General features: G+C 41.3%; 10 protein-coding genes and 1 non-coding gene across 22 annotated transcripts; 5 read left to right on the top strand and 6 right to left on the bottom strand.

Moving 5' to 3' along the window:
• Positions 1–39545: 39545 nt before the first annotated feature.
• On the bottom strand, positions 39546–48622 carry LOC117254627 (protein Wiz-like). 3 transcript variants are annotated; one of them, XM_033622993.2, is made up of 9 exons: positions 48502–48622; positions 47800–47872; positions 46006–46509; positions 44631–45392; positions 44082–44450; positions 42059–42273; positions 41779–41953; positions 41515–41674; positions 39546–40505 (listed from the first exon to the last, which is right to left on the bottom strand). In XM_033622993.2, exons 2-9 carry the CDS (start codon positions 47810–47812, stop codon positions 40349–40351), a joined length of 2355 nt encoding a protein of 784 aa, XP_033478884.2. In that variant the 5' UTR covers positions 47813–47872; positions 48502–48622; the 3' UTR covers positions 39546–40348. The 3 variants fall into 3 exon arrangements, with proteins under 3 accessions (XP_033478884.2, XP_078022475.1, XP_078022476.1); XM_078166349.1 differs by having other exon boundaries at positions 41779–41890; XM_078166350.1 differs by lacking the exon at positions 47800–47872 and having other exon boundaries at positions 48502–48580.
• A 2718-nt stretch (positions 48623–51340) lies between these two features.
• On the top strand, positions 51341–58168 carry prdx2 (peroxiredoxin 2). Its single transcript, XM_033623716.2, has 6 exons — positions 51341–51476; positions 52281–52401; positions 52573–52726; positions 55350–55472; positions 55734–55864; positions 57774–58168. Exons 2-6 carry the CDS (start codon positions 52299–52301, stop codon positions 57854–57856), a joined length of 594 nt encoding a protein of 197 aa, XP_033479607.1. The 5' UTR covers positions 51341–51476; positions 52281–52298; the 3' UTR covers positions 57857–58168.
• Positions 58169–61294: 3126 nt separating this feature from the next.
• On the bottom strand, positions 61295–63291 carry LOC117255114 (transcription factor JunB-like). Of its 2 annotated transcripts, XM_033623715.2 has the most exons (2): positions 62832–62971; positions 61295–62569 (listed from the first exon to the last, which is right to left on the bottom strand). In XM_033623715.2, exon 2 carries the CDS (start codon positions 62529–62531, stop codon positions 61623–61625), a length of 909 nt encoding a protein of 302 aa, XP_033479606.1. In that variant the 5' UTR covers positions 62532–62569; positions 62832–62971; the 3' UTR covers positions 61295–61622. The 2 variants fall into 2 exon arrangements, with proteins under 2 accessions (XP_033479606.1, XP_033479605.1); XM_033623714.2 differs by having other exon boundaries at positions 61295–63291.
• Positions 63292–103583: 40292 nt separating this feature from the next.
• Positions 103584–110632, top strand: LOC117255116 (protein Hook homolog 2-like). Of its 3 annotated transcripts, XM_078166348.1 has the most exons (5): positions 103584–105854; positions 107312–107348; positions 108423–108514; positions 108682–108756; positions 109958–110632. In XM_078166348.1, the coding sequence occupies exons 3-5, from the start codon at positions 108458–108460 to the stop codon at positions 110087–110089; spliced, it is 264 nt and encodes an 87-aa protein (XP_078022474.1). In that variant the 5' UTR covers positions 103584–105854; positions 107312–107348; positions 108423–108457; the 3' UTR covers positions 110090–110632. The 3 variants fall into 3 exon arrangements, with proteins under 3 accessions (XP_078022474.1, XP_033479608.1, XP_078022473.1); XM_033623717.2 differs by having other exon boundaries at positions 103584–107348; positions 109958–110631; XM_078166347.1 differs by lacking the exons at positions 103584–105854; positions 107312–107348 and having other exon boundaries at positions 107360–108514; positions 109958–110630.
• A 76-nt stretch (positions 110633–110708) lies between these two features.
• Positions 110709–117870, bottom strand: best2 (bestrophin 2). The gene is made up of 9 exons (XM_033623713.2): positions 117666–117870; positions 117475–117569; positions 115950–116183; positions 115102–115256; positions 114831–114908; positions 113101–113253; positions 112909–112989; positions 112516–112670; positions 110709–111923 (listed from the first exon to the last, which is right to left on the bottom strand). Exons 1-9 carry the CDS (start codon positions 117815–117817, stop codon positions 111137–111139), a joined length of 1890 nt encoding a protein of 629 aa, XP_033479604.1. The 5' UTR covers positions 117818–117870; the 3' UTR covers positions 110709–111136.
• A 2771-nt stretch (positions 117871–120641) lies between these two features.
• Positions 120642–126804, bottom strand: get3 (guided entry of tail-anchored proteins factor 3, ATPase). The gene is made up of 7 exons (XM_033622918.2): positions 126620–126804; positions 125582–125729; positions 124753–124901; positions 124461–124611; positions 124240–124347; positions 122322–122519; positions 120642–122228 (listed from the first exon to the last, which is right to left on the bottom strand). The coding sequence occupies exons 1-7, from the start codon at positions 126760–126762 to the stop codon at positions 122100–122102; spliced, it is 1026 nt and encodes a 341-aa protein (XP_033478809.1). The 5' UTR covers positions 126763–126804; the 3' UTR covers positions 120642–122099.
• Positions 126805–128889: 2085 nt separating this feature from the next.
• On the bottom strand, positions 128890–130031 carry LOC117255619 (noggin-2-like). Its single transcript, XM_033624717.2, has one exon. It carries the CDS (start codon positions 129881–129883, stop codon positions 129014–129016), a length of 870 nt encoding a protein of 289 aa, XP_033480608.1. The 5' UTR covers positions 129884–130031; the 3' UTR covers positions 128890–129013.
• Positions 130032–132225: 2194 nt separating this feature from the next.
• LOC117255618 (target of Myb1 membrane trafficking protein) lies at positions 132226–143343 on the bottom strand. Its single transcript, XM_033624716.2, has 15 exons — positions 143145–143343; positions 139774–139858; positions 138572–138650; positions 138203–138352; positions 137573–137707; positions 137333–137482; positions 135387–135503; positions 134760–134893; positions 134612–134654; positions 134184–134316; positions 133311–133377; positions 132997–133072; positions 132795–132854; positions 132661–132700; positions 132226–132529 (listed from the first exon to the last, which is right to left on the bottom strand). Exons 1-15 carry the CDS (start codon positions 143215–143217, stop codon positions 132384–132386), a joined length of 1488 nt encoding a protein of 495 aa, XP_033480607.2. The 5' UTR covers positions 143218–143343; the 3' UTR covers positions 132226–132383.
• Positions 143344–148464: 5121 nt separating this feature from the next.
• On the top strand, positions 148465–207766 carry grk4 (G protein-coupled receptor kinase 4). 2 transcript variants are annotated; one of them, XM_033623791.2, is made up of 16 exons: positions 148465–148853; positions 167960–168055; positions 175652–175764; positions 176902–176979; positions 178369–178469; positions 185975–186067; positions 188320–188383; positions 188656–188796; positions 195320–195510; positions 198029–198066; positions 198551–198640; positions 199570–199778; positions 203163–203300; positions 204987–205124; positions 205502–205633; positions 207570–207766. In XM_033623791.2, exons 1-16 carry the CDS (start codon positions 148802–148804, stop codon positions 207624–207626), a joined length of 1731 nt encoding a protein of 576 aa, XP_033479682.1. In that variant the 5' UTR covers positions 148465–148801; the 3' UTR covers positions 207627–207766. The 2 variants fall into 2 exon arrangements, with proteins under 2 accessions (XP_033479682.1, XP_033479683.1); XM_033623792.2 differs by having other exon boundaries at positions 205502–205679.
• Positions 207767–213368: 5602 nt separating this feature from the next.
• htt (huntingtin) lies at positions 213369–252664 on the top strand. Of its 6 annotated transcripts, none has more exons than XM_033624315.2 (67): positions 213375–213759; positions 217510–217593; positions 217837–217957; positions 218597–218656; positions 218810–218889; positions 219243–219381; positions 219685–219826; positions 220168–220346; positions 220435–220639; positions 221000–221047; positions 221366–221443; positions 221585–221988; positions 224307–224433; positions 224542–224657; positions 224766–224877; positions 225121–225258; positions 226407–226565; positions 227753–227850; positions 227933–228072; positions 228242–228305; positions 229199–229299; positions 229424–229570; positions 229786–229906; positions 230009–230154; positions 230308–230492; positions 230655–230878; positions 231657–231783; positions 231883–232007; positions 232101–232211; positions 232357–232434; positions 233836–234059; positions 234166–234244; positions 234376–234537; positions 234631–234686; positions 234865–235013; positions 235181–235317; positions 235421–235537; positions 235677–235799; positions 235933–236192; positions 236363–236505; positions 236667–236895; positions 237132–237273; positions 237404–237583; positions 237874–238050; positions 238274–238350; positions 238565–238700; positions 238833–238955; positions 239071–239278; positions 239549–239694; positions 239965–240142; positions 240280–240381; positions 240499–240683; positions 240762–240888; positions 240976–241079; positions 241275–241429; positions 241517–241656; positions 241737–241819; positions 241913–242043; positions 242123–242255; positions 242529–242684; positions 242805–242995; positions 243384–243498; positions 243817–244030; positions 245719–245827; positions 248857–249019; positions 249702–249862; positions 251983–252664. In XM_033624315.2, the coding sequence occupies exons 1-67, from the start codon at positions 213662–213664 to the stop codon at positions 252194–252196; spliced, it is 9486 nt and encodes a 3161-aa protein (XP_033480206.1). In that variant the 5' UTR covers positions 213375–213661; the 3' UTR covers positions 252197–252664. The 6 variants fall into 6 exon arrangements, with proteins under 6 accessions (XP_033480205.1, XP_033480201.1, XP_033480206.1 ...); XM_033624309.2 differs by having other exon boundaries at positions 245608–245827; XM_033624312.2 differs by having other exon boundaries at positions 241734–241819.
• On the top strand, positions 232502–232631 carry LOC117256122 (small Cajal body-specific RNA 14). Its single transcript, XR_004501630.1, has one exon.
• Positions 252665–258359: the final 5695 nt, after the last annotated feature.

Genomic DNA, 258359 nt, shown 5'->3' with positions numbered 1-258359 from the left:
TACAAGTAGTATAAATCTCCTCATCTAACTACTGAACTATTTCTTTAAATGCCAGATTGTCTTTATAAGTAATTTGCTCAGTGGAGGTTGTTATTGATTGCTGACAGGTTTCCATGTTATTTATCAGCTGATAAATCAAATGTACTGTATTAAAACAATAATCAGAGGACATAAAAAACATCTAATAAAGACAAACTGAATGTAGCCTGAAACCATTATCTGATCACAGAGCCGTATGATAGTGAGCCATGCCAAGAAATGACACAACGACCATTAGTCTGAGTTTTCTTCTTCCTCTTTTTATTTTCTATTTCTGTCTTGTGCCACTGAATCAAGTGAGAAACATTTAAGTCCCATCAGCCTTGTAATAAAAATACTGGTTGGCTTTAAATAGCACGCAAATTTCGATCCTGCCTTTCTTAAAGGCGATTTATGCTCTCGCACATCATATGCTTCATCTGTCAAAACCAAACCATGGAAAATATGTGGCCAGACTCATACAGAAATTATTTTCCACCATCCCCCTTTAATTTGGAGCAAGAGTGTGGTCATTTACACCAGACATTTTTCATTATTACTCTTGTTGCTAAATATGAATTCAGCTGTTTGCTATTTGTGTGGTACTGTGATGAAAATTCTCTCTGATTATATAGGCATCAAATAGTTTAATGTGAATAACCTCATCATTACATTTAAGCATTTACTGCCCCCACCTTGACAGACCTCTTTAACTCAGGTTAGATTGACTTTAATGTCACTGGTTATGTAGATAAAAGCGACTGGTTTGGAGATGGGTAAAGCGTTATTGATCATGTAGCAATTAACCAAAGACCACAAATGTATTCCTTTAAAGTCAGATGCTCTGCACACTGAGAGATTTACAGTACCAACAATAGCGGGAACAGTTATAGCTGCGGGGTGGGATTTTTGAAGCCATCCATCTTCCTCCATTTCATTTCCATTTCATCATCAGTCTCACAGCCATGATGAAATGTCAGTGGCGGTATACTGAGGCTCGAGGGATTCATTTGGACTCAAGTACTGTTGTTGTGGCTCTCATCATAGATCAAAAATGTCCTTGTCACATAAAGTACAGACCTCAAACACTTACGGTAAAACCTCAGAATTTTCCTTATATTCAGTGACAAATGACCCAGGAAGCTGTCTGATTGGAAAAAATGTTTGTATAAGAAGCTTGTTTCCAGTTACTTCCCCTGCGTTTGCCTGGAGTCTAAACGGTTATGCAGGGATGAGTGTACACCAGTGTAAGCAGACGGACAGATATAACTCACACTCTCGACCTTAAAACTTGTGGTGCGCTTGCCACACCGATCTTGCTCAGCATAGTTCTCCCCAAGGTACATACTGTACTGTGGTGACACAGCGAAAGTAACATGCCAGCTCACTAATTTTGGTAACACGGCTGATAGTAATCATACTGTGTTTACCTCCAGTCTGGCCTTCTCTACTTTACTCACAGACTGATAGATATTTTTTTTCTGCTAGTTTGCCAGAGGGACTTTAAACTGTAATGACTCGAATAAATGTCAAATTGATCCTCTGAATCAGTGGTTCCTGGTTGTCGTGGTCCAAAAGTGGGTCGAGGGTCCACTCTAAATGGACCTTAAGTGAGTTTGAAACATGTCAGGTCTGTAAAAAACACACTTTAGTTTTAAGTACAGTTCCTGCTGTGGAGTGAGTGACTAATTTACAGCCACTCAACAGAGACAGCAAACTAGCTCAACGATATGGCCAAATGCATGTATAACACTAAATGTATTAAACTGTGTGGACCTTGAACTAATGACTAAGGAGAAATCTGGACCCTGTGGCTGGACCAGTTGGGAACCACTGCTCTAAATTGTCATCAGACAAGTCAACCCAAAAAGACATTTAAACCAATGCTTTGTCACATCCCTCAGCATTTCATAGCGAGGCACAGGGCACCCTTTAGTGTCTCTTTGTGATGCACAGCTGAAATACACTGTAATGTGAAAAGGTCACGGTAAGGTTTAGGCAACAACACTAGGCTACCTGATGAGGCTTAAAATATTTTGGGTTAAAATAAGATCATTTTTTTAAGTAACAATAATGTCTGTGTGCGATGACCTTATGTAAATTACATAACTCTACATTAAAACAACACTAAATTTTGGTTTCACACTGGACACAAACTTTGATCTCATGAGTGACAGTCTTGTTTTGTTTGACTCGTCCACCCTGTGCTGACTTTCTCGCTCTTTACACTACCTCAGTTGCTTTCATACACTGTATGAAATAATGGATGTAGCCACGGAGACGTCACCCACTGGTTTGTGGACTCCCATTTTTAAGCCTTGAGTTTGGCATTTTGGCCGTCGCCATCTTGTTTTTTGAAGGCAGGAGTGACCATATTTGGTTGAAAAGGTGAAGCTGTGGAGAAGCGAGGGATAAATCTGACTCATTCACTATGGTGACTCAAAGCATCTTTGCACATATGCACAAATTTAATTCCTAATAACATTTAACATCTGCTGTAAAGTTTGGCATTTCAACACGGGGGTCTATGGGGACTGACTCGCCTCTGGAGCCAGCCTCAAGTGGTTTTGTGAGAAACTGCAGTTACCTCTGTTACGGCACTGCTGTAACTTGTGTTTTTCCTAATGTTTCCTTGTGTTTCCCCTTTCCTGTGTTCCTGTCTGCCTTCCTCCCCTTGTTTAGTTTTGTCTGTGTCCTGACATGGGCTTGGTCCCCCTCCCTGGTGTCCCTGCTTCCGGGCTCTGGTCATCATACTCACCTGCCTCATCAGCTCATCAGCGTGCAGTATTAGTACTCCAGCTCTCCAACCACTCACTGTCAGATCATTGTTCAACCTTGGTGGGAGATAAACCTCATGGCCGACTAAGACATTCTTAGTTACTATTTTGGACCCCCAATCATTCCCATTCCTTGTGACAATAAACCTTTTTGTCATCATCTCAATCCTGTGTCCTGAGCTCGGGTCTCGTGTTCGTAACCTTTTCCACTTTTGCATTGGCTTCATTTTTCAGCCCCAGAGTTTGCAGCTTGGTTGCTCTCAGCATCAAGTATTGCCGCAGTTAAGTTTACCTTGTAGTTAGTTGAAAGAATGCTGTATCTCATAAAGATGCCAAAAGATGCCTTTGGTGTCGATATTAAACACTGTGAAGCATGACGTATAACACACTGTAACACAGTTTTAAGCAGATGTTTCTCAGTGTATTTGTCATTAGTTATAACTTTAGTGAAGCATCTTTAACTGGTGTATAACCTAGCTGTAAGAATCTAGCATACCTGCACTATAACCTAGAAGAAATCATAATAGTATTCTAATGTAATATAATCATAATAACATTAATAATATTAATATCAGTACATGGTATCTCGACCTACAGCTGGATCTCAAATGTATTTTCATACAATCAAAACATAGAGTGAACTGGAGCTTCCAGGGCTCCTGGTGTTCTGGAGTCTTGAGATAATACTTTCCAGTAATCCAGCCTGAGTAAAACCCCAAATAAAGACATACCTAACTGACTCACCTAGAGGTGGTGGTACAGTTAATCTAAAACAGTGAATGCAGGACATCCCAAACTGAATCAACACCACACTCAGACTGGGAATTTGTACAGAAAGTGATGTTTTATGAGGGTTTATCATAATGGGTGGTGATACTGTGTGTTCACTCTGTTTCATTCTTTCGTTGATGATGAAATAGAAACAGATTGGACCCAGGAGCAATGCAAACACAATCATTCAGTGTGCTGCAGATCATTTTAGGAATCTGTTGAGGCTCCATGAAAGGATCAAAGGTTCATCACTGAGCCTTGTTTCCATATCATCTTCACAGTCCAGGCTCAAACTGACATGATGGCATCTCACGTTCACTGTCAAATTATTGTGACAAAGATAAAGATGGTCTGAAGTGTCATTTGAGGAAACACAGCTGAACTGCGACTAATGTTTCTTTTTTTACATCATGTTTGTAGCAAAACATAATGTAGGCTGCACCACCCTCATTCACAGGACTGGTTAGGGCTCCATGTTCCCTGTATTTTGTAATTAATTGTATCCTTTAGGCAACATGGTGGTGCAGTGGTTAGCATTGTCGCCTCACAGCAAAAGGGTTCCTGGTTTGAACCCTGGGTGTGGGAGCCCCTCTGTGTGGAGCTTGCATGTTCTCCCTGTGTCATTGTGGGTTTCCTCCAGGTACTCCAGCTTCCTCCCACAGTCCAAAGACATGCAGGTTAGTTGGTGACTCTAAATTGTCCGTAGGTGTGCATGTGAGCGTGAGTGGTTGTTTGTCTCTATGTGTCAGCCCCGTGATAGTCTGGTGACCTGTCCAGGGTGTACCCTGCCTCTTGCCCAGTGTCAGCTGGGATAGGCTCCAGCCCTCCACGACTCCTAACAGGATAAGTGGTTACAAAAAATTAATGAATGTTACCTTTAGTAATTTATCTTAATTATTCTTTGTTGTAACTGTGATTGCTTTGGTCTCATTTACCTCTGATGTGCACCTTTAAATTATTCATTACATGTGGTACAATGAGATTAAACTCTAATGTTATTGTGATTTTACACTCATTTATTGTCCCATGTTTTATTTGTACATTAAGTTTGTTATGTTTATTGTAACGCAGAGCCATTAAAATGAAATGTAGAGCCACTGTCTGTAATTTTTGTCCAAAAACTGAACACAAATTTTAATAAAAAAGAAGATATTAAAAAAAAAAAAAAGTTGCTGTTGTATGTTTTTATTTCTGCTTTCTAATTGTGTGTCTCCTTTAGATGTCTGACATTTAGGTTCCAGTTTCAAAGGCACATATGCTTGTTTACCTTATTCAACCCCTGATTTCTTCATCAGTTTGTTTCTACGGGGTAAAAAAAAAAGAAAAAAGAGCTGTATGAAAATGCGGTTTTATGAGCTAATAGAAGACACTTCAGCTGATGATAAACAATGTGGTCCGAAGTTACTATAAAAGGGTTTAAAGCAGGAACATTATGTCATGGAGGGAATTAGGAATGATGATGAGACATGGCGCTAATGTTTAACCTGTAAATAGCTCTGGGGGTCATAAAAAACTGTTGACTCTAAATGCCAATTTACATCTCATTGTTTTTAACATAATCCTCTTTTATCGTCCACTGTTCTTTATGAAGCATCAGAAACACACAAAGACACGTACATCCACACAATCTTTAATTGAATAGCGTAGCTCAAAAATCATTTGTTCCGTTCCTTTGTCTGATGGAGACAATGATGTAAATTTGTTGCGGGGTGAAATGTTCACTTTGGCAAAGTGCAGCCAGTTCTGTGTAGGAGGCTCGAAGCAGCTTCTGCCAAATTACTACAATGCGTGGACTGGACTGGAACTTGATGGAAAATGTAAAGGGCAATAACATGAAATGAGTGCCATCAAGTGCATGAGTGTGTGCGCATGTGTGTTGCATGTTAAATGCAAAGATGAAACTATAAGATGAACTCCTGATTCTGTAAGTTACTAATTTTTACGTATTTGCACTTTTTAAAGCAATAGTTCTGACATTTTGGAAAATTGCTTTCTTGCTGAGAGTTAAATGAGAAAAACACTCTCATATCTGTCCATTAAACAAGAAGCTACCGCCTACACACCCAAAATCCACCAACTGTACGTGCACCTCTACAGCTCACTCATTACCACATTGTATCTTGTGGAGTCTCCATTAGTTGCCTAGCGACTTCACAGTGGGGACAAGAAGTCACTACACCTTGCCAAGAAATAAAGAGCCGAGGTAGAACTAGAACATCCAGGACTTTCATTGTTTATGTGACTAAATAAGGACAGCATGTTTGTAGAAACAATCTAAAACCTTTCACACCTGCAGACTATCCCTGAAATGTTCAGGAACATATCTTGCACAAGGTCAGGTGTGAATGGGAGCAGGGGTCAATATGCAGGAAAATCTGTACCACTAGTTTCCCACCTCAAGACCTTGTAACATTTCAGGGAAAATGCTGATATGGCTGTGTTGTGACTGAAAACCGCAACATTGCAGGGATAAACACATTAGGTGTTGCGGCCGTCTGATGAAAGACACCATTTTGGATATGCGACTTGTTTTTTTAAAATTCCAATTGATCACAACACATTACTTGTCCCACAAACCTAGTGAATATTAAATACATTACATAAACACTGGCACCAGAAGAAAAGGACGCTGAGAAGTGTATGTTCCAAAATGTCAAACAATTTCTTTAAAGTGTTTTCAAGCTCAATAATTGTACTTTTAAATATATTCTAAAATAAGAAGTAGATTTTGTACTTGATTACACATAAAATCACTTTCACTGCAGAATAAAAAGATTATCGCACCTTTTGCAATGGAAACTCAACAGCTGTGACCTGGCCAGACCAGTGGGAATAAAAACTTAGACAGCACAGAAAATCCATCTAAAAAGCTTGTACTGGAAATTCAAAACAGCAAACTCATTAACTTAATAAAAAATCAATGCAGACATACTTCAGTGGGGCACTCAAGTACTCCACATCTCCTGACCGTAAGTGTGTCTGTGTTAAGTTACAGGGTGATGCCTGGCATCCTCACACACTAAAGCTAAACCACATGTTTGGCCCATGATGCCACTCACCACAACCAGACTCTTATAATAATCCTATAATCTCTTTATTCATCAATCATCACAGGGCAGTTTTGCACCAGGCAGATTCCTACAAGTCCACTGACACTTATTTTTAATTGAAATGTGCATCAACCCTCCTCTTTTTACACACACATGCATTTCAGAGGGGTCATAGCACAGGGTCAGCCAAAGTGGAGCAGTTTTGGGGGTTAGGTGCCTTGCTCAAGGGCACCTTGGCCATACTCAGAAGGAGGACTGGCACCTCTCCAGCTGTCAGACCCTATTCCATATTTGGTCCTCTCAGGGACTTGAACCGGCAAGCATTTGGTTTTTAAGCCAAGTCCCCATAGACTGAGCTACAGCCAAAAATAAAGAGCCTCAGGTCAGAGTGGAATCTGAGGCCTTAGCCTGTATGGGGTGAGTTAAAGGTCACCCAATCATTGAACCAACCAATCACTGCAATATCAGCACAAAGGTAGTACAACATACATTTTATATGGTTAAAAAGTTGTTTCAACTACACCTAATTCTTCTGGTGTTACAAGAAACAGTTGAGGAAAAATTTAAATCTTGCACACATACCTTTCCCCATAGGGCAGGATAAATACAATGTTTGAGTGGACGATAGATGTGTTTTTTTGTTTTTCTTTATTAAACACTCAAAGATCTGATGTCTGATTAAAGCAAACAGTGGTGATCTAGACTTCAAAACATCTGGAACAAATAATACTTGTATGTTCCTACAAGATCTGGGCAACATTCGAGATTTTTCACATTTCGCAAATACTGTGAGCAGGTGTCGGTGATAAATATGTGTTTTACTGAGTCATAGTTCAAACACAGTCAGAAAGACCGTAAATTTCAAAAGTCGAAATACGAACTTTGGGCAAGTGATCAGATGGCCCACGCCTTTTAGGATTGCACTGCACCAGACCCATTTCTCACATGCCCGTCTTACGTTCATATTGATGCTATAATTCAGGCAAAATATCATCTGTGGTCCCAAACCCTGTCTGTTCTTCCACTTACACAGTCATTCAAGTTATATCACGTGTATCCTCCACATTTTTGCAAAAAAGTTATTAAGATGTTCAGTTATAGCAGTATTTTATTATACATCCTGGTTGATTTCAATGTTAATGTTGAAGTTTGTGATTATATAACTGTAATTTGCCTGATGGTATCCCAGATTATTGGATGCCGCATGCTTAGCTGAAATCTTTCCTGCTTAAAAATGTCCGTTGCAGAATACACTGCATTTGAAATTGCATATTATGCACTACATACCCAATATGTGTACTATCATTTAACATACTTTTGTGTACATAAACAGTAGTATGTAATTACCATGCCACTTCCTGAGAGTCTCCTCAGCTGGTTCAAGACTCGTAACCATGGTAACCTGTGCCAACCTCAGCTATACCGCCATCTGCAAACATGATGAACATGTTTTGTTTTTTCCTCAAATCTGTGTGAGTCACATTACTTGGACTGTTAGAAAATTCAGACTGCAGGTGTCTTCGTCACAAGACAATGCTTAAACTAGTTGATGTTTAGAAGGTATAATGTCGATGTGTATATTTCATGACTTGCCTTCCAGATAGTTTTTTAGAGATCTGTCTGGATCAAAGTAGTGGAGTGACCAATCAACATCCCTGGAGCCATGTCACTAGCATAGCTAATAAAAAGCCCAAACCATGCTTTACCAATAACAAAGCTCAGAAATCATGTCATATTTCATCCATCTATACCCAACAATACTTCATAGTGTTTCTCAAACTGCACATCAGGCAGCAGACTCATGACCAAAGATATTCACCCCTCATAGGGCTGCTACCTGATTCTTATCTACCATCAGAGACCCTTTAGTTGACTGAGATTGCTCTAAGTCATTTTTTTAAAAATGTTTTTTTATTTTCTATTTTTGGTCAGTCAGTGTAATGTGTACTTTTGGAGACATTTTGGTCTCCAGATTCTACTGGAGAGTGAGCACTCTTTTCTTTCTCGCTGCTCTTTAGTACAGGTAATTGCAACCAGCCAGGCCCCAGGAAGCACGCTGGGCTTTGAAACAAATTTTAGTAGTGGACAAACAGAGGAATTACAACTCTCAACTTTTTCCCATAGACTTACATTGTGAGAGACGTCTGTAAACCACTCTATACATTTTGTGAGCACCACAGCCCCCACAAAATGACATTTTTTCGTAGCTGGATTTCATTTTAGATTTAGAGGACTTAAAAGACTTAAAAATAGAAGCAAACCCAACAGTTCATGTGCCAACATGAAACTTCGAATCGGAAATGTTTTCACAAAAAATGAAAAACTACAGAGCAAAGAACAAAGGGACAATGGAAAATAACAGATTTACACATCCCACTCAGACATCATGGTCCAAACCAGATGCAGCCAGTGACTCGGATTATGATAATGAATAGCCTTGTTATCATCTCTGCTATTGAATTAGCACCTGTAATGAATCTGGCCATGTTGTAATGTGTTCATAGTGAAGGCCAAATGGTTTTTGCAGAGAAAATATTTGCAACAACAAACATCATGGGGAAAAAATGCAGCCCAAATCATTTGGGCTCAAACTTTTCTCCACGTGCAGAGGCATTGAGTGCTTAGGGGGAAAGTATCACAACCCTTATCAAATCCCTATATTAAACCAGCAATCCTAAAGAAGAAGACATTTTGAATCTGTCTATTGATACCTTTGTAAGGTAGATTAATGAGATCTATTCCAACTGACATGTTTTGATGATCCTTTAAGCATCAAGGTCCAACTGGAGTTGCTGAACGCATGATCAGTCAAACAGTGACGGCTCAATTTTCAAACAAAAACTTGAAAATACCAAGTGTAATTACATTAAGGACTATTTCTTTAAAAGCACTCAGGTGAGTTTTGGTGGTGTGATGTTTATTAGTTTCCCTGTGCCAGCTGTCAGTCTGCAATTCTCTGTGATGTTCAAGCCAGTCTGAAGTAGGTCAAGCACTGGTTTATTCTCCTTTCAACACAGGTGAGCCAAACCAGTCTGAGTTCCCATTAAATGAACAATGTGTTGGCATGGTAAGTCTTCACTGTGGCAGATTAAATGCAGCTGGGTAGAGTAGGCCATGGCTGAAGGCTGATTGGAGATCAGTGCAGTAGAGGACGTCAACATGCAACAGACTGGTGACGTGTTTCATCCAAATTTCACTCAACTCTGCCCTTTTACAGTAGTTTCTCTTAAAACCTAACTGAACAACAAATGGTTTTCACGGTTGCTGTTTTTGGACTGTATCAAAATAAATACCAAACAAACCCAAAATGTAATTCTCAAGAAGTGGAAGTGCAGAATGACACTGAGCAGACTTTTGAACTATGTCATATGCATCTGTATACGATTACAGCATTTTGCTGCCAGACACGATCTTTTCCCTTTGAACTCAGGTCCATCTTGGTGCTCTGGTGTTCAGCTTTGGAAATGCAGTGTGTAAAAAAAAACACACATTGAAGGGCAAACCAATCACCTCCTAGTAACCAGCCAACCAATAACCATTAGAGCAGGAAATGATTGAGTGTGCTAATTTTATAAGTTCTCGTCTCTGGCTGGTTTTATTAAAAAATCTGGAAACTAAATGAAGCCAACGTTGAGCGATGAATGAACCAACTGTTTGGACTTTACAGTTGTAACAAATCAGGAAATGGGGGTAGTTTCTGGCCCACATTCACTGGATATCCACACTATTGCAAAAGCCCTTGAAAACCCATTAGTTATTTATATGATGAGTCTGTCAGATGCAAAATTCCTCCTGGTATAATTGTCACTTGTTTCCCCATATGTGACTGTGTTTACAACCTTTGAGGCTGAACTTTAAGTTAAAGACCATAACAGATGTGTCCTTCAGTATTTAAGCCATCGTTGTTATGCAGTTGACCGCTCAGGAGGCCCCCTCTCCACACAGTGATTATCAAGTCCTGACTTGGAAACTGTGACTATAGTAGACATGTCAAGCTTTGCATTTCTTCACATGTTTAAGTGGGGCCAATGGGGCTGTAGTCAGAGCAATGCCCTGAATTTAAAAAGTTTTGAGGATGGAGGAAAGGAATAGATTCAATATGTTTATCAGCTCTAATATATGTAGAGCATGTGGGGTTATCTAGCTTATAAGTACCTATAGTAAGCTAGCAATACTACCAAGGCCAAGGAGTACATCATTACTGTAAATTTAAGGGTATACCATCCCGGATTGTCAATTACTGTTTGTAAGGTAAGGTAAGGTAAGGTAAGGTAAACTTTAACGTCCTCGAGGGGCAGTTTAAAATACAGACAGTAGTCATGAGTACAACAAAACAGACAATACGACACAAACACACAGAATCCAGTACCACACACTGTCAGTGGTAAATCATGGACAATTAGTGGTCACTGCTGGTTAAGATAAGCGATAGCAGATGGGACAGAGGACGATCTGTAACATTTAGTGCTACATTTAGGGAGGCAAAACCTCCCCCCTGATGGAAGCATCTGAAACTCAACATGGAGGGGATGCTGAGAGTCTGAGACAATAGACAGAGCAATTTCATGATTGTCCTATCTACATCAAAACTCCTCAGCTTCCTTAAAAAGAATAGACATTGGTTTGCCTTCCTACAGATGCTGGCAGTGTTCACATCAAAATTCAACTTGTCATTTAAGACACTGCTAAGTACTTGTACTGCTAGACTGCTAGACACAGAAAAATAAGAGGAAAATGAGAAAATACAGGCAGAGGGCAGAATCTCTGGAGATAAATACACCACCACGCACGTCTAGTGGGTCATAAGTGCTGCAAACTCCTTGTCACGTTAAACAGCAGTCCACTCCCATGTTTTGGGACAGTTGGTATGTGTACTGTACAGGCACATGAACTCTTCTTAAGACCACCATTTCAAGTGGACCTGGGCATTGTTACACCCCACCCTTAGGCGGCCCTATGGGACAAACAAAACTCCAACACTGACCAAAAATAACCACATTAAGACCTTTAAAACACTCAAATCATGGGATTTATTACATGTAAAACAAGCAAATAAGACAACAAAAAAATTCCACTGTGAGAGGCAGCAGGATCAGCAGTCCCCCTCTCTCCTTTGCTGCTGGCACAGGAGCATTTAACCTCCTCCTCCATGCCAGGTGCACTGCATCTTGTTAATGCAGCACACCTGGGCAAATCTGCAAGGAAGGGAAGAGGGAAGAGCACACACACAGCCTTAACAGGCAGCACACACCATTCACACAGTTCAAACAAACTAGAATTTGGTGTTAAGTGTACTTGTATCCAGGCCCTGGTCCCTGATGTGAAAGTCTTCTAAGCTTCAGTCTTTAAGCATGATATATTTTGTCATTACGTGCATATAACCTTTGATAGATTCTTGTTTTAAAATGAGTCAAATTGAAACATGTCAGCCAGGCATGGTAAGATTAAGCCACAGCTGATATTGTTTACCTCTATCTTAAACCAAGGACCCAAGGATTTGGATAATAAAATCTTCCATGGTTTTCATAGCAAACTGTTTACCTTGTGAGAACTGAGAGCTTGGCAGGTGTAGAAACATAAACTGAGGCTAATTGAATCATGGATGTGTAAAGAAAACTTGATGAAGTGTTGGAGGCAGGGCGCTGTTCATTCTTGTAAAAGTTGCTTAGTGGCACATGAAGCTAAAGAAGCTTGATTCATGGTATGAAATAACTCAGATCTTCCACATAGTGGGGCCCATAGAACAAGAGCATTAGAGACTTCAGCCAACCAGGCAGCTGACTTCCATTTAAGCCCTTCGCTAACCTGAAGGGGGATATAAATAATTTCATTATGCGGCTCTTCTAGAATTTGAATGGATCAGATCTAGATAGTGAAATGAGTCATTTCATGTTGGCCACAATTGGCTACAAAGCTCTATGCTGTTGCTGAGGGCTTGAACTGAATGGTCAAGCTAGGGAAGGTAACATGAAAGTGGGCAGCAGGTGCACCAGGAAGGGAATGCACAGTTTTTCTCTCTTTGTTCTGTCTGACTGGGAATTTTCTGTCCTCTGTAATCACAAGAGCATTTCACACCCGAGGCAGCAGTCCTACAGTGTATTTCTCAACTGCACTGATGGCTACCTTTACCATTGACCTCACCTCTCTCTGAATGTTGAACCCATGAATCACAGATCCCGTTGGAGAGGTGGAGAGGAGAAAAGGATCAGAGAGGTGAAAGGGGTGATGAAAATCAAGAAACTACACGGAGGGTTGATCCAATGGGTGTGAAGCTGAAAATCTGGAAGTTTCATGGATGTTAGTACAGAACATTTATTCTGGCTGTTTGTACAACACACTGGCTGCACTCTCTATTCTGTTTCTAAACAATCCACATGAGATCTGCAATAGTGCAAGTTCACATCATGTTTTCTCTCTTTTTCGGTGGGCTCTTGCTGGAATTAGTCTGGGTGGGTCCATTTTTATAAATCATTACACAGTCATATTTCCAGTGTGTGCAGGTTGTGAGGTGCAGCGTATCCTGAAGTGGTCATGTGTGAAATTAGGGAAAGTTCCACGGGTAAATTTAGGTCCTCTCTACTCATGTAGAGATGTTTTTGAAAAAGGATATTTTCCCCCTCGGTTTTAAAAACAAAGTTCTGCCCACATGAACTTCATATTAGAAAATATCTCTGTTCACACATACACTATAACACAAAAACAACTCCAAATGTCAGCGCTGATTCCCCTTCGATAGAATGACCGAGGAACTTACTCAACAACATAAATGATGCTCTGGACATGCAAACGTTTTCCTTCCACTCCTCACTGACAACAATCCCACTCTCAAAATTGTTCCACCATCCAAAACCGTAGTTTGTGGTGGACCAGATAACACTGGGTGCAGCAGACAGCTCCAGTTGTCCGTGAAGTGGCGCAGCAATACTAAGTTTAAGTGTATAATAGTCATCAGACCAAGCGGTGCAGACAAAATGTAAACAAAACAGTTGTCTGATATTGTTGTTATTGTTTTTGTTGCATGCTCATTACACAAAGCAGGGATGGACATGCTTGAGGAGATGAGGTCATCATTTCTTAAACACCCTGTTTCACACCAGTGGTGCAATGCTTCACAAAAGCCATGGTTTGATTTGGTCTGAAATGACACAGCAAAAAAGTAGAAATGCATGAGAAATTTTCTTGATTTTTCAAATGTATTATTATTATTTTTGATGTTATTTAGGCTAATTTATTTATGAAAACTATTATCATAAAGTATTATCTTTTTTTACTTCAAACAATGATGGAGCTATACCTGAGTGACCTTTCTTGTGGGGCGTCTTCTTAGCAACATATAAAACAAAAAAAAAGCAAAAAATTATAAAATATAAATATAAAATGTAGGTGTAAACAAATACAAACAAAAGAAACCAGAGAAATGTCCTTGTTTGTTTACAGATGTTTTACAACTAACATCCTAATTTAGGCTTTTGTTTTTTCATACAACAAAGGAATTACAGTCTGTATGAAATGACCTCATGAAGGAACGCTTGAATAAATTAAAGGGGAACACCACCTAAATTAAGAATTCCAGTATGTTATTTCTATGGCCTCTGAAAGTTCATTCAGTATTTCTGAACATGAGCTACTCTCTCTCTCTCTCAAAGCCAGAAAACTGGAGCTGCTCCACAGACAATGAATGGGAGACTGATTTTATGGACCAGCAGAGTGTTTGTTTTATTTTGGTCCCACATGAGCTTTATTCTATTGTAATGTTCTCAGCCCTGAAACATAAAATGTTCCCATATACTCACAATATTCCCCTGGGTGCAATCAGTGTCATCTAGAACATCTTTCCCAATTCGCTGAGTCTTGTTACATGGACATGAATAATCCATTTATGAGGCGTATCTCTGTTTACATCCTAGATTCTTTCAGAGTACTCCAGCGAGCACATTCGGGTTTCTTATAAACAGAATATGGTGTTTACATGCTCAAACACATAAACGGGACACTCCAAAAACCTGATCATAACCAGGCTATTCATGTCCATATAAATGTACTCATGTCTATGGTGCAGGTCCAGACGTAATACCTTATGACATCACATATTTGAGCTTTACACCTTCGTTTTTTGGATTTGGGAGAGAGTTGTTCATGTTAACTAATATTTTTGGACTGTCCTAGACCAGGAATAACATATGAATTTTGAAAATGGGTGTAGTTCCCCTTTCAGCATGTCTGTGAAGCCTATACGTTTTCCACTGTAGAGTGGCGTCTCATATCTGTAGCTACAACTGTCATCGTCATGGTGATGTCTTAAGCTCAGTCTGAACCAGATGGAAATGGCTACCTAAATGCTGCGGGGAAAATGTTAGTTTGTAGTGTGTGTGTTGCTCTTTGCTTTAATGTAGTTCATCTGGGGTGAAGTCAGCATCAATGTGTTGACATGTTTGAAGTGTTTCCACTGATGTAACCTCCTGTTGTGTAGCAGGTGAAACATACCCATGTTTTTTTTTATCCACCTCTCTCTTGTCATTGTTCTCACAATTCACAGTGAAACCAAAGTGACTCCAAATGTCAGACCTGCAGGTCATCAGAGGATTCTCTATTACTTGTCTGGCATTACTAACCATAATGCAATAAGCTAGCTAAGCGTAGCATGGCTCCCAGTGTGTCTCACTGGAGGAGTAGCATGTTTTGGTTTGGGAATGGGAGGAGCAGACAGCATGTCATGGGGGCTAAGCTGTATATTTTATTTTCCAAATGCAACAGGATAGCTCAACAAATCCCTTGGTTTGCGATGCTTGTGTAACAAAGTCAAATGTGTGTTCATAATATTAAGTATTAAAATAACACAAACTTTGTTTCAGTTGTTATAATCTGACTCTCACTTAGGCCTCCATAGCCTACAGCAACTTTGTATGCATCGTCTTCAAATTATTTGAATCTTAATAGCCTAAAGCTCTGTTTAATACAGCGTAAATTAAACATTTTTCAAATCAGATTTATTCATTCAAATGATCAAAAAGCCACAAAAAAAAAAAAAAAAGGGTTGTCTCAAATAATTCTTTCAGCTGACGCGTGCTCTTCGTGGCTCCACCACCTGCCGCCCCTGCTGAACCCAGGCACGAGGCCGAAGAGGCTGTGATCTGGCTGTCCTTACAGATATTTTTATTATCATCATTCAACATGTAGAAAGAACGTGTAATCTCTTGAGTCGATTTACATAGATAATTCACAATCATGAACCTAATCTGGATCTTAAACATGCTAAGTGCCAACTAATTTAACTAAATGTGTTATAATTTTAATATTTTGTCATGTTTAGATTACGTGTTTCAAAGGCATCTGTGTATTGTGTACATAACAGAGCGCAATACGAATTAAAATTATAATTTCCAATAGTGACAAGCAATATTTATGTGCCTTACTAAATTTACACAAGCACTACGAGTGGTCAGGAGCAGGAGTAGATTTTGTTAGTAGCTACGAAAAGATCGGAGCTACTAAAATATTGATGAATGCGGACATGCACGTAAATTTCCGTCTGCAAACAGTTTACACACAAATTCCTTCTGCTCATGTTTCATGAATGAGACCCAATGTGTGTAAGGGCTCGAGTTATATGGTCGTAATTGATGGAGGATTTTGTTTTTACCTCTTGCTGTCAGGTGTGTTTTCTGTGTTATATTGTACCAAAATGAATGCAACGTGGCTGCCCTTTTGCTGTTGTACTCCATGGCAAAGAGCTCGAGTTATATGGTCGTAATTGACAGAGGATTTTGTTTTTACCTGTTGCTGTCAGGTATGTTTTCTGCATTTTATTGTACCAAATTGAATGCAACATGGCCGCCCTTTTCCTGTTGTGCTCCATGACAAAGGGCTCAAGTTATATGGTCGTAATTGACGGAGGATTTTGTTTTTTTTACCTCTTGCTGTCAGTCTTGTCAGAGATTGCCTCCCAAGATATCCACAGTCTGGGCCTCTTCATATCGACACAGTGCAGACAACAGTTCTGTAAATCTGCACCTTAGAAGGCGTTTTAATTGTGGCTGACCTGTACATGTGTAGGCAGGGACTTAGGATCAGCCACATGCAGCTGAAAATGGAGTGGCTATACTTTCCTGCTTGGGGATGTGATATGAAAAAATGTTTTGACTGACCTCCATGTGCTGTAGTTGGAGAGGACACTGGTGTCATACAGTCACAGAAGGAGCGGGTGGAGCCTGCTGGCTGACTTTCATGACTGTCTATAAACAGCTCATGTGAGATTTGAAGGGTAGCAGCTAAAGATGCGTCACATGGAGACACAGGCGAAGGAGTGTGTGTGACAGCAGTGACGCTGGTGGAAAATTAGACTGATTAACCTGTTAGCCACCTTATTTGTTTGCAAACACAATCAGGCTTCCTCTTCCTTTCACACGAGTCCTGCCTCGGATCCAGTCCGATTGATCCGTTCCTTACCAGCCGTAAATTAACTCCACCAGCAGGCCTGCCAATATTGAGCTGACGTCAGGGAGTAAACAAGATTCATCATGAAAAGGTCATTAGTGTCTGTCTGCAAGCTCAGGGGGCTTAAAAAAAAAACAAGATTTATCGTGTAGTTGGTAGCAGTGAGCTATCTATGGTATGAATTAGCGTGTCCCTGTGTGTTGGTTTCTACTTACACGTGGATTATATGGTTTGTTTTCTCATGTAAAGGTCAGCATGGGAAATAAAGCTATTAATGGAAAAATGCTTAAAATTTGAAGCTTATCTTGTGCTTTTAAGGGCGTTTAAACATGTTTTTCCACTTTAACAGGATTTTTTAAAGATCTCCCTCTGAGGTCGATGTCCACAGAGAGTAGAGGTGGAACACGGTGAGACAGATCGAAGAGGAGAGTGAACTATCCGTTATGAAACAACATGAGTCAACTGCTGTTCTGGAGCCAAACTGCTTGTTCCCTCAGCGGGATCAAGACGAGGCGTGCAGCCACATTAGTCTGCGCTCACTGCCGAGTGAGGCATCAGTGTAAACATCACAGAAACAAAAATCATACAATGAGCTTTTTAGGGATTTTGGTCGCTCCCCAATATTTCTGGTTCCATATTTGGAGCTTGTGCTGCCCTGCTGAGCATCACAGCACGCTGGAGGAGTCATGTGTTTATGTGACACCATGAGGAGTCCCTGAATGTTATGTAAAAACTCCAAATGTATACTTTCACTGCTCTGTGGAGCAAATTATGTGCGATATGTCACACAAGATTGTTAGCATTAAAGAAAGCCCAGCTAATGCTCAGTTTTGCATATGATGACAGTTAGTATAAATAGAGCTGCATGTATTTTTGGTGTAGAAGGCGTGTATGGAAGATGGGATTACTGTAACACTGTGCTGCTGTTATTTTGAGTTGGCTATATTTGACTTGTAAATAAATCAGCAGTTGTATTTTTGAATAATTATGAGCTCTATTAAAGTGTAATTTTCCAATGTTCAGGCCCCAGTCAAATTTCAGGCTGGGTCTTAACCTCAAAAGACCTCACACATGTTGTTTACTGTCTGACTATTGACTGAGTCTGGACTTTCCTGACCTCTGACTCTCTCTGATGAACCATAACAAAGTGTCAGTGAGTGAAAGAGGCAAATCTATCATGGTCACCCAGCTGTACTGTACTGTATCACTTTTCCTACCTGCATCTGAGTCAGTGTGTCAAGTTCACTGGTTTTGTGGAGTAAAAGAAGCAACAGGCTGAGACTTCACAGTGCATAACACACTCCTGTGGATTTTAATCTTCAAAGTATAAATAGCAGGACATCACACCGTATGTCAACCCTGATATAAATACTCATGAGCAGGCCCAGCTTAGCACAAAAAACACCTGGAAAAACAAATCTGTGGCACTTAAAGGACCAGTGTGAAAGACTTAGGGGGGCTACTGAGAGAGATGGAATACATTTATAATTATGCTTTCTTTGGCGTATACTCACCTGAAACCAAGGATCATGTTTTTGTTACCTGTTTTTGTTATATCTACATAAGTCTGAAGTGAAGGCCACCGTTAGCCTGGCATCTCTCAGTTATTTTTTTATTTCCAAAGGACGTTATCAACGCAACTAGACGCCATTAGACCTGCAACCAATCAGACACAAACACACAACAGTGCAATAAACTGCAATAGTGTAGCATTGTTTTTCCCACAGCCAACCCCATCTCCATGCGATAACCCCTGCTTGTAATTTTCATGCATGCAAATTAGGATGTGCGGTCACCTGCAACGGATTGGTCCCTCCTCTGACAATATCAGTGTTCCTCGGGGTGAAGATTTACAATTGAAGTGACAACTTATCAGGCTCCTTCAATCCCTAGGGTGCAGCGGTGACTTACAACTTTACATATGCTTGCCAGCCCGACTTTCCTGGCAGCTGGACAATCTTCCGCCCGCCAGCATACCTCTCGCCTTTGTCTGTGACATTGTTCATAGAGAAAATGTTAAGTGATACTTTTGGATTAGGGACTGGGCTAAAGCATTAGCTTTCAACATTGCACTTCACAGAATTTCTTTTGTTAGATTCACAGGGTTTAGGGGTGGAGCTTAATTTCTGTTTTGTTTTCACCAAGCTGTTTAGGACAGATAGGTTTTCATTTCCGCTTTTGATTTTGTTGGATGAGATTAGTAGCTCTTGTTATAAAGACCAGCCACCTTATATTTGTAACGTGATCCTAATTCTCTTTGTTAATAAATAGCTTAACTAAAAACATCAGGACCTATGTTGCTTCTCTTTTCCCTTTTACAAGCTGGGTCGTAACAAGCATCAATATGTTTCCGAACAAGTATTTCCATTTTTGCCATCAGAATTTGAAAATAGCTGCAGTCATCTTGGTTGTTTTCGAAAATGTCTTGTAAACTGAAGCTTGTAGAATTGTCTGGTTCCCAGGCTAAACCTTGGTAGATGCTTGGAAGCACAGGGGTGAGGAAAGGGGTATTCAGTCGGTTCCAATCTGCAACCTTACCGCTACACACTGGTCCTTTAAATGAATAGCTCTGCTAATCTTTGTGTGTCCTTAGCTATCTCAAGTTTTACATATTCAACTTTCTCTGCTTTCAACAAATTTAGGAATTATTGTCTTGCATAATGAGACGTAAGTTATGTTTAAAATTGCATCCTAACATACTGCATACTACATACTCAGTACATGCCATCAAAGGTCTTGTATGTAGTATTAGCTGGATATAATGGAATATAATAAAATGATTATGTTATAATCACCTGAATATAAGAATCTGTTTAAATCAGTCCATTCTGAATGGACCACAAGTGACTCACAGCCATGTCAAGTTTGTAAAAAACACACATTATTTTGAAGTACAGTAAATTTCCATCACAGAGCTTTTATTTTTAAGTGCCGTTCTAATGGACAGTTATTTCACAGAGAAGGCAAACTAGCTCAATGACATGGCCAAACACAAGTATGATGCTGAATGTTGGGAACCTCTGGTTTAAATCAGTGGGTCCATTTGTTTTGGAAAGTAAGAGACCTCTGCAGATAATTCGGCTTAAAGTAAAAGTCTCCTGAACAATGAACAGTAAAGGAATTCTAACCAGGAGTTCATGCTTGATACATGGGAGAAGTTTCAGCTGATTGCAATCTGTAATACTCACTTCTAGATGCCTCTAAATCCTACACACTGTTCCTTTAAGCACCAACCAAATAGCACAACATCTTCACTTTGTCAGTTGTACAGCATAGTGTGTGCCGTAGTTTTGCAAACTGCCAGTTTTCAAAATCTGGGTTGGATAAATTAAAAAAAAAAAAACTGTGGTCACTATTGTTAAAATGGTGGGTTTGTGCAGGATGGTTTGTGTCATGCAACTGAGAGTTCTAGTGACAATTCTCTGACCTACACCAAAAAAGGGGCCTATTGTACATTTCTGACTCCTTGAATGAAGGAAACATTAGTTTATGCTTAGCTAATGTAACATATAAAACACAAAATATTTACTTACATGGTGTATTAACAATGCATTATAGTCATTTATGTATTTTGTCATCTTCACCAAATGTGTGAACCCAATTTAAGGGTAACCACTTCAGTGCTTTTCTTCATGTTGGGTTTTTGAGGTCACACAAGGCATTTGTTAAACAGACCCAATGAGTTTCAGTTTTTGGGACTGGAAGTGAAATATCCATTTTGCATGGCTTACACCTGATAGCTCACTGTTTCCCACATTCCAGTCACCACACTGGTTTGGCACATGCTTCATTTGGCCGAGGTGCTCCTCTGTAATGAGCAAAGCTGTAGTGTCGGCCTGTGTCCTGTTGGAGTATCTTACCAAGTTAAAAATGGTTCATGTAAGGTTATACAGTGCCGGGAGCGGAGGGGAGCCTTTTCATTGAACTATTAGTAGTCGGTGGAAATTCATGGGCTTTGATGATTTGCTTTGAATTTCAAACCTCTCAGCTCATTCATCTGAAATGCAGTATTCTCCTTAGGCCCATTCACAGTAAATGTGGTTAATGTGAACGGGTGCTGTTAGAGGAGGAAAACCATGAACAAATTAGGAGTCAGAGCTGGACAGAGGGACTGGAAAATGTCAGGGATTATACGGAAGATATTATTGTGTCAAAGCTACTTGAACCTGTTGTGAGGGGGCATGACATCTCTGGCAACAAATGTGTTTATATGGTCAACATGGCCACCCAGAACAGTTAGTAACAACAGTGACAACTGGGGGCTACAATTAATCCTCATACCAGGTGGGTTGGAGCCTCTATATTCCCTTAAATGTACAAAATGGCTTAAAGAAAGCAGCAACAAAGAATCACCTAAAACCACTCCGATGAAAAAGAGTTGCTGCCTTCTTATTAGGGCTGGATATCATTTAAAAAGTACCAGTACACGTACCGTTGAAGGAATATTGATACCAATAATGTATCTTATTTGAAATAATCATTTTGCAGTTTATGCATTTATTTGTATCAGCTGTCACAGGCGTGCTGAACTGCCAACTCAGTCAAGTACACTCCACTCAACTTCACCACACAACAGGTTGTATGTACTGGTTGCAAGTGGGCCAATCACAGGTTTGACATGAGCAAAACCATACATTTTTTTTCTAGATCTGGGTACAATGGGAATCAAATGCAGGTATCATTTGACTGGAGATGGTTCAATACTACTTGGTACTGGGTTGATACCTTAAAGGGAATATACTGGCAGAAATGGAATTAAGTGAAGTATGTTTCCTTTAGTTTATAATCACCTGGAAATAAGAACCGTTGTGTTTTTGAGATCGTAGAATGAGCTGTTCTGTATCTACATAGGGAACAGGTCTTCATCTACAACGTCTGCCATGTTGCATATGTATGCCATGTTTCTACAGTAGCCCAGGACCGGCAAACCAAACGCTGGCTCTAGAGAGGGCCATTTGTGTTTTCACGTAGGCCACTGTGGTCAGAAATCCCTTTGCAATGATAGAGTCGGAAAATAACAGAAATTTTTTTTTTAAGTGAAACTGTTTTATTTGGTGCTTTTATCAGTTTTAATCATCAGGTCTGTGTTTTGGGGAGGAAGAGACCCGTGCGCATAATGCTGCCCTCTGTAAAAACCTCTTGTGAGCGCACATTACCAGGTGCTGGGCTAGCAACCCGTTCCCGACATGCCAAACAGCGTAGGAGATACAATGATTTTAAATGTGAAACTGCATTATTCAGTGTTTTTAGCAGTTTTAATCACTGGTCCACTTGTTTGGTAGATGAAGAGACCTTTGTGGATAATGTGGCTCCTGCTTAAAACCTCCTGAACTATGAACACTGAAGGTATTCTAATCGGGAGACATTTCAAGCGGTTGCAGCCTTCAATCCTCACCGCTAAATGCCTCTAAATCCCTCTGATCTTACATACTGTTCCCTTAAAATGTCAACGATGCTAACAGAGTACTTGATTTGAAGTAATCCTTCTGCATTTTATACTTTTACTTTTATCAGATGTCAGGCATGAAGTATCGTCATACTTTAAAACGTTTTGATGGCATCTCAGCACACGACACTGCAAACTATGTTAAATACACACCGCTAGACTTTACCAAACCATAGGCTGTATTGGTTGAAGCTGTCACGGTAGTGGGCCAATCACAGGTCAGAATAAATTAGAGGAATGCTTGCAGTGATTAGCTGCGAGCAGAACCCTACAAATAGAAGTTTGTGGCTTGGTACCCAGTTATTTTGGTCATTACCTTAAAGGTGTCGAATACCAACACCCAGCCCCACTTCATATGGTATTCTTCTATATTTAAAGCCCTATTTGCATGGAACTAGAATTACCTAGGGACCTCTGGTAGCTTGTCTGTACCATGTCTTTAATTTGTCAAATAAAAATTGCATTACAAATTACCTTCCATATTTCGCCAGACACAGCGGGCTTGTTATAATAGTATTACGGTGTTAACTTGTGTCTCAGTGATTTGGGGTTATATTTAGGTTTTCTGTTTTCTCCACACCTCAATTCTGTCTCTTTCCCAGTCGAGAATTAAGGAGGTTATGTTGGTAACTATAAATGAGAGCTCTGACAGCATTTTGGGTGCAGGAAACTCATCTCGCTACACATTTGTTCGCGACTCATTTGCAGATAGAACAAGCTCAAATCAATCAGAAGAGCGAAATCTCGAAATATGATGAAATGGATAACATGACAAAGTTTGGCAGAATTAGTTCTGTTTGTCCAACCAACACTAAAAAGGCGAAAAGACGTTAACACTGTACATCACTTCTAGTGGTGCTGTGTAGTGTTGTGTAGAGTGGAGTTACAAATGACTGTGTGCATCATATCTAGAGGATAATGTCAGTAAATTCTAGTAAAATACAGGATTCGCTTATCCTGTGCAAATGTGCTGCAAACAAAGAGGTGAGGGCATAATTTCTAAATCACATGAGGTCCCCAGGTAATACAGGTCCCATCTAATAGGGCTTTAGAGTGTTTTTTTGGCAAGCACCTATTTCCTAAAAGAGGCAATTTGGTGTGCTGCCACATCACTTTGCTCTATATTCTATATGAATATGAACGTGAGTCATTTTGTATCTGTCCATCTGTGTCAGCACAGTGATGGACTGGCAGTCTGCCTCGACTCTGTCTCGGGCCTCTAATTTAATGCCCCAGAATGTTCTCTTGCCTTTGCACAGTAAAAATGTCAGCATCAACCCTGGCCAGGTCTGAGAGGAAACATACTTTAGGCCAAATAATGTCGCTGCTGGCACCTTTGTGCGCTGGTTCATGTTCTCAACTCAAAGGAGAAACGCAGCCATGAGCTATTTAGGCATGACAGCTAAATTAAGAAATTCAGTTTTGGTATCCTGTTGTTAGCTCTGTATTATCCTCTCTCCACCGATTGAAATAAAGCAACCAAAGCCTTCCTATATGCACCTGAGAACCTACATTAACTGCAATTGCCTACATGGTTTCCTCCGCGATGAAAATGGGTTACAGGATTGATTTTGTTTGTTAGATTCCTCTCAGCAGTTAACAGTTATTGGACTCCAGTCAATACAAATCAAATGCAGTTGTGGAGAATAAAAGCTTGATCTGCACTTTTGGGCCAATTCATCTGTGGAACCGATAACCACTCCCTGAAAGAAAATATGCATTGATTAAAATGGCCTAGAAATGAAAATAGCCCACAGTGGCAACGCTAAATATTTTTATAAATAGCATATGGTGCTATTAAGAGTATTATGTGACAAGATGATGAAAATTACAGCCCTGTCTTCCCCCTTCTCTTCTTACCTCTGTGGAATACAAACCAACTGGTCCTCCATCTTTCCCACACTCAGTTCTGACAAGATGCTAGTTAATTTAAAATGTTTGCTCCAAGGCAGAGTGGACAGTCAATACCATCTACACTCACTGGCCACTTTATTAGGTACACCCTGCTAGTATCTGGTTGTTGGACCCCCTTTGCCTTCAGACCTGCCTTGAGTCTTGGTGGCATAGATTCAACAAGGTGCTGGAAACATTCCTCAGAGATTTTGGTCCATATTGACATAATAGCATCACGCAGTTGCTGCAGATTTGTCAGCTGCACATCCATGATGTGAATCTCCTGTTCCACCACATCCCAAAGGTGCTCTATTGGATTGAGATCTGGTGACTGTGGAGGCCATTGGAGTACAGTGAACTCTGTTTGTCATGTTCAAGAAACCAGTTTGAGATGATTTGAGCTTTGTGACATGGTGTGTTATCCTGCTGGAAGTAGCCATCAGAAGATGGGTACACTGTGGTCATAAAGGGATGGACACGGTCAAAAATACTCAGGTAGGCTGTGGTGTATAAACCATGTTCAGTTGGTACTAAAGTATGTGAAGAAAATATCCCCCACACCATTACACCACCACCACCAGCCTGAACCGTTGATACAAGGCAGGATGGATCCATGCTTTCATGTTGTTTATGCCAAATTCTGACCCTACCATCTGAATGTCGCAGCAGAAATCAAGACTCATCAGACCAGGCAACGTTTTTCCAATCTCCAATTATCCGATTTTGTTGAGCCTGTGCTAATTGTAGCCTCAGTTTCCTGTTCGTAGCTGACAGACATATTGAACCAGTCTGACCATTCTCCTCTGACCTCTGGCATCAATAAGACATTTTCACCCAGAGAACTGCCGCTCACTGGTTATTTTCTCTTTTTTTCGGACCATCCTCTGTAAACCCTAGAGATGGTTGTGTGTAACAATCCCAGTAGATCAGCAGTCTCTGAAATACTCAGACCGGTCCATCCAGCACCAACAACCATGCCACGTTCAAAGTCACTTAAATCACCTTTCTACTCCATTGAGATGCTCTGTTTGAACATCAGCTGGTCTTCTTGACCACATGCCTAAATGTATTGAGTTGCTGCCACATGATGGGCTGATTAACCCCCACTGTCCTTACATCTACTACTGTTATCCACCACAATTGATCACAACTACAACAAGAACTATGTACTGGACGCTGCATTGCTACAGGCTCACACTCTATCCACACACCCCATACAGAACTGAACTGAACAGGTGTACCTAATAAAGTGGCCAGTGGTTGTATTATGTCGCTTTCGACCTTCGTTTAGCCTCATTTGTCTGTGCTAATTTTTCTAAATACAGATGAAAACAGTTGTGGTGATTCACTGGGTTCTTCAGCAGAGTGAATGTACAGTGCTTTGCTATGGAAAGAATTTCACTTACTGTATTTTACCCAGCTGCAGGACACACATTGCTGTAGAATCTTTTCATCTCCAGCTTGATTTGTTTTTATCTGGCATTCATGCGTGATTCATCGGTTAGAGGAAATACAGGGAGCATAACTCTTCCAGCGAACTTCCCTGCTGGGTGTTTCTCTTTTGTTTATGTTTTTGAGGGCAGTCTATTTTATTTGGGCTGATCCCTGAGGTTCAGAGTTGAATGATTTGATGGGATTTACTGAAATGTTGAAGGACTGATTTTCAGTAAACTATGAGGGGAACCTTGTGGACCTGCAGTAATCTTATTACAGAGGAAATTCTCCTTTCATCCTTAAAGTGGCTTTAATATTTTTACTCTAAGTGCATCACATGACCATGTGTAAGTGAAAGAACTGGCATCTTCCAGTTGGCTATCTGTTCTGGTTTTCAAGCTTGCAACTTCACTGTTGTGCTTTACTTATACTGCTTATATACAGTAGTATTGTTTTCAGCTGAGATAAGATGTGCTAAAAACTGTTAATCCACCAGCTGGTGAACATATTGAAGCATTTCGCGGCTAAAGAGACAGATATTTCTCTTTAGGAATTGGTGGAGACCAAATTCAAACCTAATTGAGACTAAATATTGGACATAATGTCTCCTTGAGATCATAAGCATAATTCAGAATAAATGCTAATGTTGGTCCCAGTCATGTCTGGACCTGAGAATATGATGTCCAATGCTGCAGCCCATTCTCATTCAGGGTGTCAAATACTGTTGCTTCATCATGCCCTTCAGCATCTGATATCTACGCCGAAGGCAGCCTTTAGCATCTTTATGAGATGCACCAGGCTGTCAACATCGAATCCCATCTGCTGCTATATTGATACCCACACCAAATGACGTAAAGAGCGAGAAAATCTGCTTAGGGTGGAACAGAAGGAGGAGAGGTGAATGGGTCAAATAAAATCTGACTTTCACTCAGCAGATCACACACACACACCTGTGTAAACCAAAAGACAACATTGTTGACAACGTTACGCAATTTATGTATGGTTCTATCACATTTTTTCTTAACCTAACCAAGTAGTTTTGTTGTCTAAACCTTACCCTAACTGTTTTGCAACATTAACCACATGTCATAGCCTGTTTCATCTGTGTGGCCAGATCCCGACGGGCGTGGAAGCCAACATCGATATCAGCATTGCAACCTTGAGAATTTGACGATTACCAAGCCCAATCAGATACTCTCTTTTTCCAAACAGTGCTAAAAACAGCTATGATGCAGTATTAACTGGGGGGGGGGGGGGGGGGGGGGACTCTGGGCTGGGGTTTGGGGCATTGAATTTTCATGACAGCGCCGTAGGTCGGGATCAAGGGATCAAGTGACCAAGCAGTGCGAAAAACTGCAGTTCATTAAGTGGCCTCTTGAAGCTGGCTCCAGAGGCCATTCAGTCCCCAATGATCCAATGTTAAGATGCCCAACTTTACAGCGGAAATAAACGTTTACAGCCTGGTACAAAAAAGTGGTTAAAAAGCTAATTTCCCCCGTCATGACAACTGTACAGGGGTAAATTCTTATATAATTCACCAATTTATATTCTATAAAGGTTAAAAGTCATGAATAATTAAGGGCAGGGCTGTCTGTTGATACTCAGAGCCACTCCTTGCTCCTTCACAGTTGGACTACAACACACACAAAGGGAGTGTGACCTCATTCTCTACTCAGGACGCTGTTACTCCACTTTATCTTTACACAGCAAATGTTGTTTGCAGCTATATTCACGCACTGAATGTCATACACGGCTCCTTCAGTTGCTATTAATCACTGACAAATTAGTGTGTAATGAATAATTGTCTGTCTAAATTAAGTGAAACCACATTACTACAAAATTGATTGATAGATGTGTTTTTGTCTGGCCTCCTCTCTCTGGGGTCCCATACATGTTGTCATTACACTATTTACAAAATATCGAGTTACTGGCACATCTGTGTGTGTGTGTGTGTGTTCAATTAAAAAAAAAGACACTGACTGACTGTGATTCATGTTAATGTCCCCATTGATTTTTGTAGGGCTTGTTGACCCAGCAGTGCCATCATCCACACATGTTGCTGGTCACATTACTTCAGAGGTTACACTTGGTCTGACCTGCAGCACACATCCATACAAACATACTACTACTACTAAACACCTAAGACCAGACGTGAGCTTCTTGCTGTATCGACCCTAGCAAACACAGGGCTCAAAGCTGCTGCTGGTTACTATAAAACAGTGTGATGGCAGGCTGTTTTTAATCTCTACAACAGTCATATTTTCATGGTCAAATCTGTCTGAGGGAGAAATAATTATCCTAAATACTGAAAACAATCGTTATCACATATAAATCTCTGAAACAGTTAAAAGCAGGGCTGAAATAAATAAGCTCTGTATCTAATTTGTGACTTTGGAGAATTATATCTGATGAAAAACAGAGGTTGAGACAACATGAAAACATTTTGTTTCCTGTCTTAAATTGAATTCTAGATTGATAGCTTATAGATGAGGTATAAAAAAAATAGTAATGCTCAACATCTCTGTTATGTTTGCAGATGCAGTGACTCCAAACACACTTTTTGTTGTTCTGCTCTGTACTGAGGGTCAGTTGCAGTCTGCCTGTCACACATCTGGTGCTGCTGCATCTGTCCAATCAGCTGGCGAGCTGGTGTCTTGTTTTGTTCTCCAGCCTTGCACAACATTCGCTTGTTAACTTCTCGACTAGCTGAGTTGTGATACACAAATATGAGTCTGGGCTGGATTTCCAAAAAACATCTTGGCAGGAAGTCATGGATGTGTTACACTGTAAATCACTGGAGTAATTAGTTGCTTGAATAGAAGTCAGATTCTGTCTGACTGATCCAGGATCTGTACTGAACTCAATGCAGGGTCATCTGAGCACTCTCAAGCAAAGCCTCATGATGAAACCATCAGCAGCATGGCCCCCTGGGAAAGATTTGTCTCTGCTGTACTGTGCCATTCGAGTCCGGCTGCTGCAAAACTGGCAACTTGAGCAGCCATGTGAACTGTGATGACATCATCATAACCTCACCGCCTGACAGCATGGTGAAATGCTGAATCACACTGTGTGATTTAAGAGACTGATGGCTTCACTGCTGCTGCAAAAATCCAAGAAGGAGGTTGTTTGTTTCATTAGTGAAGCAAAAATGCAGTTATAACGGCACAGACTGTGTATGCATAAATCTGTGCTGAATAAAAATCACCTTTGTGTGTGATCTATTTTAGTTTCTATCCCTGAGCCACAGTGCAGTACACGTGCAGAACCAACACCAGCTATTTAGAAAAAGCAAAATCAAACTAAAAAACAATTTCAAAACAGAGAGAGGAAAGCGAAATACACTGCTAGAGTTGCAGTCTTGGGGAATCTGTCCTCTCTTAAGGGATGATTGCGAAGCCACAAGTTGTGTGATAAAATTCCATCCCTGCCAAGCCCCTAAAACATGCCATAAATCATACTGGAGATGTTGGTTGAATTTACTTCCAGACACTGAGTCATAGACAAACTCAAGAAAGGAGAGAAATCCTTATTCCCTCTTGATCCGCTGCTTTGCTTCTGCCAAAATAACAGAACAACAGTTATGAACTTCTACCTTTAAATCCCTAGAATAAAACATATATATTGAACAGACTGTTATGAGCATACATATAAGGATGAATTTTACGCTTGATATGTTTGCTTAAAATAGCTGATGCACAGTCACACTGCAGCCATCTTTCTCAAAGGTTTGATCAAAGCAAAGTACAACAAGCCTTGATCAAAGTGCATCAAACTTGATTTAAATGTTAGTGTGAAGGACTGTTGTATGACATAACTCAGTCTTAGTATCTAATCAGAGCTCGGACCTCCCATCTCAAAGATACTTTTTGCCCCCAGACAGTCAGACTACTGAACAGTAACACTTGGGGACTGTGGATGCTGTAGATTATTCATGTTTTACTATGCTGCTGTTGTCTTAATTATATGTTGTTATATTGTTGAAAGGGCGAGAGAGAGAGGGAATGACATGCAGCAAAGGGTCACAGGCTGGAGTCAAACCCGGGCCGCTGCGGCAACAGCCCTGGACATAGGGCACCTGCTCCATCCACCAAGCCACCGATGCCCCAGTAAACCTGAACTTAAACTAATTATACGCAGCCTACTACTGAGGTACTATCATATATAATACATATTGCTCTGCTAGCTATCCACAATAGCTAATAGTCAAATACATTTTTATATGATGGTAGAGTTAGCTAGTCAACCCCCAAAATCATATTTGATTGGATTAATGTATGTCATTGCCTCCAGCTTCAAGATGACTCCTCAAAAACTTGTTTGGATTTAACAGGAAGAGAAGATAGGGATTATTATCTAAAGAGGTCAAAAATGATTGAGCATTTAACAAGCAATGGATAAATAAACATATGAATATATGTATGAGAAGCTGTTCCATCATTGTCAGAGCTCTCTACATGTGCAAACCAGCGCCACCCTTGGGAAAAAAAGAAGTTGCAGCAGTTCAGATCTGCAGCAGATGAGGACATGCTGATGTCGTCACCTACAGGCAAAGAGAGTACAGGCCTTTGCACAGTGAATCCATTTTTTTCGGATGCGTTTTTTTAATCCGTCATTTGAAAAAAACGTTATGCACAGAAACCTTGCACACTGGTGCACTTTATTGTTCTATTCCTTGTGAAAATTCGCAATCAAATCAATCAAAATTAAAAGACGCATTTCCTCCTTTGCATCTCTCCAGTGGAGATACCTATCTGGCTGTCACCACTCCCTCCCTGTCTTTCATTTGGCACTGCAGCTGCATGAAGGGATGGAGCTGTGCTCCCTTTCTGTCCTCCACTTTGTGTGTCATTATCATTCACCTGAATATTAATAACTGACCTGTTGAACATGAGCTGTCTGAGTCATGACACCACTTTGTCTTTGCTGATTCTTAGTCAAACGTCTTTAAATGCTCTGATGGACGCGAGAAACGCAGGAAATTGATCCTGATGCGAAAATCTTAATGATGGACAAAAGTTTCAGACTCAGTGTGCAAATGTGACTGACACAACGTGAAGTCATATTTATTTTTAGATGTGTGACAATTTTGGACTCAGTGTGCAAAGGCCATAAATCCTGCATATTTTAATACCTGCGCCTCCTGCATACTGATTTTTACAGCTGCAGGTTTTTTTTTTTTCAACTTATGAGTCGAGGCTCTAGCTGATGTTGGCTCCTTAAATGTGAACTGAGGCAATTATAATGAGCTCTAAGTTTATTATGGATTTTTTTGTCCAATGGTGCCAAAGTAGGCTAAAACTGCCTATTGCAGCTTTAATTGTGGCTGTTTTCTCTGTATGTCTTTTTATGTTTCATATTTAAGTCTTGGCCAAACTGTTGGCTAAAATAAAATCATTAATGAATTAGGAATATTATTGTTTTAAACTGATGAATCCACAGCTTGTAAAGTTTATGTCAAATTTCAGTTGGATATTCATGCTCCTTTTAGTTCTTATTTGGTATATAGCCTAATATTTAGTTCTTTAGGCTGCCTGCTGTTTGGTGCTGAGCAGAAAGACTATAGATCTTTTTAACAGAGGATGTTTTTGACTTGTCACAGGAGGAGACACACAGCTGGAACCAATAACACTAATGAAGGCTCTGCTAGTATTTAAAGCAGTGCATCAGTTAAGACTGTTGTTATTCACACCTGTGTTAGACAACTCTTAATGGCTGCTGTGCTATTCAGTTTTTGTTTTAACTCATGTTTTTCCCCTTTCCACGACCCCTCTGAGGTGAAAATGAAGAGATTTCATTTAGGGAAATTTATTTGGCTCCCCTGTTAAAATGCTGTAGGCAATTATAATACATTTGCTTCATTAACTGTCCTTTAAAAACCCATAAATGTCATTTTAATTAAACCATAATTAATGTGAGCTTGAATGACATTTTGAAGTTATTAAGTTTCCTGATGACACGTAGAACTCCTATTATTCCTAAAGTCCACGTTCATGCGTGAAGTCTTGTCAAGAGTCAACTAACAAAGATTGTTCTTGACTACAAGAACTGAATGATGTGCTAGACTGTCCAGCTTCCAGGTTTAAAGCCCATGGACCACAGTCAGGAACTCAGAGTTATTGTACCAGATCTTCCAAATCCCACAGCTCTGGAAGACTGATGTGCTCCTAATTTGGGCTCTCACATACATGAGTGCTTTGAAATCGTTGCTTCGAGTCCCCTGTGTCTGTGATTAAACTGTTTGGTGGTGATAGCTGTGAGCAATAACCCACTCAGACGCTGTCAGGTGGGATCAGGCGTTCACTAAATGCCTCAAAGCTGGCGTAGCAGCAGAGGTGGACATCAGTATTATCCATCAGTGGCTGAAGGCAGACTGAAACACTGCCTGCAGTAGTAAATTACCAAAAATGAGACTCCTGAGATGACGTGAATATGAAGCAGAGACAGAGGAGATATAGGACTGTCTATGGTGGAGACAGGGCAGGAAATGGTATTATGCTGCATGGAAAGCTACAAGGCTTCCTCACAGCCTCTCATGTGAGGTGTTTCACTTCACTGTAGGACAGAGGGTCTAATTTAATATACTTAGGACCACAAGTGCACAAAGGTGTCTCTTTTTTAAATAAAATGAACCTTTTTGTGTGACACACATAACGATACAGAAATTTGATTAACAATGCTTTTTGCAATGTATTTCACAGCTTTTAAGGATGTAAAAGCTACATGACATTTTGAGAGAATCTGGGCAGAAACAGGAGGCAGATATTCTTTATATGACTGAGTGTAGATTTTACCAATTTAAACCTCTCCACTTCCTCTAGCTGAGAGGTTCACACTCCATCTGGGAGCAATAAACAATGGAGGACCTGCAGCAGAAGCCATAGAGATAATAAGATGAACGACACCCTGTCAACACAAGAGTGGCTACAGACCTGGAAAGTGGGCGAAATCAAATCAAGAGCCACACTATGAACATTAAGGACACTCGGGATGACAGCTCAGAGATGTGTTTCTCTGAGTCAGATACTTTTAAACTAGACTTTTAAAGTCACTGCTGGCAGCAAGGCGCCAATGATGTCTATAATATCTTTTAGGACTGAGAAGTACAGAAATCTACTTGTGTTGGTGAGGTGAAAAGCTGCACACTCATTACTCTGACGCAGAATGTGCAGGTTTTCTTTTAATGATTTCCATATTTTTATGCATCCATGCTGGCGATAGCTGAGGCTAAAGGCATAATATTTTTGGGTGTCTGTCAGTGTCATTCTCATGAATGCGATATCTTAAGAACGCCTTGAGAGAGTTTTATGGTTTAATGGTCAAAAGTCACTATGATCTCACAAAACACATATCTGGCCATAACTCAAGAATTCTAATGTTAATTATGACAAAATTTAACACAAATTTCTAATAGGATGAAATGATGAAGCGATGACATTTTATACCCAAAAGGTCAAAGGTCACCTTCACTGTGGCGTTATAATGTTCTGCAAAAACACTTCCCTGACCATTACTCGTCATAACTCAGGAACAGAGGAGGAGACATTTGGTCAGATACTGAATTAGTGATGCTAATCCTGGGTGTCCACCTTGAAATTGTGCTGACAGGAGAAGATGTGTGTGAAGAATTCATGTTTTAAAATGTCCATCCTCTTTGCAGCAACATTTGAAACATTGTCTACTGATGTGGCTACATATAAATCTAGACAGATAGGGATTTAAACTGTAACTTGACTGGTTTGTGGAAGCATACAATGGCAATGCAGTAATTCGAGTTGAGCATATGATGCTGTGTGAAACTGAAATCTCTCTATGACTGTGAGTATGTTTTTTTTTATATATAGATTTTATTTTTGAGTTTTTGACACTTTAACAATTCACAAACAAGGACATAAGATATAGAGGACAGAGAAAGAAAAATACAACAACGAAACAAAACAAATAATGATAGTAGTAGCAGGGCCTATGCAGGATTTTTGAAATACCGAGTAAATGACCTCGGTATTTCAAAAATCCTGGTCATGGTGCACGTGGGGGGGTCAGAAATTTTTGTCAATTATATATCAAAAGCCTTCAATCTGGTGTACTTTGACAGCCAAATTAAGAGACTACATATATAAAGATCTACACACATCATATTAGATTAATCCCATCTTATCATGTTTCTCTTCCCACTTCATACTATAGCGTAATTTCCTTTCACCAAACTTTGTTTGTGGGTATTTATAATTATGTTTGAACCACTTATTCTTTAGCAGGAACTACTTCTCTTCATCTGTCAGTTGTCAGTTATATTAATTTTTATATCAATGAAAAAAACAAATCTGTGTTACTAAATTCTTACATTTTTACATGTATCTCACCATAGCAAGTTGGAAGTTGACATATTCTACCATATATGAAGAGGGGAGACTCTGGAATCTGGCAATATGAGAACCATGATGGTGGGACATTCTGTCACTTCACAGCTGTCCAAAGCATGTGGTTTGTGCCAGGCAGACATGATTGCCAGTATTTTTTCATTATTGCAAGAAATTCTATTGACTCATTCACAAGTCAAAATGTGCTTCATTTGAAATAAACATGCAATATCTACATCTAAGATAATAGAAAAATAGTCAACCAAGTGCAATGATCTCCTCCAAGATAATATTTGCCACTTTGCAGTAAAAAAAAATTCTGGACGTTTTCTTGTCAACATGATCTTGACTTACTTCTTTGTGCTCTGTGCTGCTCTTTGGCCTGACCTGAACGTTTTTTGTTGTTGTTTTTCAGTTTCAGTTATATATTGGGGGGACATTTTGGGCATTGGGGGGGGGGCTTGTCCCCCTCAATATATATGGTGACTACGGCCCTGCCAGCATGCATAATTAGGCTACAGTTGTCTGGGTGCGCAAAGGTGAAGTGGCTGGTCTTGTCATACAAAGTTTGATGGAGTGACAACTGGACAATATGGAGATATTTGCATCTTGAAAGCCGGACTACAAATGCCGATAGACAGGGAGAAACACACGCAAGCCTAAGACATGGTAAGATACGATATTCCTCACTATATGAAGTGACTGATAACAAGATCTGTATAATGGATTGTAAAGAAATTTGTCAGGTTTTTATTTTGTAGACAATTGATCTGTATTTATAGCATGATGGGATGACAGCACAATGATGTGTGTGGTATCCTCGGAAAGCTCTGGTCCTGCACTTTCATATGATATGTGTGGCATTTCTGTGCGGCCCTGCATTCGTGAGTAATCCATCTAAGAATAATGTGTGTGCAAAGCTGTATGAAAGCTGCGTCGATCAAACAAGAGTACCAGAATTTTCTTTTTTAAATAATTGTTATTATAGAGAAGAGAGAGTCACTCAATCACCTTCCATCGGTCCTCCCACGTACTTTCACCGCACAAATGAAATGGTTTATTTTTATTTTCATTTTATTCATTCATTTAGGTCGGGAAAAAATACCGAGGTCATGACCTCGGTGTCCTCAATGGTAGTTACGGCCTTGAGTAGTAGTAATAATAATAATAATGATGATAAGAAATTTTAAGACGAATGGTAACACACTGCAAGCTAGAGGAAAAACAGTACAGTTGTACGCCAGTTCGTCCACAGGAAGGCTGAGGCAGAGAGATAGCGTCCATGGGGTAAAGACCACGAGTGGTCAGGGACGGTCCAGTGGAGACCTAGTGTCCTGACAGATCGAAGCCCAGTGTACAGTCCAATGCAAGGAAGTAGTCGAATGAAGTTAGTCAGCTCGACTCCTTACCCTTTTGATATGTTCAATAAAGGGTCCCCAGATACCAGTTTACCATATTTCTTTAAAATGTAGACAAGAAACCATGTCATTAAGCCATTTTGTAACACAAGGAGGGCCAGATTTCCATTCTTGCAAAGTAACTATTTTTGCTATGACTACACCAAACATAAGAGTTTGCTGTACTGCAGGGGAAAGAGTCAAAGAATATCAGAACAGTCCAGTATCACAGTTAGAGAATCAGGGACCAACTGCCTGCTTTATATGTTACTATACAAATGAAAAATGTCCACCCAGAGATTCCTGAGATTGGAGCAAGACCAGAAAAGGTGACCTAAGGTCCCCACGCCTGATTTACACTTGTCATATGTAGCAGACAAAGAAGGGAATATTCTGTTCAATTTGGCCTTGGAGAAATGCAAGAGATGAATGAGCATGGCGAGAGCACTAAGCCTTGATCTTTCAAGTAATGTGTAAACAAAGGAACCTTTTTGTATGAACCACAGACACCATCAGAAAATAACCAATCTGCACTGACGTCTGGCAAGACATAAACACTCATTTTCAGTTATTTAATACAGAACTGTTGACACGTTCTTTCATGAGACGGAATTAAATCCTGGTGGGCTGAAGCGAGAAAGCTTAAAATGTTAAATGAGCCCGAGATGCATGGATTTCAATAATTTTAGATGCAAAACAAAGACATTTTTTCTCATAAGAGGTCAGTTAGGTTGCATCTATCTGACTCAGACAGTTTTATGACTAAACAAGTTAATACATTTTATGAATTCTAATTATTAACCATTAAATTCATGTAGACATCCAGTGGTGGGATGTGCAGTGGTTAATGTGGGAGATAACACATCTCCAGCACAGTGCCGCAACTACATCTGCTGACATCAAAGCTGAGCAATAAAAGAACATTAAAGGAAGGACTTGGGTTTAAGGCAGCGACCATGGACATCCTGGGTTTCATGCATGGCTGGAGACCTTCATCCCATGTTTCTCTCATCTGTACACTCTCTAATAAAGGCATAAAATAAAAGATGATACCAGACAGAGCAAAATGAAAATGCAGGGTACATGAGAGGATACAAAATGCATGTGGGTGAATGGAGACGTGAGAGAATGCTGAATTTTACTGGGAACTGTTCAGTATGCTGGATATTAGTTGAAACTGCTACAACATGTACATCTAGTGCAGTGGTTCCCAACTGGTCCAGCCCCAATGTCCAGATTTTTTCCTGAGTCATTAGTTCAGAGTCCACACAGTTAAATACATTCAGTATCATATTTGCATTTGGCCATGTCGTCGAGCTTGTTTGCTGTCTCTATCAAGTAGCTGTCCATTAGTCACTCACTCTACAGCAGGAAACAACACTTCAAAAAAAAAAAAACTCTGTGCAGGAAATTCACTGTATTTAAAAATAAAGTGTGTTTTTTAAAAACTTGACACATTAGTGAGGCAATGGACCCACCACCCACCAGTTAGGCACCACTGATCTACAGTACAGGCCAAAAGTTTGGACACACCTTCTCATTCAATGCGTTTTCTTTATTTTCATGACTATTTACATTGTAGATTCTCACTGAAGGCATCAAAACTATGAATGAACACATGTGGAGTTATGTACTTAACAAAAAAAGGTGAAATAACTGAAAACATGTTTTATATTCTAGTTTCTTGAAAATAGCCACCCTTTGCTCTGATTACTGCTTTGCACACTCTTGGCATTCTCTCCATGAGCTTCAAGAGGTAGTCACCTGAAATGGTTTTCCAACAGTCTTGAAGGAGTTCCCAGAGGTGTTTAGCACTTGTTGGCCCCTTTGCCTTCACTCTGCGGTCCAGCTCACCCCAAACCATCTCGATTGGGTTCAGGTCCGGTGACTGTGGAGGCCAGGTCATCTGCCACAGCACTCCATCACTCTCCTTCTTGGTCAAATAGCCCTTACACAGCCTGGAGGTGTGTTTGGGGTCATTGTCCTGTTGAAAAATAAATGATTGTCCAACTAAACGCAAACCGGATGGGATGGCATGTCGCTGCAGGATGCTGTGGTAGCCATGCTGGTTCAGCGTGCCTTCAATTTTGAATAAATCCCCAACAGTGTCACCGGCAAAACACCCCCACACCATCACACCTCCTCCTCCATGCTTCACAGTGGGAACCAGGCATGTGGAATCCATCCGTTCACCTTTTCTGCGTCTCACAAAGACACGGCGGTTGGAACCAAAGATCTCAAATTTGGACTCATCAGACCAAAGCACAGATTTCCACTGGTCTAATGTCCATTCCTTGTGTTTCTTGGTCCAAACAAATCTCTTCTGCTTGTTGCCTCTCCTTAGCAGTGGTTTCCTAGCAGCTATTTGACCATGAAGGCCTGATTCGCGCAGTCTCCTCTTAACAGTTGTTCTAGAGATGGGTCTGCTGCTAGAACTCTGTGTGGCATTCATCTGGTCTCTGATCTGAGCTGCTGTTAACTTGCGATTTCTGAGGCTGGTGACTCGGATGAACTTATCCTCAGAAGCAGAGGTGACTCTTGGTCTTCCTTTCCTGGGTCGGTCCTCATGTGTGCCAGTTTTGTTGTAGCGCTTGATGGTTTTTGCGACTCCACTTGGGGACACATTTTAAGTTTTTGCAATTTTCCGGACTGACTGACCTTCATTTCTTAAAGTAATGATGGCCACTCGTTTTTCTTTAGTTAGCTGATTGGTTCTTGCCATAATATGAATTTTAACAGTTGTCCAATAGGGCTGTCGGCTGTGTATTAACCTGACTTCTGCACAACACAACTGATGGTCCCAACCCCATTGATAAAGCAAGAAATTCCACTAATTAACCCTGATAAGGCACACCTGTGAAGTGGAAACCATTTCAGGTGACTACCTCTTGAAGCTCAGAGAGAATGCCAAGAGTGTGCAAAGCAGTAATCAGAGCAAAGGGTGGCTATTTTCAAGAAACTAGAATATAAAACATGTTTTCAGTTATTTCACCTTTTTTTGTTAAGTACATAACTCCACGTGTTCATTCATAGTTTTGATGCCTTCAGTGAGAATCTACAATGTAAATAATCATGAAAATAAAGAAAACGCATTGAATGAGAAGGTGTGTCCAAACTTTTGGCCTGTACTGTATGTAGTAGTTATGTGAACAAACTTCATCTCTGATCTGTATTATCTGATTCTTACAGTGAGTGCTGTGGCTGCCGTTGAGGTGCAGCTCGCCATTAAATGCTGTTGCTTTGCTGTCAGACTTCACTGTGTTTATAGGTTAATTTTTCTTGCAAAAGCTTTACTAGGTAAATTACAACAGTGCATTTCTATTTTTCTGATTTATTACTCCAGTAGCTGTAACACCACATCATCACAAAAGATTTCCTTATTGTCCCAACCACCAGAACAGAGTTAGGTAAATCTGCCTTTGCCTTTCACACCCTGAAAGCTTGAAATAAGCATCAAGGCATACCCAACTTTGAGACTTTACCCTCTCTTCACGTGTCTTAACGTATTTTAAAAATCGTTTCTTACAAAACAGTGCTATTGCTTTAACCAAGGGCCATTATGTGTCATATTTCTTTTCAGCCCATGATTCCTGTATGTTTTGTGTTAAATGCAGTTTAACATGAAGAAAAGAAAATTACAAAAGGGGGGTAAATTAAATTCTGATTAAAATAAAGTTTTACAAGTATAACATAAAAAAATTCATACCATAAAATAAGAATAGAGAGTAAATAACAAATAGATAGATGCTGAATCAACACATACATATAGAGACAGTGGGGGGGCTACTAATCACACCTATGTTTCAATGTTTTTGTTTTTGTTATTTGTCCCCGTTTGTGCTTGTATTTTAACTTTGCTGTCCATCTTGACCAGGACTCCCTGGCAGAAAAGATATAAAGATAAAGATAAATAATTGTTGATTGATTTTCATTTGAATTTTGTAAAAAAAAAAAAAAAAAAAACCCACTGTGGTTACACACAAGACACAGTTTAATAACGTAAGTGTTAAAAAAACAAATGTAAAAAGACCAGAAAAACAGTTTATCACACCTTAAGTAAATGTCAAAAACAGAAACACAGTGTCTCTATAACCAAGATGGCTGATTTTCAGGATGTTACATTCCTGATAACCTTTCTTTTAACAACCAAGTTGCCACCAGCTGGATACAAACTGTGTCTAATTTCTCCTGTACCAGTGTTTAGTTACTCATAAACATTTCCACTTGAGAGAAAAATAAGCATTCTGAATTTATAGTAAAACACTTAAAAATCAAACATAAAACAAGACTCAAATCAAAAGCATATGAAGGAGACACAGCATATCACAGTGAAACTGCAACCACACTTACTCAGCAGGACTAAATGAAGAAATCATTGACCCGGATGGTTCTCTCAGTGTGGGACATAAAATGTGTTAATGACAAACACTGAATCACATTTAATATCTGTACAAATTGTAGGAATTATGAGCACCGGGAGGAAAGCACTGATCATCAAAGTATAGGGTGAAACGTCTTTGGATATGTTTTAAAAACATCCAGTGATCAGTATTGTGGTCTGTGGTATCTAGTGGATTTTACCTGAGTGGATTACTGCTTTCTTCATATGGCTCATGGCTGCCCTCTGTAGGACAAAAAAGGGAACATCTACTTTACACTTTTTACTTTCAATGTTACCTCAAAATAGACATAAAGACTTCTCCCTGACTCTGCTGTGACATTTGAAAATGACAACTTTGTTTGATGTGAATTACAGAAGAGATTTCGGGGACTAGACAGCTACTGGATGGACGAGCGCTGGAGCTGCCACTGGCGCAGCAGGTGGAGATTCTTTGCCTTTGTAGCCCAGTGACAGGATGTGTTTCTGCAGGTGTGTGATCCACCGCTCTTGAACAGACAGAGGTCCTTGGAACACTTCATCACAGAACCTGAACAGCAGCACAGAGACGGGAGTGTGAGTGTAACTGCAGTAACCAAGGTGAAACAGTTTCTTTATGATGTTATTAGTCTCTATATACAGACTCTACATTCAGTGAATGTAGAGTCTGTAGGCAAACCCCGGAGAGCTTGCCTCCAGAAGAAGAGTGGAAGAGCCCTGGTTTCCGACTGTAGGCTGTTTGTAATCCGCGTGATATTGACCATTCATGTTTGAGCCGGCTGCAGTTGTTGCAAACTCTGAATCCGTCGCAATGGTTCAGCATATTTACTTATATATAAAAGTCGGAAACGGAAATTCGCTTCCTCCGCCCAAATCAAACCGGAATGCCAAAAAATCGGGGGTCTGCCCCCAGAGGCTGTATCGCCACCTGCCGGAAGTCAGACGCCAAATATAGCCGATGGGTTCCGAGAATGCTTTTTAGCCACCTAAAAATGGCCCATCTAAAACAAAAATCAGTATCAGTTCAAATGTACGTTACATTTAGAATATTTTCACTGCTTTACCTTGCTGTCAGAAAGCCTTTTTCAGTGGTGGAACTGAAGCTGTTATCTCAAAGCCAACAGACTCCACTGACAAAAGCAAAAATTTTACTTCACAGAACAAGGGTTGGTGGTCTACCGCTGCCTCTATCAGTTAGTGTGTGAGGTTGCAAGTATAGGATACATTTATACTGAAATTTTTAGGTGGGTCTTTTTAGATGGCTAAAACCCATTTTACTGCAGCCCCTAGCCATAGTACATAAAATAAGCACAGCAGAAACATCAGATATCCTATCTTTAAACACTACAGTTACGGCTTAAAGTGACAACAGAAATTAACAAGTTTGCCGATTTTACATATCTCCACAATTGAAATCAATTGCTAGTTGTCTATTCAGAAGTGACTGTTGTTGTTAGGGTGATGTCACAGTGATTTGGTCTTTGGTGTATTACTCTAAACTCTATTATTCACTGAACACAATAGGAATTTGACTCTTGACGTGTTTTTTATAGACTGACCTGCACTTGAGGGAGTAGATTTTGCCCACCAGTTTGACCAGTGGTGTTAGCGGAGGCTTTGGCAGCATAGCCGGGATGCTGCCTGACCGTGACGGCTGCTGGGAGCTGGTGTCCTGATTTGCTTCCCCTGAACGCACAACATGTTTTGGTGGATGGACACCTGAAACCACACGGAAAGGTGTTAAAGTAACATGCAGGAAAAAAATCTAAATGTTATTTTCGTCAATTACAGAATAGCTGTATTCAGCTATTGTCATCTCTCACCCCTTGGGGAGCGCAGACCACTGTCGCTGTGGGCTGCGTTAGTCCGTGTGTGGCCATGTGATTGTCTGGATGAGCTGGCAGTCATGCCCCTGTGCTCTCTGCCCACTGAAGACTTAAAGTTGGGGACAAAGTCAGAGTCTGTGGACAGAGAGGGTGAAGAAGCGCCTCTCTGCGACTGAAAGAAAATATAAGGATAATAAATTAGAATTAAAAAACATTGTTTGTGTGTATCTGGTGCTGAATGTGAATCATTTCAAGCATATTTTAGAGCACAGCCTACCTTTTTGATGTAAAGGTCTCCCATGCGATAGCGCCGGGTTATCGCTGCTACTTTAGCTGGGTCCCTCCGGATCAACTCACTGAGGAGTTCGATTGGTGAACTCGCTCCATCTGCCTTCCACTCAATGATTCCCAACTGGCGGAGGTGGGCTCGAGCATGACTGGCCAGGGCCTTGCGGTTCTCAAAGTCAAACCCACAAAGCTCACAGGATGCATCTGACACAAAGAAGATGAAAGATTTTGAGACGAGAACAAATACCTACATTACCAGTGACAGATCATACATGTATCAACTGCTCAGTGAGTTAAAGGGATAGTGCACCCAAAAATGAAAATTCAGTCATTATCTACTCACCCATATGCCGACGGAGGCCCTGGTGAAGTTTTAGAGTGGTCACATCCCTTGTGTAGATCGGCGGGTGGAGCAGCTAGCACACCTAATGGTAGACGGCGCCCCAGACTAATGTCCAAGAACACAAAATTGAATCCACAAAGTATCTCCATACCATAGTGATACAAGTGTCCTGCAGCCCCGACAAAAAAGTTGTTTGGAAAAACGTCATATGAACTCTGTTTTTAGCCTCACTGTAGCCTGTAGCTCTGACTGCTTCTCTGTGCTCCGCACTCACGTGTGCGCGCCTGTGCGAGACCAGAGAAAGCATGAGCTTTGCTCACCCGTGTTTACATCACGTGACACGTGCACCGCAGGGGGAGACAACGTAACCACAGAGCTAAAAGATAATTTGCACTACGGTCTTTTAGCAAAGGACAGCCCAACATGTCTGAAGACTTTGAAATTGAGGAGGAACAGCATTTCTTTGTTGAGCCGTATTTGTTTGAGCCCGAGTATACGGACAGAACTCAGGCTCCTGGACAAGCAGCCGCCGCAGCTCATGAGCCTCAGCCAGCCGCCGAATACCGGAGTCGAGCACTGGAAACCTGGTAGTGTAGTTGTTTCAAATCCAAAGCAATACCAACGGGTGAGGAAAGTCTTTGCTGCTCAGACTGGGAATTGGCGATGCCTGCACTTGAGAATCTGGACATCAGTACTGACGAGACTGCTGCTCTCTCACCCTGAGTGCGCACACGTGAGCGAGGAGCACAGAGAAGCAGTCAGAGCTACAGTCTACAGTGAGGCTAAAAACAGAGTTCATATGATGTTTTTCCAAACAACTTTTTATGTCGGGGCTACAGCACACTTGGATCACTACGGATGAGCAGTATGGAGATACTTTGTGGATTCAATTTTGTGTTCTTGGACGTTATTCTGGGGCGCTGTATGCCATTAGGTGTGCTGGCCGCTCCCCTCTTGGATCTCCGCAAGGGATGTGAGGACTCCAAAACTTCACCAGGGCCTCCGTCGGCATATGGGTGAGTAGATAATGGCTGAATTTTCATTTTTGGGTGCACTATCCCTTTAAGGTAATATTTTTGTGGTGTAAAAGTTTAGATTTGTGGTACTGTATATTACCATGTGTTGAGCCTGCTTAATCTACACTGATTTCATCTCATCTAACAGAATGTTTTGGGGAATACTGAGCATACAACTGGCTAAATGAAACTTTGATTATATTGCACGAGTTGTGTAAGAGTTTGTAAACAGATGTTTTGATGTAGTGTTGCTGTTATTTAATGCGGACCCCTTACTTTATTTATTCAAGAATTGTCTAAGTATTTGAAATCTTCTTAGCCGAGGCATGCAAGAAAATGAAAGGTAAATCCTAAACAGGACGCACATATCACAAATATACAGTGTACTCTTTTTTAAAAGGCTCATTAGTTTCCTTTAACAGCTGGCCACTGGAACAAGCAGAGCATTTGACGAGGACTATTTTCAGCTGCTGACTAACACACACTTGGTTCTCCAGTGAGTATTTATGGCACCAGGTATGTGGGATTGACTCAGTCATGTTCATCAACATGTCACAGAGTACAACAGTGTGAATCACCAGCTTATAACAACATGGTTGTTAAATTGACATGATTAGGCCAACTTCAAATTCATAGTGGTGTTACTGTCTTACCGGGGTGTGGGGCCCCACTCTTGCTGGACACAGACTTCTCTTTCATAGAATAATCAAGAGGAGAGCTGGACAGGTTGGTGGCCTGTTCCCTTGACTGAAGGCTGTCAAGGGATCTTCTGGAGCTTTGAGGGGTCCACGTGGCTTTGCCTGATGACCCAGTGGGCACCAACGTTTTCTTCTTGTCTTCACCGCGCATCATGACCTCTTTGAGGAGGTCAATCGGCGATGTTCTGATCGACCAGGCGAGGCCCAGCGCACGCAGATGGGCACGGGCGTGGCATGACAGGGCTTTGCGGGTGTCAAACAGCTGGCCGCAGTAGTCGCAAAGGACTGTTGGTGGGGATTGTCCATCTGTGGCATCTGAGGACACTGGGAAATGGTGGAGGTGAAATTAAGAGGGTGAAGCCAAACTTTGGTGTACATACACACAAATTAATAAATGCTAAAAAAATAAGGGTTATATCACAGCTGCTGAAAGTATGAATCAAAAATTCAAATTGGAGCATAATAATATGATATGGTATCACAACTAGCATTTTCCTGCTTTACCTGCAATAAGAGGCTCAGAGGCTGCAGGTGACGCCTGCGTGGGAGAGCTGCTGTTAGTGCTGGGTGCCTTCAGCTGATCAGACACCTCAAACTCCACAGGCTCTGGCTTGGGCTTCCTATGAAGGGGGTCCACTGCTAGCCGAAAGCCTTTCTTAGCCTTTGGGGCCTTGTTAATGGGAGACCCAGTGAACTTTGCAGGGCTTGGGGAAGGGGATGTGGGAGTAAACGGGGCTGGAGATGGTGCTGCAGATGAGCTGGTTGTGGTGTTTGTTTTGGGAGTTTTGGGCGGGTGCATGGCTTCAAGCATGCCACTGCTGACCAGTTCTTGGAGGGTTTCAATTGAAGAGCTTTTCCCTGTCGGGTCCACTACTCCGATCTGACGCAGATGAGCGCGTGCATGGATGGCCAGGGCTTTATGACTCTCAAACCTCTCCCCGCAGAAAATACAACTAAAGTCCTCTGAAGTTTTAGGCCGTTTGCTGGGTGAAGATGCAGCTGAAGAGGGCAGATGTGAGGCACGTTTGAGGGAGGACCCAGAGGGCGTGTTTGAGGGGACCTCCTTCCGTTGCTCGCTGCTGATGGGTTTGAGGTCCTCCTCCTCCATTATCTGGTAAAGCATGTCAATAGGGCTGCCCTTGATGTCACTGTCAGGGACTCCAATCTGGCGCAGGTGGGCCCGGGCATGAGTGGACAGGCCTTTGCGTGTCCCGTACCAGCAGCCACATAGTTGGCACACATGGACCTCATTGCTGGTGTCTGAAGCTGCAAGAATGTAGAAACGAAGAGTAAAAGATAAAAGATATAATCTTGTACAGTGCCTGTGTGTTAAAGGGATAGTTCTGATTTTATGAGGTGAGGCTCTATGTGGTACTTATCCATAGTTAGTTTATCACACACACAGATGTCAGTCCAGTCTGGCTTTGAAGAGAGTGAGGTGGGATGTTTTTGGGGTGGCTAAAATTAGTTTTCTGATTGACCAGTCTAACAGCAGTACATTCCTTATCTTTTATGTTGGACTCCAGCCCGCTTCTCCAAACTGGGAGCCTGTCAACTGACATTTACTCTATGTAACTAGTTCTTAACTGGGGATCCCGCCCCCACCAGGGATTGCTAAAGCTTCACTGGGGGTGAATATAATATGAAATATCCGTAAATATGTCACTTAGTCAGGGGTCATAGTCATAAGTTTAGGGGGTCTTTTAAGGAGAAAGGTTGGGACCACTGCTAGATGTAATACACTGACTATGGATAAGTACCACATACAACTCCACCTCAGAAGACCTAAACTGTCCCTTTAAAGCTTTGTCTTGAACGTACAGCTCACTGCAACACTTTCAACATTTCTTTCAAACATCTTTTAAGATTTCAGCCATACCTAAGGTGATAGGGGCGTCCGTTTCCAGCGGTGCCCACAGTGGCTTGGTTATGGTTTGGCGCTCTACGGAGGATGACCTGCTTCCTTCACTTGTTCTAGACTCAACCTGCTTAAGACCAGTAGGGGACGAGGGGAGGAAAGAGACGGGTGACTCTTTGGGTCTGGATGGAGATCCCTGATGATCCATCTTTTCAGGAGTTGTCACGACTCTACTCTTTGCTTTAAAGGAGTCAATCCTGTCCTCTGACGCTGAAGGTGTCCTGGACTCCTGCTGGGATGTTTTTTTGAGAGGGCTCGGCCCAGGAACAGGCGAGTCTGCTTTGAGGTCAGGAAGGGTTTCACCTCTCTCCTCGATGAGCTGGTAGAGGAGTTCAATGGGAGCTCCGCTGCTTTCTGACAACGTCACACCGAGCTGTCGTAGGTGGAGGCGGGCGTGGCTGGAGAGCCCTCGTCGTGTCTCAAAGTACGTTCCACAGACCTCGCATATGACGGGCTGTGTGGCAGCTGTGGAGAAGTTCAGAGAGGACTTTTCTCTTTAACTCAGGTTATCTGCTGATACAGGTTCCTACTTTCCCCCACATTTAAAATCTGCAGCACATCACACTGTGAGATTTCACTGGAATCAACTTTTTACAAGGCTACATGGGACCAGAGATTTAAAAGTAAGGAGTTGGCCCCCGATGACTGTACCTGATAGTAGCAACACTACATTTTATAATAAAATTATAAAAGAAACGGTGTTTTGCGTGTTTCTGACTGATAATGATCCAATTAATAAGGTAAATAGTGGCCCAAATACTGATCCAATGTATTTCTATGAATTAAAGGTCCAGTATAATTGATTTAGGGGCATCGGTTGGCAGAAATGAAATATGTTTTCATTAATGAATAATCGCCTGAAACTAAGAATCACTGTGTTTTCTTGACCTGACTGGGCCCCTTCATCTACATATGGAGTGGGTCCTCTTCCACATGGCCTGCCATGTTGTTCTACAGTAGCCCAGAACAGACAAATCAAAAACTGGCTCTAGACAGGGCTGTTTGCTTTTTCCTGTCGGCCACCGCAGTTCTCCTACATCATTGCCACATGGTAGATGTTTCAGTTGGTTGTGATTGGTAACCTTACCGCTAGATGCCATTAAATCCTACACACTAGACCTTTAAGCCTTGAAAAGAGATTTTCACTATTAAGTGCATATGGTAAAATGGACTAGAATTGTAAGTGTGAATGTACTTTCTAAAATTTTGCATGTATCAGAAATAAGCACAGTCCTGGGTTCTGTTTTATTAAAAGTACTCACGAGAAACTGTTCAAGAATCAAATCAAAATGATATTGTGATCAAGGTCTAATCATGAAGATGACCAATTTAACATAATGAACAAAGTTCTTCCGGCTCATGTAGCAATATAGTATTAGGGATGAATGATATTGCATTTTTTGTCAATATCCGATAGGTCAAACTGATTTGCCCGATAATCAATATCGATATATCCACTTTTGTCCCCACCTAATTTTAGTGATCATCAAGTCTCTTGTGTAATGGAATCAACACCATATTATGCATGCTCTTATTGTGATGGCCCACCAGTAGATGAATAAATGAAATACAATACCTTTCATAATACGTAATATTCTGTCATTGTGCAAAATAAGAAAAAGCATGTTGGCTGACTATAATAGTTAATTTTAAAGCCAATATCGGCCAATACCAATGATGTGCTGATATCATCATGCATTCCTAGTATGTCTAAAATGTAATTATTGGTTACTCATTCATAACAGTGTCCCCTACCTGGTGAATCCATGGCTGCTGATAACTGTGTGTGTTTCTTTTGTGGGATGAGAAAGTTGACAATCTGTGAAACCTTTGTACAGGAATGGAAGAGGATTGTGTTGTTATATGTCAAATATATTAATTCAGTAACGTTAAAGAAATTTAAAAATGAAATATTATTGGTCATGACAAATATGTACAAATGGGTTTTTAGCTGTCATAGCTTTCAAGATGCAAAATAAGTGTGTAACTTCCCTAAAATATCCAGACTCAGGCTGTAATAAGAAAATCTAACCTGTTGCTCTGACAGACAGCTAACCTTAAAATAACGTGACACGACCGTAACATCGCGAAAACTTGTTGATGCCCGTTAAGAAACATCTTTAAAGCTGTGGATCACAACATGTAACGTTAGTCATTATCAGAGAAACATCTCCTTTCAATTACTGCTTCACTAACAACTTAAATTGACTGTATTGTTCGCATTAAACATGTCCTAGACTAAATTTAAAACTGTAACTAGCTGAATCATCTCAGTTGAATCTATCAAAGCTAACTTCTCTGTTGCGCCCTTTGTTTTGCTCTGGAAGCATGCTAACGTTAGCTGCATGCTAGCTCATGTTAAATGTAATTTAAGCGAAACGGCGACAAGCTACACATCCTATACTCAGTACTGGAAACCAAACAACAATTATCAATCACAGATCAAAGTTAACTCACCTAAAGATTTGAATAGAGTGCCTCTGGACAGCAGTTTGGGACACTGACAAGCTTAGCGGAAGTGGTGTTCACATTCCCGGTGACGAGTCTTTCAAAATAAAAGCCCGAATGTTGTATTAACAGAGCTTCGGGTGAGCAAAGCTGCCCCCTAATGACAGAGAAAGGCAGGTGGTTTAATTATGTCACTGAGTTAGTGGTTCCCAACCTTTTTCATTAAATGACCCCGTTTCTATCTTTGAGTAAACGGACTAGGTGACATATTTTATAGATATTATATATTATGTTTAATGAATAACAATAACAGTGCAGAACAACTAATAAACTGTACAATTAACCAATAACAGCTTGTTAGAAAGTTTATAGTTAAGTGATTTTTCTCCCTGATGCTTGGCCATTGTTGTATTAGCACTTTGGTTGATTTAACTGTCCTTTTTAATGCAGTACAAGTAGCAACCAGTAGCAACCAGCAGCACCCAGAAAAAACAGTGGGTTCCCCCAGTCAAGGTCACACACTGGGCAAAATATACAACATAGAAAGTGTTTGAGGAGCAAAAAGCAGAAAACAGTGTCTAATAAAATAATGATAGAAGTAATATTAGTATAAGAGTTACTAAAAATGAACTAAAATGGTGGGGAAATGCAGATTGCCAAAGTAATATTGCACATGATGTTGAGAAAATAAATCACCAATCACAAAAGACAAGATTGTAAGAAGCAGACAAATAGTCAGCAAGACAAGCATATAGCACTTAAACATATCAGCTCACTGTCTGTCTGTGGTTTAAAACTTGTCAGGCACTTTGCTGAGTTAAGGATACTGGTGGCACTTGGGATGAAATGCTTCTTAATTGCATTTTTAGTTGCCAGAGGGACTATGTAGCATCTCCCGGAGCTCAAGAGCTCAAACTAGCTGAAGAGAGGATGGGAGCTATCTGCCAAGATACTCCTCGCTTTCTTCCTCTTCCTTTCTGTAAAGAGCTGGGTGGAGGGCTTTTGTGACTTGCCAACCATTGTCACAATCCTTAAAAGTTTATTTTTGGATGTCCCGTTAAGATAACCGTATCAGACAGGAAGGTGAAACTTAAGTCATTCTCATAGCTTGGTGCGCTAAGTCTAAAATCTGATGACACCGAGGCCACTGAGCTTCATAAGAAGATAAAGCTGCTGTGAGCGTCTCTTGAAAATACACTCAGTATTTTCAGAGAAGCTCACATGGGAGTCCAGAACTGTACCAAGGTGTTTAAAAGTTTCCACAGTTTGAGCCCAAGACAGATTTCTCACCTTGTAGGAAAATAAAATTAATCTTGATCTTGATTTGAAATACACGGAATTTACTGACAATAATTACATAAACTTTATTAAACTGAATTAGGTAAAGTCTATGAGCTAGTTACATGAATTTTTATTACATGAAGTTTATTTTGATTCAATTGCAAAAATGCTGTTTTTTTTATTGTTTATTGTAAAACTTCAATTAAGAGCCAATTAAACGCCAAGTCCCTTCAACTGGTCCGCTGTGGCTACACATTTAGACAAATAGACGCTCGTCTCAATTAGTTGGGGTCTCATTTATAAAACAGTGTGTAGGATCCATACCAAAAATGCACCTAGCCTACGAACAAAAGCCAAAAATTGTGTGCGGCAAAAAATATTCAATAATTTGAACAATCAGGCTTCCATCTTATCATCTGCATCACCAATTTCCTGTTTCCCAAATGTTTTTTAGCATGGGTCAAAGTTTCTCCCATCAAATCTGTCTTTATAGATCACAACTTTTGCGTGGGAAGTGGCATTCGCCTCTCTCAGGCCTCTTTTTGTGTGTATGCAGTGTTTATAAATGAGACCCCAGGTCTGGTTGCCAAAAAAAGTTCCTCACATGTATTAAATCGGGTTGTTGGCTACCTCAAATTACATGTCCAATCCCCAATTACCCTCAAAGTTATTCATATTCCTTTAGTCCGTAAGGGTCCGTTAGATCAAAAGAATCAAAAGGGTTTTTCCTAAAAATACATCCAAGTTGTGAGTATTGTTTTAAGAGGATAAAGTGGTGTCGTGTCAGCATGTTGTAATCCTCGAATGCCATAACTCTCTCTTTCTCTGATGTGCTGTCTGTCGGACCTAAATCAAATAAATGATTCATAATCTTTACGTTATCTGAAGCCTGATTTTAAAGCATATTCATACTGGTTTGAATAAACAATTCATTCATTCATTTTCCGTAACTGTCTATCCAGTTGGGGGTTGCAGGGGGACTGGAGCCTGACCATGCTGACCCTGGACAGGTTGCCAGACTATCACAGGGCTGACACATAGAGACAGACAACCATTTACTCTTACTTTCACACCTCCAGACAATTTAGAGTAACCAGTTTACCTGCATGTCTTTGGACTGTGGGAGGAAGCTGGAGTACCCGCAGAAAACCCACGCTGACATGAAGAGAACATGTAGGCTCCCATAGAGGGGCTCCCCCACCCTGGGTTTGAACCCCTCACTCCGGGTTCAAACCAGAGTCAACAATGCTAACCACTGCCGCTCTTTTAACAGCAATTTGATTGTATTCTCCATCTTTGCAGAGCAACAGTTTTGTGTGAAAGGAATTAAAGGCCTGTCCCATATAGAGGCCCATTGATTTCAGTGATTTAAGCAAATAATAGCCCGGGCTATTAATTGAGGTTTAACAGTATGTTAGAATTACTTGACTTAATCAGATGGAAACTGTATATGTTGTTGAAATAAGTGGCAATAGACCAATTCAATTTCCTTAAGTGAGCCCACAGACACATTTACACTTTCTAATCTCGTTCTTTACTTTGAAAGAAGTTATTTTCACTTCCGGAGGCCACCGCTGGCCCCGCCCACTCCTTGCACTTAGCCGTCCCTCCCACAGACTGCAGGTCCCTCCTTTGAGTCCTCTCCTCCTGCCAGCAGCAGACTTCCGCTCTGCAAACTTCTCCTCGTCTCTACGTTCAGTCAGGTGAGTATGAAGTTTTTCGTTTGACAGACTCTTCACTGACAGACTTTGACGTTTCGTCTGCGCAGCTCGGACAGAGTAGAAACTGTTTGGTGTGGAGCAGAGAGACGACAAAGAAACCGGCTTACTGCATTAAGCTAACGTTAAGCTAGCCAGGCAGTGCGGGTCAGTTGCTCCTCTCCTTCTTAAGTGTTTGGGCCTGTTTCTGGCTCATTCTTTGTCCCTGGCACAAAAGACTGGCCAATACCCGCCACGCTTTGTTCAACACTGCTACCACCTCATTTGACGAATTATAAAGCTTTGACCTTACAGCGCTGAACTTTGACCGAGCATTGACTGCAAATGGCGCATTTACATCAACAAAGACGACAAAGGATTGATAGGTTTTTGTTTGGTTTTTAAGTGTGACAAGTGCACTGAAATAGGTATGTGCACACCATATTTATTTTACCACCAAACTGTTGCTAGAATAGAAAGAAAGAACAAGAGTAATCACCTCATGGCTGCTGTGAAGGCCTGGTTGCAATGATTGTATGTTTAGTTTGTTACTTAACTGTCCTGCATTTCTATGTAACTGCAAAAGTCAACACTTGATTAACAAAAATACATGTGTACCACTACTATAAAGCATGCATATGTGTTTATATCCAGTAAGAGCCCTCATTCGTTTTTGATAGTCATGGTTATGTAAGCCATCTAATGTGCTATTGTTCTCTGCAGGCTGCTGAACGTGACTTTCATGTGACTTTATATCAGGGTCAGGAAGCATCAGGAATTTTCTGTTAACTGTTTTCATTCTCTCCTCAGTCATTTGCCACCACCACCATGTCTGCTGGAAATGCTAAGATTGGCATGCCTGCCCCAGCCTTTAAAGCCACAGCTGTAGTGGATGGGCAGTTCAAGGAAATCCAGCTGTCAGACTACAAAGGTAACTTTCACATTGACAGTGTTCACCACCAGTAGCAGAAGTATTTGCAAGTGCTACTGTCTCTGAGGAATTTGCTTCTTGCTTTTGCTTTCGTTTTCTTCTTGTGTCATATCTAATTCGGGTCGAACACAGTCAACACTTGTTTAACTTTTTCCCCTCTGTGCTCGTCAGGGAAGTATGTCGTATTCTTCTTCTACCCCCTGGACTTCACATTTGTGTGTCCCACCGAGATCATAGCTTTCAGCGACAGGGCGGAGGAGTTCCGCAGCATCGGCTGCGAAGTCATTGGCTGCTCCGTTGACTCTCAGTTCACCCACTTGGCATGGTGAGAATTCCTGTGAACTGAGATGAAATCAGGGCTTGAGCTTTAGTGTAATCTGTTTGGTAATGGCATGCAGTGGGACTGGTGATCCTGAGCCAACAGTTTTGAAATAACATCCACACAGTCAACGAGTACGCAGAGCTTCTTTAACAGAATTTATTTTTATTTTTTGTCATTTCAGTCATAACTCAGGGTGGTCACAGGTCCTCAAAAAGTCTTAAACATTTACTAATTAGAAGTAAAATTGTCTTAAATTCATTTTGGATAGATCCTAAATGTTTTTCAGTCACGTCACCTCAAAAATTTCTGTTCTTGGCGCTACAGGAAACCTATTTTTTCAAGAGGGAATCATTAAATGATGGGGGAACAGACTTTGGCCCAACACCCGTATGCACCCAGTGCCCCTATTTTTGTCCCCTCTACATATTTAGATCACACGATGAATCTGCATTGTTACACCAAGACCTGCAGATAAGCCTGCTGGCTAGTTTAGTTTTTCCACACTCCACTTTCCAAAGAGTGTGTCATCAGTATCATTTTACCTTACTGTTCATTTTGATTACTTGTTAAGAGTGTATTTTGGTCTTTAATTTTAATTAAAGATAGTATTACAAAGGTATTATTCAACTTGTTTATACCTGTAGACGCCCGGTTAGTTTGCAGGTCACATAAGATCAACAACACAGGGTCACTCCATAAATATTTATAATACTAAGATTATGAAAAAACTATTGGATGGCTACTGAAAAAACAAAAACGCAAGGACTCCATGGATGGACCTTTTTCTCTGAAGACATTTTGAGTTGTCTTAGTAAGAAAAGCACAGGTGAAATTGATAACGTTAACAATGGCTCAGTTCCATTAAGTGTTAACCATTTCTGACCATGGCCTACTTAAAGGTTAGTGTGCACTGGGAGCTGTGTAGCAAAGTGTAGAGTCTGTATCAGAACTCAGTAAATATTGTCACATTATTTATGACAGTCATCCCGAGCTGTAAATGTCTTATTACTCTGTTGATAGTAGCTGTATTTGGCAGATCTGAAGCAACACCCACCCCAGTTTATCAGGTTATCTCCTGTCACTGGACTTCACTGCACAGTCTTGATAAGTTCTTATGTAACGGTCTCTGCACCGCGTCTTGATAGGGAGACATTTTGACATACTTGAAGTCCATTACATCAGAAGTTAGAGTAACACTCTTGTCAGAGGGGTGTACTACAAAGCAAGGTCGACAGAGCCAGGCTTTCTTCACGTTAGCTGGCTTGACAGATCTTAAAGCCTCAGTCAGAGGTGATCAGCACCATGAAGGTGGCTATCAGCTTGCTCTGTTAATCCAGACTCTCTGTCTCTGTCTCTATGTACGGTCCCATAAAAGGGGGCGTTTGGTGCATCATTTGACTCTTAATTGCACAAAATGGACTGATTGTGTGCTTCCTACTTCCTTCCATGAGGAATCTGAAAAAAATATTGCAGCCCTGAGCAACACGACTGCTTGCAAATAAAAGATAAGACAGGAATGTGGGCATTTCTTCTTCAAAAGTTAACTCGTTTTACCACATGTTTATTTCTAAAGCTGCACATTATACACCTCTTAAACTTAAAATTTGATGCAGCAGATTTTAATGTTGTACTCAAGAACTGCATTTAGGTCTAACACTGTCCTGAAAGAAACACATCAAAGTGAAATGATTTTTATTGATTGAAATTGTCTGTGATAAGAACCAATTGATTTTTTTAATTGCTGTTCCAATAATAGAAATAATAGTAATAACTTTTTGATTATGTCGCGCCTCTCAAAACAAAGTTAGTGAAACAATAATAAAGCTGGAAAAAAAGGTCCAACATATAAAACAGGATAAAACAGTATAAATAGTAACAGTAAATACCATCACTTAGGAAAAACCCCAATGATAAAAGTGAGTTTTAAGAATACATTTAAACACAGCCACTGAGTTTATCTGCTTTAGATCCTCTTAGCTGCAGTATCTACAGTGTAAAATGGACTTTGGCAGATCTGGACCAAGCATTAAAACATAATCCAAAGTGATAACATTATGGTTAGAAGGAGTTACTGATGAATAATATGGTGAACTTATTGATGTATAATGCTACCTGCGATTTTATAGAAGGCTTCTCTCAGATCCAGCGTAGGCAAATGGATCAGAGAACACTACAAAACATATTCAGTAGTTCAGTGAGAGAAAGAACAACGTGGCAAATAAAATAAAATTGCATTCTTGCTTAGATTTTCTGCATCACTATTATACAAGTTCTCATGGCAAAAAAGACTAAATGCAACATGATGCATAAGGTTGTGCTTTGTTTTTTTAGGCCAGAAGCTAAAAAGTATTTTCATTGTTGATTTTTATTTATTTTTTTCAATTAGTTGTTTGGTCTTTAAAATGTCAGAAAATGGTGAAAAATATTGATCGGTGTTTCCCAAAGCCCAAGATGGCGTCCTCAAGTTTCTTGTTTTGTCCACCACCCAAAGATATTCAGTTTTTTGTGTCATAGAGGAGGAAAGAAACCAGAAAATATTCACATTTAAGAAGCTGGAAACAGAAAATGTTGCCCTTTTTTGCCTCAGCATTTATTTATTTATTTATTTATTTATTTCTACCTACAGGACCAACACACCAAGGAAGCAGGGAGGTCTGGGCACAATGAAAATCCCCCTGGTGGCAGACCTCACCAAGACAATCGCCAGAGACTACGGTGTGCTGAAGGAGGACGATGGTGTCGCATACAGGTCAGGCAGACAGCTGGTGTGACTGCAGCTAGAATATCTAAAGCAAGTAGAGAGACTAATGAATGTAGCTTATTAAGCATTTCGTTTGGACTACCGATATTCAGCAGCCCAATTTACATATTTGTCTGAGAGAGCATTAACATAAACACATCCAACTTGGCCAGTATGCCATCTCAGTTGGTGCTTGTGCAGCTTGGGACACAAGTTAATAACCAGATATGTCTGTAAAGCAGTGCTTTAACCTGACTTTGTGCCTCTCAGGGGTCTGTTTGTGATCGACGGCAAGGGCATCTTGAGGCAGATCACCATCAATGACTTGCCTGTGGGTCGCTCTGTGGATGAGACTCTGCGTCTGGTACAGGCCTTCCAACACACTGACAAATATGGAGAGGGTGAGTAAAACACCTGTCAATACTCTTGCTTACCTGTGCTTAGTTGTTTTGGTCATCTTTTTTTACAGCTCCTTGTGCAGGAAACTCGGTATCATGAATTTGTAATAAGACGTCGACAGATGGTGGTTTTATTTAAAGGCCGATATTATAACCATAGTTAGGAGAAGGAAAAAGCCGATAGATAATTATTGGCCATTATCATCCCCCCACGCACACACACAAAAAGGTAGTCTTTGACTTTATTAGAAACTGGATAATGTTCAAATAACTATTGACCTGAATATCTGAGTCAAAGTAATGGATACCTAAATAAATAAATCACACTCAAAGTAATAATTCAAAATATGTATTTCAATTACTTAAGAGTATTGTGTAACTGGTAAAAGATCCAAATGTAACTTGAAACAAGATACTCAAGTCTAAAGTAATTTTTTTATTTTCAAAATTAGGGATGGAATTTTTCTGAAATTCTGGGCCGATACTGATACAGATGGGTTTTTTTCTTGTTCATTTCATCTTTGTTATTTATTCTCTCCTTTGTGCCAAGCAAATGAGGAAATCTTAAGTATGAAAAATGAACTAAACTTTTTTAAAGTCATTTAGTCCTTTATTACACTACCTTTGGATGAACAAAAATTCAGTCATACAAATTTATGAAAATTTTCCATTAGCTGTTATGTCTGGCCAACAGCTGCTAACAGCTAACGTTAACTAGCTTTCCTCCTGCTCATGTCAACACGGATTTGTCTTTCACAATGTCGCATTATCAGAAGAAAAAATAGGATGTGTCAATAGTGAGTTTACTGCGTCCTTTTCATCCTGATGGCGCCCCGGTGGAAGATCTCTGTTCATCCCAAGCACATTGTCTATCGTGTCTGGGACAGTATTAGTTCAACTCCTGCTTTTTAGCCTGTGCAAAAATGGTGTGACACAACAGAAAAATGTCGGCCACTGACATCAGTGAATATCATCTTATTTGCTGATAGGCTGATGATAGTCAACAAGGCAAATACTGGACGATTTCGATGTTCAGCTGATAAATCAGGGCATCCATACTCAAAATAATTTCTCAATGATTCATAAAACATAAAAAACAAGACTAGACGAAAACCTTGTATATGGCTGGACCATGTATGAAATGCTAGAGGACTTTTAATTTGAAACACTAAGTGGACACATTCACTCAGTCACAGACAGCTCCTCTACTGCAGTCCAGGCTACATGCTAAATAAAGAAGGATACACTCAAACACACTAGAAGGAACCTGAATCCTCTGGAGCTGTAGCCACTTATCATCGAACGCAGCCCTCCCTCTTCAGCTCCAGTTGCTGATTAATGTCTCCGCATGACTAGTGGAGGCTGTGCAGCCATCGGTTGCTATTGGCGCCAAGTTCCACTGATGATGATAGATTGTAAAATATCCTGTTAATGCCGGTAAATCAAATGGATTAATCGTTCAGTAATCGGTAACTAAAAGCACTGATTATGTTGCTGGCCTTTGCATCAGCTCCTAGAAGTTTAATCAGTAACAGCTCCTCCTTATGATGACCTGCCGCGAAGTTAGAGCTGAGAAAGTGGTGTCTGCATTTATTTTCTGTTCGGGTGGTTACAAGCTCCTCAGCCTCATTTTTATCTGACTTTTCTTGGTCACATTCACATCTTATAGAAACAGTTGGCATTATGGGTGTAGATTATTTGTATGGCACACCTCACACCTAGAGTTTAAAAGAACGAAATGAGGTTGCTTGTAGCAATAAACTGATTTAGAGGGCTTAGTATCTGGACATAGCCTTGTGTTACTGGTTTACCCTCTAGGCTATTCACACGTGCTTTGTTCTCTCTGTAAGCAAAGTTCAATGTCCGCTACTTGCGCCTTGTGCTAAACTTTGTCACTTCTCTCTTCACACAGTGTGCCCTGCTGGCTGGAAACCTGGGAGCGACACCATTGTTCCCGACGTCGAGAAGAGCAAAGCCTTCTTCTCCAAGCAGTAAATGTGAAGGTCTTCTCGCTGACTTCCTAACCGTAGAGCCTGCCTTTTGGATGAGAGGTGTACCTTTGAAGCAGTATCTCATGGCGTCCATTTTCACGTATTAAACCCAACAACATTAAAACACTTGTTAGGTAAATCTTTTGTTGCCAATCTTTATCTTTGTATGTCCAGTGTACAATTGGTGGGGCGACCTCATAGTCTCAAGCACTGAAACTAAAGCTGTTTTGTTCCTTTTTCAGAAGAAATGTTGCTGTTTTTCCTTGCTGTAATTTGATAATTTGCTGTCATCTTTATTAAAACAGTGGGAAAATTGTGACGACTGGTACGTGCGTTTTTGTCAGACGAACATGGCAGCATTGCTGTGTATGTTATGAAAGTTGTTCCACTTGTGGCCACTAGATGGAGCCAAAGTTCTTCCTGGATCCGCTCTCAGTGCCTATAAGTTTGGTGACTTTACAACTTGGAAGTATTACACCAACAGACATTTTAGGGATTAACTTGATGTATCAGTCCCGGGCCCTGTGCCTGGCTGAGGATCTGAGCGCGTCACAAGGCTGAAGTATTGGTTAATGTTGGAGTTATTGTGGTGTTTGACTCAGCACAACAACCTGGCATTGCCAAATGGCTCTGCAGCTCTTGCAGCTCTTGGGAAAGATTGGATTGTTGGGTATGAGTTCACACAGATCTGCATGACTGTTCCAGGTCCTTCTGATTGTTTGAGGAAAATATTTATCCGTGTGTATCCCACTGTTTTTTTTTTTTTTAAATTTAAATCCTTTTCAGTGTATCAACAGTACTTTTTTCAGGTAACATTGGATCAGTCGTCACAGTCCATGTCATATTTACTGAAGTATGAACAGTGGGGTAGGGGAGACTGTGGGACAGTGCCTCTTTGGCAAGTTATACCCCTTTTCCACCCAAATTAGTGCATGTGTGTGGGTTTTTTAACATGGTAACACTTGCTAAAAATAGGTGCTACACTCACTCAGGTGTGTCACATTCAACGTCACTGACAGGCTGGAAAACATGTTAGTAAGAAACAGCATGGAGCCTGGTGAACATGTTACGGTTGTTACTTATTTTTTATATCCCTTACTTACTCAGCCTGTCTTTCAAACTTTGTGCAGAATAATTTAAAGATAAGAATGGTATTTGTGGCGGCCCATCATTGCATCTCTCTGGTAAAGGGGCCAAAATTAGCACGTCCACTGGGGTGTTATATTCCCATTACCGCCGATTGGAGTTGATAAATACCCATGACTAACGCAGAGACGTGTCCCTGGTGTGAATGACGATTGTAACCTTTCCCATTAATTACCAAAGCCAGATGTTAGCAGGTGTTAGTGTTTGTGCAGTGGGAAAGGGGGGGTTTAGAAAGTAACTTTGCCTATGACATTCACCATCCGCATACTAAACCCTCTTCACTTTCAACCTCAAAGTAGACACCTTCTCACTATTCCCCACATTTTATACACTGTTTTAGTTTCTACAGCATGTTAGAAGATGTTCGGCTCTTTTCCTATTTTAATTCTACCGCATTGTTTACAGTCATGCCACATACCAAAAGCATATCATTGGAGAGCTGAGATTCCGGCCTGTCGGTTCATGCCGGTGTTAGATGACTGAATTTTTTATTAGGAGCCAGCACAGGAGTCCAAGGTGTGTCTGCTCTCCGTGGAACAGTTGGGACACTAACCTCAGGCAGTTTGGACAGTATTGTTAAAAGTTTCTACCTTGTTACAAATTAATAAATGAAGACTAAAACAAGACAAAGGTTTTCCTAAAAGAATAAGACCCACTGTGAAGTTAGAGTTAATGTTGACTGCATGAACTTCATATAAGCCTACATATCAACCTCTATTTTGATGAGCAGAATTCACCTATTTAACTTTTTGTTTTACTCTAAAGTTGTTTTATTTATTCATTTAATTGTATTTATTTATTCTTAAGGAAACTGAAACAAATTCAGTAGCCAGCACAAATTTATAGGCAGCATGTAGCCTATGGTAACCACATAAAGCTGATAGCAAGGTGACTACAGGTCCTTAAAAGCCTTAAAAGGTCTTAAACTGTCTTAAATTCAGATTCAATGGATCTTAAATATTTTTGGTCACATCATTGTGAAAATATCTCCAGCCTGACAGACCTAATGACTGTTTGCAATCATTGCACAGACTGAAGAACTGCAGTAATAACTAGCAGTTATGACACATCAAACTTAATCTCACGCAATTGTTATTTTTTCTGACTGTTAATCTGACATCAGTGTGTTTACTTGGAAAGAGTACTTACATGTGTCACACACACACACACACACACACACACACACACACACACACACACACACACACCTATATATATGTATATTGTGAATTTCCGTTACAGGTCTGGTCTTAAATTTCATATAAGGTGGTATTAAAAAGCTCTTAAGAAGTCTTAGATTTAACTTGGTTATATCTGTAGACACCCTGTGGTAGGTGAAACTGAAATAAAGACTCGGAAGACAGTCAAATTCCATATCTCAGTAATTTATGAAAATATAATCATTTCACAAATGTACTTTTTTCAGAGAGATGTGCAGACAGGTGACATTGAAATATAAGACTGTGTTTTTAAGCCCAGAACAAAGTGTCCTAAACATCTTGGGAAAATTCACTCCCTGTACATTGTGTTGGGGTCTAAAAACTTGATAAACTGTTAGCTGACACTTGTATCTGTTCAGGGATCATATTATTTGTATTACTGTTCAAGTGGTCTCTGATCAACAGGATGTTATTCTGTCTCCCAACTCTCCATATCATCACTCTCTAGATACAATAATTCATGTTTTGTGACCTAGTTCATATAATTTATTGTCTATTTTCTGTTATGTGTGGATCCTATATATAATTTCTCACCTCTCCTCCCCTACATGTATTCCTGCCAGCTATTGTTGACACTAATTCTTGTAATTTCAGACTAGCTCTCGACCATCAGACAGAAAGTCTACTCTGCATGTTTGTCTGGAACTTTTTTTTCTACCATTTTTCCTGAGCTAGTGTTCTCACGACTTGTTTTGGGAAATTGAAAGCAGAATGGGGAAACTCCCTCAACTCGAATAAACCACTTATTGACAAACCTCTTCATTTACACACACACACATACACACACATTGTGGTGTGAAGGGGAGCGCGCAGCATTTTTGACGGGCAGTGTAGGAGGGAGTTCCCGGAAACCTTTTCGTTACATGACGTTTGCCAGCAAAATTGACCATATAAGGACTGACGTATGTGCGTCAATAGGGAAACAATCCTACGCTGGGACGTCTCCAACGTCAAGCAACTGTCTGCTGCTGAAACTTAACTGCTGACCAGACGAGAGTGGTTACGTTAACGAGAATTACCGTAATAACCCTAAGAGTTCTAAATACACATAGCTCAAAAAGAAACAGCAACACATATTTCTTAGTTTCATAATTTCATTTACTTAAATATATACTGTACAAGTAAAAAAAAGCGCATGCTCATCAGGCTCAACCTGACAAACACAAATAACTTACATGAGAATGTATCACAGATTGCAATTAAAGTAAAATGTAAACAGGCAAAGCCAAGACGACACTTTTAAAAACTTTTAAAAAATGCCCAAGTGTTTTAGTCTTGTGTGATTTCTGCTGCTTGTCTTTCAGACAGAAACCATCAGAGTCCAGTTCTCTCATATGTATCAGACATTGTTCATTGTGTATCAGTGCAGTTCATGTCCAGTGTTTTTAAAAGTGCTTTGTTTCTTCAGTAAGACTTCACTTTGGGCGCCAACATGAGCTGGCAGCCACTGCTCACATGTGTCATGACTTTCTGTTTGAGTTGGGCCACCTGCTCCCTCAGTACAGAAGCCGTGTTTGACAGTCCGGCGTTGTCTGTTTTCAGCACTTTCACCTTGTCCTCCAGACGAGAGATGCGCTCCAGCTTGCGCCTCCGACACTTGGAGGCTGCGAGCCGGTTCCTCAGCCGCTTGCGCTCCGCTTTCATCCGGTCCTGATTCTCCAAATCGATGGGGGACATCGGAGGAGACCCGTCGCTGCTCTGCATGTCAGGGACCGTTTGAGGCTCCTCTTTCAACCCGCCGTACCGCTGCGAGTGGATGCCAGCACCAGCCAGGGAGTGCTGGAAATGGTGAGATCCGTGCGCAACAGCCTGGGGATGCTGGTGGTACTGGTGATGCGGCAGGTAGCTGATGGTGGTGGAGGGATAGCTGGAGGCTGAGGACAGGCTGGGGTTGGTGGTACAGCTGCCCAGGGTGGTGTACTCGAGCGCCTCTGGCTGCATGGATGAGCCGAACACCGTGGCTGGAGCCGAGCAGACAACTCCACCGGGGACGCCACAAGCAACTCCACCGATGGACACGTTTGGAGGAGCCATCTGGTTCATCCTGTGCAGGTCGTCCAGAGCTTTCACGAAACCGTCAGCAAAGCCTTCCTGCTCCTCCGTGATCCCGCGGTTGTACAGGTACTGGGCAGGTGTCGGTGTGGTTGTGATGACCCCGTTGCTGTTCTGGATGATCAGTCGCTCCAGTTCAGGAGAGGCGAGCTTCAGTGAGCCCACGTCCGCCGTGCCGGCCGAAAAGAAATCACTGTCGGCGCGCAGGTGCTGTGACTTGAAGTTTGAGTTCCGATATGAATCGGAGAAGTTCAAGTTCATATTCTGCTTTAGGAGCTTGTAGTCTGGCAGGGCTGCGCCTGAATGGCCATAAGCAGAGAGAAACGAGTCGTCATAAAAAGGCTGTTCCATTATTGTGGACATATTTCAAATCAGACAGTCAAAATACAAGAGTGCGCTGCAAAGATGCTGCTTGGACACCGAAGCTTTAGTGTCCCAACTGATTCAATCTCCAGCACAAAGTCCCGCTGTATTATTATACTGAAGACCAAAGCTATCAAAAAAACAGAGCAAAACTTCCAAAATAGTGGAACTGTACTGTACCAAGTCGTCGATTTGTACCTTTTGGTTGAATTCAAAGCGGAGTCCAGTGACTAATTCAGATGTTTTGATTCCACTCGTGTGTAGGAGAGTCTTTTCTGCTTTGAATGTGCTCCACTCGTGTTTCCTCTTAAATGACAAGCGCCCGACTTGCTCTGCTCTACTTATTTCATCCGGCTCAACGAGCGCTCCGAGCAGCCTGCTGATTGGTTGTTTTCTCCGTGGTCCCCGCCTCCGTGGATGTCAAAAGCGCTTGATGACGTTGTTGCCGGGAACAAGGACTGTAAACAAGACGAGGCCTAGTCGGCGTTGGGGAAACTCAGTCCAGGTAAACATATAAAATACATCAAGTGCGCATCCACACTCAGTACCCTTTATTACCAAGTCAGTTTGAACGTGTCTCACAGCTTAAAGACACTCCCAAGGCACATCAATCCTTTTCTATCCGTTCTGGGACACTTAAACACTCCAACAGCCACTTTGCCTTTCATTCTCACCAGCGGTAAGGATATATAGTCTGCTGCTGAGTCATGCGATCCTTGCTGATATCGGACAGTACATATTTGGATATCCTGGCGCACCAGTTCCTCCCTGACAGGAGCGGGAAGCCAATCCCATCCTGGCGCGCTTCCAGTTCTCCGGGATGTGGGAGGCGGAGGAGGCGCACTGCTGCCCTCCTTCACCCTGCAGGCAGGGAGAGGATGGGTAGGTGGCGTAAACTCTTGGGCGTGATGTCTTCAAAAATGCATGAAGCATAATGGGTGTCTGGCAAAAGTGTACATATGCTCGGGGTATCAGACATGACTGCAGGCTAATTATGTGACAATAAAATGAAAGATAATAATGGTAATGGATGGAGAGAGATAATAATCATAAAACGAATCCAGTGCTGCTCATTAAATATATACTTTAAATTAACATTGTAGGAAACATATATCTGTAGTATTAGAAATTAAAACTGTAATGTCTCATTTATTTCACTGTTTTAAATGTTTTTATTAAGTGCACCGAACTTAATGTTCTTGTAGAAATTTAAGGTAGTGGAAACAAGTGATGGAGCCTTGAAGGTATCTGAGAGTAAAGAAATGTCCCCCCGAACTGAACACCTGTTTGTCAGAAAGACGTCTTTGTCTTCGCTGTATGGTAATGACCTCTGAATCATTTCCCAGAGGGCCATGCGCCCACGCACGTTCATATCGTCTAGTTCGACTTTACAGCCCTCTGCTTACACCTATCCTCGGGTCACATGTGTGTGTTTGTGTTGTTCTCTTCTTTCATTACTATGGCAGCATCTCACCCATCTTTTCAAATGTTTTAAGGATGGCATGAGCACTCGATTTGGACATCAGTGTTGGTAGCGTGTAGAGTAATTGCACAATTATTATTTTTTTGCTCTGTTTAATTAAATACATACGTAAACTGAGCCTGTTCTCTATTAAAAGTTTAATTTTTATGGACAGGACGCAGTGATGTAACTGCTGTCTGTGAATATCTGCACAGATCCATATAACATCTGTTGCTACAAATTAACACAAATAAACAACATAGCAACTAAACAATAACAATATAAAACACACTATAATAGAATATTTTATTTGCAAATTTCTTCTTCCTCTTCTTTTTTTATGTAACACCCTCTCAATGACTTTTGCATTTTTCTTTTCTCTTACTTTAATACACACTCAGCTCCACCATTTCTCTTATGTTTTCCCTTATGTGCATACAAGTGATGTTTAGAAGTATTTCAATAAAATAAATGACAAGAATTTGCAGTGTAAGCTGACATTAAACTTGCGTATCATAGCTTATCTCCACTGTCTATGCAGTGCAGAAAGGTAGGCTAAATTTAACCCCTACCTGTTATTATTTTTTTCCACGAGTACTCGATAATAATTCAAGGCAAGTAGTCAATTGTGGAAATTACTTGTTCTCCACCTATCAGTGGAGGACAGGGCTATTCTTAGTTATAGAAGTTGCCTCGTAAATTAAAGTTCACCCATATTGAAAGTCATCATGTTGTCACTAACCCTAATCGATATCAGCTGTAACATTAAACAGAGTAGTCATAATGTCTTAAGCTCTCCCAAACCATTGAAGATAATGGGAGTATCACACCATTGCACTGTGGGTATAATCGTTCAATTTTAACTATATTGTCTCCTGTGCTTTTCTATGACAGACAGAGTCCTCTGATGGTCTGCTGTGCAGACACGACAAGAGAGATGCCATCGAAGGCCTGTGGCAGACAATGAGGTGAATTTTTGGACTCACAGTGTGATTGTTGTGTGTGGAATTTGCCATTTTACAGCGTCTTTTATTTTGAGCTGTAAAAAGATGACCCTGTTTTCAGTCGGGATACTCCAGCCTTTTAGTTTTGTCTCAAGAGACAGATTAGATAAAATGGAAGACACAGAGGCCAAAACATCCAGATTTTTTGGTTCCTAGTAAGAGTCAAGCTCCAGAGTCACAGGATCCTGCATTTCCCATAATGCAATTTAACAGCATCTTTCTTGAAACGACATCATCTGGGTTATTTTCTTAGACTTTAAAATACTCCATGCAGAGCTACAGAGGATAGCTCTGCATGGAGTATTTTTACAGACTGCAGTACTTCTTATAACAAGCAAACTGAACTTCATGTGTGAAATTGGTGCAGTGTCCCTTTAACATGTACGTGATGGCCAGGTTTAGCGATCATTCAAATTTCAACAGTTTCATTTGATGCTGAATTTGAGATACACTTTAAACTCTTCTCTTTAAATTGCAAATGGGGCTTTCCCTTATATTATAAGATAAGACTGACCACTGAACTTTTGCCATCACCTTAACACCAGTGCCTTACCAGGAATGATACATGAGAGATACCAGTGACATTATCCGTCAACAGATCTGCTGCATATTTTTCAGTAACATCACAGGCATTAGGCAAGCATTTTCTAGATCATCTGAGGCAACATCAGCCTCATCCCATGAACTTCCTCAGTTTATGGGAGTCGAAGGTTGCAGTTTGGCCAGCGGTCATGCAATGGTCAGTTTGGGCTGAGCTCCTTCCACTGAAACCGTGGTGTGATGTGCCTCCTGTCAGTGAGAAGAAACGTCAAGGGAAACAGAGAAACAGAAGTAGATTCAGGGAAACAGAGTGAAGTATCACTCAGTGGTCAGTTCCAGTTTCACACTGACCTCATCTACTTCACTAAAGGTCACTTTAGTCTCAAAACTGGGACCTCTCATCGCTTGTGGTTTGTTAATGATACATTTTTGCTTCTGATAAGATTATTAGTAGGTGACTGTTTCTTGTCATTTCATTTATACATGGTCAGCCAGCTGTTCTTTTTTCACTGATAATGTGACTGAGGATCTCATGCCGCCCCAGAAAGAGTGAAGACGATATAAAAGCCTTTTTATTTTGCTTATCGTTGCTAAATATGCACGTACCAGAAACTCTACTATGGAATATTTACATGTGACTTTCCTATTTGAGACCCTTAATTGGCTCTGAGGCTCTGAACAATTTCTTGCTTGCATGCACATGATTACATGCGGCTATGCACCAGAATTCACAGACGCACTGTTCAAACACCTCATGTGTACGATTCTGTCACTTTCCTTGAGCTCTGGTGTGATTCAGGTTGACAGTGGGGCAATAAAGAACAAAAGCAGCAGTGAAAATATGAAGAAAAAATAACATGAAAGCAACAGAGGAGGGTATAGGTGCCGTCACCTATAGCGGTGCAGACAGTGCCTGTGGCTGAGCCATATAAAGACACCTTTTTCTGCTCTTCACTGGCTATTAGCACATCACTGGGTACGTGATGACTGCGGGCTGTGCCCAGGAGAGAGACTGAGGGCAGCTGAAGTGAACTGTGGGAGGCAGAAGTCTGCAATAGCATATATTAGAGGAAATAATTGAATTTGTCACATTGCACTGTACAAGTGTGTCACTTATAAGAAAATCTATAGTGTCAACAACCCGCCTAAACTCTTTCAGTTATGAATCATCCTTCTAAAATATTGTTTTTACTGAGAATGTGATGATGTGGTACCAGTAAGATGGATTGCAAAATAATTAGGCTAAAGGAATACTTTGCTGATTTTTAACCAGCTTTGTATCATAACAGTACGGGCAGTTATTGTGAATGAACAGTTAAACTTGACTCCATCTCACCAGTGCCCAGATCTTCTGTTCACCTCTCAGCTCAGATCCACCAGATGACCGGTTTGACATCATCCAGTGGTTTTATGCTAGCTCAAGGATTGTTGCTTGAACTGAATTACGCATTTTCATATGAATTTATCAAGAGAACTGGATATAGTATTGGAGGCGGGGCCCCGTTCATTTGTATGAAAATTGCTCAGTGGTGCACAAAGCCAAAAACGTTCTACTTCCTGATTATAAAATTTCAAAATACCCAGATCTTCTGCATTATCGGGCCCATAGTGCAAGCGCACTACAGATTTTCGTGAGCCGAGTAGCTAAGTTCTGTTTTAGCGCTAACTTAAAAGGGGATGAAAATTATTTAATCGAGCTGCTCTTGTAAACTTTCTAAATGTTATTGGACCAAATGTATCAAATCCTGATAGTGAAACAAGTCATCTCACAGGGATTGTTATGCTAAAAAAATAATCCACTGATTTAAAGATGTCTCTTTAAAAATGTAAGTCTTTTTTGGCCACATGACATCACGTGATAGACCTGGAAGTTGTAATTCCATTTTTTCACCACCATGAAAATTTATCTCAAAGTCAAACACACCTGGAGAGTACAGAAGTGAATCCAGAGAGAGAGAGCCTTCCTTCTCTTTCTCTCTCAAACTCAGATCAACCTAAGATCAAACGGTAAAACTCAGCAGAGCTGATCAAATATAAACCGTGATTATTTCAGTGTTTTACCTATTTCTCTACTAAAATGTCTTCAGAAACATCTGCTAGTGACGTTTTTCTTAAGGCCGATGTGGAAGTTAGCGTCACCCTGGTTCCTTCGTCAAAAAGCCTACAGGATTTTTCCACTGGATTTTAAATTATTGCCGAAAATAAGATCTGTGGCAAACAAAAGTTTATGATACTTACAAATTCTGTTCAGTAAGATAATCTTCACAAATGCACACCACTGTTATGTGAGCCACATGTTAGCAACCGCCTTTTTTAAGACACATAAAAGCTTCAAAATTCACTAGTGGGGCATATGATAACATATTTTGTGTCATAGACCAAAATGTGAAAGTCTCTTCCTCAAGCTTGTGTTAACCACAGACCTTATTTCAGGCATCTAACCAAAAACCTATTTAAAAAAAAACATTGACTTTCTGATAGGGGAACTGGGAGTGCAAAAATGCTCACTCATATCCAAGAATTTAGGACTCATTCCTGGGCACTCAATACAAGAACTTATGAACAGGAAGTGGATGTCATAGTGTTTCCTGTAATGTAAAAACGGAGGCTGAAAATGCTGTCATCAAATGGTAAAACCAAGGAGTGGTGATAGAATATGGGCCAAGATTCTGTTACTGTTATATTTTCAAACATATTTTAGCTTGCTGTTTAACTGTGATATGAGATTTTTTGTCACCATCCAGACACCATACTGTTTCCTGTGGAAGAATGGGTGCAGTCACATTTCGTCACCCACCAGCAGGAGCATTTATTGATCCAACACGTTGCAGTGCATTCTGGTGGTTGTAAGTTTTCCACCTCTGGAGCAAAAGCAAATGTCACAGCCCTTTTCCCCTCGTCATATAGCACCAATTTCAAAAGTATTTGCGTCTTTCTACTGCAGACAGCCTAGATTTCTGAAATGAACATCTTTCCATCAGTGACATACTTCTTTAAGTACCAACCCTCTATAAATCAGGTTGAGTTTACAGTTAATTTTTAATCAAAATTGTGATTTGGATTTTCAAAATAATGATTGCCTGTAATAGCTTGAGGAATTCATTCAGCTTGTGTGAATATTCACTCACCAGAAAAAGTCTTGTTTGCCCTTCACTCATTTCAAATACAAAACTTTTGTCAGAAAAGGACAAAAGTGAAGAATGCCTGAAAGCTGCTGATGTTCATTTGGCCTTCATCACGACTTTAACTCCCTCCTGTCCTTCTCGCCTCCCACCACAATCTCCGCAGCTTATTCAGGCACTAAAACACTGGCTGGCTTTATTAAATGAACCAGAAGTAATGTCTCTCCTGCATCTTTGGCAAGGTCTTCCATGCTGGGAGCTCGATGACCTGGAAGCGGCCTGTAGGTGTGGTGAGTCAGGTAGGGGTGCTCGTCAGGGCAAAAAGATGGCTGTCCCCGCAAGGAGAGAACAGCTCACTCCCTCACACAGCATATTAAGTCAGAAGACTTAGTCAGTCCTTAAAGAGGGTGTAGGTCACTTGAATTAACGCTAACAAGCAGCCATTGTCAATTTCTCTTTCTCCCCCTCCTCTCCTCCATGAAGTGAACCCCTCCCTGCACCAAAAGCATTTTCCTTCTTCTTACCCCCTCATCGTTATTTGGCTGCCCGTGGGAAATTGAACCGCCTTGTGCGTGTAATCGCTTTAATGAAGGCATGTTTAATCAGCATATTCTTCGTCTGTAGCTCCCAGATAGTGCCAAGGAGCCTTGTAGCGACGAGAGACCTTTAGCACAAGACAGGATGATTGCTGGGGCCAAATGAGTGTGGCAGGAAAAGACAGTCGGACCCAGCTGTCCCCCCGGGCTGACGTAACGCATATGGAGCTGTCCTTCCCACTTCCCTTCCATCTACACGGATGCTTAAACTCCCTGTCACTCTGCCAGTCTGTAAAAAAGGCAAACAGCAGGAAGTGGGGGTTTTAATTAGGTCTAATCTGATTTTACATGCCCATTTGGTTTATTAATTGAGCTGGCTCATTGTGGCCCTTTTTATGTTTGAAAAAGACAAAAATGTGAACTTAATTATGAGGGGGGTGAAACTGTGAGCATGGCAGTGTTCACTATGAGGTTAGCTATTGTTTTGATATATTTCAGTCTATCAAAGGTCATGGCTTCCTTTGTCTTGTTCCGATCAATTATAGCAATGAGACATAAAGTTCACAGCCATGTTAGTGACTCTTTAAAGGGTAACCTAGACCCTCTTTTCCCATGTCATTGTGTCTAAGGGACAATTTTTGACATTGGGCCAGTACTGAGTGAGACAGCTGCAGCCAGCAGTGGCATAACATGCTGCAAAGTAATCCTTGCAGGCAACTGAGCACTATCAATGTACATCCAGGTTTTTTTGCCACTGACAGGCTCAGGGTGCTTTCAGACCTAGAGCTGTCTTGCTTTGGTCTGAATCAGGGACTAATTTTGTCACAAAGTTGCATAATTGCCTGAGGTGGTTTGTGTTCTCACGGCAGCATTTACAAGCGGACTTGATAACATGCCTTGTGCGAGTAAGCTGCTCTTGAAAATCCAGGAAGTAAACAAAACATTGCAGAAGAGTTGGCAACATTTGCAAGACAAATGTGACACTCTCTAATGTCACAATGGAGGGACAACTACACGGGTTGATTTTATTGCTGGTCATCGTGTACTATATTGCTGTCATTGTTCAGTTTGAAAATGAGGCGCGGCTCCAACTAGAAAACAATGTTTTGATGCATTGGATGTGCTGAATGTGCATATTAAGGCAGTACAGGAGGAGGTGCACATTAATAATCCTCCAGGACTGAAACATGCTCATGTTTAACCCAAGCAATGTGTCATGTGACTGCAATTGGTTTGGATCTAGGTCGGAATACATTCTCACCTCGAACAAACCACACCAGAGTTCAGTTGCAACCGGACCGAGACCACCTCTAAAGAATGTCTCAGTCCAGTTGTTTTGATGGGCACCCAAGTGGGATTGCTGTGTTCACACCTGCCCAAACGAACCGCACTTATGGGGCAAACGAGCTTGAGTTTGGTGCCACAGCAACGGTGCGCTTGAAAACTGCTACACAACCGGAGGTGGTAGGGCGGGACTTCATCGGGTGGCTCGTTCCGCCCAATGAGAGGCTGATCTATGCAGCGAACTTCTGCCCACTCAGACTACTTAGACATAAAAACATGGGAAAATAGTGTTCAGGTCCAAAAAAAAAGAGATATATTTAGGCTTTTGAGCTAAATGCTAATTGCAGCATTACAACATATTCACACAGACATGCTGTTGTTTATCAGGGGTAATGTTCATTGTCTTAGTTGAGGATTTTGGCATGCTAACAGTTGCTAATTGGCATGCTAACAGTTGCTAGTTGCTAATACAGTGCTAACACATAGCACAGCTGAGGCTCATGGGAATGTCAGTAGTTCCAAGTGTTAATAATGGTATTTGCTGATAAGTCAGGGGATCACCAAAGTCATTAGGATTCTTCCTTTGGGTGCCATAAATTTTATGTCACTCCATCCCATAATTGTTGAGATATTTGAGTCTGGACCAAAGTGGTGGATCGACCGGCAAGAAATTCACCTCGTTTTATTTGATTGCAGCTGCTTAATCTGTAGCCTGCATTCGTGACTGTAATGCAGTCATTGAAGGAAACTGCAAAAAACAAAAGAGAAGAAACTTACTTTTTATGGCTTTTATTGGAGAAGTGCCTGAAGTGGATATGAGCCACAATAAAAAAAAACCTAAAGGTCCCACACAGGTCACACACTGGTGTCAGTAATAGTAATAGTAAAGTGACAGAGGTGTGTAGGAAGCCAAACACTCCCTTTTCTGAAAATACACCCAAACAAGACACATCATATGTTTGCTGTGAAACTATGAAGGCTGATATACTGTAAGTGACTAAAAGGTTGCTCACAGCGCTGTGACATAATCAAATGTGGTTTGACCTTTGTACATAAGCCCATTATCAATGTTGATAAAATAAAGGCAGCATAGTGCCATCTGGACATTTCTGTATTTGTTCTACACTTTAATTAGTCACACGAATATGACAACTGGATTCAGATTTGTTCTAAACTGGAGGATCAGGGACAAGAGATGGGATGTGCTGCGGATGTTCGATTCCTCTGTCTGACGCTGGCTGAGAGTTCCTCTTTGTGAGCAAATAGGAGAAGTGAATGTGATGTGGCAGGAGGCCAGGGTGTGGAGGATTTGGGTACACCACATTTTCATTTCCTCAATAAGTTGCGGTAAAATGACAGCTGCGGTGCCAGTGTGGCAACAGCTGATTTGGAAAGGATCGAGTTAGCAGTAATGCTAACGGACGCACAGGATCAGCAGAGATCTGTCATGAGGTGTTGCACATGCTTTGTGATGCTTTGTATTTACTTTAGATGCTAGATAAGATTTTAAAATCATGCCACTGCTGTCATGATGAAGGTCACATATTACTCATGGCTGTGTAAACTTCTTAAAAACTCGTAATTCTCTGCAGTGTGATGGGTTGCTTTGGATTTCTCCATAATATTCTGTAATAATAAAACAAATTAAAGTTTCATATCTGCTAATATGCTATCACATATTAATTACACAACCTTCACTAGAAGTCTAGAGTTCTCTCTCTCTCTCTCTCTCTCTCTCTCTCTCTCTCTCTCTCTCTCTCACTCACACACACACACACACACACACGCACTGAAAGGAACAGTTAAAAAAGGTCAACATCTGTCCGATGAATATGAAGCTGTAGCCAAAAGTCAGTACACTTAGATTCTCATAAAGACTGTAAACAGGGAGAAACAGGAGGCCTGGCTCTACCAAAAGGTTATAAAATATACATCTTCTTGTATCTCTAAAGCTCACAGATTACCATATTATATGTTGTTTGTTTGTTTAATCAAAAACGACAAGTTGTGATTCTACAGGGGGTTATGGTTTCAGTCAAGAGCAGTCACTTCCTGGAGTCTCTGCTGGTTGCATTGCAACCTCATCATGATAACAAGCCTCCAAGCCTCCAGTCCAATTAGGACTCCAGTCTTTATGCTAAGCTAGCTGTTTTTTAAGGTGGCACGGTGCTGTGGTGGTTAGCACTGTCACCTCACAGCAAGAAGGTTCCTGGTTCAATCCCAGGAGGGAGCCCTTCTGTGCAGAGTTTGCATGTTCTCCCTGTGTCACCGTGGGTTTTCTCCAGGTACTCCAGCTTCCTCCCACAGTCCAAAGACATGCAGGTTATTTGGTGTCTCTAAATTGTCTGTAGGTGTGAATGTGATTGTGAATGGTTGTCTGTCTCCATGTGTCAGGCCTGTGATAGTCTGGCGACCTGTCCAGGGTGTACCCTGCCTCTCGCCCAATGTCAGCTGGGATATCGCGACACTCAAGAGGATAAGCGGTTACGAAAATGGATGGATGGATAGCTGTTTCCTGGTGTCGTATTTAACAGACAGATATGAGAATGGTGGACCTTTCCACATCTTTTCAGCAATTTTAACAAACCCTTTATACTCTGCGAATGTGACGAGATAAACATTTTATGTTTTTTGTTATTCCATATTCTCAAGATGAGGCTTTTTAAAAGAAGAACTCCACTGAGGTCTGGGTAAAGTAAAATCAGAGATCTCATTCTTAACACATTTTAGCCTACATGTTAAAGAAATACTGACAACTATATAGTACTGAATTGCAGAGTTAGACCATTTAACTATTTTTCACCATTTTTGTGTCCAGGATCTTTTCGGGAGGCCATGGCTCGATAATGCACTGGTGCAATCCTTAACATAACCCCCTTTTTTGTTCTTTTAAATAAAAAACAAAAAAACATAACCCCTTTCATTATAAAAACTAACTTTAGAACTAACTTCAGTGCTAATTTCAGTGCACACAGACAGGCAGCCGTGTAGAGCGGATCATCGACCAATCAGAAGATCAGCGTTTCCTCCAGTCTGTGCCTCAAAGTACCCTCGGGCAAAATACTGAACCCCAAATTGTTCCCAATGGCTGTTCCACAAGTAAAAGTCATGAGATTGGCCTCCCGGCCTGCTGGCAGTTACTGCTCCCAAATGCGGGTGTGTGCTGTGTGCTAACATTAGCTGCTGTTACCTGCTGTAGAGAGTCTGTCACTGCGCAGTGTTTCCCATTCTTCAGCTTGGGGTGTGTGTGCTTTGTGCTACTGGGTTAGCAGCTGACAAGAGTCTGTTGCTGTGCAGCGGCTCATTCTTCAGCTCAGCATCTACAGTGGTCATGCCCCCAGCATTTCAGGGCAGAGAATGTTGCTTATTTCTTCACGATTTTGAAACATAATTTTATATACTTGGCAATTTTTTAATCATTTAAATTTTCTTTTCTTTGATGTGACAGACTCAGAACAAATATCTATTTCTGCTCTACTTGGACTTTAACAGTAGGTCAGTTTACAGGTCTGATGAACTGTCGGTGGCTGAGTTGCATCGTGGGTAATGTAGGCGCCAGTTTTTTTAGGAAATATAATGTTTGCAATAAAAAAGATTTTCCAGGTCCTGCTACATCAGTTTTGATCCTCTTTTTTTAAACTATGCACCATGAGTCTAAATTAAGAATTGTTTTAAGTGTTTCATAATCACTCAAGTTAGAGCTCATGGCCATGAAATTATCTGTGTGCAGTCTGACCTCGTGTAAATGTCTCTCCGTCCTGCGTGAACTTTCTGCAACATTATCTTCTACTGAACTCTCCTGTCCTGTGAAAATAAAGAGGAGAGGAAATGTACACTGACCTGTGAGAAAAGAGAGCTCATTCACATGAGGGCAGAGTGTAACATTAATCACAGTAGCTGGTAAATGACTTGGCTTATTTACTCTCGATGTGTAAAATGAGAAGCTGTGGTTTTGGTTTGAGGTGAGAGCCTCACTTTGGCCTATACAATTTCCCAGCAGGTAATTTAAATGAGAGATGGTAGCTATGTTTTATCTTTCAGTGCAGAGGCAATGTCGCCAATGGTAGATTGTTCCTGATATACGAATAAAAATGATGATATCTGATTTCTGTAGCAGTTTTTAACCCAAACAACACACCCAGGAAAACAGATTTCCAAGAACTGTTCTGTCTCTCAGTAGTTTATCTCTAACAACAGTCTCTCTCTACTTGTATTCATGTAGGTTTCAGGAGCCTATGTACCAGTCTGCAGCATTAGCTTGTGTGCTAAATCTGTCACTTCTTTAATTTTTGTTGTCTGCATGTCTACTAACTGCATCCCTGCCAGCAATCGAGAGCACCTGCATTATGAGAAATGTTTATCAAAGAGGCACTAAATAGACACAGGGAAAGGACAGTAAGTCTAATCGCGTGGTTACTGGCGAGATCAATGGTGCGAGTTGGGCTGAAACTGTGTAGGCGCCTGAAGCGCTGATGATCATTGAGACTCAGCACTTCTACGCTCCATTGCTTCCTGGAAGTAAGGCAGAGAGACGTGAGCAGAAGTGGATGCTATGATATGCCCAAAAATACTTATGAATGTCTACGTCTTGTAGAAGCAGAGAATTTATGTGGGTGTGCTGTTTGAGTGTTTCAGTATTTAACTTCCTGGACTGCTCCAAACCACAAAGGAGTTCTTGAAAGTTAGTTTCCCATCTATCCAGTCATTCATTCATTCATTCATCAGAACAATGAATACATCACACTGTACTCAACACAGTGATGTAGATTTTGATAACACAGCAGAGTCATAATGCCCACGCTGTCCCGATTTACCGGTTTCATTGTTTTCTGATAGATGTGGTCGTTTTTTTTAAATCGTACATGTCCTCAGCCACAAGATGTTTGAATGTGTACATCTGTGTGGCTTTAAAAACCCTAATGCATTGGAATCAGTGCTTTAATCAGTGCTTTAATATCAAGCACATAGCACAGTACTAACATAATATTAATCTCATAATCAAATTTCCTCCAGTGAGAGGGATCACAGTCATAATACATGCTAACTTTATCTCTTAATTAGTCATTCAATCCCCTCAAACTTTCATCTGAATTCAGCAGTCAGAGACGTTTGACTCGACCTCGTTATTTGCTGTCTGTTTCACAGCAATGTAGAGACGACACCAGCAAGCGAAGCCCACTTCTATTTTATTTACCAGAAGTGGTTCACCAGCTTGGGTTTTCACACACACACTTATACATACAAACACACACACACACACACACACACACACACTCTCACACTCACACACACAGACAGGAACTTTCCTGTCAAAGGATAGTTGTTCTCATACTAGGAAAGCCAAGTGAGAGAGTTCAAAGGCGGTCAAAGGCAACTGCTGTTTATATCTACATGCATTAGATGCCTCCGCTCAAAGCTATAAGTGGGCTCCTACATAGATAATTTGTGCCAGTCGGTATATCAAGAGAGGTGTTTCAGTCCTTGAGCGAGCAGATATTGCTGCCTGTCTGTTTCATCATTTACTGTATCTGCTCTTTTAAAGCTCTTTTACTGACGTGTGTGTTTATGTGTGTGTGTGTGTGTGTGTGTGTGTGTGCGTGTGCGGTGATAATTCAGTGTGAACCTTTTGTGCAGAGATGCCTTTTATCTGACAGCTCTGTGATGTAAAAAGAATTTCCTGATAAATTACTCACCATCATATTACAGCCCACAGACCTATCAGTGCAATGTGTGTGTAAAGGTTAACTACAGTGTTGGCCTGCTACATACGGAGTTCACCATTAACACCACGCAGCGAAGATAAACCATTGTCAAATTACAAATTACACACACACCATAAAGCCACAACATCAAACACTGCGTCTCATGGAAACAACAAACCACAGGCACTTGTTGTGAGCACGAGATGCATTTGTGTCATCTGTTAACTCTCCCCTCAGTTCCCCCACGAACATGACACATACAGAATGTGTACACTCACAGATATATGCATATGGGACATTTTGTTTTTGCGTGTTTTCAAGTTTTTGTAGATTCCAAGGTAGTGAGTCTAACCCTAACCCAAACTGAAACATTCTTAAAGATATTACACCTTATCTTTAGTCTTTTACACAGTTGACTGTTGATGAAGTATAACTGAGGTCATTATTTAGTTCTTAAATCTCTTAAATTTTCATTAGTAAATCCAATAGCTCACATGCCACAATAGGGCAAGTGGTAAAAAAGAATTAAAGTTTAGGGCTTAAGAGTAATGGCATCCCGAAGACGATAAAAAACGTGCTGTGGACGAACCTCTTTCCTGAGGACGCCCTCGAGATGAAAGGGAACTTTATGCATGTAGTTATGTAGCCTATAACTATCATTTAGCATATAACAAACTGAACTCCATCCATCCATTTTCATCTGCTTATACGGGGCGGGGTCGCAAAGCAGCAGGCCGAGCAAAGCACCCCAGATATCCGTCTCCCCAGCAATGCTTTCTAGCTCCTCCTGGGGGACCCCAAGGCGTTCCCAGGCCAGATGAGATATGTAATCCCTCCAGTGTGTCCTGGGTCTACCCCAGGGCCTCCTACCTGGGGTAGACCTAGTTAAGCTCTAGTTTACAAACTGAACAATTAGGGGGCCACACCCTATTTTTTTCCCCTGATAATGGTACATTGTAAACAACAAATCCACATTGAAATCAGCAGAAGGAGAGTTAGTTAATGTGATTTGTCAGCTGTTAGCAGCTATTGGCTAAATAACAGACCTAACAGCTTACAGAGGTTGCATTGAGTTACATGCTGATGCGTTGAAGCTCTATTTAGTAAGATTTAGTATTGGGCGAAGCTAGATTATAACGTTATCATGCTGGGAACACATCTAATCTTGTAAAATTTAGTTTTTGGGTGAGAAACTTGAATTAATAAAGCTGTTTAAAGGAGAAATTTGTTGATGTTTTTACAGTAATATGAAAGATATTAGAGTCTTAATACTAGCTCTATGCATCTTACATATATAATTAAATTCACTAATGCCAAGGATGTTTGTTTAATCAAAGCAAATATGTAATTAAAAAAACAATCACTTTTTTTTTGTTTTTTTTAGGTTTTTAGATGCAAAGCATATGCATTAGCCTTCAGTCTCTCACTCGCTATAAACAAGTTCCTCTCTGGGGAGAAGGAGGGGGTTTGACATACCATTTTCAAGAACGTTTGTTGCTTCACATCTATGACACACTTTGTTCTTGTTCTGATTCATTTAGTTAAATAATGGTTGCACATGGCAGTTAATCTTTGTTGTTATTTTATACCAGATAATGAATAAAAACTATTTGTATAGGGGCAAGAAAAATTTGTCCAATCAGGCAAGTGAGAAAAAAAAAAGAAACATTGATGTTGATACCTGGTTTTGATATAAACATTTCTTTAAAGTAAGAATTTTAAAAGAAAATGTACTCAGTCTTCCTCTTACAAAATTTAGTTGCTACAACCTCACTTGGTCTGGTACGGTCATGGTGGTAATTTTACCAAATTTTAGATTCTCTGTTGTAACTACCATTGCTAAGAAAAGTTTGCTGATTTGATGATCTTCTCTACTTGTGCTACTGTTACACTATGTTTCGGCATTTGATCTCAACCCAAAATTGTCACTTTGTGGCCACATTATTCACTTTATAACAGCAGCTTCATAGACTATTTTCAAAACAGAACTGATAACAGAGCCACTGATTCGATTTTGCTAAGAAAAGTTTGCTGATTTGATGATCTTCTCTACTTGTGCTACTGTTACACTATGTTTCGGCATTTGATCTCAACCCAAAATTGTCACTTTGTGGCCACATTATTCACTTTATAACAGCAGCTTCATAGACTATTTTCAAAACAGAACTGATAACAGAGCCACTGATTCGATTTGTATGAAGCCCAGAAAGTCTAGAAAGGTGATCTTTTTTTTATCTTGTGCACGCAAGTTATTTATCTTGTGCTTTATTAATCTCAAGATAATAACTTGTGGGTATAAGATTAAAATAGGATTTTAGGGGCTCTGTTGTAGCATTTATCCACAACTCTTACATTGGTGTTTCCACTGTTATTGTATTCGACATTCAACACACTTCACCATAGTCTTGTTTTAAAGTTTCATTTGTATAGCACTTATCTAAACAAGCTTACAAAGTGATTAACAAAGTGCATGAAAATAAGACAACAGTCACAATACAATATTTAAAAAAGCTATGAAACATAGTGTGTACAGAAGGAAAAATACAACAAAAGGAAATAAAACACAAAAGCTACACATCAAAAAGTACAAATCAGGCATTAAAAGGGAAAGCTTTCCTATAAAAATATGTTTTAAGCAATGATTTAAAACCGGTAATGTGTTAGCCAGCCTTTTCTCCTCAGGCAGAGATTTCCAGAGTGTCGGGGCGTTGATGGCAAAAGCCCGGTCACCTTTAGTTACCAACCTTGATCTAGGAACAACTAGGGTAGGCTTGAGGATCTCAGGTCACTTGGACTGGGAGCATAGTTAGTCAGAAGCTCAGCTATATAACTGGGGGCTAAACCATGTTGAGCTTTATACGTTATTAAAATAATCTTAAAAGTGGAGGGACTACTGATGTAGGCATCCGTAGTCAATCCATTTTAATTGCAACATGACAGTGGTGAGTAATGAGGGAGATGTATGCAAATATCCAACGAAAACGTTACCTTTGCAGCCACTATTGCACTCACTATTTGAGAGAGACTGGCTTTAAACATTCATGAGAATAGTAGCAGAGAAACAGCAATGAACCAAGCAGAGACATTCCTTTATTTAGACACACTGGCCTGTGCACAAACTACATGATTCTTCAACACCAATGCATATGTTTTTTAAATTATTGTCCAATTAACATCGAATTATCACTTCACTTGTGCTACATTCACATTTGTTTTCATATTCAAGACCAAGGTCTTAGTTTAGTCACTTCCCTCATCTGTTTTTTATCACGTAATTTTTGCGAGTTCCACCCTTCATATTTACTCCCCTTGCATTCCCATGAGAGCAAAGGGGAAAGAGAGACACAGCAGGGGGGGAAAACACAGACTCATTTGTAGTCATAAGTTCGACAAAAAAACATCCCCTCTGCACAGCAACTGACATCCACAAGTGGTTAGCACTTCATTTTTAGCATCTACAGTGATGAGATAAACCTTGTCACGTGAAGTTTTATCAGAACATTTGGTTTCATTTAAGGGAGGTGCAGATTGTACAGATGTGCAGCAGCCTGTAGTGAACAGAGGTAAAGTGCCTCCTTGTAGTGATCTGTCAGGTAGCGGTAGAGACAGGCGTGACTGGGAGAGGTCTAGTGACACTTTCATCAACACTCATTGGCATGAAACCACTAATATATAGAGACTGAGAGAGAAAGCTTTTAGTCAGTCAACCACAAGCAACTCAATTCTGTCTGGCAGTGAAACGGTTAAACTGCACTTTTGCTTTTTCTGCCTCCCAGCTGTCTGGTATTACTGGTGGAGTCTGGTGCCCAGAAATGAGGTGCAGGGTGTTATCACTCAATCAGATGGGTACGGTAGTAACCATCAGGCGATGTGTAAAAAGATCTCTGCTTCCTTTTGTTCCTTGCATCTTATCTTTGTCCGTCACTCTGTCTGTTTGTCCGTCTCTTCTTCACTCCCTGTGTACATGCGTGTGTTATATGCGCTTCGCTGAGCATGTTGTTTGCCCCGGGGTGTTTTTCGAATGTAGACATTCTCGGCACAAGCAGTGTATTTAAATTCTGCCCAGGGGCAACACTTGACCCTTGTTTACACTGCAGGAACACGTAGGTGCACACACAATCATGATGACAGAAAGTCTTCTTTCCATGTAGTTGCTTGATCAAACCAAACACACATGGAAGTGTGCACATGCAGACACTGTTGCTCTGCAGACACTTGGCTAATTGACCCCCTGCTAAGCCCAGCAGTTTACAGTGATAACAGTGGCACATTTACCACTGGAAACTTGAGAGTCTTTTTTTTAGACAGAAGTAAACAAAAGGAGACATTTTATCTAACTGATGATGGTCAGTGATGATGACTGAAATGAAAACTGCAGCAAGCTAATAGAGTTGATCATCGTTAGACTTTGTTTGAAATTGAATCTCCAGCTAACCTGTTTTAAAACGAAAACGTTGCAAAATGTGCTTAAATATGTTTATGATGGCTGCATCTAATCCTTACAAACTGAGGGGAAAGCTACATGTCCCAGACAAACAGTCAGTATCCTTACCCATTTATTGATGATGTCCTTACTAACGCGTAGAGAACGTGCTAAATGAGCGCCATTATTCGTGTTTTGATGGGTAGAGCTTGTTCGAATTAGTACTAAGTGTAATTAAAATGTTATTTGTTCTAACATAATCCTGTTAGTATGCCTTTTATAGAAAAAAATAAACCTGGGTAAGCAACATAGAGGTTAGAAAAGTATGCCTTGCTTTTACAAGAGGCTTTAAGGATTATGACTAGATGATGAGTTTGACAAACATAACACTGTCCTGGGTAACCAGTTTGGCTGGAGGTGATGAAGTGTAAACTTCTATAAACCAAATAAGGGACAGAGCAGCTAACATGAACCTAAACTCTGATATGGTAAGCACAGTGTGTGTTCTTGCAAATGTAACATGAAACCTGACGAAATATTAGTAAGCTAATAACTAGCCAGCTAAAGACTCCTTGGCCCAATCTCCACACTCACGGACTTGAAGTGCATTAGGGCTCTACACCAGACGTTTTGAGCCTTTTATGCACACTTTATGTTCTGCAGACCTTGCCTGATGGAATTACCCACAATTCACAGTGTTGTGACATTAAAAGCCCAGAGACATTTAAAAAAGCAAAGAAAAACAGTAAACAAGGTTGACTGGCACATAGGTGTTCAGCCTGGCATAGGATAGTCCATAAAAACACATGAAATCAGAGGAATATTAGCATAGGCTATATTACACACCTAATTTATTCACAAAACATTCAAGGGCAGATCAGGGGCTGACGCCATCCTTGGCCGTGAGGATGGTAAAAAACATAAAATAAAAAATCTGAAACCCAAAATTGTACTATACATTACATGTTTTTTTTATCATCACCATGTAAGTACTGTCCATCCCATCATCCATCCATCCATTTTCATCTGCTTATCCAGTGCCAGGTCATGGCCAAGCAAAGTACCCCAGACGTCCCTCTCCCCAGCAAGGCTTTCCAGCTCCTCCTGGGGGACCCCAAGGCGTTTCCATGCCAGATGAGATATGTAATCCCTCCAGCATATTCTGCGTCTGCCCCGGGGCCTCCTACCAGTGGGATGTGCCCGGAACACCTCTAACAGGAGGCGCCCAGGAGGCATCCTGATCAGATACCCGAACCACCTCAACTGACTCATTTTGACACAAAGGAGCTGTCCTGTTCCTATTTATAAGATTTCACACGCTTGCAGCCTTTCGCACTCAAACATTTACCAGGTGACGTTAATTAAGTCCCTGAGGCTTCAGGGTTTACGGTCTTAGGGGGGCCATTGGGATTGAGCCCTTGACTTTGGAGTAACCTTACGATTCTACTGTAGTTGGGAAGCTAGTTAGCTGGGCATGCTAACATTTGCTGCTGACGTGCATTAGAGCAGATAAACACACATTAAATCTATCCCTAGCAATTATCCCTCTCGTGTTTTTGGGGTTTGGAAAAGCTGAAAAAAAGAAAGGCACCACATGTAGGGGTTAATACAATCAATTCAGCCACACTGACAAATCCCATCACAGTGTTAATTAACAAGCCACCTGTGTAATCGACCTATTATGATCATTCTAATTACCTTGCTAGGGGCACTGGATTGTGTCAAACTCAGACCCAGCCTCCTTAGGTATCCCCCGAATTTGATCCTCTTGTCTTTAAGAGACAAAACTGCTTGCATGAAGAGTTTGATGGAGTAGAGCACTTATGGTTTCATGGTTAAAGGCAATGCCATCTTCAGTTTCTGATGGGCATTACTGGATTGATTGATTGAGGATGATTAACTCTGCATGTCATTACACTACATTCATTTGGCCCTTTTGTCCAAAGCAACTTGTACTGTACTTTTCCTTGCCACATACACACATACGAGGAGCAATTTAGGGTTTGGTAAGACCTCTAAATTAGGTCTGATTTAAAAAGTTGAATCTGATAAATGTTGCTTCAGTTTTGTACTGATCTTTGAGAATATCCAATCAGTTCTCTCAGCATGCAGCCTGTTTTTTATTTACCATCTTGTCTTTTTCACACTCATATAAGTACACGTTCGTTCCATCGTGGCCTTTTTATAAACCGAGATCTTCATTCATCAAATGTGTGGGAGCGGAGCATCTCATATAAATATGATTACCACTGATTATAGAACTTCAAAAGTGCTGTGAGTGAGACTGTGGTCCACAGTGAGAGTGGCTCTCATTCATAATACACTGAAACAGGGTGAGTTACTAACCTCACATCCTGTGCCAAATGCAGCAGGAAATGCTCGATTTCCTGTAGTGAGGTGTAGGTGGGGGCTATTGTGTATTTGTGTGTTCATGCATCTGTGAGTGCATCTGACACATTGGGAGTTTGTAAATGTGTGGCGACATTTCACCGTCATTTCAAGTTCTGTCAACTATACTTCTCAGAAGCATCTTCTGAGAACAGCTCTTAATTAATTACAGTACATTAGAACATCCTGTTTATTTTCAGGGGTAACAACTTCCTATTGACAATTATGACGCTGTCACAGATGTGTGAGGGTCATTAGCAGGATGGAAAATGCAGACAAGTCTCTCTGCACATCTAAAGCAGTAAAGGAAGTGCACCTGATATTTTCAAACCTGTTAGTTTGTTGTCTAGGTCCCTGAATGACGTCAATGAATTCTCAGCAATTAGATGATCTGAGAATAGGTTTGATACAATTACAAAACAAATTCAAGCCTCTCCTGCAGTCAGAGGGCATTTTGAAACCTCTCCTGGGCGTTCACTCACACTCTTATCTGTTCTTTATTTGCATGTACTCATTCCGAATATTGTTTAAAAGGTTCTGTATATAACTTTCAGGAAATCCTCCTTGTTAATGACACCTCTCTCTGTGGCCGTTAAATAAACTGCAGTGAGCATCCTCCGTGGCTGCGGGCAAGCACCTGCATCAGTCACAACAGTGACAAACAGGACTGACTGTGATTGACCGGCATCATGCTGATAGAATACTGGAAATAAAGTACAATCATTTAAAGAATAATGTGAGCATCTGTCTGTTCCTATATTTCATTTGAACAACTGGCTCCATGATGCTAACTAGCTTGACTGGTTCCCTCGTCAAAAAGCCTACAGGATTTTTGTGTGTCTGTGGCAAACAAACGTTTATGATACTTACATCTTTTGTTCGTCAAGACAATCTTCACAAAAACACTTTTATGATTTACAAAGCCTAAATGCAATCATCAGAAGTAAAATGCTAACATTAGGCTATAAATGAGCTACACCTGTCGCATGACTCAACGTCACCACCACAATAATTCTGTAAAGTCATGTTCGGCATGATGATGTTCTGTAGTCACATTTAGCCACTTGTAAGCAACCGCCTTTTTAAGACACATAATACCTTAAAAATTCACTAGTGTGGTGTTTACTGTCGTGTTTTATGTTGTAGAACAAAACTTAAAAGTCTCTTAAGCATGTGTTAACCACAGACCTTATTTCAGGCATCCAACCAAAACCCATTCAGAAAAACCATTGACTTTGAGACAAGGGAACCAGAAATGCTAAAATGCTAATTCATTTCCAGATTTTAGGACTTGTTCCTGGAGCACTCTATGTCTTGGCTACAATAGCTACTGTTGCACGCTGTAGAGGAACTGAAGAGAGATGCAAGTTTGCATAGAGGGCTTTCCACCAGAAAGGGATTTCTTGGTCAAGGTTCATCACATCCTTTGGATTTTCCCACAAAATTCCCACCCAAGTCCTTTACATTAAGTCTACAGGCTGTTAAAGGCAACCGAGAAAGTCGGGGGAGGTCTCATTTTTAAGTTATTACAATCCGTTCACCCACTGACAATTAAAAAAAACGATTACCACATGTATAAGGTTACATACAGTACCTTTAAGGAATCAAATGTGATGACTTTTTCCAGACAGCGTAAAGAAAACAGTCCCTCTGTCAGTGACGCAAAACTGTAGAGTTCACCAGAATTAATGACTTTTTTTGCAACTTTGACCACATCCCTCCTGACTAACAAGCTTTAACAGCGGTGTTGACCCACACACACACACACACACACACACACACAGGCACACACGCACAGATCAAACACACACACACACAACTGCCACCTCTGATCCCTGAAAATACTATACTGTTGTCAAGGAAACAGCCAAAGCCTATCAAAATGTGTAAGTGTGTGTGTGTGTGTGTGCATGTGTGCGTGTGTGTGTGTGTGCGTGCGTGCGTGCGTGCGTGCGTGCGTGCGTGCATGCGTGTGTGTGTGTGTAAGAGAGAGACAGAGAGAAAGTGAGAGTGCATTTGTGCATCTTGGAATAGCTTTAGTGACGCATACATTTGCTCACAAACAGCATGCCAGCTAACCGCCCTCTTTCACCTCCCCATTCTGTGTTACAACATACATCCATCTGTCCTCTCAGCTTTTCCTCCCCTTCTTTCTTTTCTTCTTTTCTCTGATTTTATTCCTCTCCTTCTTCCCTTTACCCCCTCTCTTCTCTTCTCTTCTCTTCTCTTCTCTTCTCTTCTCTTCTCTTCTCTTCTCTTCTCTTCTCTTCTCTTCTCTTCTCTTCTCTTCTCTTCTCTCCTCTCCTCTCCTCTCCTCCATGTATTCAGGGAGTTGTGGTTCATCCCTCCCCTTTCTTGGAAAATACGAAGCTCCCTTGAGATCGAACATTTCCCCTAACCCTGCCGACTGGTTCCTGTTATTTCCAATCATCACATGTCATTTGCTTAAAACCTTAGTAACAGTAAAAACAATAAATCCTGACAATCTTGAGCTGATATGATTATCAAGAAGTTATTTGTTTATATAAAAATCTGAACCTAGAAGAGAAGAATGCACAACAGCCTGCCAAAGCTTGTTAGTTCGTGATATCAGTGTTAGCAACTCTGCTTATGAGCCATGTAAGGTTTATTTTTACAGGCAGTAAAATCCCATGAGGGAGCGATGACTTCATATTGTCTCTGATTAATGGTTCTACACAAGGATGGAGGGGTGGGGGGATGAAAAACTCAGCCAAAATTCCTTCTCCTCCATCCCCTCAAGGCATCTACAACCTACATTTATACAACAGCCATGCTCTGATGGCACATTTATATCTTATTTTTATATCTAACTGTTGAGTGAAAGGCGGTCCACCTGCCACTCCACATGTTACGTGGATCTCGCTAGCGTTGACCTTATAATTATCCTCACAAATGACTAAAGATGTTAGTCGCTTGAAAATCTCGTCTAATACTTTTGGCATGATTTCGGTAGCAGCATCTCCTAATATAGATTCATGTTGACATGACAACAAAAGCTGTATTTAAATACTAATCCCTAATCCACCATCAAAGAAAGATTTAGCACTGGTGCCCTTCACTCCTGATAAATATAAACTTTAGCTTAAATTTATCTTCATTTTGTCACTTTTATGGCTCCCGATCATAATATCACCTACATGTGAGTGATTTATTTTTAGCTGCACAGGGGGGAAAAATTGTAGATGATAGGAAGAGTGATATCCGACCACATGTGATAACGGATCACAAGGTTACATGTCATCAGCTTCCTGTATGAAGGTCAGAAAGCTGTTTTTTTCCTCTTGTTTGAATCCAACGCATTTAAAACTCATCTTAAATATAAAAGCACTCAACCCCATCAGCACATCTACAGGAGCGCAGAGGACTGCAACCAATAAAGTTTCCGGCAGTTTGGCATTTTGGCAAGTGTTTGCGTGTTATGTGAGAGTTTGTGATGTGTGTGTGTGCATGACTCGTTCTGAGTCACTGCTGTCCCCCTGGGTGCACAGCCAGGGCAACGAAGAAGGGTTTATGTGGGAGTGTGTGTTTGAGAGAGAGTAAAAAGAGAGTGTGTGTATGCATGTGTGTGCATATTAACATCCATACATTTGTGTGTGTGTGTGTGTGTGTGTGTGTGTTTGTATGTCCCCTGGTGCTGCCCAAACCTGAACAACCTCCTCTGATGACTCAAGTCCATGACTGCGTCCAAAACTGGCTAATTATTTTATTTATTTTGAGTCATGCATGTCCAACAAATGTGTTTGTCTTTTTATTTAAATATTTTTTCAAGATTAAATATTTTTTGCCTTATTTGTCGGGCTGAAAGTCAGAGATTCAAGTCATCAGCCGCAGACCCCTCAGTTGACTGAAACTGCTTCAAGTTGAGCAGTCCATCTTGCTTGTTTGTTTGTTTGTTTGTGTTGCTAGAGTGATGTGCAGTGTATTGCTGGGCATGTTTTGGTCCCCAGATGTTGCTGTGGAGTGAGTGCTCTTGACTTTCATGCTATTCTTTGGCGCAGACAGCTGCGGACATGATGCAGCCGCACAGAGGAGGAGAACCTTTCCACCTAAGACACTGAGATAACATCATGTTCTCTCTTCTGCTTGGAAGTGGTGAATTTACAGCTCACATAAACGTAATACGACACAGTCTCTGGCTTTTTGATATCTAGTGTCGGCAAAACATATTGTTGCACATTTCCGATCCATTGTTAGCGCCATTAGCTTGTTTACTATGACTGCCACTGTCACACTGCACGTCCCACTGAGTCTGTTAATATGTTAGAACTAAAAAACTAGGGTGACCATATTTTGATTTCCAAAAAAGAGGACACTCGGCCGGCCGCGACATAGCCTACTTAAATGATACTCGCAGTTTACTCAAAGATGCCTTATAATTTTAATATATTTAAAATTTATATGTATGGATAGAATATTCAGTTATATTACAAAATAATATCTCTCAAAGACAGAAATTCAGATAGGCCCCAATAGGGGACACATACACACACTAGAGTGTGGCAATCCAAGCCCAACGGTACCCGACGGGTCAGCCGGGTTTGGTCAAAAATGTAGCTATAAATTGTATTCGGGCTCGGGTCGTATTCGGTCAGCTTTCAGTGAACATGTAGTGTGAAAATAAATAAAATCCTATTGTCTGTCCTGTTTATTGCTTGGGCACTGTTATTTACGTGACAACACCTGAACATAACACACACAGACACACATTGGCTGTTTGTTTCTACCTCTCCCCTCGCTGGAAGTCTCGGACCTCCTGCCGCCTGCCTCCGCCTTGATTAAACGCTGAAAATAAAATAAAAGAGGTAGACAGGTTTTTCCTATTTTATCTTATTTTGTTTTATTTCTCCCTCTCCTCTCACTAGAAGCGTTGGACCTCCCACCTCCCGCTCCCGTCTCAAACATGGAGGTCTCCCTCTCCACAGCTGAGCACCCACGGCGCATGCCTGGCCTGTTAAATAGCTTGTAACCACTGTGTGACACAAACTCAGTGCTTTGGTCATTAAATAATGTCGGGCTCGGTTCAGGTTCGGACAGAAATATGCTGCCCGTGCCGCACTCTAACACACACAAACACACGGAAAACCGGACATTATCATCAGTTTATAAAAACCCCCCGGACGCCCCGGACAGGACGTGAAAAGTGGACATGTCCGGGCAAAAGAGGACGTTTGGTCAGCCTAAAAAAAACAAATCAAATATTTGTATTTAACGGCTAAACCTGATTCGGCTGACATAATTCTGAGTCGGGTACAGCCCTACTTATTTGATAGTACATATAGAAAGGAAAGGGAGGAGGCAGAGAGAGCAACCGACTCTAGACGCACCAGGCGGCAGAATTTGTTGATGCTCTGGGCAACTACCATAGTATAAAGAGAGAGAAAGTCTGCATTGGCTGGGCAGGAGGTGAGGTGAATAGGTTAAACAAACTCTGCACTTTCACTCAGGAAACCACTGTTCAGGTCCTTTGAGAAACTAAAGGTCAGTCAAGTTATTTTAAGAACAAACCAGTGAGTTAGTATGTGTAGCATGCTATGCTAATGACATAGGTCACGTCATGTTCAGGCTGTTTCCACAAACTGTTTGTATGTCTTCCTATGAAAAGTAACGCACCCAAATTAGTAGGCTACATATCCCACATATTTTGAAAGGCTGCTATCCCGTGACCAGCGCGCTGATGGGAGTAAACAAAGAAGCAGTCTTGAGCGATCTTGTAAGGAGGCACGTTGAGGTAGCGGAAGGGTCACAAAAACATGGACTTTCACCTGGAGCCAAGTCTTTAAAACTGTTTGCCTAAACCTAAAAAATACACCTAAAATTAGTTAGAATCTGTACATTTCTTGTGAAAACGGGAGTTTATTTTGAAAAGACACAATACATGTAACAAGTGTAAACTGAAACATCATCCCAGAATGTCCAAAATGAATACCTATAGCATCATAGTTTGACGTGTAGAGCCACTAACAAAGCGTTGGTACTTGACAAGTTGGGAGTGAGACGCTGTTGAGGGACAACATGCAGCAAATGGCCGCAGGTTGGAATCGAATCTGGGCTATTACTAAGAACTCAGCCGACATGTTTGTCCTTTCAGTTTTATTTTGTAATCATTTCACCAGGTGATTATAGATTATCTAATATCCAAGAACACACACTGGTCAGCAACCATGGCCTGAAATCCATCCTTTCAAAGATAACTGGTAAAGTTTGTCTTATCGTCAACACACGTCACAAAAAGAGCAAAGGCAGCAATTCATTGATTCTACTAACAAGTAAGCCTGATATAGCTCATCTCTCTGTGACATAAACCTCCATTGTTTTCCAAACACTATTAAAACCACATCAGGGAGCCACATTGTTGCACTGTGTGACATGTGGCTTCATTAGCATGTTTATTTTGAATTTCTCCCACATGCACAGTGCTTCTGCCAAAAATACTCACAAGAGTGTCAAATGTGTATCACTCCGCTGCTGAAAATAGTTTCTTAAAATGCATTATTTCCTCATGTTTGATTAACATTTGCTAAAAAGAAAACTCAATAAACAAATTATTGAATTGACTGATTCTAAGGCTTTTATGAAAAGGCAATGTAAATGTGTTAACTGTTTTTTAAGATGTCCTCAGGAGAAAAATGGCCTTGGATTTGTGGTCAAAACAATAATTATAGACTTCACACACACACATATATATATGTACATATATACAAGCTACCAAGTAAGCCCCTAATAAAGCTTATTTCTCAGAGCCATAGACCTCCACCGTTGTCCAAAAAACTATTAAAACCAATCAGGGAGCCACATTGTTGCACTGTGTGACACAATCTTTCATTAGCATGTTTATTTTGAATATCTCCCACATGCACAGCGCTGCTGCCAACATTGCTGTCTGGAGCACCAAATGTGTATCACTCCGCTGCTGGAAAAAGTCCTTAAAAATGCTATTTTTTCCCCCTGCTTGATTAACATTTGCCAAAAAACACAGCTGTTTGAAGATATAACTGAACCTTTTATGCAAATGGAAATATATTTGTGACTTGTTTTTGAAGATGTCTTCAGGAGGAACAAATTGGCTTTGGATTTGTAGACAATACAGAAATTACAGACTAAACATAGACTAACCCCAGTCTTATCCTTTCAGGTAATAATAGAGTGTAGTGTGTAATTTTCACCTGACTCTCAGGCTGAGACACATTAAGATAAGACAAGATAAGAATCAGAAGTTGAAGAAAGGACAAGAAGATGACTTAACAACAACAGCAAGAAGCCTTGAGCCAGCTGGTCTAAATTATGTGCCATTAATCAGGCCGCCTGTTGAGTGTGAACAGATTCGAATGTTAGCTGGTCCACCTGAACTTCAGTGTGTGAGTCAGTCCCGCCAGCAGGGGAGTTGATAGAGAACAGATATCATGGACTCTTCCTCAGTGGAGTCAATTAAGCTGTCAGCATGTGTGTGATTGGAGCGGGACCCGATGGCTGTGACTCAGGATGCTGCCTGTGAATCAAATGGAAAACCAACATCATTTCAGGGTTTCAGTCTGTTTTTGGGGGGGCTCTGTCTGGACTGACGGGCAGAGGCAAAAAGATGAAAAGAGAGAGACGAGGAGGGTTTATTCCCACAGTGATGTTTTGTAATTTGACTTTACAGTAAAAACTTTTCCTGGCATCACTGTGAGGGGGGAAAATCATGATAGAGGTCTATTACAGACACTCTGCTGTGATTAAATGTGTGGTTTTCTTGATGGGAGTGTACTTTATGTGTGATTATGTGTGTCATTTTGTGGTTTGATTTGTGTGTTAAATGTTTAAATAATCTGACCAAAGACATTTGGCAAACTGTCTTAACAGTAATAAAAAAAAGACTTATCCAGAACGTGTGGTACCTATATGACCTGCAGTTGAACTGAGTAATGAGAGTGACGATCACTGTCAGACGAGTCAGTGAATGAGTTGTTTTAGTGGCGAATGAACAAATAGCAGGGGGTGGGGTGAGGAAAGGAGAGCGGCACCATCAACAACATTTGAGGAGGATAAAAGCTCCACGTGTAGACGTTCAAAGACGTCGCGTCTGAAACTAAAAAGGGCCCGTTTCAAACTGCTCCAGTGACTCACTGCTCCTTCTCCCGGCCTTACGGGAAGTGGAATGTGTTTTTAATTCTTCAGTTTTTTTTCTCCCACCCCTCCTCTCCCTTTGGCAGAGCAGAGGAGGGTCAGACCGTGGATTAATGTTTGTCTGTCTGTGTGAATGTTGTGGTGTGTCTGTTTGTTCATGTGTGTGTCTCAAGTATATACTTGAGGGCAGATAGCCCAAATTATTTCACTGGTATCTAGAGAGAGTTGGTAAAGCCGCTCAGACTGAAAGTATGGGTGTGATGATTCCAAAACAATAACCAACACTGAGAGAAAACTAACACTGCAGCTGATCAGATTATCGATCAACTTTAAAATACAGTGGAAACTGCTTATAATGATCATGGTTACAATGATCAACCGCTTATATGAAGCTTATAAGTAAGCTTGGGAAAGAATCTTTCCTTTGCAAATGCTGTTTAAATGTTTTCCTTACAGTAATCAAATAGCTTGGTTACAGTGCTCATTTTGAATCTTTTCATACATGACATTATACAGAAAACAATTTCAAAGTGCTGTAATTCTACTATTTTTTAACTTTATTCCAGGCGCCATCCTTCAGGACTGAAAATTGAAGCCAACACGGGAGGTCCAAAAAACCTGCAATTCTCTGAACAGCCATTTGAAGCTGGCTTGAGAGGTGAGTCAGTCTCCATAGACCCCCTATGTTAAAATGCCTAACTTAATACAGTTACAGGCTGTGTGTGAGGCATTGCTACAGTCTGTGAGTCAGATCCACCCCCCACTCCTTCACAGCTCCACCCTCTCGTCCAAATATGGTCACTTCTGGGTCCAAAAACCAAGATGGTGATGACCGAAATGCTGAACTTGAACACATTGTCACTCAGACCTTGCATCCACCACCCCTCCCGCTCACACTATTTAGACTTTCACCATCTTAACTTTCGTTCTTGTCCCGCCATGTTTCCCCCTGATGCCGCCAAGTGCAATTGAACTAATATAGCGACCGGCCGCGTACCATGCTGACGTTAAAGGGCGGCTTTTTTCGTCAGTGTCTGATGCCGCAAGTCACAGCCCAAGTGCCAGATTTCGACAACTTCTGAGTTGAGACTGGGTTGTAAAAACAGGATTCCATAAAACCAATGGGTAACGTCATGGTAGCTACATCACTTAGGCTATCATATAGTCTATATTTTACTCCCATGATTCTTTGCCTTGCGGGTAACACGTCTGCTTCCAGCTGGCTACCCTATGTGCATGTTGAAATCATGAAGGAAAAAAGAAAGTCATTATCTCTAACTGAAAAATAAAGTCTCCTCAAAGCGTTTGGCAAACTGCCAAAAACAAGCGAACAAGCTGTTGCAGCGAAACCTGGTGTTCCTCAAGAAAAACATTAATGTCTGCAAGTGATGGAGACAGGAAACGAATGCACACGTGGAAGACACCTGTGGTTGAAGCTGCCCGATCATCCAGTGGATTGATAATGCCCGGTAACATAAGGTCCCCCGAAACATCTGTATTTTGAAACAGTCATCTGCATAGTGATCCATCTGACGTGGACAGACAGGGTCACTATATGTGGCTTTCCCTGTACAAAAGAAACAGTTTTCAATATGGAGGTGGCTAAGATGGCGGCTCGCAGCTAACAGTGCTAACTCCGTAAACAGCGTTGAACAACGGCAACAGTGCTGACAGAGCTGATGGTGTTTCTGAATTTCATACTGGAAACAGGTTGAAACAGCGATCCTGGTTCTTTTCAAAGGTAACAAAGTCCACCTACCAGCTTTTGTGAAGCTCAGTGACAAATATGTTATGTCCTAATCAATTCAGAAAAGAAACAATGGCATGTGGCCATTTTTATGATTCATTTGGGGACTATTTCTTGGGTGGGAGCATTGACTTCCTAAGGGTTTTTACTGGTTGTCTGACCACCATTCAGCAAACACAGACAATAATGAAAGCACAGGTTTAAAACCACAGCACAATCAATGACAAACTTGAGGTTTCCTGTTAACCCTTTCAGTCCCGGGTCAAAAACTTCGATTTATCTGCTTCTCAAAGTCTCAAATTAGCCTCAAATATGGACAGATTTTCCATTCTCTTCTTCAAAACAATCAGGGTCTTTATAAATTGAGAAATATATAAATATATGTGATCTTTATTAAAGATTTTTGATAAATTATCTAGCCTATAAACAGTTTAAGGTGAAGGTGTCACATATGATAGTTTTTACAGAACAATAATCCAACTACGGGAGAAATCTTATCTTACAATAGAAAAAAGAAAGAATAAAAAAAGAAAAAAAAACAGACAAGAATAAGTGCAAAAGCATGTACTCAAATGAATTTTCACTCAAGTCAACCCATGTTACTCACCATCCTGTCTTTTTAGGGCCAACACCTAGAATGTGAACTCAATCGAAGGTCTAAAGATAGTGGGTGTAGTGTGTATGACAATACTACAGTACAAAGTAAACACAGATGTCTTGACTGTAATTGACCTAATTCCTCTGCAACATAATACTGGAAATACTGATAATGATAATATATGGTTGGGATTACCAGCCTTCAGTCAATGTTACAAATCATTTAAACTGCTAGTGAGCATCACAATAACAAATGAACCATCAGAATAATTAGTGTCAATCAAACACATCAGCGCTACATCAGATACTACTTTTCTGAAGCTCAGATTGTTCTGTTTTTCTCTCTTGTAACACACTGTACAGGTGTTGGCGTTAATTCACTCACCCCCACCCTTTACTTGTATTGTTTCTCAGCAGCTCTAGAATAATAAGAGCTTTTATTATCTGCTTCTAACCATCACCTTACAGAAGTAAATGCAGAGTCTTGTTCTGTTGCCCTGTGGCTGTTGTCAGTCAAAAGCATCACCTCCGGCCTAGACTGCCTTCCTTGGAAACTCTCGGCCTATTTCTGTTTGTCTTGACTAGGGTTTTTCCAGCCTGAGGTGGCTATTTTGGTCAGATAAATACAATGTTGTTTTGGGAGCGGGGGTTGAGGAGCGAGGCGCAGATGAGATCACCTCTCAAGGCTCCTGAGCTGCAAAACAACAGGCAGCAAGACAAGACAAGAACTGCCATGAACGGAGGCGGAAAATAAAGGCTTGGAAATTATTGACATCCCGTCCTGGATTCAGGTTGGCCCGAGGCAAGGATTCGAGAGAGAACCTGTCCCCCTGTCTCTCTGAAACATGGGTAGAGAGATTTGGAAACATTTTTTTAAAGAGAAGTGGAGAAATATTTGTGATCATACGACATGTTGCTCTGTGCAGCTGAATGGAAGGAAACGTGTCTAATAGCTGCTGAGTGTATTTTAAGGCCTTCACCACAGTGCAAACCAGACACGTCTGTTAATGTTATATGATTAGGTTTGTTTGTGTGTGACTGTGAGGTGTGGGAAAATTAGGCTCACAACTTTAGGGTTTTTTTCCCCTGGGAAGGAGGGAGGACACTACAGTAAATTTCATATTTGCAGGGTGAGAGCGTCTCTCTTTCTTGCTGCCTCACTGTCTGTAGGTCTTTGTTTTGACAATGGGAATGACTTGTATCGCGGTTATCCTCTGATCAGTGGCTTCGAGTGAGTGTGTGGTGGTATGTGGGTGTGTGTTGCCATGTACACTCATGCCTGTGTGTGTGTGAATGAGAGTTTATTGCCATGCGGTTGTCTGCGGTTCCAGCCAGGTGTGGTGGTAGTCGGACGGGAGTTTAGCTTCGTTGCCAGATTCAACACCTGCATGAGGTCTGGGACAACAACATCCCAAAACTGTGTGTGCGTGACTATGTGCAGTGATGGAAAGTATCTAGGAACATTTGCCCAAGTGTTATACTCAGGTATTTTAGAGTACTTGTACTTTACTTGAATATTAGCATTTTTTGTCGCTTTATACTTCTGTTTTACTGCAGTGAAATATTGTTCTCTGTATAACGCTGTATTCATCTGACAGGTACATTGTGTGTTGAGTGCTAAATGGTTAGAGACAACCTACTTTCATTTAAAAGAAAATGATAAAAAATGAACTTCTCAGGAAGACTTGGCGGACTTGTTGGACTGTGCGAACAAAGTCTCCCTCTTGTATTCCTTTAGCTACCTTCTTGGAAAGGTCAGCGTCGCGATATTTGCTCATATCTGCACGTCAAAGTATCCTTGAACAAGATACTGATCCCCAAATTGCTCCCGATGGCTGTTCCATCACTGTGTGGGTTAAAGTTGTGTAGCAGGTGACACCTTGTACAGTAGCCCCTGCAACCAGTGTGTGAATATGTGTGTGTGAATGAGTGAATGTGACTCGTAGTGTGGCTCTATACAAGGGTAGTCCATTTACCATTTTCAGAACATGCAATGCCAACATTTTCCTCTGGGAGTTAGGCTGTACAGAAAAAACTTGGTCTTGTTGATGTCCATTTTTATGTTTAAAGATGTGATGTGATGTGGCAACCACTGGATTCAACTTTAAAGTCATTAAAACTAGCATCTTCATCAGCTCTATGCATCAATGCATCTATATCAGCAATATAATAACAATGTTATTCATGGGGGTATTTGTTTTTTTCTTGCTGGCTGCATTTTGCTTTTGGTGGTAAAGTAAGTTTGGATGATAATACTTCTGTCCTGAGCAATAGTTTGTTTTTTGTTTGTTTGTTTTTTTGTAAATACAACAAAATCCTCTCACTCCACCAGCATCTCTAAAGCTCACATCATACCTTATTTATCCAATCCAGTTGTGGCTTTATGAGAGTTTCTCTTGGCCAGGTGCAGTCTATTCTTATTGCCAAGACTCTGGAACTTGGCCCCTGTTGTCGTTTCCACTGTTTTTGTACAGAATAACAAACAAGATATAACATGATATCAGTGAGCTGTAGAGGTGTTGTTAGGCAGATTTTATTAACCTTTGATAACAGCCAGGCTCGTTGTTCAGTCCTGTTTCCAGTCATTATGCTAAGCTAAGCTAACTGGGTGCATATGGTAGTTTCATACTGACTGTACAGACACATGAGTGGTATTATTCTTCTCATCTAACTCTTGCAGGAAACCAAATAAGTGTATTTCTAAAACAGTCACACTCTTCCTTGTAACAGAGTACTTGTACATTGGTTTACTGGAAGTAATACTTCTTCCACCACTGACTGGTTTTTAAGTGTTCGACCCAAAATCAAAAACACAAACTTTTCTCTTTCCTGTACTGCTTTTAAGCAGTCTAGATTTTTTGGTGTGAGTTGCTGTGTGTTGGCGATATCGGTCAAAGAGATGTCTGCCGTCTCTCCAATATAATGGAAGTAAATGGCACTCAACTCGTGGTGTTTAAAGTGCCAGAAGAATACATCTAACAAACTCAACAGCCAAACTTTCTACCAAACTACACCCGTCAACCGTATAACCCTGCAGAGGAAAGTGTGTATCTACTGCTAGCTCACCTGGCACCACTGAGCTAGCTAACATTACAGCTGAGCCAATGAGGACACCACTAATGTTTACATCTCACGCTGTCACAAGCACGATCTTCTTATCCATGCGAAGATTTGCTTCCTTCTGCACAATGATACCGTTGGTGGGTGTAGTTCAGTAGAAAGAAAATAGTTCCTATATGAAACTGCTCACAACAAGGTCTGTGTAAGAGTAACTGGGTCATGATTTCTGGAAAGAGACATCAATGTTGAATTTTTTAAATGCACTTGAAGCACCACAAGCTGAGTGCCATTTCTCTCATGCTGATATCTCCAACACTCAGCAGCTCACACCAAAACAATCTCTATAGATTGATAAATATCACTACAGGTAAGAGGAAAATATGTTTTTTTGATTTGGGGTGAACTGTTCCTTTAATATAATATATCTGCATTATAACTTTACCTGTTTAGTCTGATTGTACACAGAGGAAAAAAACCAGAGGACAAACGTTAAGTGCACGTATGTTTCTAAGGTGTTGAGTGTGTGTAAACCCTCATGCATCTGGGGCTCTATAAAGAGTGTGTGTGGGTGGAGGGAGTTATGTGGTAAAAATGAGGTCATCATTGCTGCTGATTTATGTGACACATGCTATTACTTACACTCCTGTGACTTCACCAACATCTCCGCTGACAGCATGAATAATACATGTCCCTACCGAAAGATGACATCCTCCACTTTCTTCTCTCTCATCTGCTATTTCTTAAAGTTTACTTCATCATTACTGACCCATGTCAGCGTGGAGTGTGTGTTTGTTTGTGCTCCACTTTTGTTTCCACGTCGGCTTCTGTGCTGATTACCTGCCATCCTCTATCCAGTTCAACGAGTTCAGCCTTCACATTGGTAGTTTATGAAATTGCGCAACAGGAAGTGGGAAGGAGTGTATGCGTGTGTACGTGCTTGTATGCGTTTCATTGACTGTGCCACACCCTAGTTTAAGAAAAGTGATTGACATGTGGTTATCGCTTTACTAGTGATACATTGTGTCATCGCTGTCTTAACACAGGTGTCAAACTGACTCATGCCAAAAATCTTTCACGTCAGTCGAGTCATGAGACAGGCATTGATACAAGCAGTAAAACTCCATCTTGTCCTTTTCAGAGACATGCAGTGATTTGCCTGTAGCATTGAGAAACACAACTGTCCACCAGAGAGTAATAGTCATGGATGGGTGGAAGATCATGTCCCAGATGTGCTTTTGACAGCCAGGCTCAGACATTTCGCCCCCCAAGAAGCCTTGAGCCGGGCCGCGGGATGGCAACTTCCAAAGCGAGGTCACCATGGTCAGTGCTGCACGGGCAAGAGCACAGGGGCATAGTGAAGGAAAGAGGAGGAAGGGGGTGGAGGGGGAGGGGTGTGGATGGGTGGGGGTGATGGGTTAGGGGACGGAGGACAGCCGTTACTGTCAGCACCCATCAGGGAGCCCAGGGCTGACATGGAATCAGGCAAGACAGGAGGAATAAAGGAAGGAGGAGGAGAGGTCAGGGTGGGGAGTCGGCCCTTAACTAGTCACCCCTCAGCCCTCAAGTACACTTGTTTGCTGTCCCAGACCCCACACCACCTCCTCCTCTCTCCATCTGTTCTCAATGCAGATGTGTAACCCTGCAGCTGCTGGATTTCTCAACATAATATATAAAATGTAACATTGACAGATGGAAGGAAAATTAAAGGCAAACCCTCAATAAATGAGTGGAGAAACATAATGAATACAGATGCTTTCATACAAGGCAAATGGCAGAAAAAATGTTGGCATTGTACATTTCTTCAAACCACGGATATGTTGTATTTGCACGTTACGTTGTGGCAGATATGTTTCAGCAAATTGTGTTTATGTTTAGTCACAAAAAAACTCTTGGTAATGGTTAGAAAAAGATGATGTTTTGGCTTAAAATACCCAGTTTCGGAGTACAATCCCTACTGGAAAAGCAGCAATGTCTCAGTAAAAAAAAGTGCTTTTCGTGCCATTATCCCTGCTGAAAAAATGGGTCACAAAATCATAGCCAGCTTTGTTGTTTGTTGGTCTCAAACAGTGGTCTGCAGCTTGGCACACCATCCACCATCCCCTTCATCTGCGGGTGACAGTCAGGTTATACACAAGGTCACTGTAGAAACATTTATTTGATTGGTACAGAACATTCAAATGATGCATTTGTGGTTTGAAGAAACTTATAATGCCAACATTTTGTCCTCGCAACTGGGATGGAGCACGAGAATTCACAGAATGTTTTGATGAGAATTAAAATAAGACCATTTATGTTTTAAAGAAATACGTCATTATTTTGGGAAACAGATGTATTTGCTTTCTTGAAAAAGACAAAATCCATGTCTGTAAGGTAAATATGTAGCTGGAGCCAGAAGCCAGTTAACTATACATTCAATGCTCTCAAATCTCTGAAGTCAAAGGTCCTTTAAATGTACCACAGAGGAATTTATTTATATAAAGAAGAAGAATTAATTTAGCCTGATTATCAGATTGAACTGCCATTTATTTCCATTATTTTGAATTACTGAGTAAATCAGAGTTGTGGGTGATGATTCAGAGGTGTGGAGTCAGGCTAAGAGTAGATGTGGTAGAAGAAGAACAACAGTCAGCAGTAATATATGCACTTTGGGGCATAAGATGGTGTGCAAGAAAAGACACAAACATGATACTTTAATATGAGAACTGATCTAAATGTCAAAACAAAGTTATCCTCAAAATCCAGCTTGCTCACAGTGTGGCAGAAATCTGTCCCATCCCTAAAATCAGCTCCACCTTACCCTCAGATATAATAACATCCTCAGGTTGACTGAGATAATAACCTGCAGTCTGACTGTTGATGCCTCGTCTGCCCAGTTTTCAGATCCCAGAGGGAAAAACATGTTTTGCTGCCGCTGGCCGCTGCTGAGGGCTGCAGCCCAGACATAAACAGTGGTGTGGCCGGGCAGAGGAAGCTGCAAGGCCGGTGTTGCAGGTGGCAGCTGGCAGTGAAACAGACGGCGGCCAACATGCCTACTGCGCTGTGGCACTGAGGTGTAAACACTGTTAGGACTCACTGTGTAACACAGGGAAAACAGAGACACCTGTTGGGGATCCAGCATTTATTTGTCAGATCAGAACCTCAGGAACGATCCTACAATGAGTACACTGTGTGTGGGGGGTTTCAAGCCTTTTCACATCAAAGACTCTTCACCTCCACCCCCAGCTCACCCCCCTGCCAAGAGAGATATCTCCACATTAGACCATGAACCCTGTTTAATTAGATTTAAAAAATTATCCTTTGGATGCACATCTGAGAAGAGAAAACTGTTGTTGTTAAATATAACTAGGTTCAGAATTATATAACGGTGAGTTAATGCCAGCAGAGTGAAGGGCAAAAGCTATGAACAGAATAGTCCTTAAATCTTTATATTGTGCTGATGATTAGGGAGTCAAACATTACAGATTACTTTTAATCTGGATCCCTGATATTTATGTTGAACCCAATTTGGCAACCACTGCGGCTAAATATGATTATCACTGTATATATAGAGCCAGGTAATAGTTGTTCATGTGCACACAGACTCTTAAAATACCATATGTATGTTAGTACCATGCCATCAGACGGCCCAATATTCTGGAGCACCATTAGTTGAATGCCCCACTGGAATGAAAGCCCATTTCTCCGATAGCCCATAATCCCAAAAACAAAAGCCTATTGCTTCAAAGTCTTGTTTCTCCAAAAATACACACAGCCTGCAGTTAGTTTGAGTTTCCCAACAGCGTTTGAGTCACAGAACGTGGGTGTTTTCAGTCAAATCATGATCCTTTCCTAACCATAACCAAGTGGTTTTTGTGCATAAACCTAACCACACATTCACCAAAGCATTGAAAATGTAAAGGTCCAACATATCTGCTAGAAAACAAGGTACAAATGTAACTTTTCCAAAGACAGGACTAAAGAGCAATGAGAATTAGTTTTTTGAGTAACAGGCTGTCAGAGAAATGGGCTTTCAGTCCAATGGGACCTGTTTTGGACCAACGGAGCTTTAGAATTTTGGGCTGTTGTAACAAATGGGCAGTCCCCTATATGTGTAAGTAACTAAGACACGTAATTAACATGCTGAGGAGACAATTAAAAGGGATATAAGACAAGAAAATGTTTGTCAATCAATACCATGTTCAATATGAACTTGGATCCGGGAGACAGCTAGCATAGCTTAGCATGCAGACTGAAAACAGCCTTGCAAACTCCACATGATCCAAAATGCAGCAGCACGTCTACTCACCAAGACTAAACATCGAGAAGGCTCTTCATTGGCTTCCCGTTCATTTAAGAATTCGTTTTAAAATTTTGCTTTTAGTTTTTAAATCTCTTCATGGACTGGCTCCTGACTGTTTATCTGACATGTTAGTCAAATACATTCCGTCTAGATCCCTAAGATCCTCCACCTCTGGTCTATTAAATGTGCCCCGGACGGCTTCAAACGAATTCTTAAAAACTTCTTTTCAGACTTGCATTTTTGTAGCTTTTATTTAATTAATTGGTATCAAACCTAATTCATACTTTTCATGTGTGTGTGTGTGTGTGTGTGTGAGTATGTGATGTATTTGAATCTTATTTTTATGTGTTTTTTCTCATTGTATTATGTAAAGCACTTTGAGCTGCACTTGCTGTATGAACTGTGCTGTACAAATAGTTATCATTACTATTATTGCACTGTCTAAAGCTAACAATAATCTCCATATCTGCACATTTAAAGCTCATTAATGAACCTGTTAGATTTGTTTAATCCATACAAAAAACAGACCAGTTGCCAGAGGAAAATGTTGGCATTGTACGTTTCAGCAAACCACAAATATATTACATTTCTATGTTTCATACGTATTATATCAATGTTTCTAAAGTGACGAAATATATGAGCTTACGCTGACATCGGGAGGTGGAGGGGACAGTGGATGCTGTGACACCTAGGCTTTTAATGTCATGTGTTGTGGAGCAGGTTGACCCAAATGAGACTGCAGGCAACAGGAACTGGAAGAAAATCACTTTTTATTCAAGGTAAGCACAGAGAAAAGCAAAACTGATGATCACAGAACAAAACAAAGGATCCAACAAAGACCACACTGAAAGCCAGGGGATGACAAAAAAAGGGCAGAGAAGGTCAGATAAGGGGAAACAGGTGATTAAGCAGCAGAATGGGCAGGGAGCTGATTGACTGGGAAAAGCTCTGAAGCTGGGAAGGACTAATGAGGCTGATGCATGGCAGGTGTGTAGAGGGGCAAATGAGGAAAAGGCAGCACAGGGACACAGGAGGGGAAAGAACACAGTACAGAAACCCAAAAACCCAGAAAACACAATCCTCTTAATAATAGACCGACAGGAGTGAAAACAAAGACAAACCAACTAATATATTACAAATAGCCTACAACTCAGTCCAGTCTTCTCAAAAAGTCTAAATGGCATCAGGACACAGAGCAGACTGAGAAAAGATGCCTACCAAGCTGCAGGCCACTGCAGACAACTGTGTTAAACCAACACATGACAAAACCAGTTGTTTTTTAGCGACCCCTCACTGTTTCCGGTGGCTTTTAGCTACCAAATATGTTTTTTAGCGACATATCACCTTTTTTCACACCGGAGATTGTGGCTCAAAAAGTGGCTGTTTGTAACGAGACATCGACAGCTTCTCCAGTCAGGATTGTGCCCCAAACCAGGTTTTATTAAGCCAAATCATGACCTTTTCCTTACCCTAAACAAGTGTTTTTTTGTGCCTAAACCTAACACAGTAACCACAGCATTGTTGAAATGTAAAAACGTAAAGTTTCAACGTATCTACTAAATAATAACATGCAAATGTAACGTATTCCTGATTTGCAGAAACATAAAATGCCAACATTTTTTCCTGGTGACTGGTATGACAAAAACCTAAACGTACAAACAGCATGTGTTTATTGCAGGACTATTTAGCCCTATTTCCACTGAGCAGTACAGTACAATACAGTACAGTACAGTACAGTACAGTTCAGTTCGGCACACTTTTTTTCTGTTGCCACTGTGAAAGTTGTGGATGGTAGCCTACCAATAGAACTGTTCAGTACCATCCCCATTTTTGGTCCCCCCTCTGTTGGGGTACCTAGCACACAGATCTGGTACTAAAAGGTGGAGCTGTGAACACTGCAGTCTGTTGACTGGTCAATAGAGGACGGTAACTCTGCTCACGGCTGAGTTGTGGCTGGTTTTGGAAAGTTTTATTGGTAAACTGTAACTATAAAATAAACAGATGTTTTACTGCCTCTCGCAGCAGCTGGAGTCAGAGAAAAAATAACTTTTAATTCACTGCACCGACTTTTAAGGTGACTTTTAAGGTTACTCAGTGCATGAGGTGACTTACATGGAAGCAATGACTTCATGCAGGCTCTGCTCATTGCCTGGCAACGACAGAGACAACAATACTAGGAAGTTGCTGCCAGTAGGCACGACTTACAATAACCTGTAAAACCACATAGTGTTGTTTTTATATTAAAACAGAGTAAACAAACAATATATGATGTGTTAATTAGGTGCTTGTTGGCAGATTATTTTAACTTCTAGGTGTTTCCCTGTGTCCACCCATTATGCTAAGATAAGCTATGCTATGCTAACGGGTCCATGTCATTGGTTCGACAGCCCATTGGTTCGACATCCCATTAGTCCGACTGTCCGCGGTGCTGAACGGCTCGCGGCGGGCGTATGGTGCGCCGCGACCGGCTTGAGGCAGAGCAGGCTCACGGCTTATGTGTTTGTCACTTTCTTTTTCATTTTAACCCACACCATGATCTTTTCCTGACCCTAACCAAGTGGTTTTTGTGCCTAAGCCTAACCAGACCTTAACCACAGGGCATCATGATGATTTCAGAATGGACTTCGGAACAATGAGTTTAATATGGTCGGATCAATGTGGTGTCGAACCAATGGGCTGTCGAACCAATGGGCAGTTCCCACGCTAGCTAGCTAGCTCACGTTAGCCTATCACATGAACACCAAATCCCAAAATGTCCAACTTCCTTTAGATACAAATATAAAAAGTCATTGCAAATCTGTTATCTACTGTGTGCTTTACACACAATGATTATTGTAGACACCCACACACGCCATCACAAACAAGTCTGTTTTTACTGCCATCCATCTTGATAACATTAAGATTTCAGACAGACCATTAACAAACAGTTGATTCATTCTGTCTTTCTGGGCCAGACAATACTGATAAAGTAGTCTTGTTTAAACAAAGTCAGTGCAGACAGCCAAAAAGATACTATACTGTGTGTGTGTGTGTGACGGAGAGAGCGAGAGATCCAGCTCATAACAGAAAGGGCTGATAAACACACACAAACACACGACTGGCGAGAACCAGACAGACAGGTCCTTATGCACAGTGAGTACTTCTCTGTGAAGCAGGGTGTGTGAAACAGGGAGTGCCCGAAACATACACACACACATAGAGACACACCAGACAAAAACAAATGTGAAAATACAGGGTTAGAATTGGTACAATAAACACCGTGTGGAGGCACATGTGTGTTTACTCAGTTGAAAGAACACGTTGGATCCCGTTTTGCCTCATGTTGAGTTTGTTAACAGTGTGTGTGTATTTCACTCAACAAACAAATCAATATAAATATTGTTGCAGTCATATTAATGATCTTTTTTATGGGTGAGTGTATTTTTATTTTTATGGACTGTTAAAGATTTTTTATATTTAATTTTGGCCATCCAGTGTTTGTTTCTATACAGTTTATTTTTGATAACACAACATCTTTTCACTTCCGAGTGACCAACTCCTACATCATCGAGGAGAAAACATGTATGTATGAGTGTTGAAATTCTGTTATAGTTTACAAACTGTCTTTGAATGTAACACTGCTCTGTATTCTTACTTTTAAAGCATTTCTGCCTTTTTGAAATAGTGGCAGAGACAGGCAAGAAAGGTCGGGGAGAGAGAAGGGATGATATTCAGCAAAGGGCCCAGGTCAGACTCGAACTTCAGCCGCTGCACTAAGGACTCAGTCTTAATGGTATACGTGCTCTGCACTGGGATGCCCCTACCACACTGAATTCTCTATCATACATCAGTGTTATCTTGATGTTACACTGGCAAAATGTCATATTTTAAGGGGAAATTCCAGTTTTGTTCAGTTTCGTCATATTTTCATACTTTTGTTCCCATTGGTTTTGATAACAATGTCCTCGCTCAGCTGATTTCTGAGATTACGGTGACTTCACTTAAAAGTCAGCGATGACACAGTCAGTCAGATGATCAGACATGAATGAAACAAACCTTACTTGGAAGTGAGCTCAAAGACGAACTGTAAAATTATCACCTGAACTGTATGTATGTAATCTACCACAGTTTAAAGTCCAACTTCCTGCTTCACCTTGACCTCCTGTACTTACAGTTGATTTATATGCACGGTTTGACTGTGTAGTGAAAGGCCATACTTACTAATATTTCAAGTGCACTCACTGTCAGGTTGATCAAAACAAAGTGGTTTAGATGATCTGGCTAAACTTTTGGGGCGTTAACAACCTGTCTCATTTCTTGTGTTTCATTTCCTTTTGTTATAATGAGGTCACCATTTTCTCACATCTCAGCAGCCAGTTTCTATTGTGGGTATAATGTTATCATAAAAAATAAAAATGATGGCCAAAACTGCAAAAATAAAACCTAAGTTATAATAAATCATAATTTTCCTTTAGTTGTAGGCAGATGTGGGGAATTCAAGTCACATGACTTGACTTGAGTCAGACTTGAGTTGCAAATTTGAGACTTGTTTGACTAACGCTGATAAAATACATGCCTTTGCTGGGTATTCATGACTTGACGCTTGACTAAGAATTTAGACAGATGACTTGAAAGGATGTGAATTTTTTCCATTAAATATTTGCATTTTTCTATGTATTGAAAAGTTAAGTTTTGTTTTTGAAACTTATTTTTATTTGTCACATGATGAGTGATTCACATGAGGGATTTCCATCTCAATGTGTGTTACCTTTGCAGCCAATTAGGATGCTGCAGACCATCAGAGGCCAACACATGAGGCAGCTATCCATGAGGCAACTAAAATAATTACACTTGGAATTATGTTGTCAATAACGTTAGTAAGAAGAAAACAGCGGTAAGCAAGGTCTGCAGCTCAAAATCAGTGACACAACCAACATCCCACTTCATCCATCACTGTAAAACCCACAAAGAAAGGTACGTGAATTTTTCTTTTCAGTTAATTTAATAGATTGTAGGTCATCAAAATTTCTCGACTTGACTCCTGACTTGCTTGACCTGAGTAATGACTTGTCTTGCTTGTCTTATCAAGGGATGACATTTTTGTAGGCAGATGCTAAAGTTAGCTTTACCCAGGTTTCCTCATCAATGAGCAGATGGAATTTCTCAGTTGGATTTTGGATTATTGCAGAAAATAAGCTCTGTGGCAAACAGAAGTTTATGATACTTACAAGTTTTGTCCAGCAAGATAAACTTTACAAATGGACACCACTTTAATTATTTTTGAAGCCTGAAAGCAATAGAAGTAAAAAGCTTATGTTAGGCTATAAATGAATGACATCATGGTTGCTTGACTTAACATCGCCACCTATAGACTGTATATAAAGATGAATGATGTGTCTCCACTTCCCCCACTTTACAAAGACAAATCCCAAATATCCTGGATACGGCCGCTGCCATCTTGCACAGGTGGCGGCATTTGGAGCATTAGTCTGCGCAGTAGCAATCTCCAGCAGTGTTGAGTTTCCGCCAAACACCTGTCTGACCAATCAAGAGTAGCACCACTGATAGCGGGCATACTGATTGGCACACACAGCTGTCAGTTATGACCTCAGTCCCCCTTTATTAACATCAAATAACCAACTAAAACCAAGCTTAACAGAAAAATGAACACTTGAACATAGAACACAGAAACCATCTTTGGGAAAAATGTATTTGACATATGCTTTGGGATTTTATTTTATCTATTTCACCACCACAACCAGGCTGTAAAGCTATGTTCGGCACGATGACGTTCTGTAGTCTCATTTAGCCACTTGTCAGCAACCGGCTTTTTCAAGGCACCTGAAGGTTAACAAATTTCTGCATTTGTGGTGCATTTACTGACATATTTTATGTTGTCGAACAAAACTTGCAAGTCTCTTAAGCTTGTGTTTAATCACAGACTTCATTTCAGGTGAGAAGCCTGAAATGAAGTCTGTGATTAAACACAAGCAACCAAAAAGCCATTCATAAACTGATTGACTTCCAGACGAGGAAACTGGGAGTGCAAAACTGCTAACTCATTTTCATATTTTAGAATTAATTCCTGCACTTCTCTATAGAAAGGACTTGCTTGATTCTCTTGACAGTAGCTTGGGACCCGCTTGAGACTCGAAAGTAAGACTTGGGACTTGCTTGCACATGTGTGACCCACCTCTGGTTGAAGGATATTTATGAGTATTTCTGGTGCCTGTTCTAAAACTCCAGCTTCAAAAGCTTCATGTGGTGAGCTGATGTGCGGAAACTGATGGTGATGAAGCAGAACTCTTTAGGAAACTCATTTGATGGCAGTAAGGGGAAGCTTTCACAACAGATGTTCAGGTCCTGCCAGCTAACAGGACTCTGCGTCACTCTCTGTGCCTCTCCTGACCTTGTGATCTCTTTCATAACAGGATAAACATTCGCAGCATCATACAGAGTAGATTCCAGGTAAGCTGTCTGTAACTTGTTAACCACATTGTCGTTTCTGTGGTTTGTTTCTCTTACTTTTTTATCGTTTCAGGAGCACATTTTCTTTTCCACAGAATCCCTCAAACTTTAGGTTCATAGCAGCAAACACACTCAAACTGTCAGATAAGTGAGATGCACAGACACACGTGATAAATATGGTCAGATCATTTGTGAGGAGTTGCAGACTACAGTTTTAAATTAGAGTTTCAGTAAGCCTGCCTGCTCCTGGTTCCAGAGAAACACGCACACAAACACAGTTCTTTGAAATCCTCCCCCACACTTGTGTTTTCACACTTAATGACAAAAACATAAACCACATTTCCCCTGAAGCCGGCACAAAGACTGGAATGGGTTGACCTTTGTAGAAACTGTCTTTGGGAGGCAGGAAATCGACTGCTCCAGTAGGCGAACTGGCCACCAGTGGCCAGACATTTTCTCTGTTGCATGATGTTGCCAGATAAACTGATACAGCTGGCCTTTGATGCTGGTCAAGTGATAATTAGGGGAAATACAGTATTTCTAGGTCACTGAAACTAGTAATGACGCAGTTTAACAGACACACCAACATGCACACTAACTTATGGATTTTTGTAGTAACATAAAAGCGTGATATAATGCAACTTACAAAAGAATAAAAAAGAATTATTTCGTATTCAACACCATGATTGAATTTTTATTCTTTTAAAAGGTCATGATTTCTATGCCAATATGAATTTAACTTACCCAACTTAATATACTTAATGTCATTTTCTATTGTCGAGCTAATTGCATTGTGTTATGGTGATTACTAATTCCCAGCCCTACGAATGAATGTCCGACAGCGAATGTGCTGGAGTCAGCAGGATGGCATCTTTGACTGTGGCGAGGAGCCAGAGCATTTAAGCCTGCAGCACCTCTACATATTGTTCTGTCTGCCACACAACAAAACCAGGGCCTCCGCTGCAAAATACAGCCAAGAGCAACACTGCTGAGCTGCAGTCAGAAGAGGCAGGTCAGGGGGCTGCTGGTGTACAAGTCAGTCAGTCACGCAAACATTTCTTTGCTTACATTCAGGTTGGATTCGTTGGTTTTGAGATACATGTTGAAAAATGACCAGCAACGAGGAGGCCAGACCGTTTGGTACCATGACAACAGCTGCCCCAGAGGTGAGTTCATGTCCACCCAGACTCTGCAACTTCTCTGAACTACTTTGTTGTTGTTGTTGTTGTTGTTGTTGTTGTTGTTGTTGTTGTTGTTGTTGTTGTGTTGGGCGTTTCATTTCATTGTGTTAAAGTGATTTTGTAAAATGACTTTTCAAATGTGACCGCTACAGGACACCCAGGGTGATGATATGAAGTCCAGACAGGAACAAGAGGAGAAACTGATCCTCACAGCCTGGCAAAGCATGGTGAGTACATGAGGAAAGGTATCCTTAAAACTGTATCCCTTAAAACACTTCAGTGAAAGGAACAGTGTGTGGGATTTAGGGGGATTTGATGGCATCTGCCTGAGGACTGTAGGTTGCAACCAGCTGAAACTTCTCCTAAATAGAATTCCTTCAGTGTTGATTGTTCAGGAGGTTTTAAGCGAGAGTCGAATTTTTCACGCAGGCCGTTGACGTTACATCTAAGTGTTTCTCCGATGCTGCTCAGCTTGTTGCAGACAGGCCGTTAGCCCTGGCAGCTAATTACTTAAGATCCAGACATTCAGGAGGTTTTTACCGGGAGCCGCATTATCTGTGGAGGTCTCTTCCTCACAAAAACAAATGGACCCGGTGATTAAAACTGGCAAAAACACTGACTAAAGCAGTTTCGTGTTAAAAGAAACATCTCTGGTTTTCTGACACCGCTCATTGTAGAGGGGCTGCAAACTATAGTGGCTGACATGAAAACCTGAATGTCCCTATCTAGAGCCGGTGTTTGCTTTGTCCATTCTGGGCTACAGTAGAAACATGGCGGTGCAACATGGCAGACCACATGGATGAGAACCCGCTCCCTATGTAGGCTGAAACAGCTATGGAAACGAAAACACGTTGTTTCTTATTTTCAGGTGATTATACACCTAAGACAACATACTAAATGACTAAATGACCCCTGTTGAAGTGCTATTTATCACAAGTGCATGGAAGTTAAAAAGATTTGTCGGGGTATACCAATATAGATGACACAATACACAATTTTTGTTGATTTTTTGCATTTTTCCTCCGCAATTTGATGTGCTATGGCCATTTCCCTGTAGGCTACTGACGTCTTTTTCACTGTTAAGTATCTTGTTTTAACCTGCATATGAGGAGCCTCGTGGGGGGGATGGCAAATTGTACACATAGGTTTATGCTTTCCCTCACTGGCCTCCCACGAGCAAGCCACAGTGACATTTTATTAGGTGTTTAAAAATGTTATTTGTTTACACGCAGAGCTAATTTGGCCCTAAGGCAAGTGTTAAACACCATGTTAACGTTGTGCTGGTATAGGAGAGTAACTGTAGTGCCAGTAATGGGCTACTTATTATATTACTGATAGCAGGTGTCAGTTTAGGCTGGTCAACATGTCTAAATGTTAGTATTATAGTGTTTTCACTAACAGCTGATAGATTGTTTTTGCCTCCTGCAGTCCTCAGCTCTGCAGCAGCACAGTTTGTGCAAAGACTCCAGACCTCCAGGCCTGACTCAGTCTTTCCTGGCCAAGCAGAGGCAGTCCACCCAGGCCAGGAGGGTGCTCTCCCCCCAGCTGCAGCCCAGGTAGGAGCCTCCATCTGCAGGGACAAATGGAGGAGTACAGCCCACTCACAGGCGTGATGGAAAGCAAGATAGAGGAAGAAGGTGCTTATTTTCTGTCTTTTTTCCCCCCATGAAATCACTGTCTGTGCTCTATTTGGTTTGCTGCTATCGCCCCCTGCTGGTCAATGCTGGAACTGGAGTTATATTTAGGACGATGTAAAAACAAAATAGCTAATGTTATAAATTACTGTCTTTAGCTGTTTTATACCTAAATGTGCTTGTCAATAATCACCAGATTGTCTGCTCCATTCATCATTGTATAATATTTATACATTTATTTTTGTAGATAAGATACAATTTCCTTTAGAAATGATGCAAAACATATTAATTTTGTCATTAATGTAAAACAGTTGTGTATTCTCATTCATTTCATTCAAAGTTTGTTTAAATAAAGTCTGAAAATATGACAGATAATGCATTAGAAATCAATCTATTTACAGGGATATTTTAGTAATCAAAGAAAATAAAGTCAACAAGTAAAACTGTCCCCCACTTTTGTCTGTTCATTTCAGCACCTTTTTTTGTTTTTTCAGTACAAATTAAGGTTAATGATAAAATACATGTACAGTCTTCAGTAGCCTAATAACAGGCAATATGTTGATATTCTAAAATATAATGTGCAGATAACTGAAAAAAACAACAAACAAACACATTTTTAAACACACACTCCTCCTTGACCCCCTGGGGCCTATCTGTATGGAGTTTGCAGCAGTCAGCGTGTGATGTCCCATGTCACCTACATGTCCATTTGTGTCATATTGTATCTTGCTGGTGGTCCAGCAGAGGTGGAGGGATTTTGCCTCTCTAAACAAAATCTGGGAGTTCAACATTGTCTTTTATTTAATATTTTTTCATTTTTCTCTCTGCTCCAAAAGTGCTGCAGATTCAAAGTAATAGTGGAAGCACAGTTTTATATCTATGACTAATTTCACTCTTGAAAATGTGCACTGAATCGATCATTATGGTTTCAAACAGTCAAAAGTTCATGGGAACATCACAATCCACCGTCCACCTAGGACCCAGTGAGCTCTGATCCCATGCTCACACTGCGAAAGCGCTGAGGTTCGTCGTAAGACGGCACAGTGAGTAATGACATTTTGTTTCCACCAAAGGGAGGTTTGGAAATGGCGGGCACAGCTCTGTTCTGGTTGATGGCTGGCTGGGAGCTGCAGTGCTCCAGACTGGAGTGGACAGCTGGGTGAAACAGGAAGGCAGAGGGGTGACGGGAGGTGAAAGGAGTGGCGGAGGCTGACTGAGTGGTCGTCTCTCTTGAGGACTCGGGGGGTGGAGGAAGCAGTGACACAGGAGCTTGGCTCTCCTCCATTGTACTCTCTTCGCTCCTTCTTTCCTCCCACATCTGCCACTCTTCATCACTCTTCCCCTCCACTCCACTCACCTCCCTCTTCTCACCGACGGCAGGATGCCCTCCTCGCCTCTCCTGCTCTGCACCAAACTGAATCTCCAGCAGAGGCGTTCTGGCGCTCACCTCCTCCCTGAAGCTGCACACAGTGCTCTGGGTGTCCTGCCCCAGCCCTGAAGGCAGAGACCCACCTTTACCTATTTTACCGCCTTCATCGTCGTCATCATCGCTGGTGCATTGGTCAATGCTGGGAGAGTGGCGTAGCCTCTGGAGCTGTGCTGAGGTGCGGCGAAGAGCCCCTCCCATGAAGCCAGTTGGGGAGGGGGCTGCATTGAGAAGGCGGTTAAAGAGGGCCATGTTGGCGTGACGACTGCCCGACTCTTCCATGTTCTCGGCAATATTCTCCAGAGGCTGGAAGTGCATCTCCTCTTTAGGGATCCTGTCAAGAGATGTCGAAATAATTTACCTTATTATTTTGTTGAAAATATCATAATGTACAGTTGTTGGTGAAGCTTCTCAGTCATCCAGGTCATGGTAAGCTTAAGTGGTATATCGCAGGCAACTGGACTTGCTTGAGTTTCTCGAAGATGTTTCACCTCTCATCCAAGAGGCTTCTTCAGTTCTAACGGACTGGTGTGGTGTGAACCTTTACAGAATTGTTGGGGTCACATGTGAGCTCTGAGTTTCAGAGTTGTCACCTTTTTTCGTGACCTTAACGACTCTGTAAGGGCACACAAAGCCTGTGACTCCGCACCAGTCTGTTAGAGCTGAAGAAGCCTCTTGGATGAGAGGTGAAACGTCTTCATAAAACTCAAGCAACTCCACTTGTCTATGATACAGCATACTCTACAGCTGTTGTGTTTTATGTTGTGTTTGGACATTTTCACTCTTTCTCAGCCCCAATAACTTCACACTACTACTTTCACTTTCATCACCCAAATTTTCCCACCCAATGGGGGGATTCAAACTTAAAGTGTCACAATCACAAGTCGAGCACATGAAGAACAAGAAGGTAAAACCCAAAGACTCACGCCATGTCGAAAGTGGACCCCTGGAAGGAGGGTTTGCGGAGGACAAAGAGAGTGGCGGCAGTGTAGGGAGGCCTAGGGTTGGAGTCATTCCAGTAACGATCTCTCTCCATCATCGGCAGATCTCCATACATCTCGTCCACCGCCATCATGGACACCTGCGGAACAAAACACAGAAAGACACACAGACACTGATAAAGCACTGGGAGTAAAGAGCACAAGACAGATCACATTATGGATGTATTGTACATAAATAAGGTGATATAGCCTCTGATGTTTCATGTGGGATTAAAAAATGTCAGCTAGACAGATATTGTTGAGGCATTTTTGGCATTCACACAAATATATTGAAAGAGTATATAGTAAGATGTAACAAAGCAAATAAGAAAAAGAAACCTGGAAATTTCTGTCTATCAGCCAGTTGGTCTCAAAGTCGTCATCATCTTCTCCAAAAGGGTTGATCAGCTGCTCTGCAACCTTCAGGACATAACAGACGAAGTGATTAACTCACTACATGAATTATTGATTGATTGATTGATTGATTATGTTCAGGTATCAAAATATATCATATGTGATTCTCTCTCTGACCTTGAGCCACCCGGCATAAAAGAAGAACTGTAGCAAAGTGAAGATGGGCACGTAGAGGTCGAGGTCATGACCTGGATAACCTTGATTGGGGTCCAGGAACTGGCGACCAATCAAACACACCAGGAAAAAACTGTACACTGCCAGAGTCACCACCTGTGGGAAATATGGAGGTTATTAAACAATTTTTCATTCATATTTTTATTTGTTTGTTCCACACGGTAAACAATATGGCACCTCCCACAATTTTTTTATATGACGTAATGCAGGTATCACAGCGCAGAAGGAAGCGTGCATCTAAAGCTAGCCGACCTAGCACCACTGAGCTAGCTAATGTTTACATCTCATGTTGTCACGAGCCTCTCATCCATGAGTAGATGCACGCTTCCTTCTGCGTAGTGATACAGTTGGTGGGCACAGTTCTGCTCTGCAATCTGTGGATTATCATGTGTAACCACTTCATAAATTTTGGCAAGGAAACAACTGATGTGTCAGAGATCCCTTGAACTCTCACCTCAAGATGTCTTAATGAAAATGGGATCCAACAGTCTCCCCTAAACTTGAGAAGGCTTGTTCCCATTAAAGGTTTTGTCCCTTATGATCAACATACTCCATCAAACTAAAGCTGTAAATTTGTCTTTTCAAAGGAAAAAGACAACCAGCCCATCTGAAGAACAATGAATCGAATGAATGAACTTCCATATCTACAGGAAACATAAAAATACTGCTTGTTAAATGCATAGTCTTTTTTTTTAATAAACTTACATTGTAGGTAAAATAGGGGTTTATTTCCTTAGATTTAAGCCCAGTTCCGACCAAAGATTCGTAACGAGATGTGTTGAAACAGGCAACTACTTGCAATACACATTTTGCAGTGTTCTGAAAACCTGCCGGTTCACACCGATGCAATTAGATGAGACAATGTATCATCTCTATGCAACAACTCCCTGTACTTTCATTCTGATTTTCAGCTTTTCAGGCTTATTCTATGGCTGAATATAATTTGTAGCTTCTTAAAATATGAATGAGGATAGTTGATAGTGAGATACTGGCTACAGTTGTATTTGTAGTAGTGATGAAATGGCGAAAAACAGAAACAAAACGAGCATCAGATGGACTGTGTTCATGATAAATACACCACAATAATATAAGTAAGCAGTGCCAATTAGTTAGTCAATGAAAATTTATGAGTATGGGGGAGCATAAGCACATACAGCAAGCAGCAGCAGTGACCCACCGTCCGACATTAGCACACCGTGAGGATGGAAACAGACGGTTTGGACGGAGCACCTGCCGCAGCAAATGAACACACTGTCTGTGGTCATTTTGACTTGACTTGTGGACTTCACTACAAGCTGACTGGCTGTAGAAACACGTGATGAGCTTTATGTTATAAAACCAGCAGAGTTGCAGACACCATCAGCCTGCTTGAGTCAAGGTCAGACAGCCAGTTCACACCACTGCAACTCTTCTCTGCAGCGTTCTACAACAGTTTCAACTTGTCATGAATCTTTGGTCTGAACTGGGCCTAAGGCATCAAGAGCACAAAAGCAGGTTTAGAAAAAAAAGGTGAAGCACCACTGAAGGGTGCTTCGGTTCGTTGGTGTCTGACACCGACAGGCCACTGACTAATCATCGGTATTTAATGAGTTGGGAGTGAGACTTGGCTATAAGTATGTGATTTCATAACTCTCATATTGACACAGTTTTCCATGTAGTGTATATACACTTACCTGAGTGTAGACCAGAGGAACACTGATCATGTCGTAATGAAACAGCATGCTGCACTTCCCTCTGAACGCATTCAGCGCCTGTTCACACACAGATACAGTACAGAGACATGCTGAGGTCACTTCACAGCATTTATCTCTTCTGTCTTAATGTCTGTGTAAATATAAATTGCAAACTGAATCTTAGCTGAAACACAAGAACTTTTGTTCCTCATCATCAGTGGGCCTGTGTAATGGTGTGGGTGTGTGTGTGTGTGTGTGTGTAATGCTGCACCTCCAGCAGTAGTTTGAGTGTGTGATCATCTTTGATCCTGCCCTCACAGCGGGCCACAGCCGCCAGGTTTGTGAACCAAACGCAGGGGATCCAGTATTTGTTATAAGGAGAGTGGAGACCCTCAAACTTCTTTCGTTCCTCTCTTGACATGAATCCTGCACAAACAGCAGAGCAAAATGTCAAACCTCAGATTATTTTATTCCTTATGTAAAATCTGGTTTAGTATGATCTGATTTAACCAGTGTTTGCCTGAACTTTTCTTGTATCGTTTCCAATTAAGTCATATTGTGAGTGAGAATGTGTCAAGAAAAGGACAGTGCAGCTCTATCAGTTAAAACACAGCTTGTTAAAAATATTCTGTTACTGCTGACATCTTGTTAATAACACATAAAGTCAGGGTGTAAATCAAACTTTGATGCCACCAAAAGTTGAAACTGACAGAGTAAATTTAAAATACAGCAGGCGTCTCATGAACTTGTAAGTGACGTGTGAACTTTTCTTTTATCTCCAGTGAATTTCAAGATGTGCCTGTCCTTGTGATTTATCTGCCTACTGCTGTAGAGAACGTACAGGAGAGGAAACAATACACACTGATGACGTGAGCGTGTAACTGATTACATCACTCTATAAACTGCACTTCCTGACGCTCTCTGAGCACAGTGTGAAAAGGTTAATCTGACATATAAAGCTCAGTGTAAATAGTAACTACTGAGATAGAGGTAGTTATTTAGTTTTAATTCTTGTTTGGAAGGTCACATTTTACTGACTGCAAAATCGCAGCGGGTGTTGTTGGCTAAGGTCGGGCCCCACCACCCTCCATCATCACCCCTGTTCTTGTACCTACTCACCAGCCTCCACCACGTGGTCCATGGTGGGGAAACGTTTGAATACCGCCGTGCTGACAGAGCGGAGGATGAGCAGGGCAGACAGACTGGCGTAACGCATCATGGTTCGTCTCAGCAGGCGACCCCTCTCATCGCTCCCCTGGAGGCCCCCAGACAGGACGCACATGAGCCTGTCTGGGAGCGGGATGCTGGTGTACTGGCTCCACCAACGGTTCACCACCAGGGTCACATAGAAACCTGGAAACAGCAGTGGAGGAGAGTTGCAGGGAGATCGGACCTGAGAGGAAGTGCTAAAGGTGTTTTTTGTCAAATTTCCTATCAAATACTGTCCCCTGCTATACATAAAATTATTTTGGCTTTACTGTTACATCATTTCTGCTATTAAGCCATGCATATGTAAGCTTTAGCAAGTATTTTAGCTGATTTACATGCATGAAGGATATGAAAAACAGATTAACTGAGTAAACTTGCAGTGCATAGTGCAGAAAATGCACTGTGGAGTCTTTAAGAGCAACAGAAATGCAGCAAGAACATAGCCTTTGTGCATGGTGCACCTGCTCTACCAGGTGAGCTAGTGGGCGTCCCATTGTTTTTACATTTTGTAGCCTGGGGCCCTTAAATGATGCCACATAATACTATGGACAAATAAATACACTTCTGAATTGTACTTTTACTTAAGACGTGAATGATTATTAATCATTTCTAATGAAATGTTGACTTAAAAGATTCAGAGTCTTGTATTAAATGCTTAGTGAGAAACATAACGTTACCTTTTCAAAGCTGGAATATTTTTGTGCACATGCAAAAGATTGAGAGACACTGTTTGTGATCTATATTAATGCAGTTTTTTTATTCTTTCCCCAGTAAACTAAACTAAAGTCAACTGAAAAACCAGTAGAGAACCTCTAAAGAATGATACAAAAGCTTAAAATATTTTCTATTGGTTCTTCAGGTTTGTTTAGGTAAGTTTAGTTTACTGGGTAAAGAACCAGTAGAAAACCTCTTAAGAACTTCACAGGGGCTTTAAAAAGTTCTCTGTGTGACCTCAGTACTATATGTAGCACCTCAACCCATGCCAAAGAACCAGGAACCAACATTTTTCCGTGAGAATGGTGATAGAAAATGTTGCCTGGTATATCTAGATTGATTCCCAAATTTCAGTATCGCCATGAACCATATTAACAATCAGTTATGCTAACAAATTGTCAGATAATCAGTATACTAATTATCAAATCAGAATGCGACCATTCCCTCCATCACCTGCAGTGGACGTATTTATATCTCAAGTGCAGCAATGGTCATGCATGTGTGCCCTATGCCTATGAAACAGAGGTCTTAAGATCTAGAGCTGCGGTCCTTAACGTGGACACCTATTACAAGACTTTTGTGTCATTTTCTTTTTGCTCACTCATTTAGCAAATCATTCTCTCATCTAGAAAGTCACACTAAAAGCATGTCTGGGATGAAGCTCAAATCCTGCCCCCTCCTCTATCCTCCCAAAGTTGACAAGAACATGATTAGTGCTTACCCAGTACAAAGGACATAGGGATGAGACTGGCATAGTGGTTGCAATAAATTGCCAGCTTTTCAAAATACCTCTTCTGATCATCATACAGGAAAAATCTAAAAGAGTAACAGTGGCACACAATGACAGTAAATCAAAGCATTTGTGAATATCTCAGGAGCCAGTGTTTCCTAAAACTGTCCTCTCTTTCTTACCTGTAAGTGATGCTGATGGCGGCATACATGGCAAAGAAAGCCAGGAACTCTTTGTACAGCACCTTGTAGATGCTGCCTTTCCAGGCAAGCAGCAGCTTAGAGAAGCCACAGAAACGGGCGTTTGCAACTCTGGCTGTGTAGGTGACAGTCATTGGTGACAGCCAGATTATAGGTCCTCAAAGAAAGAGATGTATGACACAAACAGCCACCTCTGTAATTACACCTGTGGTGAAAACATGCAACAAGTTCAGGAGGGTCAGAGGCCATGAAGAAGCAGCAAGAATCTATAAAACTCTCGGGTCATTCATTTGATTCACAGATAAAGTGTGTTCCCATTAACGTGATGAAATGACACCAAATGAACAGATGATAAAGTTACTAATAATGTATTTTTGTTGAAAGAATATCTGCTTACCGTTTAAAGTGTTGTTACCTTGGATGTACCTCAGCGCATCTCTGTGCGTAATTGGCACCACTGGAGAAGCGACTTCACATTTTCACTTAGCACTATAGTACTCTCTGTGCGCGCCAGTGTTGTGTCTTCAAAGAGCTCATAACTCTGATATCCCCTGGCGTAAGCTCGGTTAACTCGCGGCTCGGTCGGCTGCATGGCAGTAATCCTCGGAGCCTCCTCGGTGCGTCCAGTGGTCAGTGCGCCCCGGGGTAAATCCCCAAAACGAGGAGGAGGAGCTCGTTAGCGCGGCCCCCGACCGGGACAGCGCGGCCCGGTGATGGACCACAAGCGACAGGCCGCAGCGCCGGGGCACAAGGAGCGCACAGGACCGTACAGTAAAGCAGGGAATTATGAAACAGGAGCCAGTGGAGCATGGCAAACTTTCGTGTTAAGTGATATGTAAACAACCAATTTTAACGGCTATAGGTTCATAATTATATCTATTGAAAAACAAAAAGAGGATATAGATATTTCCTGCAAACTACAAGTGTAAAAAAAAACGTTTTCCTGTGTCCATCCTTTCAAACTTTTCCTTTTTTCTCAAGAAAAAAATCCCAGCGGGGTGTAATAATCCCACTTGTTCCAATTGTATTTTCTCACCAGGACATATTTTTCAAAAGGAAATCATTTATTACGACTCAACAACAACCTTTAATGACTTTGGATATTTTGGGCAGACACGTGCTGTGCCTGAAATGCTCTTGAGACCTGCAGGATTTTACGTCGTTCAGTTTTGCTGTGGCACATCTTCCCTTATCTTTCGTTTCATAAAGGTAAGTCACTCCTGAACTGTGGTGTTAAGGGTTAACTGAGGCACTATGCTCTGTCAGAGGCAATCTGCAGTCTTGTTTGTGTCTGTGCGCGCTAAAGAAAATGTGCTTCAGTCTGCTGCAATTAACAGATGTATTAACCCATTCAGATCCCCTGACCAGTCCAATGGACTTAACTTTTTTTGGGATGTCTAGATTTATGGCTACTGTCATCTGACTCCCCCCAAATCAACAAACTTATTTAATTGGATGTCTATAAGCCAATCACGCTGTTCCACCTCATCCAAGGTTGACTGCTGTAGAGCCACAACCCCTTTTTCAACAAGCATGGCCGACCTTTATCTAAGGAGGGAGTGTTTGGGAATTTTTAAGGTAAATATGAAAAATTGTATATATACAATATGAAAGATTTATATCTTTTACTTTTTAATGTTTTTTAATTCAGTGTTTAATACATCTGCAGCCCTGTTGCCAGAAGAATGTTTGCATTGTGCGTTTCTGCAAATCATGGATTTTATTACATTTGTACGTCTGATATGTAATATATCAATGTTTTTTAAAGTGATGTAATATATGAGTTGACTTTGTCATCAAGAGGTCGAGGGCATAGTTGATGACAAGACACCTTTGTGAGATGATTGAGCTTGTTTTTTGGCAACCCTTTGCAGCATTTCCACCATAGACTGTAAAAATGATGGGCTAAGCTTCAATGAAGTCACCCAATGGTTTGTGGACTCCCATTTTGAAGTCCTGAGTTTGGCATTTCGGCTGTCGCCATCTTGTTTTTGTTGGTGCCAGAAGTGACGATATTTGGGTGAGAGGCTACCACTATGGAGGAGTGAGGAGTTGACCTTACTGAGAAGCTGAGGACACTACTGAGGTCACTCAAAGCAATCTGCCCAAAATATTGTGCAACTTTAAGCTTTAAGAAATGTAAACAGGTGAGTTATTTAGAAAATCATCCCCCTACGGTTCTCATAAAGGGGAAATAAGCTGTAGAGACCAAAACCTGTTTTTCTGCCACATTGTTTACATGACTATTTGTGCTGTAAAGTTGGGCATTTTAACAGGGGGGTCTATAGGGATTAACTGGCTTCTGGAGCCAGCCTCAAGTGGCTGTTCAAAGAACTGCAGTTTTTGGCACTTCAATTTTGGCTTCATTTTTCAGCCCTGGATGCTGATGGTTGATTTCCCTCTGGTGTTTGTAGCACCAAACAGTTTTTTTCTGGCAGCAGCATTTTCACAGGTATTTGTTGCACCGAACTTCCAACTATGCATGTCAAACAACCTGTTTTTTTTTTCCCAAGCAACACATCCTGGTGTTTACACCAGTAAATGAGGGTCTTTTAATCAATCAATCAATCAAACTTTATTTATATAGCACCTTTCATACATCAAAAATGCAACCCCAAAGCGCTTTTTAAGCCAAAACATAATCTTTTTCTAACCATTACCAAGTGGTTTTATGCCTAAACCTAACCACACCTTCATCAGTGCTGAGAAACATAAAAGTTCCAATGTATCTGCTACAAAGTAATGTACAGATGTAACAAATCTGTGGTTTGTAGAAATGTACAATGCCAACATTTTTTTCAGGTGATAACATTGAAATAAACAAGTATTTGAGTAAAAAAAATAAAATCTAATGATTTATGAGTGCATTTAGAGTGGAGATCCTCCATTACAATATTTCTTTGTTCGATATATAATTGGGGTGTGGGGTTGGGTTAAAGGAATGACAAAAGGCTCACATCTGAGGCAAGTTTGTTTTAATTAACACTCGCAACATAATTTAAAGAAAATCTATAGAAAACAGATTATTGACTCAAAAGCATTCAGAGACAGAAAAAAAGGGGATGATTATGCTTTTCCTTGATGGTGAATTAACCTGTCATCTGTATTGTTCTGTTGGTAGCATCAGGCGAGCCAATCAGAGTCCAGTATTCAATCACCAGGGCAAAGATGTTGGATTCTGCTTTAACAACTCATCATTCATTTGTTCCACCTTTGATTAGGCAACATTCAATATATTATCAACAATGCACTAAATAAGGCTACTAATGTATTTCAATGGTGTTCCCGTATAGTTCTCAGTAAACAGGGTGGACACAAAGTGTTTGACAGAGTTTGATGAGTTCTATGAGCGCTGCATGGGAACCTGGCGGTGAGACTTCAGCTGTGACTAACTCCTTAAGCTTCCAGACACTCGAACATCAAGAGTGTAATCACATTTTGCCTTTGAATTTCATAAAACTGCTGCCGTTTCCAACCACAAACCACCTGTAGCAAACACAGTGGCCTAAAATATTTACCAGAGGCCATTAAGACTGTCCAGTTCAAAAAATGACATAGCTGTATTTGGATATAAAGCTCCCAACTCGATTCAGAATCTCACTGACATTAGGTTACTGCATTTACACCAGGATTACACAGTAAAGTGAGGTCTAATGATTTGACACATGGTAAAAGACTGACTGCTCTGGTTTGCTTTATTGCAATAACGTGGATGTTCGTGGCCAAGAGCAAATATTACTAAGACCACAGGCTATGTTTGTTTTTGTTTTCTAAGATAATTGTCTTTTTTATTGCCCTGCCACTGCACCCTGCATCTGTAGACATTCTGATGTAAATTCCAGATGTGTGACAGATGAATCTGCATGAAGTTTTAGTCAAAACGTCAAACTGGAGAAGAGACACAGCCACCAAACCACACAGAATAATCAAGGCATAAACATCAACCATCTGAAAGCGGTTTTATCCTGGAATACACAGCACCCTCACTGGGAACACTGTTTTTACAACTGAGGCTGGACACTGCACAGGATGGAGGAGGAAGGAAAGGGTTTTTTTCTCAAAGAAAAAGTTAAATGCTTTGAGTATGAATAGTATAACTGCCACACAGAGGATATGAAGGAACAAGAAGGTGAACTTAGAGTGAGGCAGCACAGATCTGTACTGTCTTACCTCTGTAACAATATAGCAGGTTATGTACGTGTGTGTGTTTGTGATTTCATCAGCTCCCATTCAACAAGGGCGTGTCTTGCTGTAGCAGTGCTCTGCTTTGGATGACGGACTGAGGGCTGAGTGGATTGACTTGAGGCTGTTGCTGCAGGGTTTGAGGCTTTACTGGGGGGAGCTCAGAGGAGGTGAGTTCAGATTGTAAAGGTGGGGTCTGTAGGAGGGAGAAGGGAGGTCCTGCAGGTAGGGAGATCACTTATTTGGGGGTTTGTAGGGTTCCAGAAGTTGCTTAGAGAATGTGTTGACCTTGTCAGCACCTCGAACCTCATGTGGCAGCAGCGGTAGCTTGACTATGTGGAAATCTTCATAAAGGTCCTCCATCTGTAGAGAGAAGACAGACCACTGGTGAGGATGATGACAACTCTGCAGCTGTATTTGTTGACACAACCCCAAAAACAAAATGCTGGCACGTACCTGATCTAAATACTTGGATTGAATTTTGTGGCGGGCTTCACACATTTTGCATGGCCTCTCTGAGTCAGGGAAAACAAGTTGGTTGACGATGATGTTGTGTGTGTCGATGCGGCACTTGGCCAGCTCCTGGATCAGCCGCTCTGTCTCATACAAGGAGAGGAACTCAGCGATACATACACAGATGAAGGTGGTCTGTTCCTGATGGATGTGGGGAAGAAAGAAAGCCTTTTAATATGACTAGTTGTTCTAAATGCTAAACCTATTTTAAATTTCATTACCTACAGAATACTTGTGCTAAATCAACGGTGGAACATGCAGTACAATGAAGCTGCAATCGGAGGACAAGAGGCGATAGAAATAGGATGTCTGCAAAATGCCTAAAGCACTCCGCTGGAGAAACACTGTTTTATATAATTTTTGCAATAAAAATGTTCAGAAGAAGTGTATCAAAAAAATTGAAACATTTAACAGCGTTCTGAAATTTCATACTGTGCCGTCATTACTCCTCTCGTCAAAATACCTCACCCACTCTAGAGGAGTGTGAGTGGCTGGGAGGGTGCGTCACCACAGCACACATACGTACACGTGCTGTAGAGTCACGCTGTATGGATGCATACAGTGTAGAGATGTCTGTATGTCCACAGTGATACAGAGCAACAGCCACAGCAAGGAAAACATTTGCAGTGTCTTTGGTCAATCTCAAAATGCTAAATTTAAAGTGTAAAGTGTATCATTTCTTTCACCTAAGGACAAGCAGAGACTTTGCATGCAGATACAGAAAACACTTTGAAAAGCCTGGATTACTCAAAGTAAAAACTCAAACAACATAAAAGCACTACACGGTAAGATTTATTATAATTGTTGTAATAACAGTAATGGATTTGGTTCATATATGTAAATGGAGTCAGAGACAGACACTAATATCTTTAAGCACTGGCCCCGCAGAATACCAAGCCCCTAAATTTGTTAACTAAAGTACATTTTTGATGGCCCAAATGTAAACTTACATAAAAACAAAAGCCTACTGATGGCTTATTTTTGAATGCCTGAAATAAGAGCTGCTGTTAACACAAGCTTGAGAGACTTTCATGTTTTGTTCTATGGTGTAAAATATGTCACTAAATACTCCACTTGTGAATTTTTAAGATTTATGTGTCTTAAAAACAAGTGGCTAAATGAGACTACAGATTGTCATCATGCGCAATGTGGTTTTACAGCCTCATTGTGGTGAAAAAATTAAATCATGGGACCGCAGTCTACTTGGTTTATAGCCTAACATTTTCTTATTACTTCTGGTTGCCCTTAGGCTTCAAAATTTCTAAAAGCGGTGATCATTTGTGAAGATTATCTTGCTGAACAGACTGTTTAAATACCATAATTTTTTGTTTGCCACAGAGCCTATTTCCTGCAGTGAACCAAAATCCAATGGAAAAATCTGTAGGCTTTTTGACGAAGGAGCCAGGGCGATGCTAATTTTACCGTTGGCCTACAGAAAAACGTATCCCTGGTGCACTCTATTAGCTCCGTTAGCTGGTAGCTCTGTAAGCCAAACACACCGCAGAGCTCTGCTGCCCACTGACTACAAACAGTTAACTGGCTCTCCTCCACGTGATTACAGCATAAAGATGTAATACGTCATAGTTGGTAGATGACGTTTTTTTTTATTCATGTTGAACTACAAGGCACAAATGAATGGGGATGTTTGTTTGAACTGTAATGTTGTGTTGGGGAAGGCTTGCAGTATGTTTTTTTATTTTTATTTCTAATCCCTTAACATGCAGTCTAATTCTCAAGAGACCAGATAAAATGTAGTAGCAGAGGCCTGCCTACAAGCAATTGTTTGGGGGCCGCAGAGTTAACTTTTTGTGGCCACAGTCCAAAGGGCCATGTTCAATCTCAAACCCTGGGAGTGACTTACTGGATCTTTGAACTGCTCACTGACTGAGCGGATGACCGGCAGAGTCTCCTCGAGCTTAGACGCCAGCTGGTCTGCATTCATGTCACCCAGACCGAGCATGTTACACATCTACAAACAGTGAGAGAGATAGAGAAGACAAATATGAGGCATTGAATCATAGACAATTTTTAAAGTATAAAATAAACTACAATAAGTGAGTGAAAGTTCTTGTCCCTCCTCACCTGGGAGATGAAAGGGCTGATCTGGTTCTTTATCTGCATGAGGCGGCCCAGACCACGCTCCACAATGGTGGGAAAGTTAAGCAGCCGCAGTGTGTGCCCAGTGGGAGCAGTATCAAAGACCACCACTGAGAAGTTCATTCCTTTAACTAACCTGGAGTACAGGTAAAGAGAAGTGCTGAGTAAGTAAAACACTGGCTACCATTTTTTATTAGCTCAAAATATAAATGCAACTCGGGGTCAGCAAAAATGCTAAAAAGTGCGATCTGGTATTCCAGTGACCGTGCTGTCTTACCTCATGACCTCTGCGTAGCTCATGGCCTCGTCGATGCCAGGGAAGGCGCTCATGGCCTCCTGCATCATCTTCTTACCCATGCTGAGCATGTTGTCCTCCTCGAAGAACTCATCAGGCAGCTCAGCCACACCCAGGCTCGGGTCAATCTCCTGCACTCACACAAACAGCTACTGTCAACTGGCAGGTAATTTGCCAATTTAGCAGAGATCACAAACACTCCATGTCATAAATATTCATGGAAGATACATACGTCTAACAAATGTTGATAATTCAGTCGACCTTTTTATTACATGTAATGGCTCAAACAGTCAGAGAATGTTTAGACGTGAAGAGTATGACAATTTCACTGAGAATCAACTCATCAGTTTTGATCAGCAAACCATGTGCAAATGTTTTTGTGCAAATTGTGGACAGTTGTGCCAAAACACATGAAATTTGCTAAAATGAATTAGAAACTCAAAGAAATTTGAGCTTATTCTTAAATAAAATATATCTCCTTCAAGAATTGCGGCAAAGCAAAACCTGTCAACATCTGACAGGTGAACAGCCGTACATGTGCATGTTGTTTCACCGGCACGACTTACTGAGATAATTAAATAGAACAGAGACACTAATTACTTTTATTTACACCTGTGCTTTTTCTGCCATCACAAATCAAGATGTCTGCTGTGAAAGACACATTTTGAAAGAAGTGAAAACAATCTCAGTTCAACTATTATAAGCAAAAAATGAAAACAGGTCGTGACATTTACTTCTATACTTCAAACTCTGTCTGTAGTGTCTCCCTGTGCACAAGTGCTCACAGTTTTCTTAATGCAGAGCGACTTACCATTGCAAAGAGGTTGTCATAGCCCTTGACCTTAGTAGGCACCTTTGAGAACTTCTGGTCAAAAGCATCAGAGATGTTATGAGCGGGATCAGTGGAGATGATGAGGACACTCTCCCTGACAGCGGCGAGCTGGACAGCCAAGCTGCAGCTAGAGAAAAAACACAGGAGGGGTTTGTGTGTTATCATTTCCTGATCTTACAAGTTGCATTAAGTAAACTGCAGTGAGCAAGATAAATGATGCATTCTCTGGACATCGATGGTTCTGTTGCATGTAATGAATGCAACTAACTGTGGCTATCGGATCCATAAGACTTTGGTTGATTCTTAAACCTTTACGTGTGTAAGTATCCAAAAGCACTAACTTGCTTGTCATAGCCCCAAAGTAACATCATAACATCATATTTTGGGCCTTGGAAGTTGCTTATCCCTGCCTTGGATAACAAATGTTTTTTATACTGTACGCATCACTCATTGGCTTCAATGATAGTTACAGGAGGCATAACTATGTCAGCTATCATGCAGACATCACAGCTAATGCTAGCTAGCTTGTGTATTCATTACCCACGGGTAGTTGTCCATTAGATTAGTTACGGGCTAACGTAACTTAAACACAATCTACTCGTTGAATAGACACAAAGCTGAAGAGAACAATCAGGCTGTCGGTGTTATTCTGCCCCTTGGTTGTCAAACGACTTAAGACAGCCATGAATAACGTTCATGTGTCAGCTGGCTAACGTTAGCTAGTGACAGTGCTTCACAGCATTCAACTACCCGGCGAAGTGACAGCTAGCCTACCGTTAGCCTAACTTAATTTACCAGTGACAGTATTGCTATTTCAATGATAGTGCGTCTTATAATTTTAAACTATCGATCTTTATATTCTTGATGAAGAAAATAACGTTACATCGTTTTGTTCAACTAACACTGATCCACGTCAGGTTATCGTGGTGGCAAATCTAAGCTAACGTTAGCTATGCTAATTTGAGACGTAGCATGAGTCAATACGAGGAAGCTAACGAGCATTTTCTTTCAACTTACCTACACGTCGTTTTACCGACACCACCCTTCCCGCCCACAAATATCCACTTCAAAGATTTCTGCTCGATGATATTCTTCAGTGTCGGTTCTAGCGGCTCCACATCAGGCGCATCTTCAAACTCGTCTTCCAATGAAGCTGCCATCTTGTCTGTGTACACTGTTACAGCTCAGGTGGGATGAACCGACGCTGCTGCCTTCACTGCTCCTCGGAGAAAGTCGAGTTAAATATGTCTGAGGAAATAAATTAAATTAAAACAGTAACAAGAAAGAGAGAAGAAATACTGGGCAAGGGTAAAATGATGGTAGTTGTGGGATGAATATGTTGGGTGTCAAGGCAATGTCAGACCACCCCATACAGATACTCAGATATTATAAGTAGGGGTGGGGCCAGAAAGACAGAATTGGCAGAAAAGTAGAAACTTTAAAAGCCGGATGTCAGTAAATGTCACAAAAATAATACTTTCAGAAGGTAAGACTCATACCATTTTAATAAAATAAAATAAAATAAAATAAGATAAAATAATTGTTTTTGAAACAATTAAGTACACAACACATTCCCAATTCAAAAAGAGTTAATTCTTTAAGTTGTTTCCATTTATTGCAAACACAACTTACACATGAAAAGTAAACACAAGACAATTATTTTAAACTTTTAAAAGGCTATAAATGGTTTAAATGAATATGGATTAAATCAACGTAATCAAAACTTCTACCTGTGAATTCATTTCAAATGAGAAAAACCACAGATACAGGCTTACGACTTGAATATTTGCTTGGCTACTATTTTTTTTCCAACAACCTTTTTATTGGGGTTTTCAACTATAAAAAGATATTACACATACATAAAAAAGTCAGTCTTGGCAGCAAATGTGGTAAACCATCAAATGAAAAGGCAAACAAGAACAAAAAAACCCCATCAAAACAGAGGTGAGTGAACAGATGTTACAATAGTGAACAGTAATCGTAAAGTACATATGGGCTACTTCACTTTATATCTTAATTCAGTTGCCTCGCCCCCACTCCAACCTTTGGTTTTAATAAAAATTAGGAACACTTTGTTTCAAAAATTCCATGAATCTCCCCCAGATACTTCCCCTTAGTAATATGCAACACATGTTGATAAATCTTTTACATATTGATTCATACTTGCTTCGTTCACATCTTTCAGTCTTATTGCTATTTCTCTTTTAGCTTGTAAGAGACACAAATGTCTTACAGCACAGTCACTCTTCTTGGTAATAAAATCTTTTGGATAAATACCTAAGATGCACAGCTTCGGCCAACAGGGGATTTTAAGCTTTAAACCCAGGATCTCCTACCTGTGATCAACACCAGTTTCTTCAGTTAAACATATTTAGCTACTTGTAAGCTGTTATCATAAATACAAATGGAAACTATTCTTCTTGTGAAAATGATTTTATCATCATCAAGATATATGACAAGTGTCTTTGATGTAAAACAATAAAAAAAAAATGTCACGATATATGATATATATATATGTCCACGCCAAATGTGCAGGAGTGAAAAAAGAGAGGTGAAAAGTTTTCAGTGTACTGAAACCACAACTCAAAATAAAAGCTATTACATGATTTTCCTACACGATATGAATGTAGCACAACCCAAAAGAAATACAGGACTATTTAGCTGTGTACCAAATGGCAGGTTAGCATTACTGACACCACACATGTACTTGACTTTTGAAGAGCTTGTGGTCATAAAAATTGACATTTTTTAAACCCCAGGCCCTCACAGGATGGAGAAAGTACACAAGTGGCTTTTACAGTACTTCATCACTGCATAGGCACTTCACTTTGCAGCAGCTTTCATAAAGCAACAATGGACTGTGGTTTGAGTGTCAACGATCTGGTTGTTCTGGGGTGACTGTGCCCCAGAAGGTAGAGCAGGTGTTTTTTTACTAAGATCAAGACTGGCTCCTCCAGTCTGGCATGCTGAAGTATTCTTTGGCAAGATACTGAACCTGCCTACTGCCTACTGCTGCAGGTGTGTGAGGCAGCACCTTGTATGGCAGCCTCAGCCACCAGTGTATGAACGTGAGTGTGAATGGGTGAATGTGGCATGAATGTAGTGTAAAAGCGCCTTGAGTCATTGGAAGTCTAGAAAGACGCCATGCAGATGCAAAAACATTTCCCATTAAACTGACGGATAAATAATTCACCAGGAGAATTTATCAATAGAAAATATTTTGATTTAATTCTGCTTTAAGCCTATAAAGTACATGCAGTGTTTTACTGAGAGATTAAAAGCAGCTGTGATTAGGAAAATCAGTCAGTTGATTTTATCAATAACAACTCAGTGACAGAAATACATATGCATATTAAAGAAAACCCTCTGAAGATTAGGATTGACAATCTTTGGCTCTAGTGAGAAAAACATTCATTGACATGAACATGTACATGCTGTGACCACAGGATAAGGCACTTGCCTCCATAAACATCTTTTCATGGCGTCACCTGTCCCCATCTCAGTGCTGCCATCAAACCTGTCAGCTTTAATCCTTCTAGACCCATCGCTTCCCTCTCCGATTCCCAAGCAGTGCCAAGCCAGAATCCTTATGTGACTTGTCTGAGCTCGCACACACTCCATCCCAACAGGAAAGGAGCAACTTCCCACTCCACCCGATCTTTCACAGTCTGTCTGCCGGAGCCAACGTGGCCAGAAAGCAGGACCCTGATCCACCCATTGGTAGCTTAAGCCGCAAGTGGCAGAGCGCACTAACCAGTCTCTGACTGAACTTGCAGCATGTGAGGGCAGAGGACTGAGGTCCAGATCTGCCACTTCCTTTACCAGCTTCTGGTGATGGGTCTCTGCAGCCTCTCTCAGATCTGGAGAGGCGCTCAGGTTGAACTTCTTCCTGGCAGTGGTGTAGTTGGGTAATTTTGCAGGCAAAGGTTGACCATCACCATGAACCCCAGTGGCTTCAGCCGGCTGCTCTATGGACATCCAAAACGGGTCAAAAGAGGACCCCAGAAGACGCAGGAGGCGAGAAGGTCGGCGATGTCTGGGTTTGGGCATGTAGTGGTAGTCTTCGGTGTTTGTCAGCAGGGTGTATGGGCGGACTGGCTGCGAGTAAGATGGTAGACTGGCTCTCAGCTGAAGAAATGGTGAATCCCAGCCTTTGTCCTCCTCATCTTGAGTCACATTTGGAAGCTGGATCTGGGTTGAAATGTTAAAAGTAGACAATGTAGATCCATGCAGATGGACAAAGAGAGAAATCCAGCAGAGACAGCTGAGCAGTCTTGGCATGGTTTAAGGTGTGGATGACACAACAGAAAGATGAGAAAATGCTCCTCGTTCTCCTTCTCATCCGTTAAGTTATGGGTTCTCCTCTGGGTGCTTCAGGGACTCTGTGTACCCTACACCAGACATCCTTGAGCTCATGAACAATAACATACTGGAATCAGTGCCTTACACACAAACAGCTTATTATTGAGTATGGCCAGAGCACACCTAAGCTCCCACTTCTTCTTCAAGGCTCTGATGTTTTGGCTAACTTCAAAGCAAACATACAAGACAGTTCTGAGAAGTTTGGTGTCATACGTTGATTACCAGAATTGCGATATGTTTAAAAGATCCTTAGGTGTGATAAATTCAAGTGAAAACAGTAACTGATGTGTCATCATGCAGACATGTATGAGATCAAACAGAAGTTCCACATCACAAATTTCACAGCAAGCGTGATTCAAGAAAAAGAAGAATCATTTGACCTCAATTTGGTGGAGCTGTGTCAGCAACCTCAGACACAAGATCTTGAAAAATAACAGCTCTCTCACACAAAGACTGCACTTAGATCAGTTCTAAAAACAAGCTCCAGGGTAAAATCCCTTCATGGCAGCTTAGATAATAACATAGCAGAGATGATTTTAAAAGAGGAGGGATGCAACATATTTGCAGAACAATAACCCCATTTTATTCTCATCTACACAAAATCAGCTGTCTGGGTCAAAGGCACATGATGGCGTAATATCAAATATATTTTTAACTTCATACTTAACTGTAAACACTTGTTCTAATATCATTTTTGTTTACATCACCATTATAATAATACATTTCATAAATACAGTCACAAAGGTATTTATACTTACATAAAGATTACAAACAGCAGGAATTATTGGAGAAATATTGCATTTATACAGTGAGTTGATTAGGCAGCAGGTCTGTAGTGTCAGGTTGTATTGTGTGTGTGCTTTCAGAGAAAACCTGACTTCAAGGGAAATTCTGGTATGTTTTCAAAATGGTCCCTATTTTCCCATGTTTTTCTGTCTAAGTGACTAAAGGAGACAACAATTTTTGAAACTGGTCCAGTATTGAGAGACCGCTGCAGCCGTAACATCAAAAAAGGCTGCAATTCAATCCCTACAGGTAATTGTGCATTAATTAAAAGTTCTTATTTTTTAGCCACTGACATTCCAGATTGTGATTAAAAGTAGCAATGGGCATTTTAAGCAATTTCCATATTCAAGTACTTGTATTAAATTATTACAAAGTAATTACAAACAAACAACACAAAAAATCTAATGTAATAATAGGAATGTAAATTGGCTAATAATGGAAAATTTCAATAGTCAGGCTTCAGTTAACCTACTAAACCATATATTCAAAATCATATAAGATAAGGAAAAGTCAGCAAACTTTCCGTCACTGCTATTACACAGTTTAGACGCAGCACTTAAGGACTGTCTCTGGAGTTCAGAGCCCCTCTCCTCCCAGTCAGTTTTCTATCTGCCTGGTTAGCATGAGCTAACACAGCAGGAGCTGCTAATAGCCGACATCAAGCTGTTCAACAGTCCCAATAAACTCACACCGACACTGAAACAACTCAACTCTAAAATTTAACCCACTAAGAACCAGTAATGTTAGCCGTGTGATCCTAACAGTAAGCCCTGTCACTGTGTGTAGACTCATCAACTGTTCCCTGGTGCGGAGCTCACACTCCTGCAGCAGTAGTCTCATGATAAACAGGGAGAGCAACAGTCAGGCAAGGAGGTGCCAAGCAAGGCAAAACACTGCATGCAGCTATACAATGAAATAAATTAAAGAAGACTTTATCCATTTTAAATAGCCCAAAAATACATATTAAAGTCATGTTTACATGAGGGAGGTTGGGTGGTGATTACACATTTAACGGACGTCCAAATGGAGTTCTCAAGTACTCATGCCCATCCCTGTTTAGAAGTGTCTCACAACTTTAGGGAAAGGACCCTACAGAGAAATTAAATGTTTCTCCATACCTTTCGCTGAATCAGTCTGTTTGTTAGTTTGTGTAACCAAGTCTTGCTAAAAATCTGAAATCCCGAGGGGCTTTTTAACATAGTTGAAATCAGCTAAATAATTAGCCATGACATTGAAAATCTCTCACTAACCTACACTTTTTGTACTCCAATACAACAAACTCTTCCCAGCACTCCTTTCTCCAACTTTCACAAATGTTTTCACCACTTCTTTTTGCAACATTGCGACATTTCAGAATGAAACTAATAAACAAATAATAAACAGACCAGCAAAAAGGTGCTTAGAAACAATAAATTTCTCTGTAGGATCCTTTCCGTAATGCTTCCAGACACTTAAAATAACAATCGGAGCCTGTCAGTGGCAAAAACAATTTTAATGGACATACAATGAAAATAGGGTCCATGGTAGCATGTGTGTGATCCTGGTAGCATGTGTGTGATTGTAGGTATTTTAATATGATTGCGCGTGTGTGTTGACCTCTACATCCACCCACTTCTCTTGTTTCTCCTCAAACTCAAAGTGAAAAAAGCTGGTCATGTGATCGGTCCTGTTGCCGGGTAGACTGTGGCGGTGGTCTGGATGTAGAGGGTGGCCCGCTGCGAACTGCCTGCCCACCTTGGTCTGCCGCCTTCGCCCGATCTTCCAGAAACTTATCAAAATCTGAAAAGGACAGTTACAGTTAGAGATGTGTGTGCACATCATCAACACATGAACATACAGAAGAAGAAGCAAGAAATCTAAAATGTCTTTTACATTAAAATGGCAGCAGTGTATCAGAGAGAAACACATACCTTCACTGGACACTCCTTCACTAACTGAAGAATGGTCTTCCTGCATTTCCAAACACAATAAAACACAAAGAGTAAAGATCATATCATCCTATATCACACAAACACTCCTTATAGAGAGACACGCTTTCTCTTACCATATCACAAGTTAACCATTTGTCAACATCATTCTGCAGAGAGTTTTTCGCTGGTGGCATCTGAGAGGAAAAGTGATGAAGAGAGGGATAAGGTGATACTTCGTTTTAGCTATATCCACACATTTAACACTTGGTACAGTTCTTTAATTGTACATGAAATATTTTGCTCAAATCCATTTCTGTGTTACATCAATATACACACCCCTCCTGTGACCTGCAACCTTGTATCCAGAGCTCCAGCAAGGCCCTCCACAGCTCCCGGGTCCTCATACCTAACACTGGAGACAGGATGTACAGTCATGCTGTGAAGCAGTGTAGGCTACGTGACAGTTTTTCTTAGATAACAATGGAAATTCTCCAAACTACTTGTTCATCCAAACATCAACAGCTAAGGCTACCACAAGTGATGAGACATTTTCATCACTCATAGTCACTGCTGCACACAAATAAAAACACGACACATGTCGTGAGAGCATGTGTCAGGATATGATGTGTCTCTCTCTTAGCACTGCTCACCTTTTCCTCTGCTCAGCCAGGGAGCTGCCTCTCGTCTGGGCAAACATGTCAAACTCCTCCTCCTCTTCTGCAAGACGGAAGATTAACTCAATAAGTCATAACTGAATCAAAAACACAATGTCAGTGTCCTCCATCTTGCTATTTTAATTCCTGTAGCAACACAGTTTTAATAATAAAACCTCAAACTATTTCTATACCAAAATGTCATCATTTGTCATTTATAGAAAACGGCATATTTTTTGTAACTGTGAATATGTAGCCATAGGCTTAGTGATGCCCAACTTTCAAACACATTATATGCTTCAACAGAGCATTTTTTCGGGATGTCATCCTTTTTCCTACATTGTCATGTGATGTCAAGTCATGGTGATTGTAGCGACTGCTATCAATAAAAAGGCCGCTGAGAGGCTTAAGTGGGCTCGCATCTGTGACTTGTTCCTTCATTGAATCAGTCCACTTGACAGTTGTATAAGTTTTATTTTGCAAACGAAAGAAGACTTACAATACAGTGATCCGACGTGACGGTCAACAGAAAATATCAGAGCTCACTCAACCCCATTGTCTCCATTCCCGCCAGGGATTTAAATGCCCAGTTAAATAACTTAAACCACACCCATGTGTCAACCACCGGATGTGACATACCTGTGCATACATACAAATAAACAATAAACATAAGCAAAATATATATTTTGGCTCTTACAGTGATGTTTGTTATTGTAAACACTCCCTCCCCATGTGATGCCCAGCCACAATATCCTGTTTTCTACCACAAATACAGCTTACAAAAGCATGACTTCAGTTTCAAGTCACATGTACAGATTTGGTGTTACAAAAGAGCACACATGAAGCAGAATTTATACAAAGTTTACTCACTGTGGTTGGCTGATTGCTGTTGATTGGCCCCGGTACTGACTGCTGGTTGGCTGGTTGTTGCGATGACAGCAGGTTGGCTGAGAGTTGATGGCTCAGGGCTGAGGTCGATGAGGCTCGGGCTTGTGGTAGAGCTCTAAGGACACAACACAGTAGGTTAGGGTTGTATCGAACAGTTTGAAGCTTCAAAAATTAATTTGTTATATTGCCATTTGAATTCTACATCAACATTCAAATGCTCAGTGGTGGCTCCTTAGGATTGGTTCTGACTCGTGCAATCTGGAAATCCATCAATAAAAAAAAAAAAAAAAATTCTTCCTTTAGTAATGTAATGCAATGTAAATTGCAGAATCTGTCTTGAGAGATTAGGACTCGTGTGATCAAAACATTCCCAATAACTCCAGCAGAAATGATGAGGAGAATCTTCTTACCTGTTGAGTATTTGGAATTTGTGCCTTGTTCAGTCTGTCAAACCTAAAACAGAGTAACAATACAGTGATCATGAAATAAGCCACGAGAAAGCTACATACAGCACCCTTAAAACTAACATTTTCTTAAAGACATAATCCAGCAGCACACCTCTCATAGCGGATGAAGGCGTTGTTGAGGTCATCGTTGACCACGAGCAGCTCTTCAATAAACCCTTCATCCAGCAGCTGGGGGATGAGCTCCACCACTCGAGTCTGCATACTCTTACACATCGAGTACAGTTGCTGCTCGGACAGAGGGCGAGAGAGACATTAATTCATTCTCATCACTAATGACATGGAGTAAAAGAAATGCCATACAGTGCGGTTATACAGACAACTTGAGCAAAAGAGAGAGACCAAAGAGAGAAAATGTAATTAAGTGAAGTAAAACAAATCAGAAATTAGCATCTCTGCCTGTTATGTAACTTATTTTTTCCATGTAATATCGATAAACATAGACACACATGGCGTGCTTTTAAAACTAATTAACAAATTACAGAAATGTTTGCTTTTTAGCACCTTAAACTGCACAAAGGTCAAAGATGATACATTTCTTACTGTTGACTTACCAAGTGTGGTCATACAAGAATGAAGCATCACAATAATACACTCAATATACAGTATATCTTCCCACAAGTAATTGTTTTAAACAGTGTTGAAATGATGAAATGAATAGAGCAAAGACTTGAATATAGGAAATGCTGTAGACAAATCACACACACACACACACACACACCTGTAGCAGCTCTGTATCATCTTGCTTGCTCTGTCCAGGTATTAACTCATTCAGCATTTCTGACATCACAGTGAGATTTCCCTTCACCAGCGCCAGCTCACTTCGCAGCTTCTGTTCCTGGATAAGGAAATGTACACATGTATATGTAAAGAAAAAAAAACAGCAGTCAAAAGACACAACACAATAGTGTTCATTCTATTGTAGTTTTTTTTTTGCTAACTGCTAAGATTAGATTGCTGTTATACCGTATGGGGGCAACACTGGCTGGAGAAACAGCCTATAACTCCTCTAATACAGTTATATTTTAGTTAAATTTTAACATGTCATAGCGGGAAAAGCACATGTGAAACTATTAGTATTAAAACTAGGGTAGGAGGAAACCTGGAAAAAGCCCAAAGAAGCAGAATTTTAAAATACACCCTCCTCCTGCAGCTCTTCCCTCTCTGTCCTAAGCCCCTCCCACCAGAGAACCACAGCCATGTGCAAACACTCATACAATAACCCTTTGTTTCCCATCCATTGATTTATTTAATTCTATTTCATTGTAGAGTTGCACACAGTGCATCTGCACAGCCCCTCCTCTTTTCATCCGATCACAAATGAGACAAAAATCAGCTACTAGCCACCCCACAGTCCCTCCGCCTTGCTCCTCGCCACTGTGGACTGCTTCGCCAAGAGGAGAGCAGGCAGCAGCTCTCTAGACGGACCTTCGGTCGACAGCTGTAGTTGCTCGAAATCGGCCGGCACAAACCCCCCAGTGCTGGATGTTATGAGTTGGTTGTTGGCCAGTGGCAGTACCTGGTGTAACCTGTGTAACAGCAGCAACAGAAAGTTTACTGATCCGTCAGGGAGTCGGGGCTGTCCGGTCCCCTGGAGCTGGGGTTTATGCTGGCTGGATTTGGGTTGCTACAGCCACTGACTGATGGTCTGTCTCCGAAGCTGCTGCCCGCTCTCCACCCTGCGAGGCAGTCTGTAGCGGTGGGTAATGAGGCGGAGGACACACTTTGATTTGAGGCTCGAGCTAATGTTAGCTACATAAACGTGAACTTGAAGCTGCAGATATGAGCCTTTGGTTTCAGTTAGCAGATGGCTAAACTATTAGCAACATTTGCTGTACATCTCTGAAACACAATGCCGAAATTGACACGTGTTTTGTCTCATTTAATGTCAGACTCTCTTTTAGACTCTCTTTTTGATAAGTCTGTCTTCCTTTGTTTGGGATGCTTTGCAGTGTAGGCAGTTGTTGCCAATGCTGGAATAGCAACTTTCTCTGCAGGATTATTCGTCATGAATCAGGGTTTCACCGAAGGTACATGCCAGCGCATCTGCATTTGTAGAACAGCCAACAGGAATGGCTTTTCCTTGAAACAACCTGTGATTTGCTGAAGTCTCCCGTTACAGCCTAGATTTCCTAAAACCTGAAAACAGAGCCAAGAAGAGGTGCAGAAGTCTAGTCTTCTCTCAGTCCACTTGCATTACAATATGTTCAAAGTTTATTTTGGAATATTGGCCTGATGAGGCCAAGATAAAACTGCCTAGCCCAGCTTTAACAATGCCTCTGCTCCAGCAGTTATTGCAATGCACTGAAGCTATTGACAGTGTTATTCATTGCACCTGTTCTTTGCCAGTCACATTGTTAGCTCTGACAAGGGCTTGTTTAACTTCAGTTTCACTTCACATTCTTCCCCAGGTCACGTGTGCCAGGCAAGGCTCAGTGACCAGTTTGGAAACCTCAGACGTGATTTAAGACGCAGGTAAACTCAAGTTCCCCGCGACCCAGATCCGGATAAGCGGAGGACGACGAGTACGAGTACGAGTACGAGTACGAGTAAACTCATGTTTACGTTTGTGGATTAAATGCTGTTCCAGGGAAGTTTAGGTGGGGAAGATTTCTTACCACTGCTGTATGTAGTCATCGACTTACAGGTGTTTTTTGACAGTGGTACCTGTTCTGCAGAGAGGGAGGCTGGCTCCTCACTGGACTCGACTGGGGGTAAAGTATTCTGAGTGGGAACACTGGAAGGTGCTTGTGGTTGTGACTGCTGTGTGGGAGCAGCAGCAGGGGTCGTCTCAGCAGTCCCATTTTCTGGGATACTCTGCAAGATGAAGAGAGGTACAGGGTAGAGACAGATATCTGTACATAAATTTGATTCTGTGTGTTATTTTTACTTTGTAGACAGTCTCACCCTATTTGGAGTGTGGATGGGGGACAGAGCATCCAGATCTGTCATGGGGAACTCCAGACCACGTCTCCTCAGGTCATCATATACGTACACCACCCCTGCTAGGGAGGGAGTGCTACGAAATGCATCAGCCCATGACTGTGGATGAGAGGGAGATCATATAACAAAATATAACGACAATGACAGAATACTAAATCAGTGTTTAATGCCACAATATACAGGCCAAATGTGAAGAAAACAAGAAGACAAGAAAAAAGCAGCAGAAAAGGAATGGTCCTTCAGTATTTACAAGCCAGACTATATCTAATGTTATCATTCCAGCTGCTCTCTATTTCACACAACTGACTTTCACCACGTAGCAGAGGAATGTGTGGAGATATTTAAATCACAAAGAACACTGAACACAGATAATGCTATTCAACATATCTGCAGCCATAATAGAGTCCAACTTAGGTAAACTTGGAAAGCTATCGGATGTCAACACACCACTGAAATATCTCTCAATGTAAGGGAAGTGAAGAATAAGAATTCCAATTAAATAACAGGCTTTAATAGTCTTCAAAAACAGCTGTGCCGTTTTTTGAATTTGCATCAGGAGTAATATAAATGCCCTCTGTGGGAGCATACAGTTACCTGTATGAGGCTGAGCACCCTGTCATGGAGGGCAGTGGGAGGGTTGTATTTGGGCAGAATGGAGCGGACCAAAACTCCTTCAACAAACTCCTGCGATGCCACAAGAATGTGGAAGCGTTGGCCACAGTTCTTCACACAGGTCTCAAGAACCTGTGTGACATTGAGACAGTCCACAAAACAAAAAAGGTGCAAATGTAGTTAGATTTATGCAAGTCAAGTTGCTCCAAAACACCATCACATCTAGGCTGCCAGCCAATCAGGATGAGGATCAGCCTGGCCTTAAAATGACTCTCTCACACCCTTCAATCCTAAACTCATAAAATAATGAATAAAACTCTTACATGCAATCACCTAAAGACAAATACTCACAGTAAGGGCCAACATGATCTCTCTGAAGTTCTTGTTTCCAACAATTCTCTTCTTAATAGCCTTGACAGCGTCTCTTGGCCTGAGAAAATATATGAAAATAAGCAAATATATGAAAATTAGCTAAATTCATTCACAAACAATATAAAGCTCTGATGTGTTGGAAACATACAGTGTGTGAAGGTAGTTTTGTTTGTGGCTTATCTGTATAATGAGAGCACGCTAAAATTAAGGGGGTCATTCCAAAGTTCCCAGTTCCTATGTTTCCCAGATTTATATGGCACACAGTGGGAACATGATGAAGGGTCCTATGTTCCCCACTTCTACTTAAATGCTCTCCCAGGGTCCTATGCTCCCCAGGTCTTAGGACCTAAGACCCTGGGAACATAGGACCCTGGGAACAAATGACCTGGGGAACATATGGCCGTGGGAACATAAAACCCTGGAAACTTAGGACCCTAGGAACATAGGACCCTGAAAACATAGGACCCTAGTAACATATGACCATGGAAACATAGGACCCTAGTAACATATGACCATGGAAACATAGGACCCTAGTAACATAGGACCCTGGAAATATAAGACCCTGTGAATATAGGGCCCTAGGAACATGGGATCCTAGCAACATAGGACCTTGGGAACATATGGCCCTGGGAACATAGGACCCTGGGAACATAAGACCCTAGGAACATAGGGCCCTGGGAACATAAGACCCTAGGAGCATAGGGCCCTGGGAATATAGAGCCCTGGGAACATAGTGCCCTGGGGACTTAGGACCCTGGAAACATAGGACCTGGGAAACTAAGGACCCTAAGAAACTGAGGACCCTGGGAACATATACGATCCCAAAATTAAGTCACTTTCATGGCACGAAATCTAAAGACTTTTTACTGTACACATCCAACTACTACAAACACATTGCACTTCAGGCTTAGTGACATTCTTCTTGAGCATTACAAACCGTAATGCCTAACAAACTATGAGATTGGCCTTAAACATAAGTAGGTCATTCAGTCACAAGCAGTTACACTGAAATAAACAACAAACCCATAAAGGAAGTGGTACGGTAAAAAGCTGTGCAAAAATAAAACATGGAGTTCTACATACAGCAGTTTACTAATTAGTCAGACAGGTTAGGCAAAGTGCACCAGATGGGGACAGTTTGTGGCTTCTTTGTGAAACTGTTACTTATGTGACCACCTTACCCCTCATCTGTCTCGTTGATGATGTCACATATCTCCATGTTGAGCCCCCAGTCCTCTGACTGTAGAGAGCCGCTGGTCGCTCGCTCTATAAACAGAGAGGGAATCAGGTGAAGGTGCAGACATACAGTAATACTGAGACTATATCATGATATCGGCAAGACTATGGGAAGTCATACAAGTCATTTTTAGCTGGTCTTCCGAGTTGTATTTCAGAAATCATTCTGGGATAAATGTGTCACTTGGAATTAAAATGTGTGGCATGGTTCACATTAATGGAACAACACATAAAATTATGAAAATGTCATACAGTAAATACAATATGTTGCCCACACTTGGACACTTTCATATAGGAAAGAACATCGCCACGTGATCATTTCTGGGTCTGACTTTCAGAGTTCGGGTGTTTTCTTTGTATCTGTCGATCTAAAGAGTGAAATGTGCACTGCATTTACAGTACTGGTACTTGAGATTACACACCTGAAAATTTGATTTGAAATTAGAATTAACATTTGGGATTTTTTTTTTAAAAATCCATAGTCAATTCAACTGGATATTTTTGGCTAGTTGCAGGCAGAGACAACAAGCTATAAACACAATATTAACATATGCCTTATAAAGTTGCTGTGGTGAACGTGTAACAGCAGTTGCCAGCAGACATAGAGCCATATTGTTATTCATTTAGAGTTGTGTTTCTGGCCATCTGACAAATGTAAATCCAATATTCACACTCCATTACAGCTCAGTTTTGGTCTCCACAAACTCCTCAGAGAAATAACTTTCTGTTCAGCTGCTAAATGCTCCACTATGTTCGTGTGTGTGTGTGTGTGTGTGTGTCTGTTGTTTAGTGGTGAGCATTTGTGTACAGTCAATTTTAGAGCTTTTTTTTCTGAAAACAGCTGCCTGCTACAGCTGAAAATGAAGCTATGAAAGCAGGAGCTACGAAGGCAGTGCAAGTGAACCAAAATGGTAAAGTTGTTGGCCAGAAAACCAAAACAATGAGCTGAAAGACGCTAAAATGCAGCACAGAACTGAGGTAAGCTTCAGAATCTGGTGTTAATTCTCAGTGGGTTCATCACTGCAAGAGACACAGTCATTTGATCCATTATTCATAGGCTTAAAGCAGGCTGTGTGCACAGCCAAGTCGATGAAATCATCACAGTTGTTTTTCAGACTCCCTCCAGAGCCACATAAGACATTATACAACAGTGTTTACAGGCTGAGTAACACTTGCGAATTGTAAATCATAATTTGCATGTGTAAAATTGGGTTGAGAGCACATTTGCTGTAGTTGGTAACTTTCTGTCTCTACAACTGCCTCTATATTCACACAGCACTGAATGAGGCAGATAATCTTTGAGAAAAATCACATTTCTCTGCCTACTCTATTGCCTTGTAGCACTTCTAATGGCCTGTGATCAGCAGCAGTCAGTCGTGCCAATCACTGCTCCTGAACTATGGTCAAACTCAAACAAGGCAGTGCTGATCAAATATGTATCAGGATTGTGACTGTATTGGCTATTCGTTGCCTCAAATATTTTCAGAGACATATTTAGTGTACTGTTTAGCTGTAAAATAAGATTACAAGCTTTCTCATTTTACAGCTAAACAGCACAATAAAATGCAGTACTAGAATCTTGGTTCATATCTGATCAGCACTGGCTAGTTTCCCAAGTTGACCACAGTCTAACAGCAGTGATTGCCATGATCGACAGCTCCATTAGAGACTCCTCGGCTCCGATTCAGGGTTTCACACACGTTTATTTATTTGTGGCAGCCTGCCACGATTAAAACTTCTGCCGCCATGTATTGATTTTCTATTTTCAGGGCTGGATAGTTAATCAGGAGCAGAGCTGTAATATATATCCATCCTTTTCATCTACTTATCCAGGGCCAGGTCGCGGGGGCAGCAGGCCAAGCAAAGCACCTCCGACGTCCCTTTCCCCAGCAACGCTTTCCAGCTCCTCCTAAGGGACCCCAAGGTGTTCCCAGGCCAGATGAGATATGTAATTTCTCCAGCGTGTCCTGGGTCTACCCCGTGGCCTCCTAACAATGGGACATACCCAAGTAATATACCATTTGATTATTAATTGCTCCATACTCTTGCAGAGCAGAGCATTCTCTGGGCACGGATGGAGCAGCAGAACATCAGGCACAGTGAAAGTGAAACTTAAAAACTGGCTCTCATCCATTGATCTGATCAGCTTTAAACAATCCAATCTGCTCCTTGAGGACTGTGTGGAGGCGGTTGAATAAGATTTCACTGAAAATGGCGGAGCACAGACAAAGAGGAGCACAGATTTAAAAAAAAAATCAAATAGGCCTACTGAAATCTCTCATATGAACTAAGTGGTTTCCTCCAGATAATGATGTTTTTATGGGAACTCATTGTTTGTTTTAATAAACTGATGGAGAAAATTAGTTTTCATCTCCACCATGTATTCCCGTCCAAACTATTTAGCAATCAAAGCCAGCTTTCTTTGCACTCCACCCCTCATAGGCTCCTCATAAGACTCTAAATCTCCTTCATTCCTTTCCACCAACACCCCCACACTTCTCCAAACCTTTCTCAATCCCATTTTACTCCCTTTCCCCCCCTTTGCATCCACTCCCTCCCTCCCTCCTTCCTCTCTCCTTCCCCAGCTCCCTCCACTTCATGTGACTGTCAGCTGCTTCTGTTCTCATTGGCCTCAGAAGGAGCTGAAGCCGTCTCTGACATTTATGTGTGAGAAAGTGAGTGGATGAGATAAGAGGAAGGAAGGCTGGAGAAGGGGTGTGCAACAGTTTCTCACTAACGTCATGACTGTCCTGATTACACATCTTTCCAGGCATCTTCAGCTCTGTGGAGAATGTGTTGACTGCACAGTTTTGCAGTGCTCTGACAACCTGTTGCCATTATGAGAAAATACTGCTGTTTTAAAAGTTGTGTGACGCGACATATGCTCGTTGGAGAGCATCAGCAACACTTGTGCGTAAGGTGTGAAATTGTGTCTGGGACAAAAACACATCAGTCATAGAGGAAGTGAGAGGAAACACACAGCGCCTTTTTAATTCGCCACATTAGGTGTTACTTAACTTGAAGCAACCAATCACATGGAAGATTGAGGGAGTTTAGCCCCGCCTCTGTCGCGTCATTGGCTCAACTGACTTCTTTTTATGTTTCTGTCAAATTTGGAGTTCATTATTAAACATTACCGAGTAGGAACAAGAATTTAAAGTAGTGTTAGGCTGTTTTAAAAACCCTGTGAGTGTGCTTATAGAATCCCTAAACATGTTATTGATTATGGAAATTAAATTAAGTCAAATTGGATCAAACGGTGAACAACTCCTGACATATCCTACTAACGTTAGTTTCAAAAGCAGCTGCGACTTACCGATTCTCTGACCGACGGGCGTTGAAAAGGGGTTTCCCATTAGAAACTCCATCGTCTCCCCGATTGAAAACATCCTCGAAAATTGCAAGTGTCCACTCCAACTGTATTAAAAGTAGTCTGACAACTCCTGAGCTCAAAACTGCGGTGTTTCCTTTTGCTTTCAGCCGCTGCTTCAGAGAGCACGGACTCTGTGAGAGGTCACGTGAAAGCACACAGAGCCAGGAAACGGCAGCAGACATCAACACAGGGCCGTGTGTTTCATCACATCTGCAACAATGCTGTAAAAACTCGACTGTACTCAGACAAAGACACTTTATTTCCAGTTGCTGGTCCCAGTATATTGCACATTAAACTCTGAGGTCTACAGAAATAAAATTATTAAGTATGAGAAGAGTAGTTTTTCAGGTAGGCCACAAAAAATAGGTCAGTGCAGGTCATGGACCTCAACCATTTGGTGCTGGAAGAAGAATTGAGATCTGTGAACCGTGCTTTATTGAAGTTAAAGTCCAGCATCACACATCAGTTCTGCAACTTATGGAAACTCTAAATTATAATAATAATTGTAAACTTCATTCAAATAGCATCTTTCAAACAACAACTGCAGCACAAAGGGCACATTTAGCATTCAGTGCCTCACATGCAAATAGACATAATGGAGCTAAAAAAGTCAAGGCAATTCAATATAAAAGGACAATTAAAATAGTTTAAAACATGGATTAAGTGATTCTACAATCTTCATTTAGAGTGGCGGTGATTTGAGAGCCTGTTATAATTAAAATCTCATACAGAATTTCTTAAATAAATTACTTGTATATTAGTACTGGATAGTTTAATCTAAAATAGTGCAGAGGCTATTTTATGAACTGAGTTTCCAACATAAAGTCTTGACCTGAAAAATAACTATAACACCAGAAAAATGTAGTAGATATTTCTGCAAACCGCTGATATGAAACATTCAATCAGTCAATCAATTTTATTTATAAAGCCCAATATCACAAATCACAATTTGCCTCACAGGGCTTTACAGCGTACAACATCCCTCTGTCCTTAGGACCATCACAGCGGATAAGGAAAAACTCCCCCCAAAAAAAACCTTTAACGGGGAAAAAAACGGTAGAAACCTCAGGAAGAGCAACTGAGGAGGGATCCCTCTTCCAGGACGGACAGACGTGCAATAGATGTCGTACAGAACAGATCAACATAATAAATTAACAGTAATCCGTATGACACAATCAAATTCATATGTTATTATGTAGCAGATCTGTTGAAACACTGTGGTTAAGGTGTGGTTAAGTTTAGGCACAAAAACCATTTGGTTATGATTAGGAAAAAGAAAAGTGTTATGTCTGGTTGTGTTGCTACAATTACAGCTGGAACTGCTGTGATGTCTTGAAAAACATCTGGTTTGGTGGCACAATTGGTGCTGGAAATGACCCAACGTCCTGTTAAAAAACATCAGATTATTGCGGCACAGTCTGTGTTGGAAATGCCTTGATGTCCTGTTTTGAAACACCGGCACTGGCAATGCTGCAATGTCTCATATAAAAAAAAGAGTTTTGGTGGCACAATTGTGCTGGAAATGCTCCAATGTCCTGCTAAAAACATCAGATTTTTTGCCACACAATCACAGTTGGAAATGCCCCGATGGCCCTCAAAAACCACCTGGTTTTGTGGCACAATCAATGCTAGAAATGTAACAATGTCTTGCTAAATAACACCTGTTTTTTTGTTGTTGTTTGCTAACCTAATACTGGTCTGCAGTGGTCTGCAGCATGGCAGCAGTCCAGTCTCACGTCATCCATCACCCCCTTCACCTTCTGATGACAAAGTCAGTTTATATGCATGTAACCAAAACTACGTCACTTTAAAAACGCTGATGTGACACGTATGCAACATAAAAATACAATGTATCCTTGGTTCGTAAAATACACAATGCCAACATTTCCTTCTGGTGACTAGGCTCAAAGAAGGCTATATGTGCTCAGTGACCTTAATGACCTTTCTTTGACCAATGTGAAATCAAATGTTTTCTCATAATTGATACGTGCAGATCCTGTTTTTGTGCATGTAGCTACAAACCAGCTACTCTGAAACTAAGGCCAATTGCAGCAACCCGAGACAGTGTTTTTATACATATATCATCCCTTTGACCTTTCCCATAGTCTCCCCTTGCAAGAGGAAAGATAAATATCAATTTTGTCCTGTTTCTTCCAGTGTACAGAGCTACCATGATTTGTTGAGTTGTAACAATAATGAAAAAAACAAAACAAAAAAAAACTCCAGTGAGAAAAGTTTATTCATTTAAAAGTTAAATGAGATTTCAGCCTGGGTTTCACTGTAACTAATGTTACCCTCCAAATCAGTGTGTTGCCTTTGTAATCCTGCACAGTTCCTCTCAAAATGTGGAGCAAAAACTCTTATGAATATGGATTATGAAATGGTGTCAAGCCTTTGCAGTTATATATTTGTAAATATCACCAATTTTCTTCTCTTTGATTACATGTTTTGATCCTCAGAATTGACATCAAATTGGGCTCCCTTGTGTATGTGCGGAGGATAAGCTTCAGACAAATATTAACACATTAAAATACTTGAGGACACTAGTTTGCAGCTTGATGAGGGACTCTCTGTGAATCAATCTTGAGACTCAGTCTTTTCAATATCACTGTGCAAAGACATGACTTTCATATACATTTCTGTTCAGGATGGAAATATCCCCCCAAGGTTTATGACTCCATCACCAGCGGTTTCTCTTTGTTTCTCATTTCAAAATCCTGCTGCTTTGGTCTACATGTAAAAGTACTGTTATTGTTTATGTAATAAGACAAGATGAATATTTGTGAAAGAATCTTTGGTGACAAAATTCACACTTCATCTACACAAAGCCGTTCTATGCAGTGACAGCCTTGTAGGACATAAGAACAATGAGAGAATAAAAGCCCCTGCACATGAAGACGTAGAGCTCAGTATGAATGATATGATAATGAGGGGCAGATAACTGCACACTGTGGTTAGTGTGTTACAATTTCACAACCAGCATCTGAGACCACAAGTGATGTCAGTGTGAAGGGTTTTTTTATGGTTAATAATTATTCTCCACCATTATATTTCATCTATTTTGCCCATAATCAACCAATTTAAAGATAATATATCTAATGTCGTAGTAAATGTATGATAAGTCTCTCTGAGATGTGGTAAAGAAAACAAAAAACTTTAAAGTTTACTGAGGTCACCTGACAGCTGATAGTTTCTGGTGAAATGGTGCCCTCTAATGGACAACAGCAGAAACTACAAGCAGAACCAAATACACAGATGAAAACGTGTTCACAGTTTTTTCCTCAAATTTTACTATTCTATTTCTTTATTTTAATATTGTACTTTTCTAATATACCCACCCAACCATTTTTATCTAATTAAATAGAAAATAAAACATATTTTATTTTAATTGGTTTAATATATTCATTTTAAATACTAAAGCTGTTGTCCTGCACTTATTTGTATATTTTTTAGAAGTCATATTTACTAAAAATTTTGTTTTAAAAAATGTATATATATATACTCTGTCACATGTTAATTGTTTATAATTATTTAATTCATTTCCACATTGTAGGAATAAAAGTGTGGTGAAGAAATACTAAATCCCTTTATTTCATTTTGTTGCATAAACACAATTAATTTAAAATATATTAGCTATATTTCAGATACCATCCTGTTAATTTTATTGTTTTAAAGTTAAATTAATAACACTAAATTCTTTTGTTTTAACCTTGTATATTAGATTATTTTATGTATTTTGTTAAATATCCCTTCCTTTTTTATGTTGCATAAACACAGTACATTTGATAGATATGATATTAGTTTGTTTACATATATATATATATTAACCTTTCAAAAACTATTCTAATATCAAGCCATTCTGCATGACTGCTGCATGTAGTGTCCTTTTGTATCTATACATGAACACCACTAGGTGGCAGCATTGAATCTAAATGGACCATGTGTGATCTAATCTGTCCAGCAGTGTGATTTTATGACAAGCAACGATGTACTGAAAAATCATGGACATTGGTGTTTAACTAAAATGGTGAGATGATTGCAACCAAGTTGATGTGCACACCTTCCTTTGACAGTTCCCACTGACACAGTAATGTCTAAGTTTCATTCAATACTTGCACCTCTGATGATGATGATGATGATGATAATAATACCTGAAATAGAAATTAAGAATAAATTGAGGCGTTTTAGGATGACATAACACTTCCTCAAATCCACAACTGTCATCATGGCCTCTATGGCTCTTATTTGAATGTCTGAGCTGAGGTCAGGTCTTCTTGCCCATCCCATGAAACAATCACTACTTATGTCAATGAGCAGCTTGTATCTGTCACATAACCAACATGCTGTCCTCCAGGAACTGATGACAACACTGTAACAATTATTTGTGACTAAAGCCAGTAAGGATGTGAAGATGAAAGTCAGTGACCCCTGACCTTTCTGTTCCTGAATTTCCCTGCTCCACAGACACCCTCAGGCCTGCGTGTAGTGTGTTTATGACCCTGGTCGTAAAATTAAAAGTGAAAATGCTAATTGCCATTTATCACATTTATGGCTCTCTAAACATTTTCAAAACCAGATTTCATCATCTTAAGCAACACATGACTTCTCTCTTTCTGCAGACACACGACTCCTCTCCAAGCACTGTGGGCTCAGTTGATGTGAGAGTCAGATTAGAGAGCTCAGAGGGATGCTGGGTCACAGTGTGGCCGAGAGGAGGAGAGAACCAGTGTGTTATCTCTTTTCTCCAGGCTGTACGACCCAGCATAATGTCACAACTTAAAAAACCCTCACACTATTGTTCACACAATGAGAGGTCTGTATCAGGCCTCTGTGGCCAAACACATTCATGTTTCCTAATTAGCCAGAAACAGCTTTATAGCAGGAAATTGTGGAAAGGAAAAGTTTACTTATTTGTATGTTCATTCATGTTTGGATATTTAAAAAAAGCAATTTAAAGGAAACATCTCAGTTTTCTAGATGTTTCCAGTGGGCTCACACTCCTGTGGTTGAGGAGACTATTATGCCTGAGGGAAACTTGTAGAAAACCACACACATAAGCACGTTTTAATCCAAAAGTGCCACACAATAAATGGCATAACCATGCATAATTTCAGGAGACTAAGCCTAGGAAATTGCATGCATGTATGTATGAATGCACTTGTGTGTGTGTGTGTGTGTGTGTGTGTGTGTGAGTGTGTGTGAATGTGTGTGTGGTTGCGCTGGTTGTAAATTGATCCCTCCTACTCTCGCTGGTTCGTTGTGCAGAGGAGGGGCGAGGAGGAGGAGGAGGAGGAAGAGGAGGAGGAGGAGGAGGAGGTGGGAGCCGAAGCAGGAAGGAAGGCAGGCAGAGAGGGAAGGGAGGCAGGCTGTGAATGCCAACAAGCCCCGTCGTAATCACACAGCTCCGTAGGTAGGGTTTGATAAAAACGTCTTGCAATGGAGAGGAACGACGACCACTATTAAACACCTACTATGCGCCAGTGCCGCGTTCGCCCTGTGCGCTTGCAGCAGCCTCACCGTCGTCGGCACGTTTGATTAGAAAAACCGTCTTTTCCGCTGAGTGAAATGTATCGCGACTGCTCGGGATTCACATTCTGACAATGGAGATTGAAAATATCGTGGCCAACACGGTTCTCCTGAAGGCAAGGGAAGGTAAGCACCGCTACATGATTAAAAAAAAAAGAATAAATTCAAATGTATATTTCCCCCCCACCTCAACGACAGCAGTGACCATGGACGAGCCTGAGCTTTCGGCTGTCCTCCTTGGGATTTATGCTTTCTCTGTCTCCCATCCCCTGCGCAGCGCTTTGTCTCCGGGCAAACGCCAAACATATTTGGCTTAAATCAGCTGTTTGTACCCCAACAACACACATATGTACCGGGCAGGTTAACAGAAGGCCCAGCAGGCTGGAGATGAACAACGCAGGGAGTGTTTGCAGCATCGCGCTTAGATGGCAGCGTTGCATTAGAGGCTGTCGAGCAAATTTTTTCACACAAGCACCAGTGGTCTTGTGGATATTTACAATTTTACGATGACATAACGGGTATTTAATGGTATTCGCATTACATGTTGTTGAGTGGGGACCAAAATGTAGCTGCGCAATGGGGCTCCGTGCCTCGGAACATCCTCTGCTTACCTGTCATTGTAGGTTTCGCTGTATTTAAAGCCCAATTAAGAATGTAAAGTGAACGTGTGGTATTATTTGACGCAGAAATATGCCACTGCATTGCCGCTTGGCTGTTGATAGTGAGCTACTGGGAGGACGGGGTAACGTTATAGTGAAGGTTTGGTTGACTGGAAGAAGGCCCACCATGTACCCCGGCGGCCCAGGCGCTGTAGCCCCGGGTGTGCACGCTGCTCAGTGGGCCGGTGATCCCGCGGCAGCTCACCTGGAGGTGGAAAAGAGATGAGTATCCATCTGTTTTCCAGGAGATGGCAGAGCAGAGAGGCTACTTTGTAGCCCGTGAGTGGGCGCAGGGTGGGTGTACAACACTGTATCAGCTGCCAGGGGAGGGTAAAAGGTGTTATCACTGCTCAGCGATTTCCACTTGTGTTTTTTCCATCTTCCAATCGGATTGGACACCAGCATAAGGGTCTGTGGCCTCGGAGGATATTGTCCAAGTTGATCCATTTTTATTCGACAGCAGAGTCGCCCACAGTGCGTACATGGCTCGGGGGTCGCGGTTCAGTGTGCGTATGCAGAGGCCTCCTGGTTTGCATTATATTCGGACTGCGTTTCAGTTCAGGACTAAACGCCAACACTGCTGTGAAATGGATTATTCACAGCAGCAGTGAATCCATTTCATAGCAGCAGCTGCTCCTGATGAGGCATCAGGCTTCCCTTTACCTGCCGTTAACTGGTGCTTGGTAGTGGTGTAGTGGTAGTTGAAGAGGTGGGTGCACTACAAGCTAGATGTGGAGGTTTCAGGGAGGAAGTGGGTACACTCTTATATTTCAATGTTTTTTTTGGTGTGCTATGTGGGTATACTGTAAACAGTTAGTATTCCCCTGCATATACCTTCAACTACACCACTGTTGCTTAGCATTGTCATGAGTGTTACCCCATGAGGGTACTATACACTGATAGGATCTACAGGCTCCTTACCTGTATGAGTCCTCAGCCAGAGGCTAAAGGCCTTCAGTGATGAATAATATGAACCATGCAGAGGCCAGAATGTCTCCATATATGGTCCAAACTCACCATTTATTTAACTCCACTGGTGCCCAACATCTAGTAATCAATCAGCTGGTCATTTAATGTAAATTTATTGTGATTTTCAGTAATCATTTAAGTCATTTATCAAGTTAAAATTCCACCCAGCTATTTTTTCTCATGGGTGGATGATGACACAGTGGGCCCCAGGGTGCAGATATGCAAAAGGCCCCACCACCTCTCCAACGTAGGTGCAAGGCAAACAGACTTTGTAGTTTGCTTCTTTTTTTTGCTGCTGTTTTGTGTCTCTGTGGTTGTTTTGGCAACTGGGGTGTTGTAGTTTTTCAGGGGTATTGTTAGATTTGACATACGAACAAGACCAGGTCACTCGGTGACCCTTAAATGTCCAGACACACCAAACCAACATCAAAAATTTTTGCCAGAACTAAAAAGTTCTGCAGTTACTTTGCATCTCTTTGTGTCCCTCTGTGGTCATTTTGGTCTGTATGTGTTTATTTTGGGGAGGAGGAGGGGAGGAGGGGTTGAAAATGCCTTTTAATAGAAAGTTTGTTTTTATTTGCAATTTATTTAAATTATTAGCGCCATAAATAAATTAACATTGATCACATACATCATTTGAAAGACCGAACTTTGTATGAAAAAATGGAAGCCCTCTTAGGCTCCTCTCACCCCTTAAAGGTGCAAAATGGTTTAGTCCGCCCTGCACTAAGATGCGTCTCTAAACTTAGAGAGAGCTTAGTGAGTGACTGCTTATGCTGCTCATATCTTTCCTAAATAAGGGAAATCAGGGTTCAAAGAATGAAAAGAAAGAGGCAGGAAAGGGAAAGAAAGCAAATTGACTGTGTGAGAAAAAATTCAAGAGGTACGTTAAAGAGATGAAGAGAGAAAGGACGTGGAGCCCACAGAAACTGCTTATGCATAGGGCCCAGTATTTGGTGCTACGCCCCTGCTTTGGGGCTTTGTGCCTGCGCCCCGTAGGCCCATTCAGTAATCCATCCATGTTTGTCTTCACACCTCATGATGTAAACTTCACACTGTTATTATCATTTTAAGAAAACATAGATTTATCAATAAGGAAATCAGTCATACTTGCAGCCTTAACAAGGATTTTTGATGTAGCTGGTATAGCATGGACACAATCCTTTGCAACATCAAACATGTTGATCATACAATCATTGTTGTTTTTAATATTTCTCCCTGCTATACCATTCACTGTGTTAATTATCACTCAGATTAAAACAGCTAATGGCTCCCAATTTATCCCTTTAAGGTGCACAGGAGACTAATTTGATTTTAATTAGGCTTTCCAGAGGTGGGTGTTTGCAGCTGTCAAAGTGTTTCATTATGTCACACTTGTCAACACGACAACACTTGCCACGAGCTGTGGAGTGAACCCCCACCTTTAAACATGAAGATCCAGACAAAGAACTGCTCCTGTAGATCAGAGGTCAGCTGCCTTTTTATTCAACAGCCTTGATCACCTTCATGCTACATGGCATCAAGGCCTCTGCGAGCAGCTGAGGGGTGCAGGGAGGCCATCCAAGCCACTGAGTCAGCAAGAGTTTGCCCTGCTGATGTGTCCTTGAGCAAGACATTAAATCAGTTGTTCTGTAACTCTCTGACCTCGTTGTGGAGATGGAAAAAAGACAAACAGTTTCCCAGTGTACTAATAAGTATGCACAGTCCATAAACAATCATATTTTCTTTTTGCTCGATATGCAGCATTCTCCTTCTCAGATTTAAAGGGATACTTCGCTGATTTTCAACCAGCTTTGTATCATAACAATGTGGTTAGTATGTGTGAATGAACTGTGATAAACTTCCCTCCATCTTGCCAGCACCCAGATCTCCCTGTTCATCTCCCAGCTCAAATTTTCTAAGGCTCTAGGGCTGTTGCCTGAACTACAGATTGTGCTTCAGCATTTTTGTATGCCTGCCACCACTGACACAAAGAGTATAGAAGTGGATTGAGAGAGAGAGAGTTTAACTGTACTAAGAGATTGTTACCAGCCAGCTGCCATATTATTTCCTGTGTCAAAACGGCCAAGCCATTGGTCCAGTGCGGCACAGTGCCTTCTGTTAGTTGTAGGTTTTCTACGTCTTGACCAAAAGCAAATGTCGCTGCCATTTTTCTGTTTTCTCTGGTCATGTAGCACCAATTTCAGTCTTTAAATTGCATATACAGCCCAGTTTTATGAAAAGACTACGTGTCCGTGGTGCCTAGAAGAACTTAAAGTCTGGTCACAAAATGCTCATAACTTTTGACTCTTTGGTCAGCTTTTACACACCTGTTGATGTGAAACTGGGTGGCCAGAGTGAGAAGTGTTATGACAGGGTGTGTCCAGTAGAGATGACACATGAAAGGGAAGTGGTTTGGTGCGGTAGGGATGACACCGCTCCCGCCGCTCCCCACCCCTGCCTCTGTGAAACTTATACATACATTTAGTGCATAATGTGGAAAGGAAATCCAACACCTGTTACAGTATTTAGATTTTTCCTTTACCGCTAAAGCTGCAGGAGGTGACAGTTGCATGACGTGACAGTCTTGTACAGTCAGAGGAAGTTATCGCTACAGCTCCCCTGAGAATATATTAGAAAGTTATTGAAATGGTGTTTGTGAGAATACCGAGGATGTGGCAGAGAAGCAGCCCATAGTTTGACAACTGAAACTGTTTTCACATCGCTGAGTAGCACTCGCATACAGTATTTTCCTATAAATTGTAGAATGTGACTGATATATTGGAGGACATGTTTTGCTGGCTCATATTGTTTTATCACAGACTATATCGGTGCATGTATTGGCTGGTGTTCACAGAGAACTTGTTGTAAACAATGCAGTTAAAAGCACTTGATATAATGCAGAAACAGTGTTATCATACTTTGTCCTGCAGACTCCACTGTTTACAATACTTTGCAGCACCTGAGTTGGCAGAGCACCTATCATAGCGGAGCAGATGGTGGTGTGAAGTCTGCTGAGAAAAATTATGTTTACTCTTCAGCTGTAAAATATCCTGCATCCATTACATGTATTTGTCAGGTCTCTTTAACGACCACATTGGAGGGTTCTTTGATCAATTCCACATAAAAAATGATGGTTTATATAAAATGGGAAAGGGTTGTTGATACAAACTGATATGTTTCTTGCAGCTGAACATACAGCTGTATCACAATAACTAAGCAAGCTCTGTTGAGTAGCTACTGGAAAAAAATTATAGTAGACATATTTTGCTTTTTCAGACCTGAAAGTCAGAGGATGCCAATCCTGATGTCAACCAAGTTTAGGGGTGGGAATCACTAGAGCTCCATGTTATGATATTATCACGATACCTAAGTCACGATACAGTATTGTTGCAATTTTAAATGTTTTGTGCTGAGTGTTGTGATTACATATATTGTGATATTTTGCAATTTCTAACCTTTTTTTCAACTGCATGTGTCAGAGGAAAACTTGGTCAACATCTGTTTTATAATATGATAATAAGATAAAGAATTTGGCAAAAGGAGGACTGGGTGTTGTAGTTTTTCAGGGGCATTGTTAGATTTGACATACAGACAAGATCAGGTCACATGGTGACCCTTAAAAGCCCAGACACATCAAACCAACATCAAAAACTAGTGGCTACAAAGGCCAACTGTTGCCTGTGTCATACCAGAAAGTTACACCTGAACACACTGCAAAGACTACAGCCAACGATCAACTAGCATGTACATTCTGTGCTTGCGTGAGAGAAAATAACTCTAGAACTAGAAGACTGTTGGGATGGATTCAAAACGCTAGTTAGCCAATTAGCACATTAACAACACAACTTGATGTTGAAAGAACAAATTATATTTACCATGCGCTAGTGGCTAAAATTTTTTTTTACCTCATGTAACAAGTTAGTTTCAATCTCACACTATCTTGACTTGCGCTGTTCGCCTTTTTCTTACTTCCGTTTTTCTCATACTCAGATTCAACATGCTGAAATGGCTAATAAAAGTGTCCAAGGGTTGACAAGTGCCAACAGTGTGGGATGCACCATTAAAAACTAGGGTTACAGATGCCCACTGACGCCCAACACTGACAGGTGGCCGACCGTCAGCTTGGTGTGTCAGGGCCTTGAGACTGATAACTGTAAATTTGTGGTTTGTTTCCACCACTTTTACTTCAGTAAGAGAGGGACTACATTTCCCAGAGGTCCAGTTGAGAGCCGGTGTTTACTTGTTGCGTTCAGCCATGAGTTATAAATGTAGTTGGGGTAGACGGCAGTGTTGGGTGTGTGGTTGGAGCACAACAGAAAGAGCTCTTCCAGTTGAGAAAAGTTAGCTGCAACTGGGATTAGGGCTGTGTATTGGCAAGAATCGGCAAGTATCACGATACGCAGTTTACAATTCAGTATATTGTGATACTGTACTGATTTTTTTTTATCTAATTGAAGGAAAACTGTTAATGCAAGGGGTGCACCCTTTATGACTCGGTCTGTGTTCTTTGTTTATGGTAGCGATACTGTGTTACATTGGAGTAGAAGAGTCAAATGGTTGAAGATAGATTACCACACTGCTATTTGGCGGTCGGAGGTTTAAACACCAAACAAATCGCCACCACGAATCTTTGCATTAACTATTCATTAAAAAATCAAATATTGCGATACTCAAGTGTATAGATATTTTCTTACACCTCTAGTTGTGATGTCTGACTGTAATGCATTCTGGTCTAATGAGGTTTGTCATCTAAGAACCTGGTTCATGCTTAAAGTTTGTAAAATGGCAAATCTGAGGTGCTGTCGGCTTCATCGGCTTTAAAATGCTCTAATTGTAATTAAAGCTACACTTGTGAAGTACTGATGTGACTTTTAAGTTTTCTGCATTTGGGATTAAAGAGCATACACTTTGTAAAAGCATCCCGTTGCCACAAAAATGTTGCAGGGTGGAATTAAAAATTGAAATCTGAGGTGGTAAAAAATGGCCAAATAGAAAGTGAAATAAACAGGTGATTCATTTTATGGCCATCGCTGACTTTGAGCCCAGATCTAAAGATTTAAGCTTCTGGGGAGAAATGTTTCTGTGCTAAGAAGCAATGAAAAATGGGATGGGATGTGGATGGGGGTCAGCAACAAACTTAATTTAGCCACTTAAAAAAAGGCCCATCTAAAAAAAATCAGTATCACTTTTTGTGTATGCATTATTCAGAGTATTTTCACTGTTTGACCTTTTAGTCAGGCAGCCAGTTCCCACGGAGAAGCTGTTAACAGCTTCAGTTACCCCTCTATGCTCTAAGCTGCCAGACTCCAGTGACAAAAACAGTAACTTTAGCTCACTGAAGACAGGAGCTGCCGGTCCACCCCTGCCTTGATCAGTTAGTTTGTTTGTGTTATTGTTTCACTAATGTGAAAAAACGTTAAAAATGCCAAAGTCACACAATAAACATGCAAATTCACTAGCAGTGGTAGGCCTGCAGCTCCTGTTCTTCAGCACTGTTAAATCACTGTTTTTCTCAATGGAGTTTGGCTCTGCTTCATGTTTCAGTTGGAAATCACTGTCTGGCACTGAGGTAAAGCAGTGAAAATACTCTTAATATAGGGTACAGTCAAACTGATACAGATTTTTTTAGGTGAGACTTTTTTGAAGTGGCTAAAATAAGTTTTGTTGCGGACCCCATCCACAGCAGTACATTGCTTAGCTTCCATGTTGAGCTCAAGCCAGCTTCTCCAAACTGCGGACGTGCTGACTGACATCTACTGTAGGTAAAACATGGATAACTATGGATAAGTACCCCATACAACCCCACTTCAAAATATCTGAACTGTTCCTTTAAATTGTAAAGGTGAGCGTTTTTTTTTTCTCTTGTTAATACAAGCAGGTACTTTAACATATGTTCACCCCATATTACATTTCCATGCATATTTTCGTATTCTAATATAATAAGAGACAGGACACGAAGGGCATTTAATCCCTGTTAGTAGAATCAAATTTCGCTAGATCTTATCTCTGCTGTGTTTCTTTCATCATTCCTGCTGTCTTCATGAAAAGGAAAGAATGTGGACAGTCAAGTACTCACATTCCTCCCAAACAGTAGAAACTAATCCTGCTTATATAACTTATTTCCACCTTACAAGTTGGAAGCTTTGATTTCTTTTTTTGCCATAGAGCATTAGAGATGTGTGTGGATATACCTCTGCTGTTGGTGTGTCTAACCTCTCTTTGCTCTCTGCCCCCTCTCCACCACCCTTCAAATTGTAGGCTAGCAGGTCCTCTCAGACCACTTGTGAGGGTTTTCCTGTGACGTTAGCCAGTGTAGCTTTATTAGTTTTGTGGTCATAGCTGGGCTAACACTTGTTGTCATCACTCTGGGGTGTTTCCTCCAGCTGAGGCTCATAAAACACATTGCTTTGTGACTGTCCCTTGATGTGGGACTCATTTTACAGTTATTACACCCACAAATGGGCTGTGCGGAGAAGGAGACGCAGTGTGTTGCGTACGCGGCTATGCAGCATGGCACTAGCAGCGATGCTTGGCTGGGTGGCTACTGGGATGTTCATTAGCACAATTTCTTGGCAAGCTGACTAAGCATGAAGAGGCACTTTTTGTGGCACTTTGTGAACATCATAAGGACGTTGTTCTGCTGCCTTGTTAAATGTTAAATGGCCGATCTTCCCATGAGAACCCAGCTGTCAGCCTGATTTTAACAATGTGTACGGCTAAGTGTATTTACAAGTTCTTATGGTTCAAATAAAGATTTAGTTTCTCTAAAAAGAGTTTTTAGAGGTCTGGCAGAGTCTAAGTCTAGTAGCAAGTGTATTAAATATCAAAGGTCCTTCATGCTTTATCAGTATGAAACATTCCTAGAGTCACAATTTTGCCGTCTACCCTTGGTTAAATTTTATGTCAGTCCTGCCTTCAAGTATGACTTGAAAGTGTTGTCTTATCAAAGATAATCTTCAAGGTGTAACATGTGCTGTGTGTTCCACACCCAAGGGCTCAGTGCTGCAGAGGGTGCTTTTTGTGTGTTCCTGCTCTTTCAGCGTGGCCATGAAATTAACCAGTGGGCCCTTCATCTGAGAGACAGCTGTAGATAACATATAGATGATTAACCTCTGAGTCTGTCCTCTTACTCACTGGAACTCTGCACGTCTTGCTCAAGTTTTAGTCTCACCATGTTCCCTCACCGTCCTTCCCTCCCCCTTCTCCCTCAAGACACTGTGAAAACAAGGGTCAGTTTTCAAGCACGTCTCGGCTAGATTTAATGGAATATCTTGAACACGGAGAGATGGGGCAGAGGAACGAAAGGTCTTGCAAAACACCACTGCACGCTGGTGGAGTGAGCAAGAGCGCATGTTTATGTGCAGCGTGTGTGTGTGTGTTTTCTGCTCATGTGAAAAACTGCATGTCCTACCTCATGTGAGAGGTTGGACATTCCCCCCCTCGCGCCGCGTTGCTCGTCGTCTTGTCATGTCCTGTAATTTACTCCGATTTTGTAATGTTGTTTACATTTTTGCACGTGACCTACGCCTTCTCGCAGGGTCATATGGAGAGAGAGCAAGATTGAGAGGGGGAAGTCTGGCTATAAAGAATTAAATGACGGCATAACAAGAGAAGAAAACTGTTTATATGGGGGAGGGGAGCAAGAAGTCAGAGAGAGGAGGAAAAAGGGAAGGGGGCATGTGAGCGAGGTGAGGATTAGAGGAGTGCAGTGCTGCCTGATATTCACATGTTTCTCTTTTCCCCTCTCTCTCAGCTGATGTGTGTCTTTCAGTGCGAGTATACAGTCGGATTACCTTATGCAAACACTGGGCCTTTGCTTTGAATAGGCAACACAGATACTCGCAGCTAATGTTTTCCTTATCAGGGGCTACTCCAGCCAATCACACACTGTATGGGAGAAGGACTGGGAAAGCAGCAGGCCATTCATTTATCATGGCCAGGCTCCATTGTGCCCATGTGCGTGTGCATGCTCATATTACAATGGGCCTAAACTATGCGTGACCCTCTCTCATTTCCTACCATTTAAGTCATGTTTTTGGGAGAGTACCGCAGCCCTCCAATCTGAACCTCCACCTATGTGACTGCTGTAGGGTGGGGGTCAGATCTGAGAGGTGTTGGGCTGCTACCAAATATTCAGGGTACGATTACATTGGCCAAAAATATCTTGGTAAACAGTGTTATCAGTGTTTTTAAAGTTAGAAAAATGCTGCTAGTGCCAAAATATAGTGGAGTTACTTAACAGCATGTTTGACTTTTTACCTTTCATTTACTTTTCTCTTCGTTTTATGCTCAGAGGAATTTTTCAAGTGACCAAGATCATTAATCTCCGTGCTGTTTTTCTTTTTAAAGTCAGGGTTCAAGGAATTAAACCTTCTTGCGCTCATTACAAGTCACTGTGTGTAAGTGTGTAGCCAAACTGCCCGAAGCGGACTGTAAGGAGATGTAAATACTGGCTGCTTGCTGCCGTGGTCGGTCTGTCACTGTCACAGACGAGCTAGATTTTCTGGCCTTGTGGCTGTTATTGAGTGTCAGCATGTGACATGTGTTCATCAGATGGGTGAGCGGCTTCTCCCATATGGCGATGCAAAATAAAGACGGGTTGTGAAGACAGCAGCGCCCGCGCCGCTCTGCGTTCACGGTCACATCTGAAAAAGCTGGGAATCACAGCAGAGGAAGTTGCCAGTGATGCTGTTTCCCCTTCCAAATGTTTTTATGCTATCACAACTATCTCTTTAACTTCCACAGACTGACCGTTTATTCTCTGATTATGGGTGCAAACAATCACTTCTGGTGTTCATATATGTGCCACATAACAACATTTTGTTTTTCAGCAATTACAGAGCTGATTGTAAACTTTAATTTTGATGAATAACTAAATGGAAATCTCACTCTGCAACTAACCGTTATTTTCTTGATGGTTTTTTTTGGTCTTTAAAATGTCAACAAATCCAGCCAAAGTTCCCAGAGCTCATGGTGGCTTTTTAAAATCACTTGTTTTGTCTGGCCAGCTGTCCAAAACACAAAGATGTTGAGTTTATTATCATACAAGACAGATATTTATTATTGAGCAAAATCTGTTTAACTTAGAGCTTAACTGATACTGAACTTTGAGACAATATCCAATACCAGTATTTTTACATAAATGCATATAATAAGACATTTTGCTTCGATACACCAACAGCCATTCACAAAAGCCCTTAAGCATTGTTACCTATGTTAGCACCACTAGACGTGCTGATGCTGCTAACGATGCCAACAGAGCTAACGGTTATAAAATAGTCAGCAGTACACTGGATTTGCAGCTCAAAATTTAGCTACTTCACCGCTGGGCAACCTGGGTGGAGACCAGAGGGTGGACACAGTGTTTCCACAGCAACGCTGTTGGATCATGCTGGTGTTACTAGCAGTAGCAATAGTGCAGTAAACTGAAGAGTGGTAAAATTAACCTATAGACCGCCATGTGTAACCTTTCAAAAATACTCTCAGTGGTTACCTGAATCATGGTTAACCATTGACATCTCTTAGAGGCATTTGACAAAAACTCTTATGACCAAGATGTGTAATGGTGGAAGGTTTCACGGTTTAAAATAAACTATGTAATGTCAGCGCTGTTTCCTTATTACCGCAAATATATATTTGGCATTTGTCTTGCATCTTATTGTCACTTGACAGCAAATACATATGCTGATATCACATCTTTAATGATCTGCTGACTGACTTATTGGTCTAGGTTTTGTTTCACCTGTTTCTCCATGTAAATTTAATGGATGAAAAAACCTTTAAATGCTGTTTAGGCATGTGAAAGATTGAGTCATAAACCCATCGGTCACACAGGAATTTCTCCTCCAAGTACTATTTTATTTTATTTTTTTACTTTTGAATGTGAGATAAGTTGTGTGAACTCTATTTGAACTGGCTTTAAAGAAATAAATCTCAAGTCTGAATTTGTGAAAGCTGCAGGAACTCTGAAATGGTGGGGTGGGCAGAGAGGGAGTCGCCCTGAGATGATACTTCCACAGTCTACTGTATGACCTCCAGTCTGGCTCCTTCTCCCACTTGAGATGAAAGGGAGAGGAAAGGGAGGACAGGGCGAGGAGCATATTTGGGATGGTGTTGCACTGCATTTGGCCATCACACGCATTATGAGCATGTGAAAACAGCAACTGATCACTGGGGAGGAGAGAGAGCCCAGACAGAGAGAAAGAGTGAATGTAACATTCATTAATGCACTCATAGCTCACTCCAGACAGACAGACAGACGTACAAACAAAAGCTGCACGAAAACACTCTTGGTGTACTCCCTCTCTCTTGATCTCCTTCTTTGTGTATTTCCTTTCAGTTTTCATACTCATACAGACAGAAAGTAAATTAAACTGCTATTGGTGTATCATTTCTACTGTAAGAAGTGCTCCAAGTAGGGCTGGGGAATATGGATTATAAATAATACTGTGATATTTTTAGGCTCTACTGCAATACACGATGTATATCTCGATTTTCTGAAATCTCCTCTGAACTACAGAAGACTGCTAAAATACTAACCGACTACAAAAACTGCAGTCACAATATAGTTAGATAAAGTAGTTACTGCTATATAATAAAGTTAAAATAAAGTACTGTTATGATAAAATTAAAGTAGCCTACTGTTATCAAAAGTTGAATTAAGTATCGTTAAGTTTGATAAAGCATTGTTTTAATGAAATTAAAATACTGTTATAATAAAGACAAATAAAGTACTGTTATATTAAAGTTAAATAAAGTATTTTAATAATAAAATTAAATAAAGTATCATAAACATAAAGTTAAATAAAGCACTGTTATAAAGTTGAATAAGGTATTGTAATAATAAAGTTTAATAAAGTATCGTTACCATAAAGTTAAATAAAGCACTGTTATGATAAAGTTAAATAAGGTATTGATATAATAAAATTAAATAAAGTTGAGTTATAATAAAGTTAAATAAAGTACTGTTAAAATAAAGTTATAGCAAGTACTGTTATAATTTAGTTACATAATGTAGCCTTCCATTGTAATAAAGTTAAGTATTGTTAAAATGACATGAATCAAAGCGGAGCCACTGATTCTTTTATTGCGAAGCACCTGACTCGTCTCAGGCAGGAAGCGTTGATGCTTTTGCTGTGAACTTGAAGCTTCTGGTCAACAGTTAGATGTTAGCAGTTAGCATAAAGTTAAACTGTTAGCAGTGCGGTGCTATTGGGTCAGCTAATTTCGATGGTGACAGTAATGCTAAAATCCAAATTCTCCAAAACACAGAGAGTCTGACTTACCAATATGTGAGGTTTTATTCCCTGAGAGCAGGAAACAAACTAACAGCTCCACAGTTCATATTTTAACTATATTTGCAAGACGCACTGGTGCTCCACGGTCACAAAATGTGACTAGATAGTTGCGCTCTGCAGCTCTGCACATACAAAAACACACACCGTTTTGTTTTTTCTTGTCTGTGAGATGGAGAAAGCCATAAGAGAGGGCGAAGCAAATCTCATACTGGTGGGTTAAAAAATGACGGGACAACATATACTCAATGTTTGCAATTTTGTTATTTTTTTATATCCTGCACGTAACAAGCAGCGATACATCGTTTATAATCAATACATCGCCCACCCTTCAAGTGAGCCAAAAATGATGGATGGTGATTCCCTTTGGATGCTCAGAAATATTGTTATATGGTAATAAGACATAAATGCTCCATCAGATGCTTTGCATTAATGTGACCTGGCACTCTGTGTTCCCTTTAAGAAAGAACAGACTGTTGGATTTTATTAAAAAGGAATAAGAGGGCTTTGGTTACCGTAGGTTGTTTTAAGTGAGCTGAGTGTAATGTTGGGTCACCCATTCATCTGTGGCCAGAGCTGTTTATGGCATTTTTTATGGCATTTTGCTTTTGTTGGATAGTTGACAGCAGAGAGCGACCGGAAACATGGGGAAATGGAGGGGGGGGGTGTGTGTGTGAAGCCAGTTGGTTACACGTCTAAGACTGCTGTTTGACCAGGATGACCCCGTCGTCTGTAAATCTTTTAGGGAAAGGAATGTGCATCCTCGTAGTCGAGCAGCATGTCTCCTGATTTGACACCAGTCTTTCTCAACATGTTCCAACTTTTGAATCTCGGCGATGCTGCGCATGTGCAGACCTGTCCCGAGATCCCGCTCCATGATCTCAGCGCTGGCTGTAGCTCGGCCATGAATGAGCGAAACTGCTCTGAAGTCGGTGTTTATGGAGGGCCCCATTCTCTCGGAGGGGAGAACCAAAGTTAAATAAATACTTGCTCCATCCTGTCTGCATTAAGGGCCTGCACACATGGCTTTGACGTCAGAGTGACATTAAACAGGGTGGGGTGGCCCAGCCAGCTCCGACAGGCACATGCACCCGTGCACACACACTTACATACACACATGCTCCTCCATAGCTTGCTATTAAAATCCCTGTCTTCCTTTTGTTGCCAGTATCTTTGTCAATTTTATTGTTTTCCTCCAGTATTCTCTCTGTCTTTCCTTATCTGTCTTTTTCGTCTGACCCCAAGTTTAGGTGACATTTCTCACCCTTGTGTCTTTTGTACAGCGCACAAGTGTTGTCACTTTCAACCTTTTATTGGCACTACAAGTCTCAACTCCCTCTAACAACATCAGCCTCTCACAGGGAAGAAGTTAATCTTTGACGATTTGTTACTTTTTGTTGAACTGGCTTGACTGTGTTCATCAATCATCCTGTGTTTTTGGCTCAAGCGTGTGCAAGAATTTCTCCTGCAAAATAACCAGCCAGGTGCAACTGGCTATCATCAGACAGTGTGTAATGCAACATTTATCTTTTCTGTGCTTCCCTTTTAAATGTTGTTTCCTTCTCCCTGCAACAGAGAGAGTATATTTTTGTGCATGTGCTCATACGTCTTCATCTGTACATGTGAGTGTGTGTGTGTGTGTTCATGCCCTGCAGCCCCACAACTGGTCTATCAACATGCCTGTCAACATCTACAACTTGAGACTTCTAAGTTTTGTTAACAAAACGTCAACAAGTATCTACTCATAACGCTCCTGTCTAACCATAGAGACAGACTGCATCATACTCTGAAATCCACACCCACAGGAGGGGGGAACGATCTGCGCCTTGCATAGCTTATTTAGCCTCAACCTCTACAGTCTGTCTGGCCAAATTAGGAACTGGAACTTATTTAATGACAAAGCACATTGCCTCAGCTTTATGAAAGTTACATCCACCATATAATATCCACTTTGTCTTAGTAAAAGCTCTGTTTTTCGGTTTGACAGCTCATAAAAACTTAGTTCTGGGTTCCTTACCCTGTTGGCAGTGCATCCCACCACACAGCAGCTTTTAGGCATTTTTCTGTTGTTTGCTAGCAGACGTAAGTGACAAGGAGGCAACTTCATGCAGTATAAAGTCAGTGGAGAGCAATGAACTGTTTCCCCTCCGGTGTAGGCGGGACTTAATAGATTGATTGCATATGATGTCAGACATTAGTGCAGTGTCCAGATGCAGGGGAAAGCAACTGACTATCAACAATGCACAAATGTCTGATTTGCGCTGTTTATGGCTGTTCCAAGTGATCACATTTGGAAGAAACAAGGGCCACTTTAAATCCTGAAAATATTAGAACGTAAAGGGGAGAAGTAAAAAAGAGAACAAGCTGTAGTTGTGGATCAGAAACCTCCGCCCTCAGTCGGAAGAGCAGAGTCAACTAATTTTAAACATTAACTTTAAAGCGCTGTTAAACATGCCTTGAGTTGGATGCTATTACAATATGCTGTGACAACTTCTCCATGTTTTTAGCTATGACCCAGATTTTTTACGGCGTTTCAATAGACCTCTGGTCTGACTGAGTAGGTAGAAAATAGTAGCTAAAGTTAGCTAATATTAGCTAGTAATATTTAAGGATAGACTGATACATCGGCCGGCCGATATATCGGGCCGATATTTGAGTTTTTTACTTGTATTGGCATCGGCTGATACGCGCGTGGGTTCGCGGATTTATTTTTCCCTGGCATGATTTACAGACAGGCATCCACGGGCAGCTCTGTGTTGCCGGAAGACCCTGCAGCCCACATGCAGCGAATCCTACTGTGTACAGTAGTTGTTGTTTTATTTATGCTTCAGCTTAAATATTTGTTTATTTTATAAAGACATTACTGGAAGATTTAAGAGCACTGAACTCTTTTTTTTATTTGAATATAATAATAATAATAATAATCATAATAATAATAATAATAATAATAATAATAATATTCTATCTGTTCTACCTCAACTTTTCATCTTGTTTTAGTATTTTTTACTGTTCAATAAATGTTTCTTATTTTAAACTTGAGACCTGTAATATTTGTTATCATTGTGTCACTTTTTTTTATGTAAATTGAGGGAGCAAAAGCAGTATCGGCCCCAAATATCGGCTCAAGAAAATCAGCAGTCCATAATCGGTCATCGGCTAAGGGTGATGGAAAAAAAATCGGTATCGGCATCGGCCCTAAAAAATCCATATCGGTCTATCCCTAGTAATATTAGCCCGACAGTGGTGCATCCAAATATAAAGGACAGTTATACTCAAGCACATTTACTCACCCGACCAAAGCCAAGACAGCAGTCGTTTCAGTTGTGGACCTGACCGCACACAAAATAGTTAAAGCCCATGAGACTTTGTACGCTTTCATCAGCTTGCCGTCTAACATTAGTAACATTAGGAGGTCCAGAGGATGAGGTCATTTGTAACGATGATCATGTCCACACCAGGCAAGTCGGTCAAGTTATGGGAAAAGTCCCTTTCTTCATTTTGTTTGTATCACATCAAGGGTTAGAGATTAGCACCAGCCACCAGCCAAATGCTGGTAAAATATTGGTTAGGGTTAGGGTCAAGTGGCTCCAGATTTTCTTCACGAACCAGCCAAAAAACCCAATGGTAATCTACTGAGTAGCTGGTAAATTTCAGAATCCACCAGCCGCAGTGGCAGATGGACAGAAAAGTTTATTTCCAACCCTGAATCTAACATGAGTTTAAATTTTCTGATTATATCTGCTGCCTGCAGGTTCATACAATCCTTTTATGCAGTCACATTCCTCTATTTCCAATCAATCCATCAATCAATCAATCAATCAATCATTACATGGTTTATCACTTCCTGCCCTTAATCTGAATTTTGCGTGTCATAAAAGTCATGCGATTGCAAACACAGCCCAAATACGTTGTGACAGCGTATATTGCTGAAATCTGTCCTGCTAGTATGTTTGTGGTAGTTATTGTTCACTGTAGGACAAGCCTTTAAAGTATGATTGGTTAAAAAAAAAAGATGTGTTGCTGTAGAAGAAGAATGGGGATGTTTTTGTAGGGGTGAGGAGAGTATGGACACTGAACATGCAGTGTGCTAGTGTGTGCTGGGACGGTGTTGTTTTGCAGGTGTTTGACCACGATGACCCCCTGTATGTATTTGTGTTGAAGCTGTCACGTGTCACTGCCGGACCAGCTGGCGTCTGGTGAACTTCGGGGCAGAGGATTTCCCTCTCTGTCATCCTCAAACCGTCACAGTCTACGTGGTTTACACGAGCTCTGGGATAGTTTATTTACTCAGTGTTTTAAAACATGGGATTAAAGTGATGGGAAAAACAGCAATGTGTGCCCAAAGATAGTCGAGGGTTGAAATCCGCTGACTCAAAAACCAGATGTGTGTCTCTGTCCTACTCTGCCCATCACGCAGAGTATTGGTTTGTACGCTTTATAATTTATTCAAATTCAAACAAGCTTTATTGGTATAAGTGTGGACAATACATTACTTATTTTATATTTATAATTAAGCTAAATGAGATGACAAGATTAGTCATTTTACTGATTTGACAGTCTGTAATTATAATGCTAGTCTTGCCAACTTTATACTGGCAACGTTTTTTCACAGCTGACTTTTTTTGAGCATATTTTTTAAACTGTAGAGCTACCAAATTATATATACCAACTAAATATTGGTTTAGTATTGACGAAGATATCTATTTTTAATATAAATAATTAATCAAATAAAATGTCAACTTCCCATCTAACATTCTCAGAGCCTAAAGTGATATCTTAAAAGCCCATTTCATCTGACCAAAGTCTGAGTCAAAAACAAAAACACCAAAGTAAGCAAATTCTCATAAATGAGAAGTTATATATTAACCATAACCAGCATGCTTGTGTTTTTAACTGGAAAAAAAAAATGCTGATAATCAGTTTTGATCATAGATGTACATTGATACAACTGTATAAGCTTCCCTCTTGTCTCTTTAACCCATTCATGCCCAAAAACTGTATAAAGTATAATGAGCAAGAAAAACGTTTGTTCTGCTTGGTCTAAAGCATTGAAATCTGGTACAGGCATACTTCTGGCAAGTATCTAACACAGTTCTTTTTCCAATGCACAAAAAAGCAAACAAAAAAAACAACACCTGCTAACATCTGATTTTTAAATGTAATTGGAAAGGTTACAATACGCATTCACATCTGACTCTTCAGTTGTCATGGGTATTTATCAGCTCCAGCTCCGATCGGCATTGATGGAAACACAGCGCACTAATTTTAACTCCTTAACCGGCGAGATGAAATGATGCGGCACCACAAAATATCGTCCGTGTATGCCCGAGCCTCACTCAAACATTGATCCAAATTAGTCTGCACCAACTTTGAGAAAGAGACTGAATAAGTAAGAGATATTTAAGAGGAAGTAACCAGAGTAATGTTTGTACAGGCCTCCAACAAGCCTCGAACATTACACACCAAAGGAACACCATGATAAGAAAATGGCTGTATCTCAGAAACTGTTTGATCGATTCGTAAAATTACATCTGATTTGTGCTAAGGCAAGCCCAGAGAACACTTCCACCAAATTTCAAAAATAAGTTGCAGGCACAAATGGGTTGAATGTCTGCTGCTTGTGTGTAAAGCTGCTAATCTGCAAATCAAAGAAGCATATCATCGGGATACTCTACTGACTTCTTCATTTTTAGCACGCTGTCTGTCCTCAAGGAGTGAGTACCTCAGTTCACCCCACATACTGACACACACACACACACACACACACACACACACACACGCACACCTCCCCACACACACACACACACACGCCTGCTGGTGTTGGAATGAGCATATCAGTAAAATAGACAGCGTGACCCCAGTCCTCTGAAGAGGGCTGTTGTGCCTAGAGGTCATTCACCTCTCACATCAGGGTCATCTCATCTGCTGAGAGGACTCTCCAACGCCGCTGTGTGTATGAGATTACTGAGATTACTTTAAAATGTTAAAGTTATGTTTGGCCAGTGTTTGTTTCCAGCGAAAGAGCCTACTTTGTGTTTGTGTGTGTGTGTGCAAGCGCGAGCATGTTGACCTTGCAGCGACCAGAGGCAGGGACAGCTGGTTCATCTCACCAGTCGCCTCTATGCATCATGACAGAGCATGTGGTGAAGAATGTTGACAGCTTCAAAGATCATGAGGCACACACACACACACACACACACTAGGCTGGTTGTCCTCTTGTTCTTGTGTTGAAAATGCCAACCATTGGATGTGGTTAAAGACTCAAGTGCAATGTTGAAACAGTGATTTGATTGATGGGCTGATTTAAATGTCTCTCTGTGTCTCTCAGGTGGAGGAGGGAAGAGGAACGGTCGCAGTAAGAAATGGAAGGAGATGCTAAAACTCCCCCACATCAGCCAGTGTGAGGAGCTACGCCGCACTATTGGTAAGAAACCTGGAGTGCGTGTGTATGTGTGGGTGAGAGGCAGAAAGATAACGTGCCATGCTGTGTCGTTGGGGTGGGTCTGACTGCGGGAGGAAGTTCAGATTGGACTTCCTTCCTGTTTCTACCCGTCTCCACCCGCAGTTACAGGCAGGGGACAGGAAACCGTGTGTGTGTATGTGTGTGTCTGACTCAGGGAATCCTTTTGCACAGCCGTTTCTTAATCTTAAAGACTCTCATAACATTACGTGTGTGTCTCGCTGACTATCTGTCTGCTCACATGCCAAATCAAAACGTCTTCACCCCGGCTTCCTTCCTGTTTTCCACATCAGGTTTGACTTGAAAGTAGGGGCAGGGTTCTCTCTTCGTGGCCCAGACAAGTGCTCAGCTCCTGGGCTACATTATCTCCTCGTCCCCCACCACCCGCCCTGGTCCTCTGAATGCCACAGCACTCCTAGCTGTGTGTGTGTGCGTGTGTGTATGTGTGTGTAGGTGCCTGTGTGTGTAATAGTGCGTCACAGCTATCTCTGCCAGAGATTGCAGTGCCACCCTCCCCCACATGCTCTCCCTCCCTCTTTTCTGTCTCCATGCCTCCCCCTCCCACTATCTGCATCTCTCTGTCTCCCTCCCTCTTTCCACCACTTCAGAGCAACATAAGAGTGGCAGAACAGGAGAGTTACAGAGAGAGCAAGTGAAAAACAGAGAGAGAGAGAGAGAGAGAGAGAGAGAGAGAGAGAGAGAGAGAGAGAGAGAGAGAGGCTTCTACTAATGGTAGGAAAGATCTCCTAAGGACAGGAGAGAGTGAGAGAAACAACGGGAGGAAAGGAGGGAGGCTGAGTGAAAGAGATGTAGATGAACAAACTCCCTACGGTGATATCTCTTACTCAGCGTCGATTGTGTTCCTTGTCGTTTTGTCTTCATATCACAAATCAGCACTCGCAGATCTAATTATCGTAAACCTGAATGTATCTGTCGGCAGCCATGATGTATTACCTGCTGTAAAACGGCGCATAAATGTCACCTTAAGTGTGAGGACGCATTGTGATCGGTGTGTCTTACATATTTAGTGCCATTTGGATTATAACTTTGCAGAGGATTCTAAAAATGGGCTTTATGTCCGTGTGTGTGTGTGTGTGTGTGTGTGTCAGTGCGCACAAATGTGCACGCTGCAGCTGTTGAGGGTTACATACGTCACTATTACATAGAAGCTATTGCGTAATTTCCCTATCACACCGAGCGCAGGATCAAAATAATCCTTTTTGCCTACATAAACACACAGACGTGTAGGCATGTGCATGCACTCACACACACACCCCCGTGTGCATAGACGCTCACGCATGCCCACACACAATGTAGGCACAGTGGATAGGATACAGTAAAGCGACTGATAGCAGTGTCTTTGTTGTGTCTTGATAATGTCAGGCATTTGACCTTAGCCTTGACAAGTGTGCAGTACTTCTAGGAAGCCTAGATTACATTATGTGGGCTGCAGCCACTTTGTCTGCCAGCCTGAGGCCACTCTGCCGCTCTCTCCTCCTTTCCTTCCATCTCCCCTCACTCTTCGGGTATCCGTCCAGTGCGTACGGTACACCTGCACCTATCACTTTTGATCACTGCCGCAAAAGCGTGCACACACATTACACATACATCTGGCCATTCACTGTCTCACTAACTCACTCCGTCTTGGCCTAAATTGGAGTTTTAATTAAGTTGTAATTGCAGCTTACTTCACTGCCTCAGACAATTACTAGTCCAGGCTAGTTCAAGCTTTACGACTCTCCCGTCATTCTTTTCAGTCCTTTCATTTTCCTGTTCGGTTTTCTGTCTCGCATCTTGTTGTCTTGTACGTCATCCCAACTGTCTCTCTCGACTTTCAAAGTTGTTTTTCTCCAGGACACAGGAGAGGGTTTGCTTAACACAAAGGGGACATTTTTCATTAGTGGAATGCTGGCCTGCATTCTCGTATTCAAATGATTTAGAGCCTGGAATCGCCTTGGACACAGAAACACAAACTCACACACTAACCCAGAGCCAGGCCAAAGAAACTCATTTCCTTTCAGGCATTTGGTCTTTTTATGTTCACAGTCTTCATCTTGTAACACAATCCTTTAGTTATGCAGGTGAACAATCTGTAAACTTCATCAAAGAAATTTCCAAGATAACAAGAAAGAATGTGCAAAGACATACATGTGATTTAGCATTGTTTCTAGCTTGATATTAGGACATTAAAAAACACTGACAGAGTTCACATCCAACCCACTAAAACTGCAAAAACTATAAGCATGTTGCTAATTTTTTAATTTCACCTTTTTTCCTTTTTATACAGTCTGACATGAAATACTTCTGTAGTAGTTGTTGCTCCTACAGGAGTAATTTGTGTTATTAAAAAATTGACTTGTTTACAGCTAACTTATGAAAACATAGATACTAAAATCTCTCATGTGTCCCAGGGTATAGATTGTTGCCAAGTCCCAGTTCTCTGTGTACCGTTAAAATGTAAACAAATTATGACAGAAAATAACAGTACATACAGAACTGCTGAGACTACTCCCCTCTGTTTAAAAGGCATGTAAAGGTGGTATGTGATAGAAGAGGCTTTGCACTGCATCGGTACATCTGTGCTACAAGCTCAGAATGTCCCCTCAACATGATTTATATATATATATTTTAAGAGACAGGCACACTCCTCTGTCCATACATATACACACATATGTGGTAAGTTGAAAACCCGTTGACAAATGGGTATAAAATCTAAGTAATTTGCAATTTAAATTATACTGAAAATAATGATTTATGGCACGCATTGCTCTTAAGTGACAGGACTATAAGCCCATAAACAAATATAGCTGAAAGCTAAACAGCGGTTCAAAAGGTCAAATTATTGGTTTTTGGCCTTCATTATGGCTCGAAAACCGACATCCGTAGAAAAGTTTGGTCTCATTTTAAAGTGGAGCATATGCAGATTAATTCCATACCTGATATGATATGATCCATTTAAGTAAGGCAAGATACAAGATCAATAAATCCCCCTTTTTGTTATCTTCACAGTCATCTCCACCGTAGCCAGGAAGGACAAAAACACCGGGTGCAACTCAGGCCCCCTTTGAAGCCAATTTGACATAGTGGCTAAACTGTGTAACTACAACCTTTGAGTTCGTCACATGATGCTATTGTGCCTAAAAATGCTTTTTTCCATAGACTTAGATTGGGAAAGAGACATCAGTTAATTACTTGATACATCTTTTTGAGTGTCACATCTCCCATGGGATTACTCGCTTCACTATTGGGGATTTGATTTATTTGGCTGGATAACAAAGTCTGCAAGAGCAGCACAATTAGAATAATTTTATCCCCATTCAAGTTAGCTGAGGGTTAGCGATGTAGCTGACCTGGCTGACGCAGGTCAGCCACTTTGCTGAGGAAGGCTCTAGTGAGCTTGCTTTTATCCGAGTAACTTTACACCCGGGAAGTAACTTTTTTGGCTTCATGCGCCACTGAGTACCTTTTAATAGGAATAATCGAGGCCCCACCTCCAACACTGAATTCTCTTCAGTTCTTTTTATACATCTATGGTGCAGATGCGCTGCGTTACAGTGGCCATGGTGGCCTGGCATGGTGGTTTTGTTCTGTCCACCTGAGGGTGTCACACCTCAATGAGAGCGTTTTAGAAGAACTGTTTTGCCTGCCCGATTTTGTAGACTTGCAGGCTTCTGTAATTGTGTTTATTTTTATTTCCTATTTTGTCAATAGCCTACAGACAAAGTTAATACTGTTAAAGTCCAGTTATGAATGACATGGATCAATGATTTGTGGCTGTGTTGTAGTTATTAAAAATACATTCATTCTCATAGCTACACTGTGTTTATATTTCACTTGCAGCGCCTGTTGGCAGGAAAACTAGATGTGCTTTTTGCAACGCAATACAGCTCACATAGTTTTTGGGAATGCAACTGAAAAATGCTGCAGTACATCTGCTGGAATTTTTTCAACTGGAAACGATCAGCTCAGGCAGCTGCCCGGCGGTGTTTTGCATTCTACTGAGTGCACTTTTGTAGTTTGGATTATGTTCGTGGCCACCCGGTGACACATGGATCATGTTGCTGTCACATACATTGCTCAATGGGTCTGTTACTTAAAAACTGTGAAATCCTTTCAAGAACATTGCACAACAGTTTCTGTGATTTTTTTATTACGCAAATTGGAGTGTGTCACCTCAAAGAGTGATCAGTTGTGCTGTTATTCATTAGCAATTAGACTGACACCACCCTTAAACCCCCACAGCAAAACCTGTTCTGGAGCAAGACGCTGAAACCTAATCAGGAGGCTCATTGTAAACCGGAGTGTTGGTGTAATGATATGCAGTGGGGGGTAAACCAAATTCCCATGAGAAAATCTAAACTAAAATACAGAATCTGTAACCTCTAGCTTTTTGGTTGCTGAAGAGCAGACGCTAACGATTCAAACTAAGAGAGCATTCAATGTTCGTTTTCTTCTAAACCAGAGTGGAAAAGTTGACTTTGTTAAATTTGGTTTGTTTAGGTTCACACTGCCCATTTGCAAACAAACCAGCTCATAAACAGAAGTCACGTGCACTCACATGAAGCATCTTCATTGGACAGAGCATTGACAACCTGTCCAGTGATTGCCACAATACAGGATTTGTAGGAAGTCAACACATTTGTTTGCATAGAAGTAAAGGGAGATCCACATTTTGAGGTATTCACAATGTCATTCTCACCTGGACAGAAGAATCAAATGAAAGGAGCAAACACTCCAAAGTTAAAATAAACTGCTCCAGACGTGTTTTTGCTGCCCTAAAATTGCCCTTATCAACGGTGAGTGTGCGGGGCTTTCCCAGCTCCAGCTCACAGCTGAACACAGCTGATAGGGAAACACCAAAGCAGTCCTCCAAAAACTTGGTGATCAAAGATGAAAGGCAATGTCTGAAGGCAAGTGCAAGGCAATACAGTCACAGATCTCTCGCTGAGATTTTTTTCTGAAAGAGCTTTTGTTCATCAGATTTAAAACACAGCGGCCGCACAGTGGAAGGGGAAGCAATAAAAATATCATATCTCTACAGTCTACTGTTTGCTCGCCAAAGCGATAACTTAGGTTTTGTGGTCGTATAAGTGGTGAGTTTGAATGAGAAGCTCAGAGCCGCAGAGCGGAGGGGAATGCTGTGTAATAAACAGTGCAGCTGGGAGGGCTGTTGTGAAGATTTGATTTACTGTTGGAGATTGTCCTGTAGCTGTCAGCACTCAGAAATGTTCATCCCGTGCATCCCTCCTCCTCCTCCTCCTCCTCCTCCTCCTCTAGTCACAAGTGCACATGTGTACGTGAATGTGTGTGGCCTATTTTTGTTTGTATGTTTATCTTGTGTGTGTGTATGTGTGTCCTTTCTGTCAACCAGTGATGGAAAACGTCCTGGGTCTTCTTCCTCATTTGGTGCCAGAGGAAATATGACTCAAATGGACGCCATTAGTCCTAATAGGCTGGGGCCAGCTGCACAGGAGACACGCACACACATAGAAAACACACATACAGAAAGCACAGAAATGCAGTGGGATTTTTTTTGTGTTTTTTTTTTTTTTTTTTGTTTAGCATATTGTTGCATGAGCAAATACTAATTAAAGGTGTGTAGGATGTAGTGGAATCTAATATAAGTATGTGTTCATTAGTTAATAATCATCCTGCTTTTAGTACATTAGAATGAGTTGTTTATGTGTACACAGGTAGTATGTTTTCATCCATGAGGTCCGCCATGTTGCACCGTCATTGTTTCTACAGTAGCCCAGAAGGGACAAACCAAATACTGGCTCTATATAGGGCCATTTAGGTTTTGGCATGGCCACCCTAGTCAGAAGCCCCTCCATGATAAGTTATCAGAAAAAAAAGTGGGCACACATAAGCAAGTGCTGGTATAACTGCCCATCTACGTCGTGCGGAAAAGCATCCAAAAAACACTGTTTTGTACCATGAAGCTGCTTTATTAAGTGTTTTTACCGGTTTTAATCTCCTGGTTTGTGTGTTATGGAGAGGAAGGGACCTCTACGTATAATTTCACTGCTGTAACACTGAAGGAAATCTAACCGTGAGAAGTTTCAAATGGTTGCAATCTGTAATCCTTACCCATAGATGCCACTAAATCCCCCTAAATCTCACACACTGCTCCTTTAAGGGACAGCTCCTTCATCCTTACAGTAGGCTGTATCTGCAGTTACAAAGTTACTGGATGTGCATGATGCAGTAGTTTCTTTTAAAGGATGGGGAATATATCTTTAAAGTCCACTTAACAAAAATACACACTGTAACGTAATGTACATGTTTATAAAGTTGCTAAGATATGGACATTTGTGTTAGAGGTTCAAAAAATGTAAAAAGGGCCCATTTGCACATTGGGATTTTTTATTTTATTTTAAATGACGATATTGAAAAACCTTTTATTCCCAAAGACTTCTCTGAGGAGCTCATTTTTCATCTTTTTATCTTAAATGAAAGCAGGTTGTCTTTAACCATTTGGCACCTGGCGCACTGCTTCTCACATGGCAGATTTCACAAATTGGAGAAGTGAGCAGTTTTAAGCTGAGAGTAATGCATTAAGAGCAATGATGTTACATAAAATAATCGATGATGTTATGCTGCTTCTTGTGCGTATATGTGCACTGTGTCTCTCTTGATGGGGAGTTGGACAGCAGCTCTGCTCTGCTGTCTGCCATGTTCACACTTTAGAGAAGGCAATTAATATTTTCCTTAGCAATGATGTAGTATTTAACCACCCACAACTCGGGCTGGGTGACACAGAGAAAATCAAATATCACAATATTTTTGACCAGATACCTCAATATGGGACAATACTGTAAGGCTCACTTTTGATGCTTTCACAAAATTTTAACACAATGATAATAAGTCATCATCAGTAAATGTGAAAATAATGACCAAGTGGGTAAAGGCACATGATAGAAAACAGCTAGAAGAAGTCTGGTAAGTTTACTGCAGTGCATTCTTTAAAAAGACAACAGTTTTACAACATCCTTTATCAAAGACAATATCTAGGCGCATATCATTGATATGATATTAAAATAGCACTCAGCCCTACCCACAACGCATCCTCGTGGCCCTTTGTGTGTAGCAAGCCACGTGTATATGTGTTGTGAACCTGCCGATGTAGGCACATCTTAATATCTGAATAATGCACCCTTTAAGCGGCAAAAAAATACTGCACCGTTAACTTAAGATGTTGGTCAATGGCGCAGTCACTTTCTGCTGCCTTAAAGTAGAAATGCAATAACAATGGGCTTGACCACACCTTCATTTTATGACCAATATGCCCATGGGCACACAGATGGGCTCATTTGCTACTTACACAACATGGGCACTGGCTGTGAAAATTGCAACTGCATTGTTCTCAAACTAGCAAAGACAGTTCGCTGTGCTGTGCGCCGCTTTTCTCCAGGTGTAAGGTAGGGCCCTCAGACTTTCTAGACTCATCCCAGGGCTGCTTGTGGGGTCTCAATCGCCCGGTTTAGAACGATTGTTTTGGTGTATTTTGTAGTGTATTAACGTTTCTCCATCTGTCTCCCCCTCCTCTCCTCCCCGCAGAGAGGGACTACACCAGTCTATGTGAGAAGCAGCCCATTGGTCGGCTGTTATTCCGTCAGTACTGTGACACCAGGCCAGAGCTGAAGCGCTGCATTGAATTTATGGATGCTGTGGTAAGACTTTCATTGAACTTTTTTTTTTTACCATCATTCTGCTTATTCTTATAGCTCTCCCTTCTCTCACTCTTTAACTTTTCTGTCCCTGTTTCTCTGTCTCACTCTCTCTCATCTTCTTTGTCTCTCTTTGATTTCTCCCGTGAGACTCGGCCTGAATCGGGCCCTGCAGAGCAACAAATAGGAGAGGCAAGTTAGTCCTTGGTTCTTTGCCTGCTCTTGGCAGTAGCACAAGGTGGTGGGTGGGGTGGGCGTAGGGGGTGATTAGCGATTTAGACAGGCTGTCAGAGAGCAGACCCCTCCCCTTCCTCCATGCACTCCTCCATGAGGTCAAGCCCACGTCAGAGGCAGGTCCCCTGGGTGAGCAGGCAAACACAGGCCCGAGCTTGTGTCTCGGCCCCTGGAGGTATGCGAGAAAGGAAAACAGGGGGGAATCATGCTTATTTAATAAGAACCTACATCAGTCTTTTTTAAGGAAGGAAGACAGGCACACATGTAACTGCGCTGGGGGTGACACACACTCACACTGACTGACAAAAATGCAATAAATGAAACAAGCACCATTTTAGTGCTGAACATGTGCCGTTAGTCCCACTGAGGGCGTCATGCTTTGGCTGTGATGCACAGTCGCATTGCTCGGTCCCATTCCTCTCCACAGAGCTTGTTTTTAAACAAAACACACAGCTCAAAGCAGTCAAACTCTAGACCATCTCCCTGCCTACAGCCATATTTGACCAAAAACACAATCTGCGATGCGGTGAGAGCTGAGGCTTCATCCCAATAGGTGACGGATGTAATGAGCGAAGTGTGAAGATGAACATGTTTGCTAGTTTGCCGCTTTGACTAAGATGAGATGTTTTGTCACCAGTGCCATCTCTCTATTTGTCTGCGGTCTCACACTCGTTTCTATTTTCACCTGATGAAATGATGATGACTTTAATTTCTTCCTCTTGCTTGTTCCTCATTAACCCCTCCACCCTTTTGTCTCTCTCTCCATCCCCATCTCAGCCTTCCTCTCTGCCTTTTGGTGCCCGTCTCTCTCTCTCTGACCTTATTTGGAGCGATATTAAAGATGGCTGAATGAGTACAGCTTCCTGTGCTGTTGTGGTTGCTCACACGTCTGTTCTTCTCTGACAGGCCATGTACCAGCTAGCTCCTGATGAGAAGAGGAGGGACTATGGACTGAATGTTTTAGACACATACTTTAATAATGGGGTACGCTGCACACACACTCACTTAATGACAGAGCTGGTTGATATGGACAAGATGATGTTTGCTCACATTTACAAATGTGCATAATAAATCTTCCAGTTATTGAACTGCATGATTTCATTAATCAAAACAGTAATTTCAGAAATGTTTGTTTTTGATCTTCATGTGATTTATTGCTTTCTTTAAATATGTCAACATTACATCTTCACTTATTAATGACTAAACCAGGGATACACTGATTTATGGGCTGATATTCGTCTTGTTGACTGCCATCAGCCAATCAGCAATAAGATAACAGTCAGTTTTTCTATTGTGTCCATGAACTGTAAAAATAATAAACGTAGCTACTGTGACATCACCCAGTGGTTTGTGGACTCCGGCATGTCGCCATCTTAATTTTTTGGAGCCAGAAGACCATATTTAGGCGAGAGGCTGGTGCTGTGGAGGAGTGATGGGTGGACCTGACTGGGAAGTCAAGGACACTATCGGCAGATAGCCTGTCACTCCTAGCAACCTGCCCTTAATTATGCATAACTTAATGCCTTATTAAAATGTAAACAGATGAGTTATAAAAAAAAATCACACCTGTACAGTTGTCATGAATGTTGAAATTAGCTACAGAGATCAAAAAAATCAAACACGACGACAACAAAAACATGGGTACCAGCCCTGAATTTCATAATTGGTGCATCTCTAGACTTAACACATTTTTGCCAGTGATGTTTAATGTATGATCTGCTGTGAACTGTATCGACTTTGGACTTTATCCAAAGTGTATGAAGCCAGAGATGTGGCTGCAGCGGTATTAGGCGGTGTTTACACCTCTATTCTGGTTCTCTTGGTTGGTTTATTAGCATCATTGGTGGAGACTCTAACTGGATGTCATTTCTGATTAAAAACGGTGAGACACACCTAGAAATAATGTACAGGAAATGGGCTGTCATATAGTGCAAATCACAGGAAATGGGTTGGGTACATTTCTGAAGTTTTAGCTATTAATCAGTTTAGCTTTGAATGTATACGTGTGTCACACACCCATGTCACACTCTCTGGTTTTTCCTTGTTGTGTTCTCACCAAAACCACAACGAGATCTTTATTTTCATGCGTAGAGCACTTTGGTCCGTCGTAGAATTTACAGCATTCTCACCATCCTAAATGAACTGACAAATGAAACAAAGCTGAGGTGAGGTTTGACCACAGCCGTGATGTCATGCACTCCTAGCCAGACTATGCAGGTTCACAAACAGCAAGGGACAAGCTGACTGTTTATGTTTTGATCTGTTTTCTTAGCCCTTGCAGACAAATTACACCCCATCATCTCTCTTTGTTCCTGTCCCTCTGTCTGTGTATCTGCCTGCCTCACCCTCTGTCTTCTCTTTGTAACCCTCAAGTCGGCAGCCCATCTGCCAGACGTACCCCAGGATGTGGTGGCTGGGTGTCGGGAGAGGCTGGAGCAGAGTCCATGTAAGGATCTCTTCAATGACTGCACCAAGTAAGTCTCCCTCCAGCATATAGATTTAGTGTTTCTGTTATTCAGTATGATTGAGTCTGGCCATCAAAGTGCGGCGGCACCAATAGAGTCCTGTTCCTTCAGAAAGCGTGTGTGTGTTTGTAGACTGTGTGGACTAGTGCACCATGTCACTAGTGATGATGAGGCAGCTGGCACCTGGAGTGCAGTATTACGCACGCACACACACAGACTTGCAAACACACGCACAGTGGAGGCGAAGAAAAAAGAGCAGTGGGCAGAGAGAGCATCCGGATGGCTGGCATGAAAACAACAGCCACCTCAGTGTTCCCCGTACACACACACGCATATACACACAAACACAGATTTACAAACACATACACACACTCACACACACACACACACACACACACACACTCTTGCAGGTGTTTCTGCTTCCTGCTCTGAGAGCCAGGAGAAGCAAACAGACCGGGGATTATTACCCCGAATGTACTTCACATTGCACAGACTCACACACATTCACACACCTCAACGTAGCCCAATAATTTAACTCTGTCACAGTTAGTTTCTGTTGCCGGGACGTCAGCTGAATGATGTATTGTGAAATGTATATCATAAGTTGTCACATTGACCTCTGTGACAATAAATATGATAGTAACACTGTAGAAGGAAACTAGTTGTTTTAACTTAAGGCTAAAAAGTTGCTGCTTGAAGTTAGTGTCCAGGCTGCCAAAAAATTTCAAGTTTGCTGAATCTGAGAAGACAAGTTGAGGTAATTTTGCAATAATTAAAATCAAATAAACTTTTCTAGTTCAGTAAACTTAATTCAGTTGTACTTACAGTTCGGGTATAGCTAAAATAAATATGTGTGATGAGTTATAGTTGTGTTATTAAGCACCCAGCCACATTTGAATGATTAAAAAAGATGCTAATGTGTTTCAAAATCTTGCCACACCCGCCCACGGGAAAGCTGCAGCCTCTTTAAATTGTAGCGCTACAATGGATACTCCATCTAGCAGTTTTGTCAGACTTGTACAGCCGTACATATTTGAGCCACCAGAGCCAGAATCAGATTCGGAGCCAGGGTACACTGAGCTCCCCGAAAATAAACATGGCTCCTCTAAGTCTGCGACAGAATGGTAATTTTATTTATTTTTTCAAACAACAAACCTTAACAGCTTTAGTTCTTATATAGTGTAGGGGCGGGGCTTGTGCTAAGCTCCATTGCGTCATAGAGAAGACTTTTAGCCCCACCAAAAAATGCTGGATACAGAAATGGTGAAAAACAGTCTTAACTCCACATTTCAGTACTATATAGTGTTTTCACATGTTTCAACAAGTGTTTTCTAACATGTATAAAGTGTTTAGATGTGAAACTCTTACTTTACCCTGACATTAAGTCCTTCAGTTTACAGACCTCTCCAAGCGCAATTCTATCAGCCCTGCAAAACTTATGCTAACTTATGCTATTTCAGTTACTTACAAATATAAGCTATACTCTTTGTGATTGATAATAGAAGACCCTGTCAAAGCCTTGTATTAGTATGATTTTATGTGACAAATGATTGATCAAGTGACAGCTTGATTGAACTAAAGGATTTAAATACTACAACTAAATTAAGAAAAAGTTTTTGTTTTGAATTATTACAAAATTACCTAAACTTGTCTTCTCAAATTCAGTCATCTTAAAATGTTGAGGCATCCCGGACATTAACTTTTCCAAGTTAAAACAACTAGTATCTTTCTCCAGTGCATTAATTTTATTTTCCACATTTTCTTTCTTACTTTGGCTCACTTCAGATATGTCTGTATTCGTTAATAGTAGTATGAGCAGTTAGAGTTTGTTGATGTCTAAACTGAAGTGTGTGATGATTGGTTTGTTGAAGTTCTGCTTGTTTTTTGTAGCTTTTTTCAGTTTAATTACAGTAAATTGATGTGAGTAAATCGAGATTGGTGAGAAAGTCATAAAGCTGGTAACACAATAAATTTTGTTTATTGTCCTGCCCTAACCAGGAAACATAAAAAGTGCTTTCCATAGACAAGTAGGAACCAAAATGTTGCAGGATTGTGTAATCAATCTGGCAGTGACTTGGCAGAAAAAGACGTGACCCAGGTCTACTGCCATACAACACAATTTATTATATAAAACCATGTACAAAAACATACATAAATATATCACATCATTAAATAAGAAGCAGATCACAGTACAGTCCACCCCTCACTAAATCAGAGAGCTTCAGGAAAACAGACCCATGTTCCCATGTTCCCTGGCAAAAGCTGAATTTCTGTGAAGTCCCAACTTGTAGCCACACAGGCAGACAGACTTAGGTTGGAAATGTTGCGTCCAGCCTCTGATTCACTGAGCTTCCTCGGGGAATACCAGAATCTGCGAGAAGGAACTCCAGAGAAGTGGGAATTATGATCGGGAATACACTCAGTTATGTTCCCAGCCTGTTCGCCTGTTCTGGCAAAACACGTGGAGAGCTGTTGGATTTATAAAATGAGTAACCCATATGGGTGAGAAGCTGGTCATGCTGACTGCGAAAGACAGATACACTGATGGCGGTGTTTTTGTGATTTTCTTTTCTTTCTACGTTATCTAGTTTTGTGCAATGCAGTAATGTGGGTAGGGCTGGGCAGTGTTCAAAAGTGTTGATGCCAGTGCTGATACCTTGACTTACATACGGGTTCCTGAACAATACTTTAAAAAAGAAAATGAAATTACTCATGGTGCAAATCTTTAATTTTCAGTTTCTTGTGTGTGTGTGCGTTCGCAAGAAAGGCAGTGTAGCGGGACCTTGAGCTGGGTGAGGTGGTGGCTTATGTGTGACTGAAGCTGGAAACATCAGTGTGAGGTTAAGATGACCACAGCACACCTGTCTTCTCTCTTTGGCATCTCAGGTCATGGTCTGTTGGCACTGTTTCCTTCCCCTCTGCATGCATCTCTATTTTAACACCTCTTGTGTAGTCAAAAGGGCTCTGGGGAGGGCAGAGAAATGGTGCGAGAAAGCGAGAGGAGAGAAGTTTCACACTTGGTGCTGTGGGAAGCATCCACTCCATTCAGACTTCTTGACCGGATTGGAGCCAGTGAGAAAGTGATAGATAGACAGGCAGAAAGCACAGCATGAGGGGCGAAGTTAGAAAGACCCACAGAGAGAAATGACAGAAGGGCAAAAAGGAGAACTTGGGAAAAGTGAGGAGAAATGGAAAGAAAGTGTTAAGGAGAGCGGGGCAAAACAGCAGAGTGTACAAACATAGAACAACACACGCACATGTTTGTGTTACTGAAAGCCTCGCTGCTGCGGCAGTTCAAATGTTTTTGAATGGGATTCCTGTTCAAGTTCGGTCATCACTTCTTCCACTATCATTATTATTTGTACCCGGTTGTGGAATTTTTATTTTCTTTAATTTTCTTATTCCGATATGTAATCCTGACCCGGGGCTTATTCACTCTTTTTCTCAGAGGGAAAGCCTGTAGGAAAGCATGGGGCTGCACGTGGAAATGTGACTTTTGGCAGAGCCTCACACCCACTAGCAGAAATGTATTAGCTCACTCACGGATTTTCTTCTGCTGCAGTGGAACATACGGTTATGTCATACCAGGAGTAAAGCGTGGCCCTTCAGTACATGTGTATCTCGGTGTTTTGTGTATCGCTGGTCTTGACAAAGGTCTGTATGCTGATATTTCTTCCCTTTCTCTTTTCTTCTCCCACTCTCCTTCGAGTAACAAAAGCCATATTGTAGCTGTGTTTATTTCTACTCCCAGTGGTGTCTGTCTGAGGCTGGACTCCAAGCCAGGCACTGCTAGGCTGCTGCCTTTCTGGAGCCCCTTTCTTTAAGTGTCCAGGACCGGTTTTGTCTTGTAAGACTGAGGGAAGCCAGTGGACGTGATAAGTGAACGCTAATGAGAGTCTGGGCTGAGAAAGTTAAGTTATTCAGGCCATGGTCTGAGATTTAAGACAGAACTAGATGCAGGGGGAAAAAAGTATGCTTTCTTTGAAAGTCCAGTGTGTAAGATTTAGGGGGATATATCAGCAGAAATGGTATACAACATAAAATATGTATGTTTTCTTTAGTGTATAATCACCTGAAAATAAGAATCGTGTTTTCGTTATTTTAGAATGAGCCGTTTATATCTGCGTAAGGAGCAGGTACTCGTTCAGAGTCTGCCAAGTTGCACCGCAACGTTTCTACTTCTTTCCATTTTAACATCGCCACTGCAGTAAGCAGCCCCTACGCAACGAGCCAAACGGCATCAGAAAAATACTGCTTTTTAATATGAAACTGCTTTATGTAGTGTTTTTACCAGTTTAATTCACTGCATCTGTTTGTTTTTGAAAGAAAGAGACCTTTACGGATAATTCTGTTCCCATTAAAAACCTCCTGAATGTCTGGATCTTAAGTTATCAGAGAGAAAATGTGAGCGCACATTAGCAGGAGCTGGGCTAGCAGCCTGTCTATGACAAACTTAACAGCGTAGGACATACACTAATGTGTGAAGTGAAATTGCTTTACTGCTGGTTCATTTGTTTCAGAGAGGAGGAGACCTGTGCATATAATTTGACTCCCAGTAAAAAACTCCTGAACAATGAACACTGAAAAGGAATCCTACCTGGGAGATCACGCTAGGCACATGGGTTGCAATTTGCAATCCGCACCGCTAGGTGCCACTAAATTCTACACACTGCCCGCTTAAGACTGTATTGAAAACATGTTATTGTATCCGTTGAGGTTACAGGGCAAACCAGCACTTTGGAGGGTGTTTTAATTAGTTTTAATTTATCTTTGATAAACATGCTTTCATTACAAACCCTTGTGAGCTCAGGAACAGCAGAATAGAGACCAATAACGTCTTGTAGACGCTGAACTTCTCCTGCAAAGACAACTAGTCCGAATAGGTGGAATCTCATGTACAAAGCAACTGGGTCCCATGATGACATAATTCAGTTTTCTTTTACACAGCAGAGGGTGCTTCCCTTGTGGAAACTCTCTACTCTCGAGCCTTGTGCCAAGAACAGCCACCCCAGCGCTGTTGGTAACCACAGGCAGCTTTCCTCATCCTCCTTAGTGATGAAGTAATTTTAAAATATGGTCAAGGAAAATATGCTTGCCAAATATGAGCATCTCTTCAACATTTTGGGTGGTAGACGACGGATATCTGCTGTAACTTTGGTTTTCAGTCATGTGCTGAAGGCTGGCAGGAGAGATTTTTTAGCACACAGGTCAGCAGGAGAGAAAGTGCTGCTGGTGAAACAGTTGTTGTTTGCTATGGTTCAGGAGGAGTACAGCTCACCTCTGAAACGCTCTGCACAGAACCTTTCTGTGGTCCTGGAGTTAATGTTTATGCACACTGCTGTGGCAGTTCTTTTTTACATTTGATTGAACCCCAAACTAATAATATTGATCGCAAGTCTCAAGTCTTTTTCACTTACAGAAATGTAATCAAGACATTTCATGTTGTGCAATGAATCTTTGGGAATGTGATGGGGCTGTTGATTAGTACCAATGATTAGACAATTGTTTGGCCAGATATCAAGGTTCTTTAGAATTTATTTCACCTTTGAAGGCTGTTCATGTAAGGCAAATGGCAAAAGTAGAATTATACTCTGTGTTTTTTTGGATCGTACATTTTTACCAGATGTTTCTGTTTTAATCAAGTTAGCTAAATTTCTTGCTCTGAATTACGCAAACAATTTTTTGATCTTGTTTGAATTGTGCCATGATTTTCACGTTTGTCAATTTAATCGATCATTTTGCAAGAAAGTCGAGTTTATCATATGTTTGTCATGGTACCATTTATTTTTGTGTGAAACTGCTCAGTGAACTGCATCTCTCGTCTAACACGACGTACGTCACCAACACTAGCTAGCTTGTTAGCTACGTAACTTAGCGTAACGTTGTCTTGCCTGATGTGTTTTATCCAGCGACTCCTGGTCTGTTCATCAGCTGGGAAGTGAAAGATTGAGCAGGACCTGTTGCTCGATTATGCTTGATTATCTTGAGTTAACCATAGATGATAACTACATATCGCACCCCAAGGTGGCGTAAATTCATTTCATTGGAGTTGCTTGCCTGGCGCATATGCCAAAAAAAAAGTTTCTAGCTTCTGGGTGGGTTAACTTCCGTGGCATGCGGTCCGCTGAATATGCACAGTAGTGTCTCTTCTGCTGGCCCCACCTGTGAGTTCCAGCTCAACTCAAGGACTTAACATTGTGATGACATCATGGATTTTTAAATCGATTATTTTGGCTCAAAGAATATTTTACAAATACAAAACCCCCATGTATCAAACATTTACACTAGAAAGAGTCATAATTGACCTTGTTTACAGTTCGAGGTGTGCTGTCAACAGTTTTACAGACATGTCTCTTATAACGGTGGTCTATGGGGAACCACAAGCAGAGGGCCATCTAGTTCCACTACACTGGAGAGAACGCAGACATCTCTACGGCTTATGTCACTAACACTTGACAACTCATAACAAAACAATCTAGGTTGATAAATGGCACTGGGGGTAAGAGGAAAACATGTTTTGGATTTCAAGATGAACTGTCCCTTTAAAAATGTTATCTGTTGACATCACAGACAGCAAGGACAGTAGATATAGTAACCACAACATTTTTGCTGACCTGCATTATTTCCCTCCACAAGCCTTGAAGTAGCTGTGTCATACTGTTCACTTCATGTCTGTTTGGTGCAGCAATGTCAAAGAGGACATGGTGTTTAAGTCAAACAACATCTGTAGTCAAAGCAGTGAAAGAGGACACTGATATGAGAGGCTGGCAGGGTCATGTCAAAGAGTCATGTTCTTACAACTCTCAGGGGAGTGACGTTTGACGTATGGTCAGGAGACGATGAGGTTGTGACCTTTGGTAACCTTTTCTTCCCTCAAAGAACTTTAACTCTGCGTTATGGTGGGTGTCAGTTGCCTCACTCCTTTTACCTACGGCAGGACTTTTCCAAATTTCAGAGGGGGTGGTTATGTCTGAATATATGACATAATCGCATAGATTCAGAAAGACTCACACCCACATTCACGTGCGAAGGAAAGTGAGATTAGATGTTCCGCTCAGCCTCCTGCTCAGAGAAAACCGGTTTCCCCAAAATCCCCTGTTTCCTGGTTGAGTTGAGTGGAATGTCTCCGTTCAAAGGCATTTTTCATTTTTCACGGTGGTGTACCGGCGCTGAGTTTTTTCAGTCTTTCCACTGAGAACGGCTTTGAACCGGAACACAGCCGGCAATGCCTGAACTCACACACAAACACACAGATCTACACAGACACACACGTGTGTGATTCAGGGGGTAGTCAGATAAAGAGGATGTGTGTGTTTGTAGTCATTGTAAAGGTTAAAAGGCGTTCTCTGGGGAACGCAGGCCAGATGTCTGTTCATCTGTGTGGAAGATTTGGCAAGAAATTTTACATGTGCTTGTTTTTTTGCTGTTGTTTTCTGGTGACATGTACACTGTTACATCTTTATAACCTCATTATTAAATGATCACCAACGCTCTCTCTCCCCCCCTCCTTACAGAATAGTTCGTGATTATCTGAGTGGAGCTCCATTTTCCTCCTACCAGGAGTCCATGTACTTCTCTCGCTTCCTGCAGTGGAAATGGTTGGAGAGGTGGGTAGTCACTGCAGATTATGCACTTGGTGAAGCAGACATGCAAACCATTCCCTTTTTCTACATAAAAATGACATCTGACATATTCAGACTTTTTATTTTTGGGGGAATCATCATTTCTAGAGGGGAAAAAACTACAGATAATTAAGGTGAATATTAATGAATATGATTTAAAGAAATTATGAAGGTCATCACATTGCAAAACACTGCAGTATTGCACTTTATACAGCAGTTAGCTCTGACCAAGTAATTACATTAGACAAGAGTGCTGATATAGAGTGTAACAGCAGTGAGACCTCTAATCATACACGTATCAGTAACAGTTTATTACATGACTAGTGTCGAAACAAATTTTGCACTGCAAAGATGAACATATTTCCACAAAAAACATTTGAGTTAAATCATGACTGGTTGTCAGAAGAGCACGGAGGGAACAAAATAGGCCTGGATACTGCACTGCGAATCTCCAGGTGTGCCCACATGACATCATCCTACCGGCTACTGTCTGTTCACGCTGTTAACTAATTGAAATCATACCATACTGACTGTCAACAGACTGTTATGTCACTAGCTGAACAATAAATAGAAACACACAGATAAATATACACGATACAAATTAGCTGGCCTGCGGTAATGTGTAGACCTACACAAAGTAGCACGCTTAGCACCGTTCAGTCTCAGTCCAGCTGAGGAAATATTTGGATTGGTGGAGCAAAAAATCATTTAATAAACAAATAAATCATAATCTATTTTAAGTTTAAGTTTATTTACTTTATTAATCCCCTGAGGGGAAATTCAATGTTTTCACTCTTGCTTGTCAATTACACACAGGTCTGAAAGACACACACATGCACAAACAGGACCTATACATGATTGGGGGGTTCGGTGCCTTGCTCAAGGGCACCTCGGCAGTGCCCAGGAGGTGAACTGGCACCTCTCCAGCCACCAGTCTACGCTCTATATTTTGGTCCGGACGGGGACTCAAACAGGCGACCCTCCGGTTCCCAACCCAAGTCCCTATGGACTGAGCTACCGCCGCCCCACTTTTACTTATTACTATTACGTTATGAAAAGCGCTTGTAGAACTGTTGTATAAAAACAATGTCAGACTTACTATCTCAGGCATTCGACCTGCAGCCTCATGCCTACGACCGAATCGCAGCCATAATGATATTCCGTGCTGTATGACAGGACTCCCTCTCGTCTAATATTGCGTAGTTGAATATAGTAACAACCAGGGCTGCACAATTAATCAAAATATTATAGAAATCACAATATAGCCAAGTGCAATATCTAGATTGCAGGATCTGCAATGTTTTAGAAATGTAAAATGTCTCGGCCTTCAACTCATAATCAAGATGTAAGGGAACATTCTTGTTAGTTTGGTACAGAGGACAGCAAAAAATCAAACCATTGTCATTAGAAAGTAATTTCTAAGTAAAAACGAAATGCAAAAATTACCGTTCCCACAAAAATCATGACTCATATCGCAATTGCAATATCTGTCAAAATTATTGCAATATCTTTTTTTTTTGGCAGTTCCTGCAGCCCCAGTAATAACATTTTTAATAACATTCTGTCAGTAGGTGCAACCCTCTCCGCTAGGCATAGTCCAATTGGCCAGAATCTGCATGCATGCAAATGAGGTTTATTAGACTAGTGCTGCTGTACAACCCTGCATGGTTGAAGGAGCAAAGTGTGACAAGATGAGTGCAGACAAAAGTGCAAATGCCCGCCAGCCATCTGGCAATATTTTGGGTACAGGAAATATGAAGTACTGTGCAAGTCTGATTCAAGAACTGACTACATTTTAATATCTGTTTATGTATTGCAAGTAATATCATCATTACGATATTCAACATTGTTATTGCAAATCGCATATTCTCCTCATATCGTGCAGCCCTGATGAAAACCTTATCCAAGGCAGAAAAAAACTGCTCACAACAAACAGAACAGGATACTGTACATAGGGACTAGTCACAGGAAAGATGTTTGCACTAAAACACAAAGGTGGTGCTGCCAATCAGCGTTTTTTGTGTGTCTTGGTAAATAATTGATGATGCTTTGCATAATGGCTGGGTAACAGAAGCAGGGTGGAAACAGCAGTCATCAGAGAGGATTAATAATATATTAGAGCATTACTCTGTCTGCGACATCACATGGTCTGAGAGAATGACATAACCTATCTGTTATTTTATGTCTCTTTTTGTCTCTCTCTTTATCATTTCTCTCTTTTCTTTCTGTCCCCGCAGGCAACCAGTAACCAAAAATACCTTCAGACATTACAGAGTATTAGGAAAAGGTGGATTTGGTGAGGTGAGTGTCACTGCAATCAGAAAGTAATACACGAGGGGTTGTTAAAGTTTTTGTGATGGATACAGAGCCAACATTATGTTTACTGACTTGGCAAGTTTGGGAATGAGACGTTAATGATTTACATTACTACAAGCAACCTTTAGAAGTTGATGTTGGGTGGGGAAATGGGTGGTGTGACATATTAACTTGCATTAGTTATAGTTTTTAAGGTATGTGTGTTTTTTTTACTTGCATCTGTGTGTGATCGTGTTTCCCCGCTTCCTTTTTTCCAGGTTTGTGCCTGCCAAGTACGTGCCACCGGTAAGATGTACGCCTGTAAAAAGCTGGAAAAGAAACGAGTGAAGAAAAGAAAAGGTGAAGCAATGGCACTAAACGAAAAACGCATTTTAGAAAAAGTTAACAGTAGTTTTGTAGTAAGTACTACTTTTTTCTTATTCAACCTTTCAACAGAATTGTATCTGTGTGTGTGTGTGTGTGAGTGAGTGAGTGAGTGAGTGAGTGAGTGAGTGAGAGCATTGTTTGTTATGGCTCCAGGATCCTGCAAATGAAATTGAATGGCGTGTTTGCAAAGGCTGTCGATCAGCTGTTAAAGACAGTCGCTGTGACTCCAGCTTTGTTTGTTTAATGACGTCTGCACCAGGTGGAAGAGCTAGGGAGTCGCTGTGGAAAGAAACACGATGGGATAAAGTACAAAAGGGGGGAAAAATAAGTCACATGATATTGTGATTATTGACCAGTTGCAGGTGACTGCATACTGCGAGGGTTTGCAAAAAGGTCGACGAGTTCAGCTGTAACCAGCTTGCAGACACAGCTTTAATCAAAACCAAATGCAAATTCATTGTAGCAAACCTGCGATTTTGCCTGTGCAAACATGCCGAATTAGATTTTATTTGGAGCTTTCTGACAGCCTTTAATCATCTGTGAATGTGTTGTGCAATTTGATTGAAATCTATTTGCTGCCATGTGATTCTTAATGTTTTCATGTGTTCTTGATGCAGTGCTGTTTGAGACTTATGCAGAGTGGTGGTTTTATATCTGTGACCTTTTACACGTGCATGTCATTGATTGTGAGGAAAAACAACAAACATGACTCTGCACCTACTCTGGTCACACACATTTTAACTGTCTAATTTTAAGTTTGTGCTATAGCCTGAATACAATGATGGATGTCACTCTATGCACACTCAGCTAAAAACTAGACCAGGGACACGATAAGGATAATTACTTCATCAATCTTATTTGCAGTGACCCTCGAAACTGAGTCACAGTTCATCTAGATTCCTTTAAGTGTCCAAATGTCCTCTCAGCTTGAGTTCATTTGGGGCCAAATCAGTTATTGGACATGATTTAGATCAAAACATGTCTCTAATCAACGGAAATGTTTATGTCAGAGCAGAAGCCTGAGCGTTACATTCAAAGCTGTAGTTGGTAACTTTTGTAGAATTAACTTTTTGTTATAATTGTTAAAAAGTCACTGTATTCAGAGAGCAGTACATGAGACAGATAATCTGTGAAAAAAAAAATACTCTGCCCATTGTAGTGCTTCTAATGGCCTTACAGCACCTGAAGGAAAACAAGCCAAGGAGTCTTGAACGCAGCTGTCAGTCATGTCAATCACTGCTTGTGAACTGCAGTGAAACTGTCAAAGTAGGCAGCGCTGATCAAATAAGATCAGGATTCTGCCACTGTGTTGTCTATTTCTCACCTCAGATGTTTTCAGAAACATATTTCAGTGTACTGTTCAGCTGTAAAATGAGAAAGTTGGTCCAGCTGGTGGGCAGTGCTTGGTGCACTGCTCCACTGTTTTCAACATGGCGGCAAGGTCACAGAGGTTGAATCCAAATGTCCGGACTTCACCTCACTTGCAGACTGGCTTTGCGGATGCGTTCCCAGGAAGTCTGGGAGTGCTGAGGGCTGAGTTATAGTCCTGTACATTTTTGTTCAGTCACAAAAAAGGCTATATATGGGATTTATATCTTGTTATCTGCAGGGACAGATGAGTAAGCACTGTTCATCAACTTTTATGAAATATATATTAATATGACAGCAGGAATAGTTGACCGTCTCCACAGCAGCGAGTAAAACAGTGTCGAGGGCTGTCTATCAACCGCTTGCAATCTCTGCCCTCGCAGACTTTACGTAATGACAGTGAATATGTCACACTAGTACGTACAACTGAAGTCCACAAGGGCTCACTCCGCAAATCCAGAGGGTGGACATTTGGATTCAGCCCAGCTTTCTCATTTTACAGCTAAACAGTACACTGAAATATGTTCCTAAAACATTTGAGGCAAGAAATAGGCAATGCAGTAACAAAACGCTGGTGAGCTTGACAGTTTTACAGCAGTTCACGAACAATGATTGACATGATTGACAGCTGCGTTAGAGACTCCTCGACTCTGATTGGTTGTTATCGGTGAGTCGCAGTCAGATTCTAGCGAATGCCATTAGCAGCAAAATGGGTGAGAGAAGAAACATGATTTTTTTCGCAGACTATCTGTCTCATATGCTTCTGTGTCACCACCTTGTTTCCAACTATATTTTTAGGGAACTGCCGAATTTCAAAGACAATGCTACGGAAGCCCAATGTTTAGAGCAATATGAAAACAACTTCCAAAGAACTTCATCAAAGCATTGCAGGTCCAATCATTGGGAACAGTATTAAAACTGCTCTTCCTTTTTGCTCCACCAAAGCGGCACCTTACTAACATTAGTAAAATCCTGTATGGTGCTGAAGTTTCATAATAGAACAACAGCATGTAGGAGAGAGCAGTGCAGTGTCCTGCTCCGAGCATGTGAGCAGGCACAAAAAAAGAAATCATTACCCTGCCACTGTACCATCATGCCTCAAGCTCTTAATGGTGGCGTAGCTCTTGGCTGATTTTCCTATGGAGGATTTTTATAAATTGAGCCATAGTCATGAGTAAGCGGTGGTTTTTGGCTGGCGCTGTAATGCCAAGCCTGAACGCTTTTTAGGGAGTCACCTAGCTTTTCATTTCTTCCATGCCGTACCAAAGTACTGAAGGGCAGAAATTTACAGTTGACAGTCCATTAACATGTAAGATGATACATTATAGGAACAGTTAAAGACCTTAAAATGAGATGGCAGTAATTTCTATAGGTGATAAATTGAATATAAAAGAGATGTGACAAGTTATTTTCATTTAATTACTATGATGGAAGTGCATAAAATACAACTAAAAGAAGGGAGATTGACTTTATTGGTGGATATTTTCTTAAATGAAATATGACTAAGACAAGTAGCAATTTGTCAGCTCACAAACTTAAAATATGAACCACCCTCACTCCTTCTACCTCAGTGTGTGCATTTGATGCAGTGGATGTGTGTATATGTCTCTGTTTTTTAATTTTGCTATCATCAGTCCTTTTACATGAAAATGAAATGCCTGAATTTTAATGCATGTTGACATCAGGAGTCAAACGCTGCTGGAAAACCAGTAATGTGTGCTTCTCTTTCCATTTTGTCCAACTCTACACACACAAAACCTCTCAGGTGCTCCGGCAGGAAAAGAAAACTTAGCTTTGGCTCTGTGTTATTATTGTTCCGAAGACAAGAAAATTACAGCAAGTGCTCGTTTTACATTCTTGAAACATGGCGAGAAGCTGCTAGAGAGATGAGCATGTTAATTTCTGGTCTGTGTGCAGTGTGTACTTTGTATATGTGTACCTACTGTAGAACACAATGTTCTGCTATTTAATTGTACAGAATGGAGATATTGATCTTTCGTACAGTAAGCTGGACTGGAAGGGAGCAGCAGAGCCTCACAGCCTCTCCATGTTCTCCATTTGAAGCTAATGGATGTGTTTGAGTTGTACTACGTTTTGGATTAGTCGGTTTCTGATGCAGTGTGAGCTATGTTGCACGTCCTTGTTTTGAGTGAGTCATGGCAGGAGCATGTGTATGGGCATGCACACACACACACACACACACACACACACACACACATACACACACGCACACAGAGGCTGGAGTGGGCTTGTTACAGAACCTCAGACTTGCAGCTCTTGTCACCTGGGATTGGCACATGATTCTGTGTGTGTGTGCGTTCGTTCTCTGTGCTGCAGGCAGAACTGATGACTCTTCATATGCCTCTCTACCTACGAGAGCAGCTCTGTTGCCTAGCAACACTGACCAAACAGCAGTAGCAAGGAGAAGAGTCAAGTGCTCTCTCAAACCCCTCATTTCTCTCTCTCTCTCTCTCTCTCCAGCATTTTTCTTCTTTACCTTTTTTTGATCAGTGCATCATACTATTAGTTGATACATACTGCTGCCTTACTGTACGTTTTAACCAGTAACCCATCCACATATTCAGTGTGTGGGTGTGCATATCATGTGTATGTGAGACGCAGGGCAGGATGACCCTGTTCTAAAGTCTCCAGCAGGTGAAACTGAGGTAGAGCTGCATTGTTCTGACGCTATCACTTGAAATGTTTTGATACTGGTGCCAATATGACAAGTTGTTACAGATTTGCAGCACTTTTCCCCCTACACAAGTCAGAGGTCTTTCTTTAATGTTGTCTTATACAACCTTCCTAAAATCTAAAAGGTTTACATCATAATTGTTCGATCACAGAATTACACAAAGTGTGATTTCAGTAAAATTTAAAGGTCCAGTGTGTAGGATTTAGGGGTATATATTAGCAGAAATGAAATAAAATAATTGTGTTGTCTTTAATGTATAATGAGCTGAATGCAAGAATCATTGTGTTTTCATTGCTTTAGAATGAGCTGTTTACATCTACGTATATCATCATATTACACCACCATATTTCTACAGTGGTTTTCGCATCGGCAACCGTGGTTAGCCGCCCCTCCACAATGAGAGCATGGGAAAAATGGTGATCTTGTTTTCAACAATATAACACCTGCGATACATTCAGAGTGAAATACCTAAATACAAAAACTTGCATGTTGTCCATCTTTATTCCCCCCACCCCCGGGAAAAACAAGTTGTATTAAACTAAAATGACAGTATACATACATGTATACATGGGCAGATACACATTTCAGACATACATAAGCAGAGTAAATCAAAGTAAATCAAAATGTAAACATAAGTACCCACATGCATTCATACAAATAGATTTACACATCAGTCACAGTTGTCTATAGCCAGTCTACTTTGTAATTTCAGTTATTGAACATCATACAGTTTTAGCGTTTTCATATGTCAGAAATTGTCGCCATATCCTATAAAATTAACCTGTAGAGCCACCCAGCTTACACCTTATTTTCTCAAAGTATAGTAAACTCATAAGATCACCATCCCACCTCCTGCTTCTGCTTTGTAAGTGTAAGGCATCTAGCAATTAAGGAGGCAAAGACAATAGCATTTGTATAGTGTTTGGGAATGCAGGGTTTTTTTTAAACGTGAAACTGCTTTATTCAGTGTTTTTACCAGTTTAAATCACCAGGTCTGTGTGTTTCAGAGAGGAAAAGCAATTATTGGAGAAAAACAGTGAGCACACATTAGCAGGTGCTAGGCTAGTAGCTTTTTCCAACATACCAAATAGCATCAGAGGAACACTGATTTGTAACATGAAACAGCTTTATTCAGAGTTTTTATCGGTTTAAATGACGGGGTCTGTTTGTTTTGGAGAGGAAGAGCCCTCTGCAGATAATTCAGCTCATGGTAAAAACCCCCTCAGCACCTGGATCAGAAATAAGTTGTGAGTTATCAGAGAAAACAGTGAGCGCACGTAGCAGTTACTGCGTGAGCAGCCTGTCGGTGGTTTGCCAAACCGCATTGGAGAGGCACAGATTTGTAATGTGAAACTGCCCTGTTTAGTGATTTTACCAGTTTCAGTCACCTAGTTAATTTGTTTTTGAGAGGGAGAGACCTCTGTAGATAATTTGACTCCTGGTAAAAACCTCCTGAGCATTGAACACTGAAGGGATTCCAACTGGGGAAAGTTTCAGCTAGTTGCAATCTGCAATCCTCACCAATAGATGCCACTAAATCCCCCTAAATCTTACACACTGGACCTTTAACATATCTGATCAAAGAACAGGTAAAGACTAACCCTTCTCTTACTTTCCTGTCTAAGAAGCTTATGATGATTAACCTCATTTGAGAGTGAGTAATTTTCAGTAAGCCGATTGCTTTGGGTTGCCAGTTCTGTGATTTTATTGCATTAGCATAGATGTTTGGCATTAGCGGACATTTTGATGGCACAATTGAAATACATTTAGCTTCTTCTATTACTGGGAAGCTTCCTGACACCAAGCCCAGTGTGAGAGGCATTGTTTTGCGGTGCCAAGTTCAATAGATTTGTCCACTGCTAATGAGTAAACATGGTTTTTGGAAGTGTGCACAAGACTGTTTGCTTTGGCTTGTAGTTCATATTTGCGTGTTTGTTTAGGTACGGTATGTATATGTGTATGTGCTCGCCCATAAGAATTTTTCCCATCCCCTCTTGTGGTCCCTCTTCGACTGTGTAGTTTGAAGCAGATGGGATTCTTCCCGATGGCAGCAACATCCTGCTTGTACACAACAGCACATGCACACACACTATACCCTGCGTGTCACTGACCTACAGGGAGGAGGGGAGAGAGGGGGGAGGCTGGTGGGAATGAAGGGAGAGAAGAGAGATAGATGGTGGGATTAGAGGGAAGGGACACGAGGTGATGGAGTAAGAAGTGGAAAAGAAGTTTCTGGTTTTCTGTGATATATCTCTCTTTGTTTCTCTTTGTATACATTCCTGACATTCCATCTTGAATAATGGATGATTATTTTGGGCATTAAATAAACCAGATTAAACAATCATGTTCCTCTAGGCACCCTGTCTCTTACCACTGCTCTTCCCTCTTCCTCCTCCTCCCCCCTTCCTTCTCTCTTCATGCCCTCTTCTACACTGACTCCTTGACTCGCTCCCTCACCTTCCTCGTTCCCCAAAATTTGCCTCCCTCTTCAGGTTAGTCTAGCATATGCCTATGAGACCAAGGATGCGCTGTGTCTGGTGTTGACCATAATGAATGGCGGAGACTTAAAGTTCCACATCTACAACATGGGCAACTCGGGCTTCGACGAGCAGAGGGCCATCTTCTACGCTGCTGAGATCTGCTGTGGCCTTGAGGACCTGCACCGTGAGAGGATAGTCTACAGGTCAGAAACAGTCCTGGGGCAGTTGTAGATGGGGGATTAAGTGAAACAAGAAGACTAGGAGATTTTTTTTTTTTTTTCATCATACGATTTCTGTTTCGGAGATTACTGTAGGCGGGCCATGTTTCCTGTCTAGCCCCTGGTGCCTTCACATGTTAAGACTACAGTAAGCGTAGAGGCTTTAGGAACATTTTTTAGTGGTATTTTAAGGATCTCTGAGGACCAATGCTGTGAGGTTTACAGCCCCAGAACAACATTATGTAAGCTTGTTGTTATACAATAGACTTTGCCTAAAACTGGCTAAATGTCCTGGCCTTTAAAGGGGCACTCAACTGATTTTACACAGGAAGTTTAGATGAGAGGGTGAGAGGATTTTCACTCCTGTCCCATCGCACACCCGCAAAACAAACCTTTGCCTTTAATCTTTATTTCCTCTTTATATGTTTTTCGTATGCACCAAACATGAAGACAAATTCCTTGTAAGTGAAAACTTACTTGGTAATAAACCTTATTCTGATTCTTACTGCTACAACCACATGTCAAGTAACTAGCGCTTAGTCCGTTAGCTCAACATTAACACATAATGGCAATGACCATTGATGCACAGAAGTTAGTATCGCGATCACGATAATATTATTAACAAACGATCCATTTTACTTCACATGCTTAACATAAAACAACGTGTGCTCATACTTGCAGGCAGACTTCACATTGTTAGCTCTATATTGTTGTTGTTATTCCTCTCGCACCTGCTATTGAAATGGATTCCCATCCTGCGGGAATGCCACAGGAATCCCATGACCCACTGGATTCCCAAAAAAATATCAGCCTTTGGTAAAATAGCTTGTCACAAGAAGTGGCAAAAATAGTTGTATGATGTCCTCTTTAAAGAGAACTTTAAAGACAAACTGGGGAGTGGGAGTGGGGAGTTTAAACGAAGAAGGTTTTTACCAGGCACTGACTGTGGTGACAGAGTGCATCTTTCTGTTCATTTCCTATGGAGAGCAGGAGAAATAGTTGTGCAGGGCATGATGACAGTGTTGCGGCAAGTCTGAAGGAAGGGTTGCAGTGAGTTCGCTGATTCACAGTTGCATAAAGTAGACTAGATTCAAGTGTAAGCAAATGAGTCTGCCCAGCACGACACCCCTGGCCTACGAAACTTGGACCGAACTTTCAGACTCGGCGATGTAATTCTAAAACAAAACAAGACTCAGCACTTGCATTGCCTATTTTTCGCCTCAAATGTTTTTCCGAAATAAATTCTGTTGGATTGTTTAGACAGAATAACAAAAACTGTATGAGCTTGCCGCCATGTTGTTTTCAGCTAGCAGAGAACCAGGGACCGCCCAACTAGCAGCGCGTTTATCCAGTTAAGTGAATCCCACGATAGGGTACACTAGTGTGAAGCCCATCAAGCAGCCAGTTGAGAGGAGCAGCACGTCCCCTAGCATCCACACCTGATTTTTTTTTAATATAACATAAGGGTCCAATTTAGATGCTATTCAGTTGCATCATGGGAAATGTAGGATCTCAGATTTAGAAGCTTGACCAATACTAAGAGCTAAAAGTCGTTATATATCAGCCTCTCCTGCTTCCATTACCAGTCTCTTACACATGACCAAACTTTATAGAAGTGTTAACAAATCAGCGTAATACTCATTTAACTCTAAGACAATCGACAAAGCCAACCAGTCCAAGAGGTCCAAAACAACTCATAAGCAAACTCCAGGTCTGGCTATTTATCCTGGCTCTGGTGTTATGAAGAGCAAGAGTGTTTGCGGTAGTGCAAGATTTGGGAAGAGTGCAAATGGAAAGTCCTGGATGATGAAGTGTCACTGGATTAATGGTGCACTGATTTCACTGAGGTGTCATGCACCTGTCACACTCAGTGGAGCCTCAGAGTAATGCTAAGATAAACACTGATGTTCTTAGTGGACGCTCGCACCCACATGCACATGGCCCACATAGTCATATAAACACAGTGTTCCCTGATCTGTGCATGTGTTACAGTAAACTTCGCAGATGGCACTGTGGTGGAGCTTGGCATCGGTTAGCAGAGTGTCCGAGATTTCACATTTTATAGCGCTTATAATGAATAAGAAACTTTTTTTTAAGACAACGATTCGGCTTTAAAATGGTTGACGTAAAGTTAAATAAAGACGTGTCTTTAGGTTAACGGAAAAGGCCTTAACATATGAGTTTTGAGATGATATTTATGAAAAGACACTGACTTTATAAGCCACAAATCCTCAGTCAGGCTGTTGTAACTGTTGAAAACAGCCTCAGTAAAATAAAACACATGATAACAAATAAAGCAAATACAGTTATCTGGGCAGATAAGCCATGTATTAATCCACATGAAAGATTGTAGAAGCACCCGCGCAATAAAAGACAATGAAATGTCAACAAAGTGACAAGTTAATAAAGGTTACAAATATTTATCCAGGGTTTTATTGTTATATCCTCAAACGTAAGTTCTATTATTATACAAGCACTATATCAACTCTTTTTTTCCCCATAGGGATTTGAAACCTGAAAACATCCTTCTGGATGATCGTGGTATGTTCCTTTTTTTCTTCTTCCCTTGATGTAACCCATACCTCACAAGGTACAAGACACACAGTTTATAACTTGGTGCTTTATGATGCGTAAGCACAGCAGCAGAATGTTGCCCCGTCTTTCACAGGCTGAAAAGCCATCTCTCCAAGTTCTTCACATCACGCTCTCTCCTCTTCCTCTGAGTCATACTCCCATATTATCTATTCTCTGTAACACGGTGTTATCTTGAAATAGAGGAATCTCCTTCATGTCTCTCACGCTTGTACTTTTCCTTTTCTCTTTCTTTCACACTTCTATCATTAAAGATCATTTCAGTGTAACGAGTATTGTGAGGGGGCTATGGCTTCGACCTTTGCACTCATTATTATTGTTTTTTGTGACTCTTGATATCTAGACAATGAAATGTATTCCTCTTTGGTGTACATTTGATTTAAGTATGTCCTTCCAGCATCATCTCAGTTAATAATCAGTGGTTCTTTCTCAGGGCACATCCGAATTTCAGACCTGGGCCTTGCTGTTCAAATCCCTGAAGGAGAGACGATACGAGGGAGAGTAGGCACTGTTGGATACATGGGTAAGGATCTGGGTAACTCTGATGCCTTCTCCTACCTCCTTCTTTAGTCAGACATTTCATCCGTCTTAACTGGAAACGGCTGCAACCATTCCTTTACCTTATCTGTAGAGATATCAGCTCTCTACCACTTCTTATGAACTTAATTAAAAGCACAGTTAACCCCAAAATCAAAAACACATATTTTTCCTCTTACATATATTGCTGTTAATCAGTGTACATTGTTTTGCAGTGAGTTGCAGAGTGTTGGAGATATCTGCTCAAGAGATATCTGCCTTCTCTCCAATATAAGGGAGATGGATAGCACTTGGCTTGTGGTGCTCAAAGCGCTCAAAAAATACATTTGAAAAACTCAACAGCAATGTCTCTTTCCAGAAATCATGACCCGGTTACTCAAAAAAATTGTGAGCAGTTTGATGTAGAAACTTTTCTTTTTACTACCCACCAGTCGTATCACTGCACAGAAGGAAGCCTGCATCTATTGCTGGCTCACTTAGCACCACTGAGCTAGCTAACCTTACAGCTCAGCTGAGGAGGAAGCTATCAATGTTTTACATCTTGCACTGTCACAATCATGAGCCGCTCATCCATGAGTAGATGCACGCATGCACAAGTTTTTCAAATGTATTTTTTTGTCCCTGTGAGCACCACAAGCTGAGTGCCATCTAGTTCCATTATATTGGAGAGAAGACAGACAATCTCTACAGCCAATATTTCCAACACTCTGCAACTCACGCCAAAACAGTCTAGATTAATAAACAGCACTACAAGAAAAAGAAAGAATACTTTTGATTTTTGGGTGAACTGTCCCTTTAATTGTATCTATTCCACTTGATTCAGATTGTGAACCCCTTTCTTAGGTTTCCTGTTTGCCACTTGAACTGACCTCTCTTTTCTCACTCTTCGTTCCCACCACGTCTTCCCTTCCTCAGCTCCCGAGGTGATCCAGAATGAGAGCTACACCTTCAGCCCAGACTGGTGGGGGCTGGGTTGCCTGATCTTTGAGATGATACAGGGCCAGTCACCCTTCCGCAAGCGCAAGGAGCGTGTCAAGCGGGAGGAGGTGGACAGACGAGTGCGCGAGGACCAGGAGGAGTACTCTGATAAGTTCGCAGAGGAGGCGAAGGACATCTGCAGACAGGTGAGAGTGAGGAGATGGAGGTGGCAGATGACTGTGGGTTTAGGAAATGGGACAAAGGGAGCATGTTAAAATCATTCTTTGAGACTCAGTACATGTGAAGACATGGATGGATGTGGCTGAGGGGACAGTGGAATGAGAGGAGTATGCAGAAAAACATTGTCAGAGCACGTGGTGATGATATCAGTTCAGTATAGGCATAAACTTTAAAGTTCATGTCTTCATAAATTTATAAATTCAATTCATAAATTACATGAACAGATTTATAGTACTGCAATAACTGCCTTTATTAATATAATAAGTAGCTGTGGCCTTAATAGGTGAACTCTTTTTATGTTCTGCCAGTCACAGTGACACATGAAAAGAGGAAGTTTCACAGTGACATATTAAAAACAGCACTGTTTAACTGGCAGCATTTCATTCCAAAGAATGTGATCTTTTTCCTGTTTTTGAAGAAGCAAAGTTCCTTAAACTATATTTTGTTTGTTTAAAAAAAAAAAATCTACAAAAGCCATACTCTTTTTATTTCGCTTATCCTAAGATGTAGATTTTCAGAATAAGGCATGAGGTGTCTGGCAGCCTAAATTTCATTTTTATATCACTGAACAACTACATGTTCTAATTCAAGATTAGATAATAATATTGAAAATGCTTGGTTCAGGAGAGTGTTAAAAAATGAAAATTTCCCTCCACTATGAATGTGCTGTTTAAAAATATACCTTAGTTCTGAACAGATTTACTTTACACCTGTATTATTTGATTTTTTTTTTTTTTGGGCCGCCCAGCAGACGTTGCGCTAGACTTTTTCGTCGCCGGTCATTTTGACCGACAGGGTCATAAAAATCCAGTCATAATCTATTTTTACCGGTCATTTTAATTTTCGTTTTTAAATGATAATAAAGATATTCAAAGACATTTAGTTTTCATTAATTCGTTTTTAATAAATCCAACAAGTAAGTTATAAAGTGTGCATTAATAAGGACATGAAGGAAAAGATGAACAGACATCCACACACCCGTGCCATTAGGCTTCGCCCTGGACACACTGGACGGCCCTAACGCGTCCGGTGTGTCCAGGGCGTTGTGTAGTTATGCCTGTAGGCTCGGTGACACAAAATTAAAATTGTAATGAAGTGATTATGGTATTGAAAAATGTGTTCAGTTATGCACTGTTGTGTTATTTTAAATTATAAACACGGTATTTTCTCCTCACGTTCCTCAGCGCGTGCTGTTGTTATTTTATTTTGAAAATTGGCCGGATTCTCTCATCTTTTCTGTGTCCGACTTCCTGTTTGGTACGATCCGCTCGATCCAGCTTGACAGAAGCGCTCGCGGCTCCCATGAAAAATAGACCAGACGCCGAACTGAAGTGCTGCCTCGGCGGGCGCTCCGCTCCGCTCAGCAGCCTGTGTGGACAGTCAGATAGGTTAACATGGGCGCTGACTGAAAACTGCCTCCGCTTCTGGGTGCTGTGCTTCGATTCCGCATCCGGTATGTCCAGGGCGTTATGTCAACAACGCTACATGAAGCAGATTAATGACTTTTTCTCTGCAGTGTGAAAATGGCAGCCACTTAAACCACTGACTGTGCACTCCGCCGCCAAGTGGGCAGGGGTGGTAATTGCAACCGGTCAAAATGACCGACGGCCTTCAGATTTTCCGGTCGTTGTTGTAAAAAAACTGTCAATGACCGAGAATATCCGGTTAACGCGACCCCTGCCGCCCAGAGACAGTGGAACAAGCTTTAAACACAACACTGACAATTATCATCTTTTAAAGTTGTTGGCACAGTTGCATATTTACACATCCAGCTGATTAGGAGCAAAATTACCATGTGTTTGTATTTCTAGTGACCCGACGAATCCTCAACTTTTCTGGCTCTGTTTTGGTCTCCACCACCTCCTGAGAGAACTGGTTGGCTCTTTAGCTATCAAATGCTCTGCCATGTTGCTAAATTCTCTGCTTTTCGTTCGGTGCTCGACAGGTACCATACAAAATGAGTTGATCAGAGGTGAAAACAGCGCTGATGAGAACACTGAGACTAAATCCAAATGGTTAATTTGCAGGCTGTGAAACCAAAACAGTGAAACTGCTCACAACAAGGTCTGTGGATTATCTAAAGTAACCGGGTCATGATTTCTGGAAAGAGACATTGCTGTTGAGTTTCAAATGTATTTTTTCAGCGCTTTGAGCACAATAAGCGAAGTGATGTCTAGTTCCATTATATTGGAAAGAAGACAGACATCTCTACAGCCACAATCTCAAACACTCAGTTACGCACATCAAAACAATCTAGATTGATAAATAAGAAAAATATGTATTTTGATATGAGAGTGAACTGTCCCTTTTAAGGACATTAACTTATGATAACTTAGCTTGAAATGTTTCCATCTGTCTTTCCCCTCCTGTCTTCCACAATCCCACTATTTTGCAAGAGGGAGCCACTGAGCTGCTTTGCCTCTGAGCAGGAGGGGACCGGACGTTTATTTGTGTGACGCCGTGGAACATTCTGACCTGAGGTTCAGCAGAATCAAAGACTCCCAAGGGAGCGGAGGACGGGAGGGGGCAAAGAGAAGAAAGGTTTCAGCAAGAAATGGGAGAAAGATAATAAGGAAGGGGAGAGAATGTGAAAAGGGGGAGAACAGTCTCTGCCACGCAAGAGAGATGGCTATTACCACAGCTCAAAATAGACAAGTGATCCAAGAGCAGAAAGTGAGAGCGATAGCCTGCTTTAAACCCTGCTGTAAATTGGGCAAGAGTTGCGCAAAGACGAGAAACAATGGGGAACTAGAGAGAAAGTGAGAGATGTGATGAAAAAGGGAGAAGCCACTGGTGCGTTGATTGTGAAAGCCACCAGCTTTTTGGGTGACAACAGGGCCAGTGAGAGTGTCCACTAGTAGCCGAACCACTAAACAGCACTCATCCACTTCATAAGCCTGCTGTACTATAGGTGGTGTGGTGGTAATATTACCCAGAAGCTCTCGTAGAGACGGTGATGGCGCTATCTAATTCTGTCCATGATGGCGCTGCATTAACCCCTGAGTGCATGGATTTGTGTTTGTCTTTATTAGATTACAGTGGGTCGGATACATAAAGGCAAGAGGATTATATGCAAACTACAACCATGTGTGTTTGTATACATTGCACTAGAGGGATTAGTCAAACTGTCAGGAGTTATCCAACATTACAGTAACCCTCCCTCCCTTTTTTTGTTATTTATGATTAAGAACCGAGCTTAAATAGAGGTTTGGTTTATGTTATTTTTAATAATTTGAAATACATTAATCTGTAATTTATCTTCCAAAGCCATTTGGGCTGACATGCACATCATTAGAGTTGCAGTGTTTAAAGAACTCCTGCTTCTTCCTCTTCCTCCTGCTGCGTGTCAGCTCCTGGCTAAGGACCCCAAAGACCGGCTGGGTTGTCAGGGTGGAGGGGCCATAGAGGTCAAGCAGCACCCCATCTTCAGAAACATCAACTTCAAACGACTGGAGGCCAACATGCTGGACCCTCCCTTCAGCCCCGATGTAAGAACAGCACACATACACACACACTCACAGTGCATACAGGCCCGATTCACAGCTTGCAGCCTGAGACTCCAGCGAGCTGCAAATCAGCATACAGGAAATACCATTGTCACAAGTAAACAAACACTTCCAGTATAAGCTAGTTATCATGCTAGCTAGTGGGGGTGGTGAGAGGCAGGCGTGTGAATTCAGTGTTGAGATCCCAAACTGGCTGACAAAATGGAAAACATGCTTTCTGGAGCGAATACAGCAGAGTTGCCCCGTTTTATGGTAATCGTGACTAATAGGGGGAGAGGGGGTGGGTTGGCATGCAGCTATTTTCTGGTCCTTTGAAGGTCACAGACACAAAAATGTAACATAGTTAAAGTTTGCTTTCTTTACCTGCACCAATCTACAGTGTTAGAACAACTGCAAGTCACCAGCTGTTTTGGTGAGGGTGACATTTTAGTTTTATAGTATCGAAAGTAACTAAATGGGACTAAATGTATTATGAGACTGTTAGATAGAGATATTGGAAATGTGTTACTTCTGGTTTAAAGGTAAAGAAGGTCTTTAAAAAGCCAGCAGCACTCAAGTGTCCATCAAATGTTCTTGTTTATTTTACTCACAGGCAGTTTACAGGTAGCACAGATGCGTTTCGACACACTGATGAAGACCTAGTGTCGAAACGCGTCTGTGCTACCTGTAAACTGCCTGTGAGTAAAATAAACGAGAACGTTTGATGGACACTTGAGTGCTGCTGGCTTTTTAAAGACTTTCATATCGTTAACAGAGCCGTGCACCTTCACAGTTTTTTTTATCTCCGAGAGTGCTCGTATTTTCCACTGTTTAAAAGGTAAAGAAATCATCTACATTTTGATGTAAGATCTGAAAGTCTCTGATGAGTGATGGTAGCTGGCTAACAGAATTTCATCACAAACTCAAGTCAAATTTTGGTTGGCACACGTACCCACCAATTGTCAAATTAAAAGTTGAAACTGTATTTTGAGAGATTAAAACTTTATTTTTATATCTTATTATTATTATTATTATTATTTTGAATGGTACATGACAAAAGTAACTAGACATTTCAGCACAAACTTTGCTGAAAAATGTTGTTTGGTGTTTTAAAATGGACAGATTTTCATGTATCTGTTCGTGTTTTCTCTTTTTTGTTAACTTAAATAATGAATTGTTTTTATTGGGTGCTTAATATTTGCCACCTTACCCTGTTAAAGTGGAGCGTGTGAACAGTAGATTGCTGTGGTCATATTAGGAAAGTGTGGATATGTAGAGTGTAACATCATCCACTACCTTTCATGGATAAATGCAGTTAACCAAAAACACTGTAAGATATTATTGTGTGGTGCACTCATAGATTTTTGCCTGCAATAACAAAGCTGCTCACAGAGAGAATCATTACATTTTCAGTGTCATAAATAGCCGGGGTGAGGGAGAGTGACTGACCCCCGAGGTTAAATCAATAGTTGAAAGTACATAGTGCTATCTGTGTTTCTATTTTTGGGCTATTCAGGTCAGTAGGGCCTTGCTGAGGAAAACAGAGCAGCAACGAGTCCTCAGGCGTGTGATGACTTATATTAAAGTAACCATGAGACTTTAAGTATTTCAGGATTCCCCCTTTGATCCAAAGTAAAGACATTTTTCACAGTCGTCTCATTTCTCTCTGTCATTCTCTGTCTCTCTCAGCCTCGGGCCGTGTACTGTAAAGATGTCCTGGACATTGAACAGTTCTCCACTGTCAAAGGCGTGAACCTTGACCCCACAGACGACGACTTCTACCACAAGTTTGTCACAGGCAGTGTCTCCATCCCGTGGCAGAATGAGGTACTGCAGGCACAGGCAGCTTAGATGACGTCATCGTTCAGTCTCACAACAGACATACAACGCAATACAGCACTGATGACATAGGAATATCTGTATTAATGATGAATGCCTTCCTTTAGGAGTATTATAAAACAATGAGTCCATGAAAATGCTTTTAAATATGAATATGCCATTGCCTGTGAATGACTCAAGTGATTGAATATTTATGAGTGAAGGTGTGGAGGTGTTCATTAACTTCCTAAATGCCGAATCCAGATGGATTCTTAAGCAGCTACCTGTAGAGAGGCTTGTGTTATAAATAAATTGCACCCACCCCAATGCTGACGCACAGACCTTTTGTAACCAGGGTAGATAACTCGACCTCTCATCCTTTGTAGATGATTGAGATGGAGTGCTTCAAAGAAATCAACGTCTATGAGACTGACGGGACGCTGTGCTCAGATCTGGACATGAACCGGCCTAATCCTCCACCAAAGAGAGGCTTCTTTTACCGCCTGTTCAGAAGAGAGGCAAGTGCTAGTGCTCCGGCAACTGTCCGAGGGGGTGGGGGCTAAGGTACTTCTTCTCTTCCTTCTTTCCTTTATTCTTTTTTTTTCTCCAGGCCTTGTCCAAACTCAACATGTGAAAACGGTACCTCTGAAATTTGGGAAATTTGAATGTTGAATTTGTTTCCAGTGAAATCAGACCTAGTTCAAGTTGGTTGGAATAAGGCCTCTCTTTTTTCCTTTTCTTTCCCTTTGCATTTTATTTTCTGTATTTGTTGCTATGCCGCTTTGTCTCCGAAGGTCTAACAAGAATTTTTTTTTCTTGAGAGAAGCTGATTTTTGGTTGTGGGGAGTCTTGATATCGAGCTTTGCCTTTAAAGGTCCAGTGTGTAAGATTTAGGGGGGTTTTGTTGCAGTCAGCTGAAACTTCTCCCGATCAGATTTCAGTCACTGTACATTGATCAAGAGGTTTTTACCGGGAGCATTACTGTTACAAATCTGTGTTTCTCCTATGCTGCTCAGCATGTCACAGACAGGCTGCTAGCCCAGCCCCTGCTAGTGTGCTCACCCTTTCTCTGATCAAGATGTTTTTACCAGGAGGTCAATCATCACCATAGGTCTCCTCCTCTCCAAAAAAAGGGACCTGGTGATTTAAGCCAATGAAAAATACTAAACATAGCAGTTTCACATTTAAAAAATCTGTTTATTTGACATTGCTTATAGCAGAGGAGCTGCTAGCTACTGTGGCTGATGTGACACAGAGAATGATCCTATCTAGAGCCAGTGTTTGGTTTGTCCATTCAAGGCTACTGTAGAAACCTGTAGGTGTAACTTGGTGATCTCTGTAGGTGAGGACTTGCTCCCTATGCAGATATAAGCGGCTCATTCTAAGGGAACAAAAACACAACAGTTCTTATTTGCAGGTGATTATAACTAAAGGTAACATCCTACTTATATTTTATTCAATTTCTGTCAATATATCCTCCTAAATCCTACACACTGGACCTTTAAGATACAGAGACACATATCACAAGATGTTTGTCAGAGATAAAATATATACATTATTTTACTGGTTGTAGGGGGCTTCTCAACTACCACGTTATTTCCACTAACTTTCACTTTTCCTTTATCAGAGGGATCTTTCATTTTGTTCTGTACTTGTTTGAACTTTCCTGGAATTCAAGGGTGTAGCTACCACTGGGGACAAGGGGATGACACATCCTCATCACTTCTCAAAATCCGTCTTTTGTAGTTTCAGTTTGGTTTTCTTATTAAAGCACTCCGAACAGTGATCTCCTACGTGGAAAATGCAGAGAAGATAAACAATTAAAATGTCAGTACGCTCATCTGAGTTGCCTTCAGATACCACCATGTGCTCACTGCAACAATCTTTAAGGTTGTAGTAAATGCTTTGTGGATGTTTTTTCACCCTGCGGTTTGCCACTCAGGCTACATACAGTCTGCCTTGTCTTATTGGTAAAGGTTGTTGGGGCTGTATTTAGCGTGAGAAAAAGATTGAAGGCACTGCCAACCTCTGCATGATTCTTAGAGATGAAAAACAGTAACAGTAAACGGTAAGGCAGCTCTTTGTAGATAAGATGCAAATACAGCATCAGGTCTCTAGCAAGGCAACTGCATATCATTTTAAGTGGAGATAATGCATTAAAAACTGATTTACATAGCAGTTTCAGTTTTGTTATACTATCATTATTCTAGGAAGCACAGAATAATCACATTTTGTTAACTGCTGCCAAACGTGCACCTTTGCTTCAGTTGCATATCTTATGTTATCCTCTAACTGCTGCACACCAGCTTGGGCTCTACAGAAGTACTACTTGTGATGTGGTTAAATCAAGGTTTGCGTCTGAGGAGAGTGTGACATCATCTCGCTCATGGGAGATGGTGTAGAGATGATAGTTGCTAATTTTAGTGATATATCCTCACTTCTGGTTCTTCCCAGGTCTGTTTTAAGAGCGGTTACAGTGACGACGAGATCGAAGAGCCCTCGCGACTTTAAACCACTCCCTCCACCTGCCCCGCCCCCCTCGCCGCTGAACTTCACCACAAACTCCAACCGAGCGCAAATCTTAGGAACTCAGTGAATGTTGACCTGTATTTATGAGCTGTATTAAAAGTGTATTATAATTAAAGAAAAAAGTATGAGTTTAAAGATTTTGTACATTTGTACTTGAATTTATGTCTAGATGTATATTTTCACTAAAGGTTGTATTGTACAAAAAGCCATAAAAGTACCACTTGAATGCATACATTACATTTTTATTTCCTTTTTATTTTCTTTTGGAATGAGTATGGATAATGTGTATTGGGGAGTTTTTTTTAAGAAGCACAGTACCAGTAGTTTTGTTTTTATTTTCTCAATGTAGCATAAGGCCTTTTTTTTGTTTTTATATGTGCTGTATGTTTGTCATTGATTTGGTGATGTGTTGTTAGCACATCAGATCCACCCGGTTCTCAAACTAACCCTTAGCCTCTGCACCCCTCTAGGCTCAGGTAGATCTAAACGAACCGCATAAATCCAAATGATATAGGGGAAAATAAATCCAGTCTAACAGAGCTGTGTTGATGCCATGCTGCTTAAGCCTTCCCATATGTTTACCACATCTCCACTTGCCCCTTTGATTCGAGTTTGGGAGTGATAATCCACACCCTTCCCTCAGCCCAGCCAGGCAGGTTGCACTGGACTGGACAGCATGTGTAGTAAACCGTCTTCTAGGTGCCTATAACGACTCAATTCTAGCAGAGATGGCATGGATTTATTTCTGACAATCTTTTAGTCAGCATGTGCAACGGTTAGTATATTTTAAGGAACTATTACAAAAGTGTTTCTGGGTAATACAAGGCCTGATAATTACCGCTCCTGGACCTCTCCGAAAATCTCTCATGAGCTGCAGAAGGCTCAGATCAACAATGTCAGAGTGTGTTTCCTTTTGGGAGCACAGCTGTTAAAGGGATGGTTCTGATATTTTGAAGTGGGGTTGTATAGGGTATTTATCCTTAGGCAGTATATTACTTACAGTAGATGTCAGTCGGTGTGCCCCCAGTTTGGAGAAGCAGGCTGGAGTCCAACACAGAAGCAAAGCAATCTATTGCTGTGGAGGTGTCTGCAACAAAACTTATCTTAGCCACCTAAAGAGAGATTTCTAACCGCAAAATGAAGCTCTCTTCAAAGCCAGACTCCACTGAGAAAAACAACGATTTAATATTGCTGAACACAGGAGCTGCTGATCTACTGCTGCCTCAATCAGGTGGTTTGTTTGTGTTATTGTGTGACTTTGGTGAATCCGAACTAACCTGTTTAAACACCAAAGTTGCACAATAACCCAAACTAACTAAGTGATCGAAGCAGCGGTAAACAAGTAGCTCCCATATTCAGTGAGCTAAAATGACTGTTTTTGTCAGTGGAGTCTGGTGGCTTTGACAGGAGCATAGATGGGGAACTGAATTTGTTAACGGCTTGTCCGTTGGACTGGGCTATCTGACAAAAAAGGTAAAGCAGTTTAAAATACTCTCAATATAACGTACACTTAAACTAATGTCAAATTTTTTTAGGTGAGACTTTTTTTTAGGTTGCTAAAATACCTTTTTGTTGCTGACCCCAAACCACAGCAGTGCCCTACAGAGCTTCTACTGTTAATGGTTAATAGTAAGAACCCCATACAACCTCACTTCAAAGAATCTGAACTATCCCTTTTAAGTAAATGTCTGTTACATTTTTCACTCAGGCAAAACACTTTTTTTTATCTTTATTCCTCATCCTTTTTTCTTTTGTTGTGCTACCTGGCTTTTCTTTGCTTTGTTTTTCCTGACGTCTCCAGTAAAGAAATCCTTCCCCCTGAAATACCCTAGTAATTTGCCACCCCTATTTTTTAGTGTACCAGAAAGTTGACCGAAGAATGAGTTGGAACACAGAGACAGACGATGAGGATGATGGTGGCACTGTATCAGAGATCTGACCTGCAGCTGACAAGGGCTTCATCTAGATAACAAATTGCCATTGCATTAAACTAGCTTCCATTGATTCAGCTGTCAGCAGCTATTAGCCTCTGCGCTGAGTCAAGATACAGCCTGCTTTGGCCTCTGTGCCTGTTGATCATAGATAGCACGATGCCTGTTGGCCACATATCCTGCTAGTAGATCTCCAGTTAGATCCAGTGGCTTTAGCTGTGTGTGTACTAGATCAAAATAACATTTCTTAATAGCACCCGCCTTTAACAATCCCATTGAAATCCTGTATGTTGTTCTATCGTAGGAATGATGTGAGACAGTAGTGTGTTGACAGGGAGGAACATGGGAATAATGTTTATTAGTATCCTGCCTGCAGAGCTACCATCATCTGTGTACAGGAACACTTGCAGAACCACAGCTGTTTTGCACTTTTGTTTCATCATAGAAGAAATGTTTCCTTCCAAGTTACTCAAACTGTGTACAAATGCATTTTCTGTACATTTTCCAACATGTTCTGATTGTTTGGCATTTTTCAGGCATTTGATGCCTTTTTTTGCTTTTGAATTTTGTTTTTGAGGCAGTTGCTGTTTACTCCCCACCACCTGGTTTAATGCTGTGAATACCCAATCTGAACATGTTAGCTTTGTGTGTGTGCGTGTGTGTGTGTGCATGTGTATTACATTGTATGCAAATGCAGCTTTTGTTCAATCTAATGCATTGAAGTACAAAAATACAGTAGTTAGAAGTCACGTAGGGACTTGGATGTCACTCAGTTGGATTTCAAACCATTCAAGACTGCTTACATTTGAAATGGTACGCATATAATTCCCCATCTGGTTAACTAATTTGGAGAGTTGGCTTGTTCTAAAAAAAAATGTCCCCTGTTGCACATTCCATTATCAAAAATTAGGAATCGAATGCATCTGTTGCTGGCTTGTTGTCACTTGAGTTTCTGAGTGTCTTTGTCTTTTTTTAATTTTATTTTGTTTTATTTATTTATTTTTTTTTGCTCTCAGGCACATTTTAAAGCTGATTTTTCTTGCATATGTAGATTTTAGCCTTTTCGCTCTTTAGCCTCAAAAACCTTGTAAATGATGTATTTCTAACATGTAACTAAGCTCTAACACACATTCACTCACTCTCACAGGGAAATGAAACTGTGTTTGCCACCCATGCCTCTGTCATTGTTTGAACTTTACTCTTATACCATCCATATAGCAGTAAAGAAATTCTGTTTAGTTTCATTGCACTATGATGTGTTTTGACAATGACTATAGGAAGTGTCTTTAACTTTTTTGCCAATGATACCAAAAGCAACATTAAGTAAAGCGAACTTGTCTTGTTATCGGAATAATTTACTAAAGAAAGACTGACAGCCTTTATTGTATGTGCCAATTACCGATCTAAGTTCTGACATCCCGCCTTTTTTCAACCTCTTTATCATTCCGTCCATTCTGAGAGAAATTCCTTCACATAAAGGAACTTTAAACAGCTCAACGGTTTTGAATGTCCGCACTAAGTGCATTGTAATGCCTGTTTTAAAAAAAATACATATGTTTTATTACTCAAGCATGTATCGGTTTGTAATACTTCAGGTTCCTTGTATATGTAAATGATGACCTTCTAGTGCCAACATATCTCACTGGTATCTGAGGACAACTTTATAAATGGCAAGGTGACCAGCTGAGTTGGCCCTGTTTGAATTCAGGACATGCATTCCTCCTTTCCTCGATGGCGAGCCTGTCCCTGAAAACTGGGATGGCACTCACCAGCAACGTTTAGTTTCTTGATGTCACTTGAGTTTTGGGATAACCACCGATAAATGCCTGGAGGTTCACCAGGGTTTCACACTCTTCTGTCCAGATATGTCAGATAAGTGATATTTTCGAGGAAGGGAGGAATGACAAATGCATTATTGGCATTCAGATGGGGCCTGGGACTTCTTGATTTTTCTTCTTTTTTTGTATCTGTACAGTCATGTTGTTCAACCACTGCAGTCATTGTTAATTCTTGTACAAGTTGTATCACTGGTTGTTGTACCATATCTGACATTTGTAATTATGAAATAATACACTGCCATTTGTATAAAAATACTTGTGTCTTGACTTATTTGTGTCGTATGTTGATATATTTTTTATGAATAAATACGCACAAACAGAAAAAAAAATAGGAAATAATAAAAAATAGTGTCATGCGGTAAGACCTGTGTTACATCCAAGCCACAATATGAATCTGCACTGCTGGTATTACAGGCTATTTCCTGCAGGTAAGATTTTAATACAACCTTTTCTACTACTTCCTTTCATTCCTTCCAGTCATTGCATTAGAAAATATTCCTTTCAAAGTTTTAGATTTCTTTCTGTTGTTTGATTGTCTTTTCTTCATTAAAGCTACCGTTGCTAACTTACATTAGAATAACTTTTTGTCATTTTGGCTCAAACTGTCACTAAATCCAGACAGTAGTGCATGAGACAGATGATCTGTGGAAAAACAATCATGTTCTTCCTCTTCCTTGTGGTGCTTCTAATGGCATTTTCTAGAATCCACCACACCTGAACAAAAACAACCAATCAGAGCCGAGGAGTCTCAGTTGCAGCAGTCAATCAAAACTGCTCATGAACTGCAGTCACACTGTCAAGCCCGCACTGATCAAATATGAGTACAGATCTTGTTACTGCATTTCCCTTTCCTCACACCGGTACTGGCCTCTCTTCACTGGTTACCTGTGAAGTACTGAATTGATTTCAAAATTATTTTATTTGTTTTTAAAGTGCTGCATGGACACACAGCTGCTTACATCTCTGAACTGCTTATTCCCTATTCCACCTCCCGACCCCTCACATCTGGTGACCAATCACTACCCTCCATTTCACCTACCAAGTTAAAAACAAAAGGTGATTGAGCATTTTCAGTTGTTGGTCCTAAAGTGTGGAATAATCTCCCACTTACAGTTTGACCTTCCCCCTCTACCTTTCTTAAGACCCATCTCTTTTCTTTAGCCTTTAATTATCACTAGGAGGAACACTGCTTAACACGTGTATTTTCACTGTTTTATTTTGTTGCTTGTGCAGTTATTGTATGCTCTTATTAATTGTACTTACACTCTCCTATTAATGGCGGTTTTGTTTGATCATTCCTGTGTTTTTTTATTTCTTTGTGAAGCACTTTGGTCTATATTTGTTGTTTTTAAATGGACTCTCAAAGTAAAACTGACTTGACTAAAATGAGAAAGTTTGCTCCTGACAATGGGCGGTGCATTGTTGACTGTTTTCAGCATGGGCCACAAAATACCATTAGTAGCACTACAAGGAGGCAGAGGAACACATTTTTTTTTCACATATTATCAGTTTCGTGTACTACTGTCAAATTATAGTGACAACAAATATGGCATTACCATCTACGGCTTTAATTATCTTCCACTTAGTCAGGGGTTTAACCTCAGTAATATAATTGTCCATGTGAGGATGAGAGCTAGATAAATTAGATTTCCATGCATGTGTTTTTATTCCTTGCTTTTGATACATAGGAAGCTCTATTAGCCTCCTCACTGACACACCGCCCACTCAACTATCCTTGCACACGGATAAAAGCCACAGCTACAGCATGTGTGTCGCTCAAATGTGTTATTACAATCTGGATTACAGCGGTCCCGTGACAGCAACAATAACAACAAAAGGAAAAAAAAACCTTAGTCACTCATTGGCCCTTTCTCAAGTCACTCAACATATAGTCACAGTCTGATTGGCCGCTGACGTTTCACCCCTCCCCTTTCTGTGCAACTGTCACATATGCCACTTCCTGGTGTGATTGTCGGGGGATCGCAACGCTGCATCAAAGATGGCTTATTATCAACCAACATTTTGTCCGTTTAGGAATAATATTGTGAAAGAATAAGAGATATCTTGCACGAAGAGAAGGCGGAGAGCCGGTGGTAGCTGTCGCGAGCAGTGTTAACACTCTCGTCGCACTACGCACCGCTTGCTCTCTCCGTGCGCTAACTTGTCCCCACTGTGCTAGCTAGTTAGCTCACATAGTAAATATTAGCTAGCCTAGCTACCGTTAGCTTCCTTACTGTTGATTGCTAAAATGGCCACCATGGAGAAATTGATGAAGGCCTTTGAGTCTCTGAAGTCATTCCAGCAGCAACAGGGACCACCAACCGCCGAGGAGCTTGTCCAGAGGCAGTAAGTGGATTGTTTTGTCTTACGGAGATCGCATAGCAAGCTAACAGCTAGACAGGTAGCTTAGCTCGCGAGCTAACGTTGGTGCCTGTCAGGTAACGACACCAAGGGTTAATAGCTAGCCTGAAGCCAGTTACGCCAACATGCAAGCCAGTAACCAGACCCATTATTGAAACTTCTCCGCTGTCTATCTACCCGTTGCCAGCTGTTGCACCAATGCTTAGCGAGGATTTGCTGCCTGACATTATCTGAGTGCCAGCAAGGGAGATTTTTGGGGTCAGGCTAGCTGAATGATAGCTAACACAGAAGGCATCCGCTAATTGATGCCCACGCACCTGCTCAAAGGGTCAGGGATCAGTTAAATGACTCAAAGTCTGCTTAATAAGGTGATCTCGGTGGACCAATTCTGTTTGCAATGTAAATGTTAAATTTGAGTGTAACATGGTGCAGTTAATTGTACAGGAGGGCAGATGTAACTTCTGCCGATGACCTGGTGCATTAATACGGCAGCCTCCTGGAGTGACGTCACTTACGCCTGTCCATCGCACCCCATCCTGATCAACAGAGCCAGAGGTGCTGTAGTGACTGGGGGTGTGATCCAGAAAGCAGGTTTTGTTAGTGAACCCTGAGATGAGGGAAACTCTGGGTCTTTGAGTCACAGAAAGAGAGGTAACTGAAACTCTGGGTTAGTTACTGTGGTCACTGACTCTGGGAAGCTCACCTGCTGCCAGGTTTTCTAAACAAACCCTGAGTTTCTGTCTGTCTCCTCCCTCTAACAGAGCTAAACACACTGTTTCATTTCTTTATTGATACAGTCATATCAAAGCATGGTTCAAAGCACATTATTTAAGGGATATTTACTGAATGTCTGAATCAAAGTTTTGGTTGGGTATCAGCTTGTTATTCAGACTATCTAAAGAAACATTTATGCCCTGCCAATCAGTTCTTTGATCAATGGTTTTTGCCCTGATTCAGATATAATGCAGCATTAAGTCACCCTTATTTCAGAATCACACGTCTGCATGTCCTATTTTTACAGAGCTAGAGCACTTCCACTAAAATGTTTATTGCACATTATGTGTCATCTCAGTTTAGATTTTAAGAATTGGCACGATGGTTTAGACTCTTATGATCAATGAATAATAATCCCCATGATGTGACTGGGAACATAATTCCTCTAATATTTGAGATAAGGCTATGTTAATATTTCTGAGAGAACTGCATGGTGGTGCTGCTGCAATATGTGAGCGTGTGAGGGTTTTTTTTTTAATAGGCTGCATATAGTCTGAACAACAGCTTTTGAATGAAAATGTCTGAGTGTACTACATTTGTTGATATAGCTGAGTGCTCTACTGTAGCTTATTTCTTTACTCCAGTGCAAATCCCCAACCAACCACATTATTACTGGATCCGGTTACAATCATGTCTCAAGGCCTTTGTCCTTGATTTATGTTTTTTAAATCTTCAACTCTATTTTCCATCTTCAGTTGCTGGCCCCTGTGTTTTATGTCCGTCAGACTAAAGCTGAACAAATAGATTTAAAATGTTGGCTAATATAGACTATAACCTAAATGATGAATGAATGGACAACCTTGAATGAAACTTCATGGTGCTAATTTATTACCCTGACTTAGGCTCTTTAAAAAAAGATAAATGTGCACAGTCCATACAGGTCTTCAAATATATCATAGATTTATCAAAATAGACATTTTTTATGGCAGACATTTTAATATGTAATAGTAGGAATAGCACAGGTGTATTTAATAACATTAATGATAGCTGCATTCCTCTTAGGTGAAGCCCGGGTATTGTGCATGCTGGCTCACTGCAATAGCTTACTGGGGTACTTAATGGAACTGAGCCATTAGTAATGTTATAAGTTTGGTCTGTTTTTTTTCTACTATGACAAGTCAAAATGTATGCTGTGAAAAGGTCCACCCTGCCGAGCTCCAGTGGTGTAGTTTGCCATCCCAGTTATTGTTATCTGTACAATTTACCTGTTGCAATGGTGGATTGTAGTATCTTGTAGAGCTCCATTGATGATGGCTTTTTTTCATTCACCGCGCACAAGCTTAACTCAGATTGAACATATTCAGAGTTGATTAAACTGACCCTGATCCCGAAAACTCAGTGTTTTCCACCTCAGGGTTCATCAACTCAGAGTTCAGGATTGGACTCAGATTTTGATAAACCTGCTTTCTGAAATGGACCCTTAGTTTTTGTTTTGCCTCTGCTCAAAGAACCAAGCCTTTTCATTCAAGAAACACATGCCAGACACCTTCCATAATGACAGTATCATCTTTTCCATCTTTTCAAATATATTATTCACCTTAGTCAGTAATTTCATCTGCCAAGTTTCAAAATGGTTTGGTGTTAGTACCGCACCATCAGATTTATCTGGCTCATCTTGCAGTCCAGCAGTGCCCAAAAATGTCTGTTTTCACTTGTTGTCAGCAATACACTCCCCAGAATGGTTTCCCCTTTATGATTAGTATACAGTATAACCAATTTATAAAGGTAATATATTGTAGCTAGACAGTTTACACTGCCATAAACAATCATACTTTTGATGTATTAAATGACTATCAACTTCTAGTCCATGCAACATCTCAAAGCTATTATCCTGGATAGAATTAAATCTTGAAACTCAATATGTTTAAATCTGATGAGCCAATAAGGACTTAACTCAGGGGAAAGCCAAGTCTCCGCAATCATGCTTTGAGCTTCTGCAGTCGCTGGAAAGCAGCTGCGGTGCCTGGCTCCAAAAACTGCAGCTGCTTAGCTCTCACATGACTATCATTCTCTCTGATGCCACAGAAAATCATGAGCACGTCAGACGAAATCATAACTGGCATGCATGTTGTTATGATTGCAGATGTTAATTATGGTGTGGGCCTGGCTCATCTCTAGGGAGTCTACCATATTAACAACATGCACTGTTATGTTTGCGTGATGGGTGTAGTGTTTGGAAGGTTCACACAAGGAGGTCACCATTTTTTTATCAGTTGTGTATCCATAGAGAACATTGCTACATATTTTCACATGACGTAATGTAAAACAGCAGCTACCTTGAATAAGCTGCACAGTTAGTATTAGGCTACTCTTTAAGCTCTACGTCCTGTACTTGTTATACACAACATTATGGTGATTATAAATGGCATCACTAATGGTGTAAATGATGGAATATATATGCAGTCTTCCAGCTATGTAGAGAGTGTGATTTACCCAGTTGGAGAGCAGGGTTTTTGCTACTCTGTCACTGCTGCTGATATATGCTTTATAATTAGATGCAGAGTAAATCAGTCTGAAATTGTGGTCTTGTGAGTTTCCACTTAAATGGCTTGCCAGTTTTGTTATGGACATTTCTCCCTTTAATTCAAGGGATGCTTAGATTTGACTTGAGTTTGAATGTACACTGTGGTTCCTTTTATGTCTGCACAGGGATTTCTTTGGTTGTTGTCTTTTCAGTGATACCTACAGAATTGGCCAGCGTTGCAGTGTTTTATGGGTAGGGTGGTACTGACGTGTTACATTCAGTATTCCATCAGCAATAAATTTAATTGTAATCCTGATTCATTTTTAGAGATGTAATGACTACCAGGAGTTTAATTTCTTGGAGGTACTTTCTCAGTCTGGAACCAATTCTTCTGTCCAATCTGTCTCCTCCTCTGCCTCTATCGCTTCTTGTCTTTTGCTGACTCTTGTTTTTTATTTGTCCCTTTTCTCATCCTCGCCATCTTTTCTCTTTCACAGGAAAAAAGAACAGGCTACCACAAAGAAGGATAGGGTCACCCACTGCCTGACAATATGTGAAAACATAGTGGCTCAATCTCTGAGGTAGGCCTTCAGAGAGTGTGTGACAACAGTGACCTAAGCTTAATATTTGCCACTTTGAGTCGGATTGCATTGAGAGGTTATGACATTTTACCCCCTCTGATTTCATGATAGTTTTGAGTGTTTCATGTGTAAACAATTCAGAAAAGTGTTTTTTACATGTACAAGCAATGTCTGTTGAAAGTTGATAGTCTGTGTGTGTAATGACATTTGCCTCACCTTTCCTCTCTATGGTCCTGGGAGCAGAACATCTCCAGAGTTTCAGAAACTGCTGGGCATCGCCATGGAGATGTTCCTGCTCTGCAGCGATGACAGCGAATCAGATGTCCGGATGGTAGCCGATGAGTGCCTGAACAAAATCATCAAAGTGAGCAGGACCCCGCACTGCTTTCTTTTCTCCTATTTTCAACTTTGACTACGTTTACATGCACAACTTATTGTGTTTTTTGCCCTTATTCTGGAGCCTTTCTCTTTCATTCCTTCAACCACCTTCTTGAAAAGGTCAGCGATGAAATATTTGCGCATATCCAAAAACATCAATGTTGATATCAAAGTTTTTTATAATGTTTAAAAGGAGGTGTGTTTCTTCCTCCCACCCAAAATGTGTGATTTTAAATGAGTATGCATGTCAACCCCAAAGCCTTTCAAACTGTTGGCTGCACAATGCATTCATGACAAAACACAGGGCTGACCATAAACAAGCCAGAGACCGTGTGTTGCAAACTGTGGTAAAAAGCTGAGACGCATATTCCAAATGTGTTGTATACATGTCCAAAGAATGCTCCTCAAACCTGAATAATATTTGCATATCCCACATGTCTTAATCAGCAAATGCGTAATTTGGAAAAAGGCCTGATGGACGTATCCAAATGGAATATGCTGCTTATATGACTAGGACAGTATGCTGATCATCAATTAATTTTCTGTTAGCACCCAATGAGGACACAGTACACTTACAGAATAATTAGCCTTGGTTTGGAGAATAATTTTTGATATTTATTTTCAGGCACTGATGGACTCCAACCTACCTAGGCTGCAGCTGGAGCTATACAAAGAAATTAAAAAGGTATGAAGTATATGTTTGTGCTGTGAGTTGTTTTTTTTATGCCACAGTGTTATCCTCAGACCAGTGACAAATGTTTGACATTTGTTTCATGTAAAGTGCGAAAATGAAAACACCTTGTGTGCTGACATTAATGATTTTTGGGCATCTCTGTAGAACGGTGCCTCTCGGAGTCTGAGGGCGGCTTTGTGGAGGTTTGCTGAGCTCGCTCACCTCATCAGACCACAGAAATGCAGGTATGCACACACAATGCCTGAAAATGACCTTTTTGCTTACATGATGCCAAACTCAGAGGGAAAATCCCACCTGAAAAATAGCAAATTTTGGTGTACATTGCAAACATACTAACTAGTTGGTTAAGGCCCTGTCTACACATATACAGATATTTTTGTAAATTCATATTGTCCTCACATTTGGCCTCTCATCTACATGCAAATAGAGTTTTAGGTTACTAAAACAGCTATTTAAAAAAAAAAAACCCTTTTGTTGTTAGAGGAAGAAACATCACTGTCTAACACACTTTGAAAAGGGTTTTTCGCTGCTTTGTTCTATTTGCATTCTTATCCTTCCCTCCATCTTTGTGGTCCAGACCCTACCTGGTCAACCTGTTGCCATGCCTCAGCCGAATCACCAAGCGACAGGAGGAGACAGTACAGGAGACTCTGGCTGCTGCAATGCCCAAGATCATGGCCGCCTTGGGACACTTCGCCAATGATGGCGAGATCAAGGTATCCAGACAAAGCAAAAAATGTTGAAAGTGTTGATAATGGAAATTGAATTTTTGCTTTCAATTGCTTCATCTGTTGTCTTTTAGAATTTAATACCGTGTTTCTGTACCCATGCCTACATTTAATTTTAAAGGCTTGCTCCCTACCTGCAATGTCAAAACGCTGTCATTTTAAAATGTTTTAGATGTAACTAATTTAACAGAAATTACTGCCAAAAACTGGACACCATGTGCACGAGGACATATGCCTATCTGTACATCCTGAAAGCTTGAATTCATAGTAGTTCAACCATCTTTGTCCCAGGTGCTGCTGAAGTCATTCGTGGCCAACCTGAAGTCCAGCTCCCCCACCATCAGACGGACAGCAGCCAGCTCAGCCGTCAGCGTGTGCCAACACTCCAGACGCACCAGCTACTTCTACACCTGGCTCCTTAATGTGCTGCTGGGTAAGACACACACAAAGGCACACACTCATAGAAATACTCAAGACATTCACTTTCTCACCTGCCTAGTTTTAAATTAATTAGTTTTAATTAATTACATTTGTGAGCTATTTTAGTATTGAACTGCTTTTAGCTACAGCACTGCAGCTACAGACATTCAAATAGGACAAATAAACACACATCCTGACCTCCTGTGCTAAGATAAGATAAAACTTTATTTATCCAGAGGCAAATTGCTGTGCAGCAGTTGCAATACAAAGTTGAATGAGAGCAAATACAAAGAGTGCAAATATAAAACAGTATGGTGCAAATCCAGAATACATACAATATATATCCTTTTCTAGGTCTTCTGGTTCCAGTGGATGAGGAGCACCCCAGCCACCTAATTCTGGGCGTGCTGTTAACCCTTCGCTACCTGATGCCTCTGCTGCAGCAGCAAGTCAACACCACCAGCCTCAAAGGAAGCTTTGGAGTCATGAGGAAGGAGGCTGATGTACAGCCAACACCTGAACAACTGCTACAGGTAGAGAGTGGAGAGTGACTGTGTGGATGTCTGTGTTTGTATGTTAAGTGTCAAGGTTTGGCTAAATTTCACATTTGTGTGTCTCAAGGTGTACGAGCTGACCTTACACTACACACAGCACTGGGATCACAATGTAGTCACGGCGGCTCTGGAGCTCCTGCAGCAGATGTTCAGGACTCCCCCGCCAGAGCTGCTGCATATGCTCATCACTGCAGGCAGCATCGCACGCGGCACTGTATTCCGCCAGGACACCGAGAGCCGTGCACGCTCCGGCAGCATCCTCGAGCTCATTGGTAAACACATAAATCAGTCGGGACTGTGTTCATAAAGCTTGTTATCCCCTTTGTACAATGTAGTGTCGGCTCTGCAGTGTTTTACATAGGCGCAAGGCACTTGGGATGCCTCAGCTTCAGGTAGCTTTTAATTCATTAACCCTTGCTGATTTTGCCAGGTAATAATTACTCAATCAAACCGTGTTTTTGCTCTGCTCTAGTTCCTGCTTTGGTCTGTGTTCGCAACTTTTTTCTTTGCTTGCTAACTCTTTCCCTGTTGTCTGTAAATAATCGTTCGGTTTCCTATGAGTTTCTCTGAGCTTTTGCTGCTTTTCTCTTCCTCACCTCCTGTTTCTATATCCTGTTTCCTACCATTTGCAGCGGGGGGAGGGTCTTCCTGCAGTCCACTCATTCTCAGGAAACAGAGAGGTGACTAGTCTATTTATCTCCTCTACTCACCTCTACCCTCTAAGTGATGTTTCTGTCAAAGTTTGGGCAAATTTACCTTTGACTGAGTCACCTGTGGCGGTTGATTTTCCTCTGAATTGTGGATACGTTGTTAATGATGCACAGTATTTATTTTTTAATGTACGTATCCAAGAAAATCTAAGGCAGTTTCCTTTGTTGTTGTGTTTTTAATACACTCAGTTAAAAGTAAATTTGCACCACCCAGGTTTAAGTCTCTTTCCCTCTCTTCATCTGGTGTAACTGTTGATGTTATATTGACACTAAAGTTGTTGTTCTCAGGTAAAATGCTCTCTGGGGAGGAGGATGGGTTGGAGGACGACGCTGAGAGAACAGAGGTCACCACTGGTGCCTTCACAGGTGAGATACAACCACCAGGAGGCAGAATGTGAAGTATTATGCAACAGTGGCAGTCTTACCAGCTATATTTCATTTTTAAAACTAATTGATAAAGCCCCATGCTGCAGTGAAAAATAAGCTTTGTATGTGTCTTTCTTGCAGCATCGGTCGTTGGTGCAGAAGGCTCCACTGCGGCCCAGGTTGACATCATCACTGAGCAGCCGCGCTCCTCCCAGCACACCCTGCAGCCTGGCGACTCTGTGGACCTCAGTGCCTCTTCAGAGCAGGGCGGCGGTGGGGGTGGAACATCTGCATCCGACACGCCTGAGTCACCCAACGACAACGAAGAGGAAATGCTGAGTCGGAGCTCCAGTGGCGGGGCCAACATTACTCCAGAGACGGCTGACTACACCACACCAGAGAATGCCACACCGGAGGGAGGACCCTTAGGAGAAGGCGGGACTCTGCTAAGTACTAATGACCGCTCACTTCCACCCAGCGACTCCTCGCAGACCACCACAGAGGGACCAGATTCAGCTGTCACCCCTTCAGATGTAGCAGAACTGGTCAGTGTGACTGAATGGGCGTGCAAGTGAGATTTAATTTAGTCGGTGAATACAGCTTAAACACACAGTGCTTCACTTCTGTGTATATATGTGTGAAATCCAGAGGACAGCCTGCTTCCCTGGACACGAAAAGACTTAATTACCATGAAGTGCTAAAATTAACTATGAACATTAATGTCCCTAATGGCAGAGTTTCCACTTTAAGAATGATGCTACACTTCATGGAGTTAGGATTTGTAGAATGGACAAAATATTAAGCACTGAAATCAGCATAAGGTGGTTTTAAATGTTTTAGCCCTTTACCTACAAATTGCATATACGTGAATCTAATTTAAATAATTTCCCAAATCATAGTATAATGCTTTCAGTTGATGACTTTGTTATTGGTAATATTAAAATGACTCTGCTAACACAGATAAAACATGGCCTAACAAGAACATTTATAGCCACATTAACACATTTTTATTTAGTCTTGCACCTAACCTTGCCAATATCAGTCCTGTTGAGCCAGGAGAGGTATTTCCTCTCTGATAGCCAAGATGGATCAAAGCCTGTCTTTCTGTGTTTGTCGAAGGGTGCAGCTGTATCAACAGGAGAGGTGCTAGTGCTCTGGCTAGGACTAACGTTAGCTTCCTTCCCATTAATAGCAGAACTGCTTGCATCCTCGCCACTGTTGCCCAGATTCAGGTTGGGCGGCGCATCTAATTTTTTTTACGTTATTGCACGAAACATAACAACACCTGTATGTGTGGATGGGCAAAACCTCGCCCTCTATAAAGCATAGTGAGGACTCCCTAAATGACAGCAAAATGCAGTAAAGACACTTCCACTGAGCTGAAATGAAAGAGTGCACCTAAATTGTTTCAGAAAAGCTCTGACCAGAGGGCCCCACAGAGGTAAATCATTGATTTTCGAATAGATGGATATTTGGCTTATTTGGCAGGGGTTACAATTATACTGGAAAAACTGTCTTCCCTGTTTGGGAACTTGTTGGTAGTTATGTTTAGTACATAAGATAAGCAGTAATGGAGCACAACATGCAAACCACTTGTATGGTAGTGTATGGTGTATGCAGAATTTTATAATAATAAATGCTCCTTGGAGTACATAGGTGAGATGTGACATCACAGATTTGGTTCAGTTGTTTGGGTTTTGATGCTCCCCTTCAGAGACATTTTGGTGTGAGTTTGTCCACTCTAACAATTCTACCTCTATGGCCTTCCCCCCTCCACCTTACCCTTCTCCCCGCTTCGTCGCAGTCGCGCACTCCATTGCCGCGGGTGATTGAACCATCCCCTCCCTCGCCAACTTCCACCGAGGGTCCCGATGCCACAGACAGCGACTCTTCTGTCTACACTGCTTCCTCTTCGTCCTCTTCTTTCTCTTTCTCCTCCTCTTCCTCCTTCTATGCCACCTCTTCCTCTAGCACTAGTGACAAGGTCAGCCAATTGGACACTTTGAACGGAGTGGGAGGGGCTTGCTTGTCTGGAAACCTTTGGCTTCCTCCATTCTTTCCCCTTTCGTTCGCTTGTTCGTCACAACCCATGCACAGAACTTACCCTGCTTATTGCTTCCTTTCCCTTCTTGTTGTCATTGACAATATATTAATCCCCGTCTCCTCCTCCTCCTCCTCCTCCTCTTCCTCGTTTCCAGTGATTTCCTCTCAAAAATGAGATGCTTTTGAAAGACCTTTGTAAAAGCAAGCAACCCCAACATCCCATGCCGATGGCTTGCATTAAAGAGTTCAAAGTTGAAGCATGAAGGCCATCTGTTCCTTTAACCGTTCACCCTCAGATTTGATTCCCTTTACCTTTCAGAGAGACTGTGACAGGCTTTTGTTCCTGCGGAAGCCAAACCTGGGAAAACAATTATTTAAAATTCTCGGATTGAGAGTTCTTTATACATCTTCCCAGTTAGTTCTCTGTAAAATGTCGTGTGTTCCCCATGTAGTCGAAATACTAATACTAGTTTGGATCAAAAGCTTGGTCTTCCTCTGGATTGTGACAACCACAATTGCAGAGTTCTCAAGCCTGTGCTTTTTTTTGTCTGTGTGTAGTTGATTTGCTGTAAATTAAGTGACTCAAGCATGACCAAGCAGAGTTTAATAAAGGGAATGTTTGACTTGCAGTTTCAGTTGTTTGTTATGCTGTGTCTCAATGTCTCCTCAATCCAGCAAATCTAACTCAAAAATGAATGAGTCAGAACTACTTCAGTATCGTTTGCATGTGGGTGCATTGCAGATGTGTTGCATTAAATGTTTCTGTAATCTAACTTTAGTTTCTTACTGACAATGTTTGCTCTGTGTTTCTGTGCATAAGGTGCTGGATGGCAGTGAGAGCCAGTACTCTGGGATGCAGATCGGGACGTTACAGGACGAAGAAGACGAAGGAGCAGCACCTGCCTCCCAAGAAGAACCTCCAGAACCCTTCCTGCAGTCAGCGCTGGGTATGCTTGTGTACACTAATATGCACACACATAAATGGGTTGACAGTGGGAACAGGTTGCTTTTCATTGATAAGAAGCTTTAATCATGCTTTTTGTTTCTATGTGCAGCTCTGAGCAAGCCTCATCTGTTCGAAGGCCGAGGTCACAACCGGCAGGGATCAGACAGCAGCGTGGACCGCTTCATACCAAAGGACGAACCCGCTGAACCCGAACCTGACAACAAGGTAAAAATACATCCACGCACCAACATCCATGCCAATTTTTTGTACCTGAAGGTAAAGAAGGCAAAATTATTGTGTATCTGTCCTTAACTTAAAATGCCTGCTTTTCAGCCATCTCGGATAAAGGGTCCGATTGGGCATTATACAGACCAAGGGGCTGAGCCGCTGGTGCACTGTGTACGGCTTCTTGCTGCTTCCTTCTTGCTGACAGGACAAAAAAATGGTAAGTGTTATCAGAACTTCTTAAAATATGCCATAGGTGTGTTTAAAGATGTCATCCTATTTTCCTACAAATAGACTGATATAAGTCCAAATAAGTACCAGTGACATTAGCCCTGTTTTTTAAAAGGTGCTCAAGTTGGAGCATCTGTGAACTACAGCACTATGAACTTTTACTTTTAGGTTTATCTGGCTTCCTTTTTTGTTTCATTTGCATATAAATCTTGGCTGTGCTATGTTTTTCCAGGTCTGACCCCTGATAAGGAGGTGCGAGTGAGCGTGAAGGCTCTGGCGCTCAGCTGTGTCGGGGCGGCAGCAGCACTGCATCCTGAAGCCTTCTTTAATTCCCTCTACCTGGACCCGCTGGACGGCGTTCCAGTAGAAGGTAGGGGCATAAAAATTTTAAGAGAATCCTATTCAGATGATGCTTGATGCCTCAAGAGGTCCCTTTTGACAAAAGGCCTATATTGGGGATTAATGGACAAAACTAATATTGTGGGTTGGGAGAGAGTTACTGCCCCAAGCGAAGGGGTTCAAGTATCTCGGGCACTTGTTCACAAGTGAGGGTAAGATGGAGCGTGGGATGGATATGTGGTTTGGTGTGGTGTCAACAGTGATGTGGGCACTATGCTGGACCGTAGTGGTGAGGGGATGAAAATGGATGGATGGAATATTGTGACAGTCATCACTCAGATCCTAAAGTCTAAGGGCTTTTATTATTAATTTACTAGAACATCATCATACTATTTTCACATGGAAAAGAATTCACATATTTAGGGGCCTTGCACACCCACACAGGTGTTTCCACTTATTCAGGCTTGTTAGGCCTCTGCTCAGGTGGGTGGAGCTATGCGGGCAGACATTTTGACTTGTTGCAGTAGGAAAAGCACAGGTGTAAGTAATGAAATCCATGATGGCTGAATTCCATTTAGTTGCTTTCGTTTCAGGTTGCTGATGGTGTGCATGCTGGCTCTGAACTTGTACAACTGAGAACCATGATATTGAGAATTTGTCATGATATGATTATATGGATGCACAATAAGCAATATTACTGAAGGTTGAAGCCTGAGGAATGAGTGTAGCTGTGGCAGAAGATTTGAATTGCCTCTCTGAATCTCCAGGATGAGCAAAATGTTAGACTTTTGGTGAGATGTTGCAGGTAAAATTGGCTTTTGTTCACTGAAGCCCATTGTTAATGTGGATATCTTTATTGAAACAGTAGATGTTTTTGTTGGTCTGTGGCCTTTTGCATTCACTTATCTTAGTGAATATAATTTCCGCTGTTTTATGGAGCACAATGGGGCTTTTACACAGCAGACATTTTGACTTGTCATTGTAGGAAAAACAAAGGCATCACTAATAACGTTAACTGTCTTCCAGTTTGCAATGACAGTGTGATGGTGAGCCAGCGTGCACCATGACAGGAAAACTAAAGCAACTAAATGAAATTCAGCCATAACTGATATTATTATTCACACTCCACCGTCTTCAGCTCTGCCTTTGACCCTGCTCTCTTTCTCTGTCCCCTTGCAGAGCAGCAGTATATCAGTGACATCCTGGGCTTCATTGACCATGGGGACCCCCAGATCAGAGGAGCCACTGCCATCCTCTGTGCAGCCATCATACAAGCTGCACTCACCAAAACACGTTACAACATTCACACCTGGCTGGCCAGTGTGCAGAGTGCAACAGGTGTGTGTGTGGTGTGTTTCTCTTGGTGCTGACATTTTGAAAGTTTGGATAGTATTTAAAAACCCCTTCCAGTCAGTTTTACTTCCTGTTTAATAGTTAACATTCTTTTTTTTTTTTAAACAGAACTGGGAGTGTGTTTAATGGTGAGATGTAACGTTAATCCATAACTATAGCAAAAAGATGGCATCTACAAAAGTTTGGAAAACATCAATATGGCATTTACTTTGGTTAATTTGCTGTTAACAGAGCACAAGTGAGTCAACACCTGGCACAACATGGCGACTTTCTTCTCTCCTTCACTTGCTCTCCTCTTCACCATCTCCTACTACTGCAGCTGTTGGTTGTGTGTAGTGATGAGGTGCTCTTTGGCTGGTGTGCAGCTCTGTGGTGCAGCAGCAGCCAGAGTCCCTCAAAGGAAGGATAGATTTGTTGCCAAGGTCTGCTGTTTGAAATGGAGCTATGGGATGTTTAGGAGGGGCATCGTCTACTAGCATAGGCCGCTTTCGCCTCAGCGCACAGCACCGATACTGCCCTGATCAACAGTAGTGTCGCTCTTTTTGTTTTTTCTAATGGCACTGAAAATTGTGTGCTTCCCAGTGTCTGGACCTGTTAGAGGCCGATGCTGGTGGGCAGTACAAATTTTAAACACATCCTGGAACTGCATTTCAGACAGTGGACTTCTCTATCCATCCTGCGGTGCCCTGTGGCCAAGAGACGGTAAGGAAGAGAGCAAGTGAGAGACATTTGGTGTGTTGTGCTATTTTAGCCGGGGGTATTTGGTGATATTCATGGTGTTGATTGATACCATTCACTTCACACTGGCAACAAATGCCATTATTACAATAAACAACACACTAAACTAAGATGGAGGGCAGCTACACCGATGTTACTAAGGTTATGGTGCCACAATTCGGGTAAAATACAAGATAAGTAGACAAGCTAGCTTACTATGATGTTTACAGTGTTCAGACGGTGCACCTGCCTGAGGACAACACTTAGGAGACTTAGAGATTCTACTATGGTCATACATCATCTTCCTGTTTTAGCAGCAACCTTCTATTTTTAACTTTGAGCACAAAATTAAGTTATTGGACAAAAAAAATCTGAACAGTAACAAAACAACATGGTCGGGACATGACTAACTAAAATACGAAATATAATGGTTCTCTCTCGCCTGTCTGGTCCAGGTAACCCCCTGTCCCTGGTGGACTTGGTGCCTTTGCTCCAAAAAACTCTGAAAGATGAATCATCTGTCACCTGTAAGATGGCTTGCTCTGCAGTGAGGGTAAGGCACTTCTGTGCAAGTGTGTCAGTAATCGGTGCTCTGCGTGCAAGTTTGTGTCTGACTACTTTTATGCATGTTTCAGCACTGCCTCATGACTGTGTGTAGCAGTACGTTGAGTGAGCTCGGCCTGCAGTTGTTGATAAACCTTCTTGCTCTGAGGGACTCCTCCTATTGGCTTGTTCGCACTGAGCTCTTGGAGACCCTGGCTGAGATGGACTTCCGGTAAGAGCAGTTGTCGTTTTTTGTATTACTGGAGCTACCTGCTCAAGCTGTTAGGGGTGGACTGTACTTTCAGCATCACTATTCTTCACATTATCAATGTCTGTTAGATAGCATGTCTAATGTTGTCACTCAACTGCCTTTTAAAGATATTTACTCTTTCCTCTTTAAGGTTAGTACATTTCCTCGAGAGGAAAACGGAGACTTTGCATAAAGGGGATCATCACTACACTGGGGTAAGTTCTCCGTTCTACCTTTCTTATAGTCTTGCTTTGAAAATTCAAATCTTCAAATGTTTTTAAGACACAAAGACATTCAGGGTGTGTCCTGTTTTCAACTTGAGTTTAGTGCTACAACTAACAGCTACTTTGATATTGGATTAATCTGTTTTACTTTGCATTATCAGTTGTTGATCAAATAAAGAGGGGAAAAAAACTACATTTTATATTAGTATTTTATTTGGAAAAACAACTTATTCCTCATCTTCTTGCACAGTGCTCTTTCAAACAACTTCCCAATAAAAATCCACCAAATATATGCTACATCAAGACTAAATACAGAAAAGGCCTCTTCAATAAGAAATGAATTTGGGAAAAATGGTAAATGTGACAAGCATATATTTGATAAGACATTGCTTAAGTTTCTGTGGTGAAGAAATGAAGGATTCACTTGAGACTGTCTCTCACTGATGCTGTGAAATTTTCCAAAAACTCATAACATCACATTACACTCCAGTGTCTCTCTGACCTAATTTCAGCAAATTAGTGTTCACTCACAGAAATACCTTCTGTCTTGTTTTCACTGTTTTGTGATGATCAGTGTAGCCAGGCCCTTTTGATAAAGCTATTTGTTAGCTTTATGAAGTGTTACCTTCAAAATATTTGGGGGCTCAGCTGAGGGATGCCTGGCTACACTGGATCAAATGCTTACTCCAAAGACAAAGGAGATGGCATCATTTCTTGTAATTCATCACGAGAGACGCTGCCCAGTGCGCCGTGCATCATAGCATAGACCCAACTAATCGATTATGAAATTCAATGGCGGCTATTTTTATTATCTGTTTTTAATCGACCCTGCTTGAGTTGCTGAGACTGTGGTCCCTAATTAGTCCACATTTCTCTCTATCTAGCGGCTGCAGCTGCAGGACAGAGTCCTGAACGATGTGGTCATCTGTTTGTTGGGAGATGATGACCCCAGAGTCCGGCATGTAGCAGCCTCTGCTGTCAGCAGGTATACTATGTCTTTTTTTACTGCTGACAAGCGCACTTTTTGTATTATTTTCCCCCCTAGGTGTCTTCTTCCTAATGTCTCCTCTAATCCTTCCCACATGTCTCTGCGGCTTTCTCTCTACCAGGCTGGTTCCCAGGTTGTTCTATGACTGTGACCAAGGTCAAGTGGACCCAGTAGTGGCTATCGCCCGAGACCAGAGTTCAGTCTATTTGCAGTTGCTGATGCATGAGACACAACCCCCCTCCCAGTTCACAGTTAGTACAATCACAAGGTATGTGCACTCGTCTCACAGACTCTCAGTGCCATCCTATTCCTAAAAATGATTCTCAAGATCATTGTCATGTGTTCCTTTTTATGGTACATACAGTTTGTTGTGTCGTTCACTCTACAAGAGTTTTGAAATTGAATGGTTTAATTACAAAGCTCATGAAAAAAATCAGAGCACAACCTGAGAAACTCTGCTCTTCCCTTTTCTATGTCTTCCAGGACATACAGAGGCTACAACTTGTCCAACAATGTGTCTGATGTCACAATCGAGAACAATTTGTCCAGAGTCGTTACTGCCGTCTCCCATGCTTTCACCTCCTCTACCTCCAGAGCCCTGACGGTGAGCTTTTAAGACACGCATAACATTTTCCCTTTTTTGCCTGCTCTATGAAAAGCTTGACAATGTTTTTAAATGCCATACATTTGTCTTATTTCTCTGCAGTTCGGCTGCTGTGAGGCCTTGTGCCTCCTGGCTTCAAATTTTCCCGTGTGCAATTGGAGCACAGGCTGGCACTGTGGCTATGTTAGCTCCAGTAGCAGCTTTTCTTCCCGCTCTAGTCTGAACCGCAGCAGGGGCAGGGCCCTCAGGTTTGTGCACTCTCTCTTGTTGATTAATATTTTCCTGTACAATTAATGCCATCCTATTTGTATTATCTTCCACACAACTTCTTGCCAGCCAACGTGCTCCTCTTTCTCCACACACACCTGATCATCTTATGTCCTTGTCCCTCTGTTCTGTAGTGTGTCACAGCCCAGCAGTGCTCCAGCCTCTTCAACCACCTCCTTGTCTGCACCAGAGACTGAGCGGAGGACTCTGACAGTGGGAATGGCTAACATGGTCCTTTCCTTACTCTCCTCCGCCTGGTTTCCACTGGATCTCTCTTCACACCAGGATGCACTTTTGCTCTCTGGCAATTTGATTGCTGGTGGGTAATGTGCATACAAATATTCATGAGACCATGCTGTTTATGGAGCTTGAAATTATACTACATTGCAAACATACCACTATTCACTCAAACTTTGAGGCAAAAGCAATAACTTGTTATCGATAACTGTTATCATTAACTGTCTCTTGATCGTGTTCCCAGCTGTGGCTCCTAAATGCATGCGCAACCCGTGGGCTGGAGAGGAGGAAGGCAGCAGTGGTAGCACCAACACCAGTGGAGGCCCAAATAAGATGGAGGAACCCTGGGCAGGGCTGTCAGAGCGCTCCCTGGTGGCCATGGTGGAGCAAGTCTTTTCTCACCTACTAAAGATTCTCAACATCTGTGCCCATGTGCTGGAGGACACACCACCTGGACCGGCAGTTAAGGTAACTGTTCATAGACTCTCTGTGTTTGGTCATCATTTGTAGTGCAAGGTACACACTATACGAGAATCAGGCGGATTTTTTTGTGCCTGATTCCCCCTCCTGACAATCATCAGCAAAGCCCGGATTTTTTTTTTGATGCTTCTAAAGATCATCTTGCCAGATTTTCCTGTGGTGCGAGTCATGTAAAGAGTGTTTTTTATATCCCCTGATCTGCAAGGAAGTCCATCTTTGCCACAACAATTTCAAAATGCAAGTATCAAATGTTAAATATTTGCGATTTGAAATTTTGTGTGAGCAGAACTCAAGGATCGCCAGCGGCCCCGTGGGTTTCAGAGGGTTTTAATGCAATATCAATTGGGTTTCAACTCAGAATTTACTCTGTGGTGTCCTTGACTTTATCCAAATTTTTCTTTGTTGATTTCCTGTAAAAAAGTGGTGCAAAACCTTCTTCCTGCCTGTCCTCTCCCATGTTTGTTTACTCTAAAGTCACAAGATTCACAGTTTGGGAGTCAGGACTTTGGTTGTTCGTGAATAGAATCTGTTAGTGTGTTGTATGCTGTTTTAGGCAAATCCTTGCTCTCCACACACTTTAGAACAATTATCTATTTATCATGACATGTCATTATGTGTGGGGTCTTTAACATTTTCAACATTGGTTTAAAATTTGAAAAAACGTTTAGCGTGGGCCAGGCTTAAGTCACATTTCACTGGCATCTGCTTATGACCACAAGTTGTATCCACAGGAAGGTCATTGTATTGAGTTCACTTCTTGTTTTAGGCTACCCTCCCCTCCCTGAGCAACACCCCCTCCCTCAGTCCCATTCGGAGAAAAGGCAAGGAGAAGGATGCCACTGAGCCCAGTGCTGCACCTATGAGCCCAAAGAAAAGCAATGAGGTCAACACAGGTAAATGCACCCCTAGCCGTGCACAAGCACAGGTTCATATAATCTCTCTGAGGTGTCTGTGAATACTTAAAAGTTTGATTTTGTGCTTTTTGTGAGCAGCCAGGCCAGCAGAGAGCACTGGGTCAACAACCGTCAACAAATCTACCACCCTTGGCAACTTCTACCACCTGCCACCCTACCTCAAGCTCTACGATGTCCTCAAAGCTACACATGCCAACTACAAGGTCAGGACATGCATCTATTTTACCCCACTTTTATCAAAATACAAACAAGTTTTAGTATCTTAAGTGGTGTTAATTGTGTGTGTTGCATCCTAGGTGACACTGGACCTCCACAGCAACCAGGAGAAGTTTGGAAGTTTCCTGCGTTCCACTCTTGATGTTCTGTCACAGCTCCTGGAGCTGGCCACACTACATGACATCAGCAAGGTAAAGATATGACATCACCTCTGTGAGCAGGAACGAGGAGGTTCCGGATGATTTTTATTTCATTAAAAGTAATTTAGTTTGTTTCAGTAATATAAGCCAATGTATCAATCAGTTGAATAAATTGATGAACTATATTCTCTGTCAGTGTGTGGAGGAAATCTTGGGCTACCTCAAGTCCTGCTTCTCCAGAGAACCAACCATGGCTACTGTGTGTGTACAACAGGTCAGTAATCTGTGTAGTTTGTCTGTCATTGTAGAGCGAGTTGTCTGTATTGTTGGGTGTATTTTGTGTGGCAGTCTTTATGGTTCCAACACTGAGCAGTGTGCTGCAACCGGTGCGACTCCACACAGAGTGAGGCTGGTTCCTGCCGACAGGGCCTGTAAAGGCATTGGTTTCCCTGTGCGATGGTTCCATACATCTTAATACACACACAGTCATATATTAGCCTAATGTCATCTTGCCTATGCCTTTTTAGATGCAGCAAATTTCGTAACTGTTAGCAAAGTATGATGAAGAAGGATTATATGATAGTCTGCATTGCATAACAGTCAATCTAGTTTGCACTGAATTAATTCAGAAATTGGAGGAATTTCTTTCCTAAAAGAACAAAACAAAACAGATAGATCACTGTTAGTAAGCGCAGCCAGCAAATCTGACTGATCTCGGAGATAACAAAGATGTGTCCCTTTGGTATTTACTCCTGCAGGGACATCAGCCCTTGCAAAGAAAAATGTCCTATGCAAGACCAAAGTCAGTAAATCTCAGGGGAACAAATAAACAATAAGATAAATTTAAGGATGGAAAAACCTAATCCAACACCATAAACATTAGATCGCCTGAAATGGGGAATATCCTGTAAGACACCCCTGTGACTTAATTATGATTAGGTGCAAAGAAAAGACTTGGTTGATACTAAATATTTTCTAATCAAAGGTCCAGATACACCTAATCTACATCAAAGGACTAGTGGCGATGGAGGCTGACTGTTGCGCCGCCTCATGTTGCCTGTGTCTTGGCCAAAAAGTTGCACTTGATCAGACCATAAACAGCCAACGGCCAAACAAGCACGTAGGTTCTGTGCCTGCATGAGAGGAAATAACTCCGTACCAGCAGGTGGTGATAGTCTGTATTTGTCATTCAAAAATTGAAACCGGAAGTCTGACAGAACGGTCAGATGTTGAAAGAAAAACTGATATTTACTGTGTGCTAGCAAACAATAATACAAACAAATACGAACTGTTTCTGCTAAAGAGCTCAGTGGCTAAAATCATAATCTTAACTAATTTAAGAAGTTTGTGTCAAGCTCACCCTGACAAAACACTGACAAGGTGGCCAACTGCCAACGGTGCCAGATACTAAGCAAAAACTAGGTCAGCAGACATTCACTGGCAGCCCATCATTGACTGATGGCCGACGGTCGGCTTGGTGTTTCAGGGCCCACTTGAGAATAGCAGATTTAATCCGGTTAGAAGAAATGTGCCTTAATGAAATAAATCCTTTTTAAAATGTGTAAGCCAGTTTTTTTTTACACAAGTCTATTTGAAAATGCAACTCATCTAAACAAACGTGGACTCCAAACTATTGCTTGTTTTATTTATTAACTGAAGACCTGTCTTTCTTTAGCTGCTGAAGACCCTGTTTGGCACCAACCTGGCCTCTCAATATGAGGGTTACCTGAGTGGACCAAGCCGTTCCCAGGGCAAGGCTCTCCGCCTTGGCTCGTCCAGCCTGAGACCGGGCCTCTACCACTACTGCTTCATGGCACCGTACACTCACTTCACCCAGGCTCTCGCTGATGCCAGTCTCCGGAACATGGTGCAGGCTGAACAGGAGCAGGACACCTCTGGGTGGGTTATAGCAACATACAGATGAGGCACAGGAGGAGAAAATGACATGCTTTCAGATAAATAAACATAAGAACATTTAAGAAACTGCCTTCTGTCCTCTTTTTAGATGGTTTGATGTAATGCAAAAGGCTTCGAACCAGCTGAGGTCCAATATTGCAAATGCAACACGGCACAGAGGAGACAAGGTAAACTGTTGTGCTGTTTTTTGAGTTGCGATTGTGAATAGATATTCATAAAGTATAATTTTCATTGCTCATTAGCTTGAGCAAGGTGCTGCCCCATTAAAGGTTGTGGCCTCCCCTTTTGTTTTTTCCAGAACGCCATCCACAACCACATTCGTCTGTTTGAGCCGCTAGTGATCAAAGCTTTGAAGCAGTACACTACCAGCACCTCTGTGGCCCTGCAGAGACAAGTACTGGACCTGCTCGCCCAACTTGTGCAGCTCAGAGTCAACTACTGCTTGCTGGACTCAGATCAGGTTAAACATAAACAAAAAAACACACACATTGCCTGAGTTCATCTTCAGTCTGTTGAATTAAGCTCACTCAGGAAGATGTATTCTATGTTTTAGGTGTTCATAGGCTTTGTCCTAAAGCAGTTTGAGTACATTGAGGTTGGACAGTTCAGGTGAGTTATTTTTTTTTTCTCATCCATGAGTCATGCATTTTCACAAATCCATGTGTCTCCCAGGCGTTTTTTTATGTGTGGTTACAGTAGTGATAAAACCTTTCTTCCACTGAACTGTAGATTAGCCCATCTATTCAGTGCCGTCCTGTGAACTAAATTAATACCTGTTCTTACGCAGAGATTCAGAGGCTATCATTCCCAACATCTTTTTCTTCCTGGTGCTGCTGTCTTATGAGCGTTACCACTCCAAGCAGATAATCAGCATCCCCAAGATCATCCAGCTGTGTGATGGCATCATGGCGAGCGGCAGGAAAGCTGTCACACACGGTGAGAGGGAACACATGCAACACACAACCATTTTCTCTACTTTTAAACACATTCACTGAAGTTTACTCTCGCTTACATTCCTAAACTTTACTTCACACTAACGCATTACTTCAAAAGCACATTCTTACCGTAGCTGTAGTCTAAGTAATTAAATTTTCCCTCCACAGCCATCCCAGCCTTGCAGCCAATTGTCCATGACCTGTTTGTGTTGAGGGGCTCAAACAAAGCAGATGCAGGCAAAGAGTTAGATACCCAGAAAGAAGTGGTGGTGTCCATGCTGCTCAGACTTGTGCAATACCATCAGGTACGGTCACAAATGGATACAAACAGACCCAAAATGTTAATGTGAAAACATTCCAGTCAGTCTTTTCTCTGCCTGATGATCTCTGTTCCATGGTGTGTTGCAGGTGTTGGAGATGTTCATTCTTGTACTGCAGCAGTGTCACAAAGAGAATGAGGACAAGTGGAAGAGATTGTCCAGACAGATCGCTGACGTCATACTTCCAATGATTGCTAAGCAGCAGGTAGGAAAATGCATATGTACGTGTGTGTGTGTATATATTGGTGCACAGTGACAAATATAAGACATTTAGGCTACAACATATGTAATGCAAAACCCTTATATTGTAATCAGTAAACATATTTGTATGTTGATCCTCACAGATGCACCTAGACTCTCCAGAGGCGTTGGGAGTGTTGAACACTCTCTTTGAGACTGTGGCGCCCTCCTCTCTCCGACCTGTAGACATGCTGCTCAAGAGTATGTTTACCACCCCGGCCACCATGGTGAGACATCTCATTAGTTAGTACGCACAAAAACCTGGACAGACTTTTAACTTGTCTGTCGAATGTACCTTAACACACCTTGCAAAATATAGATTTTTAATTGACTTAAATTCAAACCTCTGCTCCTCCCCAGGCATCAGTAGCTACAGTCCAGCTGTGGGTGTCTGGCATCCTGGCGGTGCTCAGGGTACTCGTCTCCCAGTCCACTGAGGACATTGTCCTGTCGCGGGTCCATGAGCTGTCCCTCACCCCACATCTCCTCTCCTGCCATACAATCCGTCGCCTGCATCAGCAGAGCCCGTCCCCAAGTGACCCTCCCCCTGCTGACACTCTAGGTAACCAGGAACCTAATGGTGAGGCCCAAAAAGCCCTGCCTGAAGAAACCTTTGCCAGGTTAGTGAGCGTGTTTGCTATCTGTAGTTACAGGATATTTTTGATGTAAGGACTGAGGAATATTTTTACTCAGTCTGATCATTTTTGCAACCATTACTTTGCTTCCATATGTCTTTCCTTTTTTCCTTCTCACTTTCATTGACATCTGTCCCTGTAATCCCTCCTTCCAGGTTCCTGCTGCAGCTGGTAGGAGTGTTGCTGGATGACATTTCCTCCAGACAGGTTAAAGTGGACATTACAGAGCAGCAACACACCTTTTACTGCCAGCAGCTGGGTACACTGCTCATGTGCCTCATACATGTCTTCAAAAGTGGTGAGCTTGTTGAAATTTAATTGTCATTTTTGTTGAGAGTCTGGCTAAAACAGTAGATGTTAAGCTTTACAATGAAATGCATGATGCTCTTAGGAAGTGATGCACTTTAAATATAAGGACACTGACAGTCCTTTCCCTCTTTGCTTTCCTTCTCCTTCCAGGAATGTTTCGCAGGATCACAGCTGCAGCTAGCCGTCTCCTGAAGGGCGAGGGTGGAGGTGGACAGACAGGCACTGAGGCCGGCCTGTTTTACCCCTTGGAAGGCCTGAACAGCATGGTGCAGTGTCTGATCACCACCCACCCCTCCCTGGTGTTGCTGTGGTGCCAGGTCCTCCTCATCATCGACTACACCAACTACTCTTGGTGGGCTGAGGTGCACCAGACACCCAAGTAAGAACGGATGTTGTAGGTTACTCATGGATGTCATATGTATGTGTTTAGACCTTAATCGTTCATGCGTGTCATATCATAAAAAAAAACACAATGAGGTATCCTGAATTGTAAGACTACAAGGCATCAAAAAATGAATTTGTAGTGCAACATATTGTCCAAAATGAATCCCTGTTTGAGCATGAGCACGGCACAGAATCTTGTGACAACCTACCCTGTCTCCATCCTTCTCTCAGGAGACATAGCCTCTCTTGCACAAAGCTGTTGAGCCCTCACTCCTCTGGGGAAGGAGAAGAGGACAAGCCTGAGACTCGGTTAGCCATGGTCAACCGAGAGATCGTACGCAGGGGGGCCCTCATCCTTTTCTGTGACTATGTGGTGAGACTCATAACAATAGTGTTAACATATTTTGTAGTAAGTGACAAATAGATGATGATCGTAAAAATATTTTGATTACACAAAACTTTAAGTTAACGTGTTCATTTTGATTTTTCTCTCGGAATAATAGTGTCAGAACCTTCATGACTCAGAGCATCTGACCTGGCTGATAGTCAACCATGTGCGTGACCTCATCAGCCTGTCCCATGAGCCTCCAGTGCAGGATTTCATCAGCGCTGTGCACCGCAACTCAGCTGCCAGTGGTCTCTTCATCCAGGCCATCCAGTCCCGCTGTGACAACCTCAGCACTGTAAGATCACACCCTTTTTAACTCCTGCGCATCCTTCATAAGCCAAGTCATTGTATTCATAAGGCACATTAAAAAACGACCAGTCTTGATCAAATATATCTTGATTTTTCTTTTCAGGCAACATTCTTTTTTGGTTTTTCAGTTTATCATCACAGGAGTAATTTTAACTTTTCCTTCTTTCCTGCCCTCTTTTCATCCACTTGCCTTCTTCTTCACCTCTCTTTCTCTTTGCTCTTATTCTGTCACCCCTTTTCTACCTTTACTAATGGAGTCCTCCTTTCCTCTTGCAGCCTACCATGTTGAAGAAGACCCTGCAGTGTTTGGAAGGCATCCACCTGAGTCAGTCCGGCTCCCTGCTGATGCTGTATGTGGACAAGCTGCTCAGTACACCCTTCAGGGTTCTGGCCCGCATGGTCGACACACTGGCGTGTCGCAGGGTAGAGATGCTGCTGGCTGAGACACTACAGGTACAGCTTGTGTGTGGGCTTGTAACTTGTTGTCACAGGGGAGTTTGCTTGTCAGCTGTGTGCCAAATTTTATTTTAGTGTCATGGTTCCATAGGAGTACCGAACCTATGTTAGACTCATGAATATATTGATAGAAATAGATTTCTCACTTAGGGTAAAAAGTTTTTGATCTTAAAATTTCTCTGAAGTTGATCATGTGTTATTCTGACCCTCTGTCCTGCAGAACAGTATAGCTCAGCTGCCTGTGGAGGAACTGGACAGGATACAGGAATACCTTCAGACCAGTGGCCTGGCTCAGAGGTAAGTCTTGCGTATTACAATTTGAGGTTTGTAGTTTTAGCAATCTGTTGCATATTAATTTATATTTGTATTGTAAAAAGCAGAAGAAACAACAAAAAACAGAAATAAAACACACCCTTCAACAAAGCAAAAACATGCCCAAGTCAAGCTAAACTTAAACAGAACATCTATCTGGAAAAATGCATTATATTCTCCCTGCATTTCTCTTTCTCAGGCATCAGAGGTTCTACTCCCTGCTGGACAGGTTCAGAGCCACTGTTGCAGACACCAGCAGCCCCACACCTCCTGTGACATCACACCCCTTGGATGGGGATCCACCACCAGCCCCTGAGCTCGTCATTGCAGATAAGGTGAGAGATTAGAGAATCAGTGTCTAAGTCTATATTTCATGTTTTTACTGTATGTCTTGATCCTGCAAAGTAAAGAAACCCAGAATAGGAGGTATTAATGTTTTTTTGCACATGATTTAATTTTGTTTTTAGGAGTGGTACGTGGCTCTGGTGAAGTCTCAATGTTGTCTTCGTGGAGATGTTTCGCTGCTGGAGACAACAGAACTCCTCACCAAACTTCCTCCCACTGACCTCTTTAACACCATGAGCTGCAAGGTGACAGACTGCAGTGCCCAGATATCAGACCTCAAGGATAAATATTCTTGACCATATTGATTATTTTAATAATTGAGTATATTGCATCTGAACCTGCTTTTTTTTCCCCTTCCAGGACTTCAACCTAAGCCTGCTGTGTCCATGCCTCAGTATGGGGATGCAGCGGTTAGCACGGGGTCAGGGGTCACTCTTGTTGGAGACAGCCTTGCAGGTGACCCTAGAACGGCTTGCGGGAGTCACCGGCTCCCTCCCTTCCCCACACCAGTCCTTCCTGCCACCTGCCCAGCCACCGCCATATTGGAAGCAACTAGCTGACGTGTATGGTGAGTGGGAGGGAGAGATTGGTGTATGAAAATATAAAAGTCAGAGCTCCGTAATATCTCATACTAGATCAGTCATTTCTAAATCTGCTAAATTTTGACCGCTTGTACAACTTTAAGTTAAGTTGAACTGACTTAATTGACCATGACTTCTTCTGTAAAGCATTGAGGTTGCATTTTGTATTAGGAGTAGAAGAAATGCTGGTTTGATACCTAAATCTAAGGGGAAAAATGCTGAAGAAAAATATTCTTCTGTCTGCTGTCTGTTTTCAGATGAGCCAGGTTTCTACTCCAGGGTTCTGTCGCTCTGCAGAGCTCTGTCCCAGTACCTGTTGAATGTGAGCCAGCTGCCTTCCTCACTACATATTCCCTCTGACAAGGAGCACCTCATCACCACTTTCACTTGTACTGCAACTGAGGTAAAAGACCACTTATTAAACATTTTGTTTAGTCACTTGTTTGTTATCATTTGATTAATTTAATCACATTTAAGATAGACCTTTGTTTCTCCTGTTTGGTGAGATTTCCAGGCTTCAGTCTCAATCATAAAAACAGTGGTACCAGTAGTTTAATGTTCTGTCTAATGTATCTGGGACCCCGTAATTTCATTCCTATTTGTTATAGACTATTAAATTCTTGTCAGATGTGGTTACTCTCTCCTCCACCCTTGTATGTCTCTCTCTGTCCAGGTGGTGGTGTGGCGTCTCCTCCAGAACAAGTTGCCCCTGAGTGTGGACCTGCAATGGGCTCTGTCTTGTCTGTGTCTGGCCCTGCAGCAGCCCTGCGTCTGGAACAAGCTCTCCACCCAAGAGTACACCACACACACCTGCTCCCTTATCTACTGCCTACGCCTCATCATTGTTGCAGGTGAGAAGGCTGCTGGGACTCGTTTGTGCATTCCCTTTTAAATTTTAGTATGGTCACATGTCATGACTGCCTTAAGACCCAACATGTTTTCATGCCATTTCAATAATGGTTAAATGTTTGGTCTTGCCCCCCTCCAGTGGCTGTGAGTCCTGGTGACCAGCTTCTGCATCCAGAGAAGAAAAAGACAAAGGCAGAGAGAGACGCTGAAGGAGATGAAGTGGACTCGCCGCATGCTGACCGTGAGCACATATGTAGTGATTCAGTAAAGCTAACGGGCTCAGTCATTTCCTCTGAGTTGGATCCCGGAGGGTATTTGCCATCATGTATCCCTTAAAGCTTTCACCTGTGTGTTGCAGACATGTGCGAGTGGCAAGCATGTGAGATCATGGCAGAGCTTGTGGAAGGCCTGCAGAGCATCCTTGCCCTGGGTCACCATAGAAACAGTGCATTCCCTGCTTTCCTCACACCAACCTTGCGCAACATTGTCATCAGTCTGTCCCGACTGCCTCTGGTCAACAGCTACACCCGAGTACCTCCACTGGTCAGTGTGCGAAAGATATTATGACTTTAGTATTTGTATACGTGAATGTATTAGTCCATTAAACATCTGTGTATTTAGGTTTGGAAACTGGGCTGGTCCCCTCAGCCAGGAGGAGAGTACGGCACAACGCTGCCCGAGATCCCTGTGGACTTCCTGCAGGAAAAGGATGTCTTCAGAGAGTTCCTCTACCGCATCAACACACTGGGTATTGAAACACACACATATGGAATGATTCAGTAGAGTAAACTCTTGAATGCATGTCATGTGACTGGTTTTGTTGCTGTATGTTTAGGCTGGAGCAGTAGGACTCAGTTTGAGGAGACCTGGGCCACACTGTTGGGGGTGCTGGTCACCCAACCCATCACTATGGACCAGGAGGAGGAGACACAGCAGGAGGTATAGTATACCTGTAACATAACTCACACCGTTGCTTACTTTAATTAAAAAACATGTAAGCGTTCACAGTGCAACACATAGTCTGGTTGTCATGATACATTGGAATAAATTGTGGGATATAATTCTAAAGCCTATAGTTCCCTTTCTTCATCCTTCCCACCTTCGTCAATGTTTTGTTTATCCTTTTGTTTCCAGGAGGACTTGGAGCGTACCCAGTTGAATGTGTTAGCAGTGCAGGCCATCACCAGCCTGGTGCTGAGTGCCATGACCCTGCCCACTGCTGGCAACCCTGCAGTCAGCTGTCTGGAACAGCAGCCCCGCAACAAGAGCCTCAAAGCCCTGGAAACACGGTCGCTGCACATCCGTCTTCTATTTACACCGTAGTAGTGCCCAGAATAAATATGCAACGATTTCTAAAGTTGTGTGTGTTCTCCCAGGTTTGGAAGGAAACTTGCAGTGATCAGGGGCGAGGTGGAGAGAGAGATTCAGGCTCTTGTATCGAAGAGAGACAATGTCCACACACACCACCCGTACCATGCCTGGGACCCTGTACCCTCGTTGTCGGCAGCCTCAGCTGGTAATTCATCGTCTCTCACTAGACCCACAGCTGCTGGACCTCCTCCTACTCTGATTTCTTGTTTAATTTTGTTTCAGCAGGCACGCTGATCAGCCATGAGAAGCTGCTGCTTCAGATCAACACAGAGAGGGAGATGGGCAACATGGACTACAAACTGGGACAGGTCAGAGATGCATTAAAAGAAGAGAGAATGTGGTGGATAAAATGAAGCTTGAGGAAGAGTGTGTTTCAGTTAAGTTCTTTCTTCTCTCTCTAGGTCTCAATTCACTCAGTGTGGCTAGGTAACAACATCACCCCACTGAGAGAAGAAGAATGGGGTGAAGATGAAGAAGATGAAGCAGACACTCCAGCCCCCACCTCCCCACCCATATCTCCCATCAACTCAAGGTCAGACATGCACTTACATTTCTTCAGTACACATGCACTGAAACAAGAATGGGACTGATCACTGTCTCTGTGTTTTCAGGAAGCATCGTGCGGGTGTGGACATTCACTCATGTTCCCAGTTTCTTCTGGAGCTCTACAGCCAGTGGCTGATCCCTGGCTCCCCGAGTAACAGGAGGACCCCGACCATACTTGTCAGTGAAGTGGTCCGATCGGTGAGCTACGATGCACAGTCTTGGTGTTCATTCTACATGTTCAGCCAGGCGTCTTCATTTGTATCAGTAATGGATTGCCTGAAACTGTTTCAGAGTTTCCAGGTTATTCTTGAACAGTAGGCACTCACTCTGGAAACAACATAATAGACAATACAAATTCACACCTTCTTGTCTGCTCTGGGAAAAGAAACATTTGTGGGGATCCAACAGAAAATAGTCAATGACCACCTCTCACCCTCTCCACCGTGTTCGCCCTCTTGTAATTCTCTACAGCTGCTGGCAGTGTCGGACCTCTTCACAGAGAGGAACCAGTTTGACATGATGTTCTCCACCCTGATGGAGCTGCAGAAGCTCCACCCACCAGAGGACGAGATCCTCAATCAATACCTGGTGCCTGCCATCTGCAAAGCTGCTGCTGTACTGGGCATGGTGAGTGGCTGTGTGTGGCTCGGGAACGTTTTTATGGCCGAAGAGTGTGTTTGTGATTGGTTGTAGTAGTGTACCATTACCCTCTATGGTATATGATCAATCTAAAATGTATATTTCTAGGACAAAGCGATAGCGGAGCCTGTGTGTCGCCTGCTGGAGACGACCCTGCGCAGCACACACCTGCCCAGCCGCATGGGGGCTCTGCATGGAGTGCTGTATGTGTTGGAGTGTGACCTGCTGGACGACACAGCCAAACAGCTCATCCCCACTGTCTCTGAGTACCTGCTGTCCAACCTCAGGGCTATTGCTCAGTGAGTATCTCTGTTTTAAAAAACAAACACGCAGACACTGACCTCATTTCATCATGAGCTGAGCTGAGGATGAAAGAGCCTCAGTGAGCAAATGTGTTTGTCAGTATGTGACCCCCCTGCACTGTAAGTGGATCTTGGAACCAATTAGTTTTATCCATCTTAGGGCTAGTGCAGATTACAGTTTGCTCAGACAAATTTCTTTGATCCGAGACTAAAATCCTCAAGTCAGCACACAGTCTGCAATGGGACCAAGAGTGCAGTGCAGACATTGGCCACTAGGTGCTACCCTTCACATTTCAAACAAATAACTACTGGACTTTCTGTTTTAATATACTCTTAATTTTTTCCCTCTAACTCTGTACCTCTCCTCTTTTTTTGTATGCTGCAGCTGTGTGAACCTGCATAACCAGCAGCATGTGTTGGTGATGTGCGCAGTGGCCTTCTACATGATGGAGAACTATCCTCTGGATGTAGGAGCTGAGTTTATGGCTGGAATTATACAGGTAAACATTCTGTGTGTGAAGCAACATGAACTCTGACGGTATATCGCACTTTTACAGCACAAAAATAACAAAACACAGCGCCCTGAACGTCTTGATTTGAAAAAAATTGAATTCAGAGTGTAAAGTGACTGACCTCATGGGCATGGTTTGTGTTAAATTAATATTAGCTCACTTTCAACATCTGAACAAACTGTAGTCTAGCATTTAAAAAATGCACCCAGCATTCTGTCTGCTTGAGACCTCTTTTCTTGTTCCTCTCTGTAAAAATGTCTTCCTCTCTCTATCCTCCATGATCTTCTGCCTCTCCCTGTGCTTCAGCTGTGTGGCGTGATGGTGTCGGCCAGCGAGGACTCCACTCCCTCCGTCATCTATCACTGCGTGCTGCGCGGTCTGGAGCGCCTCCTGTTGTCAGAGCAGTTGTCACGTGTGGATGGAGAAGCGCTGGTCAAACTCAGCGTGGACAGAGTCAACATGCCGTCACCACACAGAGCCATGGCCGCCCTGGGCCTCATGCTCACCTGCATGTACACTGGTAAGAAGGGCTGTAACACTGAGTGATATGCCACAAAAGCAATGTAGCATCCTGCATGCTGGCTAAATCACCAGCATGCACTGTATAAGGACTGGTGCTTCCATTACTGCTGTTGTGACTTTGTCAATCCACCGCAAACTCACCATGGGATTGAGCTAGCTGGCTAACTCACCTGCATGAACCTCAACTTTACTGTGGCATTGTTATTTCAGTTAAGGTTAAAGTTGATGGTCTGCAAGCTTAACTAATGTCAGAGCTGCTTCAGTGAGGATGTGTCCCATTTTCTTTCCTGTACTCTCATCCCAGACTCCTTCCTCCCGAATAGTATGTAGAGTAGAATGTTGTGGTGTCCCTGCTGTAATGACCCCTCCACCTCTCCCCACAAATGATTTGCCTTCACCATTATTAACAGCTAAAAAATAAGGATGTAGACAGCAGTAGTGCAGTATGGAGTCGGATATGTTCTGCTGTTAAAAACACAAGAATGGTCCTCCTTTCCAGTTATACTCCATTAGGTTAAAATTGTTGGTGCTGTCCCGTTAATCACTGGAGTTGCTTACCTCTTAGCTGAGGGTGACTCTAAAAGAAAGAGGAAGTGTTGTGGGGCAGAACTGGGACATTCCTAGAATACCATTAGGTGAGAATTCAATATATTGCTGTCTTTAAGCCTACAGAAATGCTAACTCATTAGCTTTGCGCTTGTTTGTGCATGCCACCATTGCATGCAGCTTACAGCACATACTTTTCACACACAGCAAATTGCGAACCATTTTTTATATTTAGCGATGCATGGATGCATGGAAAGTGCACAGCTTTTGTTATTTATGAGACACATAAGTGTTATTAACCTTCCAGTGTACAAGGGGAACGCAAAACTCTTTATTTTAAAAACACTTAGAGTTGCTACATAAACAAATCGGCCCACCATACACCCACTGTCAGTTACACCTACATGTAGTTGGTGAACCCTGTCATGATGACCAATATTAGTGGTTTACATTCATTAAATCTCTCTACAGCAGAACAGACCTCTCTCAAAACTCCAGCCCTTTCTTGATGCCTGTGACAACAACAGAACTGCTTGCTCCCTGCATGTGATGCCTGTATTCTGTACATACCTCTGATATACCCTACCTCTAACCCCTACGTCGTTCCCTACTAACTCTAGAAGCTCTTAGCGTATTGTTGTCCATATGCTGATTGGCTAAATAACACTCCTTTGTTGCCAAGAGCTAGCCAGCAAATCTTTTGAGTAAGCCCCGGCTCTTGAAAATTCAAACTTTCGGCATACCTTTCTTTATGTGCGGCGCAGCAAAGCAAGCTGAAGCACATTCATGTCACAGGAGAGGATAATCTACTATGTAATGTACCCAGGAAACGTGGCATTGAAAATCTCTCCTAATACTTTAAGCACCAGTCACTTACAGAAAACCTACTTCTTAAGGCAGTGATTTGACTAAAGTTTCCACTTTTCAGTTTGAGGTCAACTAAATTCTGACTGTGATATCAGTGTCCCCACTCTAACCTCTCCCCCACTGGTTCAACCGGTGCCACCTCCCTCCCTCTCGTCCTCTCAGCGGTGCTTGCGTCGGGTTCCGACGTGACAGGGGTTAGAGGTCAGGTTGACTCTGGCTCTGCCGCAGCAGAGGCGATGGGCGTCACGGCAGGTCATATTGGTTTCTCCTCAGGCAAGGAGAAAGCCAGCCCTGCCACTCGCCCCGCCCACTCTGACCCTCAGGCTCCAGACAGCGAGTCGATCATTGTTGCCATGGAGAGGGTCTCTGTGCTCTTTGACAGGTAACACACACACTTGCACAGTACATTCTCCATTATACAAGAATGCACACAGTTCTATTCAGTAAAACATGATTGCCATGGGTCTGGAAAGTGCTTGGATTAAGAAAAATATATAATCAAGGCCTTAAAAGTGCTTTGATTTAGCTTACTGGAATCTCTGGGTTTGAGCCTGGTGCACTCTGTTATCTCAGAATTCACAAGATGATAAAATTTTTCTACATCCGGATGGCAGGGCCAAGCCACACTTTCTTTTTATATATCACTCTCCATGTAGGCTACAAGCATACAGCAATGAACTTGCATGCTCTCTGGTGGTGAGTTCATCAAGAAAATGAAGCATTTCAAATATAAACAGAGTGTCTGTGATATGGAGGCACCAACCAGGAAAAACCTACATTTGGACCTTCTCATGAATTGTGAGATTTCTGGTTATTTTGCTCATGTAACATGTCTTCTTAATGAACTCATGAAAATGTTATTTTTAATATAGATACAACACAGTAGACCAACTCACAGTGTTTACAATAACTTTGGGTAGAAAACCCCTGCGTCACATACATGAAATGAAACGGTGCTGAACAAACACTGCCTCAAGTGGTTAGTTTTCAGCCAACTAAAAAAAAAAAGGCCCCCTTAAAACATGTAGATCAGTTGAAGTGTACACTATATTTTAATATTTACAATGCTTTACCTTGCTGTCACAGCTCTGTCCAACTGGGAAACTGAAGCGGTTATATCAAAGCCACCAGACTCCATTGACAAAGTAACTTTACTTTGCAGAACACAGGAGTTGCTAGTCTACAGCTGCCTTGGTCACCTAGTGTGTGAGTAGAGAAAATATTCCAAATATAGCGTACACACAAATTGATGCATTTTTTTTAGGTGGCTAAAATGTGTACATTGGTAGATTTAGTTTATCAAATATGATAGCAAAGCAACATGGTACCAAGTAAGCACAGCAGAAAAGCCAGATAGGTCGGACCTAGTCTCGCCACCAGACAATCAGAGATCTCCGCCTTCTGATAGTCTGGGGACACTCCTTTCTAAAGTGTGTTTAACACACCGGCGAAAACGGCCGGCAACAAAGCAACGCCTCTTGCATTTTTGAAAAGGACATGCCTTCTTGGAAACGTGCGCTCCCCCTTTTCTCGTCCGCAAGGAAACAAACACACAGAGAGCTTGAAAATGGATGCCGAGAGATTTAACTCCGTTTTATCAAACGTGTGCTCATCCGTGAAGAAAATATTTTTTTCCAGCGGATGTCTTAGTTACAACATGATTGAGCTAACTGGAGTAGTTTCATGTCGTATCCGACAACGGGAGGCTTTTAACAGATGACGTCCTGATGTTAGCTTTGCTGTTGCTGTTAGCTGTCCCTGTCAGCTGCAGCCACTGATGCTTTCTAGACATCGTGATTTCCCAAAACTGAATAAATACCACACATAGCAACACAAAACTGCTTTGCTAGCTCAATCATGTTGTAACCAAGATATCCGCTGGAAAAGATATTTTTTTCACGGACCGTTTAATGAGTTATTACCTATTACAGACATCGCTAACGGCTAACAGGGCTAACAGCTAACGTTAGCCCAGCTAAACGTGCACACAGAAATAGTAATGTTTGTTCAATCATTGTGTTTATAGACTTTACAAACATCGGATTAGTCCAAACGGTGATACAGTGATGTGAAAAATTTGATATATAGGCTATATATATATATATATATATATATATATATATATATATATATATATATATATATATATATATGGCGAGAATGTGTCACCGCAAACGCGACAAACATCCACTAACTTTGACGGCGTTTTCTGCGAGCACGGCTGAGTCATTTTGTACCGCTACACGTGTTTCTAGTGGGACTATGTTTACAAGCACATGAGTTCAGCGAGCCACCGAAGGACCGCCCTGCAGATTTACTATTGGTTCTGCAACGTAGGGAGTTTTTTTAAACTCTGAAACTGTATCCGACCATCTAAACACAAAATCAGGGAGAAAGTCATCAGTCTTTAGTTAAGCAAAGCGTCTAAAGACTGACTTGTGAGTCTAGGTCGGACCACAGTTTTTAACTATATATCTTCAAACAGTTATGGCTGAAAATGGCAACAAAAATAAATAGTTGTGTTGTTTTCACACCTCTCCACAATTCAAATCAGTTGGTAGTTGTCTATCCAAAAGTGCTTGTTGTTAGTGAGACATCATGGTCATTCAGTCTATATGACAAAAATTCCACAAATCTATCAAATGTTGCCCTTTTTGAGTGATGTATAAGTTCCACAATATTTGACATAACCATAAAGTAATAAGGATGGTTGAAATGCTTGTTTTCTTCTGATTAATCATATCATATGTAAAAATTCTGATTTGTTTTATAGTGGTAAATATTGATGAAAAAAGAGGTGCACCAACAGCCAATCCATGGCCATTTTGAAAAATACATTTTACTTACACTCAAAATAATCTGATTCGTAATAGGTACAGCTACCTCACATACCCAGTCCTCAAAGAAATAGCCTTTTTTTATACTGTGAGGCATTAGAAAGAAAATTTAGCCAAAATGTTTTTCAGCACAGATCATATGTTTCTCAACATTAACTTTTAAAACAAGATTTATTTTCCCACCTTATTCCCGGTTGGTGCCTGCTCTTTTATTTCCATTTCCATCTAATTTAAGTAAGCCTTTCAAGCCTGTGTATAGTACTGTGCTGGGTTAGACTGGTACATGCTACCAACTATATGCATTATTGCATATGCATTGAGGTAATTTGTCCTCAAAGTGCTTGAAAAGTCCTTGAAATATATCATTACATAAAAGTGGCAACCCTGTAAACAAAAAACAACATACACTTGACTCCAACATTTTTAGCTTTCTTCATTTATCTTGGACCTCTGCAGGTTTGTGGCACCCAAAATAATTTTACAGTGGCAGCTGATGTATGTTTTGACAAGTAGTAACAGTACGTGTTTTATCTCCCATCACCATCATGTCCTCTTTGGGCTTTCCTGTTTGTAGGATCCGGAAAGGTTTACCCAGCGAGGCTCGGGTGGTGTCCAGGATTCTGCCCCAGTTTCTGGACGACTTCTTCCCCCCACAGGACGTCATGAACAAGGTCATCGGAGAGTTCCTGTCCAATCAGCAACCTTACCCACAATTCATGGCCACTGTCGTCTACAAGGTCAGCAGCGGGACATGAGTCGTGCAAATGAGAAAGAAAATCACTCAGCCATTTAATGCTGAACAATAACAAGATTAGAAACTTAATAGCATTCTGTACATGAGGCTCACAGGGGATCTTATTATTTTATTCATTATTTGTTTTGTCAAATCAAATTCCCTGACTGCAGAGAGTTGTGGTGGTGGTTTTTATTCCCTTTCTGGCAATTTGCTTCTTACAAGGAGCATTTCAGAGAATTTCAGTGAAGTCCAGTCTCAGTGAAGTTGTTACTTGGTACTCTGTTGTTATCGCCCCTGCCAGCTCCTTTTGTTGTCCAAACAGACAATAAGTTGTCAAGACAACATCAAGCTGGAGCAAAGACAGTGTGTTCCTTTTGTTGTCCAGGAATCTAAAATAAAGAATAAATGAGATCTGTGCGGTCAGTAGAAATTGGAGTACAGCAAAGTATGAGCAGCAATGCTTAAACCTAAATGTTGAAGTGTCTGATTTTTGCATTCTTAGTAGTTGTTTTGAGATCTTGTGTTTTTGGAAAACGCAACCTCTGTGTCTGCCTCTGTGTGCTGCATTTATTGTTGCCAGGCTTCAAAAACAAACCCAAGTTAGATCTCTTTTTCCTGTAGTAATCTCCATATGTTTGTCTGATTCCTCTCTACCTCTCCCTCTGCTCTGCACCCATCCTTAGGTTTTCCAGACACTCCATGCCACAGGCCAGTCTTCCATGGTGCGAGACTGGGTGCTGCTGTCGTTGTCCAACTTCACTCAGAGGACACCAGTGGCCATGGCCATGTGGAGCCTCTCCTGTTTCTTTGTTTCTGCTTCTACGTCCCAGTGGATCTCAGCCCTGTATCCTTACATGATATGAAACCCATGAGCAGGACACTGACTGGGTTTTTGCATAGAAATGGCATTAATAGAATAGTTTGATGTGGTCATTTGACTAGTTAAACAGAAAATGGTGCTTGTTGTTGACAACATGCACAAGTCTGCCGTGAGGTGTGTTACCCTCAGTAGTTTGAGCACTAAATTTTGGCCTGCTGCTGACTATTAAGTGATGGGCAGTGATAAGTGAGAGACAGAGACTGCAGGGATAAACAGCAAGTAGATCAGCTTAATTTTACATCTAACTTTAGTTTTGGACCAAACCAGAGTTGGTGGTTGTTGGAATAGTGGACTAAATAGATGACTAAAAGACTAACCAAGATACACTGCCTGGCCAAAAAAAAAGTCGCCACCTGGATTTAACTAAGCAAATAGGTACGAGCCTCCTATTGGATAATTACTGCATGGGCGATTATCTTTCAGCTGGCAACAAGTTATTTAACCCCAACTGGTGCAATGAGTTGCTTCTCATTTCCTAAACAACCATGTCGAAAGACACATCCCGTGGTCGTGGAAAAGATGTTAGTCTGTTTGAGAAGGGTCAAATCATTGGCATGCATCAAGCAGAGAAAACATCTAAGGAGATTGCAGAAACTACTAAAATTGGGTTAAGAACTGTCCAACGCATTATTAAAAACTGGAAGGATAGTGGGGACCCATCGTCTTCGAGGAAGAAATGTGGCCGGAAAAAAATCCTCAATGATCGTGATCGGCGATCACTTAAATGTTTGGTGAGATCAAATCAAAGAAAAACAACAGTAGAACTCAGGGCTATGTTTAATAATGAAAGTAAGAGCATTTCCACACGCACAATGCGAAGGGAACTCAAGGGATTGGGACTGAACAGCTGTGTAGCCTTAAGAAAACCACTAATCACTGAGGCTAACCGGAAAAAAGGCTTCAATTTGCTAGGGAGCATAAAGATTGGACTCTGGAGCAATGGAAGAAGGTCATGTGGTCTGATGAGTCCAGATTTACCCTGTTCCAGAGTGATGGGCGCATCAGGGTAAGAAGAGAGGCAGATGAAGTGATGCACCCATCATGCCTAGTGCCTACTGTACAAGCCTGTGGGGGCAGTGTTATGATCTGGGGTTGCTGCAGTTGGTCAGGTCTAGGTTCAGCAACAGTATGTGCTCAAAGAATGAGGTCAGCTGACTACCTGAATATACTGTGAATGACCAGGTTATTCCATCAATGGATTTTTTCTTCCCTGATGGCACGGGCATATTCCAAGATGACAATGCCAGGATTCATCGGGCTCAAATTGTAAAAGACTGGTTCAGGGAGCATTAGACATCATTTTCACACATGGATTGGCCACCACAGAGTCCAGACCTTAACCCCATTGAGAATCTTTGGGATGTGCTGGAGAAGGCTTTGCGCAGCGGTCAGACTCTACCATCATCAATGCAAGATCTTGGTGAAAAATTAATGCAACACTGGATGGAAATAAATCTTGTGACATTGCAGAAGCTTATCGAAACAATGCCACAGCGAATGCGTGCCGTAATCAAAGCTAAAGGCGGTCCAACGAAATATTAAGAGTGTATGACCTTTTTTTTTGGTGGTGACTTTTTTTTTGGCCAGGCAGTGTAATTTGGTGATTTTTATTTTGTTTCTGTTGAGTTTAAAAAGTCTTTCAGGATGAGTTAACACAGCAATTATGCAAATGTTAGTCCTAGTTCAGTGAAAGAGAAATTTGGTTTGGTGTATGGGTGTAATTTTCTGTTTAATAAGGTAAATAGGTATAAGAATATTTCCTTTCCTTGTAGTGATTTATTAGATACGTATGAAGGAAGTAAAGTCTCTGCTCGAACACATCTTCAGGCTGGAGCTACAAGAGCTGTAATGTGAATCCAACAATCCTTTATTTCTCTCTAGCAGCAAGGCAACCGAGAGAGTGCACAAAGAAGCCTCTGCATGCTTTGCACTGCTACGCCTTTGGTCGTTTGGTTGTTACTCTGACTTGCCGCAAGTTGCTTTGTTTATATATGTATTTATGTATGTAGGGATGTACAGCAGTTTAAATGTACATCTTACCAAACAGCGTGGTCTGTTGTCCTTAACCCCCTTCCCTCAACCAGACTGCCACACGTGATCAGCCGTATGGGCTCCAGTGAGGTGGTGGACGTCAATCTGTTCTGCCTGGTGGCCATGGATTTCTACCGGCACCAGATTGACGAGGAGCTGGACCGCAGAGCTTTCCAGTCTGTCTTTGAGACTGTGGCCTCACCAGGCAGCCCTTATTACCAGCTGCTGGGCTGTCTGCAGTCAATCCACCAGGACACATCGCTCTGAGGGCCACGGATGAGACGGACATGAAGGCAGAGAGAGAGAGAGGCCAGGGGGAATGAAGCATGGGGAGAGAAGTGGATTAGAGTGAGAAATGTGGTAGGGCGAGAAATTAGATCTCCACGTACGTCTCCCCCTTGAGTTGCGACAGAAGGGAAGAACAGAATGTGTCATTAGAAAAATCTACTGTAGCCTCATCCCTTTCCCTCCTTTACACTGATGTGAGTACAACTACTGAATGATGAATTCAGTGGGGTGAGCGTAAGGAACAAACCAAGGGGAGATCTGAATCCATGTCAGTTTAGGGTGTGTGTTAATTATACCAAGACTACGAAGGACACTGGCTGCAAAACCTTCAAACTGAGGTTCTCCCTACGACCACATTCCCCCCCACAGACCATTCCTCCAGGCGAATGACAGCACCTTCAGCACCTCCTACTCAGCACCTTGATTAAAACCACATAAAAAAAAAAATAACACCTATCAAACACAAAATTGGATTTGTTTATTTTCCTGTGAGGACTTGCTTGAGTATTGTGATGTCAGTAAAGTAAAATAGAGAAAAAAAAAATAGAAAATGCAAAGTATTTACTATATTTAAAGTTTCAATGCATCTATTTTTCAGTGCGTTTTGTTAAAGAGTGCTACAGGTCTGGTTAGGACACTGACAACGGGCTGACACTTAAGGGTCGAAAATGCCTGCTTAATGTTGTGAATTAGTATCTTTGAAGACCTTTTTTATATTTAAGTTACTTGTGGTCGTTCTCTGACACACATGAGTCAAACAGTAAATATTTTATGTGTAAGAATGATCACTAATAGCCATATATAGTCCCGTCCCGACCCCCATCCCCCCCCCACATGACAAAGAAGCAGGGGATGGATTTTGTGATTTGTGGCTGCAGAAAGGGCAACTTGATTGCACTCATTACAGCAAGTTGCTTCAATTTCTGTGTCTGTGCAGTGGCCTGTTCTGGATGTTATTTTGAGTGGACAAAAATTAGACGGGTATATGCTGGGAAGTGTAAAAAACAAAACAAAACATAATACATACTTTTAACTGTCAAAGGGCCCGTATACCAACATGTGAGACGGTGTAAACTGTCAAGCAAGAAAAAATACCAAAATTGCAGTGATGTTGTCTTCTCTTTTTTAATCAGTAGCAGAGGGAAACATTTCCTCTTATTATTTTTTATCACAGTCCTTATATCTGTCTAGTCCTTTTTTAAAAACTTGCATTCAAGTCTCGTACGCTCTCCCGTGCACCTGAACGATTCCACCTTTCCATTTCTTGTACTTTTTTTAATTCTCAGGATGTAAGATGTGACTATTGTAATAAGACTGGAAGTCATTTACAGTCATCTTTAAATGGAGTTCGTATCTTGTTAAAAAAAAAAAAAAAAAAAGTAACTGTAAAGTAATATGAAAGCCATGGTGCATGATAAAATAAGAACTGTGTAAAGATGAGAGATTCTCAATAGACAGTAAGATAATGTGATTTCTTCTCAGTCTGTCTGTCTACACACATACACACGATCAGAAAATGAGAAATCAGTGACTCAGCAGACCGCAGAATGCAGAAAGCTCCGAGCTTATAGTATTTTATTGAAGACTTGACCTTGAGTTGCCTGGGAGTGTGCTGGGCGGCGTTACTCTGTACATACACTTGCCTTAGATAAAGACTGAATATATGTATGTCCTGTACACTGAAAGCTTGAAAGCATGCTTAGCATTACTGCTATTTTTCTTGCATAGTCCTTAATACTGTATTTCCGTGGGTACAGTTGCCATGACTGTTGTGTGGGAGAGATGCAACACAATCCAAAGGGAGCCTTGTAACCTTAGCGACCAACAGCAGCTTTGACAAATCAACAGACAAGGAAGTGTAGCGTAGTTATACCACGTGACAGCACGAGTTTTTTTTTTTTTTTTTGTATTTGTTTTTTTTTTGAGCTTTAAGTATTTTGTCTCAGTTAAAGATTGATAAATATTTCATCGTTCATTGTGTTTGTGCAGAATATTAAACATCTAGCACTTAAAAACACTTGAAGTTAGGCGCTTTCTTGATATGCAATGAGTCCTGCAGTACATAAAAGTAAAAACATCACAGTGATTTGTATGCTAAATATGTCACCACTTTCCAACCTTCAGAGCAATGTGACTGGCTTCTTTTTGATGATCATGTTAAAGATAATGCGTTCACACAATAAATGACTCTGCAGCTGTCATTAAAATTCCATTGTGAGGCCTCCCTTTAGCAGATAAATGAGCCTAAATGAGTCCTGCTTTTCTCAGAAGATCAACAGCATTTTCTAAGTCAGTGTGTGTAGTGAAAAAAAAGAGGATGACAAAAAAGCTTTTCTGCGCTACTGTTCAAGGAAATAATTCAAAAACAGGACAGAAAAAAATCTTTTCATGTCGGCTTAGTATCTTCTCCAGGCAGAAGGAGAGCAAGAGACTGACTGGGGCCCCCTGCAGGGGGTAATACGATTACCCAGAAATCTTTTGTGGTTTGGAGAGGTGGGCGTGGAGGTCATGGACAAAGGTCATGTTCAACAGATTTAACATGCTTCCTTGAAGACTTCATTTTTTCTTCCACTTTAAGAATCAGTAACTCAGAATATATTCCTTCTTTGCCGATTTGAGAATCACTGCAGTTACATTTTCTCTTACATGCCCTACAACATTGACTGTGTTTGCAATTAGCATCTTGGCTTCTAAAGAATACCTCTTTTTTTTCCCCTCTCTAGAAAACACAGTCGCCACAGCTGTGATTTACGTGATTCTGAAGGTGGTTATAGAAGACGTACAGACTGCACATGATGTGATTCCCCTTTATCTAGATTCTGGATCCTGAACAGGACCATGGAGCCTCTGTCATATTTTTGGTTTTGTTTTGTTTTTTCCTTTTTTACAATTGCCTGTAAAAAATGAAGAGATTGTGTATTTCAGTTCATTTTAATATTTTAAAGAGATTAATCACTGCATATGGTCTGTTGTAGAAATGAATAAATTATTTAAAGATGTTAAACCTGTGTGACGTTTGTGAATAGTATGACTTCATGTAGGTGAGTTGTAAATTCACCTTAACCACTAAGAGTGGCACAATTTAAAGTGGTAAATGTAAGGATACGACCATTACAGCGTTCTGCCACGCTGTGCCTTGTCTTCCAAGCTGTTGCCAGCCAACTCTGATTAGCCACAGAGGCAACAAATGGTCAAGGTGACAGAAAATACTTAATTTATCAACATGTGCTCATTTAAAGGTCCAATGCGTCATTTGAAACCTGTTATCTGACCTTAAACTGACTCTTACCTGACCTCTGACGTGATCAAATTATTACGTTGTACCATTTCCTTCTGTCAGCCAGGCTGTAATTCCCTTTTGTAGTCTACACACTATAAAAACATATGTTGCACTTGTTTTACAATGCCCATTAAGATGGGTGGTTCATGATTAAAAGGTATTAACAGGATTAGCAGACAGCTGCCATATGGTTCATGAAGCACTGGGCTGAAATCATGATGGCACAGGTATTAAGCAAACTGTACATGGCAAATGTTTTTTATGGTACTTATGATACTTGAGAGGTTTATCATGTCACCTGTATGAATTACACTAAGAATTTTACATCATAATACACGATAAAAACTACAACATTGAACATCAGATAAAGTTGAACAGGTCACAGTTTGGGAAAGAAAGTTAAATACATCCCAACAATGTTTTAGATCATCTCATTTCAACTCTATATTCCAAAAGTGCATTAACTTTTTTTAAGCTTTTTTACTCTGGTTTGCAATTGTGAACATTTTTCACATGCACACGTGACACTTGGACATGCAGGTGTCTTGCTAAAGTAGATTTCTTTAGTTTATTTCACTGGCATAAAGAATCAAATGTTTTACTTTTAAGTGTTGGGTGGAGCTCCTCCTTGCTGTCTTGTGTTGATTCCTTTCGAGGTGTACAACAGTGTTAGCTGTACAATTTAAGGAGCTTTTCCTATTTATTAACATTATTTTATTTATTTAACACAGGCGATTAATACATATAAAACACAAGACAATATGATGACTTGACAATATAACCTCACAAAAAAGGAAAAAAAGTTAATACAAATAAAAAAGACAAAATAAAACAAACACATCCCTCCTTCAGTAATTCAAATAATTTGCTTTACACTACTGGTAGACACTGAAATATACATATGACAGGTATAGCATATTTAGAGATAAATGTAGTCCCAATCTTCACTGGCACTTTTTTTTTCATTTCATGTTTAGTTGTGCTATGTTTGTGACCGTTTGTAGCATTTTTCCCCCCAGAAATTTGCTTTGAAATGCATTTTTTGGAAACTGAAATCTTGATTGAGCTTTATTTATGTGTTTATTGTTGTTCCAGTAACAAAAAGACAACAAATAATGGCAGTAATGATATGACATTAAATCAAGTGTACAAAAGATAAAAAGGACTAGGGTTGCAATGAGATTTTCATAGGATAACCATCTTAGAAAATATCACTGTATCACGGTATGTGGTATCACAATTATTATTATTATCAGGTACAATGATCCTTTTAGGGAATTAAAACAGAAGGGTTTTTTGGTTGGACAAATGCTTTATTATAAGTGGGACTTAAAACTGTTTTTTAAAAGTCTGACAGGCAGTAAAAGAAGGAAGGAGATGCACACATGCAATTGAGATTCTCTGTCCAGTCTTTTTAATATCCTGTATACCTTAGCAAATATATATGGTATGATAACAGACATTTCCATACCATGGTTTTACGGTATACTGCTGCAACCCTAAAACATACATAAGGAGGGGAAAATATATATGGAAAATTAGTTGTAAAATAACCTTGTATGCACAAACCTAACTAAATGGATACACAGAAGTGGTGTTTACAGTTGTAAGCAATGAAGGCTCATGATAACAGGGGTATATGAGTGTAACTGGTGATGATTCTTGGTGAAAAAGGGCAGTAAAGACAGTTGAAGACCGCACAAAACAAGATATAGCCTAGACCAGTGGTTCTGAAATGGTGTGCTGTGATGCAAATCCAGGTGTGCCATTGTATTTTTTTTTTGTGATAACCACACATTATGGCTGCAATATTCAACCGGACCTATACAAAAAGTTACGGATTCATTTTTAATTGACTGTATCAGTATGTTGTGCAGACCCATTTCCTAATAAAGAGGCAAACTGTACCTAAAAATTTTTTTTAATTTAATTTAATTTAAAAAACCTTTACGGGGAAACCAATTTGTCGCCATCCACGTGTGGGAATAAGTTTCACATTATTTCCATGTAAAAAGAATGTGTTATTGGTGCTTTGCTGTAATTTTAAAACATTTAACATGAATTCTTGACTCGGACATATTTCATGTGTAATAGTTGGTTGTCAATTATTATTTGATATTAGTAAATAAAAACAAACATTTATGTGGTGATAACAGTGATAACACACCTTATAGAGGCTATTGTGCACAGTCACAGTATCAGAGGAGATAATGTGGCCTATATGAACTTTTAAAGTGTATTTTCTTGCATTATCTTTAGTGTTTGAAGTCTCCCCCTCTGATCTGACCACCCCCTCCTCTGCCCACTCTAAACACACCTCCCTCTCCTCCAGTCCTCCTCCTCTTAAGGCTACTTCGCCAGATGGTGCAGCCTTTTCTTTTGTTTACCCATCGTCCCTGAGTTTACTTTACTAACCCTTAGCTACTAAACTATGGACACTGCCCGGGCAGCATCACCGTCGGACACCGACAAGTAAGTCGTTTGTCTTTTTTAACTTCCCGCTGAGTGAACCCGCGACACCGAACATCTTTGTCGGAACATAAAAAAAAGAAGACCTGCATCCACCTTTTACTTAGCTATCCCTGCTTTACAACTCAGACGTATTGTGGCCAGCTGTTGTCGTTTGCTGTCTCGCTACGTGAGGGTGAACTACAAATACATACTTGGGTCCTGCTTTTTAATAATATTCCCAAAAAATTAATTACAGTAGCAGACATGGAGGGCCGCTCTTGTGATGCTGACTTTTGACACCTGTGGAATAGGCGACTGTTGATACTTTTATTTGTGATTTCTCAAACTAACTTTTGTCAATTTATCCACATAACTGTCCGCCGCCTGACTGACAACTCGGGAAACCAATGA

This window comes from Epinephelus lanceolatus, chromosome 3, assembly GCF_041903045.1.
Source record: "Epinephelus lanceolatus isolate andai-2023 chromosome 3, ASM4190304v1, whole genome shotgun sequence".
NCBI lineage: Eukaryota > Metazoa > Chordata > Actinopteri > Perciformes > Serranidae > Epinephelus > Epinephelus lanceolatus.
Note: the sequence above shows the minus strand (reverse complement) of the source record. Positions and strands in the feature narration are given on the sequence as shown.

Coding starts and splice junctions, on each gene's coding strand:
- LOC117254627 (XM_033622993.2), bottom strand. Junction 41,675..41,778: donor TGGTCTGCGCTCCCCAAGGG/GTGAGAGATGAC, acceptor GTGTGGTTTCAG/GTGTCCATCCACCAAAACAT. Junction 40,506..41,514: donor ATCTACTCCCTCAAGTGCAG/GTCAGTCTATAA, acceptor GCTGCTGTTCAG/GTTCTGTGATGAAGTGTTCC.
- prdx2 (XM_033623716.2), top strand. CDS start 52,299: ATGTCTGCTGGAAATGCTAAGATTGGCATGCCTGCCCCAGCCTTTAAA. Junction 52,402..52,572: donor CCAGCTGTCAGACTACAAAG/GTAACTTTCACA, acceptor TGTGCTCGTCAG/GGAAGTATGTCGTATTCTTC. Junction 55,865..57,773: donor CACTGACAAATATGGAGAGG/GTGAGTAAAACA, acceptor CTCTTCACACAG/TGTGCCCTGCTGGCTGGAAA.
- LOC117255114 (XM_033623714.2), bottom strand. CDS start 62,633: ATGTCCACAATAATGGAACAGCCTTTTTATGACGACTCGTTTCTCTCT.
- LOC117255116 (XM_078166348.1), top strand. CDS start 108,458: ATGACCAGCAACGAGGAGGCCAGACCGTTTGGTACCATGACAACAGCT. Junction 108,515..108,681: donor TGACAACAGCTGCCCCAGAG/GTGAGTTCATGT, acceptor TGACCGCTACAG/GACACCCAGGGTGATGATAT. Junction 108,757..109,957: donor TCACAGCCTGGCAAAGCATG/GTGAGTACATGA, acceptor TGCCTCCTGCAG/TCCTCAGCTCTGCAGCAGCA.
- best2 (XM_033623713.2), bottom strand. CDS start 117,817: ATGACTGTCACCTACACAGCCAGAGTTGCAAACGCCCGTTTCTGTGGC. Junction 114,909..115,101: donor CACTCAAACTACTGCTGGAG/GTGCAGCATTAC, acceptor GTGTGTGAACAG/GCGCTGAATGCGTTCAGAGG. Junction 111,924..112,515: donor GGGTCCACTTTCGACATGGC/GTGAGTCTTTGG, acceptor ATCTCTTGACAG/GATCCCTAAAGAGGAGATGC.
- get3 (XM_033622918.2), bottom strand. CDS start 126,762: ATGGCAGCTTCATTGGAAGACGAGTTTGAAGATGCGCCTGATGTGGAG. Junction 125,730..126,619: donor GTCGGTAAAACGACGTGTAG/GTAAGTTGAAAG, acceptor TTTTTTCTCTAG/CTGCAGCTTGGCTGTCCAGC. Junction 124,348..124,460: donor TCAGCCCTTTCATCTCCCAG/GTGAGGAGGGAC, acceptor CACTGTTTGTAG/ATGTGTAACATGCTCGGTCT.
- LOC117255619 (XM_033624717.2), bottom strand. CDS start 129,883: ATGCCAAGACTGCTCAGCTGTCTCTGCTGGATTTCTCTCTTTGTCCAT.
- LOC117255618 (XM_033624716.2), bottom strand. CDS start 143,217: ATGTTTTCAATCGGGGAGACGATGGAGTTTCTAATGGGAAACCCCTTT. Junction 139,859..143,144: donor GCCCGTCGGTCAGAGAATCG/GTAAGTCGCAGC, acceptor CTCTGTTTATAG/AGCGAGCGACCAGCGGCTCT. Junction 134,894..135,386: donor ATGATACAGAGCTGCTACAG/GTGTGTGTGTGT, acceptor CTGTCCGAGCAG/CAACTGTACTCGATGTGTAA.
- grk4 (XM_033623791.2), top strand. CDS start 148,802: ATGGAGATTGAAAATATCGTGGCCAACACGGTTCTCCTGAAGGCAAGG. Junction 176,980..178,368: donor ACACATACTTTAATAATGGG/GTACGCTGCACA, acceptor GTAACCCTCAAG/TCGGCAGCCCATCTGCCAGA. Junction 199,779..203,162: donor CGAAGGACATCTGCAGACAG/GTGAGAGTGAGG, acceptor GCTGCGTGTCAG/CTCCTGGCTAAGGACCCCAA.
- htt (XM_033624308.2), top strand. CDS start 213,662: ATGGCCACCATGGAGAAATTGATGAAGGCCTTTGAGTCTCTGAAGTCA. Junction 236,193..236,362: donor CCTGAAGAAACCTTTGCCAG/GTTAGTGAGCGT, acceptor CCCTCCTTCCAG/GTTCCTGCTGCAGCTGGTAG. Junction 238,956..239,070: donor TTAACACCATGAGCTGCAAG/GTGACAGACTGC, acceptor TTCCCCTTCCAG/GACTTCAACCTAAGCCTGCT.